At 40.5% G+C, this 267602-nt stretch overlaps 2 protein-coding genes and 1 pseudogene across 6 annotated transcripts; 2 read left to right on the top strand and 1 right to left on the bottom strand.

Annotated features, from left to right (window-relative positions):
- The first annotated feature begins 43218 nt into the window (after positions 1 to 43218).
- Positions 43219 to 78865, top strand: MRAP2 (melanocortin 2 receptor accessory protein 2). The gene is made up of 4 exons (XM_070418157.1): positions 43219 to 43309; positions 60885 to 61016; positions 64487 to 64586; positions 77349 to 78865. Exons 2-4 carry the CDS (start codon positions 60890 to 60892, stop codon positions 77713 to 77715), a joined length of 594 nt encoding a protein of 197 aa, XP_070274258.1. The 5' UTR covers positions 43219 to 43309; positions 60885 to 60889; the 3' UTR covers positions 77716 to 78865.
- A 12233-nt stretch (positions 78866 to 91098) lies between these two features.
- Positions 91099 to 172616, bottom strand: CEP162 (centrosomal protein 162). 5 transcript variants are annotated; one of them, XM_070418154.1, is made up of 28 exons: positions 172541 to 172616; positions 171407 to 171521; positions 166935 to 167049; positions 163477 to 163623; positions 162965 to 163148; positions 160757 to 160821; positions 158205 to 158323; positions 154237 to 154267; positions 152428 to 152544; positions 145389 to 145580; positions 144730 to 144811; positions 138524 to 138803; positions 137372 to 137627; positions 133221 to 133351; positions 132733 to 132960; positions 132029 to 132169; positions 130129 to 130241; positions 127550 to 127655; positions 122654 to 122780; positions 121068 to 121231; positions 120250 to 120354; positions 117056 to 117268; positions 115563 to 116010; positions 115361 to 115478; positions 112522 to 112663; positions 109944 to 110042; positions 106764 to 106898; positions 91099 to 92624 (listed from the first exon to the last, which is right to left on the bottom strand). In XM_070418154.1, the coding sequence occupies exons 2-28, from the start codon at positions 171461 to 171463 to the stop codon at positions 92418 to 92420; spliced, it is 4122 nt and encodes a 1373-aa protein (XP_070274255.1). In that variant the 5' UTR covers positions 171464 to 171521; positions 172541 to 172616; the 3' UTR covers positions 91099 to 92417. The 5 variants fall into 5 exon arrangements, with proteins under 5 accessions (XP_070274255.1, XP_070274252.1, XP_070274254.1 ...); XM_070418155.1 differs by adding an exon at positions 105150 to 105175 and having other exon boundaries at positions 92560 to 92624; positions 115361 to 116010; XM_070418151.1 differs by having other exon boundaries at positions 115361 to 116010.
- On the top strand, positions 157186 to 157726 carry LOC139012356 (transcription factor BTF3 pseudogene; annotated as a pseudogene).
- Positions 172617 to 267602: the final 94986 nt, after the last annotated feature.

Raw genomic sequence — 267602 nt, 5'->3', positions numbered from 1 at the left:
ATTTCATTCATTGTTGTTTTGTTATAACATAGATGAAATGTCATAGGACAGCGGTCGCCAGTCGGTGGTCTGCAGGCCACTGGTGGTTGTGAGGTCTGAAAGGTTGGCGACCACTGGCCTGGAGGGCCTGAAAGGGTGACATTGTCCTGTGAGGTGAGGGGGTTTGCCTGTTGCTTCCGCAGGAGAGGAAGGATGGGGAGCAGCAAGATGGCAGACATCTTTGCAACCTAGAATCCCCCAAACTTTAGTGAAGTGTGCAAAATCACACAACGTCTGGTGAAAGTAGATTCTGGTTTTGTTTATGTTGTGGGGTTTTGTGTATATGCGGCAACTAATCAAAGTGTTGTGTTGCCCAGCTGGCATGCCTCAGTGGTTGAGCATTCATCGACGTATGAACCAGGAGGTCACAGTTGGATTCCCAGGCAGGGCACATGCTCAATCCCAAGTGTGGGGCATGCAGGAGGCAGCCAATCAATGATTCTCTCTCATCATTTATGTTTCTATCTCTCTCTCCCTCTCTCTCTGAAATCTAATTTAAAAAATATTTTAAAAAAGGTTCTGTGTTATCCTGGTAGACATGGCAGGACTTGAGAGCCAATCGTCTCCTTTATAGACAGGCAGCTGGGAAAATATGGACAGGTGAGCAGTCAGAAATTCTCAAAACCATAGGAGGTCTCTGGATTCTCACTTGCTATGTGTCCTGTGCTGGATGTATGTTTACATAAATATCTGCAGAGTAGGAGCCCCTCGCTAAAGCCTAGCTTACACTTTACTACATGTATGTGGCTTGACAGCCTACCTTTAATCTTTGCTGGCCCAAGGGCGAACACAAAATGAAAAAAAAAATAAATGAATCTTAAAGAATGTGGAAAAGGACACTATATACATTGTGATTGTAACCTTGTAACAACTATTTATAGGGAAAAATTAAGAAAAAATATCAAAATATGAAATCAAGTGGAGTTATAAGTCACTTTCTCTTTTCCCTTTTCAAAGATTCTGTAATATGGTGATATCACTTTAGTTTTACATTTTGAATAAGTACTTATGAAGGCTGCGTAATAATGTGAGGAACTGTTCATGATAGAATGCTAAGTTGAAGAATTAGAATTAAAGCAGTACTTCACAATGTCTGCAGTAACGTAAAATAAAAATGTAATATGTGTAGACAAGTGATGGAAGGGCTATTAAAAACTGTCACAATTAGATTTTTCTGGGAAGCAGACTCTGAGTCTGAGTTGGATTCAAGGTGTTTATCAGGTGGCCCTTAGGATCAACACCTGGGGGAAAGGGCCAGCAGAAGCAGGGTGGGCAGAAAGTGAGGTCCAGCTTCCCCCATTGGCCAGAATACCTGTCCTGCACACTCCCACCCCACTCAGTCATTGGTAGTGGGCTGCTCCAGGCAGGGGAGACCTTAGGACAGGCAGGCTGCTGATAAAATGCCTGGTAGCCACCAATTCCTTCTTTGAAGGGGAACCTGAGCCACATATGTCCCTATCTGGAACAAAAAAAAATATATATATATATATATATATCTCCAGTGACCGGAACACCATAATGACCGGAACGACCGGTCACTATGACGCCCACTTTGGCCAGCTAACCGGCCTGATTGGGGGTGGGGCCGGCCAGCCAACCTCCCGCAACCCCTCCCCCAGCCAGCCCCACCCCAGATTGACCCCCCCCTGCCCAAATTGGGTGGGGCCTGCTGGCCAACCACCTGTGGCTCCTCCCTGCAGCCAGCCCCACACCCAATGGGCCCCCACCACCCCAATCGCCCGCAGCCCCTCCCCCCAGCCAACTCTGCCTCCGATTGCCCCCCTCCCCCACCCCATTCAGGGACAGGGCTGGCTGGCCCACCACCCACAGCCCCTCCCCATGGCCTGCTCCACCCCCGATCAGCCCCCACCACCCTGATCAGTCCCTGTGGCCCCTCCTCCCAGCCAGGGAAGGAAGGCCCCAACCAGCAGCTGGAAGACCCCGATTGGCCCTGATTGCCCGCCAGGCCTAGGACCCTACCTGTGCATGAATTTCATGCACCAGGCCTCTAGTTTTGTATAAAATGGTAGAGTGAAATGTCATTTCAAAACATTTTTTAGTTTTGTTACATCAAATATTTACTTCTATAAAATGGGATTTAAATAGTACCCATCTCATAGCATTGGTATGGAAACAAGGTAACAATTGTAAAGTGTAATGTCTAGCCCAGGTGCTCAATGTTACTGGCCTTTGTTTTCACCTTTTCCTAAGGTATACCATGCTAAGGAGCTAGTCTTCTTTTCACTGCTTGTGAAACTAGTCAATGCCAAACTGCCTGGTTTTGTACCTGCCTTTCTCTTCCTGCTTCCTGGCATTGAAAATGATGGGAAGTGTGTGATGCTGGGGTCGCACCCACCATCTAATGAGCATTTGATGAAAAACAAGAGGACAGTAGGGTCACACTAAGGATGATGAAGCAGCAGAATAAATAGTCTGGGTCTTAATGTGTTGTTGAGCAAGATGCCCAACCATCCTGAGGCCATTTACTTCTGGGCTCCTCGTTCAGTAAACAACTCATATGTCCATGATTTAAGCTACTCTTTTTGGGCTTTGTTACTTGGAGCTAAAAGCATGTCCAACTAATATTGAGGGAAGGGAGGATAGATAGATAGATAAAAGCCTGGGAGGAAAATGATACATGAAGTTTACAAGAAGCTGACTTGAGATGTGTAAGTTGGGAGAGTTCTGTGAATATGGGAATTTAGCAAATAGAACTTAATGATGAGATCACTTGTGACTGTTAAAAACTGATTCATGGTTTCATTTCTGAAAATCTCCATGCTCATGATACAAAACAATAATCCTTCCTTTGCCTCTAAGCTATGTGGAGCAGGTATGTGTGGACAAAAGGATACTAATGAGATTTTTGTTCATTGGTGTTATCCTGTGTGGCCATTAAAAGACAAAAGAAGGAACACCCCCCCCCCTTTTTTTTTTTTAGCAAAACAACCCTTTATTCAGCACACTGAGATTGCCAGAATTTTTGTAAGAAAACTTTCATCCTGACAATTTCCAATATTACCTATAATTCTAAGTGTGAGCTACTTATCCTTTCATCATTCAGCAGGCGTGATCCCTGTGGAGTTGTGGAAAGCGCTTTCGTCTTCACTCTTAGGAGAGTGGTGTGTGTGCACATGACCTGCCCAGTGTCTGGCTGTGGGCCAGGAGGGAAGAAACTCAGAAACTAGGAGTGCAGATCACTTGCCAGAATTCTCCCAGCAAATGAGACATTAAATGTCATTACAGGAAGATATGTCCTGGAGGAAGTCTATAGGAATAGACTTCAGTGCTCCCCAAATTTTTATTCTTCCTCCTAACTCTCTCTAACTGATGCTGCTTCTCAGAGGTAAATTTCAAGCTTTTATACTGTCACATATCAAAGGATGTGAAAGCTCCCTGATCATTATTGTAAATGAGCTTCAAGAACTGCAGAGTTCTGAATTGGAACATTATGGAAAATAACCCTGAGTGCCTGGGCTGGCTGTTAAGGACAGAGTGAATCCATTTTCAAAGGCGGTGGATGTGTGTGAAGCCCCCCGCTCACCTGCCCACATGCGCTCATGTACATTTGGGAGATGACAGTTAGTTAACAAGAGGCTCCCCCAGTTTTGCTTCTAGTTATACCCTCAATTCTGTTTTGTTCTGGCTGCTAGCTTTACGTGGATGACTGCACACTTGTCCCAATGAGATGATTTCTGGGTTCACAGCTGAGGTCCGCGGGGTTAGAGGAACGCCGCCTGCTGCTCTCTGCTGGAGTCTGCTTCTCCTCCCAGAGTCAACACTCTCCAGCTCAGACGTTGGCACATCTCCTCAGACCTGTCTTTCGGCTGCTTAGATGATTTTGTGTTTACCTTTGACCCATCAAGTGCCCTGCAATGAAGCTCACACATGTCACACCCACGTAGCCTGACTCTGCTCTAAGGATCTGTCTGCGGCTTTACCTCAGTGCATCAGGCGAATCCAGAACCATGAGGAGGGCACTGGGGCGGCCGGGAAGTCAGTGCTACTTAGTCTCACTGTGGCCTGAGCACTTCCATGCACGCGCAGGCCTGCTCCCACCTCTGTGTTCACGCCGCCTGCGAGTCCCTCGGCTCATCAGAGATGCCTCAGAAGCGCTCAGCATCACACACAAGGAAGCAAGCACCATCTCTACCTTCAGGGTGCCGACAGGCACTAAGTCAGACGAGGTGGTCAGAGCAGAGAAAAAGGCCTGCACCCCACAACCATGCACACCTTTAACGGATGGATCAAATGCATCCTGGATTGGGAGTTAGTTTTCAGAACTTGGCATAGGAGGGACATTTTTAATCTGGTTTGAGAAAGAAAAATAGTTGGCAGAGAGAAAAAGTGAGGCAAAGCTGTAAAACACCCCACTGCACCCCAGATTGCAGACTATTCTTAGAGTTCTCTTTTTATTCTAAATGGTAGTATGACAACATTGGTCTGTGTTTCCCAAAGTGTGGGCCAAGAGCCCTTTCCCTAGAATTGCAAGGGGGCTTATTTTAAGTTAGATTTTGTGGACTCCATCCCAAAGCTAAATCAGGATCTCTGGGTTGGGGGCGTGAGGGAATGGGGGCGAGAGTGGGAAGGTAGGGGAGATAGGGATGCTGGGAGCGTGTATTTGAACCAGATCCCAAATCTGAGACCCACAGCTGTTGGGAATATGGACTTTACTAACTTCATCTGTTTCCCAAATGTGCCTGGATCCTGAGGTTCTTGTTCCAGATTCCCAGCTCCTCCCTGGAGATGCAGGTTCAATAGATCTGAGGCAGGGCCCTGGAATCTGTTACACAGGTGGCCCAAGTGATTTTTGTGATGAGGCAAGTTTGGGGAACTCTGATAAATAGCTGCTTAAAGCACATGTCATAATCAAGCTGAGAGTTACTGAGTCCTCACTACTGAGCACTCTCCCGACTGGTCTCTGTTAGCTCACCTCAACACCATCATATAAGATGGGTGGCATTCTGATCCCTGTTTCCTGGAGGAGAAGATGAGACTTAGCAAAAGTAACTTGAGGTCATCCAGCTAGTGAGTGCTGGGGACAGAACTTGAACTCATGTCTCGGGTGCCAAAGATCCCTGCTCTTTCCCTGTCTTTCTTTTTATACCAGACTAACCACCAGAACGAGTGAGTTTTCTATTGCGTTGCACCTGAAAGATTCTCCTCTATGTTGTTGTGTGATTTTTTTTGAACCAGGACTTAATACTGAAGGTCATAAAAATCGATCTCTCTTTATTTTGCAGTGTTTTTCTGACCAACGCCTTATTTTTAGGTTTTTTACGTTTAAAGTAGTTTCTCTGATGTTTTTATTATAGGTCAAATTTCCTTCTTTATCAGAACACCTGAAGTTCGTTTCCACACCACTGGCTTCTCCTCCAGGGGCCCTGTTGACTTTGCTTCTGTGTTGTGGCCCAGAACTCAGCATTATTACTGCCAAGAGGCTAGAATGGATGTCACAAAACCTCCCTCTGAGCAGCTGCAACAAAGACGCTTGGGTCTTAGGAGGTCTTGATATTTTTTAACGATGTCTGTTGATCATGCATAGATATTGAGTCAGGCTAATCTCTTGAGCTCATTAACTAGTTTTGAAAATTGCTGAAGAAAGTTCATAAAAAAACACTTTCCAGAAAACTACCTCCATTACATACATATTGCCTGGACCTGGATACATCGCGGGAAGGTTTGTGTCAGGGTTAGAGAAGGACATGGAAAGGCCCCTCTCCCTAGAGGAGGGAGGGAGGAGGAGATGAAGTTGATCTTATCCAAATTAATAGATATTCTATGTTGAGTTCTTTTTTCCTCATTGAAATTCAAAAGTGGGAAGAGGAGCTTGATGGTGAGCATGTGAAGCCTGAATTGGAGGGAGGGTGCCTTCTTGCAGGGTTCTTTGGTTCTGGGAAGTCCAAACTGAGAATGGATCATGAGTAGTCCAAATGGACAGGAAAAACAAATTGGGAATTGTTCTTAAAAAGTAATTGCATTTCTGTGACCAGATGAAACAGTGGCCTGTTTAATTATCGGGAATGCTTTAGGCACCACTCAGGCCTGACTGCTTCGGAAGTCCTCTTTTTGTCTTTGTTTTTGTTTTGTTTTTCCTTTTAAAAGGTTTTAACTTCATTGAGGTACAATCGGCACAGAATACACTGTGCGTATTTAAAGTATATGACTTGGTAAGCTTGGGCACCTGTATACAGCTGTGAAACCATCACCACAAACAAGACAGTGAACAGTGCACCACCAGCCACAGTTTCCCTTCGTACCTGCACATACGCAGCCTTTTGGAATCACAGCCCCCCTGTCCATCCCACAGCAAACCACCAATCAGCTGTCACTATTGACTTGCATTTCCTAGAATTTTCTAAAAGTAGGATCATACACTATGTATACTTTTTGTCTGGCTTCTTTCATTCAACAAATTTATTTTGAAATTTGATCATGTTGTTGTGTGTATTGCCTTTCTTATTACTGAGTAGCATTCCGTTGCCTGAATATACTGAGGTTGTTTATCCATTCATCTACTGGTGGGCATTTGGGTCATTTCCAGTTTGTAGCCATTATGAATAAAGCTGCTATTTTTAATTTTTTGAGGAACCCCCACACTGTGTTTTGATAGTGGCTGCACCAATGTACATGCCCACCAACAGAGCATATGAGAGGAGCATTTAAAGAGCCTTGAAATAACGGAGGACTGCCTTTCTTGATCTAATACCAAAATTCAACAGTGGTAGTTTCTTCAAGATAGGCTGTATTGTGGAATCTGAAATGATATCAATGAACTTTGTATACTTCGTAACATTAAGAGCCACTAGTCTACCTTGCACTTTAAATGGATCTTTTACTCATGCATATTTTCACCAAATCACACATTGGTAATTAGTTCACCAAGTTGTGCAGATTTTCCAAAGGTTGATATCTAAAAACTATACAATATTAAAAAATCAAATTTATTCAAAGCTCCATCTCATAAAAATATCTTCAAGTATTAAGAAGCTGTCAAACTCACATTAGGATACAAGTTTTTCAAGATTCTAATCTCTTGAAAGTTGAAACTTACTAAAAAATGACTATTGATCATGCATAAATTTTGAGTCAGACTAATATTAATAATGCATAATATTTGAATTAAATATAAAATTAGCAAAAAAAGTGACAGATTACTTTGTTAATTTTCCCAAAAAAATGTCTGCAAAATAAACTTGTCTGAATAACCATAGTTTGTATGTCTCTTGTTATTTCAAGTATAAATGGTCTATAAATTAAGCAGCTACCTCAATTTGTAATTCAAAGTGCTTTTTCTTGAAACTATTGTCTTCCTTCAGTATACAGCAGAATGCATACTGTATATGGACCATTTTGTCACACACACACTATGTTTCTGCATTCTTAATTGGCCTTTTATTTTTCTGTCCGCATGTGAGGTTGAATACCCCCCTGGTGCAGAGCAATTACCATAATTTGTATTAAGGCACCAACAGTTTTACCCACGATTGCTTTGGTGTCTTCAGTAAAATGCCAACACATTTGTCCCAAGGATAAACCATGAGATTCAAAAAAGTTACTCAACACTTTGACTGTGGTTCGTTGCTGACAGTCGCATAAAAGAACCTCTTCTTTGTGCTACTGGTGCTGATACCTGACAAAAGCAGCAAAAAAACATGTCCAGCCATTAATCCACTTGGAAGGCAGGAGCGCAAATCCGCAGAAGAGAGGTTAACGCAGTCTTCGTGTGTAGCTACATATTTTGCTGTTGTTGTTAATCCTTACTGGAGGATATTTTTTTCCATTGATTTTTAGAGATTGGAAGAGAAGATGGGGGCAGGGGGTAGAGAAGAGAGAGAGAGAGAGGGAGAGAGAGAGAATCATCGATGTGAGAGAAACAGAAACATTGATGTGAGAGACACAGCGATCGGTTGCCTCCTGCACATGTGCTGACTCGGGCCGGGATCAAACCTGCAACCCAGACACGTGCCACTAACCAGGAAGCTGACTAGGAATCGGACTCTCAACCCTTTCATGTGCAGAGGACACTCTAATCACTGAGCAACACAGGCCAGGGCTGTAGCTAAATCTTTACTTCAGCGAGTTGCTATGCATTGGAAACTGGTACTGCTGTAGTTTCCTTTGCTTACTTTTCATCCCACAGGCATTCAGCATCGTCTGTCAAATTGTTAAAGACTATACTTGTCACTCAGTTACTGTGTGTGTTCCTCCAGTCACATGACTGGTCCTGGAAGATGATTTAAAAAGTTTTCATTTCCAGTTCCAAACGCTGTAACAAATAATCGTTGGTATGTAAAGAGCTCTTCACCACTTAAATATTCAATTCTTTCTTCTTTAAACTCTGACTTATTGGGTCTCAAAATTGGTGGTAGAGCATGACAACTGAATTGATACTCTATATTATCTGAAAAGTTCCATTTGCATAGAACACAACTAGGAAATTATTAACATCTATAAAATGAGGGAAACATAGCTTTGTCATTTGCTTCACTTAGAGTTTTGCACAATTTCTATGGAGAGTAGAGAATTCTCTGTTATATCAGCATTTTGATACAAGAATAGTACAATTGAGGGCTAAAAAAGAAAATTTTCTAATCTTTTTATTCCCATAACTTTTTTAATTTTTTACTATAGCTATAACTTTTACAATAAAATTATTGTATTCTTACATTTTAAATAAAAATTTTAAATGTTTTCAATAAAATATTTAAAAGTGTTGCAAAATTGCATATATAATATGATCTCAGTTGGTTAAAATTATATATGTGTATTTATCTAAACAGAAAATACATGCTAGAATGGTCACATGTTAATGGTGCTCACTTAATTTAATGGTGATATTTTAGCCATTTTTCATTATACTTTTCTGTATTGTCTAAAATTTTAGCATGTATTATTTATAGAATTTGAAAGCTATTTTCCTTATTTGTGAGGTGGGGGGAACCCTGTTCCCAGTGGTCACTGTGCAAATACCTTGGGTGCTACTTTATGAGGAGAAGAAAGGGTGAGAGAGCTAGTCAGTGATTTGATAAGTATGCCTGGGAGTAATTTGGGAGGGAAATTGTCTACAATAACCAGAGTCCACAAAGTGGATTTGAACACCAAAACATGACTATTTTAACTTACTAACTAAGTGTCCAAGTCCACTGGGATATCATCTCACTCTCTTCCCAATCACGGAGCTGATTTGAGAAAACAAAGGACAGAGTCAGAGAAGAGCAGAAACCTGGGCCCCAAGGGGAGGAAGCATGTCTTCCCGGTCATGGAAAATCTTGGGGTGTGTGTGTGTGTGTGTGTGTGTGTGTGTGTGTGAGAGAGAGAGAGAGAGAACCAGTGCCATTCAGAGGCCAGGCATTCATCCTCATTAGAGCCCTGATCTGTCAGCCCTGGAGAAAGTATCCCATCTCTTACTCTCCATCTCTCCCTTGTCGACATCACCAAAACCTTCTGTAAGCTTCCAAGATCTCTGCTGATCCCGGTTTAATCACATTTTACTCCACAAACTTTGTTTCTTCCAGAGCTGCCACCTCATTCTTACACCCGTGCATATCTAAGTCTCACAGTAGGATGAGCAGCAGCGTAGGTGGCAGCGTTAATGCTCACTAGTATGACTGCGGATCAAATAGTACTTCCAGATTCCAGAGGCCAGTCTCTGCTGAACCCATCATTTCTATTCTTTAGTGTGTTTGCTGTAAGAATAATGAGATGGGTGGGTTGGGGGGGGGGGATGACCTGGTACAGTAAGCAATAGATTGGGAGGAAATAAGGGAAATCATTAAAAAAAATCTATGGAAGGTATATTCATTGCCCTAAAAATAAATTGCTTGAACCTACAAAATGTAAAGTGAAATTGTACTGAATGTGGCTGCTTAGTCCTCTGAAAATACTTTTGGAACAGTTGGGATATGTATTAGGGTTTTTCAGAGAAATAGAGCCAGGAGACCTATAGATAGGTCGATAGGTAGATAGACATAGTTAAATATATATTTATAAGCATATGTAAATAACATATATTTATTTCTCTATAACTCTATCTATTGTTATATATGGAGGGAGAGAGGTGAAGAGAGAGAGAGAGAGAGAGAGAGAGAGAGAGAGAGAGAAGCAGAGTATTGTGTATCAATCACCAATCCCAGGGGAGCCAGATTCCTATCTTTACATAAACTGATGTAAATATAAGAAATTCTAATACAATGTGCTTACATTTCTTGTCGCAATAGCTTTGAAGTTTAGGTCCTCTCTGCTGACTCTAAGCACATGGTGGGTCAGCCCGCTGGTAAACCAGCGTGGATTTCATCTGTTCTCCTGTCCAAACACCTGGCTTTTACAGACCAAATCAGCCTAGGCCCCAGTCCCCTACAACCCTGGTCTCGCTTAGCTGATACTTTCTGCTAGAAGTGACAGCGTAGGTTAGCAAATGTTGTGGTCCAGATTGAGAGAGAGAGAGAGAGAGAGAGAGAGAGAGAGAGAGATCGATCTCCAAATAGGTCATTTGAAAGAACATGCAGATGGCAAACCAGTCAGGTGAGATGGGGGCAGATGGCTCACTCTAGGAGCGGCTCTGGCCCAGTGAGTGGCATGGCTCCCCCTTTGGGTGGGAGCTGAGAGTTGGTGAGCCTCTTTTGTGAGGGAAGGCACCCCAGCCATTCCGGTGAACAAAGGTGCACTTCACCGCTCACCCCTCCTCTCCTGCCTCCTTTCTTGCTACTAGAGTGTTTTCGTGGGAACACTGGCCCCTTTGTGGGCCTGGCCTCACTGCCTCTATACAGACCACCAGTTCCGTCACACATCTGGCGCCAACTCCTGTTACCCATCCATGCCCATTTTGAAAGAGATTCCATCAGCTTGATAATCTCAACTTCAATTCTTCCTCCAGGAATCCTGTTATGGCTCCTTAAGGTTGAGTGAGGGATTCTTTCTCTACCTCTCGTCCATAGCAACCTTTGCACATTTCCAGGGTGGAATTTATTGTCATGCATCATCATTGTTGGTCCATTTAATTGTGCACATTAAACTAGGAGCTTCCTGATTGAAAAATAAACTCTACTTTATTGAGGGATAAAAGAATCAACCCAGTGAGCTGAGAGGACATCAGAAATTCTGAGTTACCAAAGGGATCACATTGGTGAATGGCAATCAAGACAGATATGAACCAACGCTTCCCAATACTTCATAGCATTTGAGTGCTTGCAGATAGGGAAATCCTGCCAATTGTGTGGGTTGTGGCTACATGTGGGTAGGAGCTCATCAGCTAGACAAAATGCCAGATACCAAAAAAGCTCAGGCCGTGGATTGTGACTTATAAATTATATAGTCACTGCTCCCTTATTTTCTTCTTTCTTGACAGCCATGATGTAATGTAGCATTTGTGACAAGTTCTGCAATGAATCACAGCATAAAAAAAATTCTTTCCTTTGCCTCTAAGATTTCATAGAAATTCAAAATGCAACAAAAACATTAATATTCTCTGAAAACCTTCTCTTAGAACATAGCTTTTAGGGCTTTCCAAATAGCTCAGAAGAAGGGTTTCAAAACTTCTCCTGTAAAGAACAACTTGAGCCCTAATTGGTTTGGCTCAGTGGATAGAGCATCGGCCTGCAGACTCTAGGGTCCCAGGTTCGATTCTGGTCAAGGGCATGTACCTTGGTTGCAGGCACATCCCCAGTGGGGAGTGTGCAGGAGGCAGCTGATCGATGTGTCTCTCTCATCGATGTTTCTAACTCTCTCTGTAAAAAATCAATAAAATATATTTAAAAAAAAAAAAAGAACAACTTGAGTCTAGCCCTTCTGAGAGGAAATGCCAGTCTTGATTTTTCTTGACTTAAGTTCATTTCAAGAATAGTACATTTCCTTCTTCCTCCTCTCAACCTTTGCTCCCTAGGCCCAGGAAGAAAAGGAGGTGTAATAAAGCATCCACAGTGAGTAGATAATAAAGGTAAGAGCAGAAGTATTGAGACTGGGAACAAAAATACATTAGAGAAGATGGGCAAACTAGAAATTCATTCTTTTAAAATGCCAATAAAAGCTTTGAAATGACTGATGAGAGAGAAAACTAGTGAATAATAGAAATGAAAAAAATGGCCTTAACTACAGATATACAAGAAACAAGAAAATACTTTAAACAAAATTTTCTAGTAAATTAGAAGGGTTCGATGAAACAAATCCTTTTCTAGGTAAATATGTTGGTAAAACTGACTCAAAGAAAAAAAAATCACAGAATCCCTGCTATGGTCTAAATTTTGTGCCCCATCTCCGCGCCCCGCCCCCCCAATTCCATGCAGTATATTGAAATTCTAACCCTCAAAGGTGACGGTGTCAGGAGACGGGGCCTTTGGGAGATGTTTACCCCATAAGAGTGGAGGCCTCATGGGCAGGATTAGTGCTGCTGTAGAAAAGGCCCAGAGACACCTCTAGCCCCTTCGCACTGTGAGGATCAGCAGGAAGTTGCCCCCTATGAACCAGGAAGAGGCCCTGCACCTGAATGTGACCTTGCAGGTGCCTTGGTCTTTGACTTCTAGCTTCCAGAACTGTAGGAAATACATTTCTGTTGTTTATAAACCACCCAGTGTGGTATTTTGTTATAGCAGCCCAAACAGGCAGACTTAGAAATATTAAAGACAATCAATCAGGAATATGAAAATCTGCCCATGGAGTCAGGGGATGAAACAGTTTTACAAATGAAATCTACCAACTTTTGAAGGAACAGATTCCTGCCATATGGGAATTTTACCTTAAAACAGAAGAAGTGAAGAATCGCCCCTTTATTTTGTAAAAGGGGAAAGCATCCTGCTGGGGATGAAAAATGATTTTTTGCCACTTGCTGCTTTAACTCTGATTGGTATTACTTTGATATTAAAACCTGGTACTACTTTGATTTAAAAAGTAAAAATAATATGCTAATATCACTTATGAATACTGATAAAAGCATCCCAAATATAGCCAAAGAAAATTTAATGATCAAAAAACAATTTTAACCCAACTAGGTTTATTTAGTCTAAGAATATAGATTTGAGTTAAATTTAGAAAAATCTATTGTATTTATCTATGTCTATATTTTATCTATTACCACATTAGCTGATTAAAAGAGAAAAACAATAAAATCATCTCAGCAGATGCAGAAAAAACATTTTAAAAATCGATGATTTAGAAAACAAAGTACATTTCTTTGCAAACCTGAACAGATGAAAATTTACTTAACCTAATAAAAGTTTTAATGCAACAGTAAAATCATACTTAATGTAGAAAACATAATTTTAAAATTTGATAAAATTAACACATTAAAATTGTTTAAAATGCTTTTCACACTAAAATAAAAAGGGACTTCCCTAATCTAATAAAATTTGTTTAACTAAAGAAAATATACTATTTAATGGTGAAACTTTGGAAGCATTCCTTTAAAATGATAAGGACTTTCCACTATTACTCTTTTTTGGAGAGAGGGGAGAGGGAGGGAGGGGGTCAATTCCAGTATAGGAAGAAAGGGAAATTATAGATATAAGAATTTTAAAATAAGAAACAAAACCATCATTATTCACAGATAGTATTCATTATCTAAATAGAAAATTGAAGAGAAAACTAGAACAATTATTAGAATTAGTAACTGAGGTCAGAATGTATACTAGACATAAGATAAATATATACATATTAGTTACATTCCTGCAAACCAAAAATATACATAATATGTATAATTTTTAAAGCATATTACATACAATAGCAACAAAATACATGGTACTAAAATGGATGTAATGAAAATACATATTTTTATGAAGGAAATTATAAAACTTCATTGAAAGATATTAAAGAAATTCCATAGAAGTTGAGATATAGTAAGTCTTTCTTTTTTTTTAAATTCTTTATTAGTTAAGGTATTACAAATGTGTCCTCATCCCCCCCATTAAATCCTCATCCTCCCCCACCCCACTCATGCTCTCATCCCCCTGTTGTCCATGTCCATTGGTTTGGCTTATATGCATGCATACAAGTCCTTTGGTTGATCTCTTCCCCTTACCCCCTCCCTCCCCTACTTTCCCTCTGGGAATTAATAGTCTGATTGATGTTTCTCTGTCTTTGGATCTGTCCCTGTTCATCAGTCTATGTTGTTCTCTATATTCCACAAATGAGTGAAATCATGAGGTATTTATCTTTCTCTGACTAGCTTATTTCACTTAGCATAATGCTCTCCAGTTCTAGCCATGCTGTTGCAAAAGGCAAGAGTTCCTTCCTTTTTTACCGCAGCGTAGAATTCCATTGTGTAGATGTACCACAGTTTTTTAATCCACTCATCTGTTGATGGGCACTTAGGCTGTTTCCAAATCTTAGCTATGGTGAATTGTGCTGCTATGAACATAGAAGTGCATATATCCTTTCTGATTGGTGTTAGTCTTTGAGATACAGTAAGTCTTTACTTAATATCTTCTACAGGGTTCTGTGACTTTAAGCAAAACGATGTACAGAGTAACAAGACCAATTTTACTATAGGCTAATTGGCTTAAGTATGTTATGTGGCGGAGCTTCTACCCCAAAGCAGCTGATTCTAATACAGTTGATGTTCTCAACAAGGACAGGTCTTGCCCTGTTTTTGAAGGCAGAGACTAGAAAAACGTTGTTCGGCGTCTGCATTAAAGTCAGAGGGTGAAGAAATAGGTCCGAGGGGAAATGAGAATAGAAGGAAGATGACGCGGGGAGAGAGGGAAGCTGGTGAAGTGTCTGTCCTGAAATGTCTGTGTTTGCCACGTGGCTGGGGGTGAGGGGCGGGGGCAAAGGAAGGGCTGGCGTGGAGCCACAAGACAAAGACGTGTCTGTGTCCCTCAGCAGCTGGTGAAACTGCAGAAGAGACGGAGGAGTAAAGGTGACATCACAATTAGGAACCTGGGACTAAGGAAAGTGGCCCCATCTTGAGAAGAAACAAGAAACTCAGAAATGAAGGCCAGTTTGGAGGGGGAGGCGATGCATTTACCCCCACAGGTAAGGATCTAGCTGGGTTTGCTTATGAATGGACGTGGAGTGTGGATGAACTGGGCTCTGGGGTGTTTGTTACTGGGGCTGTCCCGGCTCCTGGCGGCACATTGGTGAAGAACCATAGAATGAGAATGTCACTGGCACTTCTGTCCAAAGAGACAGGAGATTCATAGGAGGAGGTGGGATGAACCAAAAAATATTTGTGGTAGGGGTCACGTGATGGCGTGGTGTGGGGAAATGGATTAGTGGAACAAGTAAGAGATTGCATCTGTGAATTCGAGAGTGTCCACATTAGGGCTTGTTTTGTTTTTTTTTTTTTTGTTATTTTGCCTGAGTGTTGGGATTATTTGTAAAAGGGGAAAGCATCCTGCTGGGGATGAAAAATGATTTTTTGCCACTTGCTGCTTTAACTCTGTTACCATGGCAACTGATGGCCTCAGCCAGGAGGGAGGAATTTACTACAGAGAGACCCTACATTAGACTGTTGTGATTGTGAAGGGAAATATTTACAGCTCTGTCAGTTGGCATTGTGAAGCATGGTCCATTCAACTTGGTTTCCAGGATTTTTAAAGAGTTTATTCATTATTGACTCTAAATGACGTCACCGTTTTTGACTAGTTACCAGGAGCAAACCCCTGCAGGATGGAAATATTTATGTATCTCTTCTGTTGGTTGGGGTATGTTTATCTTTTTCTCTCAGTTCTGTCAATAATGAAATTCATTGATCTCCTCAGGCATTGGTGAGAAGGGGACATTTCGGTGAAGGCTGGTGGGGAAGCTGGTTTATGCCACAGACTTTCACCTGCTCCTCACTGGAGACACATTTCCCTCTGATCTTTCGTTGTAGCCTGCCACACAGTCCCTCCTCTCCTCCCTCCCTCCAGCCCTTCCTTCCGCCACATCTCCACTCTGAGGCAGACCCACAGGATGGTGCACACTCCTCACACCCATCTCTTAAAACCATCTTTTAAGGAAGCCAGATGTCATCATAAATAAAATCCTTCACTTAGCAGAATCGTTCTTTCTTAGATCAAGGGGGTACTTGTAGCTTTAAAATATTTTTTCTCTGTTTACTTGTTTGTTTTAAAAAACTATGTGATGTTAGGTTCTGCATGTGTTTGGTTTGAAAACCACGTTTCTTGGTGTTGGAAGTAGAGTGCCTCTCCAGATTCCCGCGGTAACAAAATCTGGGTATGCTGTTCTGCCCCAAAAGTATAGAGTCAAAGTGGGAGTCTGAGCCTTTCAGAGCCAGATTTATCTCATTTTCTTCTGGTGCAAGATTGCCTCCCACCTTAGTTAGCAAGGTGTGATTCTAATTCAAACGGAGTGTGGCACTACAGCCTTCAAATGATTCCTCACTCCGCTTCCGACCCTGCAGTGGTGTATCCCATTTTGAAAGATGATCTTGTTAATTAAATTAATCTTAACTGATGAAACATTTGTGTGTGTAGAGGGATTTGAAGGGGGAAATATTGGGGATTCTTACGTATTCCAGTCCCTGTTTGGAACCAGCGTCATTCCACCACACGCACACACAGTTCATCAGAGAATTAAATACGTAGAATCAGCTTGCACATACTCATCATTGAACCTTCTTAACCTTTTCCCCAAACTTGTTTTAACTTCCCCTAAAAAAGAGTGTTTCTCCTTCACTCTTTATTCACCTATCGATTTGTTGAGACACTATTATGGACTTTGGACAAAATGGACATATATTCTGGACATTGTTCATATTATGCTTGAATCTGCCTATGACAGATTGCCATTTTATTTTATTTATATGGTAGACAAAGAAAACACTAGATCCAGAATCTGAAGGTTTTTAGATTAACAGAAAAGAACTACCCTTTTATTTTTTGAGGAGAGTAATGACTAACTCGGAAATTTGAAATTTTAAAATATTTGGCACAATAGGAAATTTCCCTCTGAATTCTTAATTAAAATGCCATTAATGTCTAGTTTATTTTAATTTTAGCTGTCTGAATGAAATCATTTTAAGAGCCCTTATTTTTATTTCCCTTCCCAATGCAGACATGGTGCTAGGAGTAAAGATACTAAGAGAATAAAGACCAAGACACAATCTCTCTTTTCAAGGAACTTACACTGAAGTAGGGGAGATAGACGAGTAAATACATATTATATTACGGTGTATACTAAGGACAATGACAAAAGTAAGCAGGATATTCAAGGGCAGGGGTGGGCAAACTTTTTGACTCGAGGGTCACAATGGGTTCTTAAACTGGACCTGAGGGCCGGAACAAAAGCATGGATGGAGTATGGATGGAGTGTTTGTGTGAACTAATATAAATTCAAAGTAAACATCATTACATAAAAGGGTACGGTTTTTTTTGTTTGTTTTTTTTTTTTTGTTTTTTTTTTTTAGTTTTATTCATTTCAAACGGGCAGGATCCGGCCCGAGGGCCATAGTTTGCCCAAGGCTGTTCAAGGGTGACTAACCTGGCCTGGAGAAGTGGGAGGGAGTCAGGAAGTTTTCTCCAGAGTTGACACCGGTATTTAAGCACCAAGATGAGCTTGCCTGATTGGGTGAGTTAAGGATGAGCAAGGGATGCTCTCCAGACTGAGGAAACAGCAACAAGGCAGAGAAAATATTAATTGGCAGCTGAAACCATAATGTAATTAAAAAACACTTATTGTGAACCTGCTTGACCTCACCAACACCAGGCACTACACGGTGCCAATTTTTTATTCATAATTGAAAGCTCTCTATGACATGTTGTTATTACTCCTCCTCTTTCAGAGGGGATGAAACAATGGTTTAGAGAGGAGGCGTATTCTCCCAAGCTCCAACAGCAGTGACTGAACTGCAGTCTGGCCCATCTTAGGCTGACTCCAGAGGGGCTTGCTTCCACTTCTTTTGGGTAGATTCAGTGTGAAATTGGACTGAAAGAAGGCATATGTTTCTCTGTTTGGTTCAATCTCCTGCTAAATGATGTGCTCCTTTATGATAATTATGGATAATGTATTCAATTAAAGACAACTGAGATTACATAGGGACTCAAGCGTTTTAACAAGCTTTTGGATATAAAATATGAACCCGAGATTGAATTTGATGATTGGATCCTTTTTATGAAATATAAATGAAAAGCTATTTTTTGACATGTAAGGAAACCATTTTCAAAACCAAGGCTTCATAAAGAAATCCTCTATCTGTTTATTTTATGATTGGAGATGAAGAGGTTGGTGTTGGTGAGGTCAAGGCAGAAACATTCGTAGGCTTTTTCTCTTCAAGGAAAAAACACAACAAAATGATAATATAAATAAATAGCACATTAAATTTGGAAGTTTTAGATATAAGAATTATCAGAAAATACACCAAATTATCGCCTTCCCAAAATACAATCAACATACAAGAGATGGAGCTTGTGCATGTTTATATGCCCCATAGGATAACAGCATTGATGCAAGCCCACTGTGCATCTTTTGAAATGTAATATATTTCACTGTATTCGAGATCTATTTAGTGCACCCAAAGGATTGCCTTGTATTCTGACCCTGGTGTTGTAAACATAGTAGAGCAGACTAGTAATTATTCCATTTCCTCAAAATGTTTGAAATTTGTAAGCACAGAATGAGTGCCTGGATTTTCTCATTCCCAACTATGTTTTCATACTTCATACTCCATGCAGTCAGCATAATTTGGCGCCACCATACTGATTTCTGTAGGCCATCATATTGGTTCCTAAGGATAAAAAGATTACATCCGACATCTGCCAATTGTAATGAGGTACCATACATCTATTCCACTAATCACCAGATAGCCCATCGAACAATAAAACAGAGATGTGGGCATTGGGTACGGGAAGACATGGAAGGGCACAGCCAATTATGCCATAATTAGGGAGGGCTCCAAACATCTGTCACAAAGGTGATACTTGCATTTAGAAGGATATTCCTCAGTGTGAAACCTGCAGCAGCAAAGGCATGGAGGCATGAAAATGTGCAGATTTTAAAAACAGGAAAGTTATAATCAGGCCAGAAAGAGAGGCTCCTGTGTGGAAGGAGAGAAGAAAGTGCCTCACAGTATTTGATTTTCTGGTCTTCTAGAGAGGTAATTGCTTCATTAATTTGTTAAGTTTATGAAGCTCCCTGTCCTTGTTATTACTCTCCATTCAATCAATACAATTCTGTGTTTTACCCGAACCTTTTTCTGTCAAAATCAGGCTATGTTATCCAGGCAATGCATAGCAGCCTATGAGAATAGATGGGGCAAGAGTACTTTCTTTTTTAATGAAAAGGTAGAGAGTTTGACAAATATTAATAAAATATAAAGTTACACTTTATGGAGTTTTTTTGATGAGACCCAGAGTTTAAACTTGTATTTGAAAGAGGATTGTAGTGTAGGTAAGCAGCATGAGAGATGCTCCTGTTGAGATGTAATTGTAGTCTTTGGAGAGAACTTGCCAGCACATTCAGTGTGTTTATAAGATAGCTACCTGTGAGGCCTGAATTCTGAAACAATAACAATCCAAGTTCTTATATATATGCCCAGGGAGGGATGAAGGGACAATATTTGTCAATAAGTTGGCTCAATTTTTTCATTTTTAAATAAAATATCTTAATATAAACTTCATAACAATGCCTGTCTTGTATTTTAGATATTTACTGAAATAGGAAAAGGAATATGCTACCTGAACACTTACCCTGAGATGAAATATCCTCATGGAGGTGCTATGCATTCCTCTATAAATAGCTTCTAGGTCAGTGATGGCGAACCTTTTGAGCTCAGCATGTCAGCATTTTGAAAAACCCTATCTTAACTCTGGTGCCATGTCACATATAGAAATTTTTTGATATTTGCAACCATAGTAAAACAAAGACTTATATTTTTGATATTTCTGTTATATATTTAAATGCCATTTAAAGAAAAGATCAACCAAAAAAGAAAGATCAACCAAAAAAATGAGTTCGCATGTCACCTCTGACACACGTGTCATAGGTTCGCCATCACGGTCCTAGGCGATGTGGGTTATCCTACAGTTTAAAAAGAAATCTCTAGTTAACAGTATGCATGCAGAAGTATTTAGTTAGATGGTACTGATGTCTGTAATTCGCTTGGAAATGCATAAAAACCAGATAGATTGATAGTTGGCTAGAGGGTTGGACTTGTGGATAGATATATGAGAAAGCAAGGATAGTGAATATTAATAAATAACTCTAGGTGATTTTTACTGTAAAATTCTTTCAACTTTGCTATATGCTTGAAATTTTTCACTGTAAAATGTTGGGGAAGATTGTGGAGTGAAAGCAATTACTATGTAGTTGTCAATTTCATGGCATTGACAATGCTCCCAAATCATGGGCTTCCCATATTTAATTCCAAACGGTAGAAATGGAGTCAGTCACAAAGCTTGATGATTTCTCTCTGCTCTGACTTTTTCTCTAAACTACCCAATTGACTTGTTAAGAGGCGGAATGTCAACCTGAATGGCCAAGGTAAGGAGCTCCTGGCCAGGACCCCTCCAAGGATGACGGGAACAACACCAAATGAAGCCAATTTCAGTGGAACGTCTGCTAAGGCAAGTCTCCTAGTACTATTTTGAAATCCGAAAAACTACTTTCCAAGCGCTCTTGTCTTGGCCTTCCGTTGGAAGCAGTCCACGTTTGGTGGGTCATGCAGGAAACTTCCAAAGTGGTAGCCACTTTGTGTCCTATCTCGGCATCCAATATGTAAGTGGTATAACCTCCAACACCTGAAATTTTGGTCTCATACAGAGAAGTATGGATGCCAGAAGTCAACTTCAAATAGGCTGTTTCTAGAGACTAAGTGTAGCAACTCAAATGAATGACTTTAATGAGACTAAAGGGCACTGACTAGATGAATCTCTTTTAAAAAGTCACTTGTCAGTTTTGACCTGTATGACACATAACTTGCTGACATCCGGATCTCATAGGTTAAGCTAAAGGTTTACATTTTTAGCAGTGAGATAATTGATACAAAATGGTTCCTTGCCCTTCAGTCATTTTTGTTAAAATTCTGACTGTTGTGTGTTGTATTATGTCCCACAAAAAAAACTATGTTGAAGTCCTAACCCCGAGTGCCTGTGAAGGTGACCTCGTTTGGAAATGGGGTCTTCGCAGGTGTAACAAGTTAAGATGAAGTCATGCTGGAGTTGGGTGGGCCCCTTACAACTAGCGTAGTTTTAAGAAAACACAGACAGGTACCCAGGGAGGAACTCCCTGCGATAATAAAGGCAGATGTTAGGATGATGGATCTACAAGCCAAGAAATGTCAAGATTACTGGCAACCACCAGAGGCTTCGAGAGAGGCATGGAGCAGGCTCTCCCTCAGAGCCTCCAGAGCAGGGGTCCTCAAACTTTTTAAACAGGGGGCCAGTTCACTGTCCCTCAGACCGTTGGAGGGCCGGACTATAGTTTAAAAAAAAAACTATGAACAAATTCCTATGCACACTGCACATATCTTATTTTGAAGTAAAAAAAAAACCAAACGGGAACAAATACAATATTTGTATTTGCATGTGGCCCGCGGGCCATAGTTTGAGGACCCCTGCTCCAGAGGGAACCAAACTTGCCAATATCTTGATTTTGAACATCTAGCTTCCAGAACTGTGAGAAATACATTTCTGTTGTTTTAAGCCATCAAGTTCATGGGATTTTTCTGACAATCCTAGGATACAATACACTGGCCAAAATGATGGAGTCCTGTAGACTCAACTTCAAGGATCAATATGATCATACATAATCTCTTCCTGTTTTCTATAATCTCACTGTTCATTTCTTTATTTCTTAGAGCCACACCATGTCATAAATGATGATTTCAACCTCAGTTAGAAAATACTAAAATGAAAATATAGGGGAAGGTTCACCGGTAGGAGCAGTGACTAATTGTGGGTCACATTTAGGTGGTAATTCCAGCAAGACATTCTGGTCAGATTGTGATTTTTGCTCAGAGAAGGATGATTATAACTCCTTTGGTAAAATTCATACTGTCCCTGCTAACAGACTTTCTTTCTCCAAATGAAAGAAGTGATGGGAAAATAATTTTGTAAAGAAAAACAAACAAAATTTAAGTCACTTCTGGCTTATTTTAACTAGATTTTTTTTTCCTGCCTTTGTCCTGAATTTCCTCACTAATTATATTTTCCTGGTCTTGTACTTAGAACACAAATACACATAAAGGTATGATATAATTTTTCTCGTTAAAAATAAGAAGTGAAAATTTTTTAACCATTTACAATTGTGAGTGTAATTTCCTTAATTTGTTAGGATTTTCATGGTAAAGTTCTTAAAATTTGGCAAAAGGGTGAAAGTAAAAGAGTAAAACTTCGATTGCCATTTTCCTTTATTAATTCAGAGCCACATTTCTGAGAACCTGCATTTCTGGGCATCAGGATATGAGGCAGCAGACCTTGAACTTTCCCAGAATTTAGGGTCACTTGCTGTTATTGGGCTATACTCCATAAGTGATTGGCTAGAAGGAAATAATCTGCATTATGTGGTCATTGCAACCTGTGTGGTTTAGGGCAAGGATGGTCATCCTGAGTAATGATAGGAGCCAGAACTCCTGGTGAAGAGATTTAAAATAATGCTTTCTCAGGCTCTTATAACTGCTGTAAAATGGCTTTCCCCTGCTGCCACACCACATAACCTTGTGAATCTCTACCTCCTAATGTCTTTGTAGCTCTCTCAAAGGAGGTACTACAAACCCTTGGAATCGAGACATCAAAAGTCGTGATTGAATTTTTCCCTTTCTTTCTGTTCTGTTGCTTTGGATTCCCTTCTAAAGAGATTAGTGGGGCCCCGGGTAATGTGCTGGCTGCTTAGGAATAGTCAGGCTAGTGAGAACAAGTGTGAGCTCATAAGTGTACTTTTCTGCTAGGAAATAAACGTGCCAGTGTTCCAGCTGAAAAGGAATGGGATGGAACCGTTATACTGGTTGGTTTGGGGAGAGCTGTGGACACTCTCAAGTGTGGGAGTCTGTAAACCAAGTGGTCTTCCTAATCCCAAACCATAAACTGGTCAAAGGCTATGTGACCTGTTGCATGATTTTAGGTTTTGCCTTCCAAATCCTTATCTGTGTGTCCACTGGTTCAAAAGGAAGTATTGATTGAGCATCTTTTTTTTTTAACCTATATTTCTTTCCTATACCCTATCAATCAAAGCCCTCATGTATCCATTATAATGGAATTTTTTTTTTAAAAAATCTTCAGATCTTGTGTCTCAAATGGAAATGACATAAAAACCATATCTGAGTCCATAATTGCTTTTTCCTGTGGTCTCTTACCACATCCCATTTTACAACATGTTGCCTCTATGTAACTCTGAATCCCCAGACTGGTCATACAACATCAAGAATTTAATCAGGTATCATTATGGACAACTGGTTTTTTGCTGGAGGTGAGGAGGTTGGCCTGTTTATGAAGTAAACCTACCTGCTCCATCAGCATGAGGGCTGGGCTTTGGCTTGTTGTTGCTTCATTGCCCTTCTCTGCTGGGTGTCACCAGCCTTCCTTTACCTGCCTGAGGGTGTGTCTCAGAACACGGTTCTTAGCACATAGCTCTGGCGATTGCTTTATGGTCACTGCAGGTCACCACTCGGATCTCTCTTCCCAGCTCCCTTTCCAAACTCCTGCTACTGTCCCAGAGAAGCCCATCCCATGGCTCACACTGCCCTTGCTTAACCAAGTTCTGAAAGCCTGCTGGGGTCACTGAGCACAGAGGCGCCTAAGGCTTTCCTTAGACAGACTTAGTCACCAATCTGTAGCTGTGCCAAGGGCTTCTGTCCACACTAGTTAGGGCATTGAGCTTCTCCAGATGAGAGATCCTTTAGTTAGATTTGCCCTGTCACACTGGTTGGCACTTTTACCACTCACTGTACATACTTAGATATGTTTCAATAAATAGCTATTAAATGAATGAAGTCTCCAAAGGGTATTGGGGGCTTTGCCTAGAGCAGCCGTGGGCAAACTACGTCCCGCGGGCCAGATCCGGCCCGTTTGAAATGAATAAAACTAAAAAAAAAAAAAGACCGTACCCTTTTATGTAATGATGTTTACTTTGAATTTATATTAGTTCACACAAACACTCCATCCATGCTTTTGTTCCGGCCCTCCGGTCCAGTTTAAGAATCCATTGTGGCCCTCGAGTCAAAAAGTTTGCCCACCCCTGGCCTAGAGAGTATGGAAATGAAACGCTAACCATGCACAACGCTTAAGGCTATTGCATTGACCATTTTGCTTGGAGCCAAGGTGCTCTTCCAAGAGGAAATGGAACTGTGAGTAAACCGAACGATGTTTGTTTGATGAGATGGTCTCTCTCCAAAACACTGGCCACTTGCAGCAGAATGAAGCTAAGAGCAGAGAACACAGCTCTGGGAAGAAGGTGGAAATAGCTCTTGGAGTCTCTGTGTACGTAGTTTGGCTAATTATGAAAATTATAGGAAGAAATGATAGCCATTTTGTCTAAGAAGAATATGCAGGCTCGTTATACTTAAGTAACAATCTGCAGAGACTGCAAAGTGGGTTCTGGTACCAATCGCCACTTCTCACTCTTAGGAGAATGATAGTAACAAAGGAAGTGGTCTGGACTCAGGTGTGTGCCCTGTGGCTCTTGTCCTCACCATCTGTACTGGGTTAATTTCTGCCTTTCAAGCCCCACGCCACCCCAGGTGCGCAGCCAGGGAGGGACCTCAGGAGGTTGGCTCCAGGGCGTGTCTGGCCCATCTCGCCCAGCCCCACCCTGCTGGCCACCTTCTAATTAATTTCCTTTCAAAGTGCACGGATCTGTGCACCAGGCCTCTAGTGTTTATTGTATTTCTGGTAGCATTCTCATATATTCACTCACCTAGAAAATGCTCTCAATTATTTTTTCATGCCAAGTACAGGTTTGGCACATGGAAGGAGTTTATGGAATGAATGAATGAATCAGTGATCTTAGGAGGGTCGTTTGGCATCCTCAATGGACAACAATAATGTGGGGGCCTGGGCATGGAACAGGAAACAGGTGGGACCCTCCACTCAGACCCAATTGATGGAGGCAGAACTGGGACAAGAGGGGACGTTGCAGGCTTAGGCAAGATGATGGAAACAAAGGCACAGCTGCCCACTTTGTCCATCGTCTTGTGAGTGATATCTGTACACTCTTCGCTGGAGAGTCCTCAGCCCACATGCTGAGGTTTCCATGCATTTATCTTTGTAGATAGGGGAGGAAGATTTTAAGATAGGGAATGGATTAAATGCTTTTAAATATTTTCCTGAAAATATTTAAAAAGACAACATAGCAGAGTATGTAAGAGCATAGATTCTGGAACAGACTCTAGATTTGAATCAGGGAAGCTGTGTGACCTTGGGCAACTTATTTAAACTCACAATGCCTCTGTTTCTTCAACTATAAAGTGGGAATGAAGACCACAACAATACCTACCTAATTCATATAGTTGTTATGGGAATGAAATGAGTTAATTTTAATAAAGTACTTATAACAATGCAAGAACTGTAGTAAATGATAGATGTGCCGAGCCAGCTCAGCCAAGGGTTCACAAGCCTGAGTGAGGGCGGTGAAGGATGGAGAAATGACAAAGAGAATAAGCTGGGTCTAGTAGGTGGATCTTCCTGTGCCTGGCTGAGGCCACAGAGAGAGATCCAGAGGCAAGCTGAGCCTTTATTTTATAGCCAGAGGTAAACAAGGTAGTGGTCACCATAGCTACAATGTTCTTGTGAGTTCCACTTGTTTTGGCAGCACTTGCTACATCTCCCTCAGCCCATTAGCTTCCCAGATAAGATCTAGGGAGTGTCATAAGGTCAAGCCTAATTATGCTAAGAGGACTGTGCCCTCTAAGCTGGGACTTGTTTGTGGCTTTGCCAACAAGTCAGTCTGAGGCTTAACTCTGTAGCTGCACCCTACAGATATATAAATGTATGTTAAATATAAACAAACAATTGTCTTTGGGGAGAGGTGTGTTGGTCTCTGGTCTCTAATTCTATTGCAAATACTTTATTATCTTCTTTAGAAGATGCAGAAACCCATGATGTCTGCATGAAATTTAAGGAGCATGTGGAGGAGAATCGAAGATGGCGGCATAGGTAAACACCGGAGATTGCCGCCGTAAACAACCACTTCAAAAATACAACTAAAAGTCGGAACGGACATCAACCAGAACCACAGGAAGGCTGGCTGAGGAGAGTCTCTTCAACTAGAAGCAAAAACAACAGCATTCCGACGCTCAGAGGAGGCGTAGTGTGGAAAATTTAAAGGTATGGTGGTGCGGTGGTGAGGTGGTGCGCGCGCAAAGCGGGCTGGTGGCTGAGGGCGCGGTTGTCGTTTTCAATCAGGAGTGAGTCTCAGACTCTGGGCTACAGATCCGGGCGAGTCTCTAGGGACCCAGACTCAAACGGGAGAAGCGGGACTGTCTGGCTACGGCCCCTCCGAGGTTTGCAGCGGTTGCTGGGACAGAGAGGCAGAGCCCCTGGGGACGGACTGAGAGCGGCCATAGCGGCTCCCTCCCCCCGCCCTGTTGATCCCGCCCGCCCAAGCCCTGCGCACAGCCATTTGCCAATTGCCTCAGGCAAAGGCTGGATTAGCGCCTCCCCAGAAGACAGACGTTTTCCGCTCAGCTGATTCCTACAGCCAGTCGGCCTGGTGGTCAAATCCCTCTAGTGTTAACTACAACAATTAAGGCTTGGCTAGAACAAGACTGCGCACAGAGACCACAAGGGGGTGCACCAAGAAAGCATAAAAGATGCGGAGACAAAAAAAACATGACAGAAATGGAGGATATGGAGCTAAGAATCGCAATTTTGAGGGCTTGCCATAAATTTGTGCAGAGCCTCACGAAAACTAATGAGACCCTCGATGCTACGATAAAGAAATTAGAAAGTAAGCATACACGGACTGAAATAAAGAATATTATACCCAATAGCAGACCAGAGGAGCTCAAGAATCAAACCAAAGATTCGACAAAAAACACCCAATTGGAAAAGCAAAATGAAAAAAGAATCCTAAAGTGTGAAGATAGTGTAAGGAGCCTCTGGGAGAGCTTTAAGCGGACTAATATCAGAATTATTGGAGTGCCAGAAGATGAGAGACAGCAAGATATTGAAAACCTATTTCAAGAAATAATGGCAGAAAACTTCCCCCACCTGGAAAAAGAAATGGACTTACAGGTTCAAGAAGCGCAGAGAACCCCAAACAAAAGGAATCCAAAGAGGACCACACCAAGACACATCATCATTAAAATGCCAAGAGCAAAAGACAAAGAGAAAATCTTAAAAGCAGCAAGAGAAAGAGGCTCAATTACCTACAAGGGAATACCCATACGACTGTCAGCTGATTTCTCAACAGAAACTTTGCAGGCCAGAAGGGAATGGCAAGAAATATTCAAAGTGCTGAATACCAAGAACCTACAACCAAGATTACTTTATCCAGCAAAGCTATCATTCAGAATTGAAGGTCAGATAAAGAGCTTCACAGATAAGGAAAAGCTAAAGGAGTTCACCACCGCCAAACCAGTATTATATGAAATGCTGAAAGGTATCCTTTAAGAAGAGGAAGAAGAAGAAAAAGGTAAAGATACAAATTATGAACAACAAATATGCATCTATCAACAAATGAATCTAAGAATCAAGTGAATAAATAACCTGATGTACAGAATGAACTGGTGATTATAATAGAATCAGGGACATAGAAAGGGAATGGACTGACTATTCTTGGGGGGAAAAGGGTTGTGGGAGATGCGGGAAGTGACTGGACAAAAATCATGCACCTATGGATGAACATAGTGGGTGGAGAGTGAGGGTGGAGGGTGGGGTGGGAGCTGGAAGGAGGGGAGTTATGGGGGGAAAAAAGAGGAACAAATGTAATAATCTGAACAATAAAGATTTAAAAAAAAAAAAAAAGGAGCATGTGTTGTCGATTTAAAACTTGCATTTGGTGTAGAGTTAAACCTCTCCTGCCCAATGAGATGTCTGAAATGGAGCCACAGTTGATTTTTCTTTGGTTTTCATTCTGCTTCCAAAATCTGAGGGAACATCCAGTAGAGTTTGGGAAGAACTGCTCTCCCATTAGCACTGCAAGCCCTGAGTTTTCATGAGAAGCTGGAGGGAAGAACTGGTTTTCAAACACTTTAATTACCCTCTAAAGCAGGGGTGGGCAAACTTTTTGACTCGAGGGCCACAATGGGTTCTTAAACTGGACCGGAGGGCCGGAACAAAAGCATGGATGGAGTGTTTGTGTGAACTAATATAAATTCAAAGTAAACATCATTACATAAAAGGGTACGGTCTTTTTTTTTTTTTTTTTTTTTTTTTTTTTAGTTTTATTCATTTCAAACGGGCCGGATCCGGCCCGCAGGCCATAGTTTGCCCACGGCTGCTCTAAAGACATACCTTGCTTAGTTTGTCTGATTTGTGAATTAAATGATTTCACCTGGTCCTGGAGGGACCCGACAGCTCAATCTCTTCATCCTCACCTCACTGGTGACATTCTGGTGACTAAAGCCACCACATGCACATTCATATTCGGAATCCAGTCAGGTGGCATGCTGCTTACTGACTCATTTGAGTTGTACAGAGGCTTATTTCAGGAGGACTAAAGGAAATGAATGCTCTCTCCATTATTAGAAAGTTCTTGGGAACATTGGTTTTTATCCTCTAAGGCAAGTATTGTACCAATGCTGAGCCCAGAGGAATGAAAATAAAAGTAAGAGGAAATGGGTAGAAAATTATAATGATTGGGAAGTCTCGGGACAAGTGAACTTTGTAGACCGAAGTGGTGGGGTTGGTAAGAGGCAGTTGGCAGGATGAAGAACACACTGATCCCCATGCTACCTGGAAAATATCTGCATTCCTGCTTGGCATGATTGTCTTGTTTGACCACTTTTATTCAAACGTTCATCCATCTGGCAAGATTTAGCTTTGCTGAATTCAGAGTCAAAGAACAGTTTATAATGAAAGCCCTTTATTTTGAATTTGAGAGCAATCTGTGTGAGGGGAATGACATCTATACTTGGGTTTCTAAATTCCATCCCTTTATCCTCTTAATAGTCATCTACTTAGACTATTTCTTCTCTGAGGACCAAGTCCCAGGTCCTTATATATGGCAGATCTCAAAGGCCATCAAAATGGATACCTGTCTTGCCCTAGTTCCGTGGTCGGCAAACCGTGGCTCGCAAGCCACATGCGGCTCTTTGGCCCCTTGAGTGTGGGTCTTCCACAAAATAGCGCCACACTCAAGGGGCCAAAGAGCCGCATGTGGCTCATGAGCTGTGGTTTGCACAAGTTTGCCAACCGCTGCCCTAGCTGGTTTGGCTCAGTGGATAGAGCATCATCCTGACAACTGAAGGGTCCCGAGTTCAATTCCGGTCAAGGGCATGTACCTCAGTTGCAGGCTCAATCCCTGGCCCTGGTTGGGTCTCCTGTGGGAGGCAACCAATCCATGTGTCTCTTTCACATCGATGTTTCTCTCTCTCTCTCTCTCTCTCTTCCTTCTACTCTCTCTTAAAAAAAAAAAATCAATGGAAAAATATCCTCAGGTGAAGATTAACAACAACAAAAATGGATACTTGTCTTCAGTTTCTGGACCTCCTAAGAAGGCATGTAGCTCCCCCCACAGCCTGATATTGGCTACTGAAAACCTGAACACACCCACCCTTCCCTCCTCCTTTACCAGACTCCTGACCCATCACAAGGATGGGACTGTCAAATCAGACTCACACTAAGCAGAGATCTTACCCAGGCTCAAGCTTTACTAAGCATTTCAAGGAGACAAAGAGTGAGCAGGAACCTGTCCAGGGCTGCCAGCTCCACGTCCTCAGGCCCTTTCTCAAAGTACTGCAGCGTTTCTGGCCCGGGTGCATCTGCGCAGTCACAAAGCAATGTGTGCTGTCAGTTCGCTCACTTAGAAGAGGACCGTTTTAGTCTCGAGACCTCTCCCCTTTCTATTCAGCAGGCTCCACAGCTTACATGACTTTTCAGAGAGCCCTGCCCCAGAAATTCACAAATCTGTTTTGTTTAGCAGAAGCGATCTTGGGCAAGCTGGTACACATGGCTGAGCCTGTCCCACTACCAATTCAATTACTTTGCTAGGCAGGAGACCTGCCATTAATATCTTTACAAGGATATTAAATCAAGTCACATTCTTTCCTTCCTGCAATCCATTCTTCCTGCCCACTTCACAGCAGGGAGAATGGGTTGCAGACCTGCCAATCTGGTCCTCCTGTGATCAAGTGGCTGCTCACTGGAAGGCCTGGGGGAGCGTGGCTCTGGGGAACCCATGTTGGAAGCATTCTTCCCAGAGTCCACTCTTCTTCTCATCAAAGGAAAGAGCCATGTTCTGAAACCTTCCAAATCAGCAGACTGTGAGCAACTCCTTTTCTACTTGAATTGGAAATACTTCTTCCTGGCAAATTTTGCCCCTTATTATGTTTTGCTTGTGTTCCCCAAGCTGCCGCCGTTTCCTGTGAGAAGGAAGTAACCCGGCCCTAGAAGATGCTCTTGGGCACAGGACAAAACCACAGCACGCACCACAGAGAGCAGCTGCTTCGGCGCCTGGGAGACCTCCGGTTTTGTGAAAGTCTCTCTGAGCAAAACCCATTCAGGTCTCGCGGTGATGCTTGTCTGAGGCGGCCCATCCTTGATCACACTTTTTATGTGACTCTGAGATCGAAACAGAATTAGCTGTTACTTACGAGGGTTGGCGACTGAGGTTTTGTCACCAAACGGAGCATCAGCAGGTTTGATCCGAGGTCTCTGTAATTCTGACCCTGCGTCCTCACCTCCTGCTACTTTGCTTCTCCTTCATTGCTTAGATCCCACCAAACAGCTTTGTTTCATTAATCGATTTAAATTTTATTTTTTTTGCAAATGAACAAGGGTGGCTGATTATTTTGCCAGGGCACAGACACCCATGAGTATGGAGCTCTCCTCAGGACTGAGCTTTGGTGGGTTTTCCCATCTACCTGCATAGATGTGGGCTTTAAGTTATGATCACCTGATCTTCTTCCCCTTCCAATCTTCTTTCAAGTATTACCTATAATATATAAATGTGTTATGTGCATTTATAAATATATGACACTTATGTGTATATATGTGTATACATATATGTGTGCCCATGATGCCACAAGATAACTCTGTTTCTGGGTAAATGCAATCCAGTGATAATACTGCAGAACTTAGGTCAAATACTGGCAAACTAAAGGTCAGAATTTAATTAGAAAGGACATGCTGAGAGGCACTAAAAAATAATCACACAACTCGCAAAATAATCCATGCTTTGAAATGAAGAGTAGGTTAGACCCCTGTCTTGCCAAGGCATCAGTCCTATACACAGATCACCACGCATTTCTGTAAGCGATACGCAGACCCTTATTTTACCCTTCTGGTTTCTTCAGAATCACATGAAATGTTATATAACCTTCAGTTTCCTAGGGACTGCGATTTCACAAGAACAGCATACTTTACAAACACATTATAGGAATAGCATTTGATTTTTATGAGTTGTGGTTCTCCATCAACAAACACTGATAAAGCACATGCTATGTGCCAGGCATGACATTTTAAAAAATGAACAAATACATTAGCCTTTGAGAACCTCAGAGCTTAGAAATTAAAATATATTAGGCTTGTAAGGAGCACTAAGGTTTCATCTCATTGCTACATTAAAAATGCAGTGACGCCCTAACCGGTTTGGCTCAGTGGATAGAGCATCGGCCTGCGGACCGAAAGGTCCCAGGTTCGATTCCAGTCAAGGGCATGTACCTGGGTTGCGGGCACATCCCCAGTGAGAGGTGTGCAGGAGGCAGCTGATCGATGTTTCTCTCATCAATGTTTCTAACTCTCTATCCTTCTCCCTTCCTCTCTGTAAAAAATCAATAAAATATATAATTTTTAAAAATGCAATGACTTTTAGGGAACACAGGGCATGCCCCCCACTCCTGAAGTTGGAGGGGGCGCTGTAGGAGTCCAGGCTCCTCCCTGCATGCAGGGGCCACAGGGCAGGTGACATGGCAGTGCCTGGAGCACTGGGCAGCAGCTAGTGCGACTGGGCTTTCACTCTTCCCTCACAACTCGGTGGGTGCTCCTGGGTAAGCACTGAACCTCTCTAAGTCTTAGCCTCCTCATGCATAACGGGGAGCATCCCTCCCTGCTCACCTGATGCCCTCATCATGAGGCCACATGAGAAAATACGCACACAAAACATTTTGAAAACTGTCAGGTATTTGTAAGCTCCCTGAAGGCACACATTTTTGTCTGTTCTGCTCACATTTGCATCCCTAGCATCAAAAGAGTGATGAATCATGATAAACGCACAATACATATTTATTAAATAAATGCCCAGAACAATAAAAAATCTTGCTTTTTTGCATTAAACAATTCAAAATTATTGTAATTGATTCTTTTTTTCTTTTCTTTTTTTTTTTTTTACATAGGAAAGACTCATTTGGTATAACTTCTAGGGTCGCCACACCTCAGGGCTGGAAGAGATCTTACAGAGCACCCGGTCAGCCTGCAGGGTGACCAGTTCCCAGACGCAGTCCTTGCTGGGGCTTGTCCAGCCACCAAGGACACTCTCGGGCCACCTGGCAAGTTCCCCTCACTCAGCTGAAACCTGCCTCCACCTGAGGCCACAGAACAGTTCTCCCTCAGCTCCTCCACCTTCAAATACTTAATGATGGTATCCTCTCCCTGCCCTCAGATTTCTTGTGTCCAGGCTAAACTGGATTCTCATTTATAAACTAAGTAAGATAAGTAGAAAATTAGAATTTTTGAACAGAAACATTTACTAGCGTCTGACTGCTGTTACCCACACAGGCTCTTGTAAAGGTGGGCATTGCTGGCACCACCTATTGGTGAACATCTGAAAAATATCTGCAAATGTAAGGTAAAAATTCAAGTACAGAGAGAATAACTGCTGGGAAATTTGTTCTACCTGCCATTATAGAAGATGAATGCAAATATCATTGCAGCAAAATGTATAGTAGAAAAAACCTAGAATCTACCTCTGTGTCAATAATGAGATAGTTAAATAAATGTGGCACCCACTCAGCTAAATACTCCAGCTATGAACAGTTGATGCTTATAAAGCTTATATAGTAAAATAGAAAATGCCTATAATATAATGGGATTAAGTGAAAAACTACAAATTTATAGGTACCATGTGATTACTATGTAAAAACAGTTGTAAACAGCCGGGTTTACCACAACCTAAAAGTAAATGCAAAATGCTCTCCTTGGTAGTTTTATGTTAGTGAAGTTATAGAACATTTCCTTTTCTTCTCTTCAGCTTCCTATAAAATGCAGATGCTACTTTGAAAATAATAAAATTTTATTTCAACATTCCTTTCTGAGCTTTTACACACACACACACACGCACACACGCACACACACACACACATATATCTCCTTTTCCTCCCCTCCCACCTTCTCTTCTTTCTCTTTAACCTTCTTCACATTGAGTCAGTTTCTACAAAATAAAGACACTTATTTTGGTGGAGTCAAAAATATTGAGACTAGTAGTGAGAATTTGAGGAGAGGCAGCAGTAAGCTGATTGCTTCTCAGGAGCGTGTTCCTGTTCTTGTTAAACCTGAGTTTCCTCTGTAAAATGGGGCTGATAATAATAGTGGCTGCTTTGAGCATTCCATGTGATGTCTACAAAGCACATGGCATGGAGTATGAGCTCTGAGGATTAGTGGCTTCTCCTCTTGAGATCGTAACATCACAATAGATTTAATATTGCGTGTGTGTGTGTGTGTGTGTGTGTGTGTGTGTGTGTTTCTGTCTATAGATGTGAGTTGTGCAGGAAGACAGGAGGGGAAGGGAGTTAAGGGTGACGGGGCTGTGGCTGAGAGGGAAAGGCAGCCTCTCCCAGGCAAGTTCACCAGGGCCCCTGGCTGCCTGATGCTCCTGGAGATGAGGGAGAAACATGGAGAGTGTGGAATGACTGAGCCGCGGTCTGGACCAGCGGTGCAGGGGTGTCTGGGAGGCAAGTGGTGATGGGTTTCCATTTCAGCGGTGTCATGTTGGGGCACTGCATCTGGGCGAGTTTGTGTTCTGTGATGGCAAGGACACACTGGCTTGGTCACAAACTGAAACCAGAGAATGAAATCCTTCATGTAAAGACAATGAGTGCAAAATTCCTCCTCGGCTAAGGGACCGGGAAGAGGCAGGTGGAGGGACGGTCGACTCCATGGGAAGAGGAAGCCACGCAGGGCTGCAGACATTAACTCGTCCTCCTTCCTGGAGAGTAGACGGGCAGACTGAGAGGTGTGAATCCCTACAGAACACCCCCATGGCTGGAACCTCCAATATCAGAACTGGAGTCAACCTGTTTTTCCATTTTGGATAATTCCTGCGTGCTTTGATATGATTTAAGGAACGGTAGGAAGCAAGGAGCCAGGTCAAGCCCGTCTCCCTTTTCCACTTGCTGTTGGAGAGTCAATGAGCCCAGTCCCAGTGCACCAACCTTCTTCATTACTGTGAGGGTAAACAAATAAGCCACCAGAACTTCACTCTCAAATGCACAATTTGATTTTGAGGAAAAGCAATATTTGTGTATCTGTGTATTAGAGTTTCAGGCTACAAGTTATGGCCACGAGGCTGTAGCTTCTCCCTGGTGCGCTGTGTCTCCTTGGTAGTGTAAAATGAAAAAAAAATAAAATAAAATGTATTCTAGTTGACATTTCAGAGTGGCTGGCAGCCCCGTCTTCCTGATTGAATGCCAAACATGAATTAAAATACATTCAATGTTTTGTCTGCCTGGTGCCACGCTTGGTGGGTGGAAGTCTGTGCAGTTCTGCTGGAGGGAAAATAGGATGAACAACAAGAGGGAAGGAAGCTCCAGGGAAATACCGGAGCATCAGAAGGGAGGGTGTGGGAGGAAGATCACAAGGAGGGGCCCTGTGTGTGCTCCTAAGTGCCTAGGCCATTCCCTGGTGGGCGCCTCCTTCCTGGAACAAAAGGGAACAGCTGGCAGAGGAAAGTAGCTTACATATGTTCCAGAATGATTGTGCTAGTTTGAAAAGAGCAACAGTATAAAGCCAAGACAAGGCAATGAAATCCAATATATGCAATGAGAAAGAAAAAGGTGACGACTCTCAGGTCACCTAGGAAAGTAGGGGGAGAGCTTCTACCATTCACAACTCAGGAGAGATTCACAATTAGAACATGGCCAACTACAGCCTGTGTGTCTCATATCTTAGAAGTTCAGCTTTCCAAACATTTACCTCCTATTTATTTTCTGAAACTGAATTGAGCAACTCTATTGTTGAACCGAGTTGTGCTGTTCCCTGTGTGTGTGATTTTGCCTTAGATTTGGATGCATGGTATTTTTTGAAGGAAATAACCAAATCAGAGAGGTAGCTGTGTTATATTGTATATTTTAACACCTGAAAACAATGTCATTTTTTTCTCTCGGCATTTTTTCCAGTTGGTCCTCGCCTCATTTTTGGACTCACTGAAACACTGCCAAGTCTTCCTCACAGACACATTAGCTACTGGGGACATGTTCTTCTCTGAGACAGGTCTGGAGTTTACTGCTTCCTGCTGGGCACCTTGGCATGGGTCCTAGTCAACTAGAAAATAAATGGAGCTGTCCCAGGTCTTGGGCCAACACAGCCCCTGCCTTCCAGATCCTGAAAGCAGCCAGCCGGCCAGTGCCAGAGTCCACAGTTCCTTATTTACTCTCTACTTCCTTTAACCTATCTCCTCTCCAACTTTACAGTGGGTTACCTAATGCCTCCAGGTATCTCCCCCCTCCCCCGTTCATTCTGTTTCCAAATCTTTATTACTCAGACACTTGGTAACACACTTGTTGAGTGTCATTGTTGTTTCTCTTTTTCCACAAGAAATTTCTTTGAGGAGCTAAGAGAGCAACCAAAGGACTTGTATGCATACATATGAGCATAACCAATGGACACAGACAGTAAGGGGGTAAGGGCATGTGCTAGGGGGAGGGGTCAACGGGGGAAAGGAGACATACGTAATACTTTAAACAATAAAGAATTTTAAAAAATTCTTAACTAGAAGGTGTCACCTTGTGCAGCTGGACGGGCATATTTCTTATGTTTCCTCATGTACCCCTCTTCCCCTCTCCCAAAGTTCCCCATTCCAGGTAGGGGTCCAGGATAAAGCAGGGTGCTCACCACTGAATGAACAAATCACAGAATTTTTCAAATGATGATTCCGATATATTTTTTACCTGCTGCAGTTCCTTGATTTATTTTCTTATTCTATCCACTGGTAATTTATTTACTCAGTTATTTCCTCTCAACTCTGTCTGCAACTTCTCTCTTCCTTCTGGGTCTTTGTTCTCAATCTATAAACATATTTAAGTCTCTGAAATGAGTAAGTGAATAAAAATTGAAAAAAAAACACCCCACAATAACTCCACAACCTTTCCCGTAACTCCTCAGCCTATTCACTTATTCAACACATGTCCCTGTGCCTACTAGGTGCCAGGTACCCTTGCTGGTGCTGGATGGAGACAGGACAGTTGCTGTTCTCATGGGGCTAGTGAGGGACTCAGATAATCAGTATGCAAACAACAAAGACTCCACTGCAGCTCTGTTGCTCAAGGCCAGGACAGTTAGTGCCTTTGTTAGAAGACCTTCCATCAGCCTTCCTGTAGGCCAGGGGTCCTCAAACTTTTTAAACAGGGGGCCAGTTCACTGTCCCTCAGACCGTTGGAGGGCTGGACTATAGTTTTAAAAAAAACTATGAACAAATTCCTATGCAAACTGCACATATCTTATTTTGAAGTAAAAAAACAAAACGGGAACAAATACAATATTTATATTTGCATGTGGCCTGTGGGCCGTAGTTTGAGGACCCCTGCTGTAGGCTGACATGGCCTTGGTGATAGAATGTGGGCTGGATCTAGTCCCTTGGGCTTTCACAGACTTGCACAAAAGTCCTCAGCAGTCCCACTACATTTCCCCTCCACAGCCTCCTCTTCGGAGTAGCCTCTAATTACAGCCGTACTCTTTAGCCAGCAGCAATCTGGCCTGGGTTCCTACCACATGACCTCCATGCAGAAGCCAATGGGTGTCAGTTCTTAATCATGACCTTGGCTCTTAGACACTACTGTCCATTTCTCATCAGGTTCTGCCTTCTCTTGTTCACATTCTATTTCTCTGTCTTCCTTGCAAGTTCATGTTCCAAGCGTCTGATATCAACCTCCTTCTCTTGTCTTTTCACTTCATGTTCTCATGGAGCCATTTTCCCCATTCCCACAGCTTCCACACATCTCCCCAGTAATAAATTCCAAGTTGTTTTCAAATTGCCATGCCCATATTCCCAAGACCTGGCTCACGCGCACACGACCCATGCAGTGGCACGGGACCCCTGCTTAGCAGGGCCCTCATTTGGGAGTTTATACTCTGTGGTTACCATATTCAAATTCTTTTTTTTTTTTTTTTAAAGGAAGTGACATTTTATAGTTGTTTTTTTTAAAATATATTTTATTGATTTTTTACAGAGAGGAAGGGAGAGAGATAGTTAGAAACATCGATGAGAGAGAAACATCGACCAGCTGCCTCCTGCACATCTCCCACTGGGGATATGCCCGCAACCCAGGTACATGCCCTTGACCGGAATCGAACCTGGGACCTTTCAGTCCGCAGGCCGACGCTCTATCCACTGAGCCAAACCGGTTTCGGCCATATTCAAATTCTTAAAAATGTTATTTTTTACTTTGAATTTGTGTTTTGTAAATCCATTAGTTTGCTAGTTCTGCCATAACAAAATACCATCGACTGAGTGGCTTGAGCAACATAAATTTATTTTCTCAGTTCTGGAGACTGGAAGTCCAAGATTAAGGTCCCAGCAGAGCTGTTTCCTCTGTGGGCTGTAAGAGAAGGACCTGTTCCAGGTCTCTCTCCTTGGCTTGCAGATGGCTGTCCTCTTGCTGCCCCTCCACATGGTTGTCCTCTGCCCATGAGTGCTCCTGTATCTGTGTCCTAATCTCCTCTTATAAGGATACCAGAGGCCTGGTGCACAAAAATTTGTGCACTCGGGGGCGTCCCTCAGCCTGGCCTGTGCCCTCTCACAGTCTGGGACCCCTCAGGGGATGACCACCTGCTGGCTTAGGCCCGCTCCCTGGGGGATTGGGCTTAAGATGGCAATCAGACATCCCTCTGGCAGCCCGGCAGCCCTCGGGGGATGTCCACTTGCCAGCGGGGAGCAGGCCTAAACGGCAGTTGGACATCCTTAGAGCTGCTGAGGAGGCAGGAGAGGCTCCCACCACCACCGCTGTACTGGCAGCCATCAGCCTGGCCTGTGGCTGAGCAGAGCTCCTCCTATGTGAGAGCACCCTGACCACCAGAGGGCAGCTCCTGCATTGAGCGTCTGCCCCCTGGTGGTCAGTGTGTCATATTGACCAGTCATTCCCAGTCCTCCTGCTGTTAGGGTCAGTTTGCATATTACCCTTTTACTATATAGGATAGAGGCCTGGTGCACCAGTGCGGGCCAGCTGGTTTGCCCTGAAGGGTGTCCTGGATCAGGGTGCGGGTCCCACTTGGGTGCCTGGCCAGCCTGGATGAGGGGATGATGGCTGTTTGCAGCTGGTCACACCCCCTTCAGGGTGGGGCCCCCACTGGGGTGCCTGGCCAGTCTGGGTGAGGGGCTGAGGGCTGTTTTCAGGCTGGCGGGAGACTGAAGCTCCCAACCTCTCCTTTTTTTCTTTCTTTTTTTTTTTATTCTGGGATTTATTTACCTTCTATGGCTGTCACTGGAGCTGAGAGCCAGCTTTAGCTCTGAGGCTCCGCTCCAGCTCTGAGACCTCGGCTGCTAAAAGCAGGTATCTGGGTTTGTTTGGCTTCTATAATTGAAACACTGTTGCAACTCTGACTCTGAGGCCCGGCTGGCTGAAAGCAGGTTTCTGGGGTTTGTTTAGCTTCTATAATTGCAACATTGTTTCTTAGAGTGCAGCTCAGAGGCCAGCAGCAGCAGGCAGGGAACCTTGGCTTCCTCCATCACTGGAGCAAGCAAGCCTCCTGTTTGCGTCAGCTGCCTGGCTGCCGGCTGCCATCTTGGTTGGTAGTTAATTTGCATATCGCCCTGATTAGCCAATGGGAAGCGTATTGGAGGTATGGTTAATTACCATGTTTGTCTATTATTAGATAGGATTGCTCAGATTGGATTAGGGCCCACCCATATGTCCTGATCTAATTTTAATAACCTCTTTAAAGGCTCTGTCTCCAAATACAGTCAGACTTCCAGGTACTAAGGATTAGGAGTTCAACACAGGAATTTTGGGAACAAAATTCAACCCATAATAGTAAGTGAAGTCTGGTGGGGCAATGGAGCGGCACTGAGGGCTTACAGTCTTGGCTCACTATGGTCCTGTTTTCTGCTGCTTCCTTGGGACATGGTCTCATTTGCCAGTACTCTGCCTCCTGGCCTGCTAGCTGCCCAACTATCCTCTCCTTCTGCCCTTAGAGAGAATCCTGGTGCAGATGCTGCAAAGGTTGGGATCCAGCCATCCTTGCTGGATGTGACACTTCACATTTGGAGGTGATTTGGCAGGGCCATGTATTGCACCTACTCCCAAGGATCCAGTGCATCCTGGCAGGTGTTGCAATCCATTGGGGGTTACCTATGGTTCATGGATTGCGCTGTGGCTGTGGCAAGGGAAAATCTCTTTCCCACCTCCTGGCCCTGGGTTAGTCAGCACCTTTGAGAATCTGACTATAATGATCAAACCTCTCCTGTGAAAAGTTGCCATTCATAACAACATCCATAATTGTATAAATTTTCAGAGGGTAATAGACTCCACAAAGCTCATTTATGGACCCTTTGTGGTTTGGTTCCACTTACCTTTCCAGCCTTATCTCAATACCACTCTCACCGTGCTGCGGCCTCCTGAATTATTATAGTTTTCTCTGAATGCATTGTTTTCTTTCATGCTTCCATGTCTTTTCTTTTGATTTTTACTCTGCCTACCATTTGCTTTTCTTCATTATCATTATAACAAACTACTTATCTCCTTCCAAATTAAAATTACATTCCATCTCCTCAGTGAATCCTTAGTGTTGTTTCCTACTTCCCCATCATCCAAGGTAAAACCAAGTGCTCTTTCAGGCCTCTATGCATCTCTTTTATAAGATGCATAACATTGGAGTGTGATTATTTCCTAACTTTTTAGTCCCTTCTACTAGATTGCAAGGAACTTTGCATGCAAGAACTATGTTTTTTTCCAAGTTTTATTGCGACACAGTGGACATATGTCACTGTAAAAGTTTGAGTTAGCATAATGGACTGACTTACACATGTTGTGAAATGATTACCACCATAAGTTTAGTTAGCATCCATCATCTCACATATCTACAATAAAAAGAAAAAAACAAAGCAAGAAAAAAATGTGTTTTTTTTTCTTGTAAAGAGAACTCAGGATTTACTCTCTCGATAACTTTCCTATATATCACACAGCAGTGTTAGCTATAGTCATCACATTGTACATTACATCCCTAGTACTTACTTATAACTGGCAGTTTGCACCTTTTCACCACCTTCCTCAAATTCCCCAAGAACTGTGTTTTAATCATTGGTATTTTCACAATGGCTGGTGCAGGGCTGCACTCGGTAAATTTAAATATTTGTTGAAAGCTCAAATGAATGCATGAATGACTGAATGATTGAAGGAGGTGCCACATGAGACTGTGGTGAAGAGCACCCCCTTTGGAGTCAAATGGTCCTGGGGTTAAGTCCTGGCTCTATCACTGATCTTGGGGGAATGACTCTTGGGGGAATGGTGATCTTGGGGGAATGACTCTTGGGGGAATGGTGATCTTGGAAGAATGACTCTTAAACCTCAGTTTTCCAATTTCAGAATGGGACAAATACAATTTATCTCAAAGTAAACCCGTTGTCAATTTCTATTGACAAAAATCTAGCTACATATACCAGGTAGCTCAGTCCTATCACTAAATATCTCTGAGCTTGGAAGCTATTTTGGAATGAAAAGATAAAATTAAGGGACAGTGAAGCTGTGTTCTTCTAGATTAACTTATTCACAAAAATACTTACTAAATGTCCACTGGGTGCATAGCATTAAGCTAAGACCTGTGGAGAAATTAAAGATGAAGCTGGCTCTGGAGAAATAGGAGGAGCCTATTTTAGAGTTACACTCTAAAATGACGAGTGCCATGGAGAGGTATCAGATTTTAGAGTAAGAGTTCATTTGTAGCTGGGGCAGTGAGGAAGGCTTCTTGGAAAAAGAGGCCTTTGAGATGGGCCTTGAAGGGAAGATGGGAAGATGTTGCTGGCACCGGGAAAGGAAGAAGGAAATGGATGCAGCGTGGGGAGGCAGATGCCCAGGGGAGAAATGGCGTGCTGCCATCCTACTGATGAGGTTGCTCCCACTGGGTGCTGCTGTGTCAGCCTCTGAAGCTGCTGGTTAGTGGCTTTTTCCATGTAGTACAATGTGCCCTGTCCTCTGCCTCAGGAGCCATTGGCACTCTGCCCAAGACAGGCCCTGATTCTGACAGCTCAGGCAGAGACTGGCCTTGCAGCAGCAGCAGTTCTGTAGCTCTGCTCTCTCTCTCCTGTTTAAAAATAAAATTCTCATCTCCTACCCCTCTTCCCATTTGGCAAACATCAGCTTATTCTCTATATCTGTGGGTCTGTTTTGTTTATTTTTTTGGTGTGTGTTTTTTTAAGATTCCACATATAAGTGAAATCAAATGCTATTTGTCCTTCTCTGATTTATTTCACTTAGCATAATACCCTCCAGGTCTATCCATGTTGTCACAATGGCAAGACATCATTCTGTTTACTCATGCTTTCATTCATTCTGTCACTCTGCTCTCTCTGACCAGCTTCACCATGCCCTGCTGACCTACCATCCAGGCTCTACTCCATGGTGATGGATCCCATTCAGATGAAGGGAATATGCAACTGGAGAATTAGGGAAGGACTAACGAGTCTCATCACAGATGGTCAAATGATTTCATCTAGAATCAAACTGCCTGTGAATGAGGCTGAGGTGTTTGCACACAGTTGTACAGATGGTTTGCAAACTTTCATTTTACATGTAATGATGACACAGATCTTTAAAAAAAAAATGTCAATGAATACAATGTCATCTCTAGGAATCCTTTTCTGGCCCCGGGAGACTGAGTGAATCTTACCATTGACCGCCGCCTGGGTGCTGCTTTTGCTGTATTTTCCCCACTGCAACCTGGTCTGGTTAAGCCAGGGTCTAGGGCCCAGTCTTGCTGAGCTTGAAGGCAAACTCCTCCATTTACTAACATGTGACCTCGCACAATTCTTTTAACCTCTCCAAACCATCGTTTCCTCGTCTGTGAAATGAAAATGGTGATAATACTGCCTGACACAGTGCCCATGAGTAGTGAAAGACATGTCCTATACAATAAAGAACAACTCAGGGGCGGAACACTTTCTCCCCAGGACCAGAGTGACTTGCACACTCCTCTTCAGTTGTTTAGTCAAAAGCCCTCCTCCCTGGGGAGCCACCTCAGGCAACCTGATTCAAAGCTGCTCACAGGCCATCCACATTCTCTACCCGCTGCCTGCATTATTTTTCCCTACAGCACTTGGGGCTGTTTCACACACTACATATTTTACTTATTCGTTATGTTTATTCCTGTCTCTCCCCTAGAATATATGCTCCAGGAGGCTGTATCCCGAGGGCCCAGATCCGTGTCTGGCATGGAATATGGACTCAGTAACTATTGACTGGAAGTGAGGAGTGAGCCATGTCTGCTAACTTGAATGTACTTCTGGCCCCCTCCTATCCGGGGCCCTGTTTGGGGGACATCTGACACCTGCATGTACCAGGAAGAGGAGGAGAAGGAAAACTGAGGTAGTAATTTAAGTACCACATGATGGAGGGCCCTGCCCTTAACTGAACTTGCACCCAATGCTAAGGATTTTTCATTGATCTTATTCATGCTGGCCCCGCCCTCTCGCTCACCTCAGTTACTCAAAGTTGGCCCAAGAGACCCACTGAGGAGCCAGGGTGGGTGGTAAAGAATATTCTCAGACTTCTGTTCCTTTCTAACCAGCAGGGTCCGGTTAGACTGAGAGTGGGGGCGGCTTTAGCAGGAGAGGGCTCTGCATAGCTCACCTCTCCTTGGCCTCGGCATCCTGGGCTGGGGAGGCGGCTCCTGCACCCTGCGCAGCCTCGGGTGGGTGGGGAGCGCGCGTCCCCGCCCGCCCGGTGCAGTGCACAGCGGAGCCGGCGGGATTCCCAGCCCCAGGCCGCCGACAGTCCGGGCTTCCGGAGGAGGAGGAGAAGGAGGAGGAGGAGTAAGCGTCCAGGCAGCGCTCACGCACCTCCGAGCAGTTGCGCCGGCGGCCCCGGCACACCCTGCACCATTCGGTAAGCCAGGAAGGGAGGGGGTGCCCTGGGACGCGCAACCTGGGGCTCAGAGTGGAGAGCTGGAGGTTCTGGCGAAGGCAGTCGGCTGGATGTGGTTTGGGGGTGGTTTTTAGTTTGGGATTTTGGGGGGAGGATGGGAGTGGGGAGCGGAGAACCGGGGTTTGAGGGTGGCCCAGGGGAAAGTGGGGCCTAAGTTTAAAACCTTCCCCACAGCCCCCTGCTGAGAATTTCCCGCCGGAGGGCTTAGGACACGAGGGGCTTGGGTGGGTTTTCTCCTCTGCTAAGAGCCGGGCCACACCTTCTCCGGAGGGTGAGCAAACTTTCTGCTCCCCGCCTGCCTGACACCGTCATGTCCTGCAACTGCGAGACCTTCTGGGCGCAGGGTTCTCGCGGGTTCCAGCGAAAGGCGCTGGGTGCTGGCCGGCGCGCGCCCCTGCAGTGGGCAGGGTTCTCAGAATGAACCCTGCTTGACAGTGAATTCATTTTGCTCGCACCGGAGAGCCTGCCCGCAGGCCATGTTACTGATTAGAGAGAAACATCAGGTTCATTTTCCTCCCTCTGCCACCCTTTCTGCGTAATTAATTACGGAACACAGAGTCGCCCAGTGAGAAACTTGTTTTGAGGCTTTGAGGTTTCCACAGCAAAGATAATACGAAAAATCCAACATTACCTGGGATTTAATCCGAAGGCAACAACACTCCACAGGGTTCTGAAAGCAAAGGGAGCTGTGGGCGAGTGTCTGTGCTACTCCGGGGGAGAGAAGGGAACTCCTATATGTACATGAGTTCTTACAAATCAAAGAAGTTTCCCAGCTGAATCCCCCAGTTCATAGTAGGGTCTGGAAACGAGGGCTGCGAGGCTATTGCTCCTTAGGTCCATCACATGGGGTGCATTACGGAGGATGAGTTCCAGAAAGCAAGAGGCCACCATGAGCCCCTGGGGTACCTGCGCACAACAGAGAGTTTTGTTCTGAGCAGCAAGGTCCTTCAGTGTTGATGGAAGATGAGGTGCTATTAACAGGTAACAGGAGAAAGAGTAGCTTCCGTCGATTTCTTTTCAAATTGGGAGGGCCAGCCCAAATCCCGCAGGTGGGCTGGATTGTTCGAGGCCCAAGTAGCAGACATTCTAGCGCATGAAAGCGTCGGCAGTAACCTTGGAGCAGCATGTGAGGTAAGAGCAGAGCTGGGAGACTTTTCAAAAGAGGGAAACATGAATCTTGGCAGCATTCCAAAGTCAGTCCTTAAAGAAGATAGCATGAGACCACCTAGGAAAGAATTTATGAAGACAGTTTATGCCAAACTAACTTCTTCCTCTTTTCCAGCAACCAGCTGGTCTGTAGCTAGGGACAGTCATGGCCATTGCTTTTCGCGTGTGGGTCCTGACTCATTGGGGTAATGACATCCGTGTAGTGAGTCACACCAGCATTTTTAAAAACATGAAATCATTAGAAGTGGAGAGAAAACATCAGAGAGCATTGCATGTGCCCAAAGCTACTAGTAAGTATTGTTTTATGAACCACGTCCTTGTGTGTTAATTCTTTTGTTATTACTATTTTTAACCAAAGGCCCCAGGGAAGGGAGGAAGTGAGGCCTCAGCCCCACAACCCCTCCCTATGTGTGTTTGTCCTGCTGCCCCTGCTTGGGTATGCATACTTATCCAGGCTGCCCCATTCATCTTCCCAGGCTAACCCCACTCTGCCCACAGTGGGGGTCACCATCTTTTATCTTGCAAATGGTATCATCAGCACATTCTGGAAAATGTAATCTTCTTCCTCCCCATTTCTCTAGGCCCCCAGATGTGGAGGTATTTTGCCAGTCAGAATTCATCTCATTCCTTTATTTTTAACCTGCTATTGTAAGGTAAGGGTGTGGTAGCAGCTTAGTTAGGTTCTTTCTAATACACAGTAGGTAGGTAGGTAGGTTGGTTCCCTGGTCCTCTTTGGTCCTCACAGCTGGGTGGCTGTTGTTATTTACATTTCACAGAGGTTCCCTAAGTAAGGGACCTATAAAGTCACTGACCCCCTCCCCCTCATGGGCAATCTCAAGTGTGTCCTGCTTTTGCAGAGGCATGTGACAGTCTTATACTGCCCCTAAGGATGAGGTGGGAGAAGAGTGGACATAAAGGAAGTCTGTGCTTCTCCCTGCACCTCTTAGCCACTACAAATCTAGGAGGGTACTCTAACGAGACTCAAAGAGACACTAATACTAGAATGTTGAGCTCACATTAGGGTTGAAGGTCTAGTTCCGCATTTAGGTTCCAAGAGTCAATGGGGGTTGAGGGGCTGGGTGAAAAGGGTGACGGGATTAAGAAGGAAAACAACAACAACACATTGACAACAATATAGTGATTGCTGAGGGAAAGGAGGGTAGGGGGAGGTGGAAGAGGGCAAAGGGGGGCTAACTGGCGGCGGAAAGAGACTTGACTTTGGGTGGTGAGTGCACCATGCAGTATGCAGGTGATGTGGTATAGAGTTGTATACTTGAAATCTGTATGGTTTTTTAAAAGATTTTATTGCTTTCAGAGAGGAAGGGAGAGGGAGAGAGAGATAGAAACGTTGATAATGAGAGAGAATCATTGATGGGCAGCCTCCTGCACACTCCCTACTGGGGATCGAGCCTGCAAACTGGGCATGTGCCCTGACCTGGAATCAAACTGTGACCTCCTGGTTCATAGGTCGATGCTCTACCCCTGAGCCACACTGACTAGGCGAAACCTATATGGTTTTATTGACCAGTGTCACCCCAATAGATGTAATTAAAAAATATTTTTAAGTAAAGGAAGAAGTGGCCCTGGTGAGTAGCACTTCATGTGAGAGAGAAACCCTGGGTGTTTCAATGGCCCACCAAGTTCTGAGTGAACTACACATAGTGTGAAGTAGCTGCTCCGGAGCAGACAGGGGTTACAGAGATAAGAACAGGCCTTTTAATAGACATTTATATGGAGCTTATTATGTGCCAGGCACAGTTATGAGTGTTTCACAGTTTTATCTCAATCCCGGTAACAATATCACAAGTACGGAATGATTGGCACCACTCCTATTTTTCAGATGAGAAGGCTAGGCACAGAGATTGAGTAATTTGCATAAGATTACATAACTAGTAAGTAGTAGAACTAGGATCAGAACATTACAACCTGAGCCCTTCACTGTGGGGAGCTGAGTGTAAAACATTCTTCGCCGACTCCGTCCACACCTTTGGGAACCCATGGACCACTGGGGCTAGCCCCCAGCACTTCACCACTGTCATCTACTCCCAACCTGTGGCATTTGGATCAAAGAAGCTCGGGCCCACTTTTCTCAGTGACCATTCTGGGTAGCCCCTTTGTAGAGAACAGGGACCAACCTCAGGGCATCCAGAGGAAGGTGTCCTGGATGACGAGGGTCTGGCTACCAGGCCACATGAGGAACAGGGAGCATTTAACTTTGCAGAAAGGAGCCTGGTCCGGTTACGAGGCCCAGTCCTCAGACACCCGAGGAAGAGGAAGTAGAAGCAGATCAAAGCCCACGCTGGGTGATCTTCTGTCAGGACTGGGGGAGGATTCCAAACCGCATTGGTTTTGTTGAATTTGATGTTTCTGAATGCCCCTTTCAATTCTCAAGTTCCTCAGTTTTAAGAGATATATGAGAAAAGTGAACTTCAAAAATAATTGGAAAATAACAGGCTATTCTAAACATTGGTGTTTATAAAAAATAGGGTACTAAATCAAAGTTCTGACTGAGAGACTTACTCAAGTTCAGTGAAATTTGAACAGAAAGTACCAGGCCACCAAGTAGAAATTTCAGTGTAAATATTTGAGAACTTTTTCATAACTCACAAACCATTGGTCATTTCAAGAATATGAGGATTGAGAGAGGACTTCTTCAAAGGGATCTTTTGTTCCTTCCTTTATCCCAAACCTAATGTGTGTGTGTGTGTGTGTGTGTTTGGACCGGGGGGGGGGGGGGGGGGGGACTATTATGGGACCACTAGTTGAGCTGTACATGTGTTTCCTGCATTGGAGCTCATGAGGTGGCCTGGGCTGAAGGATCACCTCCTTCCCCAGAGTTTGTGGGGATAAAGGATGCTGAGGATGTCCTGAGGACCATGTGGGGCCATGTGGGAGAGGGGGCTAGCCTCTGGCCACTCTAAATTCAGTCCAAGAGCGAGGGCACCTCAGCAGCTAGAGTTTCCAGAAATCTAGAAGCTATGGTAGGAGTGAGCAGTCAGTTGAAGGACAATGAATATCACTAAATCACCCATAAAGAGTGTGAAAACAGTTAATACGGTCTTGTCCGCTTGCTCTGATCTCAGAGGGGTGAGCAGCTTCAGCATTTGGGCATAAGGTGGAGATAGAGAACAGAGGTTAACTGTCCCCCAAGCCCTGCAGCGGACCAGTTGCAGCAGGACCTAGCTGGTGTTGGGCAGGATTTAGTGTTATAACGAGGTTGAAGTTTCTTTTATTTTCAGACTGCACATTTTAGTTCTTTGGGGACTTTGAAGTGGTTGCTTGAGCAGAAAAGTCATGGTACTTGCGCAAGTGTTCATCTGAGGGCAGGGCAGATGAATCCAAGTATGCATTTTAAGGGGCAGTGGAGGAGAAAAATGAAATTGTTGATTCAGTCCCACACATGTGCCAGCTCAGAGCATGGATTATACATGCTTCAACTGAAAGAGTAAAGAGTAGCCCGGCTGGTGTTTCTCAGTGGTTGAGCCTGGATTTAGGAACCAGGAGGTCAAGGTTCAATTCCCAGTCAGCGCACATGCCTGGGTTGCAGGCTTGGTCCCAGTGGGGGGCATGCAGGAGGCAGCTGATCAATGATTCTCTCTCATCATTGATGTTTTTATCTTTTGTCCCCTCTCCCTTCCTCTCTGAAATCAATAAAAAATATATTTAAAAAAAGAAATAGTAAAGAGTAGCAGTGTGTTTGCTTGATGTTACATGTACTTCAGACAGTGGAAGATTTAGAAGTAGGGGCATTTAGAGCGCAAGGGGTCAGGCTTCAGAAGACCGGCTCATCAGATAAAGGCATAATAAATGCTTGAAAGAAAATACCCCATAAAATTACCAGGGTTCTCAAGTGGACATCAGTCTGTTGTTAAAGATTGAAAACTTTCATATTCACGATTATCACATTCCCCAAAGTCATAGCTTATCTTCAGACATTCCGATAGCAAGCAATTGGGAGAGAAGCTGTGTTTTTTTTTTTGTAGTGAGTCCAGGCTTATGGGACATGTTCAAGGTTTTCTTATTTTGGAGACCAGCTTTTAGACATTGGTCATGTTATTTTTGGCTTATTTCAGGGTGCAAAGTGATTTTTTTCCCCTTGACTGAAGTATGAGAATTGCTTAGTCTTGTTGGACAGAGGGGAAAATGTGCACTTTTGCTTTTTCTCCCTTGCAAATGTAATTCTTCAGTCCATTATGTGGAAGTAAAAAAAAAAGCAGAAATTGAGAATGTATGAGATGCTAATGTTAGGGATGTTAGAATCTGGCTTTAATTGTTGCTTGTATTTGTTTCCCCAAGATCTATGCAATCTTCACCTAACTAGAGAACACAAGTAAATTTAATGACCCTTCAAGGGAAAATATAAGCTTCAAAAAATGATTCTCCTCCAAGCCGCCTTTGTATTCTTCGCGCATGGCCTTACGAACAGCAAAACGCCCGCTGAAGGCAAAGGCAGGGCAGGCTGAGGGGGCAGCTTCCTGTGGGTTGGCTCTGAAGTTGCCTGGTTGAAAAAGAAGAAAAATTAGGAGATGATGGATGTGGATTAGTGGTTGTCAACATAACCTCTTTCTACTAACCTTTGTGTAGATTTCCCCAGAAAATGTAATTCTATCTGGGGGCGGGGGGGGGGGGGGGGATAATTATAAGATGAAGATCTGGAAACAGTATCATGTAAACCTACATATTTTCCTCTCAGAGCCTCTTTAAATTTCCCACTAAATTACCCCAGCAGGGGAGGAGAGTGCACCTGTGCTTCTGGGAGTCCGAAGCAGAGGCCAAGGATCCCAGAAGCAAGTGGATGTTTATCTGGAATATTCATTTGATTTTTGCAGTTTGCTCTGTATCATAGCTGAACTGATTTAATAAAAAAAGAATCCTCCAAGTCTTCTGTTAAAATTGATGCTCCAGGAGAACATGCCAGATATACTCGAGGCTGTGGGGTTTATTTGGCATCCTGAGTCCTAAGCAAGCAGATGGGGGGACCTACTTTCTGCCCCTCACTTGGTAAGGCCCCCTCTGGCTCCCTCCTGGCTGGACCCCTTCACGCAAGCCAGGAGTCCCAGGGTGCCTGGAGCCCGACTGCTTTCACTGTGCCAAGTTCTGGTTTTCTTGTAATCGGGGCTTGTGGGTGGAGTAGGTGGAGAAGCTGTGAATCCCAGACCCAGGAGGATAAGATGATCATCAGAAAGTGTAGCTTTCTTGCTGCTCTGTCTCCAGCTCTTAAATAAATCACTACTTTGATTTAAACTTCCTTTTCTGGGTAATAGAGATAGAAATACCCAATTTCTCTCCTTTGAGCTCGGTTGTCAAAAGAATGATTCTGCTCTGGACTATAAAGAACAGTGTGTGCTGCTTGGAGACAGACACCTGAGCAATAACTAGGAATTAGGCTTATTTACCAACTCATCCTCTAAGCATTCAAGATCTCACTCACCTGAGTCTTATTGTTCCAGGTATTTCAAAAAACTACACTAACTAAAATGGAAAGGGTGGTTGTTTCCCCAGTATCATTAAAATGGTAATGCACCTGGCTGTGTAATATGTACATCCCTCTGAAGGTTCAGTGAGAGGCAAAGTCAGATCCTTAGGCAGTCTGATTTATATTCTCTCCTTATTAAAACGATCCCAGTAACCCGTGTGATGGGCTTTCAGAGAGGGGAGAGAGTCCCCGTGGGCTGAGATATTTGAACAGGACCCATGGGGCAAGTGGTGACTGAGCCCTACCCTCAAAGGTAGATAGGAATCTGGAGAGGAGGGGGATGCCAGTCCAGGCTGGCAGGTGGAATAGAGTGGACAAGGGCTCAGAGGACCATCTTTGAGGTCCCCTCCCAGGTTCCTATGCCATAATGAGCCCTCCCTTTCTTAACAAGCCCTTTGTACCTGTTGTCTGTTTGTGTCATCAGAATTTTGTGTTGCACCTTAACCTGTGTATGTGTGCTTCTGTGTGTGTGTGTGTGTGTGTGTGTGTGTGTGTGTGTGTGAAGCCTGAATTCTTTGGGGTTACAGGCCTTTACTTTTCAACTTCCATTAAATGTTTTATAGTTGAGCTCACAATGTTTAGAATATTTTTGTTGGGCTGAATTAACTTATACTAACCTCAGCATGCTTAAAACTAGTACTCTTTTTCCTTGAAGTACATGTATATGAAAATGTACCTGGTAATAAACACATTTATTGAAGATGGGATATACTGGGATATATTAATGGCATTTTGAAAATGGTTTTCTTCCAAAAAATATATTTGTTGTTTACTTATAGTAAGAGTGATGAGTAAAAGGGAAGTCATTTTTAATGGACTCTCTAGGATAGTTTATAGAATCATCTTATCAAAAAGAACACTGTTGCCCTAACCGGTTTGGCTCAGTGGATAGAGCATCGGCCTGCGGACTAAAAGGTCTCAGGTTTCATTCCGGTCAAGGGCATGTACTTTGGTTGTGGGCACATCCCCAGTGAGGGGTGTGCAGGAGGCAGCTGATCGATGTTTCTCTCTCATTGATGTTTCTGACTCTCTATCTCTCTCCCTTCCTCTCTGTAAAAAAATCAATAAAATATATATATTTTTAAAAAGAACATTGTTCTTTTAAAAATTAATTCTAGCAGTTATATTACTTTCCCAGGGCTGCCATAACAAAATACCAAAGACCGAGTGGCTTAAACAACAGAAATTTATTTTCTCGGAGGACCGTGGCTGCCTTCAGCACAAATACTCTCCCTGGTTTGGAGAAGGGTGGTTCCTTGCAGCCCCATCAGAGCACTGCTTTTCCATGGAGAGGAAGCACCACACGAGCTCTTGGGAAGAGCAAAGCTGGATCCTTAAAGGCTGGCCACGGAGGGAGCCTCCACCGGGAAGGGTGTCTGGATGTCCCAGCACCACTTTTTCTCACCTGTGGTGGTCCTTTGCTTTGAGGAGGTCTCAGTTACATTCCTTCTAAGTATATTGGTCAAAAAGTACTGGGTTTTTAAAAATTATTTCCTTATTTAAAACAATTTTTAGAACTTTTAGAATATGGACAATATAGCCCTAACCAGTTTGGCTCAGTGGATAGAGCATCGGCCTGCAGACACAAGGGTCCCAGTTCGATTCCGGCCAAGGGCATGTACCTTGGTTGCAGGCACATCCCCAGTGGGGAATGTGCAGGAGGCAGCTGATCGATGTTTCTCTCTCATCGATGTTTCTAACTCTCTATCCCTCTCCCTTCCTCTCTGTAAAAAATCAATAAAATATATTTTTAAAAAATATGGACAATATAAAGTTTACCATTTTTAAGTGTAACAGTCAGTGGCATTAAGTACATTCACTTTGTTGTCCAACCATCACTACTATCCATCTCCAGAACTTGTTCCTCACCCCAGACTGAAACTCTGAACCATCAAACACTAATGCCCCATTGTCTTCTCCCCCTCGCCCTTCACAACCACCACTCTACTCTCTGTCTTTATGTAATCTGAAGAGTCTAGGTACATCATTTCAGTGGAACTATGTAATATTTGCCCTTGTGGGTCTGGCTTATTGCATTAACATTATGTTTTGAAGTTTCATCCATGTTGTAGCATATGCCAGAGTTTCCTCTTTCTAAGGCTGAATAATATTCTGTTGCACGTACATACTACGTTTTGTTTATTCATTCATTTGCCAGTGTGCCTTTGGATTGCTTCCACCTTTTGGCTATTGTGAGTAATGCTGTTGTGGAGATTGTACAATAACTATTGGAGTCCCTCCTTTAATTTTTTCTCTTTAGGTGTATACCCAGAGTTGGAATTGAGGGATCATAAGATATTCCATGTTTAAATGTTTGAGTAACTGCTCTACGGTCTCTCATAGCAGCTGCGCCATTTTATATTCCCACCAGCAAAACATAAAGGTTTCGATTTCTTACATCCTTGCTGACACGTTTGTTTTCTGTTTTTTAGAATTTTATTTTAAATAACAACCATCCTAATGGGTGTGTTATCTCACTGTGAAGCACTGCTTTTTGATAGTTGGTCATTGACTTGACACTAGTGCTTTTAAACATCCTTTCACTGAAGATTCAGGAATAGAGCAAACATAAGTAAACAATATTTGGAGTCCAGAAAACCTAGCTATGTCAGTGTGGTCGACTTGAGATTCCATGCCTCAATATGCCAAGAATTTTTTTGAAGTCCAGACCAAGAAAAGCAAGATCCAGAAAAAGGCAGGAGTTAATTAACCTTGTGACATTTCTGTGGTGGGGACCCCAGCCCCACCGTGGGAATGGCCTCATTTTGTGGCTGCAACAGGACACCTGTGTTGGGATATGAGACAGCACAGCATCCTCGCACGCATGCAATGGGGTAGCTGAATAGAGCCCTGTTCTATTACATAACTCCTTTGCCCGAATTCCACATTCACCAGCTACTCTTCTGATCTTAAATTTTATTTCCTAGACTGTGTAAAATATGCTCTGATCCACTTGGGCATTTTATTCCTTATTGTAATTCAACAAATTGATGCTCTGGTTATAAATCGTTCTGCTGTGCTTTGTCAGTGTGACTCAGTTCGTGAGAGCTTCCTCACATAGGGCGCTGTGAAAACCCAGCTTCCTAAATCTGCAGGGCTGGGCTGAGGTGTGGCCACTGGGGGCAGTGTGCCTGCCACCCCCACACCTATCTCAGAGTCAGGGCTCATCAAGTCTCAGGAAACCCTTTCCCCACAGAGGTTTTACAGTGTGTTTTCTTCCCTGTGTGGGCAACTGAAGCCTCTGATGGAATGGGAGAACTCTGCCTCAGGTTCAGGGTTGGGAAAGAGAGTGAAAGAAGATAGCATTGTGGCTTCTCCACATTATAAGAAATTGATTCAATAAGTATTTATTGCTCGTGTGCTGTGAGCCAGGCCTTGTGTGGATTGCTGGAAGTACTGCAGTGAAGAACAGGGAGGCCCTGCCCTGATGGTGCTTATGGTAAAGAGTCAGGAGGACAGAGAAGGCCACTAGAGGATTGGTCTGTGCAGTCCTAGCAAAGCCTGTACTATGGGTGTATTGCAAAGATCTGTTACTGTCTGCAAACATCTCCAAAGGCTCAAGGGACAGTCATTGTGTTCCAGTCTCTCGTTGTTCATGCAATAATCATTGGCTGGACTGAGCCATAGTGGGACAGAGTGGGAAACACTAATTTTAAAAATTACTTTCTGGCCTATTGACTACTATATAGGTACGCAGGGCATTATTGGAGGAGGCGAGTTTAGGATTCTCAACCCCTTACTCGTTTTGTTGCACAGCTGGTGGAGGAAGGAGTCCCATTCATTAATTGTCTCTCCATTTCAGGTGTTGGATGAATATCTAGCTCCATGAAATATTAAGTCCTTTGTCTGGTTTTGGAAATTGTCCTTCTGTTAGCATTGATTCTGATTTTAAGACAGAGAAATTCTTCAGGCTTGAGAACACTTCGTGTTCTACATTTAGCTCCTAGAAACAAGTAAGTAGCTGCTGTGCAGTGAAGTGGGAATAGATAGGAACATGCACTCACAATTTCTTGGCCAGCTGTCAACCACCATGTTTTTGAGGTCTGCTGGGTAACCGAGTGCCTTCTCAGAAATACCAGGGAATGGCATGAAAAAGTTGATAGTGTAGAGCAAGCATGTCAAACTCGCGGCTTGCAGGCCGTAGGCCTCGTTTAAATGACATGCTTGGTGTGGAGAAATTTGGGAAGTATGTCCATTTGCAAGGGGAGAAGGAACCCAGTGTGTTAGCCAGAGTGTCAGACCTCAAAAGTAAGATGCATGCTCAAGTCAAAGATGGTTGTCAGGAGGAGGAGAAGACTCTAGGGTCCAGATGCCTGACCTCTTTAACTGGAGGAAGTAAAAATGCACACCCGTGAAAGGAGTTTCTGACTTAAAATGGATTCACAGAAAAGGGATCTACAAACTTGAGAATTGAAGTGACAAGAGCAAGTAGAAGGTGGTGGCTCACAGGGAATCTGTAAAAATAAGTGAGCTGGGGAAGAGGATCGCGTCAGCATTTTTAAAGCACGGCCCTGAGGAGATCGCAAAGGCTCTGACATTAGAGGCTCGGGCACGGTTCTTTGCTGGGATGCATTGCCTTATAGAAATGCTTTAGGGGTATCCAGCTGGCTCTGAGCTAACCATTTGCCCAACTCAGAACCTTCAAGCCTCTCATTTGATCTTTGTGTGACTCTACCCACTTAGGTAGAGGTAAGCTGGGTGTACCGTCAGTTCTGATTTGGGTGCCTGGTCACATCTCCATGCGATGAGGGAATTAAGCTCCCAAAGCTGTGACTCCTAAGTTCCAACCTTGGCCTTCTCAGCCACTAGAGTGTGGCCTGGCGGGATGTTACCTTTGGTTTCTCAGATGCCTTTGTGGGAGAGAGATTGGGTGATGGGTCAGGAGGGTGACATCTCTGTGTTGTGCTAGGGACTGTTGTTCTTAAGAATATGAGGAAGAAAGACATAAGAACAGGTAACTCATGAGACTTTTATGGCTCAGGCCAGAACAGAGGTTGGTGTCCTAGGTGGCATGCCTACTTTTGGAGTTTGTGAATGGAAGGCAAAGAAGATAGAATCGCACTGCAAATGAGAATTTTGTTCTGAAATTTGAATAGGTCATTAGGTCTTCTTCCTCTGCAGGCTGGTCACCATGGGTATTTGGATCTGTGGCATTGGCTGGGAGCTCCTGGGGTGCCTCTCTGGGTGCTCTTTCTGTCTGTGCTGGGGTGTGTGTGTCTGTGCTGGGGTGTGTGTGTGTGTGTGTGTGCACGCACACACTCATTTTTCAGGGGTTATAGGCATATTTTGGACTTTTCTTTAATGTGCTAGTCCTGTTCCTGAGTTGGCAATCACTGGGAAAACTCAGCTGCTGATGTTAAATCCTTAACATGGAAATAAAGGTTGTCTGATTCCAAGGCAACAGCCTGATTGGTGTGTGTACCATCATAACCCACCAAGATATTGATGAAGAGCCTTTATTCTCCCCATAGAAGGTTGCATGTCCCAGGACATCTCACTAAATTGCGGAGATGGAGAGCATTGCTTGACCTGTGTCTTTAAGAAGCTGAGTGCCCAGGAGTGCTGTGGGAACCTAGGTTGGAGGAGGAAAGACTGGATAGTCAGAAGAGGGATGAAAGTGTTGGGGCCAAGCATGGGAAAAGGGGTGATGTTAACATAGCCACGAAAGGTGTCTGGGGCCTGCTAATCATGTTCTTTCTTCCTGGATTTGAGATATATTTGTATCCCTCTCATCCCCAGAAATTGGCCTAAACTACCCCATGCACAGGTAGACTTCCTTTTCAGGTGTGGCTTTGAGGTGAGGTGGTAACTTTTCATTATTGTTGGCAAGGCTGCTTTTAGCGGCTCAGAAGAACAATTAATCTCTTATTGCTGCTCCGGGAAGCTTGGTTAGGATGTTTCCTCTTGAAGAAATTATTTTTAATGATGCTGATATCATGGATCCAACATTATGGAAATAAGGGAGAAGCAGAGGAGCAGAGGGCTCCTTCAAGTGCTGCGTTTCCTGTTTGCTGTGTTCAGGAGAGAGCAGCTGCCTGCCTCTCAGCACCCGCCCCGCACACACGAGTGAGCTGGTGCCAGGCGACCTTTCCCTCACCGCCTGCTGTGAGCCAGATGTTCCTGGTGAGAATATCAGTCTCTGGGGCTGCTACCCAGACATACTGGCAGCTTCTGAATGGTGACACAGTGAGTTTATGTTTCTGCAAAGCTCAGAATGGCAGCCTTGTTTTTGATAATGGATGCTATACAAAATCCGGCCTTGCTAAGCTTCCTGCTTGCTGTGGGTCACTGTGCCGTTGACCGCCCATGCTGATTACTCTGAGACGTGGATGAAAACAATACTGCCTCATGGACTTTTGCAAGGGTGCGAGGTGACTGCTTTAAAGGAGAGGCCAGAGGTCTGTCCTCCAAACCTTTGTCTCTGGGATTCAAGAACTGAGAGGGAAAAACAGTGGGAACATAATGCTCTTTGTAATACCTTAAGCAATAAAACAAAATTAAAAACAAACAAACAAAAAAACAGTGGAAACAAAACCCCCGCTTTTATGCGAAGGCTGCCGAACCGGTGGCTGGGGTTGTCTAGCATTTCATTCCCTGAAGAACCTCTGATACTGTTATTCGCCCAGAACCTTTGGCTCCGTTATTCACTCACTCTTGTCTCCAGGTATGTTTGTCAGCGCACAGATCAGCCTTTCCACTTTCAGGGTCTTTGCAGATGTGACTTTCATTATGTTTGGTCTCTCTGCATCCCTAAATGGTTCATTAGATAAGCAGGGGTGGTGTTAGGAGGAGAAAAAGGAGGATTTAAGAAACATTTTCTCTATGGTAGGTAAGTGGTTGATATTTCTTGGGTCTGTCTCTTTCACAGCTGTATTTTATGCTGGTCCTTGGTCAGTCCTGTGAGGGGAGTTGTCTATGTTTTTTTCTGACCCAAGAGAGTGACCACAGCTGGGGCCAGCAATGTGTGCAGATGTGGAGAACAGTATAGCCAGGGGGCCAGCAGCTGAGCTAGAACACGGAAAACACTATCCCGGCTTTATTTTCATTGTTTTATGCACTTTGCTGTTTTTCTATTAACAGTCTTGACAATAGATGAAGCCTGGTGCTTCCCTCTGCTCAACTTATTACATTGTCTGTCATACTGATTTCCAATAAAAATGATATGTTCAAGCCAGAATTCATCTTATTTCCCTTCTGTAAATAGAGAGATTATTACTATCTTTTTGATGGATGGAGCAGCATGAATTCCAGGATGTACATGTTTCTCATGATAACTTTCAAGCAACCTAAACAATGTCTTCTGAGTTATTTTTATTGTAATTTTATTCATTTGTCTAGAACACATAGATCAATTAACTACGTGGTGAATTTGGTAGAATTGGCTGACAGGGGAGTGGCTGATGTCTGAACAAGCCTAAGCTTTTCTGTCCCAAATAGGATTGTTTAGCTAATAATAATAATAATAGTAGTCCCGGCTACTATTTATTGATCTTACCTGGATCCAGGCGATATTTTATGCAATATCACATTTAAACTTTAACAGCAATCCCATGAAGTAGGTACTGATGCCATATATGTTTTCCTGATGGAAATACTGAAGTTCAGATCTTTCTTTTTTTCTTTTTCATTGCTCTAGAGGAGAGGTTGGCAAACTCTCTATAGAAGACCAGAAAGTAAATATTTTAGCCTTTGGGACACACTATCTCTGTGACAACTCCTCAGCTCTGTTATTGTAATACTACAGAAGCCTTAAAAAATGCAAAACCAAATGAAGGTGGCTGTGTTCCAAATAAAACTTTATTTCTGACACTGATATTTGGATTTCATGTACTTTTCTCATGTCACATAATATTACCATTCTTTTGACTTTTTTAACCATTAAAAATTTAAAAATCATTCTTTACTTGCAGTCAGTACAGGAGCCAGTGGTTGGCAAGATTTGCTGATCCCTGATGTAGATGATGAGCAGAGAAGGAAGAATGGGTTGGGCTGTGGTGGTAGGAAGGACACTCCTGCCAGAGGGAACAGCATATGTGCAGGTAGCAGACAGCATGAAGTATTTGAGGAAATGCAATCAATGCAAGTACAGTTTGATAGGGTATGTGGCATGATCAGAGGAGACATCAAGGCCTAAGTTATAACCTTATAGGATATTTTAATGATTTTGGACTTTATCCTTAGATCAATGAGAAGGCATTAAAAGAATTACGCAAAGGAATGACAAGGGCAGTTTTTCTGGGTGTGTTTTTTTTTAAAAAAAAAAAGATCATTGGTTGATGTGTGGAGAAAGGATTACAGTGGGTTACTAACAGTAGAAGCAAAAAAACCCAGCTGGGTGATCATGGTAGCTATTAGGGAATGTAGCCAGACCATATCCTGACAACAGCATCTTCGGGCAGCGAGGATGAGCAGGTTTGCAGAGGAAGAAAATGTGGTTGGGAGAGACAAGTGTCTTGCCTGACCCCATAGCAAATGGAAGTAGAGCAAAGATGAAGACCCTGGTCTTTCGGTGACTTTTCCTCTGTATGGTGTGAAATTCTAACATTCTACAATTGAAATTACGTTTATCTTCATCTGTCATTTATCTCTGACCCTCCAACTGAAGAGCTAGCTACTCCTCTCTGCCTCTCATAAAATTCTCATGAATGAGGATAGTGCCTCTTAGGTTTGAGTCATTAATTCTCATTTTCTGAGGAAATTAATTTTGTTGTTGAGGGAAATAACCCCTTGTTCAAATAAGAGAAAGGCCGAAGATGATACTGTGGGGATGGTTTTATGTTATTTTTGTGCTGGCATTTGACAGGGAGCTGAATACTACTTTAAAAGCCAGCTTTTCTTACAATTTGCATAGCTCTCTTTCCCAAGTGAGAATTGGCACGCTCTCTTCTACCTTTGGAGGAATAATTCATCTGGCTGGGCCTCAGAGTCACACCAGTTCTGACACAGGCATATACATAACTCTGGCTCAGAGCACTCGATCTTTTGAACAATATGATGCCAGGAGCAGTTGGAGTTTGTTTCTATGGGGGGTGGGGAAGAAAGGAAGAGGGAAAGGTGAGACGCATGCCTTGAAGCAAAAAGGGAGATTTTGCTTCAGTTTCTCTGGGGTTGTGCCTGAGAGGTGGCAGTGGGTGACACTGACCTCCAGTGGGGGTGGGAGCATGGGAGCTTCAGAAAGCTTTAGGTGGGTGGACCCCAGTGGTGGTAACTGTTCAGTGAATCTTGGTTTTGGCTGGTATTTCATTCAAATCACTGTTATTTATCACTTTGTATTCCTTCCCCATTATAAGGGAAGGTCTGTGGGTCCTGGTCTGTGTCTCAAGTATCTCCTCCTATCCCATGTCGACTAGGTGTTTCATCAGCAGAAAGGATTTATTCAGGAAAAAGAAAGGCTTGCAAACCAGGGCATGCAGACAGAGCAAGTCATGTGCAAGTTCTGGCCTGTGCCAATATGGAAGGTATTTAACCGTTTGAGTCCCAAGCATGCGATTGCGCTGCTTGGTATTTCTCGACATAAAATAAAACAAGCGCTATCACGCTGTTTGGATCTTTTCGTACTCATTTAGAGAAAGCGCGGTTGCGCTGTTTGGGATTCTTCGACAGTGTTTTTTCAATACCCCCTGGGACTCAAACGAATCGTATGTTTTCTCGACATAAAATCTCAGCAGCGCAATCGCGCTGCTTGGGACTCAAACGGTTAAAGGAGGGAAAGGAAGTAAGGGGAATGGAAATTAGAACCATAGAGCTTTACTACGAACACAGAGTTCTCCCTTGTAGGGCTCTCACAATGCTTCCATAAGCCCAGCTCCTCGCATAGACCCTCCCGACTTAGTTTGCTTAAAGTGCCACTTAGTCTTTATCACCCACAGTGGACAGTGTCTTGCACACAGCAGGAGTTCAGTATTTAATACCGGCTCTGTTGACCTGTTTACCTTTGGCGTCCATGCTGCACAGTACAACTTCTCTCAAAAATGTCAGAATTTTCTAATCTGAAGTCTTCAGAAAGAAGACACTTGGGATATCCCGTAAACAGGACAGATTTTAGGAGGATCATCCATTGAGGATCTTCTCCCTTTATGCAACTTATGTTGTCCACTTCTCTTTTCTTCATCCCTTTTGACTAGAATTAGGTTGCATGTCTTTGTTGTTGTATAGTAGATGCTCAATAGCAATATGCTGAATTAGTTCACTCCTGATACTGATTTTATTTATTCTCTGTAGGCTCTTTTTGTTGTTGTTGTTAATCCTCATCCAAGGATATTTTTCCATTGATCTTTTAGAGAAAGTAGAAAAGAGAGGGAAAGACAGAGAGAAACATCAATGTGAGAGAAACACATAGATTGGTTGCCTCCTACATGCGCCCTGACCAGGGCCCAGTCAGGGAGGAAACTACAACCAAGGTATGTGCCCTAGACTGGAATCAAACTCGGAACCCTTTGGTCCACAGGCCTACTCTCTATCCACTGAGCCAAACTGGCTGGGACTCTGTAGGTTCTTTACGTATTCACTCAGGTATAGGTGATGAGGCTGATCAGGTATAGGTGATAGTTGCAAGCTCAGAGGTATTGATGTACTCTCTCTCTTTTTCTCTTCATTCTTTCATCAGTTATTGAAAGTTGATTATGTGCCAGGTGTTGGGGTAAGTTATGCGGAGTGGGGGGGCAACAACAAAAGAAGACATGGTGTCTGAAATATATTCCAGTCTAGTGGAGAGAGAACAAGAAGTAATGGTCACTTTGTATGAGGTGTGGGCAGCCCTGTGGGCCTCTCCCTGACCGAGTGGGTAGGACCTCCCCGCTGAAATCTCAAAGGTGGTCAAGAGCAATTGGAGTCCCTGAGCAGCTGTGGGTGAATTAACAGGTTCTGCACTTGCCTTTCTCCATGTGTGCACAGTGGAGATGTCTGCCCAGAGGTCAATTTCTAACAGAACATCTCAGCAGTCTGCATCTAACTCTGACCACTCCTTGGAATATGAGTATTATGAGATTGGACCAGTTTCCTTTGAAGGACTGAAGGCTCATAAATGTAAGTCTTTTACAATTCTCCACTGTAAGCATAATATGTATTTGTCTCAACCGGTGAAATCCCCAGTGATTACTTTTCCTGAACATTCTATCTTTTTGCAGAACTCTGTCCTCTACCCCCACAAAGTCCCAGAAAACACCCCCTTTTAAACACACTGATTGCTCATGGATGGTATTACATGAGGTCCTTGATGATTCTGAGTGACAAGGAATTGAAAGATGGGGAAACATGAATCAATGTCCGTCTTAAGTTGAGATACTGCATTAAAGCTCTAACAATTCCAGCTCTCCCAATCTGTGTAAACATTTGGACCTTCAAATGTTGTATAAATGCGACAAAAGTAGAATCTGGAACTATTAATTCTGAAGAACCTTGTTATGTAACACATGGTCATCGACATCTTTCAGTCCATTAGTTTTCTGGAACTGGAGCTAGGAGAGCATTCTCTGTGTATGTTCATGATGATGGGCAAGAATAGCCTGTGATCATTCCTAACTCTGTGTTATTTGACTCATGTCTCAGGTTATTGGACTGATTGATGATCCAGCACAGAGCAAGGAAATATAATTATGTGAGAGGTTACTGTCCAATTCCAGTCATAATGAAAGCTGACTGTCCTGTGTGAAGCATCTGTGTTTTCTTAAGCAGAGTTGACATGACAAGCGGGAACTGCTGCCCACTCCCAGGTCCTCTCCTGATTACCCCATAAATAGTCCAGAGATGTGTGCTTGTTTCAGAATGAATATCTGCAACACCACCAACATTTTAGGTTTGTAACTGGCTCAGATTAATGGGACACATTAGGAAATATAAGACAGATTAGAACTGGGGATATAGATGTGGCAAAGGAAAAACATTTGCTCGTTTAGTATTTCCTCGCCACTTCCATGCTGACCTTGGCATTCATCATCCCTCACACTGATTTGCTGTTCCTTGCAAGGAGGTCAACTTGAGGGGAAGTTATTTTATTATGATGCACACCATTTAGAACTCAACTGGCCATGTGCTCTACCCTTTACTGTAATGCTCTCTTAGAAGCTCTGTCTCTGGACAGGACAGGAGCTGCTGCTCAAAGCTTCTGGAAGGCTTCCCTTGGCTTCCTGAACCATGGCACTCGTCAGAACCTCACTCTGTTTGAACCTCTATGTGACTTCCTCCCAAGAAAGGGTGTTTCCATGAAGACCAGGAGCTGTATGTCCCCCAGTTTACCACAGTGCCATGCCCATGAAACTTCGCATATAAATATAATTTCAGGAGAGCTTGTATATTCCTAGGGTGCAATGGGATTCTCCATTCATCCCTGAAAGGGGCTTAGGGTGAGAATATATCTTGGGGTTGGACCACACGGCAGAGGATGCAGTAGAGAAGAAATAAAGGAAATAATTTAAGGAAGTAGAATTTTGTTTGAAGGGGAATGTAAATAAGCAAAACTGCATAAATGAGCAAGGAAACAGGAAACATATTGTGATGAGAAACATAGGTGCCGCATTACCAAGAAAACATTTGGGAATGCTGTTGAATCACAGAGATTTTGAAATTCTAACCACAGAACCTCCCGGCTCTGCCCCCCTAAGACTCCTCCTATGCTGGGACTCTCCCATGCCCACATTATTGCTGCTTTTTGATCAGGGCTCTGAGGCCCTAGAAGGGCAGAGGGAAGAGTCTGGGCTGGGTGAACGCACCCTCTCCCCCCTCTTGCCCACCTTGGGTTTGGGAAGCAGAGGACCGATGGGGATGCAGCTCCCATTGCAGGAAAGCCGCCCTCCTGAGAACCCCTTCCTCATACACAGAATTTAAAAGTGAAGCCATGAGACTAGATTCACCTCTCAGCTGAATGTGATGCTGGTGTGTGTCGTCGTAGAATTTGCTCTGGTTCTGCAGGCAGCTGATGAAGTACGGTGTGCTGTCATTTATTTGTACAATGGTGTTGCACAGTCTGTGCCCCCATCATTGAGTTGTTATTGTTACCTGTCAGTTGCACTTGCTTACATGTGTTTTTTTGGGACTTGTCCTTGTGTCTTTTTTAGGCCTTATTTCCATTATAAGGCAAAGTGTACAATTTCTATTTCCTTGGCCCACTTAATCCCAGGAAAGATACATGGGTTTTGCATCCAGAATGCTGACGATTCAGCACATTGTTGAATAATAGCTGTTAACCTTTAGGCAGTAGTATATGTAGAATGAAAGTATAATTATACAAGGTAACCTGCTTTCTTTACTTTAGAAAAAATGAATTAGAATTTAATTAGAACAATGCTTTGCATTTATACATTTAGTGTCTAAGCCATTCGTGTTGTTTTTTTTAAATTGCTAAGCATTCTCACTGCATGCCCACATAGGTTGACTTCTTAGAATAAATCAGAAAATGTAAAATAATTCAGCTCAGTTGTCTCTTCCAGATTTGAGACCCTAGTGTATTTGTGCCAGGGTCTGTAGACAGTCCAGTCTCATCCCTGTCCTAGGGACATACACATGACTATCTCCCAAGACAGGTCAAGGAAGGGCCCATGTAGCAAAGCACAGACAAAAATGCCGTGGGGTTCAAGGACGGGAGAGAGCTCGTCAGCTGGGGAAATTCGCCCAGGCTTGGTGAAGGAGATGGTGTAAGGCATGGCTTTAAGGATGGATGGACTTGCATCAGCTCTAGGTTGGGGACAGTTGTTCTAGCCAGGTAAAGGTAAGAGCCTCTGAAAAGTCATGGGGATTAGGAAGTTGTGGCTAAGATTAAGGTAAAAACAGGGACGCAATGTTCCTGGTCTGGTGTGAAACATGGGTTTTAAGGTAGGGGTAAGCTGGGAGAAAATAATTTAACAATAATAGCTGGCAAATGTAGATTACCTTTTTCTCAGATGCCAGGCATTGTTAAAAGTGCTTTATGTATGGAAACTTTTTTAACTCGGAGAAGGTTGGGTCTATCTTTTTGTCATAAGGGAGCAATATTATCAGAGCTGGGATAAAGCCAGTTCACACTGAGCTGCACAAGGAAAGATAGAAGAGAACACAGGAGGCCATTTGATTATTCTCAGCAAGAGACAATGAGGACCTCAACTATTCCAGCATGAACAGCAGTGAAAAAATAAATGGGTTGGTTTGAATCAGAATTCATTTAAAACAGTATATTGTAGTTTATTCTAAAAATGTCATTTTCTAACTCAAGATACTTCAATGGAATCTTGGGGTCCTGGGTGGCCTATGCATGTCCTCAGTTCCGTTACTGGGAAATGGAACCCAGCGGTCAATACGGCAGAAGTCTCTCAGTGTCACCTGAGATGAGAACAGGGAGGTGACCCAGACTCCTCTCTCTCTCATCCCTGCATCTTACCTGTCCCCAGTTGATGGATGGGTCAGGGTTGTCCCATAGATTGTTTATGTACCAACAATCATTTCATGTACCAAAAAGTTCAGATTTCTTGAATGCTCCAGTTTTCAGCTCCTGCGAAATGCTAATCCCAGTATTCACTGTCTTACAGATTCTATTGTGATTGGATTTTGGGTTGGTCTCACAGTCTTCGTGATTTTCATGTTTTTTGTGCTGACTTTGCTGGCCAAGACAGGAGCCCCACACCAAGAGTAAGTTTGGGCTGTTCCTAAATATCTATAAAGCTCCATAGGGAACTGAAGAAGCAGAAATAGTATCCAGGGCTGGGGTTGCTTCCAGGGGTGTGGAGAGAAGGGCTTGGTGATGGATAACTGCCTGCATCTAGGCACCGGTAGGTGGGATCTGCCTTTCTCCCGGCCTCTGGCCTCTGGGGCTTGTTTTCAACTGGATCTTTGTAAACCTGGGTTTCTTGGTTCTTTCGTATAGTTTAATGCTGATGCAGGCCTGATTTTTATGTTGAAGTGCTTATTAATTAGGATGTGTTCTCTGCTTAGTCCCAAGAGAATTTAGATGACTCGCCAGATTAAAAACATGGAACAAGGACAACGACTACTAAGTAGGATGAAAACTAGTTTTTAAAAACATGTCAAGAAGTAGAGAAACAATTTTTACTGAATATTCTATTGAATTTAGCATTGCCAATAAACACTGAGTTTAATGCTGAGTTTCCTTGGATCTAGGATTAAAAAGGAAACACTAAAGATTATGTGTTATTCATAGCAGGAAAAAGAATATTTGTGTTGGGCTTTGGATTTACAGAGAAAATTATTACGTGGTTGCTTAAAGAATACTGAGCAACATTAGAAGGTATTTGTTCAATTATGGTTTTCAAAAACTCAGAAATGTTTTGGAGAATTTTTTCCCCAACTTTTTTAAAAAAAGGGAAATAAAACCTATGTTGAATACTGTTTTAGTTGGCTCCAGCAGACACAGTAGCATACTAAAATTAGGTAATTAGAAGAGCTTTTAATGAAGGGGCTATTCATAAGTTGTGGCCAGGGAGAAGGACAACCCCGCAGGACAGTGCAGCATTGTAAGTTGATGGTCTAGTTTTATTTTTTTGCATGTATCTGTTCAATTTTCCCAGCACCATTTATTAAAGAGACTGTCTTTATTCTATTGTATGCTCTTGCCTCTTTTGTCAAATAGTATTTGACCATAATGGTATGGGTTGATTTCTGGTCTATATACCTATTCTTATGCCAGTACCAGGCTTTTTTTATTATAATGACTTTGTAGTATAGTTTGATATCCAGTGTTATGATCCCTCCAACTTTTTTCTTGTTTCTCAAGATTGCTGAGGCTATTTGTGGTCTTTTTTGGTTCCATATAAATTTTTGGAATATTTGTTCTAGATCTGTGAAATATGCCATTGGTATTTTAATAGGGATTGCATTGGATCTATATATTGCTTTGGGTAGTATGGACATTTTAATGATATTAATTCTTCCAACTCATGAACATGGTGTATTCTTCCACTTGCTTGTATCTTCCTCTACCTCTTTTTTCAATGTCCTGTCGTTTTCCAAGTATAGGTCTTTTACCTCCTTGGTTAAGTTTATTCCTAGGTATCTTATCTTTTTGTTGCAATGGTAAATGGGATTGTGTGTGTGTGTGTTTTTAAGTTTCTCTTTCTTAGAGTTCATTATTGGTGTATAATTACCATATTCTTATTACTATTTCACTATACAGTCTCCAGTATCTGTTGTTCAGTCTTCAGCCTACACTTGAACTATAACAAATGTCCGGGTAGAGGGAACAGCTCTGTCCATACCCAGCTATGTCCAGACATCTGGATCTGGAAAAAAAATTAAACGCATTTTACATGAAAGGATAATACCATTTTATGGAAGCATAGGGAGCTATATGGTTGAGAATCTCATTAATAGACACTTAAAAAGAAAAAAACTTCCCCCTTTCTCTGTCCATGTCCTTATGGACATCTGCACATACCTTTTCTTCTATTATACTGGTCCATGAATTTGGAAACATGATGTGGATTGCAACAATAGTAAGAGAAGTCGAGTACAAACTCAGATTAGGGCACATCTCATAGAGTAGTCAGGGAATAATAACACCTCAGTGGGACAGATGGATTCTTATGATGTAGTTACTGAGATGGATTTGTCTGATGTGGGGTGCAGGTGATTGTACAGATGGGAACCCTACCTCAAAGTATAGCATCACTTCCTGTGATGGTTAATTTTATGGGTCAACTTGGCCAGGCCATGGTACTCAGATATTTGGTCATACATTATCCCAGATGTTTCTGTGAAGATCTTGTGTGTATGTGTGTGTGTGTGTTTAAATGAGATGAACATTTAAGTCAGTATTCTTTGAGTAAAGCAGAACATCCCTGTTATATGGGCGGTTTTCATCTAATCAGTAGAAGGCCTTCCTAGAAACAGACTAACCTGCCTCAAGCTAAAAGGAATGCTGCAGACTGCCTCACACTCAAACTGCAACTCTGCCCTGGGTCTGCAGCCTGCCAGTCCACCTGCAGATTTTGGACTTGCCAGTCTCCACAATCACATGGACCAATTCCTTAAAATAAATCTGTATCCCTCTCTCTCTATAGGATAGAAAGATGATTGATAGATAGGTAGATAGGAAGGAAGGAAAAAATGAAAGAAAGAAAGAAATAAGAAAGAAAGAGAAGGAAGGAAGGAAGGAAGGAAGGATGGAAGGAAGGAAGGATGGAAGGAAAGAAGGAAGAGGAGAGAAAGAAAAACAGGTGATACACAACACACACACACACACACACACACACACACACGGATCCTGTGGACTGTTTCTCTGGAGAATCTGACTAGTACATTTCCTTAACGTGTCATGTTGACCCTGGGTAGCTGAGGCTTGCATTTCCAGTCTTCTAATTGGCAGTTCAGTTCAACTGCAAATGGTTTCTCATTTGATGGCGTTTCTGAATAATCTCAATCAAAGAACAGGGGTCACTGTAACTCCACATGCTTTCAATGAGGTTAAGGAGAAAGTCTTACCTTTTTGTTTTACTTTTAATAAAATAATAGATTAGCCCTCTGAGACACACTTTAAGTATTTTTTTTGAGTCTAGGCTAGGGCAATGTAAGACATGGCATTTTGTTGCAGTATATCAATAGAAAACTGAAAGAAACAGACATGCAAAAAAATCCCTAAATGGATCAGTTAAAAAGGCTTTTTGATCTTAATAAACTTGACATTTATTTGGCAGAAATTTTCTCTAAAATGGCCATTATTTTTTCCATTCAGCCAACTTTAATATAAAATAAGCCATTTTAATTTTTCCTGTGATAATCAGGCATGGAGGAAAGAATAATGAAATCATTGAGAATACTAATAAAAACCTTTTAAAAACATGTTTATTATATGCCAGGGTCTCGCATATAATAAACCTGATCACTCTATGAGATGTGCCCTAATCTCGTGATTTTCATGTTCTCACTAAATCCCCACAGGAAGATGAAATAAACCCTGTAAGTGTTCCCACTTTACAGATAAGAAAAATGAGGCAGAATCGTTTGTCTGAGTTCTCACAGGTAAAACAAACAGAAAAATGCTGTGAACCAGGCAAAGCCTCTTAGACTCTGAAGCTCCTGTTATTAACCACTACATTGAATCAAAGATATTAGTAAGCAGTCAGATTTGTTTTCTGTTATCACATAGCTAATCAAGTGTGTGCTCTAGGATCAAATATTTCCAGATTGACTTGCTAAGATTTTGGCTGGATTCTTAAGCCTCTCTATGCTTGACATTCCTCATTTGTAAAAATACAGTCATCCCTGCCTCCTAGGATTATAGTAAAGATTAAGCAAGCTAATGCCTATGGCGCTGCGGGCATATGCTGTGCTCACAATGATCAGTGAAGATTAGGCCACCCCTTCAGTGCTGGTGGAAGTCCTGGTGGCAGCTCAAGGGTCCAGGTGAGGAGTAGGAGGGAGAAGAATAACCCACCTCACATGGGACAACCAGACCAGAAACATTCACATAGCATCTACACTTGTCAGAATGGTGCTTCATTCTCCCCCAGCGTCAGCTTGGGTGTGTCTCTCAGTGAAACAGTAACATGAATAGAGAGAATCTACGTAGAGAGTCTTGGTGATGATAGAAAGGACAGATATGTCTGAGTTCTGGTTGCTTACACCAGACTCTCTGGTTGGTTTGTCCTAAGGACAGTTACTTCCTCAAGTAGGATATCACGAATATGATTCCAATGTTCTGGTTAAGATACCTGACCAAGTCTGCAAGCTCCAAGCAGGTCAGTGGTGAACCTACTACTTAATTCTTTTTTCCCATGGAGGCATCTCAGGGGTGGGTGGGTGGGTTTGAATGGCTCACGAGGGTCTTATCATTGCTGAGAATGGGAAGGGTATGTGTATCCCTTCGACAGTGGTGAGACACAAGGATGGCAGAGACCACCACCTCTGCCCCCACTCCCTGTGCCCATGCCCACAACAAACATTACTAATCAATTGTGTTATCCTCCATGCGTGGCCAAGACTTTGCCTCAGAATCATTTTCAAAACACCACTCCAGATAGCCATCGGGAATCAACCACAGTTCACCTGAGAGAGAACAGATATTTGTCATCTCTTTGGATGGCAAGAGTTGAAATCTCAACTGCACAGAACTAAGGACATAATAAAACAGGCAAGTTTTCCCCCTAAAGTTTTCAACTTGGGATCATATTAGGATAAGAACTTCAATTGGAATCACTGACTACTCGGTGGCTTCTGTTAAGGGAGGGAGTGTGCAAGAGTTAGACTGTAAGACAGTAACAATAATTCTCCACAGCTCAGGACAACACAGCACAGGTGTACTTCTTGCACAATCTACACGTCTACTGAGGGCTGGCAAGAGGTGGACAGAAGCTTCTCCACTTGTAGCTGCACTATCTCCCACACTCGGCCCGCTAGTCACAGTGACAGGGAAGAGGAAGCCTGGAGAGCTCACCTGTGCCCTTCCATTCTTCATCCTGGAGGAACACATCTCCTCCTCTCATAGCTCAGTGGACAGAGCTAGCCACACACCCCTGGCTGCCCAGCCTGGGAAGGGTAATCTGCCCAGGAGAAGAGAACCAGGTATCGGTACACCCTAGTGGAGTACACTGAAGAGGGAGAAAGACTGTTAGAAAGCTGGCATCACCTTTCTTAAAAGCTTTTAGGGCCAAGAAGCAGCTTTAATGGGGCTTATTTCCCCCATGGAATATTCGCGGTTGTCTCGGGGGGGGGGGGGACCCTCTTACCTGGATCCTTTATGGAGAAGGAAGGTAAAAGAACCATTTCCCCCTGCTTTCTCAACTAAGGAGCCATTTGCTGTCTATGGTGTCTTGTTAAAGCATTATGGCTCTATTATCATAATCCGCCAGAGAGAAAGAGCAGCAGGAAAGGCTTGGATCACAGCTTTATGTTGGCTATTTTAGACTTCTTTAAAAACTATCAAACCACAGACATTGTACACCTCACATACCACCCTTTGGAGCCTTTGCTAAGTGGACTTTGTCCAGGTGGCCTCCTTCAAAAGCAAGAGTTGCTTTAGTTTGAAGATCTTTTCATGATGGATGCATTATTCGTTTAAAAAATTTATTGAGCATCTACTATGACCTAAGCAGAAACACAGAATTCATAATTCTTTATTTAGGGGTGAGAGCAGGGTTTCTCAGGACCTTGTAAAAATGGAAATTACATTTTACCTTGGGTTGCAATGACCTGAATATGGCACTGACTAAAGGATGCACATAATGCAACTAAAAGCTAACAGCAGGAAAATGTCCCTGCTCAAGGTCTTTGAGAATGGCCAAGGCCCCAGGAGCTGGCTGGCAAAGTGCGGGTGTAGTGAGTGGGGCCCACGGAAGTCCTACCGCTCCAAGAGGTCTACCCATAGCAACGGGTAGAAAATCTGACTATTAAAAAGAAGGAGAAAATCTGACTATTTTATGTATTTGATTCAATTTATAAATTTATACACCTTCGTTCAGGAGTTTCTTTTAGTTCCCCATCAATTAAGAGGCAAGTGCACAGCGATGGACTCGTTCAGGACTGTACTGAGGGTTGTACTAAGGTGGTGGAACTTTCTAGAGAAACTGACATCTTCCTGAAAGGCAGTACTACCCACTAATGCAACCAGAGGTGCTTCCACACACACGGAGGGTTTGGTTGGCACCTCTGGGCTTGCTACCTGAGATAAAGCTCTCAGTTCAGGCTATGGTTTCAGAAATGTTAGTGGTTATTATGATTTTCTCAGGTTGTGGAAGGGAGAGGGAGAGACAGAGAGAGAGAAACATTGATGTGAGAGAGACACATCAGTTGGTTGCCTCCCACACATGCCCAGTGCCAGGGATCCAGGCTACAGCTGAGGTGCGTGCCCTTGATAGGAATTGATCCCGAGACACCCCAGTCCGCAGGCCTATGCTCTATCCACAGGGCCAAACTGGCTAGGGCAGAAACTTTAACTCTTCATGCATCTTTGTAACTTACTCATCTTTCAAAGTCCACTGGAAGTGACTGCTGGAAACACCAGATGCTGCAGCTGTTCTGCCTGCCAGTTTCCACAAATGAGACCAACCTGAGCACAGCAGTGGGCATGCGAATACTCGTAGCACAGCAGTAGCTGCTTCATTTGTAAAATCTTGCCATAAATCTGGAAAATTCCTAGGGGAATAATCCAGAGCATTATGGGTATTTTTCTTCAGCAAACGGAGGAGTCTTTCCTCCTGGTCTGACTTGTCTTTTGGTGACAGAGGAAGGAGCAAGTCTCTCAATGCTGGAGGTGGCTGTGCCTCTCAGATATCAGGGCGTTGGAACACCCTGCAGATACAGCCACTCAGTACACTGACTCAGGGTCTAGTGGCTGCAAGGCCCTTTGAGAGATGCGAAGATCCACAAAATACAGCATAGCAATATATAGGAGAGAGTAGACTACACAAGTAGCTCTGACAGGAGGTGGGAAAGGATACATCCGGGAAGAGATGGTCAGTGAAATTCAGCAAGAGCACAGAGGAGGGAGATTAGAGATTCTCCATGAGGCAGTGACTTTTGAATTGCACAGTGAAGATGGGATTTGATTTGACAGACAAAGCAGGGTAGAAGGAACAGCACAAGCAAAGACACAGAGAGGGACAGTGTGAGCGCATCGAGGATCTCCTGTAACTATGGCTCTGAAGCCCACACTCAGGGTATCTTCTTTTAAAGATCACATATTCTTGCCCTCGCTGGTTTGGCTCAGTGGATAGAGTGTCGGCCTGTGGACCAAAGGGTCCCGGGTTCGATTCCGGTCGGGGGCACATGCCTGGGTTGCAGGCTTGGTCCAACGTGCAGAAGGCAGCCAATCGATGATTCCCTCTCATCATTGATGTTTCTGTCTCTCTCTTCCTCTTCCTTCCTCTCTGAAATCAATGAATATATATATATATATATATATATATATATATATATATATATATAAATAAAAGATCACGTGTTTTTTATTTTAGGCCTTAGTGGAATTCTGACTCTGTAGGAACTATACAAGAGGCTTCCTTGAAAAGCAAGAGTTGCTGTAGTTTGAAGATCTTTTCATGATGGATGCATTATTTGTTTAAAAAATTATTGAGCATCTACTATGACCTAGGCAGAAACACAGAATTCATAATCTTAATGAGGGTGACAGACAAGTGAAAAAAAGGGGGGGTTTAATATAGAATGAGAAGACAAATGGAGAGAAGCACCCAGACCTCCAGGTGAACAACCTAATTCAGATTGGAGGAGTCAGGAAAGGTTTCTTGCAGGAGATGGCACCATACATGATTCATGTTTACCAAGAGGAGTAAGGCAGATCCTAGTAAGGCAGATTTGCTTGTTTCAGAATTGCCTTGCAAATAACAATGATAAAATCTGGACAAAATATAAAGAATGACTGTTGGAAGGCACTGAAGAATAAATATTAGTAGACAAAAACAGTAGGGCTTCGGGCCCTTGGGAGAAGGAAGCTCCAGCAGTTTATGTCTATGGGTATATGGTTAGAAAACTTTCCACCTGAAGTCTGCCAATCTCCTTTAATTCCCTTTGCAGTGCTTTGAAATGTCCAGTTTACAGGACTTATACATTCTTTGTTAAATTTATTCCTAAGTATTGTATTTTTGATGCTATTATGAATGGAATTATTCTTCCATTGTATTATTGTTTGTTACTAGTATATAGACATACTACAATGAATTTTCTATGAGATTAATTGAAAGGAAAATCTTTTTGATGACAGTGTTGGAACAATGAAATAAACATAAGGAAAACAATGAACCTTGACCCCTTTCTCAACATAGATCATATACCCAAAGTAAAAGCTCCTAGAACAGCTCTGTTCAGGGGAACTTTCTGTGAGGATGGAAATGTTCTCTGTGCTGTCCAGTTAGGTAGCCACTCACCACATGTGGCTATTGAGCAGTTGATATGTGAGTAAGCTGACTGAGAAATCAAGTTTTAAATTTTTCTTAATTCAAATTTAAATAGTCATCTATGGCTAGTGGCTTCTAGAACTAGCATGGTTCTAGAAGAAGGCATAAGAGAATATCTTTGTGATTTGAGGTTTGGCAATTATTTTATAGAGAGGATATAAAAAAGCAATAAACATAAAGAAAAAAGTTAATAAATTGAACTTAACTGAAATCTAAAGCTTCTGCTCATTAAAAGACATCTTTAAGAAAATGAAAATACAAGTCATAGATCAAGAGAAAATGTTTGCAACACATATATCTACCAAAAAACCTGTATTCAGAATATATTACAAAACTCAAGAAAGAGTGTTTATGATACATATATCTGACAAAGGCCCTGTATTCAGAATAAGTTACCAGCCTTCTACAAATAAAAGCAAAAACAAAAAACGATACAACTTTTAAAATGGGCAAAGGACTCACACAGACACTTCACAAAAGAAGTTAAACTAATAGTCAATAAGGACAGGAAGAGATGCTCCATATTACTAGATATCAGAGAAATGCACATTAAACCCACAGGGAGATGCCATTTCACTCCCATGAGAATGGCTAACATTAAAAAGACTGACAACATCAAATGCTGACAAGGATGTGGAACAGCTCTATCTCTCATACCTGTGGTGAGGGTGGAGAATGGCATGACCACTTGGGAAAACTTGGTGGTTTCTCATGAAGTTAAACACAGACCTACAGTATGACCTAGTAATTCTACTCTGAGGCATGTACTCAAGAGCAATAAAAACATAGGTGTACAAAGAGACTTTTCAAGAATGTTCATTGCAGTTTTACTCAAAAACTAGAAACAACCCAAATAACCTTCAAAAAGATAATGAATAAATGAACTGTAGTGTATTTATACAGTGGAATTATACTGAGCAAAAGAAGAAGACATAGTTGTTACATTGATCAACGTGGATGAATCTCAAAGAACATGTTGAGCAAAGGAATGCAGACACAAAAGGCTGAATATTGTGTGATTCCATTTGAAGAAAAGGCTAAACTAATCAGTGGTAAGAAAATTTCAAGACAGATTGCCTATAGGAAGTGGAATGAACTGGAAGTTCAAGAACAGGCAAAGCTAACCAATGGAAATGGAGATCAGAGCAGTGCTACCCAAAGGGGGTGGAAAATGAATGAAAGAATACTTCCTAGGGAAAAGGACATATTCTATATCTTGATTGAAGATGGTGATTACATGGATGTATAAATTAATAAAAATACATTGAATTTTATACTTAAGATCTATGGATTTCTGTATGTAAATTTTACCCAGTGGTAGGATGAATAGAAACTACATTGAAGCAAGATGTGTCCATGGTCATAGGTTTTCACATATAATTCCTTTAGTTTATCAGTCAATGAAAGAAAAGAATAGAAAGACAACCTACTGAATATTTAATGTTTGTACCAGAGTCTGAGAGTACAAAGATGAACTTTTTCCTTGTTCTCAGAGGAGAATAAGATAAGTCGCACTGTTCTCACACCAAGAGAACTTCAGGGAAAAGCTTAGTGGGAGAGATGGGGGAGGGAAAGCATCTCAGAGGCCTGGGCTCTGCTGTGGGGAGGGACGAAACTCTTGCACTCCCGTGCCTTTGTTCTTCAATACGGGTGCGTAATGGACCCCGTGTAGCCTGTGTAATGCTGCACACAGCTGGGTTTCTGGGTCTGCTTTCCCACTCAGCTGATGCCCAGGGCAGGTGGAATCTATTCTTCATAGCTTCTTAGTCCGCCAATGAGAGAGGAGTGTGGCCCAGCAATCTTAATCATGCCTTTTCAAACATGTTAAGCCCTTCTTTTTGCCAGGTAGTATTTTAGCGTATTAGGTCACATATTGCTGGCATACTCATCGTTGTTCTCAAGCATCTTTTAAAACTGAGTGAAGACAATCAGAGGAGGAAAATCACCTACGGAAAGGTGTGGTGTGCCAGCACAGCCAAGGGTGGGGCGAGCCTGAGGAGGGGGGCGCGCAGCGAAGGATGTAGAAAAGACAGACAGAATAAGCTGGGTCTAGGTCTGTGATGGTGAACCTATGACACGTGTGTCAGAGGTGGCACTCGAACTCATTTTTTTGGTTGATTTTTCTTTGTTAAATGGCATTTAAATATATAAAATAAATATCAAAAATATAAATCTTTGTCTTACTATGGTTGCAAATATTAAAAAATTTCTATATGTGACATGGCACCAGAGTTAAGTTAGGGTTTTTCAAAATGTTGACACGCCGGGCTCAAAAGGTTTGCCATCACTGGTCTAGGTGGATCTTCCTGAGCCTGGCTGAGGCCACAGAGAGAGATCCTGAGGCAAGCTGAGCCTTTATTTTATAGCCAGAGGTAAACAAGGTAGTGGTCACCATAGTTACAGTGTTCTTGTAAGTTTCACTTGTTTTGGCAGCACTTGCTGCACCTCCCACAGCCCATTAGCTACCCAGATAAGATCCAGGGAGCATCATAAGGTCAAGCCTAATTATGCTAAGAGAGCTGTGGCCTCTAAGCTGGTACTTGTTTGTGGCTTTGCCAACAGGTCAGTCCGAGGCTTAACCCTATAGCCGCTCCCTACAAAAGACAAGACCACTTAAATTTGCATTAGAGCAGCTGTCATTCAGCATCTCTCCAAAGACATTTTTTTTTTAAATTCTGAATACAGGACCTACTGAATGTTTAATGATTTACTCTTGTGTAAATCAATGATCTTCAGATCACATTTGCTTGGCAGACAATGAAATTTGTTAACCAGGCTTTTTTTTCTACAAGGAAAAGCTCGGGCATCTGAGAGAAATTCCGTGTTGGATGTAACCCATACAATCTGATAGAAAAGTCCCTCAACTGGTTGGATTACAAAGCTTCTAGGATTACCTATCTCTGAAATCCAGGTGATTCTTGCTAATTTGGAGGTTTGTGTATATGATCATATTTTCCAGACCTGTCCATTGAATCTCTGTCCCCCAACCCCAACCCGGGGAATTTGGCCGTCAGCACTTTACCCTGAGTGATGGGATGGGAAGGAAGAGAGTTAACTGAAATGGAGAAAGTTACACACTCTTTGAACACAGCCTACTTTTCGTTAGTTTCTGGATTTGAAAACACCATCAGACATGATTCTTGCCCTTAAGGAGCTGATTGTGTGTAAGCAACCTTTGTATACATCTGGGAAGAAGGGGTTAAAGATCATGGAATATTAGGGTATTCAACTTACCCATAAAAGTCTTTTAGTTTATCAGTCAAGGAAAGAAAGGAGGAATAAAAGGACAACCTATTGAATATTTGATGTCCTTGTAGGACTAATTGAGAGCTATTTTATTCATTCATTCATTGACTTATTGCCATTAAATCGCTCATTTGTTTCACACTAAATGAAATAAGAGATTAGAAACCTGGGTTTTATTCCTGTTTCTATCACTAACTGGCTTTGTGACTCCAGTGGGTAGACTGTTCCCTGCCTTAACTTCTGTGTTTGTTATAGTAATTCTTGCTCCAAGTGACTTGCTGGTCAGTATATATATTTCAGAGAGGAAGGGAGAGGGAGAGAGAGATAGAAACATCAATGATGAGAGAGAATCATCCATCAGTGCCTCCTGCACACTCCCTACTGGGGATCGAGCCCACAACCCAGGCATGTGACCTGATGGGGAGTCAAACTGTGACCTCCTGCCTGGTTCATAGGTCATGGGTCAATGCTCAACCACTGAGCCATGCTGGCCAGGCTGTGCTGGTCAGTTTTGAGAGTCAAATGAGATAAATGGATACAAACAGTGTTGACAAATAAGAAACTCACCTCTGGCCCTAACTGGTTTGACTCAGTGGATAGAGTGTCAGCCTGTAGACTGGAGGGTCCCAGGTTCAATTCTGGTCAAGGGCATGTACCTTGGTTGCCGGCACATCCCCAGTAGGGGGGTGTGTAGGAGGCAGCTGATCGATGTTTCTCTCTCATTGGTGTTTCTAACTCTCTATCCCTCTCCCTTCCTCTCTGTAAAAAATCAATAAAATATATATTTTTTTAAAAGAAACTCACCTCTGTGAGATAATATTGTCTTTGTTCATGCAGCCTGATATAGGCCAGTGGTTCTAGACCTGACCATAAGCAGTGATCCTGGAGGATTCTATGAAAATACAGATTAGCGGGCCCTGCCTCTGGTGATTCTGGGGGGCTGCAACTCAGGACTCTGCATTTAAGAAGCACTTGAAGTAATCCTGATGCAGGAGATCCGAGAATCCCACTGCAAATCCGATGATTCTGCCACAAGATGTCTCTTTCCAGGAAGGTCCGGGGGCCCTCATGTTGGAGCCTTTGCCTTGGGTTTACTTATGCATGTTCAGAAGTGACGTCTCTCAGTTCTGATGTTTGTCTGCACGCTCTATACAGGGACTTGCACTCCGTGTGTGCTCAGTGGAAATCCGCCGGCCTGCCCTGCCCTACATGCCCCAAACCACGATTCAGCAGGAGAATGAGGCAGAGTGTAAGCAGTCCTTTCTTTCCCTTTTCTCTATAGCAATGCAGAGCCTTCGGAGAAGAGATTCAGAATGAATGGCTTTGTGTCAGACTTGGGAGGACCGCTGGAGCCAGATAAGGGCAATGAGGAGTCCCGGTCTCTCTTTCGCTGCTACATCAATGAGGTGGAGCACCTGGAGAAGGCCAAAGCTGGCCAGCAGACCACAGCCCTCGATAGTTACGTGCAGCTGCAGGAAGTCACCAGAAGCAGCGGGCGGCCAGAGGAGGAGCTGAATAGGCTCATGAAATTTGACATCCCCAACTTTGTGAACACGGACCAGAACTCCTCCTTTGGGGATGATGGTCTTCTGATTTCAGAACCACCTGCTGTTCTGGAAAATAAGCCAGTTTTCCAGACCTCACACTGACCTGGATTGAGAAACATGCTCTGTAATTTTCTTCCTGAAGATGTTGGGGTGTGTTTGTATAGCCAGAAATCTTCATTTACCAAAGTGGTGTGTGTCTGAGAGAGAGAGAGAGAGAGAGAGAGAGAGAGAGAGAGAGAGAGAGAGAGAAGAGAGCCCCCTCAGAAGGGAGCTGATTAAGCTGAGTTTTTATGCCTTTAAACCCATCTGGGGCTTTGGGGAGAATAAAGTAACCGTCTCACCTTCCTTATTGTTGAGAAATTTGGCCACATCCTGGGCATCAGCGTTCTTGAATGGGGGTTATCTTCTGTGTTCCTGCCACGGCCATTCTCTACCTTTAGCAAATTGCTTTCCCTCTGGGCTGCCGCATCCTTTTCCTGTAAAGTGAGGAGTCTGGAGTAGATGTTCCCCACTGGCTCTAATATTTTGTGAATTTCTGACCGTGCATGCAGATGAGGCTGGGGTATATATCAAGCCACATAAACTAGGGCACTGGATCCTATTTCTTACTGTAGGACCCCCACCCCTGCAAATGTCTGTACCTGCACTCAACCCTTAACTGAGCTCAGCTTTTGTCGGGGCCCAAACGCCTACCAGGATGTCAGGACACTCATCTCACACATCACGGTGGACAACATTTCTGTCGGCTGTGCCAAAACAGCTTTTCTGAGGACCTCTGGCCACCCATGCTCAAACCAGGGTACAGTCCTAGAATGAATTTCAGTCCATGTTATATCTCATAGAACGCCAGTCCCCAAGAAATGTAAGCAAGGTTGTCAACTGAGTGAGGGAGGTGACCGGTGGGTGTCTCTGTGTTGATCTGTCTGTGTCTGGTCACACTGTTGTCCCCTTGGCCACTGAACAAGTAAAGTGCTATTTGCCATGCAGTCTGCTTGCTTGGCAGATGTGGAGGGGATGGTCATCTGGCTAGTATGTGGCTGTGAGTTAAGATGGCGAATGGGTTGTAAATACCCCACTAATAGATATTCAGGTTGGCCTGGTACAACACACTTAAACATGCCCCTGGTATCAGAAATAATTCGGCTTTACACTTCCAGGTTGCATGCATGGCCAACTGCTAATCTCGGTGATGTATTCATTATGGATTTGTTCACCACCTGACTTGATTAAGTTAAAAAATAAATACGTTTGATTGCACAGAAATTTTCTCTGGTTCTTTGTTTTCACACATCCAGTGTTTTTTATTTCCTTCGTATAACTATTCCTTGTTTATAATGCCTCCTAACGTCTACTATCTCTAGGAGCCTAGTAGTCCAAGTCACGTCAGCTTTCATTTAGGAATTATTCCATCAAAATAAATCCCTTTCCCATAATGTCTTTTGAGGAAAATATTATTCTTTGAGAATCTAACGCTAAACAGAACAAGGAGTGAAATGTTTTTTGTAACTAAAGCTGCTATAACACATTCTTGCAAACAGAGACCTGCTGTTTTTGATGAATATTTTCAGGAAAGAGAGCAAGAGTAGCAAAGAATGCTGATTTTATTAACTTCTAATATGGACATTCTTCATAATTAACCAAATTAAACTATTTTTATTAAGAGTGAAAGCTCTTCAAATGGTATTTGATTTAGAAGTGGATTTATTAAAAGACTGAAGGATATTTAAAAGTTGGAAAAATACCCATGACTCCTGTCGTCTTTGTGAACTAAATGTCAAGGACTGGGATGGTCTAAGGTCTTACCCCCCTTGGCTACCCAGCCAGCCTGGTTGGGCTGCGTGGGTGCATGGAAGACACAAGACTCCTGAGTCGGAAACAACGAATTTCATTACAGCCCAGCAGGCAGCAGTGCTTCAAGTTCCTGTTAGTTCCTGAATTCATTTGCCATTGCTGTTTGAACAAAAGATAACACTGTGGGGCTTAAAGAAACACAGATTTCTTCTCTTAGAGTTCTGGGGTGCAGACTCCAAAAGCAGTCTTCGTGGGTGCAAGTCAAGGTGTGGCCAGGGCTGTTGTCCCACTGAGGATCCAGTGAAGAATCCATCTCCTTGCCGTTTCCAGCTCCAGGAGGCTGCCCAACTCCTCGGCTCCTGGTCCCTCTCACTGTGACCTCTGCTTCTCCTTTATGTCTCTGTCTCTGACCATCAGGCATCCCCCTTCTAAAGGCCCTGGGATTGGTTACAGTGGATTACCTGGGTAATCTCCCATCTCAGGATCCTTAGTCAGTGTAAGTCAGTGGGTTCAGATTCTGGGAGTAGGACATGGATGTGTTTGGGGGACATTAGCCACCAACAGTCTTCCATTTGGTCCCAAAGATTCATATCCATCCCATATGTAGAATACACTGATCTCATCCCAACATCTTCCAAAGTCTCAATTATTATAGCATCAACTCAGTGTCCTATATATACACTAAATCTTATCAACTCACAAGTCCCAAATCTCATCATTTTAATCATCTAAGTCAGGTTCGGGTGAGACCCTGGGTTAGCTCCATCATGGGGAAAACTCCATCTGTGGACCTGTAAAACCAAGGAACAAAGGATTGGTCCCCAAATATCTGTACTACGTGGAGAAAACCCCACACAGACATGGGAAAAACATGCAGATCCCACACACACAGTGGTCCCAGCCAGGGATCCGTATTTTCTCTGATCAACATTAGAACAAAACGCTGCTGAACAAAACATTACTTGGAGACCTGTTTCTGTGTGGTACAGGAGGAGAAGTAAGGCTCTGGGACACTTAGTATATTGCAAAGCACAGAGCAGGCCAAGCTGGGATTCGAGTAAATAACAAATCTGTGGAAGGCTTGAATGATTCCTTCTGTTGGTTGGTATTTATCTGATACATCTTTTTTCTGTCTGTAACTTTGGACCTTTGTCATTCTTTTTAACTTTTAATCTATGTTTTAATTTTTACTTTGTTTCAGGTAAATAAATGAAATATGTGACCCTGTCTTTTGTTATGACCAGATTTCAAGATTCCCAAGAGTCCATCAGGGAGCCAGCCAGTCCGATGCAAAAGCAAAGAGTCTTTTATTTCAAGCCCGGGCTTGGCTCCCCTACCCTCCTTACTGACGCAGCAGCAAGTGGCAGAGAGGGACTGGCCTGATAGAACCAGGAGTTTTATAGAGGGTTGGAGTAGGGGCGGGAGAGGGGACTGTGCCCCCCCCCATTGGCCAGGTGCGAGTTGGTGTCCCATTACACAGGATGTGGTCATAGTGATGGCGTGCACTTCCCTTGATTACCATTGGTTAGTCCAGAGAAATCCTGGGTGTGGCTAGCAGAGGCTCCTTCCCGGAAGGAGCCTTTGATGAGCACATGGTCCTGCCCAAAATGGAGGTCCCTTAATGGATGGGGAGCCGGCCACTCGGCTCCAATGCAAGGCCTGCCGTGGGCATCGCCCGGAAGCGGGCCGCCCACCACCTGGCCTGGCCTTTGGGTCGCCCGGTCGCTCAGCCCGAAAGTGACGCGGAGGCCGACAAGGGTGGCCTGGTCCGTCTGGACGTCCAAGGGCCCGCGCCTATCCGGTTGGGCGCCGCCTCGGCCATGGCTGCCCGTCCCTCGCAGCTCCTCTCGGCGGCCTGTCCAGCCGGCGCGGAGCACTGGAGGCGGTGGAGGCGGAGCGGAGCCGAGCCGCCCAGCCTCGGAGCCCCAGCCTGCTTCCGAGCCACGCGCCCCGCCGGCGGGCGTCCTCACCGGCCTCCATGCTGCCCCGGGAGGCTGAGCATCGCCCGCATCGTGGCGTCCAGAGCCGCCTTCCGCCCCGTGCTCCTGCTCTGCCCAGCGCTGCGGGGCGGGAAGAGGCGCGCCTGACCCCGAGTGACCCGAGGTCTCCGCGGTGACCCGCGGCTCCGGGGTGCCCTTCGCGCCGGGAGGCGCAGCCATGCGGCCCCCAGCGCCAGGGCATCGGACGGCCGGAGAGGGGGACCTTCGGCCAGTCGGACGCCTGCGGGGCCACGTGCCCCGCTGGCCCTTTCATCTTTTACTTGCAAGTTTATTCCATCTAAACATTGTGATTACTGATGATGTTTCATTTCTCACATCTGTTTTGTGATTTTTATTTAATGGACTCTATTTTTCCTGCTTTGTATCATGTAGTCATGGTCAAGAGCATGGGGTCTAGAGATAGTCTGTCGGGGCTCGGATCCATCCCTTGCTCACTGTGCAGTCTTAACCTGGATACCGCATCTCTTTGAGATTCAGTTTCCTCTATACAAAAAGGAGTACTACCCAACTCAAAGTTTGTGAGCATTAAGTAATAAAATATATAAAACACTTAGAATAGTGACTGGCCTAGTCTACACATTCCATTTTAGTGCCTTTGTATTTATTCTCTTTTTAATCAAGTATTTTAGAGATTGCTCCTGAATTTTAATGGACATACTAGATGTTAAAAAGTTAAAGTCTGTTGTTTAATCCACCCATTGAATTGTACATCAATTGTTATATATATTTTATTTTCATAAGGTCTGGGTTTTTAAAATTGATTTTAGAGAGAGGAAGGGAGAAAGAGAGAGAAAGAAACATCGATGTGAGAGAGAAACATTGATCAGTTTCCTCCCATACGCCATACGAGCCCCACCTGGGTATTGAACTTGCAACGTGGGTAGTGCCCTGAATGGGAATCGAACCTGTGACCCTGGGGTGCGTGGGAAAGCACTCCAACCAACTGAGCTACACCAGCCAGAGCCTGTTTGTTCTTTTAAAAAAATATGATCTGTTCTTTTTACCTGATATCCTGATTTTATTACACTTTCTATGATTTATTTTTAAAATAATTCATCCATACTTCTTCCAGGCTCTCTTTTAGGTTGCTTCATATGGTAATTTTAGGCTCTGGAATACTAAGATCCTAGGGTTTTAGGGTTTGCGTCTTCTACTCACAGTTAATTATTTTTGGCTGTTCTTAGTCCGTGTGTGTGTGTGTGTGTGTGTGTGTGTGTGTGTGTGCGTGTGGAATTGTGTGAGTTTCTCTTTAGTGAGGATTATTTTATTTCCTGTGATTGTCCCATGAACCCTGGTTTATAAAAGTTTCCCCAGAGAACAAATCTGTGTTGCTTATCCTTAGACTCCAAGTGATTTGCTCAGTCTGGAATTCTGTTCTATGTTGCTTGCAGATTCCTGTATCCTGAGTAGAGTAGAACTAAGGATCTCACATCCACATGAAGGATGAGCTGAGGGATTAGCTTTTTGAAGGGAGACTGTTTTTTTCCTAGAGCCCTCAGTAGCACCAACTTCCTCATCCCTCTCCGGTGTCAGTGCGTAGGTCCTTTGCGTCTCCTTTTCTTTGACTTTCATGCAGGGGGTCTCAGTAAAGCCAGAGAGTATATCAGGCATGAATCCTTTACCCCGAAGGAACATTATAACCCTAATCACTGTGTGGATTAAAACCCCTTTCCCCCGGGCACCATGGCACCAGCCCACAACTTCCCGTTCTGGCTTTAAGTTTCCTGTTTTTGTCACCTGGGAATTTCTTTTTCCTTCACGGTTAGCTCACGGTTATTTTTGTTGTTGTATTTTATCCAATATTACTAAGAGTTTTACTTTTTAAAGGGACTCACATTTGCTCAGTTCACCACATTTCCAGAACTGAAAGCTCCAGTTCTAGAGTATCTGTCAGATTCTTCTCAAACATACCACTCAGTATATTTCTCTGGTGAACATCTTTATCCTTTCATCTAATTTTTCCATTATTTTCTCCACTTTATTGGACATACTAATTATTTTATAGTCTTTATTTGCTGACCCTGTTACCTGGGCTTGCGTTTGTTGTCTAATGTTTTTTATTCTCACATTATCAATCATATAGTCTTGACACTTCACATGTCTAGTAATTTTTTATTATTTAGCAGACACGGTGAGCAAAAATCCAGTGACACTACTATGCTGTCACCTTCCATGAGAGCAATTTCTTCCCTTCCTGTTAGGCAGGTAGGGTGAAGGGGCTGATCTTCTCACTCTAGTCAGTCTTGGAGATGGGTCAGGACTAAATTGCAATTTTTAAAATAAATATATATTTATTGATTTTAGAGAGGAAGGGAGAGGGAGAGAGAAATAGAAACATCAATGATGAGAGAGAATCATTGATCAATTGCCTCCTGCACGTCCCCACTGGGGATTGAGCCCTCAACCCAGGCATATGCTCTGACCAGGAATCGAACCTTGACCTCCTGGTTCATAGGTCAACGCTCAACTACTGAGCCACACTGGCCAGGCCTAAATTGCAATTTTAAAAACAACTTTGCAGTATACTTGACAAAATAACTTCATATACTTAAAGTATATAATTTAATATGTTTTGACATATGTAAATTCTAATAATATCATCGCCACAATCAAGATATGAACATACGCATTAACCACAAAAGTTTTCTTGTGCCCTTTTGTAATCCTTCCTTCCCCATCCCTTCCCCTGAAACCAACACATATATGGACAATTTATTTTCAATATGGGCACAAAGGGAATTTAATGGGGAGAACATCTTTTCATCAGATAGTTCTGGAATTATTACATGTCCATATGCAAAGAAATGAACTTTGATCTGCTTTTTATTGATGTGCTCTCTGTCACTCTATACTGGTTTGCATGTACAAGATATTTGTATGAATGCAATCATGCAGTATGTACTCTGGTATGTCTCACTTCTTTCATTCAACATAATTATTTTGAAATTCATCCAGGTTATTGTATCAATAGTTCATTCCATTTTATTGCTCACTATGTTTCATTTTATGGATAATCATAATTTGTTTATTTACTTGTTGATGGACGGTTGGGTTATTCACAATTTTGGCTATTAAAAATAAAACTGCTGGGAATATTTGTTTACAAGTCTTTGTATGAATATATACTTTTATTTTCTTTTGTGCCTAGAAGAGGAATGTCTGAGTTATATGGTAGATAAGTATATATCTTTATTTTTCACTTTTCTTTTGCATTTTTATTTTTATTTATTTATTTTTAAATATATTTTTATTGATATCAGAGAGGAAAGGAGAGGGAGAGAGAGATAGAAACATCAATGATGAGAGAGGATCCTTGATCGGCTGCCTCCTGCAGGATCCAGCCTGCAACCCAGGCATGTACCCTTGACCGGAATCAAACTTGGGGCCCTTCAGTCCACAGGCAAATGCTCTATCCACTGAGCCAAACAGCTAGGGCTTTTTGCATTTTTATTTTATTTTTTAATTTAAATTCTTTATTGTTTAGATAAGTGTACATCTTTTTAAAAAACTAAGTGGTTTTCCAAAATGGTTGTATCATTTCAAATTCTCACAGTGTGTAAGAATTCTGGTTGCTCTGGCTCATTGCTAACATCTTGTAAGGTCAACCTTTTTAATGGTATCCATTCTAATATGTGTGTGTAACAGTATCTCATTGTGGCTTTTAGTTGCATTTCATTAATGACTGATGGTATCCAGTATCATCTTATATGCTTATTTTTCATCTGGATATATTTGGTGAAGTGGCTTTTCAAGTCTTTGGCTCATTGTTTTTTTTGTTTTGTATTATTATTGAGTTTTGAGAGTTCTTTATTCTGGATATGAATACTTCATCAGATGTATAATCTGCAAATAGTTTATTTTAGTCTATGGCTTGTTTTTCCATGTACTTAATAGTGTCTTTGAAGAGCGGTAAAGTCCAATTTATCAATTTTTTAAAAAACATTCACTTTGACAAAATAAATTAAGCTTCACTGTACTACTAAAATGGCTTACACTTTTAGTGTTATATCAAAGAAATCTGTGCCAAACTGGAGGTCATAAAGGTTTAGTCTTATGTTTTCCTTCTAGAAGTTTTATAGTTTAGGTTTTCTATGAAGCTCTATTATCCTTTTGGAGTTAATTTTTGAGTATATTGTTCACTTCTTTGCAAATGGGTATGTAATCATTCCAGCACCATTTCTTGAAAAGATCCTTTCTCCATTCAATTGCCTTTGTGCCTTTATTGAAAATCAGTTGTCAATATATGTATTGGTTTATTTCTGAATATTCTATTCTGTTGCATTGGTCTATTTGTGTATTTTATGCCAATATCAGACTTCTTGATTACTGTAGCTTTATAGTAAGATTTGAAATTAGATAGTATACGTTCTTCAATTTTGTTTTTTGTCTTTTGAAGTTGTTTTGGGCTATTTGGGTGTCCTTTGCCTTTATGTAGGAATTTTAGAATCAGTTTTTAAATTCTCTTTCTTAGATACTGTTCTGCCAAAATTCCACCCATTTCTTAAGATTAATCTCCAAAGCCACATTTTCCAAAACATGTTTTTCTTTCTTCTGTGCTCCGTTCACACTTCATAACACTCCTATTGCATTTATTCACAGTTGGCTCTCTGTGCTTGTCTGATCTTTCCTGCCACACTGTAAACCTCCCAAGATCAGACAACCTGACTTGTCCCCGCTGTGTGCTGAAAAGCCTCGCTTCATGTTTTGCAGGAGTGAGCCTTGCGTTCAGAGAGGGCTGCAGAAGACATCTGTTCATTTCCTGCGTATTGTTAAGGAACCCAGCAGATTGAGAATGATTTATTTTATTTTTTGTTATCTCCAAGATCTCTCAACCTTTATTATTTCTGTTGCTATTACTGTACCTTCAAAGGACAATTATTTTCCACATGTCAAAACACTCTCATTGACTTGTGATAATTATATGCAGCTGTGTCAATCTAGCTATTGTTCAGATACTCCCTCAACATTGAGCTCCTGGGAGAATGTCATATCTTTAAAGCTATCAATGATCTCTTTGGCTACCAGGGCAGGAGTGGTACCTCAACTCAGACCTGCTGTATTTCCATTGGTTCCTTCCAGCTTTGTACTAGCCCTCAACGACAGTTATAGCTTTGCCTTTAAAAAGCCTATTATTCTCAGGAAAAATTTTTGCATGGAGTATCATCATGTCCTTCTTCTTTTATATATATACATATATATATATATATATAAACATATATATGTTTTTATTGACTTCAAAGAGAGGAAGGGAGAAGGAGAGAGGGAGAGAAACATCAATGATTAGAGAGAATAATTGAATTGATTTGCTGCCTCCTGCTCACCCCTCACTGGAGATTGAGTTTGCAACCAGGGCATATGCTCTGACCAGGAATCGAGCCTCCTGGTTCATAGGTCGATGCTCAACCACTGAGCCACACTGGCCGGGCTAATCAAGTCCTTCTTATGGGAGAAATTCAGCCCACTGATCTGGTAGCAAGGAGTTTGTTTACTTATTAGAAACAGATAAAATGGGAAAGCTGTTTTATCATCCAACAAATTAGCAGCATAACTCTATGAGTAGGAAAATCAGCTTTCTCATCACCAAGGCGCCATGTCAATGTGACACTCACTGCGGGTAACGATTTCTCCTGTGAGCAGTTTGAAGTTTGAGGCACTTATGAATGGATTTTGTTTTTCTTCCTTAGTAATTACATCTTCTAAGATTGTACGAATCCTGTGTCTTTGTGTAACACAGCTCTAATCTTTATTAAAGCATCCTGTGTTTAAGGGCTAGTAGACAATTTGTTAGAAGGTAGAAATCTTAGATTTTTGTCCTAAACTAGAATCTTGATTAGTGATTAAAGAAAATTCACATTAAAATCTTAAAAAAACTATGTATAATGGCAGATAGGTACTAGACTTATCAAGGTGAATTGATGCCTCTATAGGCTTTAGGAAAATAAAGAGATGGACAGGAGATGCGTATTGTGCCTGTGTGCCTGTGTGTGTGTGTGTGCCCGCATGTGTGTGCATGTATAAAGGAAGAACAATAATTAGACATAAAATGCAGAAAATATGTTCCATTCAGAGAAGATTGTGATCATGAAAACCTGGTGTGGTGGACAGAGGAAGTGGTGGGAGTGATTTGGTCCAATGGGAGCATGAGGACACAGCAGAGGTGATAGAATAGTCGGCATGGTTAGAAGATTAGTAGTTTGGTTTGAATGAGGGAGTGTGAAAGGCAGAATCCCCACCCACCCACCCACACATGGTAGCCACCTGTGAAAATATTACTGTTCATGGCGAAAGGGACTTTGCCTGTGTGGTTACGTTAAGGCGCCTGAGATGGGAAGAGGCCTGCATTATCCAGGTGGACCCAATCTAGTCACGTGGGTCCTTAAAAGCAGAGAACCTTTGCAAGCTGAGTTGAGAGTCAGAGGGAGATGGGACCGTGGAGGAATGCTCAGCGAAGTGAAAGGTTGCTGGCTGTGAAGGTGGAGGAAGGGGGCAACCGCCAAGGAATGTGGGTGCCCTCTGGAAGCTGGAAAAGGCAAGGAAACATTCTGTCCTAGAGCCTCCTGCTGCTTCCCTGATTTCAGCCCAACGAGAACTGCATTGGATCTCCGGCCTACAGAACAGTAAGATGACATACTCATGCTGTTTTAAGCTATGAAATGTGTGGTGATTTGTTACAGCAGTAATAGAAAACTGACGGAGGATTTGTTTAGATTAGAGGTCTTGGAGTGTGGAGAGGAAGGCTGGGATCAGATGGAGTATCACCTTGAGGCTTAAGGTAAAAATTCTGATATTTACACCTAGAAAACAGCAGGGTGAAATGGGGTGGTGGTGTAGAGTTTTAGGAAGAACTACCAGGCAATGCTGTTTCGCTGACTGTTTGGAAGGAGAAGAGCATTGGGTAGAGAAAGCAAGTGAACCTCAATCAAAAAAGCAAGCAGTAAAATGGTGACTGGGCTTCAGTGGAGGTGGGTATGGACAGAGAGATGCAAGCGTTATTTTGAAGGAATTGGCTACAGGTTTGATGATTCCATGCGGGGGAGAGTTAGCTAATGTGTGGCCTGAAGGTTTGCGCCTCGGAATTCACAGTGAAACCTCGTACTTGGGGCTTTTGGGAGAAGATTAGGATTATGAGGTCGGGAGGGCAGAGCTCATATGAATGGGATTAGTGCCTTTGGGAGAGTCTCAAAAGGGCTTGCTGTTTTCCACCACGTGAGGATTCAGGAGAGAGAGTCACCTTCAAACCAGGAAGCGAACCCTCACCCAGACTCTCCATCTTGGACTTCCAGCCTCCAGAACTGTGAGAGAAGTTTGTTGTTTCATCTATGGCAATTTGTCAGAGCACACCGAATTCACTAAGGAGGTCAAGGATGCCTCAAAGTTTAGGACCTACTAAATAATGTTGAAATCCAGAGGAGCGGGCAGCTGGTTTCAGGGAGAGAAATTAGCTGGTTTCAAACATGTTGACTTTTATGAGAACAGTGAGTAACTCGGGCAGGAATTGGGAAGAGGGGCTGGCCCTGAGGAGAGGACAGGCAGAGAGGCAGACCCAGCGTGATCCCGCTGTCCTGCTGGGAGCAGAGTTGTGCTATGAATATGAGAGTAGCTATGGTCTCTGGGGTGTATTTGTAGATGGAGGTCAAGGACAGAAGAAGGCGATTTGTTTACTACGCTCCTATGTGTGAGCGACTGGGCTGCTGTGAGGGCTCTGGCCTCAGGTCAGGGGAGTGAGCACCTGGCACCTGGCTGTTCTCATTAGGCTCCTTGCCTGTGGCCATAATGAGCCAAACAGATAAGAAGACAAGGGCATGCAGGTGTGTGGTTATTTACACTGCCTGCCTGGAGCTGGTGGGAGGTAAAATAAAAGCTGCTTCGTTTCACTGTCTTCTCTAATAAGCAGGCTCAATTTCACCCTTTTATACGAATTCTTTCCCTCATGATTTCACTTTTACCTTCCTCACAAATCCTTCCCCAGGTCCCTTCCAGACTTTTCCCTAAAGAGTTACACAGGCCATGTGCCTTGTCCTCATCTGTCCTCTGCAGCAGAACTTCTTCACTGTGATATAAATACCCTGAGGTAGGAGGACCCATCAGCAGGCGACCTGGAGGGGTTCAAGTGCAGAGCAGGATGAGACTAGCTCTACTGGGCCAAGCTCCTGGTGTGCTCTGGCCTCTTCACTTTTGTGCTCCAACAATGCATTCTTGGTACAATTGTCCTATTGTTTTTGTCTTCTCCTCATAAGGTCTAGTCCATTTCTCGTTCTATAATTTACTAACAACTCATTTTATTCTAATGAAACTTGGTGCTTCTCTTCCTCCTCTGGAGATTTCCTTTTATTGATGCTGCCCTATTACTTACAACAATCTTATAAAGTAGGTGTAGGTGGGAAAGAATATCTTTCTTCCTGTTTGTACTCTTTAGGTGGTTGTGATTGAAGCTTTCAGCAAACCTGGAGAGAAAAATGGATCTATGGTTTAAAAATGGATCTATGGAGGGAGGAAATGGTTCACTAGCACTAGGTCTACTCTTACCAAGCTGGACAGGTATTGAGAAGAAACACGTGGCCCTAGCTGGTTTGGCTCAGTGGATAGAGCGTCAGCCTGCGGACTGAAGGGTCCTGGGTTCAATTCTAGTCAAGGGCATATACCCGGGTTGCAGGTTTGATCCCCAGTAGGGGTGTGCAGGAGGCAGCCGATCAATGACTCTCATCATTGATGTTTCTCTTCCTCTCTGAAATCAATAAAAATATATTTAAAAAAATACATGTGCTTTTTTAAAAAAACATCTTCTACATGTGCTTTTTATTAAAGACTTCTATAGAAACTGAAGAAAGGCCATAAATGGTTCAAATACTACAATAGGATTACTCATAACTTGGAAGGATATTCACACTACACTCTTTTCACCACTGAGAAGCTCTTTGAAACAGGATGGCTGTTGTAACTACAAATAGGAAAAAAACCTTATTCTGAGTAAGGTTACCTCCTACTTCATGTGCGTGCAGATCTTGGACTTAGAGTCCTCACTGGTATGGGTGGGAAAGGGAATGCTTTCACCTTCTAGACATTTAGTCATAAATTTAGGATTCTTGCAATATGGAATGAGATCTTAGTACTGAAGCCCGGATTTCCCAGGGTAGCTAGTAGTTGTAGGATGCCATGGGCTCACTCAGAAATCTCTCTGCACAAGTGTGTTTCAGCGGTAAGCCATGCATTCTGATGAGGTTCCTGAAGGGAAGGCCTGTGGATGCCTTATGACATTGTGAGGAGGTGGGACTGGTAGGAGAGGACTGATATTTTCTGGAGCTTAAATCTTCATGAAAGTGTCTAAAGTTGTCTATCTTCCATGTTCTCATCCTGGACCTTTAGTATATTGACTAAGGGATGGAATATGGTTCTTGCTGGTTTTAGTTGTAACTAAAAGTTCTGAAAGTACTTATGGATCTTTAATCTGTAAATAGAATTGAAGATCTGACATGTGCACAGCTTACTCCAAAACAGAATATAAAATCCTCATCAAAATAGGATGCACTTTTGCTGTAAGTAATCATCTATTCGATGCTTGCGCTTCTGTGTTTCAGAATCAGTCATGTTTGTGCCCGGAATGAAGAGCCCATGAATAGTCAGTCAAAAAGACAAAGTGAGGAATGGGTGTAACTATAAATTAATATGTTTGCAGATAAAAAACACACAGAGCAAATAATAACCAAAACAGTTTATATTATAACTTAAATTAAGATGCTTTCACATAAAAAAATAGCAAGTTATAATACTTTTTCTACCCTCTTAGGAAAAGGACATTAAAAAATGCTGAACATTGACATTAATTTCCACATTTCACATTTGCTATCCATAATTCCACCAAGACCTATTTCACGTGTCCTTTATACAGTGCTTCACATTGTGATTTTTATTCTAGAATTGCATTTATTAGCCTGTGGTTATTGAGCACTTGGAATGTGGCTAGTCCAAGGTGAGATGTGTTTATAAATGTAAAATATACCAGAATTTGGAGAGTTAGTATGAAAAAATAATGTAAAAACTCAACTTTTATATTCACATTTTGAATATATTATATAAATTTCCAAAATTTATTTCATTTAAAAATATTTTTAAATGTGGCTACAATAAAATAAAAATTATACGTGGCTCACATTAATTATACTCCAGTTGGACGGTGCTGGGCTAGAACATCTGAAAACAAGGCGGCTATAGCTTTAACTGACCAATATCATATACTCACTATCTGCTTCTGGAAATGGGAATTGCAAAGTAAAATAACAATCTGGCTGCTTTTGTGCAAGCTTTTAGTTTCTTTCTAATGAACATATATTACCTTTTAAATAGAAAAAGTAAAAATGTTATGTTCTATCTACAATCTTAGAGTTACAAAAAATGGACTGGCACTTAAGACATGTGGCATAAAACAAACCAAGTCTCCCTATTACTTGTATATATATTTTGCACTTATAGCAAGTGACAAAAATGAGGCACATAGAGGTGCGAGTGGAAATCTGGGTGACACAAGATAGTTCACTATCTACTACACGGAAATTATGATTCTTGTTCAAGTTATTGCGGAAACTCTCCTGCTCGGTGACTGGTGATGTGGCTGTGCAAGCCACTGTGCTCACCTCCTCCCTGCGTTTCCATGAGAAAGAGGAGCTGCTTTTCTGGCACTTAACAGTGGCAGAGTGGGTGCAATTTTCTTTTCTTTTCAGCTCTAGCGTATAAGTGAGAACTTTTACTATGAAATTCACTAATTCTAATCACCTGACATAAAGAGACTTGTCCGTAAATTATGTAAAACGTGACTGGTTAAAGATTTTCAGTAAAATATGCTACAATGCTTTTTTTTTCTTATTGGTTAAGAGCAATTTATTTTGAAATGTTGCTTTTGTGTTGTTTTCTGGGAACATCCTGGAACACTTGTTTTCAACAGCCTTCTCTGACGAGGCCCGATCCCAGCCACCACGCATCAGGCCCTTCCGGGAGGTCCTGTGACGTCTGAAGTTCTAGCTAATACTGTGGTGCAGTCACTTCCTCCGCAAAGGCAACGGGCACCACCACCCCCTGCCGCTGCAGCTCTCGGAGAACATCTAATATCGAGTCTAATTCTGTGCGGAACTTGTCCAGCTCACGATTCTTCAACTGTGCGAGTCTTTTCCATTTCTCAATTTCTTTGTTTTGCTCAGTTTCTACTACTTGGTGTGTCTGCTGTATTATCTGTAAAAAAAAAAAAAATCCATCTCAACGTTAGCGTTCACAGTGGGGGTGAAGGACATTTAATAATTCCGAAGAGCTAACGTGGGACAATGCGGACGGACAACAGTGAAGCTGTGGCCTGCACAGGTTTCATTGTGTAACAAATAGGCTTGCAGGGAAGGTGGTAAGAAGAGGGAAATTTAGTATCTAATTCTGCTAGGGAGTTTTACAGTATTGTTTTTTAAGCTGTGAATAAGAGTACCATTTAAAGCATCAGAAATTATTTCTAATACCTTGGTATGAATCCAAACAAATACAATTTAATCAAGGTGCACACCCAGCCCGTGGGAGGCAGGCTGGCCCCAGAGTCCCTGCTATTAACTATCACACTAGATTGCCTTGCTTTTGGGGGTCAATTTTTTCAATGATGAAGTGAGGGTACCCTGTCAAGTACCTTAAGGGAATCATTAGGCACAAGCATTACAAACCATAGAAAGCTAGACATACAAAGACTAGTTAGGGCAACAAAACCAATAATGGTTCTAAATGTTAAACATGCTAAACATCTTCAATATAATTTTTTTTATCTATAATCCTGCCTTGCTATAGAATAACTTCATGATTCTAAAATAAAAGCACTTCAGAAACATTGTGTAAACAGGTGCTTGAGTTAAGGGGAACACAAAATGCTGCATACATGTTCAATTCTAAGCTAACACCATCACCTCACGTAGTTTCAAAATTGTTTCCTTGTGATAAAAATTTGATTTACCTTCCTAGCAATTTTCAAAAACACAATACAGTATTGTTAACTATAGTCACCATGCTGTACATTACAGCCCCAGAACTTATACTGGATGTTTGTGCCTTCTGTCTTTATCAAGTCTCACCCCCCAACCCCCAATTTTATCTATGAGGGTTATTTTTTTAAGATTACACATGAGGTCATATAGTATTTGTCTTTCTCTGACTTGTTTCACTTAGCATAATGCCCTCAAGGTCCATCCACATTGTTGCAAATGGCAGAATTTCATTTTCTATGGCTGAGTATTGCTGCATTGTGTGTATACACCCATATTTTCTTTATCCATCCATCAGTGGACATTTACATTGTTTCCATGTATTGGCTGTCCTAAATAATGCTGCACTGAACATGGGGGTTCACCTATCTCTTTGGTGTAGTGATTTTGTCTCCCTCAGATATATAAAGTGGAACTGCTGGATCACCTAGTAGAACTGTTTTCAGTATTTTAAGGAACCTCCATACTGTTTTCAATATTGGCTGCACCAATTTACATGCTAACCAACAGTGCAGAAGGGCTCCTTTTTCTCCACATCCTTACCAGTACTGGTTATTTATCTTTCTGATGACAACCATTCTAAACGGCTGAGGTGGTATCTCATTGTGGGTTTGACTTGCATTTCCCTAATAATTAGTGAACTTGAGCACTTTTTCATGTATCTTGTTGACCATTTAAATATTTTCTTTGGAAAAATGTCTATCCAGGCCCTTTACTCATTTTTAATCACATTATTATTATTTTTTTTTTTTTGCTATTTAGTTATGTGAGTTCCCTGTATATTTTGGATATTAACTCCTTATAAGATGTGTGGTTTCCAAATACTTTCTCCTACTTCATGTTGCCTTTTTTTATTTTTGTTTGTTGCCTTTTCGTTTTGTTGATTATTTCTTTAGCTGTGCACTTTTTAGCTTAGTGTAGTCCCACTAGTTTACTTATTTTGATGCTTGTATTCTAAGTCTCATATCCAAAAATTATTAAGGTACTTGTCAAGGAGCTCTTTCCCTGTTTTCTTCTAGGAGTTTTATGGTTTCAAGTCTTACTTGAAGTCTTTAATTCATTATGAGTATATAAGACAGGGATCTAGTTTCATTCTTTTGCATGTGGATATTCAATTTACCTAGAATCATGTATCAAAGGGACTATCATTTCTCCACTGAGTATTCTTTACTCCCTTATCAAATACTAGTTAACTGTATATGCATAGATTTATTTCTGGGTTCCTGATTCTATTTCACTGGTCTATGTGCCTCTTTTTATTGCAAGTACCATACTATTTTGAGTACTATAGTACTATAGCTGTGTAATATAGTTTGAAATTAGTAAGTGTGATGCCTCCAGCTTTGTTCTTTGTTAGGATTGTTTGGGCTATTTAGGTTCCTTTGTGATTCCATATGAATTTTAGAACTCTTTTTTCTTTTCTAATTATAGTCATAAGCTACTTAACAAGTGGGGATACATTCTGAGAAGTGTGTTGTGAGGGAATTTTGTCATTGTGCACACATAATAGAGTATACTTATACAAACGTAGGTGGTATAGCCAAGAGCTTGGACTAATCATAATTTCCTCAAGCACAAGTGAGAACACAGAATTCATTTTCCCTGAGCACACAGGGGTTGTGACTGATGCAGGTGAGCCAGGTTGTAAAGGTAAAGTCGCTTCAGCCACAAATACTCGCAGTGACAATCATTGGGTAGTAGGCCTGGGCAGGTTAGCAAGTGCAATGCAGCTCCTTAAAGCCTCACTGGTACCTAATACTTATGAGGAATTTAGCAGTGTATGTTGCAATAAAAGGAATTTATACTCAGTTAAATGTATGTCAGAGTCTCTTTCAGTGTTGATATTCTCAGTGAGAAAAAGAAAGCATTCCCTGCACATTTAAGGCTTTTCTCCTTTGTTAACAGTCAGGTATCTAAGGAAGCTAGGTTTTTGGCTAAAAAATTTCCCATTTTCACTACAGTCATAAAACCTAACACCAGTGTGAATTCGCTGATGCTGAGTGAGGTTATAGCTTTGACTGAAGGAATTCCCACAATCAGGACACTCATATGACTTTTCTCTAGTGCAGTGATGGCGAACCTTTTGAGCTCGGCATGTCAGCATTTTGAAAAACCCTAACTTAACTCTGGTGCCGTGTCACATATAGAAATTTTTTGATCTTTGCAACCATAGTAAAACAAAGACTTATATTTTTGATATTTATTTTATATATTTAAATGCCATTTAACAAAGAAAAATCAACCAAAACAATGAGTTCACGTGTCACCTGACACGCGTGTCATGGTTCACCATCACTGCTCTAGTGTGAACTTTGTGGTGTTTACTGAAATTAGACTTTTCATTGAAGGACTTCCCAAAATCAGTACATTCATATGGCTTTTCACCAGTATGAACTCTGTGGTGTTGGATGAGAGTAGATCTAGGACTGAAGGACTTCCACAATCACTACACTCAGTATATCTTTTCTCCAGTGTGAACTCTGTGGTGGTGAGTAAGGGTAGAGCTTCGACTGAAGGACTTCCCACAATCAGGACACTCATACGGCTTTTCTCCAGTATGAACTCTGTATGTAGAATGAGGGTAAACTTTGGTCTAAAGGACTTTCCGCAATCACTTTACTCAGATGGCTTTTCTCCAGTGTGAACTCTCTGGTGTTTTATGAGAGCAGTGCTTTCACTGAAGAACTTCCCACAATCAGTACACTCATGGGGCTTTTCTCCAGTGTGAATTCTCCTGTGTCGATAGAAGTTAACAACTCATCTTAAAAACTTGCCTATATTTGTTACCCTCATAATTTACTTCTCCAGAGCATATACCCTGACATTGAACAACTTTCTGCAGCTTTTTCATATTCATCCCACTAGTGATAAGTTTTTCCACTGAGAAATTCCTGTGAAATCTCACTGCCACTGTGTGGCTCTCCAGTGTTAAGAGTGGTCTAGTGCTAGAGAAGCCATATGATGCCTGGGAAGACTTTCCCAACCTCCCTACTGATTGAAGGCACCCAAGATAAGTAGAAGTTGCATCTGCTCACAAACGAGGCCCCGTCTGTAGCTTCTTTCCAAGGCTTCTCTCCACTGGCATCCCTCTTTGCTAGTGAGGGTTTGCAATGAAATAGAAATCTCTCGCCCTAGCTGGTTTGGCTCAGTGGATAGAGCATTGGCCCATGGACTAGAAATCTCTCAAACATGCATCACTAAAGAAGCTTTCCTGCTCAAATAATGCTGCTTGTGACTCCGTCAGGTGTAAAATATCTTTTAACATCGAGACACACCACTTACACACAAGGCTTCTGGGTTGCTGGAGCTATCTTAGAAGACCTGACCTATGACTCTCCTTATACATATGCACTCTCTCAGAAAAGGCCTCTGCATGATCTGTTTTATGCCAACAACCTACAGCTGCTACAAGTGCAAAGAGATCCAGCATCACATTGCAGTATAGAAATTTCTGAGCCTCATCAGGGAGCCCCCACTCTTCCTCAGAGAAGGCAATGGCCACATCCTCAAAGTTCCTATCTGTTCTGGACCCTGAGACCTGGGCTGCAGGTCCTGAGAGGTGCCCACACCTGAAGCTGGAGGGTTAAATTGGGTGAAGCTGAGTTGAACTCTGTAAGCAGAAAGGAGTCTGGGAGGCACGGAAGCCCCAATCCCGCAGGTTGCAGCTCAACAAGCCTCAGACACACAGTGGGGACTCTGCCTCCTACTCATGATCCTCTGCCCATTTTTAATCTGATTTTTTTGGGGGGCGGTGTTAAGTTGTATGAGTTCCTTATATAGTTTGGAGATTAACCCTTTCTTGGATTATCATTGGTGAATGACTTCTTCCATTCAGTAAATTGTGTTTCCATTTTGTTGGTTTTCTTTGCTGTGCAAAAGCTTTTTAGTTTGATGTATTCCCATTGCTTATTTTTTTCTTTTGTCTAAGGCAGTGGTTCTCAACCTTCTGGCCCTTTAAATACAGTTCCTCATGTTGTGACTCAACCATAAAATTATTTTCGTTGCTACTTCATAACTGTAATGTTGCTACTGTTATGAATCGTAATGTAAATACCTGATATGCAGGATGGTCTTAGGCGACCCTGTGAAAGGGTCGTTCGACCGCCAAAGGGGTTGTGACCCACAGGTTGAGAACTGCTGGTCTAAGGGAATATTCAAAAATATTACTAAGGGTGATGTCAGAGAATTTACTATCTGCTTTCTTCTATGATTTGGGATCTTGCTTAAGTCTTTAATTCATTTGGGATTTCTTTTTGTATACAATGTAAGAAAGTGACACAATTTAATTCTTTTGCATTTACCTGTCCAGTTTTCACAATACCACTGGTTGAAGAGACTGTCTTTACCCCATTGTATATTATGCCCCCTTTGTCAGAGAATAATTGATCATATAGGCATGGGTTTATTTATGGGCTCTCTATTCTATTCCATTGACCTATGTGTCTATTTTTATGCCAGTACCATGCTCTTTTTATTACTATAGCCTAGTAGCATGTTTGATAGCAGGTAGGGTGACATTTCCAACTTTGTTCTACTTTCTCAGAAGTGATTTGGCTATTCGAGGCCTTTTGTGGTTCCATGTAATTTTTAGGATTATTTGTTCTAGCTCTGTGAAAAATGCCATTTATATTTTGATGGGGATTGCATTGAATCTGTAGATTGCTTTGAGTAGCATGGACATTTTAATGGTCAGTTCTCCCTATCCATGAGCATGGTATATGCTTCCATTTATTTGTATCTTCTTTAGTTTCCTTTTCAATGCCTTTAGTTTTCCAAGTACAGGTCTTTGACCTCCTTGGTTAAATTTACTCCTATGTATTTTATTGTTTCTGATGCAAAAGTAAATGGGATTGTTTTCCTTAATTTCTCTTGCTGAAAGTTCATTATTGGCATCTAAAAATTAATTTCTAAATATTAATTCTGTATCCTGCTACTTTAACAAATTCAATTATTAGTCTTAATAACTTGTTGGTGAAATCTTAAGAGTTCTATATAGTATCATATCATCTGCAAATAGTGACAGTTTTACTTCTTCCTTTCCAACTCGAATGCCTTTTATTTTTGGTCTGATTGCTGTGGCTAGGACTTCCAATACTATCTATCTATATCTATATCTAATCTATAGCTATATTTAAAAGCCTAAACGACCGTTACAACCGGTTGACCAAACAACCAGTCAACCAGTCACTATGATGTGCACTGACCACTAGGGGGCAGATGCTCAACACAGGTGCTGCCCCCTGGTGGTCAGTGCGCTCCCACAGTCAGCCAACCTCCCGCGGTCCCTCCACCCCAGCTGGCCAGTGCACTCCCACAGCCAAACTCCCTCGGCCGGCCAACCTCAGGTGGTCAGCCAACCTCCCGTGGTCCCTCCACCCAGCCCCGACGGCTGGACAAGCCAAGGGACCCCACCCATGCACTGGGCCTCCAGTGTTGAATAAAAGTGGTGAAAGTGGACAACCCTGCTTTGTTCCTGATCTTCAAAAAAAAAAATAATTTTTTTTTAGCTTTTCACCATTGAGAATGTTAGCTGTGGGCTTCTCATGCAAGGCCTTTATTAGGTTGAGGTATGTTCAGGCTGGGCGCATGAGTTGGGAAGGGTGTCGTCTCTAGGAGTCACCAGGATGGGGTGAATGGTGTCAGCTACAATTTGGCCCCAGCCTGCATCTCCCAGCTGGGTGGGAAAAGGGCTCAACATAAGAACACTGTTGCCTGCCAGTGCTTCGGTCCCTGGAGAGAGCTTCCCTTCAGCCCTTGCTCTGAAGCTAGTCAACTCAGTTCCTCCCTCATAATTCCCTGGTGCTTTTTTGAGCTGTTCCGCCTGTACTCAGGTCCAAAGGAACTGAGTCTGTGAGCAAGTGAGTTTGTGCACAGCTCCTCAAGAGGATCACCTGGTTCTCCAGCAGCACTCCATCTCACTCAGTGCAATTCCTGTTGGTTTTTACAGCAAGATTTTATGGAGCCTCCTCTTACAGTGGCGTCCTAGGATGGGGAGTCTGATCTAGGGCTGGCACCTCTTGTACCACAGCTGAGATCTCTCTCCTGATTCTTAAAGAATCACCACACTGTAGGTGTGGGACCGGCCCATTCTGTGTCTCCACCCCTATAGTCTTGTGTGGCTTCTTTATTATATCATTAGTTATATGACTTTTGTTCAGCTAGTCTTTATGTGATTCTCAGTTGTGAAAGGAGGCAAGCATAGTGGTTACCTACTCTGCTTCTTGACATCAGATTTTAAAATATACTATTTAACAAAGTTCAGATATACAATACTAGAGGCCCAATGCACAAAATTCCCGTGAGGGTAGGCCTTCACAGCTTTGGCAGCTGCCTTGATCCCTCGAAGCCGAGGCGGTTGCAGCCCCGGCTTCATCCAGACCTTCGTTCCACTGCCTAGTCTAATTAGCATGTTAGCTTTTTATTATATAGAACTAGAGGCCCGGTGCACAAAAATTTGTGCACTCGGGTGGGTCCTTCAGCCCGGCCCGTGCCCTCTCGCAGTCTGGGGCCCATTGGGGACCCCTTCCCCTGGATGCTGGCACCAGTTTTCCTCCAGCGCCTGGAACCCAGGCTTTTGCTCTTCGCCGGGAGGGGCCGGCACAGCGGGCGAGGGGCTTAGCTCGCCACATGTGGACCCCGGGGCTCACCATGCCGGCCTTCGCTCCGTCGCTTGGTGCCTATGAATGCAAATTAACCGCCATCTTTGTTGGCGGTTAACCGACATCTTTCTTGGCAGTTAATTTGCATATCACCCTGATTAGCCAATGGGAAGCGTAGCGAAGGTACGGTCAATAACCCTTTTTATCTTTTATTAGATAGGATAGTATTATAAATTATAGTCAACATGCTGTACATTACATATCCATGACTTGTTTATTTTAACTGGAAGTTGGCACATCTGACCCCCTAATCATTTTACCCATCCTCACCTCCCACCTGTGGGGACCGTATTGTATTGGGGTACATTCCCCCTATACCCCATTTTTTGAGAGTTTTACCATGAAAATAACTAGAATTTTGTCAAATTTTCTGCATCTATTAAAATAATCATGCAATTTTTCCACTGAGCCAAACCGGTTTCAGCAATAATCATGCAATTTTTATCTTTCATTTTACTATTGTGACACATCACATCAATGATTTGTGGGTGGTGAACCATTATTGCATCTCTTGAATAATCATATGTGATCCTTTCAATGTAGTGTTGAATTTGGTTTCCTAATATTTGGTTGAGGCTTTTTACATCTATGTTCAATGGGAGATATTGTTCTGCATTTTCTTTTCTCCACAGTATCCTTGCCTGGTTTTGGTATTGGGTATGCTGCTCTTGTAAAGTGAGTTTGAGAGAGTTCCCTCCTCTTATACTATTTGCGAAAGTTTGGGACTAGTATTCATTCTTCTTTAAATGATTTGTAGAATTGGCTAGTGAAGCCATTGGAATTTTAAGAGATTTTTGTTCATTGATTTAATCTCTGTTCTAGTGATTGGTCTGTTCAAATTTTGAATTTCTTTATGATTCTGTCTTGGTAGTTTGAATGTTTCTAGGAATTTGTCCATTTCTTCTAGGTTGTTCAATTTATTGGCCTATAATTGATTGTTCATAGTAGTGTCTTATGATCCTTTCTACTTGGTATCAGTTGTAACATCTCCTCTTTCATCTCTGATTTCACGTATTTTAGTCCTCCTCTTTTCTTGGTAAGTCTAGCTAAAGGTTTGCCTTTATCTTTTTAAAAACCCAACATTGTTTTATTGACCTTTTCTACTGTCTTTTAGTCTCTATCTCATTTATTTCCACTCTGATCTTTATTTCCTTCCTCCAGTTAACTTTGTGCTTCATTTGTTCTTCTCTTTCTACTTCTTTTGGGGTGTAAAGTTAGGTTGTTTGTTTGAGATCTTGTTTCTTGATGTAGGCATTTATTGCTACAGTTGTCTCTTAAACCTGATTTTGCTGCATCTCATAAGGTTTGGTATATTGTTTTCATTTCCAGTTGTCTCAATATATATTTTAATTTTTTTATTTTTTCTTTGATGCATAATATGTTTAGGAGCACATGGTCTAATTCACACATTTGTGCATTTTCCCATTTTCTTCTTGTAAATGATTTCTAGTTTCATATAATTGTGGTCAGGGAAGATGGTTAACATCATTTCAGTCTTTTTAAGTTTATTAAGACTTGTTTTGTGGCTGACTACAAGATCTGTCCTGGAGAGAGTTCCATGTGTGCTTTAAAATAATGGGTATTCAATTGCTTTTGTGTGGAATGTCCTGTATATGTGAAGTCCATGTAGTCTAATGTATTTTTTAAGGCCAACGTTTCCTTCATGATTTTCTGTCTGGATAATCCATTCCTGAAAGTGAGATATTAAAGTTCTCTACCATGATTGTATTTCTAAGTATTTCTCCCTTTAGGTTTGTTCATACTTGCTTTATATATTTAGGTGTTCCTGTGTAGATTTTATATCGTCTTATTGTTAAATGTTACATCTTCTTATTGTATTGACCACTTTTAATTATGTAATGACCTTCTTTGTCTTTTTTAGTCTTTACCATGTAGTCTTATTTGGTTTGATGTAAGTGGAGTTACCAAAGCTTTCTTTTGGTATCCATTCGCAGGGAATTATCTTTTTCCATCCCTTCACTTTCAGACTGTCTGTATCCTTACAACTTAAGTGAGTCTCCAGTAGGCATATAGATGAGTCTGTAAAAATAAAAATCCGGGGGGGGGGGAAGGTTCAGGAACGGGCTGGAAGAGGTTTATGGGAGGAAAAGGAGGCCCTATCTAATACTTTTAACAATAAAGATGTTTTAAAAAATCTATTCAGCTACTCTGTCATCTTGGTGGGAGAATTTAGTCCTTTTACATATAATTATAAGTATATACCTATTGCCATTAAAAATACTTAGTAGGTGTTTTACAGGTCTTCTGTTCCTTTTTTCTTCTCTTGTGCTCCTCCTGTGTGGTTTTATAATTTCTTAGCGGTATGCTTAGGGTATGCTTAGAGTCCTTTGTATCTTTTGTGTATCTACTATAAGCTTATCTTTGTGATGCCATGAGGATTATTTACATAAGACACCTTAAGTTTTAACACATTCTAAAGCCCTACATTTTTCTTCCCTACTGTTTTGTTTTTGATGTCACAATTTCTATCTTTTTATCCTGAAGAAATTATATTTTGACTACTTTTGCCTTTTAACCTTCATATTATCTTTGTGATTAATCCACCACCTTTACAATGTTAGATTATTCTGTATATTAATATATATTTGCCTTTACCAGTGAGATTTCATCTTTTATATGTGGTCCTATTACCAATTAGCACCCCCTTGTTTCAACTTAAAGATGTCCCTTTATCATTTCTTGTAAGGCTGGTGTAGAGACGATTAACTCCTTTAGTTTTTGTTTGTCTGGAAAACTCATTTCTCCTTTAACTGTGAATGACAGCTTTGTTGGGTATTCTGGTAGTAAGTTTTTCTTTCTTCAGTATCTTTTTTAAATTAAAATGTGAAATTATGGTTGACATATAATGTATTTCAGGGGTACAACATAGTGCTTCAACATTTATATACCTTATGGAGTGATCATCACAATATATATAGTAACCATCTGTCACCATATATTATTACAATATTAGCTATATTTAAGTTGTACATTACATTCCTGTGACTTAATTTATGACTGAGTTTGTCATAATTCCTTTATGTTATATTTTAAGCCAATCCCTTTTGGACTGCGAAGTTTTTGCTGATGTCTTATGAGGTTTCCTCGTTGTCTTTAGCTTTTGATAACTTAATTACAATATATCTTGGTGTGGGTTTCTTTGGGTGTTTCTTATTTGGAACTCCCAGCACCCTGGATCTGGATGTTATTTCCTTCCCCAGGTTATTAAAGTTTTCAGTCATTATTCTTCAAATAAGTTTTCTGCCCCTTTTCCTCCTCTCTTGGGACCCCTGTACCAATGCAAATGTTGGTCTGTTTGATGGTGTTCCATAAGTGCCTTAAGCTACCTTCACTTCTTTCTTCTGTCTTCTTCATTCTTCATTTTTGCTGCTCTGATTGATTTTCACTGTCCCATCTTTATTTTTTTTTTAAGCTTTTGAATACATTTCTGTTGATTTCAGAGAGGAAGGGAGAGGGATAGAGAGATAGAAACATCAATGATAAAAGAGAATCACTGATTGGCTGCCTCCTGCATTGGGGATTGTGCCCATAACCTGGGCATGTACCTGGACCATGAATCAAACCATTACCTCCTGGTTCATAGGTTGATACTCAACTATTGACCCACACCAGCTGGGCTACTGTCCTATCTTTGAGTTCACTCATCTTTTCTTCTCCTCCATGAACACCTCGATTGTATTTTTCAGTGTAGTAATTGTAGTCTTCAGTTCTGTGACTTTTATTTGGTACTTCCTTATAATTTTACTTTGTTCATTCGCTTCTCCAAAGCTTGGTGAGTACCTTTATGACTATTATTTGAACTCTTTAACAGATAAATCACTTCTCTCTGTTTCCTGAAGATCTTTTCCAAAGGCTTTATTTTGTTCTTTCTTTTGGAATATATTTCACTATTTTTTTCATTTTTTCCTGACTCTCTGTGTTAGTTTCTATACATTGGATAAAAGAGCCACCTGCCACAGTCTTGAAGGAGGGTGTCATCATGTAGATGAAGCTGTCATTCAACTCTGTCCTAGTTCTTGGTTTTCTTTTAAATTGTTGTAATTGTCTGAACAACCTATTTTATTTTTAGTGGTTTCCATTAGTTGGGAGAGTGTCGAGACCTGTCAGTGTCTCAAAGGGGAGTATCTCAGTTCCTAGATTCAGGTAGACTGGAAGCCAGACCCTTAGGCAGCAGTTATTAAAGTATGAAAATATATACTGTCCAGTGGGCCACCAAGGCAATATATATTTGAGTGCAGTCACAAAAATTGAGGTGCCAAATGAGGGTACAAGCTCCTTTCTGGAAGATATTGGCAAGTTGTAGCAAGGTGAGAGGAAGAGTGTAAAGATAGCTCTCACCACCCTTGACCCTGGAGAGTATTTCAGTAGGCTCCTAGATGTGTGTTGTATTAGATGCCTGCCCCTCAGGCCAATGCTTAAAGATAAGCCAAGCTCTTTCACAGAAAGCCTGGGTGCTGCCTCTGCATTGAGCCCTGGGGTGGGTGTATGCACTCGGCCTTTAGGGCTGTTTCCTGGTTTGCTAGAGCCTCCTGGGTCTCGGGGACACAAGCCCTATTACCTTACAAAGCTAAGGTCTGGAGGTTCATCTCTGAGGGTTTCAAGCTCTTTACTCCTCAGGGAAAAGATCCAGTTTTTGAGCTCCATCTGGATTGTAGGTCGCTTGCTGGAGGTGGAGGTTTTTAGTGAGATTTGGTCTCAGATTGCTTTGATGTGTAGGAGTTGTTCAGCTAGTTGCTTTTTTGTTTTGTTTCTCTGCCACCCCTCCTACCCCCAGAGGAAATTGTTCTATTCGTAGCTAAAGATTTAGTGTGTCCATGGCAGGAGGTGAACTTTGCAGTCACAATCTGATTGCCAGTGGTTGAACCCCATAGATTCTGCCCTGAAATCTCCAACAAGTGAGACTAAGTGGGCCTCCTGGGAAGCAACCCACAGTGGTGGGCAAGCTGGATGTTCACCTTGGGCCCTTTTTCCCACTGGAGAAAATGTAGGCCGCAGGGTACCCTTTGGTGCAGCGCTATGCCGGCCTGTGGGAGGCGATGCTGTCAGAGTGTGGCTGCTCCTCTTACCCTTTTAATGCAGTGCTTCTTGGTCTCTGTGGGACAAAAGAGTACTTCAGACTCACCTGTGTTTTGATATTTTTCACAATTGCCTTGTTTATGAATTGTTGGTTGCTAATTGGTCTTTTTGTGAGGGAAACTCAAGTCAGAACAACCAATGTTGCCATTTAGATAACATCTTAATTTAGCATTTTACTATGAAACTGAAATCCATCACCTTCTCTATGAATCAAAGATATTTTAAAAATCCTACTGCATTTTATTGCTTTAGCAAATAAAACAGTCAAAATTAGAAAACATATTGCAATAATTGTCCCAAAAGGTGTCTACACACCTTAACAGCTAATAGCTCAATTTTGAAAGTGAAATGTATTTTAATAAACACTACCTTTATAATTATTCAAACTGTGTGTACACAATTTTGTGACACCATACTAGTATATGTAATTTTTCAATAAATACATATGTAACATTAATTAATCACATTTATAGCACTACAAAATAATTGTCATTAGGCTATATGTAATATAGTATATATAACAAGAAAGCAAATTTTCTACATATTTATCAACAACTTACAACCATTTTCTAAATAGGCATTAAAAAGTGACACACAAGGGTGGGTTCCGGATAAATAGTGATGCACTATGATACTTTAACTCTATTGTGGATGATTATTTCTCGGTATGCAATGTGTTTTTAAGAGAAGTCCACAAATAAAAGAGTAAGAATGAGAAATGAATTTCATTCATCTTGACATGATTAAATAGACCTAGGGTTTCTCTGTGGAACTCAGGTCAATCATAAAGCTTGCATGGATGTGGTAATTTTTATTTGCAAAGAATATTTAACTTACACTGATTTAGACTGAATATGTGCCACCCTCCTACTCCTTCAAATGTTGAAGCCCTAACTCAAAGTGAGGCTGTATTTAGGGTAAGGAACTAGTTAAGCCTATATGAGGTCCCAAGGGCGAGACCCCAAACATAATTAGATGATGATTGGATTAGTGTTCTTAAAAGAGGCACCAGAGAGCTTTCTCTCTCTCTATTTTCCCTTTTCCCTGCAGTGCACACACTGAGGAAAGGCCCTCTACAAGCCGGGATGAGAACTCTCACTAGAAAATGAATCAGCTGGAACTTCAATCTTGGAATCCCAGCCTCCAAAATATGAGAAAATTAGTCTGTTTGTTTTTTAAGCCTCCCAGTTTGATATTTTGCTGTGTCAGACCAAACCGAATAATACACTGTTCAAGCAAAGTTAAATATCAGCACCAAGGCTAGTCCCCAAACTACATCATCATGCCCTTCTGCCATTTTTAATTTCCATTAATTCATCTGTTTGTGATTAAGAACAGTAATGATATTACTAGTGCTAGGCACATAAGAACATGATACAAGTTGTTTCTCTATTTCTTCACATATAAGGCAAACCAATCTTCAGGTATTTGAGATTTAAAGTCATTTTTCTCTGAAAAGCTATATATTTATTATTAATAAGATCAATATATAATGGAAACACTTTACAAAATAAGTTTTGCTAGGGATGACAAAACTACAGCAAACTGGAGGTACTTCAAAGTGAAGAACTATACAAATATGTACATGTGATTTACTACTTTACCTGTTGAAGTTCTTGCTCTCGTTGTTTATGTCTCATTTCCATCTGTTTAATTTTCTTTTCTAAGCCCATGAAATGTTTCATCTCTGGTGTATGGTTTTCTTTGGCCTCTCTCAATTCTTCTAAGAGTTTTGTAATCTAAAATTGAGGTATGAAGTAAATGAAAAACTATGATAAGGGAGTAATTAATTTTTAACAGGTAGTCTTAAGAAGGAAGAATATTAACCACATGTTTTTTGTGTAAAATTTCACTAGATAAGAGGTTTCTTGTCGAGAGAACCTAGAGAGAGAACCAAGAGACAGGACTTGGCTGGAGATCCTAGACAGAACCTAGAGACACAACCTAGCGAGAGAACATGGCAAAAGATCCTGGACAGAACCTGGCTACAGATCTTGGCTGGAGAACCTAGACAGAACATGGCGACCAAACCTGGCTAGAACCTGGCTGGAGAAGCTGGATGGAGAACCTAGCAAGAGAACATGGCTACAGAACCTGGCTGGAGATCCTGACCAGAACTTGGCTGGATCCTAACCAGAACTTCACTGGAGATCCTGACCAGAACTCGGCTGGAGTTCCTGGCTTGAGATCCTGGAGGGAGAACCTCGCCATGCTGATCAACTGAACGCTGACCCCATGCCATTCCTTCTTCGCCGACTCCGTCCACACCTTTGGGGACCCCTGGACCTGCTGGGGTTGGACCCCAGCAAGAGGGAGATGCTCAGGAAAGTGACTCTATAATATTGTTCATGAATTCCAGGGATCATCACCAAGCTAAAAATGTGTGGGTCAGACTGTAATTAGCATACCAAAGAGGTTGAGAACAGAACTAGCAGATGGGCCACTGGACAAATCAGGGACTGGCCACTGGATAAATCAGGGACTGACCACTGTGTGTGATGCACACCCAGAACCGAACCAGACTGCCACAATGACTTTGAAAAGTAAATTGATATTGAAACAATTGATACTGAAGGTAGGCTGGAACTTGCTGCCTTAACCTAACCAGTTCAATTGCCTACTGAAAAAAAATTTTTTTTTCATAGGATTTAAACACAACCCAAGTCTCATAATGTAATCCTCAAAATATCCAGAATAGATTCCAAAATTACTCAACATACCAAGAACCATGAGAAATTCAATTCGCACATGAAAAGATAGTCAACAGATACCATGCCAACATAATAGAGATGTTGAAATTATGTGACAAAGACTTTAAGACAGCAAGTATATAAATGCTGTAATGGCCAATCATGAACATTATTGAAGCAAATATTATAATAAAAGTCCCAGCAAAGAAATAGAAAATAAAGTAGAAACAAGTGGAAATACTAGAACTGGAAATTACAATAATCAAAATTAAAAGTTCATTGGATAAACTCAAGAGCAACTTGGAGATGGCAGATGAAAAATATCAGTGGACTTACAGATAAATCATTAGAAATTATCTAATCTGAACAATACAGAAAAAACAAAAACAGTTTGACAAACGAATGAAGATTCAGAGACATGTGATTCAATAACAGGAGGTCAAGTATTCATGTCATCGAAGTCCCTGGAGGATATAGGGGGTAAAAAAAAATGTAAAAAAAAAAAAAAAAAAAAAAAAAGAGGTTTCTTGTCAACAAAGGTTTTTTAGTTGTTAGGATAATTAATAGCTTTCCTTCCCTAGTCCAGGAAGTAAAAGGGTCATCGTAGATCTGAACTAACCTCACAATCCAAAAAGTTTCAGATAATTGGCCCAGCTTTCCCTCCCAAGTATGCCAGGCTGGTTTATGTCATTCAAAATTAAGCTGGGCACTTAACTTTGTTATAAAGTATTTGTTAATAGAGTGATTACTTTTAAGATTAAGTAATACAGAAACAGTTCAGTAAATATGGATCCTTCTTTTGTCAACTCCCTATAATCCTATTTGTACTTCTCTTCTGGCTCTTATCATTTTATAATTCATTCCACAAATAAATGTATGCATATGAAATAGAGATAATGAAGTAATAAACTTTCTGTGCTTGCTACTGTCTTAGGCTGCAAAGATGAAAGACACATGGAGAATTGCAGTTTAGTGCAGTACCTCTTTTTTCTGATTATAGCACACAGAGAAAGTGGTAATATTTCATGTCACCAGGGAGTTAAATGGAGGGGATCTGAAGGATCTTTATATTGGGTTTGATGGAACAATTACATCTATTTTCTTTATATCACATAATTATAATTTGCTAATATCAAAAGACAAAATAATTAACAAACAAATGAAAATAGGTAAAATTAACAAATTCAATTGTTTTACATGGAAACACCCATTACCTAATAACATTGACAATACTAAACATACACACTTCCTAAATTAGTTTTAAAAATGTGAAAATACAAGCAAATTGAGTCAAAGGCGAATCAAAATATTTTTAAATAGATATGTAGACTTTAATTGGATGATCTGCAGAAAGATCAGCAGAAATTTAGTTCAAAATAAAAAATACAAAAAATTTCTCTTCATTTGTATCTACTTAAATGCACCTTTAAGGGTATAATTAAAGTTGAATACTTATTTTTATAAAATTCTTGCATTTTGTTGAATAATCCTATGTTGGTAACTGGATACATAAGCAAAGATTGATCAAAAATGCTTCCTGTTACTTAGAAAAAACTGGTAACGACCTCAATGTCCAACGATAGGGCTTGGTTACCTCAGGCAAGTTATTTAATTTTTCTTAGCATCAATGTCTTTATAAAATGGGAATAATAGTGCCTAAGCTTTGGGGTTATTGTGAAGAACCACATAGAGCTCATATCACAGTGCCTAGTATATACTTAAAGTAAATACTTAAAAATTGATAACTCTTATTGTTATGAGTTTTTGAAAAAAATCTATTTCCTGTAGTTATATTATTGGTGATCTGGCACCATTGTGATGATTACTTTACCTATTTACTAACTAAATTAGTCTTAGTACTTAATGCAGAATGGCTTTAACCATCTAATTTTACCTACTAAAAATCTACCCAAAAAATAGCAATATCTGGGGAAAGCAGGTTTCCATAAACAAGATATTAATATTCTCTTGACTGCGGTATTTTTAGGTTATGTCTATTTGTACATTTAAGTTAAAAATTAATGCAGAAATATGAATATGATTGAAATGGCTAAGATAAACTTATGTTAGCCCAATATTTTTGTGATTTCTTACCTCTTTCTGTAGGATTTCTTCTCGAACTTGAGAAAGTATAAGAGATTCTTGTTTATCTTGTAGCTCATTAACTTGATTTTGGAAATGTTTTATAAGTACCTAGAAAATTATGATAGAAGTTCTGAGTTAAGAAAGTTCTTCCTTGAACATTATTTGAAAAATATAAGAAAGCCAATTAATGACTTTTGTTTATGCTAAAAACATAAAGATCCTAATATTTTAAAATTACAAAGTTCTAACATAGAAATAGGTTGCCATAGGAATTAAGTTCATTGAATTAATTAAACTCATTGAATAAATTCATTATTTTGTTTCTTTCAACATTTAATATAAAGCATCACATATTACAAATTAATGACTATGTAACTACATGGCTTTTTTATCTCTAGTATTTTTCTCCTGAAGGCTTTAAGATAAACCTCTAAAAAGTGTAAGCATTCTTCTCTGGCTGGTATAGCTCAGTTGGTTGGAGCGTCATCCCATACACCACAAGGTGGTGGGTTTGATTCCTGGTCAGGGCCACATACCTAGGTTGCAGGTTAGATCCCTGGTTAGGGCAAGTGCACTTGTGGGAGGCAACCGATCAGTGTTCCTCTCATTCTAAAAACCAATAATGATTTTTAAAAAGGCTAAGCATTTTGAAGAAAGTGGCCAATATTATCTTTATACTTTGTGATTAAGTAGAATAATAGCTTTTATTAAAGAGCTATTGACTAAATAAAGATAACACAAGCTTAGTATCTGTGAAATAAATGTTAGTCTCATACTTTTAGACAAATAAATGGAAATAACACAATACTTCTATCAAGAAACTGAAAAAACAGGAAAAATTCATCTCTTATCTCTAATGTTTTACTTTTACTGTTTTTATGATCAGACTATGATTATTTCCATTTAACTCAAAATTTGCAATATTATATTTAGAATTCTGGGAAAACAATGTATTTATGGCACGGCATAATGATACTACTTTTCCCACCTCTTAGACTGCTTCTTACTATATAATCACTTGTATAATGTTTAAACTGCACACTAACACCCCACTCTTATGAGGAAAAAGACTACAGAGCTTATCTACAAGTCTATATAATGGTTACTTTTGAAAAGCACTTTAAATCTCTTTCATTTAAGTATTAAAAACAGTCACAGTTCTTTATTTCTGAGCTGAGACTAAATTATAGACCTCATTATATTTCACCTTTAAGTACCCCAAATACTTCAACATGCATTTCCTTAAAGGGTATTTTCTCTAAAAAACACAGTAACATTTTTACACCAAAAAAAATACAATAATTTCATAACATCTAACATACAGCCAATATTCAAACTTCCCCAACTGGAGGATTTGTTTTTAATTAAGATGCTACTAAATAATTATAGGTAGGAAAAGTGGTGGTGAAATAATTATTTCTTTTATTTTTAATCCTAACCCGAGGGTGTTTTTTATTGATATTAGGGAGAGAGAGAACCATGAATAGCTGCCTCCTGTACCTACCCCGACTAGGGATTGAAACCACAACCTAGTTATCTGCTCTGACCAGAAATTGAACCTGCAACCTTTTTGGTGTATGGGACGATGCAACAACCAACTGACCTAACCCAGAGCAAGGTATAATTATTTCTTGAAGCTTTCCCCCTCTGCTTGTTTGTTAAAATTAAAACCTACAGACTAGATGATGAGCAAAATGAACATTCCTGTATTTTCAACTTGAATTACCAACTGTTAACATTTTGCCACATTTTTTTTTTTTCGGATACACCATTTGAAAGTAAGCTGCACATTCTATTTTAATGCTGTTTTTTTTTCTTTATTGATTAAGTTATTACATATGTGTCCTTATTGCCCCAATGGGCTCCAACCCCCCTGGTGTCTGTGTCCATTGGTTAGGCTTATATGCATGCATACAAGTCCTTTGGGTGATCTCTCTCCCTTACCCCCACCATCCCCTTCCTTCCTAATGCTATGTGTTTTGTTTTGTTTTTTTCAACTTACTAACACCAAAGAAGAAGGGCACAGGGTAGATATTCATAGGTATCTGAGTAGATATACACAGTAAGACACTTTTGAGGAAATGTATAACCTGTTAGCATACCCTGTCATAATTTTAAAAAGACTACTTTAGATCTCTTTGTTCATTATTTTATCCCAGGTGCCTATCTATAGACCCAGAATCATTATTTGTTTAATGAATAAAAGGTAATGGGGCAAGAATGACCAGGACAATTACTTGTCAGTTGGGACTTGGGGTAAAGGGAGGTGTTTAACATTCAAGTTCAGGTACTAAAGTTCCAATCAAATTAGACACAGCCCTCACCCATCCATTAACACCTACTTAGAAGATCTACTTGAGAAATGTAGGGATGAAACTGTACCAGTAAAACACTTATTTAGAGTATAACTTTAAATAGTTAAACATATGGCAATGGCATCCTCATAAACATAAAATCAAGCCAACAACACCATTTCTATCACCAACATACCAAAGTGAAGTTAAAATATTTCCAAATTAATGTTCTGTTAACAGCACTGAAAAAAAAATCACACTGAAGTCTAAGAAATTTTGTTAAAGTCACCTACCTCTTGAGTTGCTATTTTACGATTTAATTCAGCTACTTTGGAAGAGGAATTTTCTACTGCGTTTTGGCAAAGGAGTTTCTCTATTTCCCTCTGATGAGATGCTTTGAGAGATGTGATGTGTGCTGCAGTGTCTTCCTTGACCCTTTAGAGCAAATGAAAGAAAACCACACATAAAAGCAGCTCTCCAACCGTTAATTCAGAAGCTAGCACAATAGCAGTGTAAGAAGCAAAGGGAGAGAGGGCACCAGTATCTACTGCATTGTGCTAGGGGACTCACACAGTACTTACTGCCTAGAACGACTCCACGAGCTCACAATTATTGACTGAGTTTAGGAGAGAGGAATGTATCTAGGATCCAGATCAGTAAGCTGCAGACCTGTGGTTCGAGCCAGCACATCTGAACCTTAGAATCCAGGGCAGGCCTTCCACTCTACCCCCAGTGTGGGGCTGCACTTTCTGAGGGAATTGAATGTTCTAAATGTTCTGTTTGGATTTAAAGCAGAGGGTCTGTCTTGTCTTTTAATTAAGACTAAGATTTCTTGACCAGATTGTTATTTGGATAATCACAACTGTTTCCTTGAAAAACTCCAATGCTTTGTCTTGGCAACATTCTCCAGTTTCTGGCCTATGAGTATGACTCTGGGCTAGTTGCATGTTGCGAGAATAAAATTATTTTTACAGTAATTCTCCGGACACAGGATAATTGAACTTAATTAGTTTGCACTGCTAAGTATGAGAGACTATTCATTTGTCTCTATGACAAAATTTATGCATTCAGAGGCAGTTTAGTAAATGGTGAAGTTACAACTAAAGAGCTGATACATTACTTATAGCTAAGTATTTCCTCTCTTATTGGAAATATTTGAAAATGACAGGATTTTAATCAAAGTAGATATTTAGTAAATCACTGTTGATACCTATTAACATAATTCCAAAACTACAAACAAATATATATCAGTTGCTCATTTGATTATATGAAAATCTCTTAAATGGAAACTATGTGATTAGGATCCTAAGGAAAGCATAAAAATCTGAAGCACCCATGGTATAGTGCTCATAATAAAAACTGCCTGAATCTGGGACCAGGGAAGGTTATATCTCGATTCTCAGACCCAGAGCTGTCTGAGAAACAGATTAACAATACTGAAAAATTATAAATGTGTATAGAAAAATTTAAAGAAAACAAACCCTGAATTTTAAATTATTTCTAGGAAAGAATGTGATTATTTACAAATAGCTTCATTGATACTATCACATTCGGGACTATAGAAAAAAAGTTTCAACTTGGAAGCAATATGGTTACCATGATGACTCAATGATAGGTCACCACCAATCAATAAACGTCAACATATTAGGTATTATCTGTGCTCATTCTGCTTCCTATGCTCATTCTGCCTGTATTCTACCAGGACCTACCTCTTCCTTAATTCAAGTACTCATTACACACTGTGATGCCTCCAACTCTGTGTTCCTTGAGTAGTCAAATGTATTGACATCCTAATCTACGAAGGGCGTAACTGTATATTCAATATATAATTTATATATTGCTTCATAAACATTAAATTAGCCCTAACCAGTTTGGCTCAGTGGATAGCGAGTTGGCCTGAAGGGTCCCAGGTTCGATTCCGGTCAAGGGCATGTACCTTGGTTGCGGGCACATCCCCAGTTGGGGGTGTGCAGGAGGCAGCTGATCGATGTTTCTCTCCCATCGATGTTTCTGATTCTCTATCCCTCCCCCTTCCTCTCTGTAAAAATCAATAAAAATATATGTTAAAAAAAATAAATTACATTTTTGTACACCTGAAGACTTATTTTAACTCTCACACTCAAAGCTATTGTGTTTACAGGTTGTAAAAGAAGTATAATCCTAAATCAGTTCTCAAGGAGCTACAAGATAGAGTTATAATTAGTATTTCGTGGTATATAAATTATATAAGAGCTCAAAGGCAGAGGCAGGCAATTTCCTGGGAAGGTCTAGGAAATATTTTGTGGAAGAGGCAGGACTTGAAACATGAACAAGCAAAAGGCAGTGAAGAAATTCAGCAAGTCAGGCTTAGAAAGTCTGATTTTTGAGAAGGGAGAATAAAGAGAAGTCATGAGTCAATTAAAATGAACAGAAAATAAGTTTTAGACAGAGTGGCCAAATCATGGAGGTTAAGGGAGGGAACCACTCAAGAAAGCAGTACAGTGGATAATGTCAAGGACAACGAGGATGGAGATAACCCCACTGGTCTGGGAAAAGTCATTACTGAGAGACGAGGTTTGAAAGAATGATGAGAGCCACATGGGGAAAAAAGAAGAGGCTACTTGTGGGAAACCGGTACAGAAAGACAGAAAGGGGACCAGAACTTGGTGTGATCAGGCGAAAAAATCTGAGCATGTTGGAAACCTCAGAGGAAAGACAGTGATAGTACTTGGAGATTCTGAGGAGGAAAGAGATGAATGGATGTGACCACAAGATTAATTTGGAAGAGTTATTTTGGAAAAAAGGACCCTGTCCTCTTAGAATGTCACTCCTTTTTCCTAATAGCTGTTTTTGACAGTAATCTGCCTACGGCAATCACAAATAATGATATTCATTTGCAAGAAGGCCCACTAGTACCATTTGAATTCTTGCAGAAAGAAGACAAGATTGGTCAGCCCAGGACATGGTGTGGGTTCACATGGAGATTCAGGTTCATCAGAATCTGGTTCCAAAATGAAACAGATCTATGCTAAGCAATGTAATACAATTTCTTAAAATTCAGTTCAGGGTATAACTAATTATCTAGAGGAAATACATCTTATAATTTAATAACTTATCTTTTTGTCTCCACATATTAACAAATTCACATTTTACCTTTTCATGGAATTCTCAAACTGGTTCATAGCTATGTCAGATTTCATCTTCAACTCATTCCTCTCCACGATTACTTTCTCCAGTTCATTTTTCAATCTGCAGTTTTCTTGCAAAACCTCTGAAATGTGGGAATCAGTGAAAGTATGTGGTTGGTAAAGCTTGCCATCCAGGGTTCCCGGGAAGGAGTTGGCACTTCCTTTACCTGCGTGCGAAACTTCCTTCTTTACCCTTTTTGCAGTCATTTCCTCCCTCCCCTTGGAGTGCTGACTGGATAGCATCATTCTTCTCTCCTTCTGAAGCTTCTCCACAGTTTTCGAAAGGTCCTGTATTTCTCTCCCCTTTGCCGCCAGCTCCTCATTGAGTCTTGCCAGTTTAGCTTTAGCATGAGCCTGTTCCACCTGGAATTCGATAGACTGGAAATCTTTATCATCTCTATTTTTCTTGAGTTCTAACTCAGCATTCTGTTGTTTAAACGTGTCTATTTCAGCTTCAAGGTTTCTTACAGTGATTTCATGGGCTTCCTTAATGTCGTGAAGTTCTTTCTCTAGTGCTTTAACCCTAGAGGAGTTGTCATGTTGGTTCTGGGATGCTGCCTTCAATTTGTGCGCAAGCAGCTGCTCCTGTTCCTCTAGTCTCTGTTCATACTGAATCTGAAGAAAAGAATCCATGTAATGTCAAACCACTGCTAAATATTTCATTAGTTACTGAAGCCCTGTATCCTACCAATTCTTTTATACAGGCACTCATTACACACTGAGATGGCTCCAACTCGGTGTTCCTTGAGTCAAATGCATCGAAGTCCTAATCTTTGAAGGACATAACATTATATAGTCTCAAAATATGTTACACAATTTCAGAATTAATGTTGCTTTATAAACATTAACTTACACATGTTTTTGTATCCCCGGTGCTTATATTAAACCTTACAATCAAAGCTATTATTGTATACCCTTCTCTATGCAAATTGACAAACTATATACTCTTTGAGGATAAACAGGAAAAGCGATTGGGGATACTGAAGTCTTTAAGGTATAGAACATTTTCAGCTTCCTAATAGCAATTTAGAAATCTCATATGGAGTTAAGTAAGTTAGGTTAAAATTTGTATCCTGGAGATTTTTATTATAAATGAAATAACCTCAATAGTTTACCCTGTGGAAAGAGGCACTGATAGTGTTTGCTCATTCATTCAATGAATATTTATTTTGCTATCACTGCTTGCCAAGCACTGGGCCAGATGCTAGGAATAGAGAAACTCAGTTCTTGATTTCAAAAAGTTCACAGCCTGGTGAGGAGAGTGACATGGCAACAGTTCCGATGTCCTATGACCCCTGTAGTAATGGGCCTTTGAACATGCTAATTTCAGTGGAAATATTTTCAAGCATAGCAATTAAAATATTTTATACTGAATATATGTCAGAGATGCTTTATTCTGCCTTTTCATGACTTAATTTACACTAACTCTAGTATCACTGAGAGGGGCTCATGTAAAGATTATCCTGTGCTTATTTCACGTTTGAAATAAGTTACTGAAGGGGGACAAAAAGGTAGGATCAATCTAGGTTGCTTTTGCAGCTGACACTCAAGGTAAAGGTTTTGTGAGAAAGGATGTTTAGAGCTATTTATTTGTTAAGATGAGACCTAAGAAGTGTCTGTCCCCTGGTCCATCTCTGAGTCCCATCTTTATGGCACTTACCTTCATTTTCTGAAACTCTTGTTCCATAGTACGAAGGCTTCTCTTTGCTTCTTCATCTTTGCCCTCCAGATCGGCTTCTAGTTTTTTAATTCTTTTTTCCATAAATTCCACTGTGTTTCTATCTACTGTATCACCGGCTGCTGATGCAGCCAATATTAAAGCAGGTAAAGAATTAGGATATCTTCTCTTTAGAATTCCTTCCATTTCCTTAACCTAGTAAAATATTTTTGAATATATGTAAGTTTGCAAATATATAACTAAGCAGTTCAATATAGATTACGCTATATCAGTTATGTCTAGATTTCAGAGATACTTATATCGTACCTCACGACTGAACTGAATGCACAGAAGCACAAATTAATTTCAAATTTTACATCCTTAGATTGATTAAAAAATCTTACAGTATAATATCTAATTAATTACTGGTGAATTTACAGAAATCCTCTCATATTCATTTGAAACAGATTTTGGGACTATTTTACTATTAATAATCAGTCTTTTTGAGGACAAAGCTCTTTTCCCGCCTTTTTTCTACAGATCTCCTCTAATGGTAGTTATGCTGTCTACTGACTGAAATATTACTTATATGCTCATGAATGTGCAAACTTATTGCAATAAGCATACCCCTTCCTGCAAGAATCTCCATCCTACCCTAACCCCCTCCAGATGAAGTATAACCTATTTTAAAATGACTTCAAAGGAAGAATTAGATGACAAAAATGTTCATTTAAAAATGTTCATATAAAAACAACAACATATTATATGGTCTTCCTGGAGAAAAGAATGGCACCAGGGTGCACAGAAATTAGAGTTTGATTTTATATATTCATATATGTGTATGCCTTCTTTTGTTAACGGTATTATGGTTAAGATATCTTTGGAAAACATATACTAAAACAATATTCTTTTAACAGTTTCTAGTCTCTGAGTATGCAATCAAATAAATAGCACCTAAGAGGCAGTCTGTGCAGCTACAGCACATTTGCTGTTAAGACTGTGCCTCTAGCTTTATAACCTGTGTCAACTCAAAATCTCTGCTGCTTCACTGGCAAAATGGGGATGATAATACCAATTTCATGGCGTTGATACAACTAAGTGAGGAACAAATGATGTTTATTTTGGTAACGGGCTCAGAAGAGTGCCCACCATCTAGGGAGGCTTGATATTACTGTCTTTTATTTTGATCTGGTCTCAAAAATTATCCCCTTAAGGTAAGATGGGTTGCTGGTGTTCAACATCCCGTTTATAAATTGAACATTGTTCATATTAGGTATTGAAGTGTCACATCATTTGCAAAGTTAACAACAGATATTTCCATTCATAAAAACTGCTTGCACAGTCACAGATGTACCATAAAATGGGATGCATCCAGATATAAATATTGGTAACTTATTTGTCTACAAAATTGTCAAAGCTTTCCTTCCTCTGGTATTTAAAACCTAGTCATTTCCATTAGATGTAAGCATATAAGGGTATATACATATACACCAAATGTATTAAAAAGAAAAGATCTAACTTTTGTTTTAACATATTTAATAATGCATTCCTTTAAAATTTTAAGAAATATTTTCAATCTGATTTTGATATCTTGAAATGTATATTTTTACCTTCTTTAATTTTGCTTTTTAATATTCTTTAATCACTGATACTAGTGTGGCTGCCATACAAAGTAAAAATTTTTTTAAAATTTCTCACTGGAATATCTATTAAATAAAAGTATGAACAAATGCACATAATTTGATTTTCACTATAATATACATTTAATTAGCTCCATTTTTACTTACGTGCTATTTAGGAGATATATTATTCTGTAATTAAGCTATTTCAGAATATATGGCTCCAAAATGAGCTTGAATATAATATACCTTGATTATAAAATAAGTATTAAGGTTTAATATCATTAAGATAGAAATGTTCATGGGAATAGAATTAATAAGATCTAAAATGTACATGCAGCCAACTATACAAAATACTACTGACAATATTTTAGAAAGATATAATCGAAGATGATACTAAAAGTGTTAATAAAAGAGGAAGGTTATGGGGGGGAAAAGGGACATATGTAATACTTTCAACAACAAAGATTTTTTTAAAAAGAGGGAGGTTACTTTTGTAAAGTATATTTCTGGTCATTATCACCATTTCACATCTTAATTTTGCTATTAAGCATGCTTAATATTTTTCTCACACATTCAGTTCTATATTATTTCTTTTAAAATAAATGTATCTATTAGAGAGGTATTTTCTTTGGTTTTGTTTCTCTCACAAATCTGGATGGCTAATCTAAATCTAAGCACTGAAAAAGAGCCCAGCAATCCTGGTTACTTCAGAATATTTCTAGCTCTTCAGATCACCTTTGTGGTTCCTTTCCGGGAACTGAATCACACTCCAAGTCATACCTTTTAATATAAGAACAGGGCCTATGAAAGTAACAGAGGTAACTTTTTGCTTAGTTTTCCTTCTTCTCATAAAACTGAAATAATATTCAGCTTAGTGATGACCTCACAGTTTGGGGTTTGTGATGGAATAATAGCCATACATTTAAGTGTCATTACTTGACTGAAGACTCATGCTCTCCATCAACAGGGCTAGAATACCTTATTTTAATATTTAGGTATGAACAGAAAAAAATAATTATGGAAAGTTTAAAAACAGAAGGAAAACGTTAACTAATAAATATTCCACCCCACAAAACCACTTCAATGAAAAAATCTTTATCATAATAAAAGTCACTATATGATTTTTGAAAAAGGTCCCCCAGTTACACTAACTATGAAATGAGTATTTTTAAGCCTACATAATGAGTAAGAGCTCAAAATTATCACCAGCTCTTTGGGTGCTGAATGTTCCATTTCCAAGGAGTCTGGTAATGCTTCTCAGCATTACCAACATGTTCCCAGCTCTACACCGAGTTTCTAAATTCTGCTTCCTCTTCCTTCATGTCTAATAGAGCTGATGTAAAATAACCTGTCCTCAATAGGTCTACTATCCAATGAGGGACACAAGTGTAACTCTTTATGTATAAACTATAGATTATATAAAATGAGGTTGTTTACTACTTTTATTAATATTATTTTAAATACGTATATCAAGTAGGGACAGTTTTATATTACTACATCTTATAGAAACTGAAACAAGAAAAAACACAATAGACTCTACGTATACCTTAATGAAAATTTACCCTGAACACATACTTGTCGCTCTAGGTCCTGAATTTTTTTGGCATCAGCTGCTTTATCTTTTAAATGTGTCTTCTTCTGAAGAGATGGATTTCCAAATTCAGCTTTCAGTTTCTCAGCCTATCAATAAGTAAAAACATGTAAAGAAGCATATTTAAAACACACCTGGGACACATGAGGAGGAAAGCACAATGGAGTTTATTCATTTCCAGGCATGGCTCAGGTGGGGGTGCACAAGCCAAACCAGGTCCCTGCTTTCTTGGTGCTTATGCTCTAGTGGAAGGAGAGAGTTGATAAGCTAATAAAGTAAATTAATAACAAAATAACCTCAGAAAGTGCCTTGAAGGAAAAACAAAAAAGAGTGAAGGAATGGGAAGAAAGGGTCAGAGAGGGCAAGGTTGGCAGCTACATTAGATAAGGTGGTCAGGAAAGGTCTTTCTGGGGAGTAGAAATTTGAGCTGTGACCTGAACAAGGAGAGACAAAGGAAAACCAAGGACAGAGTAATCTAGGTGAAGGCAACAAGTGGTGTGAGCTTGGCATGTTCAAGAATCAGTGAGTGCTGTGGTGTGGCTGAGGGAGAGTGGTTTGTGGAAGTGTGGTTCAGATGAGGCTGGAGAGCAGGCAGAGTGCAGACCACATGGGAACTTGACAGGTCGTGATAAGGAGCTTGGATCTATTTGCAGAATAATCTAAACTAGACTACACATCTAAAAGCAAACCCAAACCAGCTATTTTAATTCAAGGATTTAGAGTATTAATGACATAAGGCTAAGAAAAACTGTTGAATGCAATAGGGTGGACGCACAGAAATACACTCTAAATGATCTATTACCTCAAGTTTGAGCCTCTCAATTTCTTCATTTGCTTCTTTAAGTCGAACTGCATCTTTATCCAGAAGTTCCTGATTTTCCGCATACCACTGTATTCTTTTTTGCAAACGACTAATTTCTTGTTTATGTGTTTCTTCTAAAATTTTTATTTCATATAATTTTTCACCTATAGGATAAAATAACTCAATAACTACTTTTTCAAAATATGAAAATTAAAGATTTTAAATGAAAAACAATGCCTAACTAATGAAAGCATTATAAAAAATAAGAGGCAAAAACAACTGATGAGATGCAAGGTAGTGTCTAATTTAACTTATTAATAAAGGGAGATGAAAACTGTATTCTTAATCTTAAATCCTCAAACTGAGCAAAGTTATCTATGTAGACATTTTTGATATATCAATTATCTTCCCACTGACTTTCATTATAAAAGTAAACTTGTGCCCTGACCGGTTTGGCTCAAGTGGATAGAGCATCAGCCTGGGGACTGAAGGGTCCCAGGTTCGATTCCGGTCAAGGGCATGTACCTTGGTTGTGGGCACATCCCCAGTAGGGAGTGTGCAGGAAGCAGCTGAATCGATGTTTCTCTCTCATCGATGTTTCTAACTTTCTATCCCTCTCCTTCTCCCTTCCTCTCTGTAAAAAATCAATAAAATATATTTTTAAAAAAGTAAACCTGTTTCCATGGAAAAATAAATATTGGATTCAAGATATAATAAAAATAGAGTATTCCTATAATTATTTATAAAAATTAACAATAGCAAAAATTAGTAGATGCTTACCATACATGATTTTAACACAACTTATATGATGGCTTTCATTCTTATTCTCTTCTTACAGATGAGGAAAATAAGTATAATTTCCTTACAAACAGGTAAGTGACTTTTATTGTACATATCTTATACTGAGATCATAATATTGCAGAGGAAATATCTTTACTTTGGCAAACAAGAACTTCTGATGTACCTTTCTGACCCTATGTTCTGCCATCCAACCCACAAGTGCACTCAGCATCATGCTCATGAAACACTAGAACAGCAGCCTGTTCTTCACTTCTGAATCTTACCCTCTGCCAGGACCCAGCTCAAATGCCACACCTCCCCGAAACTCTTACTTAGCACCCTGACTCATACTTATTTGTAATTGTTTCATATTAAACTTTTTTTTGCATTCTTCTCTTACTTTCTCTTCTTTTCCCTGGTAGAGAATGCCATATTTATCCTTGTGTTTTCTACAAACACAGTGCAGTGTTATTTGTTCTTTGGTAAATACCTGAGAGCCTACATTTTAGACCCGGGGATAAAAAGGCAGACCAGACCCTCAGAAAGGTTACAATCTAGCTGGGATGATAAATGTAAACAACTAATGCTGCAAATTAAAAATAGACCTTGATTTTCTTTGATCTTATCATTATCCCTGATAAAGCCAATCAAATACTCATACCTATTACTAACTAATTAAAAAAAAGTTTCTAACATTACAATTTCAAGGAATAGCATTTTGATTATACTGTCCAAATGCTATTACTTAAATTCTCGATTAAACAGCTATGAGTATAAAGGTGAACTGTTTTAGCTCAGTGTGTTACCTGTGACATAAGCAACCTGATCTCTGGCATGGTCTCGGTCTTTCTTCATTTTTTCCAAGTCTACTTCAAGAGCTTGTCTGTCTTGTTTCAGTCTTTTGATGTCTTCCAATAAACTGTTTTTTTCTTTCTTGATATTCATAGAAATACCAAAGCAAATTATTTTTAAACCAACATAAATTGTAGCATAGTTTCTTTCACACAATCTATTACAAATACTGCTAATTATTTTTTCCAAAATTTTAGCTCTGATTTTATCACACACTCACCCCCCAAATTATTAATAGCTCCCCACAGCCTACTAAAATCAGCTCTAATCATCTCAGTACAGCCTGGAAGACCTTCTCATCTACTGTTCTAACTTCTGGATACTGCAATAACCTGCCTCTTCCACTCTCAGCATCCATAGTCTAGTCTCCTCACAGCAGCCAGAGGATTGCTTTAGAGAGTCAGTTAATATCACTTCTTTGTTTGAAACTCTCTGGCTGCCATCCTCCAAGGACTCAAAGTCCTTACCATGACCTTCAATGTCACATACCGCAGCCTTGCTCACATTTCTGACTGCACCTACTACAATCTGTCCCCTCCCACTCCATTCCCCCCGAGACCTCCTAGTTCTTTGAACACGCCCAGCACACTCCTACTCCAAAGTGTTTGCACTTACTATTTCCTGTGCCCCCAGATATTAGGTGGCTTGCTCCTTCACTTTTCAGGAATTCTGTTCAAATGAAGCCCCAGGAAGACCTTCCCTGATCACTCTCTAAAATAGCAACCCCCATCCTGGCTCCGAGGTATAATGCTTTATTTTCTTCTAACAACACTCATCACCACCTGATATATGCTTGGCACATCAAACAAACGTGGAATGAATTCCAAATATGCCCTACATTCCACACTCAATGGCCCCCATCCTGCTGCTTGACAAAATCATACTTCTCCTTCAAAGCTTAGTTCAGATGGGACTATTCCTGATTATTCCCTCCTTTGCGCCCCCACAACTTTCACTCTACCTCTAGTATAGCATTTGTTACTTTCTGTTTGTGTACATGCCCTTTCTCTTTATTAGGCTGAAAGCTCTCTGGGGACCCAGACTGATTTATTACTACCTGTTTACTTTATGGGGCTAAGCACATGGCAGATAATATGTGTACACTGAATTGAATTCTTGGGCTCATGGTAGTACACTTGATATAGTTAAGTCTCAAAATAAAAATTCTTACAAATTATACTTCCTTACAATTTAAAATCTAGTCTTATATATGATCTTGGTTTCTATCTGCATCACAGACTTAACTGAATCATTTCACTGTTTCATCTTCTGTAGATGTCTTTTCAGGAGAGCAACGAGTTTTTGAATGCTCAAGTATCTTTCTACAAATACCCTTTGTTTTGTTTAATTAATTCAGCCAATTTAGAAATGTTCTCTTGTAGTGTCTACTTCATAGCATTATAGAATTTTAGAATTCAAAGGAACTTTAAACATCTTAAGTTCAAACATGCAATTACTGCTTAAATGGATGTCCATTTTATACTTGCATCTGTCCAGGGACTGAGACTTCCCACCAGTAAGAAGGCCAGTATGCCCATGTCAATCCAAGTACTTCCCCTCCCTTGTACTGGGAGACATCCAGATAGGGCCTCTGCCTGCCTCTCCGGCCTTACCTTCCACCACTTTCGTCCTGACTCACCCACTTCTGCCTCAGAGGCCTCTGCTTCTGGAAGGTAAGCCATTTTTTATTTAGGGCTTGTGCTTTCCCCGTGGCTAGGAGGATTGATCTTTGCAGTTAGCTGCTGCTTCTCTTTAGCTCTCAACTCAGACATCCCTTTCTCAGAGAGTGCCTCCTCAACCACCCAATTGTATACTGCCTTCCCCCACCCCACCCACCATTATTCTCTACACTAGAGGCCTGACGCACGGATTCCTGCACATTGAAAGGAAATTAATTAGAAGGTGGCTGGCAGGGTGGGACTGGGCAAGATGGGCCGGACATGCCCTCAAGCCAACCTCCCTTGGTCCCTCCCCAGCCAGCCGCACCTGGGGCAGCACCAGGGCTTGAAAGGCGTCTGTGGAGTGAGCAGGGTCCCTTTGGCAGGGGAGGTCCCTCGGCTCAAAACCGGCAGTCCAACATCCCCGAGGGGTCCTGGAGTACGAGAGGGCACTCTGCAAAGTTGCTGTTGCTCGGCAGCTTCTGCATTAAACGTCTGCCCCCTGGTGGTCGGTATGCGGCATATCTACCAGTCAGATGGTTGGATGGTCACTTAGGCTTTTACATATATAGATTTACTTTCTTCAAAGAATTGACCACGACCACTATGTGCAGTTATTTCATTGGTTTACTTACTATCTGTCTTTCCCACTAGAATATATGTTCCTAATGAGCAAGGTCCATGCCTACCCTGTTTTATCTACTGTTTTTCCAAGGCCAGTGTGAGTGCTTGGCATCTGGCAGGTGCTTGATAAAGACTGATGGAATGAATGACCTGTGGTCAGCCTCATTCTCCTCCCCACCCTGGGTACTAAAAGGAAAGGGCTCAGAACCTTTGTTATTACTATGTATCCATCCATAGTTTATAAAGAACCAACTCACATGTTAAGACTAAACCAATTAGTATTTTTAAGATACAAATTAGACGTACACAAGTATAATTGATATGAATATCATTATATTACAGATTTATCCCAGTAGGAATAATGTTTGCTCTAAAACTATTTAAACACAGAATACCAAAGGGAATAAAAATAAAGGTATATTTACATCCCACCTTTTGGTATTTGTACAAATAAATCCCCAAAGAATTTTTACCTTAAACTAACACTTTTCTTTTTTTTCTCTTAAAATTTCTTTTAAAGTTTTCTCTGCCTTTGGTAGTTTCACCATAATGGGCCTAGATATAGATTTTTACTTATTTATCCTAAGTAGGACTCACTGTGCTTCCTGAATTTGAGAATTCATCTCTTTGATAATTTCTAGAAAATGTTCAGCCATTACCTTTTAAAAATATTACTCTATCTCATATTTCTGATAATCTCCATTTCTCTATTTTTTCTGTGTCTCATTCTAAGTTCTTTAGATATAACATCTAGTTTACTATTTTTTCCACAGTTGTATATGATTATTTAACTTCTCACTTATTTTTTAGTTTTCAGGAAGACATTTTATTTCAAAAGTTGTTTATTTTACTCTGAATTTGCCTAGTCTGTTTCCTTCTTTTGCTCATAGTTTATTTATTTAGTATATTTAATAATTTTAAGGCTATTTATTTTATGGTCTATTCAGTAATTCTGTTGGGGTGCTAATCCTGCTGTTTATTAAATCGTCCCATGCCTGCTCATTGTGGATTGCTTCTTTGGGTTTTGTATTTTTGCACGGTGAGCACACTGTCAGCGGGATTTTATCTGTAGTAATACTGTGTGAGCTCGGTAAGGCTGTATACCTCTAAGAGTTGTTTTGCTTTGTTTCTTCTAACACATTAGGGATCATCACTGACTCAGGACCACAGTTTATTTTTCTGCTGTTTGAGCATGACTGTCTCCTGCAGATAATGTCAATTCATAAACTAAAACACAAATGAAGGCAGAAGAAAGGATATTTACACTGAAGAACCAGGAAAGCACAGGCATCAAGCAGATGAGACTTTTCCGCCTTCTCTATCTGGAGATCAAGTGAAGACAGAAAAGCTTACTCAACATCTCAGCCACCTTATGAAGGTGGGTGGATTTTCTCCTAGTGCACTGTTTCACTGAAGGATGTAGCCGCCTCATGTCCTGGTATCTTGTCTCTGTCTAATAGTTATTCTGTACATACATGCATCTGAAGAAAGTTCTCTAATGGATTCATATTTGCAGTTGCATTTTATATACTACAAAAACCTGTTAAACATCAATTACTAAACTACTAGAGGCCTGATGCATGAAACTTGTGCAAGATTAGGCCTTCTTTCCCCTGGCTGCCAGCACTGGCTTCCCTCGCAGCCCCGGCTTTGTCTGGAAGGTCATCTGGTCTAGTTAGCATGTGATGCTTTTATTATGGTATATGTTTAAATTTCTATGTAACCATAACCTCAATTTATGTAATAAATTTCTGATTAAAATGTGATATGTAATCGGAATTTTTCTAGTTTTCATAATCCTTCAAATAGAGTGGAAGGGCTTTTTAGTTTAGTACTATGGTTCTTATGGGGAGAATTAACTGCCCTCCCACAGGGAATGTTTGAAAACATGGCAGTGGTTTTGATTCTTACAATGATTGGTGGGTGCACTGCAGACAGAGCTTATAAAAATTATGTAATACATGACATTGTTCTGCTTAAAATAGAATTAACCTGCCCCAAGGGTCTCCCATTGATAAATACTGCTCCATAAAATTCTAGGCCATTTTCTTTATAATATTACAATACAATTAATAAAAAAAAAAAATAGGGAGTAATTATTCCATTTTACGTTTGTGGTAGGTATGTCAGACACAAATCTTTATAGATATAGTCTCTGCCCCCTATAAGTCCACTTAAAAAGCCAACTATGTTTTTAAGGTGAACAATCATCTTCAAATTATTTTCCTATTTAAGCTGTACATTTTCCATGAGGAATCTGTTTGAAATAATGTATGCATACACTAACTAAGGTTAAGCCTCTAACATGGATCCATATAATAAATGCCTAAAGAAAGGCTATTATAAAGAGGATGCCATCTATAAAGCCAGAATTACATTGTTTCCTCTACATTAAGGTTACATGTATGTGCTAAATGCTAATCTTTGGTATTTTTTAATTTTTAAGTGGTATGAAATTTATAAAAGGATCTTATTCATTCATAAATTACAAAGATTTTTATACATATGCTAATTTTTAAAATAATAATCTTTACTATTGTTAACAGTCAAAATCCTTATTCTACTTACCTGTGCCACGCGTAGTTCTGTTAACAGATCTGTAAAATTCTGGTTTCTGGTGGGCTCTGAATCTTCAACTACCTGAGACAGGAAACGATTTCTTTGCATCTGTTCTCTGATTTATTTTGAAAGTAAAAATATTTTTTTACAAGGTATTCTTTTCAATGCAAAATTTTCAATTTTTAAAAATTAAAAACTTTAATGGATGCTGGAACTATGTGAGTCACTGAAGATAACTAAAAATAGAACTATAAAATTCTTTCCTCTCAATTCTCAAAGAAGAAATCAATGTCACAGAAAGATGTGCTGCATATTTCCTGTGGTGCTGTGTGCTCCGTCACATCATTCTAGACTCCTTTCTGAGAAACACAAATTGCCAATCATACACATGGCAACTAACAAACCCAAACAGTCTACTATTTTTACCTTAGGCTCAATTTTTCTGTCTGCTTTTTTTTTCTCCAGAGACATTATATAAGAAGTTTAAGAATCCATATATGATGATCTAACCCTAATGTACAAAATAAACCGTTTATTTCATTATGAAAGTTCATTTAGAGTTTCAGTTTTGGATCCTGGAATAGCTCTCTTTTAATAGCCAGGTAGTATATGATCTAATATTTTTAAATACTTTATTGAAATATCTGTGAAGAAAGCAGATGTAAAGCTTTCACGCATCAGAACTGTGCAGATTATTACCCTTGGGGTGGAGTCACACTTACCTGTGAAAAGGAGAGTTGTTGTTTTTCTAATTTACAAAAAAGTGGCCTTGCTTGACAACCTCTATACCTTCTAGCTTTGTCTGTCTATTAGAAGGTGCACTTTTTCTACTTCCCATGAAAGATCAGTATAAGCCAGTGGTCGGCAAACTGTGGCCCCTTGAGTGTAGCTCTTCCACAAAATACCACGTGCGGGCGCGCATGTTCAGTGTGATTGAAACTTCATGGCCACACTCAAGGGGCCAAAGAGCCACATGTGGCTCATGAGCCGCAGTTTGCCGACCACTGGTATAAGCTAACAGCAGCCCTGCCTCTTATACCCTAGATCAGCGGTTCTCAACCTGTGGGTTGCGACCCCTTTGGGGGTCGAATGACCCTTTCAAAGGGGTCGCCTAAATACATCCTGCATATCAGATATTTACAATTCATAACAGTAGCAAAATTACAGTTATGAAGTAGCAACGAAAATAATTTTATGGTTGGGGGTCACCACAACATGAGGAATTGTATTAAAGGGTTGCAGCATTAGGAAGGTTGAGAACCACTGTCCTAGATCAAGCATGTCAAACTCGGGGGCTGCATGCCTCGTTTATTTGGCCTGTGTTAGCCTTTAAGTTTGACGTGCTTGCCCTAGGTCAGTGGTTGGCAAACTGGCCCCTTGAGTGTGGTTCTTCCACAAAATACCACGTGCGGGCGTGCACGGACAGTGCGATTGAAACTTCGTGGCCCATGCTATGGGGCCAAAGAGCCACAGGTGGCTCGTGAGCCGATGTTTGCCGACCACTGCCCTAGGTTATCTCACAGCAACAAAAAAGGAGCCGGAAGTATGAATAAACACAGCATTCACGACATGCACAGCCACAGAAGCTTCTTCTGAGAGCAGTCCTGAGAGTTAGGTGTTTATGTGAAATGATGCACAACTGGTAGTCATCTCCTAAAGGCAGATAGTGTCCTAGCATGCCCATGTGTATGGATTCAGCTTTTTCAGTCAGTATGTGAAAGCTGGATGTAGTAACATCCCAAAGACCTGATATATCTTCCTAAGTAGGTGCTCGTGCTCCATCAGCTCACCATGGTTAGTATTGGTCAATAACTCAAGGTTCTCCTTCTCCGGAGAAATGCCTCAGGTAAACAGCAACTCCTCTCCTTGGTCCAGAGCGGCGGTCGCCAACCGGTGGTCCATGAGGTCTGAAAGGTTGGCGACCGCTGGTCCAGAGGATATCTCTCAACCGCTTCCTGGGCACTTCTTGGCCAGTGACAGACTGGCTTGGGGTACAAAAGGCTGCCCTCTCTTGCTTCAAATGGGGACCAACTATGTGGTGCAACCTGTTCTCCCAAGCTTCCTGGTGAGAGCAGAATGAAGGCACTCTCAGCTGAGAACACACTCTTACTTACCTTCCCTCCCCTACCCACCCCTCATCTTGCTTCTCTTGATCCTTTTCTCCTGAATTATCCCTAGGAATCACCTCCACAAAGACCTCCATCTGAGACTCTACTTATATGGAACCTGATCTAGGACAGTAAGGGATATTGTATGATTTCTGTTTTGCATTATTATGAAAGGCATTATTACTATCATTACATAAGCATTTCAGGCTTCATGATCGATCAAGAGGAATATTATATGTTCAGTTTTCTGAAGGTGATCCCAAACTCAAATATAAATATGCTGAATACTTATAGTATGTATTTCTCATCTAATACCAAAAGAAAAATCTGTTAAATATTCAAAATATGAAAGTTATGAAACTGTAAATCAGTGTATAAAAGTTTTTCATTTCTAAGTATAACTAAATGTATTTTTAATATAACAATAAAGTGCTTAGAAATAGTCTAAGTATTTTATTTTAAGAACTAAAAGGGACTTACTTTAAGGAAGCTAACTCACTGAATAAACTCTGGTTTTCCTTAAACATTCGTTCCTCATTTTTCTTGTTTTGTTCTTGGAGATCTTTCACTTGATTATACAATCTTTCGTTTTCCTTTTTATAAATAGAAAATTACATTTTAGTTGAAAGTAGTACTTACATAAGTACATATGCTCATAACAGATACACTTTAACCATTTTTAAGGTTTTTAAAAATTTCTTCAGTTTCTGAGTAAGCAAAATCTTTTTTTTTTTTTTAATATATTTTATTGATTTTTTACAGAGAGGAAGAGAGAGAGATAGAGAGTCAGAAACATCGATGAGAGAGAAACATCGATCAGCTGCCTCCTGCACATCTCCCACTGGGGATGTGCCCGCAACCCAGGTACATGCCCTTGACCGGAATCGAACCTGGGACCTTTTAGTCCGCAGGCCGACGCTCTATCCACTGAGCCAAACCGGTTTCGGCAAAGTAAGCAAAATCTTTTAAAAATTCTTTATTATCATAGAAGGATAATCTATCTGAAAACATTCTTTTCAAAATGCTTATTTTTTTAAAAAAAAGTTGCAGTGATTTCCAAAGCCAAAGCGCCTAAGGTCAGAATGAGATACTACATTTCACAAGAGTAAATGGGTGAGTGACTGCAGGAATAATCGCATTCCAACTCTGTGCTCCAGAGGAAAGTACATAAATATATAGGAACATAAATTTTGTGTAATCATTTTGGGAGGGGATGGTTGGCAAACTTTTAGGTCTGTGAAATCCTCCTAAAAACCCATGCTCTGTACAGTAAGATCAGAATGGCAGGCCAAGGGTTCAGAAACATCTTATTCAAGGGCAATATGTCCTACAAAATCAGTCCTATTTTGCCCAGCTGGTGTGGCTCCATGGTTGAACATTAACCTATGAACCAGGAGGTCATGGTCCGATTCCTGTCAGGGTACATGCCCGGGTTGCAGGCTCAATCCCCAGTGGGGGGCATGCAGGAAGCAGCCAATCAATGATTCTCTCTCATCAATGATGTTTCTATCCCTCTCTCCCTCTCCTTTCCTCTCTTTGAAATCAATAAAAATATATTAAAAATCAAACCTATTTCATTTATAGTAACTGTTGTAATCTCCGATGTGGTAATGCTTTTTTTGGGATGTCCCTGGATGATAATGCTTGTTACTGGTAGGCTCAATGTTTAAGTTATGGTTGTCAAAAGAGAAAAAGGTAGTAAGATAGAAGGAGAAGGGGAGGGAAGAGACTAAGATGAAATCTCATGCTGGAGATTACTAAACCTATCCTGGTTGACTGTCAGGTCAACATCACCAAGATTCCATCACATATCACGGATATTTGCCTTGTGTAGGACACATTTTCTCTCATTTAATTCAAAATTTTTTCACTCTCAACTGATTCACATTTTTCAATTGAATAAACTATTCAATATTATCTACCGAAAAGCTTTATAGAAAATAGGAAAGTTTTTAAGGAACATGACTATTAAGAATAATGATAGGCAACATTCATTGACTAGTTAGTCTGTCCCAGGCACTAAGAGGTTAGTTTGTGCTGTTTTAATTTTATAGCTGCCTTATGAGACAGGTACTATTATCATCATTCCCATTTCATGGATGAGAAAATTGGGTTAGAGAAGTGAAGTCATTTGTCCAAGACTGCACAGCAGATGGTAGAGCTAAGTCTAAAACCAGATTCTTTGAATTTAGAACCTGTGCTCTTAACCACTCTAATTCTGTCCATGAGAAATGGGCAGACTAGTCAAATTATCACTTCCTCATATTTGCCAGAATTCCCATTACCTGTTAAATGAGCACACACATATTTTAATATTCCTTGTTTTTATAATCAGAGGATCACAAGAACAACCTCACTATGTGCTGAAGAACCACCATACCTGTTGGTATCCTTGAAGAAGTGTCTCTTGTTCTTGTATTTCTTTTTGGATTTGCTTCAATTTTTCTTCAGTGACAGGATCAGTTGTTTCTCCAACATGTAACCACCTTTGTTTTTTGTTTGTTTCTCCAAAGCTGTTTAACTTGAGAAAATGCAGAAATTGTTTTATTTGGGGAAAGAAATGATGAAGTGAGAAGTGAGGAATAACAGTTTTATAACCATGGTGGAATAAACAGAACACCAACTACAGTTAAACCATTAGTATAGTTTTGTGCTGATGGTTCTGAAATGGAAGTAACTTAGAAATGCTACAGAGTGCCATTCTCTTCATTCTGACCTTCTAGAGCAGTTCCTTCTGAACTGTCTTCTTTGAAGGTCACAGTGAACTAAGGCAGCGGTTGCCAACCAGAGGTCCGTGAGGTCCGAAAGGTTGGCAACCGCTGACCTAAGGGATTTAGTTTAAAAAGGACTGCTAAAAGAAGAAAAATATCAGAATGAGCTGATATATGTATTTTGATTCCCCTCCCAATGGAGTTGGAATTAGACTCTTGTGTAAGTTGGCACTCTCAGGAACTATGCTCATGTTTTATACAGCAAATACATCAAAGCAAACAGCCCGAGGGAACAAAAGGTGCCAATGCATTTAGCAGAGAGTACAAGTTCTTTTTTAATCAATAAAAAAGAATAGAACAATGTGTCTAGTACCTTGGTCTGAAGAATATAATTGTCCTGACTCAATTTGAAGAGTTCCTTTTCCTGTTGCCTTTTTAGTTCTTCCATCTTATTTTCTAACTCTCTCTCTTTTTCTGAGAATGTGACTTTAATTTGCTCAATTACGGCTTGTGCACCCTTCCATTTTTCCTCTGCTTCCTGAACTCTTTTAAACAAAATTAATTCTGTATCCATGTTCCCATCACGGTATCCTGAAGAATCCTTTTAAATAAAGCATTACTTTGTTATAGATTTACATATAAGATTCAAAGACAGGTGATTTGAAAAAAAAAAAAACCCCACAAAGAATAAAATGACAAGGTTAATAATGTTCTGCTAAATAAGAAAAGCAATACCTGTTCAGTAAGAGTGAACACTTGAAGCAAAAGAAGTTTCATATATTTAATTACTTATAATTTGGTTTTAATATGATTTTAGAACATAAAAACATATAGAATATTGTTTTGAAATTTAATACTTACATTTTGAAAATGAATACAGGAACCAGTTTCTGTAGCGTCTTCAGACTTCTTAGGAGTAGCCAGGCAACTTTCAGTTTTGGGAGCTGGTTTACCCAATGCAGCAGGCTTGAGTTTTATTTCAGATAAGATTTCTAAATATTGAAGACAGTTGATAAAAACACCACAAATGCAAACAATGTTGATTGTGTAATCCAAAAACAATGGATTATGAAAATTCAGTCAAATTGAGCAATTACATAACAATAAGATAAATGAGGATCTTAAAAAGGCTGATGTATAAAACACTAAACTCAGAACTGTTGTCCATAATCAACATTCTACTCAATTTGACACAGAAGGTTAATGGACCTAAGATTCATGTCACATGACAAATGGAGCTAAATAAATGTGAGAATGTGGATTGGGATAATACAGGTTTTGCTACTTTTGAATAAAAAAATTTTTTTTAAAGTTCACAGCACTAAGTAAGAATATCTAAACAATTAAGCAAAGAGCGGCTAATAACTTTATGAAAAACTTTAGTTGAAATTAAGTGTGCTTTCAAAACATACTTTTTATAAGTAGTGTGTATCAACATATTATAGTATCAATGAAATAATATAAATTGCATGGAAACTTTATAACAGCTAGTCAAAACTGATTTTAAAAGGTACAATTCTGCTCTAATACCCTGATAATATATATTCAATTAGAAAAAATGTGATTACTGTATAATCTGGTCAAATTTTCAGCTTGTAAGGTACCTTGTAAACCCCAAACAGTAGAAATAATTCTAAGGCCAATACATTCAGTTAATAATAAAAAAATTAAGGGAAATACCTACAAGAGATCTTGAGGTCCATATTCAAATACTACAAGTTGTGAGCTGACACTCAGTAAACATTATCTGATTGCAAAGCAGTGATTTTCAACCTTTATCACCTCATGGCATACAAACTAAATTTCTGTGCATACACACAAATATGTTTTTTGCCTATCTGACACAAATAAGTATATTTTGACTGACACGGGTAGCTATTATTGTGTTGGCTGTTGTCATTTTTTAATTTGAACATCTAAGGGAAAAGAGGCCAGTGGCCCCTGATAAATAGTCAGGTATTACAAATTTTAAAATTCTTACGGCATAGTGGTTGAAAATTGCTGCCTTCTCTAAGAATGAAGAATTTGAAATTTATAATATATCTTCAAGATGCTAAATTTTTAAGTCTAAAGTTTACTTTTCCATTAAAAGTGAAGTACATGGTTATTAAAGATGTGAAAAATAAAGAAAAGTCTAAAGAAGAAACAAGCTACCAATAGTACCTCACCCAAAGATTTCAATCTTTTTTCCAGGCATACAGAGATTTTCCTTACAGAATAGTAATCATGTTTAACTGGACTGTTTGATTTAGGTTTTCTGGAGAAATTTCTTAAAGCATTTAGTAAAAAATGGTTTGAGTCATTAGAAAAGCAGACATTAATCCTTCCAAATCACTGAAGGCCCATTAATGTGGCAAATGAATAGGTTGTGGTTTGCTGGCATGGTGATTCTCCCTAGGACAGGGCCGCCAAGAGTGACAGGTGGATCTTGTTCAAGCTGTAGTCAGTCATTGCTTTTACACCAGAATTCTCCCTAAGTTCTTAATTTTGATTTCACTAAGTAATTACTTCCCAATGATATGTGGACAGTATTTTCTCTCTTTATACATAAAATAAATGTATCTCGATATAAAATTCAAGCATGAAAACAGAATTTGGAACCCATGAGCCCTTCTTGAAAAAAAAAAACAATGATTACAAAAATTCAGTCAAATAAGAAACCAATCAAAATAATTCCAAAATGGAGAAGCTATGGCTAAAGGACTGGTGAAAAGCATTCAATCCCTTTAAGAATCAAAACCAAGATCTAAATTTAAAAGCTGAGGGAAATTATAGATGTAGGAGAGAATAAATATATCTTCAACAAGAAAAATTAAACCAACAAAAACATGGGTACGAGGGTGTGAATGAGGGATGTAAGAGTTATACTTTATAGAAGGGAAAACTAGTAATGTATAAAATTTAAAAATGCAGTTAAAAAGAACAACATGGTTTCGACAACCTTTGAGGGGTTTTCATAACCTATTTTCTTAAAGCAGTGGTTCTCAACCTTCTGGCCCTTTAAATACAGTTCCTCATGTTGTGACCCAACCATAAAATTATTTTCGTTGCTACTTCATAACTCTAATGTTGCTACTGTTATGAATTGTAATGTAAATATCTGATATGCAGGATGGTCTTAGGCGACCCCTGTGAAAGGGTCGTTCGACCGCCAAAGGGGTCGTGACCCACAGGTTGAGAACCGCTGTCTTAAAGGGATCTTCCGGGATATAATATTTCTTAGAATGAAGTTTTTTTTTCTTTTTATAGATTTAAGTAAAACCAAATCTAGTATTTTATTTAAAAAGAACTTGTAAAGTGTGATCTTATTTTTATAAAATGTTTTGTCCATTTATCCATAAGTCTGCCTCTCTCCTGCCTTCCAACTATTCAAGCTTGCTTCTATCTCTATAAGTACATACACAGTGAGAAGCATGGGCCAGTTGTTTCTGGCTAAATTACTGCTTTCTTCTTTTTACTTTTCTGTATTTTTTACTTAAGTAATGAACAACTATTCCTTTCATAAAGACAGAAGAGTCTTTGATGCATAAAAACATTTAAATATGGGAATTCCTTGGAGATATTGTGGGTTTGGCTCCAGACCACTGTAATAAAGTGAGTATTACAACAAAGTGAGTTGTAACCTGTGTGTTGGTGGAGGGTCTTGCCCTCCATCTGTAAAAAACATACCTCCTGTGAAGCTCAATAAAGCAAAGCGCAATAAAATGAGATAGGCCTGTACGAAGTGGTCCTGAAACGGATGGTTGTAAGGAAAGGCAGGGGAAGATACTTTAAGCTAGAAATGATTTTTCCAATGAGGACAGTTCTCTGACAGCTATCACCATATTACAATGATGAAATCAGTCACCTACTTAATTTAACAACAAAGAAAATGTCAAAATGTTTCCGGCTCTATTATTGTTCTACCTTTCCCACTGGAGTCTAAAGGCAGCAGAAATATTGGTATGACCTGAACATTTCTCTTTATTTTAATAGTTACATGGGCTCCAAGTTGAAAATTACCCTTTCCAACTGTCAATACAAATGACTACATTAGGAAATTAAAAAGAAGCATTGTGATGTATAAAATATGCAATATGTGATAAATAAAACATCCTGCCTCTCCAAGTCTATACTGAACTAATGTCGAGACAATCTATCAGCCTTTATTTGTAGGTAGCCATTCGCATTTTGAATTTATAGCTCTGGTAAACACTGGCTATTACAGAGCCAACCAGATCAGGAGGTTTGACTTTCCTATCTTATATTCACATCCCATATTTCTGGGTATCATTCAGGAAAACCCAGAAGTAATGATGAAAAACCTTCTATAAATTCAATCTTTCAGAAATGGAATGTGTATCTTAAAGTTAATTCTTTTTTATGAATAAGGAAAGTTCATAGAAGGGGAGAAGGAAACAGGAAAAGTAAAGAACAAGGAAGGTAAAATAACATACAGGTGACCCTTGAACAATTCAGGGGTTAGAGGTGCCAACCTTCTATGCAGTCGAAAATTCACATGACTTTACTCCCCAAAAGCTTAAGTACAAGTAGACTATTATTGACTGGAAGCCTTACTGATAACATAAACACTCAACACATATTTTGTATGTTATATATAATACATACTGTATTCTTACAATAAACTATAGAGAAAACAATGTTATTAAGAAAAGCATAATGGCCCTAGCCGGTTTGGCTAGTGGATAGAGTGTCGGCCTGTGAACTAAAAGGTCCCAGGTTCAATCCCGGTCAAGGGCACATGCCCGGGTTGTGGGCTCGATCCCCAGTTGGGTCCTTGCAGGAGGCAGCCAATCAATGATTCTCTCTCATCGAGGTTTCTATCTCCTCTCTCTCTTCCTTCCTCTCTGAAATCAATAAAAAAAAATATATATTCTTAAAAAATCATAAGGAAAATACATTTACAGTGAAAAAATTTCACATGTAAGTGGACCTGCGAAGTTCACACTCACGTTCAAGGGTCAACTGTATAAACACAGAACTTTATTATGAAAAGAGTATATGATGATTACCTTTTTTCCTGGCTTGATTTGAGGTGAGAACGGATCTCAAGTTTTTGCTTTTCATCATGTCCTTTGAAGTTTTCTTTTCAAGAGTAGAAGTCTTGCATGGTGAACTGGGTTTTCCATAGCCCGAGCTCCTAACTGATGCATATACACCACTATGGGGTTTTCTTTTAGCTAAAGGAGGTGCACTTCTGGCCTTCTTGTACGGTACCTCTTTACCAATTACAGCCCCTTCTCCAGAACTGAGTTGAGGTCTAAAAGTCTGCATATAACAAGTACAAACTCTTTAGTACTTAAATGAATTTCAACTATAGTTGAAAATGAAGAGTTAACAGATGGCAAAATCATAGTGATTACTAAATAACATAGTTTGCTGAAGGCAAACCACTACATTAAAATTCCCTAAGTCCAAGTCATCAGAATTTTAGTATTTTGCAGCACATCTTTAAAGTTGGGAGTAAAACAAAGCAACATAATACGGAATAAGCCTGCCAGAAAGCAATATGTGTAATTATGAGAATTAACACAGAGGGGGATGAGAAGAACATATTTTGAAATGACAAATTTTATTTACTTTTTCCTCCATATTTCTCAAGATAAAAAAAAATTTAATACACTGCCTAATTCTACACAAAAAATGGGAGATAGTTTATGATAAACACATAATTCCAAATTATAAAATAAAATATTGGGATCATAAAACTGTAAATCAGAGTAGATCAAGGACACAGGAAAAAGAAACAATGATATACAAGTTTCTCAAAGATTTCTGATAGCATTGATATGAAATGCCAACTTAACCTACTTTTGCAGAACAGACTACTGGAAAGATTGAATGAAAAGCACTAAAATGATGAATAAACTTTATTTTATTATGCTACTCAAATGCTGAACTATGCTTACTAAAAAAAAAAGAAAAATTAAAATTAAATAAAAGATGGCCTTTAAAATAAAGCTAATGCCTTAGAGGTACTTTGAATTTGGGGACTGCAGGCTGTTGTAATAAATATTGCTCACAAATATTCAGGATCTATGTGGAGGTTGGTAAGTAATCAATCCCACAAACTTAAGAAGTACTTATGTATCAAGAGCACTTATATAATTTTATATAACTTCATTTATCAATATGTCAAATTAATTTAAATTATAAACACTTACTTTCTTTATTTTGTCTTCCTGAGGTAACACTGAAGGAGCAACAGATAGTTTTTTCCGCAAAATGTCAAGGTACATTTTATCTATACATTCTTCTGTAGTATTTACTCTTGGGCAGCAATTTTCTATACTTTCATTTGTTGTCTTTTGTAAAACCACATTCTCTTCATTTTTGTCAAATAATTGGTTCACATTTTGTGGCTCTTGAGACACATTTGGCTTCATCTTAAGGGGTAAGGGACTTATGACTTCAGTTTCTTTACTATCGGCCTGTTTTTTATAGCTGTAAAACAAAACAGGACACAGAGCACACATACTCTATGACTCCTCAAATATCAGCTGTATTAATACACACACACTATTTATATATATATACACATATTTAATATGCATAATTATTCAAATTAGGTAATTAATATTAAATACATTATTTACAATTCTGGTCAATAGGGCATACTCACATAGTATCGTATAATAGTTTTGAATTTCAAATAATAATGTTAATGCAGTATAAGGGAATACATGAATGACTCTGAGGCCCATTTCAAAGGAAAGCCAAGCCAAACAAGACTAAGATTGCTTTTGTATAAGAAAAAATAAAATATGAACTTTTTATAATATATCGTTTACCTATACCTTATAATTTCAACATGCATTTGTGGCAGAAAAAGCATTTTATATATGTCTAGAAGAAACTAAAGAAGTAATCATAATTTATGCCAATGAGGTATAGAATATAAATATTAAAAGGCATACATTTCATCACAGTATAGGAAAATTTTTAAAGTAAAACAAAGTCACGAGGATTTTGAAATAAAGTCATATCTGTGGTTTAAAACAGTTAAATGCAATCTAACATTTCAGACCATTTGATTTAAATAATACGAAAAATATCCCTTGAAATTTCTAAATGTTGTTAATGATCAGCATATTATGTGGACTCCAAGAATATGGATATTGTGAGCTCAGCTTCTGGCTGAGCAACGCTCCCCCTGTGGGAGCACACTAACCACGAGGGGGCAGCTCCTGCGTTGAGCATCTGCCCTCTGGTGGTCAGTGCACGTCATAGCAACCAGTCATTCCACCATTTGGCCGATTTGCATATTACGCTTTTAAAATATAGGACTAGAGGCCAGATGCACAAAATTTGTGCAAGGGGCTTGGCCCTTGCAGTCGCGGCAGCTTACCTCTCAGCCCTCACAGCCACGACGGCTTGCCTTGGCCTTCACAGCTGCTGTGGCTGCCTCAGCCCTCCCAGCCCCAGCTTCACCTGAAAGGTCGTCCAGGAGGTCGTTTGGCTGTCTGGTCTAATTAGCATATTATGCTTTTATTATTATAAACTAGAGGCCCGGTGCACAAAAATTTGTGCACTCGGGGGGGTCCCTCAGCCCAGCCTATGCCCTCTTGCAGTGTGGGACCCCTTGGAGGATATCCACCTGCTGGCTTAGGCCCGCTCCCAGGGGGAACGGGACCAAGCTGGCAGTCAGACATCCCTCTGGCAGCCCGGCAGCCCTCGGGGGATGTCCACTTACCAACAGAAAGCAGACCTAAGCTGCAATCGGACATCCTTAGTGCTGCTGAGGAGGCGGGAGAGGCTCCCATCACCACCGCTGTACTGGCAGTCATCAGCCTGGCTTGTGGTTGAGCAGAGCTCCCCCTGTGGGAGTGCACTGACCGCCAGGGGACAGCTCCTGCATTGAGCATCTGCCCCCTGGTGGTCAGTGTGTGTCATAGTGACCAATCATTCCCAATCATTCTGCTGTTAGGGTCAATTTGCATATTACCCTTTTATTATATAGGACAGAGGCCTGGTGCATGGGTGGGGGCCGGCTGGTTTGTCCTGAAGGGTGTCCCAGATCAGGGTGCGGGTCCCGCTGGGGTGCCTGGCCAGCCTGGGGGAGGGGCTGATGGGTGTTTGCAGGCTGGTCACACCCCCTTCAGGGTGGGGGTTCCCACTTGGGTGCCTGGCCAGCCTGGGTGAGGGGCTGATGGCTGTTTGCAGGCTGGTCACACCCCCTTCAGGGTGGAGGTCCCCACTGGGATGCCTGGCCAGCCTAGGTGAGGGGCTGATGGCTATTTGCAGGCTGGTCAAGCCCCACCCAGTGGGGACCCTCACTCCATGGAGGTTTGGCCAGCCTGGGTGAGGGGCGTTTGGTTGTTTTCAGGCTGGCCACACCCCCTTTAGGGTGGGGGGGTCCCCACTGGGGTGCCTGACCAGTCTGGATGAGGGGCTGAGTGCCATTTTCAGGCTGGCCAAGCCCCCTGGCGATGTAAGCTCCCAGCCTCTCCTTTTTTTCTTTTTATTCTGGGACTTATTTACCTTCTATAATTGAAACTTTGTAGCCTTGAGTGGAGCTCAGAGCCGGCCAGGCGGGCAGAAAGCTTGGCTTCCTCCATCTCCAGGGGCAACACAAGCCTCCTGCTCACTCCAGCTTCATGGCCACGGCCGGCTGAAAGCAGGTATCAGGGGTTTATTTATTTTCTATAATTGAAAGTTTGTTGCCTTGAGTGGAGCTCAGAGCCAGCCGCGGCAGGCGGGAAGCTCGGCTTCCTCCATCACTGGAGCAACCAAGCCTCCTGCTTGCTCCAGACCCATGGCTGCCAGCCGCATTCTTGGTTGGGTTAATTTGCATATGGCCGCTCTGATTGGCTGGTGGACGTGGCTTAAGGCGTAGCAAAGATATGGTCAATTTCCATCTTTGTCTTTTATTAGTGTAGACTAGAGGCCCGGTGCATGAAATTCGTGCATGGGGGGGGGGGTGGTGGTTCCTCAGCCTGGCCTGCACCATCTCCAATCTGGGACCCCTGTCGGACATCCCTCTCACAATCCAGGACCGCTAGCTCCTAACCCCTCTGCCTGCCTGCCTGATCACCCCTAACTGCCTCTGCCTGAGGGCCTGATCACCCCTACCTTGCCCCCCTGCTGGCCTGATCAACCCTAACTTGCTCCCCGGCCTGATCGCCCCAACCACCTCTGTCTTGGCTCCTGGCCTAAGCCACAGTCTGGCCTCCCTCTGCAGGAGGCGACCTGGTGGATCAGGGAAAGGCACTGCCCCCATTACTCCACTGCTGCTTCCACTGCCGGCCTGAGCCCGGGCCCTTTGCAGTCACCTGAGGCTGCCTGAGCCTCAGCCCTCACAGCCACTGCGGCTTTGTCCAGAAGGTCATCCGGAAGACGTCCGCCCTAATTAGCATATTACCCTTTTATTAGTATAGATGGTAGTTCCTCATTAAGAGCAGAATGATGGCAAATGGCCTAATTAAGGAAAATCCCCATTTGCAAGGTGTGTGCGCGCGCATATGTGCGGGGTCAGGGGGTGGTGTCTTCAAAAGGTCTCTCCAGTGGATTTCAATTTGCTAATGATTACTGTATTTTCCTTTCTGAATGGGAGTACTTGTTGCAGTTCACCATTATATATATCAATGGTAGGAGTGAGGCAGTTATAACTTGCCTTTTTAAATCACTGATTATTAGACAATCAGGAGCCACATTCAAACTTGATGGAAAGGACTGCACTTTACCTGGAAATCCTGGCCTTTTTGAGGGATACAGTCCTGAATGGGACTCTGAGCTGACTGCTATGGGAGAGAGCAAAGTGGGTCTGTGTATGAAGAAGAGTGAAATAGAAATTTGGCTACTGGAAGGGTATATTCTGGTTGAGACTGGCTAGATGCCTATCAAGCTCATTTATTTTTCTCTCTGGGTATACAAGCAAATCACATTTCCCAGCCCTCTTGGATCTTGTTAGCTAAATATGCTAGGTCTTATCAATAGAATGTGAGCTAAAGCAGTGTAATACTTTTGTGTTGAGGCATAAATGTATGCGACACCATTCTTTTTCGTTATCAACTGGTTGGATGAGGCCATGATAACTGTAAAACCATGTGTTTATGACAGAAAAGGCCTGAGTCCCTAAATGACTGTGTGTAGCAGAGTCCCACTCTGACCCCACTGACACCCATGAGATTATGATGTAAGCGAGAAATAAATTCTGATGATGCTAAGCTAAAAAATTTCCAGGATTATCTGTTAAAGCAACTAGGATTATGTACCCTATAGTTTAGTAAAGAATTTTTGGATATGTGTACTAAAGTTTATACTACTAACATTTCTACAATTATTATTATGCCTTTAAGGTGAATGTACTTGTCTTTGACTTTTAAACACAAATGTAATAATCTATATTTTAGAATTCACATTACTAAAATGCCAACAAAGACACAAGATACAGAAAATCTCTTCAGTAACACTAACATATCCCCAAACGGTATTGGTGAGTAAGCACAGTATGTCCTTTAAAAATAACTAGCACTGAAGATCAGTGGAAGAATACTAGACTTAGCATGCAAGTAGATGGGTTTTAGTGTAAATTTCACTGTATCATTTTTGCTCAACTAGTATAAATGTAAAAACAAGGCCAAGAAATCACTGCAAGTGGATTTCCATGACGAGGATGTATTACAAGGGACTCAAAATGTGTCTATTAAAACATAAATGAATGAATGGATGACAGACTTTTCAGACATATTTCGTGGACATCACAGATCTGATCATGTAAGTGGTTAAACACGTGGACTTCCTGTGTATCCTTTAAGGTTTAGTGTTCTTACTTATGAAATGAAGATAATAATGGAATAAACTTCATGGCGTTGCTGTAAGATTAATAAAATAGTGTATGTAAAGAATTTTGCATAGTACTTGGACCACAGTGAATATATGATAAAAATGCTGGATGTTATCATCATCATCATCATCATCATCATCATCATCATCATCATCCAGTTGTTGTGAGAGCTCCAGGACTGAAGTGACTTTATTCTAGTTTCATCACTTGAATGATGGGGATTAAGAATGCCTGTCCTACTTCTTATAAAACCCCATGAGGCCCTAACCAGTTTGGCTTGGTGGATAGAGCGTTGGCCTGCGGACTGAAGGGTCCCAGGTTCGATTCTGGTCAAGGGCACATGCTCAGGTTGCGGCTCAATCCCCAGGGGAGGGGGGGCTGCAGGAGGCAGCCAATCAATGATTCTCTCTCATCATTGATGTTTCTATCTCTCCCTCTTCCTTCCTCTCTAAAATCAATAAAAATATATTTTAAAAAAAATTAAAACCACATGAGATAATGGATCTGACACTCTTAAGTCAGTGGTTCTCAACCTTCTGGCCCTTTAAATACAGTTCCTCAGGTTGTGACCCAACCATAAAATTATTTTCATTGCTACTTCATAACTGTAATGTGGCTACTGTTATGAATCATAATGTAAATATCTGATATGCAGGATGGTCTTAGGCGACCCCTGTGAAAGGGTGTTCAACTGCCAAAGGGGTCGCGACCCACAGGTTGAGAACCGCTTCAAGTGATACACAAATGCAAAGCTGTTTCATGATGAGGTTATTGTGATGTGCTATTCTGTACCAGAGCTGGAGCATTTCCTCCAAGTCCACTTCTCTTGTGCCCAAACTCATCCTGTGGAAGGATGGCCAGTCTATGACTAATTACAAAACTAACTGGCTTATAAACAAGAAAAATCTATGACTCATCCTATATAATAAAGAGGTAATATGCAAATTGACCTTCATGCCCTCACAAGCAGGCTGCATGGGGTGACCAGGCCAGCAGAGGAGGGCAGTAAGAGGCGACCAGGCCAGTGGGAGGGGGGTGCAGCTGGGGATGACCAGGTCAGCAGGGGGGGCAGTTGGGGGCAATCAGGCCGGCACACAGAGGCAGTGAGGGGTGATCAAGCTGGCAGGGAGGGCAGTTAGGGGCGACCAGGTAGGCAGCTGAGCAGTTAGGAGCCAGCAGTCCCGGATTGGAGAGGGTGCAAACTGGGCTGAGGGGAACCCTCACCCTGCACGAATTTTGTGCACCGGACCTCTAGTATACAGAATAAAATTCATTTTCCATCTCTTCATTCAAAATCAACTGTCCCTGAGCTATTTAAAGCTGAAGAAATTATATTTTTCAGTAAAAAGCTTTAAGACTACATAATGGCATTTATCTATTATTTTCTTATTTTAGCACTAGGAGAATTTTGATGAACTAATTGAGTAAAAAGAAGAGAGTAGTGGCTCATAGGTAGATACATACAAGTTACACTTTAATCATTCACTAGAAATGATAATGTAGAACAAATGATTCCACAATTTTCCAGAGACAAAACAATAAACAATCAAATAACTTGCACAATCCAATGAAAAAAACACATACCTTATAGGTTGTAAATCCAAACGACTGATCCCAAAGGAATCTATTTTGATAGTTTTCATCAGCTCCTCTACTGTGGGCAGATCTAAGAGGGGAAAAAAGTTAAAATAGCAACCAAAAATGTTAGGTCATTTGCTTAATTTTATGTCTCATACCAACAAAATTACTTTTTCTCTGATTGATACAGTTGACAAAATGACTCATACAAGAAACCCATTGTAAACTTCCTTGTACCAAGACAACTTCCGTTGATAGTTATTATTTGAAATATATATAACTATATATTTAATGCATAGGCATACAAGTCTCAAATATATGTATCTGGGTAGAGCCACACACACTTTTATTTGCTAAATATGTATTTAGTTGATCCCTACTGTTCTCTATTTAAAAAATAACTTTAGTATATGTTCACGGAAAAGATTAAAAAATGTGAAAACAATTCAGTAATTTTGTAATTTGGTCAAAGCAGATTAGAAAGGAAATTGAAATTTTATCCCATGTTCAGCTCTAACTTTACAGTTAAATCACTGATTTCCAGATTTCATTTGAACAAACCCTTTAAATAAATCCAGAGATTGAGAAATAATCACTACAGCAAACTGTGTCTAAATTACACTAAATTGGAAACTGTTCAGAGAGGATCTTAAATAAGTTTTTACCAGATTCCGTAGTAGAAATGTTTTTGGAGGACTCTTCATTTTCTTGAGGATGACCTTTCTCTGAGCTCTTGACATTTTCCATGGCAGCAATATCAATTCTTTGTTCATCAGAATTTCCCAAGGAATGGGCTATATGACAATAAGCCTGATGAAGAGCTTCAATATCACTATTGCTTTGTCCATAAGAAACACCTGTTAAAATTAATATAATCTCCAGTATAATCCCACAAAACATGAGAAATATATAACACTAATGTCATCCCTTAATCTGTGAAGAATGGTGAACAAGGCATAGGACAACAATGACATTACAGAGTTACTAGTAAGTATAAAATTAGATAATATATAGGTAATGGCCTACCAGTATAAATCACAGCAGGCTCAATAACTCTTCAGAAAGTTGAGATGTGTCCTGACATGGTAACTATAAAATCTGACTCCACTAGTTAACTGCCCTCTCTTCCCACTACCCTTAATTCAAAATAGTTGAATAAAACTATTCCTAAATTTCCCAAAGTGGCCCAATCATCTCAGGATTTTGTCTCTCCCTCATCAATACCACTCTTTCAGCTTTCCTGTGTCACCAAGCAGTAGTCTGCATTTCTTCAACTGAAATTCACTCTTCTAACTTTGCAATTACATGGGTGTTTGCAATTCAGTGTGTGCCAACTTCCTGCAAAAGCTGCTATAATGAACAACAATTTCCTAATGGCCAAATCCGGTCATCTTTAGTTCTCAACTCCATGAGACATCTGACACTGTCCTTTTCCTGGGATCTGTCCTGCATCCCTTCTCCTTGTTCTTCCCATCACTTTAATGGCTACTTTTCCATCTTTTATGGTAAAACTAGAGGCCCGATGCACAAAAATTCATGCAAGAGTAAGCCTTCCTTCTCCCCCAACTGCAGGCACCAGCTTCCCTCCAGCACCCAGGACCCGGGCTTCCCTCCTTCGGCCGCCGGCAGGCACCACGACCCGTGCAGCTTTGCTCCGGCCCCGCCAGCAGGCACCCGGAACCTGGGCGGCTTCCCTCTGGCCCTGGCTTCGTCCAGAAGGATGTCCGGAATGAAATCCGGTCTAATTAGCATATAACCCCTTTTATTATTATAGATTGCTAGAGGCCTGGTGCACAAAAATTTGTGCACTCAGGGGTGGGGGTGTCCCCCAGCCCGGCCTGTGCCCTCTCCCAGTCTGGGACCCCTTGGCGGATGACCACCTGCTGGCTTAGGCCCGCTCCCTGGGGGACTGGGCCTAAGCTGGCAATCAGACATCCTTCTGGCAGCCCGGGAGCCCTTGGGGGATGTCCACTTGCCAGCAGGGAGCAGGCCTAAGCTGCAGTCTGACATCCTTAGTGCTGCTGAGGAGGAGGGAGAGGTTCCCACCACCACCGCTGTACTGGCAGCCATCAGCCTGGCTTGTGGCTGAGCAGAGCTCCCCCTGTGGGAGCGCACTGACCACCAGGGGGCAGCTCCTGCATTGAGCGTCCGCCCCCTGGTGGTCAGTGTGTGTCATAGTGATCAGTCATTCCCAGTCTTTCTGCTGTTAGGGTCAGTTTGCATATTACCCTTTTATTATATAGGATAGAGGCCTGGTGCACGGGTGGGGGCCAGCTGGTTTGCCCTGAAGGGTATCCCGGATCAGGGTGGTGGTCCTGCTGGGGTGCCTGGCCAGCCTGGTGAGGGCTGATGGCTGTTTGCAGCTGGTCACATCAATGTGAGAGTGAAAAACTGATCGGCTGCCTCCTGCATTCCCTGACTGGGGATTGAGCCTGCAACACAGGCATGTAACCTGACTGGGAATCCAACTGGCAACCTTTTGGTGCACAGGATGACACCCAACCAACTGAGCCACACCAGCCAGTGCTGTCCCTATTTTTTTTACTGAATAAAGACATTTAGATTGTTCTGTAAGTAAGTCACATCTAACATATCCCCAACTGAATTTAATATATTCCCAAGTAAAATTTGTTTTGCTACCAGTATTTCCTATTTTAGCTAAGGGGATCACTAATCACCTAGTCATCTGAAATAGAACACGATGTCATTGTTCACTCTTCCTTCCCTGTTACCATTCTCCTCCTTCTCCCAACTGATAAATAAATTCTGAAAAAAAGAATTCCAGGAACCTAATGAGAACAATGGTCTAATATTTCTATGAGTATTTTCTTACTCATTTTGTAACTTTCATTATTAACAGTGGAATTTTAAAAATTAGAGAAAAGAATAAGAGTCATAGAAAAGTAGAAAAAGAGGAGAGACATGGGATGACCCATCTCCTTTTCTTTTGATACCCATGATTAATTAGTGCTTAAAAATACAACGGTATATGCAACCTCATCTTCCTCTTTATAAACTGTAATTTGCATAGTATACAACTCTAAGGGGCTATTTTTAACTTTAAATGTAAGAGGCATCCAAATGCCACACAAAAGACTGTAAGAATGCCTTACAGTGGGGTATCTTTCTAATGCTTCAGGTCACAACTGCTATTCGGATGAAGCATGCCCCCAATAAATAATAGATTTGCTTTAAGAAATTAAAAACAGCCCTAGCTGGCTTGGCTCAGTGGATAGAGCATTCACCTGCAAACTAAAGAGTCCTGGGTTCGATTCCAGTCTAGGGCACATGCCTGGGTTGCAGGCTTGATCCCCAGTAGGGGACGTGCAGGAGGCAGCTGATCAATGATTCTCTCTCGTCATTGATTTTTCTCTCTCTCTCTCCCTCACCCTTCCTCTCTGAAATCAATAAAAATATATTTTAAAAAATTAAAAACAAAAAGGAGAGATACTTAGAGTAGAATTGTGAACAGTTAAGTGGCAAGTGGCAGAGATTTTTAAATAGGACTTGAGGAAAAAGATCTTGCCTGTTAAGTAAGCCTAACTCTTCCCCTAACCATCTGTCACACTGAGTAGCATGACTGAAGGAGAAAATTAATCTTTATGAAGAAAGGAAAAAAGGCACAGGTGTTTCTTTTCTCCTCTACAAAAATATCCTGAGTACTTAAGTATCTGCTGATATATGTAAAAGAAATGACCCCAATGGTAAGTAGCACGGCAATACTGAATGCTCATACCTAATTTATCAGGTGTGAGGTGTCAGAAAGAAGAAGTTCAAGGCTTTAAAGCAACAGTAGAGCAAACGTGCAGAAAAACGAATGACCTAAAAGTTACAAATTAAAAGTAGAGGATAGAGAGGTATTAGGTGCTGCTCAGGAAACAGAGCAGGGAGGGATACTTTTCTCCTAACTTTACCCAAGTGATATTAAAATATCTGAGTCATACAAGTTAACTTTTTTCATGCCCTTTATGAGAAAAGGCCTGACCAGTCTGCCTTTTACATTAAAAAGAGAGTATTCTATGTCGCTTATTTTAAATATTATTACTATTATATATTTTTATATAAAAAGCTTGTATTTTTCCACTTAAGAAAGTTGAGACAGGTTAAACGCTGAGTTACAGAGGCAAGTGTTAGGTTGTGGAGCAATACTGTCACCTTGTGACTGCTCCGGTCATGCAGCCATAGCACAAAACGGTACTGTCTGAGGGACAAATGAAAACAAATGGAAGGCTAGATCTGGCCTGGTGTTAGGAAAAACTCATTTTTATAGATATCAACATTTTTTTCAATAAAGCACAAGAATTACATCAATGTTATTTTAAAAAGATAATCTTTGACAATGCTACACCTAATCTGAGCCTGCTTAATCCTAGAAGAATCATGGTAAAAACAAACAAAAACAGAAACTCCACTGATCTTTTCAGTTTTTAACCCAAGTTCAGATACTGATTTGAAGATTTCAAGTGTATTTCTGAAGTACCAGGTAAATTAAATATCTCACAGCTAATCCGATTTATACTATAATGCTTTCAGGTTCTTTATTATATAAATTATAACAATGATAACAACCACAGAGTTGCTATTGCTTGTTGAATCTTAACAATGTACTATGCAACATATGTTATTACAGCTGACCATCACAAGGCCTAATTTTAAAGAAAAACAAGCTTAGAAGCATTAATTGTCCAGTGTCAACCAGGAGATAATTGGCAAGGATGAGAATAAGAATCAAAGGGTACATGACAATAAAGTCATACTCTACTATATTCCAGAAACTGACTCATCAAAATATTTCAGAAACTAGAATACTTAAGAAATAATACCAAAGCCCTAACCGGTTTGGCTCAGTGGATAGAGTGTCGGCCTGCGGACTGAAGGGTCCCAGGTTCAATTCCAGTCAAGGGCATGTACCTTGGTTGCAGGCACATCCCCCGTAGGGAGTGTGCAGGAGGCAGCTGATTAATGTTTCTCTCTCATTGATGTTTCTAACTCTCTATCCCTTTCCCTTCCTTACTGTAAAATATCAATAAAATATATTTTTAAAAAAGAGAAATAATACCAAAAAACTACAGCTTTATATAACTGCTTGGATCATCTCAAAAGAATTTTTACTTTTAGCAATATATTTTTTTATTTTTGAGATTTTTTTTAATAACCTACAGCAGTGGTTTTCATATTATATTTTATAAAATCATGGTATTTCAGGGAAAATCATGTGTTCCACAGATGTTTGGTTGAAATTTCATTTTTAAATGTGCTTTAAAACTTAAAAATTGTACAGGAAGCTAGTCTAAACACTCAAATGTGCCACTTATGTAATTGTAGTACTTTGAAGACCATCAGAGTCAGAACTTTGTCTCTTGTTTTGTTTTCATGCATATCTTAGAGCAAAGTTTTTCTGGCCATACTGTACATACATGACCCTATAACAGTGATCTGAACGTATGACACGCGAACTCATTTTTTTGGTTGATTTTTCTTTGTTAAATGGCATTTAAATATATAAAATAAATATTAAAAATATAAATCTTTGTTTTACTATGGTTGCAAATATCAAAAAATTTCTACATGTGACAAGGCACCAGAGTTAAGTTAGGGTTTTTCAAAATGCTGACACTCCGAGCTCAAAAGTCTCGCCATCACTGCCCTATAATGTATCACTGATTAGAAAAACTATAGCTCTACACTGGTCTTTTAAAAGAATTCATGTCTGCTTACTGAAAACTCTGCAAGTGGATCTACTATCACAGCACATAAGTGAAATGAACTTAAATAAACAGCAGTAAGACTGAGGAACATGCTTTCGTCATAGCAGAATACTCAGGTAATAACAAGTAAATGAGTAACTTGTCTTGATGGGAAAATTCTGTTGTAGTTTTTGACTTCTATATATTTTAAAATGGAAATGGGTGAAACAAGTCAAAATAGTGGTGACTCTTAGATGGCAGTGACTAGAAAAAAGAAGTCTGAGTAGACTTTGTAGTTTGGTCATGATCTGGTTGCTGATTACATGGGTGTTTCAGTATTTGAAAATTCATTAAGTTGCACTATTATGACACACTAGAGGCCCAGTGCACGAATTCGTACACCAGTGGGGTCCCTCAGCCTGCCCTGCGGGATCAGGCCAAAACTGGCTCTCCAACATTCCCCTGAGGGGTGCCGGACTGCGAGGGAATGCAGGCCAGGCCGCGGGACCCCACTGATGCATGACTAGGGCCGGGTAGGGACGCGGGTGGTTGGCCTGCCGGGGAGGGACCGTGGGAGGGCTCCACGGCATGTCTGGCCCATCTTGCTCAGTCCCAATTGGCCAGACCCCAGCAGCAAGCTAACCTACTGGTCGGAGTGTCTGCCCCCTGGTGGTCAGTGTATGTCATAGCGAGTGATTGAGCAGCCTTAGCATATCATTAGCATATTACGCTTTGATTGGTTGAATGGCCAACCGGTCAACAGGACACTTAGCATATTAGGCTTTTATTATATAGGATGTTATACTAGTAGGTATATTATACTTTCTTATAGATATACTACATTTCTATTAAGGAAGAAAAGAATTAAAAATAAAATTCAAGTAGATATTTGGAGTTGGGTTAGTGATTTACCAATTCTATTGCTCTTGTTTCCCAAGTGTTTAGATTGGTTTACTTGACCATACTGGTCAACTGAGTCTTGAAAAGCAAGCTGATTAAAAAGTTCCCATTTGTAACTATTTATACAGTAAGTCAAGAATATTTTTGCAAAATATACTAACATATTAAGTCTGATGGTGATATGAAAATATCACAAATATCTATAAACTTGATTTCAAAAGTTTCAAAGGAGCATTTTGTTTTATCTTTGCTTGTAAATGTTATAAATGTAAACATTTATGTTTATACTGACAAAATACCATTTTTATCTACATAGAGTATACATAAGATTTCATTTGCACTGCTTTAAACAAGTTTACAAAGACAATGTCCTAAAGATCTTTCCAAACTTAAGTAAAGTCTAGATGGTCCTAGGCATCTCAAAATTTTGGGATGTGATCCAGCTTTTTCCTACACAAAGGGAACTATAGAAAAACACAATAACACTGAAGTTTTATTTCTCCTATACATGGCAAATTTAACTGAATACTCTGGACAGGGACAAAAAAGTTAGTATTTACCCACTGTGCTACACATTGTATCAACAGCACTCACTTATTAATAAGCATTTACTTAAAAACATATTTTATTTGGCTGACTAGCATTAGGTGTCACCATTAGCAAGTTCAGATTACTGAAGTTGTTAAATATGGTAGAAAATATGAGATTTAAAATTTTATTGTTAATACTAGAGGCCTGGTGCACGAATTCATGCACGGATAGGGGTCCCTCGGCCTGGCTGGTGATAGAGGCCTATCAGCGGGCCAGCCAGCAGGGGGAGAGGGAGACAGACCCTGGGAAGTTGTCCAGCTGGGGGGTGAGGGGCCACGGAAGGTTGGCTGTGGGAGTGCACCGACCACCAGGGGGCAGCTCCTGCGTTGAGCGTCTGTCCCCTGGTGGTCGTGCACGTTATAGTGACTGGTCAACTGGTCGTTCTGGTCATTCGGTCGCAATGGTCACTTAGGCTTTTATATATATCGACAGTTATTATACAGTTATTACGTATTATGTATAAATGAAGTCAATTAGTCATAAAATATTACACATTAGAAAATACTGAGTTTTCAAACATTTTTACCTGTTCCTGTCATTTCATTGTCAGTTATTTCGGGCAGAACCTTTGGCATAGTAGTTGCTTTACCTTGTTCATCAAGGTTGACCTCTGCAACAGAATCGAATGAATCAAGCAGCACCACTGGAACAATATACAAAAAAAGTTATTAGGAATATAGAGAAATTTGCATGGTCCCTTTAAGAAAGTATTTTAATCATAGGCAATCCATATAAAAACAAAGATATTTACACATAAAGAATATATAATCATGTATCTATTATAAGCAAGCATGGTTTTCTCCTTATGTATAAAAGAGTAAGTTTACATTAACATACATACCTATGCTTACATACAGGCCTAATGTACATTTATTTGTGGAAGGCAGAGGGCCTGAGAAAAATAAAATACCCCAACTTCGGTGAGGTATACCTGACACTTGACAATGTGATATATTTATACTTTATGAAATATTTACCACAAGGAAGCAAATTAACATCCACCACCTTGCATAGTTATTTAGCTGTTATATGTGGTGAGAACACTTGAGATCTCCCCTCTTAGCAAATTTCAAGTACATAATACACTACTGTTAACTACAGTTACACACAATCTCCTGAACTTTTTATCTTGCATTAACTAAAACTTTGCACCCCTTATCCAACATCTTCCTATATCCTGCTCTTCCAGCGCCTGGTAACCATTATTCTATCCTCCCCATGATTTTGGCATTTTTAGATTCCATATATGAGATCATGTAGTATTTGTGTTTCTGTGTCTGCCTTACTTCACTTAACTAAATGTCCTCCATGTTCATCCATGTTATTCAAATGGCAGAATTTACTTTTTTTTCAAGGCTAAATATATATTATTATTTAAGTATTTAATCCATTTCAAATTGATTTTTGTACATGTTGTGGATCGGGGTCCAGTTTTATCTTCTGTATGTGGCTGTTTTCCAAATGCTATTTATTGGGGCGACTATTCTTTCCTGTGTATTCTTGGTCAAAAATTGACCATTTATACATAGGTCTATTTCTGGACACTCTATCCTGTTCAATTGACTTATGTTTGTTTTTAATACTAATAGCATACTGTTCTGATTACTACAGCTCTTTAACAGTTTGAAATGTTAAATAGAAGGACATGTGATTCCTCCACTTTTATTCTTTCACAAGACTGAGTTGGCTATTTGGATCTTTTGTTGTCCCAAATGAATTTTAAGATTGTTTTTGAAAAATGTCATTGGAATTTTGATAGGGACTGTACTCTATTTGTAATTCACTTTGGGTAGTGTGGACATTAAAACAATACTAATTCTTCTAATCATGTACATGTAATAAATTTCCATTTACTGTGTCTGCTTCAATTTCTTCGATATTTTGTAGTTTTCAGTGTACATATTTATTACTTCCTTGGTTAAATTTATTCTTAAGTGTTTTATTCTTTTGAATGTTATTTTAAATGGAAATATTTTCTTTTCATGATGTTTCTCTGATTTTGGTATCAAGGTGATCTCGGTGTCATAAAATGAATTTTGAAGTATTCCTTTCTATTCTTTGAAAGATTTTTTAAAAATCAGTATTGATTCTTTGAACATTTGGTAGAATATAGCAATGAAGCTATCCAGTCCTGGGCTTTTATAAAAAATAAATTTTCTTAAATATAACAAGGATTCAAGATAGGCAGAAGAGACATATTATTGAGACAACCTGTGAACGTTAATTCATTGGAGATATTAAAAAACAAGTACAAATAGTGGTTTATTCAGAATTATTTAGATGAAATGCTGAACAATTTTTTGCCGACTAAAACATAAGTATACACAATATTTACCATTGGCCAGCATGCCAGTTTTCTCTTCTTCCTAAATTAAAGGTAGAAAGGAATTGTATCATTTAAAACCAGCGTTATGTAAAATGATAATGGAAATAATAACAAAATTTGAAAGCCAGTGCTCTACTCCATTATGAAAAGATCAGGAAATGTTCTTTCTAGGTTTATCACCCTCAATCAAACAATAATTCTAGGGAGTGTAGCTATGAGAGAACTTACAGAAGTTTCTTCAGAATCTTGGCAATTACCAGTAATCCTATCTAATAATAGACAAACATGGTAATTGACTGTACCTTTGCTACACCTCCCATTGGCTCATCAGCACAATATGCAAATTAACCGCCAACAAAGATGGCGGCTAATTTGCATACTGCAGGCAGGGCAGGACAGCGCCATCCCACCTGCCCTGCCGCCATCTGGGCCTGCTATTTGCGACCTGGGGCAGTGGGGTGGGACAGTGCCATCCCGCCTGTCCTGCCGCCATCTGGGCCTGCTATCTGCGACCCGGGGCAGCTGGGCGGGGCAGCAGCGATCAGCTGGCCCACCCAGCCACCATCCAGGCGTCCCGTGTGTGACCCGACCCGGGGTGGGCCCCAACCCCCGGATCGGCCCTGCCGTGTGCACGACCCAGGGAGGCGGGGCAGGCACCGAGGGATCGGGCCTGCCATCTGCCACCCAGGGAGTGGGTCTAAGCCAGCAGGTGGTTATGTCCCGAGGGGTCCCAGACTGTGAGAGGGCACAAGTGGGGCTGAGGGTCACCCTCCCACGCCCCCCCCCCCCCCGGCCAGTGCACAAATTTTTGTGCACCGGGCCTCTAGTTAATTTATAAAAGCCTTGTTTAAAGTATCCAGATGCCCTCTGCTCATCCACTTTGCTCAGAAATTCTTTTTTTAACTCCAGGATAACATGAATACCTCATATAAGATTCTTTCTAATATAACATCAGCATTTCCCCCTTATTGTTAAGAATTTATGATTAAATATAACTTGTACTCATGGTTGCATCTACATTTTGAGAGAAAATTTTCAAAAAGGTAGGCCACCAAATGGTAACGTAATTGAAATTCATCAATATTATAGGTTCCCTTAGAATAAGTTTTCTAATTAGTGTCACCTATATTCTCTACTCAGATAGGCAGTATGTAGGATTATCTATATATACGAGAGGCCTGATGCACAAAATTCATGCAAGAGTAGGCCTTCCTTCCCCCAGGCTGCTGGCACTGGCTTCTTTCTGGCACCCAGACCCGGGCTTCCTTCTAGCCGCCGACACCCGGGCTTCCTTCCAGCCACCAGCAGACACTGGGACCCAGGCTTTCCTCTGGCAGCCGACAGGCACCCAGGACCGGGGCTTCCCTCGCAGCTCCGGCTTCATCCAGAAGGTTGTCCAGAAGGACGTCTGGTCTTATTAGCATATTATGCTTTTATTAGTATAGATAAAAGCCAAGCAACCGGAATGATGGAACGACCAGAACAACCAGTCACTATGATGGGCACTGCAGCAACCAACCAGCCCCATTGGGGCCCTATGGGCCCCCCTAACCTCCCAAGGCCCCTCCCCCTGGCCTGCTCTGCCTCCGATCAGCCGCCCCCCCCCCCCCCATTGTGGATGGGGCCAGCCAGCCAACCGCTCACAGCCTCTCCCCCGCACCAGCCCATCCCAATCGGCCCCCATCAGGGCGGGCTGGCCAGACCCCACCAGTGTATGAATTCGTGCACCAGGCCTCTAGTCTTGTTATAACAGAGCTTTATTACCTTCCTATTTTTTAAAAATATATTTTATTGATTTTTTACAGAGAGGAAGGGAGAGGGACAGAGAGTTTGAAACATCGATAAGAGAGAAACATCGATCAACTGCCTCCTGCACACACCCCACTGGGTATGTGCCTGCAACCAAGGTACATGCCCCTGACCGGAATCGAACCTGGGATCCTTGAGTCCGCAGGCCGACGCTCTATCCACTGAGCCAAACCGGTTAGGGCACCTTCCTATTTTGATCCTTACCCAGACAACTCTCTCCTAGGTTTCCACATTTAGGTTAACACATTTTAATGCAGGCTATCCTTCCTTAATATAGCACACCACTGTGCCGTCTACTGATCTATTTATTTTTCACAAAATACTATAATTGCCATATTCCAAGTATAAACCCCATTACATTTCTAAGGATACTCATCAGAACTCTTTAATTTGGGGGTATTTCCACCCAAGCTACATGATACAGACACCCAAAGGCAAATTACTAGGTTAGAGTAAGATAATTTTCTTAAGAAAATAAGATTTATTAATACCCAAAAGTGTTCCTTACTTCTTTTTAGATAGTTTATGGCTTCACACATGTTCAAAACATCTAGTCCTAACACGTAGTCCCAAAAGAGACTGTTCAGGTCAAGACCAACATAATAATAATTGTCCTACTGGTTACTATTAGATAGTTCAAGGATAAGTTGTATCAGATAGGCAATATGCTGTAGTACCCTTAACTAGGTTAAGAACTGAGAAATGAGACAGAGTACAGCAATATTGTATGTGAAGAGAATAATTTATGATCTCAGACACTGTTACTACTAGCATAAATCCTAAGGAGGGGTATTTATTGTATTCACAAGGACAAGACCTACCAAAGAAAAGTGTAATTTATTATGTCTGCTTAAAATTAGACTTGAGATTTTAATTAAGTTTTCAACTTCTAAAGCTTAAGGTAAGGAAATTACTTGCCAAAAGATATCCTTAAGAATATTACCAACTGCCATGATATTTCATTAAGATTTAACACCACACTGACATCCTGAGTTAAGGAAATGTCTGTATGTTAAGAGACCTATAACTTTACAACAATAAGCAAGACTGTAAAGAACTGATCTTGCATCCCTGCGTGTGTGTGCTTCTTCTCAGCTGGTCTGCCCTAAAGCCCCTAAGCATCAGCCTTAGTCCCCCACTCGGCCTGTTTCCTCTCCAACAAGATGAAAGAAACTATCATGAACCAAGAGAAACTCGCCAAACTGCAGGCACAAGTGCGCATTGGTGGGAAAGGAACTGCTCGTAGAAAGAAGGTGGTTCACAGAACAGATACAGCAGGTGACAAAAAACTTCAGTTCTCCTTAAAGAAGTTAGGGGTAAGCAATATCTCTGGTATTGAAGAGGTAAATATGTTTACAAACTAAGGAACAGTGATCCACTTTAACAACCCTAAAGTTCAGGCATCTCTGGCAGCGAACACTTTCTCCATTACAGGCCATGCTGAGACAAAGCAGCTGACAAGAATGCTATTAGCATCTCAAACCAGCTTGGTGTAGGCAGTCTGACTAGTTTAAGGAGACTGGCTGAAGCTCTGCCCAAACAATCTGTGGATGGAAACGTGCCATTGATACTGGAGAGGATGAGGATGATGAAGTTCCAGATCTTGTGGAGAATTTCGATGAGGCTTCCAACAATGAAGCAAACTGAGCTGAGTCAACTTCTGAAGAAGATAAACTTGAAGAAGTTTCTGGGAGCTGGTATTTTATATTATGACTGCTTTTTCAAATTTTGTTTATGGATCTGATAAAATCTAGATCTCTAATATTTTTTAGCCCAACGCCCCTGGACATAGCAGCTCTTTTCAGTTTTTGCTTATACATAAATCATTCTTTGCAGCTAATTAAGCTGAAGAAGCTTGGGAATAAAGTTTGAAACAGGTTAATAAAGTTCTCTGCCTAGTATAGTTTTATTTTTTATTTCATTGACACTGATTTGTACACAGAAAGCAAAGTTGTTTGTAGAAAGCTAATCATGGCATATAATATGACATAATCTTTGATGGAATTTTATTAAATATTTAACTGGTAGAATCATGTAACAACAAAAAAACAAACAACAAACAAACAAAAAAAGACTATAAAGAACTCCATATTTCGAACTCTCCAAATAATAACAGCTAAAGTGATAAAAGAAGTTTCAAAATTGTCAAATAGATAATTGATATGTACCTGTTTGGGTGCATTTATTTTTTCTAATTTGGAATTTTCTTTGGAATTTGTCTCTTCATCTTTAGTAGTCAAAGGTCCATCAATATCCTCCTCATCTTCAAAATCATCACTGTAATTTTCTGAAGAAAATAATTTTTAAAAATATAAGGATCACATAAAAAAATCAATTTCCAGGAAATGACTGATTTCAAAAGGAAGAATTCCAAATAAGAATAATTTATTGAAATATTAACATAAATATAAATTAACAGATTTTTTTGCAAAGATTTAATTTAATTCTTAAGACTGTCTTAATTTTATTCCATTTTTTGTCCTTTCAAGTACTTTTATTTTTAATCTTTGATAGTGTTAACTGACTAAAAATATCTAGAGCTACCCAAAAGATTTTATATCATCTTTAAAACAAATTTTAATATTTGTTTTTTAAAGACAAAAATCTCAAATTGCTTACTTATAAAAGCCAGCACTTTTGTAAATGTTGACTCATAAAAGGATGGCTTTTGCTTTTTTTAAAAAAAAAATGTCTTTTAAATTGATTTTCAAGAGAGGAAGGGGGAGAGAGAGAAACATCGATGTGAGAAACATCGATCAGCTGGCAACTATGTGCCCCCTACCAGGGATTGAACCCACAACCCAGGCATGTGCCCTGCTTGGGTTGGTGCATGGGACTATGTGCAACCAACCAAGCCACACGGGCTAGGGCTACTCATTTTTTAAGTTGATTTTTTTGGTATCTGTAGGTATCTCTAGTATAAGCTTTAAATGCTACTCATGAGAGGTCTATCTCTGATACTTCCCTGAGGAAATATTGTCCTATATGACCTTCACTGTTTCCCAAGACTGGGCACTTCTCAGCTAAAGGCCCAAATTATATCTCAATGACTTTGCAGCAGATGGGAAGGGTGTGTCCATGTTAACATGATTCCATCAGACTATTTATTGCGAAGACAAGGCAGGGATGATTTGGCCAGGATCTATTCAACAATTTGTAACTTGTTTATAGCTCTTATGAAGAATTGACTGAGACCTACAGGCTGTAAAGCGTAATAACCTTTACAGGGTGGAATCAACCATTCTAGAAGAAAATGCAATCTTGTAGTTCAAAAGATAGATCACATTCAGAAACAGGATGGCCTGATGGGAGAAAGACTGCATGAGGTACTAGAATCTGCTTTTGGAAAGACTGTCCTTCAGTCTTCTTTTAGAAAGAAGGAGACAACTTAAATGTAGCTATAAATAGAAGTGTGGGAATAAACTTGGGAGGGCTTGGAAATTAAACAGAGATGCTTCCACTGAGATCTGCCTACAGAAACATTTCCACTTTAGTTCATAAGGAATAGGAGGTTGGAACAGCATGGTATTATAACCTAGACAGATAAGCTAGGTTACCTGGTTAGCATCTATATTTGGAAGTTGAGAAGCTCACCTTTGTTTCTCCACCATTTGAGAAAAAAACAGTGGGATTTTTAAATATCAGTAGACACAATTAAATTCACAGTTATTGAGAAATTACTTTGTATTAGACATTGTTCTAGGTTCTAGGACCAATATGAAAATGATGAAGATTCTAATATTCTAGGTAGGAAGCACTAAATTTTAAGTAATCTAAGAGATTAAATTTGTTTAAAAAGAGATGATGTACAATGAGGGGGGAGACATGGGAGGTTATGACAATGAACTTAGACAACTACTTGGGATTTGGGAACTACTTCCAATCAATGGAAGGGAATGTAGTGTTTATGGGATTACAAACAGGTAGTATAAGAAACAGTGCAAGTAATATAACACTTAAGAGCGCAACCAGGAGCCAGTAGTCTTGGACTCACTACCTAGTTCTACTACTATCAGCTACAGAACTGTCAGCAATTGTAAAATATTGTTTGAAAGTAGACTCTAATAAGATAAAGCTGCATATTGTGAATCTCAGGGCAATTAACACAAAAAATATAGCAAAGAGGTATAACCAGCCAAAAGAAGGGATAATGGAATACTATAAATACTCAATCCAACAAAATGCAAGACAAAAAAAACCCCAAATAAACAAAAAGATGGAAAGATACAAAAACAAACAGCAATACCGTAAATAATCAATCCAAGAAATATATTTTTATAAAGTGTAAAGACACTTGAATTAAAAGTCAGAGATTGTCAGATTGGATAAAAAAAGCAAAACCCAGCTATATGGTATCTATAAGAAAATCATTTTAAAACACAGATACATTAAAAGTCAATAGATGGAAAAAGATGTACTGCCACAATCAAGTTTTAAAGGTATTTGTCTTGGCTCCACAGGTTTCCTTGCTCCTAGCACAAAACTCCTTTTTTCTGTCTTCCCAACTGGTCCACAGCCAACTCCCAACAAATAAGGCAGCGGTGGACTTTTAACAATTTCCTGGTGGCTCAGGTTACAACACAAGCAATTCGCTCAAACTGTTTGAAGCTCTTTCCAAGACAATATGATTTCCCTTTAATTATTTTTTTCTTAGCAATATCTTTATTAAAAGCTATATTATCTTTTCAAATACTGTAAATTTTAAAACCAATGAAATTACCTGCCAGTTCAAATTTTGACTCATTCTCATGTTTATCTTCGGTTAGTTCTATATTAGCTTGATTACTAGAAAAAAATATTTATTTAATTTAGTATTACATGTTAATAATACATTTCCATGAAATCCTTCGTGTATATTTTTAAAAACATCTAATATTATGTATTTCTTCTCAAGTTCTATCAAAAGCAAAAAACTTGGGAGCTATAAGCAAAACATTTTGAAAATAACATTTCCTTACAGCTTAATTGTAGCTGACAAAATAATACAAAGGAAAACATGCCATAATTTTTAACTCTATACATAAATTTGTGCATTTACATGTCTCAGGATCCAGATGTCCTTTTTACACTAAAGATTAGGACTTGACAAGTTATGAGAACCACTGAAGTCTACAAGGAGGCCAGGAAAAAAATATCATAGTCATTTACATGCTAACAAGCAACTTACTCCTGAAATAGGAGCTGGAACCAGGAGTCTTACCAAGCTCATGGCCAGTCAAACCCATGGCCAGTGGGCCTCATGCCTCATTTAAACCCGCCAGCCACGAGTTTGACATGTTTGCAAGAAAAACTCAGCAAGGTAACAGAGAAGCCGAGCAAGTCTGAATTGCACTGGATATATTAGTTCAGATATGCTTTCTTTCAAACCCAGGAATCAGTTCCACCTTTTTCAGTCCATCAATCCTATTGCCAGTGAGATTAAAAGGTCCAAAAAACTGTAAAACTACTAGAGGCCCAATGCACAAAATTCTGCAAGGGCCTCTACCACGGTGGCCCCGCCCACTGTGGCTTTGTCTGGAAGGACATCTGGTCTAATTAGCATTTAACTCTTTTATTATTAGAGATATTAGTAATAGCGGAAAATAATTTTGCATTTCAATACTGGGCTGCACTCTGACTAGTCTGTTTTAGAGCAAAAATATCAGTAGTTAAGAAATCAGAAAAAAGTTAAATATTGCAAAGGGGCAAAATCCTGTGACTAATAAACCTATACAGGCTTAATCTATGTTGTCACTTGGGAAAGGCAATCACCATGGGTCTGCATGTTCCTGATGGGTATGCCAAGAATGCAAGGCATGGACCCTCCTTTCCTAGTCATTTCTCAGGGTCGTGTTGGCCGTGAGCAACCTTGAGAGATGAAGCAATGTTTCTGCCCAAAGAGAAGGCTTGTTTCCACTTTACTATAAAGCAGTAGATTCTCTATGCTCAGTGACAGGTCCTCTCCTGTGAAGCAACCCACCACGTGTGCCGACAGCCATCATGGACCCTTTGTGTTGTCCTGTGGGCCGTGTGGGGCATAGGGAACTGAGGCAAATGAATTTGGCACTCAGGTACTGAACTGATTTTGTTGAAATAAAGCCTTTATTTTTGAGAAACAAAGCCCTTTGTTTCTGACCCAGGAATCTTGTCAGCATTCATAAAACTGGCAGGCTAACTTGTTAACGTCCAAGTAGGGTAACAATCTCAGAGACCACACAGTCCATGGTAATCACTGCTTTGTCCGCCGTCTGTAAGAAACTAAGCTTCGTGAGGAAAGCAGGCACTAATAATTATAGTTCGGTGTTCTTCAAAATCTTAGAATTATAATCTGACTTTCACTTAAAATTAAAATATTAAGTGATATATAAAACTGAGGAAATGAAAGATTCAGGTTTCACAAAGATCTTGAAAATGTCAAAAGTCTACCTTACTTACAGAGGACCAGCTCAGTCAACTAGCAGGATTTCCAGAATAAATGAGGTGTTCAAATAATCATTAGGGTCAAATATACACAAAGGTAGGACACAAACCCTGGTTTGTGTCTTTGCTCCCTGGTTCCCCAACCTGTTTCTGTTCCTTTCCCATCTGAGTATCTAACAGCTACCTGAACTCAGTTATTTACCTTATCTGTGGAAAATCACTTGGTAAGTTACCTTCCTAGTAAGGTCTTTCTGGCAATGGCTGTTAGTCTCAGTAATATCTCAGACATGACATTCAGGTATCTGGAGGGAGAGTGGGCTCTCAAATACAAATCAATGTATTCTGTTCACATAAAAGAAAAACTCTGACCAACATAATAAACAGAGAATAGAGTTAAAAATAAGATTCTACTTTTGCCTGTTATAATACTTACCCATTTTAGTCCAAGTATATACCAGTCTTCCAAAAATTTAGAAAAACACACATACAAAAATCATTTAACGATTAGTTTATAATATAGTTACATTACCTATGTAAAGCTTTAAATTGTGTGGACTCATTAGAATCCAATTCCTTATTTAATCTTGAATAATCAATGGAAGATGTTAACCCTTTCTCAAGTCTGGCAAAAAATTGCTCTTTTTCTTCTTTTTCTTCAAATGTGTCCAATCCCAATCCGAGAACACTATGATTGAGCTCAGAAACTACTCTTTCTAAATGAAGGCACAAATACATTTTATTAACATACAGAATTTTGATAAAATTAATTTTAGTGATGCATTTAACATTATATAGTAAAATTTTAAAAAATATAAAACATACTTTACTTAATCTTTCACCCAATGTAGTATATTCATAATCAATAAACACAGATGTATATTCATAATCAATAAGCAAGATTATAAGGCTTCTCTATAAGTGTAATTGTAAACTTTTTAGAAAGATATTAAATCTAAGTGCTTCAAGATTGTAATTTTTGTAAAAATTCTGATTATAAGCATAGTAACTAACCTATCAACTCATATGTCTCACGTTTCTTACCATTTGTTTCTAAGCTGTCAATACTTAGGATAGAGGTCCCACTGCTCTTGAGAAACTGAATCCTCTCAGCAGACTCCTCTTCTATTTCCATAATAGGCTCAGAAGTCACCTTTGTTTTCAGATAGCTTACATTTGTTCCAAGCCGTCCTAGGGATGGGATTTAATATAACTGTATATTTATATTTAGGACATTGTTTTGACAACTATGCCAACACCATAATATTATACTAATTTTGTGGACAGTAGCTATAAAATAAATCTAATCTATTAAATAAAAATCCATCAAACCTAAAATTCACAAAAGAAAAATTATATTTGTTTGCAGTGTATCTTAAGAATATTTTAAAATTTTGCATTATGAGGGTGAAAAGAGCACAGCACTTTTATACAGTGTACCATGCTATTTTAAAGAACAGTGTCTGCCCTATATGAAGGAAGAGTAGTAAATAACCAGCTGAAATGGAAAAGGGAGACAATTCCAGGTAGAGGGAAGAGGTACAAAGGGTCAACAATGTGAGGGAACAGCCATATCTGAGGATGCAAAAAAGCCAGTGAAGGTGGGTCTAGAGAGTAAAGGTCAGTCAGGGTAGAAATAAGCCCAGAGCAGGAGCTGATGGTTAGACCATTCTCATCCTCACAGGCCAGGAGTGAGATTTTCTCTTTATTCCAAAAGCAATAAAAAACAATGAAAAAGTTATGTAACATCAAAATTTCTTTATCCCAATACTACACATTTGTTGTAAAAAACTGATAGAGAAAGTAGATATTACATGATAGAAATACGTATTAAGATTAGGAAAATATAACTTTTGCTATGCAGGAAGAAGTCACAAATTTTGTATGCAATGTCCTAATTAGTGTCCTCTTGGAAAGGGTTCAGAATCTATTTATTTTATGGCTTTAGGTGTGCATAATGGTTCCATAGCTCAAATAACTTCCACAGCTGCAGAAAATCAAGAGACACTCAAGAGACACGTCAAAGGAGAAAGTGCATGCTAAGGCTGGGGTGCTGGGGTGCTGTCTGTCTGGATTTCAATGCTGACGCAGGGATGTGACCCATGCTAACCGAGCTCACAAGAGACTACTATAACCGAAACCAAGGTGCAATTGAGTTATTGGTAATGAAGAGGACACCCAGCAGGAGGATTAGACGGTTTTACCCTCTAGGCCAGTGGTTCTCAGCCTTCTGGCCCTTTAAATACAGTTCCTCATGTTGTGACCCAACCATAAAATTATTTTCGTTGCTACTTCATAACTGTAATGTTGCTACTGTTATGAATCGTAATGTAAATATCTGATGCAGGATGGTCTTAGGCGACCCCTGTGAAAGGGCCGTTCGACCGCCAAAGGGGTCTCGACCCACAGGTTGAGAACTGCTGCTCTAGGCAGAACATTTTGTCCTTATGGTAACTCAAAGAGAAAGCAAAATTATAAGGCTGGAGTTCTCAATGTTGACGTTCAATGGCATCTATCTAGGGTGGGTAATGGGTTCTTCTCCTCAAGAGGGTGTTGCCATCTCCCTCAGAAGCTTCTACACCTGGATGAGAGGAATCACCTAGTACCGAGAGTCACCTGGAACTCAGAACATACCATAAACTCTATTACAGTTTGTGACTGAACAGGGATCAGGTTATGCCCTTGGGTGGAGAAACTCTCTCCCCTGTGTGTAAAAAGACAATGTCAAAGTTTGTTTCTATTTGTGTGTTTATTTATTAAATATGATTTTATTTATTTCAGAAAGAGGAAGGAAGAGGGAGAGTGTTAGAAACATCAACGATGAGAAACATTGACTGGCTGCCTCATGCATGCCCCCTACTGGGGATTGAGCCCAAAACCTGGGCATGTGCCCTGACCAGAATTGAACCTTAACCTCATGGTTCATGAGTCAATGCTCAACCACTGAGCCACACCAGCTGAGCAAAGTTTATTTCTTAAGTATCCTTCCTTGCATCCTTTACTAGTCAAATCCACCACTGATTGATAAATCCTTTTAAAAATTAGTAATACCTTTAGTCAGACTACCTTCGAGTGTTGGTCCAGGACCTATTTTTTCTCTTTGAAGTGAATTTATACATCATTCCATCTGATTATTTTCTAGAAAAGAGACTTTAATGCTAATTAACTCTCAAATCTTTGTCAACAATTCCAATAGCACTTCATCATATTATATCCTTTACAATGAAGGGAAAGATTCTAAAAAAGAATTCTTCACATGCAAACTTTAACACTGTTATATAGTTTGGGGATTTATGAAAAAAAATGAATTTTTCAATTAATCAATTCTTTATTTACATTATTAAGAACAGATAAATGACTATCAAATTCACTCTTACATTCATTTGCTAAACACATTCATTATTTACTACTGAGGGTCAGGGGATACAAGAAAAAGAAGTGTTTCCTGCCCTCACAAAGCTGCCAACCTCAGCAGTAGGTTACAAGTATTACCACAATGCATAAATGCTATTATGGTGTTTTGACACTGAAACAAAGGAGAAAATAATTGTGTTGGTAAGGGAGTTAGAAGAGTTAGGGAAGGATTGCAAAAGAGGTGATACCAAACTTTACTGGACAAGAAGGATGAGAGGAAAGGCATTCTAGAGCAAGAAGGCATGAGCTAACGCACACAGGCATGGAGCCAATGATGCTTCCAGCAGAGAAGGAATAACCGAATATGGCTGGAGCACATGAGGCTAGAAAGGAGGGTTCCAGTCAGATTAGGCAGAGCCGTAACTATCACATTAGGACATCTGGGCTGTTTTATGGGGAAAAAACAAAAGCCATGGGTAAATTTTCCCCCTAGAAAAGAGATACTAAATCTTACCAGTTTATAAGATGGTGCTTAATGACCAGCAAGCACTGTGAACATAGGTATTTCATGGTAGTCTCAGTTCCTTAGAGATACAACGATCACCATACATAGTACACTGAAGAAAACACTCCAGAGCAGCGGTCGCCAATCGGTGGTCCACGGACCACTGGTGGTCTGTGAGGTCCGAAAGGTTGGTGACTGCTGCTCCAGAGAGTAATTTTCTATTTGTAACAATGCAATGAGGAATAATTCTGTGATAAATTATTTTACTAATGTTATAAGAAACTGTGATACCAAAATCTATAGATTTGTTAAATTCTGCCCATGCAATGACATTAATATGTTGTCAGGATATTTTATTAAATCACCCTAAATCAATTTGCCATTAAATATAATTATATATAAACATACTGATATTATACATCATCTTAATTTGAGTAAATAAAAATGATCTCAATGTAAAATAACCTAATAATGCAGAAACATAGACTCTCAATTATATAATACTGTATATAATAAAGTGAAGAAAATAAATTCAAATTATTGTCTTTATATATTTATAGTACAGTAACAAAATCCAGAATTAAAAGTCTTGACTGACCCCTTGTGGTCAAATAATGTGAAATGAAAAATCAGCAATATTTACCACCATCTTCGAAATCACCTTCTGTTATCCACCATGGCAGTGTGTCTTTCTTTTTCACTTCTCTTTTAGGTTGTCTAGGTGTTTTGTTTGAATTTTCAAAAGAATCATCTGAAAGCTGAATCAGATATAAGCTACTAAATTTTAAATTTGAGAATTCCAGATTCATCACTAAAATGTTTCTTCCTTCTCTCACAGTTCAACTATTCCATACATAAGCAATATTCTCAGCATTAATGTATGAATTCATATTTCTAAACATATATGACCAAAATAAGCTAAAAATCAGGCACAGCCCTAACTGGTTTGGCTCAGCGGATAAAGCGTCGGCCTGCGGACTCAAGGGTCCCAGGTTCGATTCCGGTCAAGGGCATGTACCTTGGTTGCGGGCACATCCCCAGTGGGGAGTGTGCAGGAGGCAGCTGATTAATGTTTCTCTCTCATCGATGTTTCTAACTCTCTATCCCTCTCCCTTCCTCTCTGTAAAAAATCAATAAAATATACAGTGGGGCCTTGACTTACGAGTTTAATTCGTTCTGAGACCGAGCTCGTTAAGGGGCTCGTTAACTCAAATTACTCTGTCAACTCAATGCAAAAAATCGGCTGAGAGACAGCTGGTATCTCAAAAAACTCGTTAGTCAGGACACTCGTAAGTCAAGGCCCCACTGTATTTAAAAAAAAAAATCAAGCACATATCTCTGAACACCAATTTCATACACAGAATTAAACAAGTAAACTAACTAAGGAGAACAATAACAACAAGGAAATAAAGAAAATCAGGAAAGGAAAAAAAGAAAAATACAATCCTCTTTTAGACATTTTTGAGGATCTAAGAATAAATAATGATTGAGCAAAATTACCTAGCATCACTCTAGAACACAGAATTCTAAGACCAGGGAGGGCTGAGTTTTAGGTGTTTACCAGAGAAATTAGCATTTTGTCACAGTAATTGATAGGATTTAACAAATATTTGTCCTTTTCAACTCTTCAGATCCAAATTTTACTACAATCCTAAACTCCGTACTCTTAGCCAATAACTTGGCCTCTCTCCTCACTGAGAAAATAAAAGACCTTCAATCAAAACCCACCCCCTTCCCGCTCACTCCATCACTAAACTCACCTGTTAAAACACTGCTTTTCTCTCTCAGAAGAGAAATTGTTTCTTCCACTTTATGGAGAACCTGCAGAGGGATCACTTCCCACCTCTCCAAGTTGTTACTTCCTTGGTTATCCCATTTTATCTCTGTATCTTAATCCCTCCTCCCCCTCTTCTCACCCTTCCTTCAGATGAAAAACCTGCTCATCACTGCATCCCCAGGCACAATTGTGGACTGGAAGAATGAACACTCTGGTCTACTCTATTTAAAAAACAACAACACTAAACCAAGCCAAACAATCCTTAAAACCTGGTTCTCATCCAAAACAGCTCTCCTCCAGGTACCAAAGACCTCCTAAATACCACCAACAAAGGACCACTGTCAGCCCCCTTTCCTGATCACGTCATGGAACTTGATACTGGTGACCAACTCTGAAACTTCTTGAAACTCTCTACCTCTGACTTCACAGCATTCATGTCCGCCAAGCTCTGTGGAAAACTTGGTGGTTTGGTGGGAAAAGCTCAGTAACCTTCCTCACCCACCTACTTTAATAGCTCTTGGCAATGTGTGTTTCTTTAACACTAGGACTTCCCCAGGACTCTGCTCTTGGTTCCTTTTATTCTCATTCTGTGCACTCTTCCCAAAGAAGCAACCAACATTGATCCTATACCTGTTCTATGGCAGGATCTATTCTCAAATTATCTCAATCTTGAAGTAATCTAGAAGAGATTTACAGACAGGAAAACAGTTTAAAGAGGTTAAACGAGGCTTAAAGAGGCTACTGCTGGTTTTACAGAGCTGGGTTTCAAACTGAGATCTCTGTGACTAAAACCTTTCCACTTTCTACTACACTGTTTAGTCTCCCAACAAGGACATTGCTACCAGAGTGACCTTTTGAACTTCCAAGATGACAACACACATTTCCACCTGCCAACCAAGCAACTCTACCTCAATGATTTGTAAGACTATCAATTTTTAAACGTTCAAAAACTAATTGTCTTCCCTGACAACCAGGCAGGAAGAAGAGAGGAGGGAAGAAAAGATATTATTTATCCCACCTGAATTTAATTGCATCACCTTCCACTCAGTCTCTAAACTTCACTATCACCTCCAAATGTCCCATTTCTCTCTCCTCCCTACATCTTCCTGTTTATAAAATTCTGAGAATCTGTCTCAGACTCAGTCTACTCCTTCTAAACTCCATGGCCACATAAGAGTGTGGAAGGAGTACAAAGGTTTGGGGGCCTGACAGATCTGAGTTGAAACTTCAACTTCAAAATATGCTAGCTCTATTGCTTATGGAATATTACACCTCTTTTTACTTTATTCATCTGTTAAAAATAGTTATAGTAGCACTGACCTTGCATGCTTGTGGCAAAAATCAGAAAACATAAATAAAAATGCAGAATGCCCACCCTATTGTCTAATACATAGTAGGCATTTCTACTTTTGACAATATTGCACTGCTTTCCAGATTACAATAATTAAAAACAAAACAGCCCTGACTGGTATGGCTCAGCTGGTTGGAGTCTTAGCCCATGCACCAAAAGGTTGCCGGTTCGATTCCCGGTCAGGGCACATGCCTGGGTTGCAGGCTTGATCCCCAATTGATGTCTCTCTCTCTCAAATCAATAAAAACATATTTAAAACAAAACAAAAGCTCTAGTTGGTTTGACTCAGTGGTTAAAGCATCGGCCCATGGACTGAAGGGTCCCAGGCTCGATTCCGGTCAAGGGCATGTACTTTGGTTGTAGGTTCGATTCCCAAGTGCCCGTTGGGGTGCATGTGGAAGGCAACCAATCAATGTGTCTCTCTCCCACATCAATGTTTCTTTCTCTATGTCTCTCCCCCTCCTTTCCACTCTTTCCAAAAATCAATGGGAAAAATATCCTCAGGTTAGGATTAACAAAAACGACGACAACAACAACAAAAACAAAAGAAAAAAAGCTGGTCCCCAAGTAATTAACAGTGCTGCAAGGATATGAAGAAATTGGAACCCTAATACACTAATACACTGCTGCTGGGAATGGAAAATGGCACAGCCTCTTAGAAAACAGTCTGGCAGTTCCCCAAAAGGTTAAACAGAGTTACCATATGACCCAGCATTCCTACTACTAGGTATATACACAAGAGAAATGAAAACGTACATCCACTCAAAAACATGTGCATGACTATTCATACATAATTATTCATAATTGCCAAAAAGTGGGAAGAACTCAAATGTCTATAAACTAGTAAGTGGGTAAACATGTGGTAAACCCATACAATAAAATATTATTAAGCTATAAAAAAGAATGAGACATTGACATATGCTACAACTTGTCATAGATTAAACATTCTTATGATGGGAAACAGAAAATAGACCTATATAAGTAAAATAATACTTGCATAGTATTATTATACTTTTGTATAGTATAAATACATGGTATACTAAGTGACTTGGTGGTTTCTTTTTTACTGGATGAACAGAAAAAACCTTTTCTGAGGTAGTAATATTTAAGATGAGATTTTCGCCAGCCCAGTGAAGAATAGGGGAACAACATTATTGGCAGAGGGAACAGCCAGTGCAAAGCTCCTACTATGAGTTGAGCTTGACATGTCTAGAGGGGAAAAGGCCACCATAACATAAGTGGGTAATAAGTAAGAGTGATATAAAGTCAGTGAAATAGGCATGAGTAAAATCATCCAGGGCTTTGTAAACCCTGGGAATGAGTTTGGACTTTTATTCTATACTAGAGGCCCAGTGCAAGAAATTTGTGCACGGGGGGTGGGGGGAGGGAGTGTCCCTCAGCCCAGCTTGCACCCTCTCCAATCCCGGACCCCTCTGGGGATGTCCGGCAGTCGGACATCCTTCTCACAATTCAGGACTGCTGGCTCCTAACTGCTCACTTGTCTGCCTGCCTGATCGCCCCTAACCGCTCACCTCTGCCTGCCTGCCTGCCTGATCGCCCCTAACTGCTCTCCCCTACCAGCCTGATCGCCCCTAACCACCTCTGCCTCGCCCCCGCCACCATGGCTTTGTCCAGGAGGACGTCTGGAAGGACGCCTGGAAGATGTCTGGTCTAGCATATTACCCTTATATTAGTATAGAATGACAGCAGGCCAACAGAGTCTGATTTATATAACACATCATGCAGGCTGCAGAATGGTGAAGGAATGCTGGGACAGTACTTGGGAACTGCTGTAGTAGCCCAGCTGAGCTGTTGGTATCCTGGACTAGGATAGTGGTAGTGAAAAGGAAGGGAATAGAAGGATAATAGGTATAATCTGGAGACAAAGCTTGATGATGGACTGGATCTTAGAGGTGAAAGAGAAAACTGAAGGGTGAATTTCTTACGAGACAAATTTTCAATACACCTTTTAAAAATATACGCTTACCTCTTTCATGAACTGTTCAAACTCTTTGTCCAGTTCTTCTCTGGAATAGTGAGCCATAATCAATAATTTTCACTTGCCAAGATAAACATTCCAAAGTATTTACAACACTGGAACACTAAATAACAATAATAAACATCTTTTGAGGAAATTTACATCACATCATGAAAACAACCAGACTTAAACCTCAGACATTTTTTTATGATTTTAGTATATATGCACACTTATGGACCAGTAAGCGGGGCAAGAGAGTCCTAATTCATTCATAAAACTGATTTGGAAAGCTGCTGTCACAGTCTGCCTTTTACTTAGAGTCCAGAAACACATTTTTATTGTCAACATCCTATTGTTCAAGGCCTCCACAATATTTCCTAACTCTATCATGTGTGTATGTGCGCGCGTGTGTTAAAATTTAACATCCCTTAAACAAACCTGGTCCTCTCAAGGAATCTTTTAAAAATTAAAAATTAGGAAATCCAAAAACACCATTTCTTTTTGGCAAAGCACAGGACAATTTGGGCTGACTTATCACTCAGCTAGTTATCAATCCATTATTAACAGCTTTGCAAAACAGACTTTCCAGTCACGGGGATGTTTCCAAATACAGACAAATGGAATCAAATGGAGCCGATTAAGTCTCAAAATCTACCTAAAATAAAATTAATGGAATATACACACCAACCAGAATCAAGTTATTCCTTTTGTCGCGAGGGAAAGTCAACAAAAACGATGCAGCAGCGCCTTGCAGCATAAAGCTCTCCCCGCACCCTAGGAACTCACCGCCCCGCGCCCCGCACGGCAGCCTCCTCTCCCGGAGGCGGGAGAGGGGAGGCGCGCAGAGCCGCCACCTCGCAGCCGCCCCTGCGGAAGAACACCTCCTCCCCTCATTAGCGTCTCGCCACCGAGCAAGGTGCGTGCGGTGACCGTCTCGGCCTCAAATTCCTGGTCACAGCGGATCCCACCCACAGGGACCCCACTCGGCAGGGGTCCCGGCTCCAGGAAGCGCGGGTTCCGGTGGCGGCGGGAAGACAAAGGCGCACTTGCAGCTGGAGTCCGGGCGGAGGTGGGGAGGGACCCAAAACGAAAGCTCTGAGGACACTCTCGGCCCCGGGGGAGCCCTGTCCGCGCCTCACCCACCTTCGCCTCCGAATTCCGCGCTTTGCCGGGAAGTCGGCTGGGGGCCCAGCAGTTGTCAGGGTAACAGACGTCAGCCGCCTGTCTCGGAGTCACATGACCCGGGCTCGTCACGTGGCTCGTGGGTCCGACCGGACGGCGGTTAGCGTCTTTTTGCGTCAGAGTGAAGGCGGGAATAGCCCCAGCTTAGGATCCTGCGGCGGTAAGAGCCGTCGCTGCCGCACCGTAGGGACACCGCGTCTCTCTCCGCGCTCCTCGGAAACGTAGAAGCACCGACCGGTTACGAGAGCGGGAACACGTGCATGATGGGTGTTGTAGGTCCAACCCGTGGGCTTCTGGGAAATGTAGTTTAGTCCCCTAGTCCTTGTATTGCTTAGCTTCTCATCTCTTTCTAACCTTCCCCACCTTTGTCGTTTCAGCTCGCTGCTTAACAAGCGAAAGTTTTTTAAAACATTTAATGGATTGGGTTTCTTCTACGTGCAAAGTCCTGTGTGGCGTTGTGAGAGAGACTCAAACCTGTGAGAAAGCTTCCTGTTGTCAGGATAGGGACTCTGTTCCACCATCTAGTGGGCAAGAAATTTGAAGTACACCCTAACACACCCACCTGCTACACCTCCTTTTCCCCATTCTAGCGGCATCTATAATTATTTATTTGTGTGTGTGTGTATGTGTTGTTTGTTTTGCTATTTCTCTAAAAATAAACCCCCAAACCAACAATTTGGAGTTTCAGAGGACAGCATTTATGGTAGTGAAAGTAAAATCGACAAGGGGTGCTGCTGGCAGACACAGGTTATGGACCTCAACATCTTCAGCCTGATTCAGCATGTGTTTATTGTGATACAAATGTATCCTGCCAAGAGCTGTGTCCTATGATCAAAATTTGAATAATACAGATTTTTTTTAAAGCTGCTATTTATTGCACACTGAAGTTGATAGGAGCTTCACCTGCATTATTTCACTCAATCTTCGCAATCTACAAATCATTTCAATTTCCTTTATATTTTGTTCGGTGTAGATACATGATGATGGTAGGTACCAATTTTATGGCCCACCCATCCCTACTAGTAAGCCTGTTGCAAATCAGGCCTCTTTCACGTTAATTTATATTATGCAGATCTTCTCAGCCTAGTCTTTGACTCCAGCCGCTGCTGCTTAGGACCGTCGCACTCAGGCTTCCACTAGCTTCACTCAGGTGTAACTCAACTGTGTGCTGGCCCTGAGCCTGAAATGGAGACCTCTTACTTTCTGATCCCTGAGGGAATCCATTCAGCACCCAACACTTAAACTTGGAAGTGTGAGGTCTTAACCTTTGTGGGCCCATCATTGATCAAATGAACTGGTGAATAAATGACTCTCCCCTTCAACTCCAGGAGGGACAGTATTGATACACATTTCATAAGATTTCCCAGAATGTCCTATGTGATCAGAACCAGTTCACAGCAATGGCCCATTTGATAATACATTCTTGTATTGCCTTTTCAGCCTTCTCGGTCATTCTCCTGTTAATCACTTCTGCTACTTGCGACACATTCTCAAATAAATTACACTCATGCAGCTTGATGTCTCACATTCCGCTTTCAGGGATACTGTGGGAAAGATGGCCAGTATCAGGATTAGCCCTGGAAAGCAGATAATTAGAATGGGATTTGGGAACTGGGTAACCCACCAGTCAAATGGCAATGAAGACCCCACTGGTAATGGGATATGAGGTGGTAATAGCCAGTGACATGCAGCTACTCAGATTCTTATCTGAGGTTGGCTGGGCAGAGATACAGGTGGAAGGTGAAGGGTTGACCCACACTCACTATTATAGGAGATCTTCATTTCCTGCACCTGCAGGAAAGGCTGTGTCGAGAATCAGGCCCAGGATCAAATAATCAGGACAACATAGCTGCAAAGGAGACTGCAGGCACAGCCTCTTTGGGTGTACTGAGTTCAGGCCCTGGTAGAAAACAATGTAATCCTGAAACCTGGAATACAGGCATTTGGATAGATGAGTGGGAATCACTCTCAGATTTCCCTGAACTCCCCACATTGGTAGAAGCAGTCTAATTCTCCTTGCTAAAAGAGAGCATCCTCCTATTGCCTTGAGACCCTGCGAAGATTTGGAGCCCCCATATGAAGAACATAACTCACAAAATGATACAGGATGCCACAAATAATCTGTATGCCAGTACAGTGGGGCCTTGACTTATGAGTGTCCTAACGAGTTTTTTGAGATACCAGCTGTCTCTCGGCCGATTTTTTGCATTGAGTTGATAGAGTAATTTGAGTTAACAAGCTCCTTAACAAGCTCGGTCTCAGAACGAATTAAACTCGTAAGTCAAGGCCCCACTGTACCTGGGATCAGATCTCAGACACCTGAGCAGGGAAATACCCTTACTTCAGGAGGAAATGATTTACAGTAATTGCAGGTCCCACATTAGATACTAAAAGGAACCAGGTAAAATCATGTAGGTGTTGAACTAGTGGGAGGACTAAAACAAGGCTGGCTGCATAGGGAATTTATGACATGGAAATACTCACTCATGACGTGGTGTTCAATATCCTAATACGAACACGTGGATGTGGTCCTAATATGTTGCTGGGATGTTTCCTTGAAGACTGGATGTGATGATGGCCAATAGGAAAATGAGGCAGAGATGCTGAAATTGCTTTGGCTTAATATAAAGGACATCCAAAGGCTCATGTCAGACTAAATTTGTTACGTGATATCTAGAACCTAGCACATTCCATTCAGCAAGGAAAGGAGGAATTCACTGATGAGAGGGACATCAACATTTTTTAACAAATTTGGTGATGCTTGTCCTCCGCAGGTCAGAGTTATTAAGAGGAGATGCTGCTATGGAACCAGTCTCCCTGATATCAGTGGGATTATAGGATTTCTGGATGGGAAGAACCCATGTAACAATACTTGCTCAGAGGCAAGATGGTGTAATTACTGACACAGGAGGAAGTCTGTAGTAGCAAGCAGGTTGCCTTGATCTGCAGGATTCCGTGGCAAGGGCTAATTATAGTGTTTTTAGAGATGAGATTAATGAACAGCTGACCGGGTGATTACTTGTTTGTGTGTGTAACAGACAAAGAGATCTGGAGAGCAGAATCCTGTCAGTTATCCCAATGGAAAATCTGGGTCCTTTACCCCATTTGTAGATTTATATAACTTCACAGACCCAGATCTCATTGGTTAAAAGGGAGGCTGAGTGCCCTTGAGGAAAGACCCTATCTATCACAAGAATGATTATAAACATTCTCCCTGTCCTTTCACAAAGAGCCCTATGGCCATTTACCAGAGTAACATTGCATTAAAAAAGAAGAATAGTTAGCGTTTTGGGGGACTTTGGATAAGGGGTATGAACTAACAATACTGCCAGAGGACCAGAAGAGCCACCATGGTCCTCTAGTTACAATGGGGGCATACGGAGGCCAGGTGAAAATGGGGAAGAATGGTACTTAGACTTGTCAAGGACTGTTGGATGAAGGGGATGAGCCAGGGGACCTGAAATGACATCGTGGTTTTCCGGTTAGAGTAGGGGCAAATGGAGGCCAGGTGAAATTTAAAGTTCTAGCTCGAGAGTTTCACAGAAGGTACAATGGGTCTGTGGCCCTTCCGCCCTGGAGATGGTAACAATTCATCTGTACTGAAATAAAACCTACTATGGCAATGAATTTGCATTCTCTGGCAACAGAGTCTCCACCAAACCAACACCACTAATTGAGGGCTTACCGAATGCCTTATCCATTGGCATGACATCCCCCACACATTGCTTTTGCTCAAGGGATTAATTTACCACAAAGGTGGTGTAAGAATGAGTACATGACCATTCCACTGGGATTAGAGTATATCTCGTCACCCAGAAGCAGATGACCTGTTGAAAGCTCAGCTAAAGTTCTGGATTAGAGAAAAGATGAGCTATATGTGCTGTATTGATTGCTGAAATATGGTGCTATGTCCCTACAGGAACCAAAGGGTGTAAATGCAACCAGTTGCTTTCACCATTACTCCTAGTAACCCATTTTCAAAGTTTATGCTTCCTGTTCCTGAAACCTTAAGCTCTGATGGATTAGAGGTCCTGGGTCCCAGGAAGGAGAACACCGCCACCAGAAGACAAAGTAAAAGAGTTCCACGGAGCATGACTGTCACCTGATCACTTCGGACTCCTCATTCCTAGGACATAAAGCAAAGGGGAATAATGTATTTGCAAGATTAATCTACCCTTATTAACATAAAGGGCCTGAGTAGCTGCTATATGATAGAGGCAGGGAGAATGTTCAGGAACTTGATTGGTGCATCTCCTGGTATTTTGTGCCAGGTGATAATGGTGAAACCTAAGGAAAGAAGGTCTGGATAACTCTTAGGCAAGCAGTCTTAGACCAGCTGAGATGCTGGCAAGGCTGAGAGAAATTCGGAATGGATAGTGGAGGAGAAAGATGATGACTATCAATAAAGCTTTGGGACCAGCTGCAGTAGCAGGGGCTGCAGCTATTCCATAAGCCCACTTGCAGAGGTTGTGGCTGGCTAGCACTTTGAAGGAGACTTGGTGACAGACAGGAGTTAATGAAGAGAAAGGATGAACCTGAGTAGTGCAAAGGTTCTGCAGTACCAGATACTACTTGTGCATCACTTTAAATCCCCTCATCCACATCTTACTGAAGTTACTGTTTCTACAGCCAGTTTTTTAAAAAATATATTTCATTGATTTTTTACAGAGAGGAAGGGAGAGGGATAGAGAGTTAGAAACATCGATGAGAGAGAAACATCGATCAGCTGCCTCCTGCACACTCCCCACTGGGTATGTGCCCGCAACCAAGGTACATGCCCTTGGTCGGAATCACACCTGGGACCCTTGAGTCCGCAGGCCGACGCTCTATCCACTGAGCCAAACCGGTTAGGGCTACAGCCAGTTTTGATAGTCTTTGACCAGCTTCTTGCAAGTGCAGGTGGAGAGTGCCTCACCTCTGGCCAAGGTGTGAGCTTCTTGCTTCCTTCCCTGCAGTTTTTCTGACATAGAAATGTGAACTGCCCATCGAATTGCCACACATGTGCAACCTACAAGTGGTTATGCAGTAGTCATAGTCCAAGGGGCCACCTTCAACCACAGGGGATGGAAGGCCATGGAAATTTCTTCTTTCTATTTCATGGATTTCATTAAGGCTTCTCAGAAGACCTATGGCATCCAGCACAAGTTGGCCATAGCCATGGTCATTTTGATAATGCATCCTTATTTTCAGCTTTTCTTCCCCGTTTTTACTCCTCTGTTCATTATTCCTGCTCTCTGGGGTCATATTCCCAGTTAAATTACCTGTGAAGAAGCCTTTATTGGAGGAACCCAGGCTGAGACAGAATCTCATCAGCTAAGTTGAAATAATAAATACAGATAATCAGGTCTTAATGTATAATTATGCTCCATTATTCATATGTACAGAAATTTAGGAAGTGATGATTTTTAAAATTAAAATAATTATTTCAACTTTGTCAAACTTTATTTTTATTCAATTAACATTTGAGAGCTAGTAGTCGCAGTAGTAAGTTGCTATCTAATTAAAATGTTCATTCTGCTATATAAAATGCACATATTTAAAGAGTTGCAGATTGTGAGTAAAAGGGCTTTTTTGTGCTGTAAAGTGGAATGAAATTGTCCAATTTTTCTATATTGTTGACAAATTGGTACTATTACGTTCTCATGGTAAATAAATATAAAAATAAGGGAAAGGTTCTTCAATAAGAGGTCAATGTAATTTGAGGCTTTAGTTCTGTTGGTATTTGTAATGTCAGTTTACACTTTCACCATCAGAGGTCATGAAAGGACAATGTAGAACGAAAATTTGAGCGTTGTTAAAAATGAAGTTTGAAATTCGAACTGTCACTTTCTGAGAAGGTGTTTTGAAAAAGAAAAATCATCGTCTACTTAATGTCACTTGTAATGAAATAAAAATAATTTTTAAGAATAAAATTATCTGGTGGGTTATAAAAACATCAGGCTAGTATTTGACTTTGGTGCTGTCAATTCTTAGTTTAAGAATAACATTTAAAATGCAAAGTACCAATGACTGCTTGTCTTGGAAATATATAATGTTTAATTTCAGCTGGGTTTGTGAGGTCTATAATTGGCAAAAATAAAGAAAGGGAATAAATAAAATTAAACTTAAAAGTGTTTAGGAATATATTTCTTGGTGAACATAGCATATACTTCATAAAGCATAGTAAAGTGTGTCTCATCAACTTTGTATCTGAAAAAACTGACAATGAAAAATGTGTCAAATATCATAATGATAGGAATACATTTCAATAGAAATATCTACTAATGATACATATTTTGATTGTTAGCATATGTTGTTTTAAAACTTTTTTTGCTTTAGGTAAATTATTATAAATGCAAAAAAACTAAGAAGTTAAAATAATTTGCATTTGGGTTTTAAAACATACAAGTTATTAGTTGTCATTGCCCTTTTTTAATAATAATATAAAATCTCCTTATAAAACTGATTGTTAATATTTTTGCATTAGCATAGTTTGTTTGTTTTCAGAAATTCTGTACTACATGAAATAAGTGAGTCACAAAAAGATAAATACTATGTGATTCCCAATGTATAAGGTATCTACACTAATAAAAGAGAAACATGGTAATTGGCGTACAACCGCTACCCTTCCCATTGGCTAATCAGCGTATCCTTATGCAAATTAACTGTCAGCCAAGATGGCGGCCGGCAGCCATGCACTGAAGCGAGCAGGGAGGCTTGCTTCCTCCAGGAACTGCAGACTCCAACGTTCCCCGCCTCACTTGCCGGACTCTCAACCGCAACTCTAAGCAACTATTACTATGTTGCAAATAAGAAGCTAAACAAAACTGGCTTTCAGTCAGCCCCGGACCGCAACATTGTATCCATGTTTTCAGCAGTGAGGTCTCAGAGCTAAAGCTGGCCCAGAATAAAAAAAAAAAAAAAAAAAGAAAACAAGGAGCAGTTGGGAGCTTTTAGTCAACTGCCAGCGGGAAAACAGCCCTCAGCCCCTCAGCCAGACTGGCCAGGCACCCCAGTGGGGACCCCCACCCTGATCCAGGACACCCTTCAGGGCAAACCAGCCGGCCCCCACCCGTGCACCAGGCCTCTATTCTATATAGTGAAAGGGTAATATGCCTCCCAGCACCGGGATCAGCGGAGCAGCAAGGCTCCTGGCACCGGGATCAGTGTGACAGGGGGCAGCGCCCAAACCTCCTGATCAGCCCTGCTCTGTGCCTGATGGGGGGGAGCTCCCCAATCCCCCAATTGCCCTGAGGCTCTGTGTGTGACAGGGTAGAACCATAACCTCTCCATCGGCACTGCCCTGAGTGTGACAGGGGGCGGTGCCCCAGCTCCCCTATCGGCCCTGCTCTGTGAGTGACAGGGTGCAGCACACCAACCCCCTGATTGGCCCTGCTCTGTGTGTGACAGGGTGAGGCGCCCCAACACCCCGCCCCCACGGGTCCTGCTCTGTGTGTGACAGGGTAGAGCCATAACCTCCCCATTGGCCCTGCCCTGAGTGTGACAGGGTGCAGCTTCCCAACCCCTTGATCCGCCCTGCTCTGTGTGTGACAGGGGGCGGTGTCCCAGCTCCCCTATCGGCCCTACTCTGTGAGTGACAGGGGGCAGTGCCCCAACCCCCTGATCGGCCCTGCTCTGTGCGTGACAGGGGGTGGCGCAGCAACCTCCCCATTGACCCTGCCTTGAGTGTAACAGGGGGCGGTGCCCCAACCCCCCAATCAGTCTATCCTGAGTGTGACTGAGGGTGGCATTGCAACCTCCCGATCCGCCCTGCTCTGTGCATGACAGGGCGGCGCCCCAACTCCCCAATCGGCCCTGCTCTGATCCTGACCAGGGGCTGCACCCAGGGATTGGGCCTGCCCTCTGCCACCCGGGAGCAGGCCTAAGCCAGCAGGTCGTTATCTCCTGAGGGGTCCCAGACTGTGAGAGGGCACAGGCCAGGCTGGGGGACCTCCCCCCCCCCCCCCGAGCGCACAAATTTTTGTGCACTGGGCCTCTAGTCTAGAATAGTCAAATTCATAGATATAGAAAAAAATGTGAATCTGTGGGTTCTTAAAGAGATATAGAGTTTCAGTTTTACAAGACTTGAAAGGAGTTTGCAGATTGGCTGCACAACAATGTGAATGAACTTAACAGTATTCAACTGTATGGTTAAGATGGTACATTTTATATTATATATGTTTTACCACAATTTAAAAATTCAATGGGGATTTAGAAAATACTGTGGTACATAGTTGATGTTGGACAATCAAAATCCTTTCCACTGAAGCAGGAGTCCAATCACCTGTGGGGCCTGGCTAGCCAAGGAGCCACCAGTGGGAAAAGGAACCCCTGCGGGGTGAGGGCTGCCTGAGAGAAACCATAGCTGACTTATACAATAAGTTTAGATTAGAATGTGACACCGTGCACTCCAAATTCCTCATTGATTCAATAGGTACAACAATAGCATCTACACCACAGTGTTTCAAGAAATGAATGAGTTAAAATATGTAAACATTTTGAATGGGGACTTGTACACCATAGTGCTCAATAGGTGTTAACTATTGCGTAGTTATTTGTGAAGCTTGTCATATAGTGTATGTGGTTAAACAATTTGATACCAATTATTATCATTACTTTTTGTCCACTTTTCCAATCTTGTATATAAAAAGACATTTTTTTTTTGTTTCTCTCTTTTGAGCCCCAGAGGCATCCAGCTACCAAAAAGCTTTAAAAACAATAAAAGCACACCCTGTGGCTGAGTAGAGGTATCCATTCTTGTGGGCTATTTAAACAGCCAAACTTTAATCTTCACTAATATCCATACAATTGTTTTTCCCCTCACTTCTATCCTCTTTTTGGAGTCAGTTCTATCTTTTTTAAAAAATATATTTTATTGATTTTTTTACAGAGAGGAAGGGAGAGGGATAGAGAGTTAGAAACATCGATCAGCTGCCTCCTGCACACTCCCTACTGGGTATATGCCCACAACCAAGGTACATGCCCTTGACCAGAATCAAACCTGGGACTCTTGAGTCCGCAGGCCAACCCTCTATCCACTGAGCCAAACAGGTTAGGGTGAAGTCAGTTCTATCTTAATGGGTTTACTCTCTAATCTTCCAGTGGCTCTCGAGTTCTGGAAGCCTCCACACTGGTCATGTGTGCTGCCTGCTCCTATCTGAAATCCCTCTCTTTACATGCAATGCCCATATGTGGTTGTTGGCAGGGGACTGATGAGAACGGGTCCAATTCTGGAGTTTCACTACAGGCTTTATTATCTTAATCATACCCCTTTCTTGGTAATAATAGCTCTTCTAAAGTCATTCTTTGGGTTTTTCAGAAATTACTTTTAAACTTTTAGTTGCTCACACCTGCTTAGTAAATTGGTAAATTTAGGGTTCATCAATTTTAATAGGAAAACATGGCATTTAGACATGAAAACAGACCTACTACCTGTGCAAATACTGATGTGTTCTTTGTTAGTTAAATATTTTACTCATTTTTTGTTTGTTTTGGTTAATCAATTTCAAAAGGAAAAATATAAATTAATATTTGATATGAAATGGGAAAATATTTTATTTTTCTTGAAGTCCTTCTTTGAAGAACTTTTAAAATTTTATTTAGAAAGTCAAAGCATTTTCTAGTCACCATATAAATCTCATTGATGGAAAACAAGCTTTCTTTGAAAGAAAAAGAAAATATAAAGAGGCTCTTTCTACAATTCCACCAAACCTTTCACCAATGCTTCTAACAAGTTCCAAAATGAATTTCATCTCCATCCCCTCACTTGTTTGACCTCTGCAGGAGGTTTTAATGAGCAATGAACTGGTTCTCATGGTGAAAGACAAAGGAAGAAAAATCCTGAGTAATCCACCATCTGCATTATTCCACATTCAACAATCAAGGATATTGAGAGTAGCATTAGTTCTCTAGCACCACTGAATTATTAATGGAATCCATTTATCTTAGAGAAAAGTGCATGTCGAATTCAGATTTATTTCATGCTCACACCCAAGCCTTCAGTGTCTTCCTGATACTTCAATTGGACAAGACAGTTCTTTGCTTATATCTCTAGTAGAAAAGTTATTTTTGTTTTTAAAATATTAATCGATTGGATGCTTGTTCTTTCCCTCTTTTCTCCTACCATATCATAAACTTTTTGAGGATTTGTTGTGTTATTAATATTTATATTATATCAATGTTTTGCACAAAGTAGGTGTTCAATAAATAGTTGTTGAAATTATTGGCTTCATTTTCCCTTGGTCCCATTTTATTACCTAACTAGAGGCCCGGTGCACAAAATTCGTGCACAGAGACACCTCCCCCTGCAACCTGGGACCCCTCAGGGGATGTACGACTGCTGGTTTAAGCCAGATCCTGCAGGGATAGGGCCTAAACTGGCAGTCGGACATCCCTCTTATAATCCAGGACCACTGGCTCATAACTGCCCGCCTGCCTGCCTGCCTGATTGCCCCTAACTGCTTCTACCTGCTACCCTGATTGCTCCTTAACTGCTCCCCTGCCGGCCTGATTGACACCTAACTGTCCCCTGCTGGCCTGATCGCCCCCAACTGCCCTCCCCTGCTGGCCTGTTCACACCCAACTGCCCTCCCCTGCCAGCCATCTTGTGGTGGCAATCTTGTGATGATGTGAGGGCATTGCGCAATGTTGCGAGGACCCCCTAGGCTATGATTAGTATACACTGAGTGGCCAGATTATTATGACCACCTGATGTTTGTAGGCAAATTAGCTATAATTTCGCACTGAAGTTGCTAGAGGGCTAGACCATTATAAATAGGGAAGCAAGTTGTTTACCACGACAGTAGAAGTGATTTTTTTCTGAAGATATGGGTAAACAACGCAATTTAACAGCCTTTGAACGTGGGATATATATAGTAGATGGTTTAAGTTATAATAGCACTTTTCTTAGTGTTAATACTTCCTAAATGGTTGTCATATGTATGGGAGTAAAGCTCACCACCCTCCAACCTCCCACCTAACCTCTGGCCCTCCTCTGTACATTGACACATTACCCTTTGGTCTGAGCACAGATCAGCACATTATTTCTAGCAGAGCTAATTACAATTACAATAGGAATGTGGTGAGCCATGATTTGTTTCTCTAATTTTAATGATAGCAATGACAAGCAATGACTAGGATAGTACAATGAGAGGTGTGGGAGTTGTAGAATCTCCTCTTATCATCTCAGCCATTGCTCAGACTAACCCTCTACCCTTCCAGGGCCTAGTCAATGGATGAATAGTTGCTTTCTTTAATCTGGATAAATACTGCATCATTGAGAAAATTCTTTCACTTTGTGTTTTCATTCCAAAGGGCTCACAACAAATAAAAAATCTTCACTAATTGCTTACTGTTCCAGAATAGGGTTCCTCAGAGTCATCAGAATTAGGATGACCACTGCTGATGACCGTTGGGAAAAGGCACCTGTCCTAATGTCTTTGAGAAGCATGAAGAAGACTTGCTATTTTTACCACATTTCTCTCCTAAGTTAATGTAACTTAAAGTAACTTTCTTCGGCAGTTTCATTTCCTTCTTCTCATAACAAGAAATACATTTAGGCTGTTCATCTACTCCGAAATAAATTAGAGGTAAAATTAAAGTTCTGTTTCATTTCAATTTACAAATACATTTATAATCAGAAAAAAGCAATAACGCCTTCCATTGTCTGAGAAGTTATTGTTAAAATGATTGCATTTCACATGTTTAGGCCTATTCAATGGGCAGTTCCTAATGTGAGAGCTGTGCATTTAAGAAGTCCAGAGGAGATTGGGTGCGTTCATTCAGGGTGGTATGGCTGTAGACACTGTAGGAGGCCTCCAGGAGCCCCAAGAGCCCGCTAAGTGAAATAAATCCGTCAGAAAAAGCTAAGAACCATATGATTTCACTCACATGCAGGAGATAAAACTGAAACTCATGAACACAAACAGAGGGAAGGGGGTGGAGGGAGAAAGGGGTCCTAATATGAGGTGGCAGGAGAAGATTTGACTCTGGGTGCAATATACAGATCTTGTAACATAGAAACCCACACCTGAAACCTATGTGTTCATGCTGACCAATGTCACCCCAATCTATTTAATAAATAAAATAATAATAGTAAAAAGAAATCCATTGATTACAGAACCATCAGAAAATGTTTAAGGATACTTATAGCTTAAATGGAAATAAAGGAAGTTATTGTATATTTGTAGTAAAAATTTTATATTGTGGAAGGGGCCCAAAGTAATAATGCTCCAATAATAAAATAAATAAAAGTCTAATAATGCTCTAATAATAGAAGTCAGAGTAGGATTAGTAGATATGCAAGTTGAAACTTGCAACAAAACCCTCTTTTTCCATTGTTGTTTCTTTATCGAGGTCATGGTGAGTCAAAATATTGTGTCCCGAGGCTGGAAACTCGTCTTATTTTATTTCTTGGCAGACTGCACCAAATGCAGGGGCCCAGGGTGAAGATGATAATGCAATTTAGAAACAGAAGTAGGGAAAGAACAGATAATACACTTTAATAGTTTCACACCTACACTGGCCAAACATGTAATGACAAACCCAAGCAGGGCTATATGGAATTGAAAATTTCCCCAAAACCCAGAATAAAAATTTTATCAACATAAATTTCTGAGGACTGCTGGAGTGCCAAAGCCTCCCAGAGCTCTGATGAAAGCTGTAACTTGTGCAATAAAATAGTAAGTCTCCATACGTGTAAAAACAATCTATCCCTGCCTCTTACAACAATAATTACACTCCCCCCGAATAGATGCATATTTATCCCTCACACAATTCTCCATTTCAACTATTGTATCATTTCTCTTTCTAAAGTTAGCTATTTCAGTTTGCTTTGGTTCATGTTGGTGGAATGATTACCATGTTTGTTTGTTTTTTATCACTTTCTCTCAAATGCCTGGAGAATGATAGTTTTCAGTGCTTCCAATAGGCACCCAGCTGACAACTGACAATGGTGTTTGTTGAAGAATCATATTGTGTGTGTCTTTCTTTTTTGCCAGAATTTAAGTGAATACCAAGGAAAAGAAGTCTCACCCCTAAAACAAATAAACATTATTCACCAATGCTTTCTGTTACTTTTCAGTTAATAGTATAAAGAATATGTTATCTTCTATTGTGTTATTGATCAAAATTTTAATATTTAGCATGGAATTGTCTTTATAAATTGAATAACTATAATAAATGCTAAAAATTGTCAAACGTGTTATTGTTATACTGACATTCTGTGCAATATTCAAAAGTGTCAAGAATTTTATCTCATTTGTTATTTGAAATCTAGTTAGAGACAGTGGGCTCTCAACTGTCTTCCCAGCACAGGGAGGCCCATATAAATCTTAGTGTGTATGAGTATTACCCATGAGAATTTGAATAATTTTGAAATTTCTTTTAGCTTTTACTAAAAAATGATGAAAAAGTTTTCAAAAGATTGCTATACTACGCAGCTTATCACTAGTTTAGGCAATAAAACAACCACATGTAAGCTTTGCTATAGGTGTAACTTTAGCGGTATGCCAAAGACCACAACATGTTAGAATCTAGAATGGCATTGAGAGGTGCCAGCTACAAGGCTGATGGTCAGTGTTCAGGCCAGGAGTGCCTTGCAGCTTCCATTTTTCATGTGAAGTTTGGGGAACAGACAGCTCCTGCCACTGGGCAAGAGGCAGATGGTGCCTCTACTGCTGACAGTAGGGGCCAGTGTCTTCTAGGGGTCACCCACAGACTCCAAAACATTCCCCCTAGGGGAACCACAAATTTATTCAACAAACTTTACTGAGGACATATTTTGTCCCAGGCACAACGCCTGGCTCTGACGACACAGAGATAAAAGACAGTCCCCGCCTAGAGGAACTCACTGTTGAAATGGGAAATGAACTGTGAAATGACCTCATAATTACAACACCCTGTGAGAAGCGCTACAATAAAGTGTGGTGACCACAAACAAAAGAAGCACCAGCCAATGCTTCCCAGAGGAGGTGACTTTAGACCAGGGGTAGATAGATGCTCCTTTATTAGAAAATAAGAAGTCTTGCCTGGGGCGGGAAGGGTCACAGGTTCGATTCCAGTCAAGAGCACATACCTCGGATGCAGGCTCAATCCCCACCCCTGGTCAGGATGCATGTGGGAGGCAACCAATCTATGTGTCTCTCTCACATCAATGTTTCTCTCTCTCTGTCTCTTCCCCTCCCTTCCACTCTCTCTAAAAATCAATGGAAAGGATTAACAAAAGGAAGGAAGGAAGGAAGGAAGGAAGGAAGGAAGGAAGGAAGGAAGGAAGGAAAGAAGGAGTCAGTCAGTCTTGAGAAAGGCATTTTTAAAGAGGCAAATGGAGCAGGTCTCCTTTGGAGAATGTTGTATAGCCTGAGTAGCTGAAGCATAGATTGCACCTCTGTTGATTTTTTGTTGTCCAGCATCTGATTCCATTTTTTTTTTATGGCCAGACTCTCCCTATGAAGCTAAAAGGTCTGCCCGGTATTTTTGTAACCCATACCACCTCCCTCTTTCTTGGCAAGGAATGGATGTCTAAGGCTCTGCCAGTCGGCTGGAGCAAGGGAAGCAGAAAAACACATTGAGTAGCGAGTCTTTCTAGTCTTAACAGCATCAGTGGGGTTGCCGTTTCTAGGGGCCTGGCCGCGGGGCCCGAGCCACACTCGGCATCCAGAAGCGGTGTCCGGAGAGGGTGGCATTGGTGGTACAAAGCACAGGACCAGTGTTGTGGTGGCGGTAGTGGTGGTCTCAACTGTCTCGGTTCTACAATCTGCTTGTGGCTGCGGTCTTTCTGCTTGGCCTCTCTTTCTTCCTGCCTTTTCTGCTTCTGGTTCTTCAACCTTCCTAAGATGTCTGTGAGCTACTCAATAAATGCTGACATAAATTCCTTTCCTGTTTTATCAGCCATAATTCTCGCAACTAATGATCCTTTTAGGTTAAAAGTGTTCACATCTGAGTTAGGAAGGCGAGGGTGGAGTGTTAACGGTCTCCTATGCCATGGTAAGTGTTTTTTTTTTGTTTTGTGTTTGTTTTTTTTCACAGTGAAGTCTTAAAATAGGGAAATGATATGTTCATATTTGTGTTTTAAAAAGATATTTCTGTAGTCTATTTTGAGATTGGTAAGGAGAAGAATGAAGACAAAGAGTCCAGATTGGAGACTATTGTGATGGACAGGCAAGAGTAACAATGGCTTTAACAGAAAGGGGCAGTGAAGAAGAGAGAAAGAGGATTTGAAATCTTTTTCCAGAAACTAAATATAATGGTTTGAGTGACTTATGGAGTGGGTTAGAGGAAGAAGTGTTGATGATAATTTTGAGGCTTTTAGCTTAGATTAACTGATGGACACATGGGTAATGGGGCCATTGCGTTGACTAAGTAAGCTAAAGAAGTTTTGAATATGTTGAATTGTTGAATTTAAGATGCAGTTGGAAATATCCAGTAGGCAGGTACGTATGCAGAACTGAATTTGAGCAGGGAAATGAGGGATGAAAAATATGAACGACCTTGTAGGGAGTCCAGAGTACACGAAGCACCTTTGAGAGTTATAGACAGTTGGCTAAAGAAAATCCCTCAGGAATATCAAAAGCAACCACTCGCAATGCTACTTTTTTAAAAAAAATATATATTTTATTGATTTTTTTACAGAGAGGAAGGGAGAGAGATAGATAGTTAGAAACATCGATGGGAGAGAAACATCAATCAGCTGCCTCCTGCACATCTCCCACTGGGGATGTGCCCGCAACCCAGGTACATGCCCTTGACCGGAATCGAACCTGGGACCCTTGAGTCCGCAGGCCGACGCTCTATCCACTGAGCCAAACCGGTTTCGGCTTGCAATGCTACTTTAAAGAGCTTTCATCCATTATCAGTTACTGTGTTGCATAATTTGTAAAAGGGTATTTAAATTCAATTTTAATTGGAAAATGGTATTATTGTTTAGTTTTGTACTTTGTTTTTAAAGCAGTAGAATTTTTAAAAAGCTATTTATGGCATGGAACCCCAATGTATGAGATATTTGAAAATAGAGAAGCTGTGGTTGACACAGGCACAGAGGCCAGGAGTCCCATCTGCTGGGCCTCCTCCTCAACTTCTAACATGACCTTTGAGGCACCTCCTCAGAATCCTCAGGCTCCAGGGGTAATATGTGTTGGTACATACATATACACGTGTGGATCTCTAGCAGTAGATCAGCCTCTCCTTCTGCAGTGTCCCTTAATTCCTTACCTGTGCTGCCCTGGCTCTTGTCTTTCTCTGGTAGGTGTTTGCAGTGCCATGTGGAGAAGCTCCCCACTGCCACTGCTACCATGGAAATACCAGTGCCCACAACGAGGGTACGGTCTCAGGCTACTCTCAAAGCTACCTAACCAGATGCCAGAACAATGCTGGGTACCCAACACAGGTGGGCATAAGGGCCTTTTCTCCCATGCTCTAACATACGAGTACCTTTCTTGGCAGCCCAAAGTAATTATCAACATTTTCATCTGCCATTAGCCATTGCCTTTTAAATAAATCCAGTCAATCCCGTCCAATGGTCCAGATGGGAACAAATCCCAACCCATCTTTCCATCCATATCTGTTTCACTGTCCCTCGCCTTGACTCAAAAAACAAAAGCTAGTAAATGAAGTAAAATAGAAAGGTTTGTAAAGGAGTGCTTGTGGATATATGCATATGTGTGAGTGTATGTGTGCAGGGAAAGTGTGGGCTGTGTCTAAACCATCAACATCCAGTCAAAAATGCCCTGCTACACATGGAATACAGCTTAAAACTCACTGGACTGTTTTGGAAAGAATAATGGCTTTTTCACCAGAACACGGCCAAAATCTTATTTACGCTATTTAGTGCTGTGTGGCTTGGGTTTTAAGTTATTTCACCTCTTTGGGTATTAATTTCTTTATAAGTAAGATGAGAATAATAATAATATTTCTCTCTCAAGATTGTTAAGATACAAGATGGTGTTGGTAATGTACTTGGCACTGGTGGGTGCTCGGCAAATAATGAAGAAAATGGGTCTAATCTATTTTCCTAGACACTTACAATGGATATACTTAGCACATGTCCTTTGACGTGGGCTTCCACTTTGTTTCGTGTTTTTCATTCAAAATTGATTTCTCCTGTATGTGTGCACATATGTATTACAGAAGAGATATGTACTTATACACAGATGAGAGAGATATTGAATATATGAAATCATTTAATATGTATGGAATAGTATTTTTAAAAACTGTGTGTGAGCAAGATCCCATTTCAAAATGACTTGAACTGTATAAATATTTTAAAGATATTCCTAACTAAAAATCTGTGAGCGAGTGTGACCTATGGAAATATTGTGCAAAAGCATTTGCGCCTTTTGCTTCCAAACACCTAGCATGGTTGGAACAAACCTGTATGCTTTAAAAGCATTTTTCAGCAAAACTAGCTTTTGGAATGAAAATAAACACAAGGGATATTGGACAAGGCAAAATAAAGCAGATGTTGACCATTTTCATTTTGGTAAAATAGTATTTTGTCAATTGCTTATGGTCTTTTTTGTACCATATACTCTTCCTTTGTCCCCCTATATATCAGACACAGAATGTTCCTCATAGAGATTTCCTACTCCTTGTTAATCTAGTCATCCTTTTCCCCCTCTTACATCACATGGAATAACTATTTAGTAACCGAGGCCTCAGTTTTATAGATAATGGCTTAAATTTTCTATTGCATTGTTTGCAAAGTTTTAGGTTGGAAAAATATGTTAGAGTGAGAAGGAAAGTAAAATGTTACCATCAAAGTTAACAAAAAGTTTTGTGTGTTTCTCATATTTTTCCATTTAAAATATTATTACTGGAATTGAGACTGTCTATATTCAAGCTGTTCATACATTCTTCCTTCATTCATCTATTCAACAAATATTTTGTGAGCACCCGTGACTGATAGGCTGTGGATAGAGATGGTCCTTGCTTTGAACAGGGCTTAAAAATAGTCAGAATTGGAAAGATTTTGGCAAAAATCACAGAGAACCTAGAATCTCCATCAATCATTTTCATGATCCAGGATGGAAAACTCAAGACAGTGGGAACAATATACTTCCTGTTCTCATAAGCTGACAGTCTTACTCATCACTCGCCTCTCTGCCACTTAAGTCAGTTTTATTATTCTGACGTAGCAATTGGGACTTAGCTCTGATAATGTGAAATAATTTGTCTGCAAACCTGTTGATTGAACTCAGTTATTCATAATTGTTATATGTAATCATATATTATACTTATGATGAATTACTTATTAAAATTTCCATGTTGCATGTAAATGCTTTCTGATAACAGTGCTATTTCTTAGTGTTATCTTGAAGAGTCTTTATCTTTATTGCTTAGTTTTGTAAGGAGAGATTATCACTGTGAACACAACAAAGAAAGCAGTTTGAACAAAGTTCTTAACTCACCACTGTTTGTTTGCTTTTAATTCAGTATGAAACTATTAACCTTTACAAAAAGACGAGGAATATGGCTAAATATTTATTTTCATAATCTCTAGTTTCACATATTTGTAAGTTCAGAACTGAAATCCTATATCTCCTCTGACGCCCTAGCAGAGTTAATGGCACAAATTCCTTTTTTGAACTTTTTCCCCTGACTTAGTCCTCTTAATTTTTTATGGCTCTAAAAAATAAAACATGAAAAGGCAAGGCCAGATATATTTTATCTTTCATGTATGACAGATGTTCCCTCACCCATGTTTCATGGGCATAATCCGTCTTTAGAAAACATAGAGATGGATGTTTCTGCCTGCAAAGCCTCATGAAAAGAAGCCTGCTTGTCTTGATTAACAAACCCTTCAGAAGGAGTCTTAGGGCCACACGCTCTTCAGGTTTCTGGATGAGAGTCTACATTGAATGGGAAAAGAATTAGCATGAGACTAAAACCTAGAAAGTGGCCATAAGTACACAAATGGTGACGTAGTAGCCATTCAGAGAGAACACATTCTATTGGTGCCATTTTAAAGTTACTTTCCTGTTTTGTTTTGTTTCAAATAGTAGATGCACAGAGTGGAAGGCCAAGCATGACTTAAGGGCAGTTTCATTTTTAAGATGATCATGGAAGCATAGGTGCTCAAAAGGATGTTTTGAATGAACAAATAAGGAAAAACAAGCTTATTAAGTTCAGACATAAAACAAACCAGCGGCTCTAGCCACACAACTGCCATCAGATACAAATTTGCTTTAATCGTCACAGAAGGACAAAGATACGCTGTCTTTTGGTTAAGCCTGATCCTATCTCCTTATAAAATGCTGGCAGATAGAGCAGCTTTGCCTTTCAGATTTGCACCCAGTTATTTTTAGTCCTTCTGAAGCCTGGGAAATAAGAAATATAACCTCCTTGAAAAATCCAAGCGAGCCAACCATAGCAGGGCCTCTGAATCTGATTAGATAAAGCAACAAAGAGGTTCTGTCGGGGCAGAGGCAGGAAGAGCCAAGGTGGGTGGCAATCTCTGCTTAACTCAGGGGAAATGTAGCCTCAAAGAATTCAAAAGTGGGTGAAAAAAATAACATAAGCGACAGACAACTTTCCCACATCTCAGGTCACTCTCTAAATACAGCTAGAAAAATTTTCCCCACACCAAACGTGTTTTTTTTTAATTTTTGAAGTATAATAAACAGAATGTGAATGTATGTTTATCCTAAGCACCCCACTGAGAGAGAGATTCGCTCTGTAGTAATGTGTATGCTCTCTATTAACTGTTTTTCAACCCTCTCATTAGCTTAGGAGCTAAATCAGGGCCCACTTTACGTTATAAAAGTGGAACTTTATTTTAAACTCCCCGATATAATATTGAAGTAATTTGATGAGGCTCTTTCCCTCGGTTATTCAGATGGGAGAGAATCACGGGAATCAGGGTAGCTGGAAGTCCCCCCAGTGCCCCCTCCCGTTCTGACACTGGATTCCTGGCTTTGCCGGATTTCAGCCTGGCGAGTAGGAGGCAGAGTCCAACCAGGGAGGAGGGGGTGGCTGATGTGCTGACAGTTGTCATCAGTAGCTTTGACAGGCCTACTGAATAAGCAACGTTGTGTGCGCCCGTCCCCAGCATCCCCACTTGGTAAAAGAAAGCAAACACCAGGGGGCCGGGTACTGAAATACAAGCGAGGGGACATCTGGCATGTGCTGGGCTCGGGAAGGCACTGAAGTGCCCTGTGTTTCAGCCTCACTGTTTAAGAAGGTATGACTGTCTTACATGTCACATTCATCTCATAGCCTGAAAATCTCTGCAAATTTGTACCTATTTCTTCATACATTGCTGATGTCCACGGTTAAAGCTGTGGAGAAGCTAAAAGCAGTCCAATTACAATAAGGCATTTAATTTGTTTCTTAGGTATGCATGAAGTCAACCCTGCAACACTTCCTTCCTTTTTTTCTCTCAATTTCTGTCCTCACGTGTCAATGCTGTGGTTCTTTAACTCACAGGAGCGGCCGGAGAGGCACCCTGGCAGATGTGGGAGAGGGGTTTAGTGGAGGAACCGGAGCATGCTCGGGCCAGGGAATCCCACAGTCTGTGCAGAGGCTGGGAGGCATTCAGGGCCTTTAGGAGAACGAGCTAACAGGGTGGTGGGTCAGCAAGATTCCAGATTAGCCTCTGACCTCTTCCCTGCACACACACAGGGTTTTCCTGTACAGTCCCAGTTCTGTGACAGCTGTAGGTGCTACGGGGTATCCACAAGTAAACGAACAATTATTCACCTCCAGTCCTTCAAACCTGACAGCACCACTGAGAAGCCCGAAGTGTAGGGGTCCTGGCGCTCCGGGCCCCCTGCCATTGTGGTGCCGTGCGCTTGGTCTGAGATCACCCGTTTGGTCCCTGGCTTGGTTGGTCTGAGCCCATTTGGCAGTTCTGTCTCTTTCCTGTGCCTCCTTGTACAATGCCACTGGGAAGGGGACCTGGAACTCGCTTCTCAGTTCCACTTGCTTCTCTGTTAGCTCAGGGCTCCTTGGAGTCAGACTTGGAAATCTGATGACCCCACTCTGGGCAGCCACCTACACCTTTCTGCCTTTTTGATTGCAAATACTCCTAGACAAAGGCATTGGGAGACTTCTGGTGTTAAACTATCACACAACATTTTCTATCAGACTCTCATTTTTAGCCAAAGAAGAGACCATGTGTCGATTTATCCTCTGAAATAGAAGATGTTGGCTCCTCACTTGCACTTGCATGAGGCCAGCCTGAGGTCACCTCTACGGCTGTAGTTGGCATCTTCTTTGTTTGACGTTGTATGTATTGCTTGCCAGGTAGACGATTTGTACTAAAAAGTCCTGAATTCCTCATTCAAAATATACATTCCACATAGAAGTCATGGAACTCGTGATCTAATTTTAAACTTCATAAGGAAGAATTTGTATGAAAATGTTAAAATTGATTCTGCAGTTACCTATCATTCTCAGGCATATGTAGTAGATAGGTCATAATTTTCTAGCCATTGGTTTCCCAATCTTCAAAATAAAGTACCTTACTCTGAGGGAGAATTTTTCAGTTTACAAGGTGTTTTTGCTCATGTTGCCTTTTTGATCCTCTAAGGGTCTGGGCTAGATGGTGCATAAGTCTCCTCTGGCTCTAAATTTCTATTAGTCTGTGGCTATACTCCTATGAAAGGATACAGCCTGGTTTCTAACAACAAAAACAGTAGAATGAACAGATCCCACGCAGTAGAGGGGTTCTGCATGCTCTTCATAAAGTTCTTGTATCTTTGGAGGGCACTTTAAAAAAATCACCATATGGTGCTCAGGCTTTTTGTTTAACGGGCCAGAGACTCATCATCTGGGGGTTCTGAAGTGGGGGAGACAGTCTGTCAGTGCCCTGGGAGCCACAGCAGCTGAGCATTTGACGCTGGGCAGCCACCCACAGAGTGCCAACTTTGCCACCCTGGCATCGCTGCGCAGGCTCTGAATGAGGGCACAAAGAATACGACACCTGTCCTCCCATTTCAGCATTTTTCTCACTAAACACCTCTGAACTGCATCAGAACGAGAAATAAACACTGGCAGAGACAAGCCTCCAGCAGGGCACCCAGTCTCTCTCCAAAGTGTGTCTTGAAAATAATACCCGGATTAAGCCTCTTTGTTGTTGCAAGCTTTTTGAAAGTGGTCATTTCCTTAATGTGATAAGAAAGTGAAACATTTTCAAAGAAATAAGAATTTGGTTACGTGTTTGCCAGGATCAATGGAGCCTTAACCAGCACTTTAGGGAATATTGCCATGGCAAGAAATCCTCTCAAGCTCCTGGTTCTAATTCGGAAAATAATTGCATCAGTGCTGTGGACTGCTCCCATTTTTGAGGTGGTATAGAGCAAGCGTAGGGGGCTTACTCACTAAGGAAAGACTTCAGCAATCTCAAAACATCGGCTGTATTTCTAATAGGATGCACACAGAATTTAAAAACAATTTTTTTTCCCTTGGAAACTCACAGAGGAAGGTGGAGGTCTTTTGAAGTATTGGACCATTCCTTAACAGTGGTGTGTGTTACTAATTCTGAATTCTGTTGAGCCGTGTGGGGCGTTCTCTTAAGCACCGGAGTGAAAGCACAATGGCTGACTCATCTTCGGGTTTGGGTTACATGTGTGGGGCTGTGTTTTGGATGGAGCTTTCTGGAATAGCAACACTCCATCAAAAACACAGTGGCACACCTGTACTCCAAATGCTGGAATAAGGCAAAACATATGACATCAAAATGCTGGGAATCATATTAAAAAGAAAAAAGGAAAGAATGCAGGCTGCAGCAAAGATAAAGACGGCACCGAAGCACTAATATACATGGGGAGTAGAAAGTTTTACGTATGTTGCTCATGAAATGATTTATCTATCATTTAACCTCTGCTCATAAGCCGTGTTTGTTCTGCCTGATGTTGACACGGACACCGCATACACAGCGTGTGAAAAGTTGCTCAGATGGCTGCTTCATCCTCAAAAATAAATTATCATCATAAGTTGCACAATGAGAAATGATTGTGGCTTATATTTCCAAAGACTCTAAAATATCACAAAGGGAAAAAGGTGGCCTCCTCTGGAATTTTTAATGGTAATTGATGGCACAGAATAGATTTCACTATTTGAAGAGAGGATGTTATAAATTAATGTTTAAGTTTAAAAGGGGGAGGACTTTATGTCGTTTTTCACCTAAAACCTTCACAATCTTTTGTTTCCAATCAAAAGAGTTCTTACTCAGACCTCTTAGAGGAAAGCATTCATAGTGTTAATCTGATTGAAATTTTAATTTTTCATAGTTTATCTTTCAGGGATACAATTAAAAACAAATGTAATAGACATTTTTCTATCAGTTTGAATAATTATCTTAATCATCTTACTTAATTGGCTGCAAGAAATTGTTCATGCATGCAAAGAAGTACAAGCAGGTAGGTGTAAAAATAGACCTTCTGATAGATAAAAGCTTATTTCCATCTGCCAAAACATTGATTTTTAATAACTGAGTTTGAACTTTTGTTCACTACAACTCTTTTATATTATAGACCTTCTCTTTGAGGTTATCTATACAGACTTATGCTGTTTTTCCTCATTACACAGATAATAAGAACATATTGCTCATTGGGGAACAGTTCTATAATTTTTTCAAAGAATGCTTCTATGTTGAGATAGCAATGGATTTTGATTTCAAGTAGTTACCTTCTCTCCATGCTCCCTGCATTACACCCAGGAAATGGCTGCTCATCGACTCAGTGCTGCTCCTTGCTGGGGTCTGAAACACAGGGAGTGACCCTAACATCAGAGTTTGAAAATCCATCTTTCTAGTAACTATGCACATACTGACTGGTTCAGCATTAAATTCAAACTTTTTCCTCTGAAAATAACATGAGAAATGATTATTAAAAAATATTAACTGCTTTTAATATTGGGCATTCAGGAAAACACACAGCATCTAACCTAAACGTTTGGTGCCACCTTGGTCTTTATTGAGAAACATGTGGCTGACAATTGAGAAGCCGGGAAATACCGTGTGGATTAAAGGAAATAAATTAAAAGCTGAGTTATATAAATCTTAAGGGCTCGTTGCACCTGGAATCATTTTCGTGGCAGTACACACAATTGGGCTTTCTCCTCTTTAAAGTATCCTGGCTGCAGAATGAAAATTGCTGTTTTGAGTAAAATGCTATACAAATCTTTCATTTGGCCACTAGAAAAATATTTTTTTAAACATTTTTTTTTCTTGTTGAGATTTTCAAGAAGTACCAGAGCATTCTTGGTAGAGATTAACAAATTCTTCCGTCACACATATTTGATCCCAGACCAACATTATTTTCTTTGTGCATTTTCCTTTAGTTTTCATTGACTCTATCTGATTCAGCTTATGCTTTATATTCTCAGAAAATGTTGGGAATTGACACAGAATGAGTTCAGTAGAGACATTCTGGATATGGCATACAAAGTTTTAGGGTGTTTTAAAAGAGCTGGTTTTGAGGACACTGAACATACTATATTTGTCTGTAGGACAACAGAAATACACATTACAGTTTCCCTTCAGACTATGGTTAGGGAGAAAATAAGAGGATAATACTTATGCCATTTGAGCTCCTACTTTACCATAGCATTCTGCTAAATATTTTATGTGCTGTATCCAATAATATGAACATTTACTGAGCATTTAATATGTGTCAAACTCTAGCTGAAGCCCTCGAGGTATATTAACTCACGAATCCTTACTAGGAATCCTGCTGGGTATTTGCTATTTGCACTTTGCAGATGAGGAAACGGAAGCTGACAGAGCTCTTGACCATTTTTCTAGCTTGCTTCTCCATACTCCTCTATTCTCTTAGCCAGTATGTGAAATAGCCTGGAAAAGGCATAATTATCAGGTTATTACACATATGTATGTATAATTATCATATATATACTAGAAGCGCAAAGATTGAATCACTTGTCTAAATCATATAGCTAGAAAGTAGTAGAGCCAGAATTCAACCCGGGACTGAGTGAGGCCCAAGTATGTGTTTCACTGTCACAAGAAGTATGCTTTTTCAAGAAGACCAAGTCAATGTTTTCAGAGAACTTGTTTTACCAGGTTGTATCTGGGAGAGCTCTGGGATCGCGACTATGGGCAGTGTGGCAAGGGCACTGCCGTTTGCCCAGAGCTGCAGCCCATACACATGGTTCCAATTGGCCTCCTTACCCATGCTGCAGGGTCAGTGCTCAGAGTGAGTTGGGAATTTCAGGGTGGTGTGCTTCCCAGAGTGGACATGCGCCTTCAGAGGGGCTCTTTGAGGAAATCCCGCTGGGACTTTCACATAGCACACATACTTGTAATGCCTTCCCCTGCCTCAGGCTACAAGGGTGCTTTGTAGTTAGAACCTAGTTCATTTTAGTATCCCATCTGGTCTTTGGTGGAGCACATTGCAGAAAGTGAACTATAGATTAACCTCCAAACCAGAAAATATTTTCATGGTTCCCATTTCCATAGGGTCACAAGGGTGTATGAGAATAGAATGCTTGGCAGGAAGTAAAAATCCATACTCTCAGGAATATTCTTTTCTTTAGTTCTAACTATATCTGTTCAGATCCAGCTACTTATAAGAAGTTGTAAGCAGCTACCAATGCAGAAAGCATCCCACTGTTCCCATGGCACTGCGTTAAAGGGGAAAGGCAGCATGTTCTGGGCTCTGCATGTTCAAGTCCAGTAGAAATAAAATTTCAACAACTGCCTGTATAATGTATTATTTTTATATTATGGTGCTTCCTATCAATTTTCAGGATTACAGTAATAAAATATAATAAAATACACATTAGAACAACTCTTCGTATTTTTTTGTGACTACAAATGTCAATGTGCTTCCTTCTCATTTATAGTATCTTCCAAATTCATGAGCACCAGAAAGTTTGTGCTTCCAACTGTCTTTCTCAGCTCATGTATGAAGTGTGTAGCCTAAACTCTTCTACAAAGGAGAGATTAATGTAATTTCATCTACAAATTGAATCCAGCAAATAAGTTAAGTCATACGAATCTGGCTCCTCTATGGTAGAGACCATGAGCCCACCATGGCCAGATTGTGAAATCTTTTAGAGCAGAAGTGATTGCCCTTGGGTCTGTAGGACATAGATAAACTGTAGGGGGTCCATAAACCCCTGAAACTGAATGCAGAATTTTGTGTCTCTTAATTGTTGGACAAAGAAGCCGTAGCATTCATTGGAATCTGTAAAGGGCCTGTGGCCCACAAAAGGGATGACTGAGTGATACATGGGAATTCCATTAGCAGTACCTTCTTTCTCTCAGCCAGAATCAAACATGATCAAAACAACAGTAAAAAAATACACATATAGGCAACTTCCTCTTTAAAACAATGTTTCTTCATGGATAATGTTATTATTCTTTTTGCATGCAGGGGGTGTTATGGATCAACATGGAGATGTGCACTTCCTTTTGATGTCTGAAGGTTAACATAAAATTCTGTGAGTAAACATAAAATTAGTATGTCATATGTGTAGAATGCTTCAGCTGTTTCTTAACTGAAATGAATCATATGCAATTACATTTTTAGAAAAAATATTTTGAATGATCAATACATTATTCATAAATAGCCATTGAAGGTCACAAAATGAAATGAAATTTTGTGAGTGATCTTCCATATTGGAATAAGAACATGCTGTTTGTTATCTTCAGTGATAAAAAAACACACACACACATACCAAGACGGAATAAAATATTAATTTGTAAGACATTCCCCTCTCCACTCAGGAGCAGCAAACCTGCAGCTCGTTGGCCAAGAATCCCTTTTTTCTCTGAGACAGTCAGCTGGCATTTCCTTCCTTTTGTGCTCCCCCTTTTGCTTGAGATCACTCCGATTTTACCTCTCAGGACTAGCATCCATGGTCTCCGAGACAGGGAGGCACTGATGTAAAGGGGAAGAGGCATTAGGAAAACCTTGTTCCTTTGCCCCATGTACATCTCTCTCCCAACTACGGCTGCTTCCCCGGAAGCAGTGCGTGGTGTAGTCAGTCAAAGCCTCAGCCCCTGAGTGCCCTTACCAGCATCTCAGTCCTTTTCCTGCTCTCAAGATGACATTTTTTCTCTGGAATATAGGTGAAGCTTGCTTAAGTCTTGTTGTAGAAAGATCCTTAGTTAACAGGAATGCTGACACCCCCACACAACCCTGCCGCCCCAGGGCATTTGCACTTGTCTTTCCCTTGCCCCTTTATCTGTCCGTTATCTGCTTGGCTCCCTCTCTTACTCCTTCCAGGTCTGATCAGATGATCTCATGAGTGGGCCTTCTGGATCCATCACTCTATATCCCCCTTAACTTGCTTCATTTTTCTTCACAGCACTTTTATCATCACACTGCAATGAGCTATTTATATCTTTATTATTTTTCTCTTCCCACCAGAGTGAGGGCAAGGGCTCTGCTTCATTTACTGCTCGATGCCTAGAGCAGTGCCTGACATACAAAACACCCAATAAACATTTCAAATTCATTGAATAAACAACACCTAACACTGCTTTGCAGTTTAGAAAGTATTTTCTATTTATGGCTTTATTTAATCCACCCCAAACCCTTCTTTGTTATCCTTATTTTACTAGTGAGAAACTTGAGGATCTATCTGCACTTTGCAACTTCTGATTTCTGTTTTGGATTTTAATTCCTAAAAGATGTTTGTCCCTTATTCTTAGGTTCTTAAGCTGTACTGCTGCTTTTGATTCTTGGTTCTGAGGGTATTTCAGAAATTCTTCACCCTGGCTGTCCAGTAGAAGCATTATAGAAGCTTAAAAAAGTTCCTTTTGTGAGGCTTAATGACCAATTAAATGAGAATGCAAGAGTAAGATGATATATTCTATTCAACACCTACCTATGTGATTTTAAAAAATCAGTTTCCTACATTCTCTGGATATTTCAGTTAATTTGGTGGAATGGTATGCTCAGAATATACACTTAAGTTACCTTTCCTTGTGAGGTCAAACCTTCTCCTTAATATGTTTAATATAGATTATTCCTGTGCCTTTGTACAGCCAAGAATGAGAATTACTGGGTCACTGAATGCACAGGCCCATTTTTCAGGAGTATCAATTTTACTCAAATATTTAGGAGAAATTTTTTATTTTTAGTAAAAATAAATTTAGTTATGTCATGGATTCTCATTCAAAATACCCATGAATCTAAAAGAACAATTCCTAGGATTTCGTAGAAATGTCTTGCTTGTGGTAGCTTCAGTTATAGTACTGATTCTTCTTGGCCAAAGAGAAAATTCCCCAGAAATGTAACAGTAGGGGAAGGTTTAGGAGACAGAACAAAAATTAACATTATTCTGTGTAATAAGGCAAGGACAAGAGTTTTAGGCTTTAATGCAAAAAAAGAAAAATGAGAACTGATTTAATGAGAAATGGGAGGCCCTATGTAAGTATTCACTTAGCAAGTAAATCATTCAACAGACATGTCCCAAGACTGTCCTAGATACTGGAGTTGGAAAGGTGAATTGAAGGAGCTTGCAGGCTAGTGGGAGGAACCATCACAGATACAATTACAACTCTGCCCCATGGTCAATGCCAGGAGAGAAGGAACAATGTGGGAGTTCAGAGTGCCAACCTGATAATTTTGTAAGTTAAGAGTGGGGCCTAAAAATGGGCAGAGATGATGCTATATATTTGTAGAGAGTACTTTATAGTTTCAAAGCTCTTTTGTATGAATTATTTGTCTGATCTTCCTCAAACACTCTGAGATCGAACAGATCATCTCCAATAAATGAGAAAAAGTATGAGACTTGGTCAGGATCATGTTACTGGATCCATGCCCTGTAATAAATTCAGTTATATCAGGGATTTCCATTCAAAATATCCATGATATAACTGGGCAGGGATGATATTATATATGGGCAGAGATGATACTATGTATTTGTAGAGTATTTATAGTTTCAAAGCACTGTTGTATGAACTATTTGTTTGATCTTTCTCAAACACTTTGAGATCAAACAGATCATCTCCAATAAATGAGAAAGAGTTAGAGACTTGGTCAGAATCATGTCACTGAGTCCATGCCCTGGTCTTCTGTTTCCCATGACACCACTTTCCATTTATGCCCTCTAAGTATGACGCCACTGATGCTAATTAGAAAATGGTAGAGCCATAATGTTGTCTATTTTCCTTTTTTAAAAAAAGATAAAATATTAAATTACTTTGGGCATGAACACAATCTTCCATAATACTTGTCTGGTGCTTATGAAAAAAATTGCTGCTTGACCAATAAATGGAGTGATTTTGCTAGTATTGAATGTTAATTAATAAAACCTCTGCCTGCCAACATCTAATCTATCTAAAGAATAAAATGTGCCTTTCCTTTGAAATTTTTAAGTACTCCTTTTCATGGTTAATGACTAAAGCTGTGTTATTGGTTTCCCTTAAAAGTACGTTTCCTAACGTGCACTGTGTGTGTTATTATAACAAATAAAAACAGAAAAAGTGCTGGGTATGCTTTTTCCTGTAGATAAGTGCTAGGTTACTAGAACATATGACATCATATTTGGCTCTAACATTTGGAAATGAAACAGTATAAAAGATGACAAGTTCTAGTAGCCACGTCATAACAGGGGATGAAATTTAAAACAAGACCGACAAAATAAAATTTGAGGAAACTGACTATTTTTTAAATTGTACATTTATCATGACAGTTTGGGGGTTAATCTCTGGAACCAGCACAAGGCTGAATGAGGTAATAGCTGCACATGTTGTGGATAAGATAACCAAAGGGGGGTGGGGGGTGGGTAGGAAGCCCATTTCCAGGCTAATGTGCAACTAAGATTATGTGCCTGATGGCTGGAAACTGTTGTGTGGTTAGGATTATATAGGGTTGGAAAAAAAAAATGATGCTGATGGAGTGGTGAGCAGCCCGCCGGGATCTGGAGCATTCTGAATGGGGGCATGAAAGGGAGTGGGCTGGAGCCCGCCAAGAGAAAGATCTGGGGAGCAAGGAAACGGGAGGTGAGCTACAGAACTCCCTCACAGAAATGACGATAAGGGCGGGTAATTAAAACTTCACTGAAAAGTGAAACCTGATGATAACACTGGCCTAATGCTGTGCCTGTGTACATTAGGGTCTGAGAGGAGACTGTGACACTGATTTCCACTCCTGACGACCCAGATGTTCCTACCCTCAGAGAGATGTTCCGAAGTCTTGTTTGGACCCACTTTGTTTTATTCTGTGGCTTTGAGGAAGGGGAAAGAAAGCGCTGTGAGGGATGTGTTGACTGAAATGCACCATTAATTTCATGTCTCTTCTGTAAAAAAGCACTTTTAAAGTGTGCCAAGATGTTTTTAGTGTTTTAACAACATGCTTTTGTGACAATAGAGAAATGAGGGTACATTTTCATGGCATCAATAAAAATATCGTAGTAATTTACAGGGTTGGAGTTGGACTGAACTCTAAGCTGGGCCACAATGAAGGTCTTTCAGTGTGAACCGAGATAGAAAACCTCGATTTTGTTCCTGAGCCACTGGGATCAGAACAAACATGATCTCTGACTGCCTCTACGATCTGAAGTTTCGGCTGCCAGGGGGCTTGAGTGTTATTTAGGGTCCCCATTTTTGAAACTCTCTTTTCTAGCCTACATATCCCAGATTTATAAGCTTTGAGGCCTTAGAAGGAAAATAAAAAGGCATATTTGTTTTTTTCTTAACTGGTGTAGGTTTCCAGATGGTATTAGAAGCTATTATTGGCTGAGAAGAAACACTTGTTTGTGTCCCAGTCTTGTACTTGGGACTGCAAATTTGGCAAATGGCTCACTTTGAATATCTAAGCAAATAAACAAAGCATTTTCAGTATTTGCTGACACTCATTATCCTTTCCTTCTCAAACTCTGCCAGATGCAAACACGAAGGGCCAGTTTCTCTAGTTTATGTTCTGTTCAGAATCTCTTAGGGAAGTGCACTGGTGAGAGCTCCATATCTGATTCTTTGTATTAATGTGGCTGTGGTCACGTGATTCCATGGCTGCTTACTGATGAGTTAAGTTGCGCATGGCAACAAGGTAGGGGCTTGTTGATCTAACCCCCTCGGTGTCATGCCAGTGGCGCACTTTCGTGTCACTGTCACATTATTTAAGTTCCCACTGCTCCATGCACAGAAGGAGGCACTCTGGTATGCAAAGATGTGTAAGACCAAGTATCTGACCTGAATAGTATAGTATCCAAATACTACAGAGCAGCGGTTCTCAACCTGTGGGTCGCAAACCATGAAAATACATCCTGCATATCAGATATTTACATTACAATTCAGAACAGTAGCAAAATTACAGTTATGAAGTAACAACGAAAATAATTTTATGGTTGGGGGTCAGCACAACATGAGGAACTGTATTAAAGGGTCAAGGCATTAGGAAGGTTGAGAACCACTGCCTAGAGAGACATTGATGAGTACACTTACCACTTTGTGAGTCTGTTGCTCTAAGACAAATAATGAAGGGGACAATGAGGCTTGATGGAAAGAGACAAAATGGACTTTGAAGTCCACATGGGCTTTAAAGTTCACATTTTGGCTCAGCTACTTCCTTAGCCAGAGCATAATCCTTTACCTCCCAGAACCTTAGCTTCCTTATCTGAGAAGTGGAGAAACTGACATTACTTCACAGGGCTGTTGTGAATGCTAAATAAGCTAGTCCAGCCGTGGGCAAACTATGGCCCGTGGGCCGGATCCGGCCGTTTGAAATGAATAAAACTAAAAAAAAAAAGACCGTACCCTTTTATGTAATGATGTTTACTTTGAATTTATATTAGTTCACACAAACACTCCATCCATGCTTTTGTTCCGGCCCTCCGGTCCAGTTTAAGAACCCATTGTGGCCCTCGAGTCAAAAAGTTTGCCCACCCCTGGGCCCTGAAAACTGCCCAGCGCTATGCTTGATATACAGTGGGGCCTTGACTTACGAGTGTCCCGAATAACGAGTTTTTTGAGATACCAGCTGTCTCTCGGCCGATTTTTTGCATTGAGTTGACAGAGTAATTTGAGTTAAGGAGCTCCTTAACGAGCTCGGTCTCCGAACGAATTAAACTCATAAGTCAAGGCCCCACTGTATAAGAAATGCTCAGCAAGCCCTGGGTTCCTTCCTCCAAACAAGCAATCAAGGACCCGAAGCTGAGGGGATTAGGAAACGCTCTACCTTTGAACAGAGTATTGAAGCACACGTAGAATTTCATACTAGCGATTTATAGAGAGCACTGTACGGGAAGACAACATTCTTGCATAAGAAAGGCAACATTTTGGGGGAATAACATGCAATCAGTTTGACTAGTAAGGGAGCTCCGTGTAGATTTGGGCTACAGATAATAACCACAAAGGGCCTCCAAATGCAACGTGAGGAATTATAAAATTCTGAGAGCAAAAAGTATTAGTGACATGGGTAGAGGGGGCACTACATAATTGGAGTCCCAAAGGAACATTACTCTGGCAGCATATGTCCATTGGATTACAGTGGGAAGAGGCAGAGGCCAGGAGATGGGTTAGGACCATTGTAGAGTAGTTCAGAAGAGAAGTAATGAAGGTTTCAATGGTGGTGGCTGGGCAAAGGCATGCAGGTGTGAGATGAACAAGTGGGACCTGGGATGGTTCCTTTAACTTCTGCCTACATAACACTCTCTTTATTTTCTAGTTGTCTCTTTGTATTTATCACACTGGACAGAATGTTGTTTACAGGCGTGCCTCCCCTACTGAGTTTTCTGAGAACTGTATTTTGTGTATTACTCATCTTGGTATTTCTAGACTCTATCACAGAGTCGGAGAATACAGTCAGCCCTTGAAAAGAATTTGTTCAGCACAAGAATGAATGTTGAATACATGTGGAAGATAGACAAAAAATGGGATAGCAAGAGGAAAATAAAAGAAAGTGGAAGATAAGTATGAAAACAAGGGGAAGTCAAAAGAAAGATAAGGTTGTTTTGGAACAGCTTGAGTTCATTCACAACCAGGGATGTGAAACTGTAGCCATTAAAAATTAGATTAACACCTCCCTTCTTTTTTTCCTTTACCCTGAAGCCTTAACCCCATGCACTGCTCTTAATAAATAATACTTGATGAAGATGGTGATGATGTGTCCTCTTCATGTTAATCCAGGCAGCTCTCAGTCTGTGAATGGGTTAGATTCCAAATGTCTGTTGTAAGTCAGTTGTTTGGCTATTGGAATGTATTTTTCCTTTGAGACAATCTAACAGTCAGTGGTTAAATTCTCCAACTACTTCACAAAAGGCTATTTAATCCACAAAGGGTCGGAATTATAGTGCTAATGTACTGTAGAGCAGTAATTCCTTATAGGCATATTATATGCATCTTGATGGTTTGCAAAGTGCTTTTGCATTACATTTACAAAATGGACTGTCTCTGCATAATATTTTTTCCATGGGAAAATGTGTTCCAAGTTTTAAACGAGGAGGCCAGTAACACATCCTCCACCCACTCTGACCTCTATGAAATGACTTGGCTTCCACATAGAGGCTCCCACACTGCCCTTCCCAGAGGCGCTGGCTCCGAGGGAGACCCAGAGACAGGGAAGTGGCGCCGGGGGTGGGGGGTGGGGTGGGGGTGTCAGTGCAGGAGAGCTCCGTGGTGAGGGGCACCATCCTGGTTTTGGAGTTCAAAGAGTTAGTCCCCATCTTGATTCTGCCACGACCAGCTGGTAACCTTGTGTGTGCTCCCCTTATGTGGAGTGGAGATCATGATGCCTACCTCATGGGGTTTTGTGATGTTTAAGATGAGATAATGTATGAAGGAACACACAGCATGGTGCCTGGTACACAGTATATGCTCAAAAAATGTTCTCCTTATACTCTTCCCAACCGCCCACCTCCACCGAACTCTGAAATGGAATGGGTAATGAGAAGGTCCTGCAGCAATCAGCTCTGTTCATTGGGCAGGGCAAGGGGTCAGGAGCTCGGGGGAGGCCCTAGTGGGGGTGTGCCTGGTGGGTAGGTTCCCAGATCAGGAGTAGTGAGGGCCCCAGGGTGCGGATTCTCCCAGACACCAGTGGCAGCTGTGGCAAAAGTTTCTGCATCAATGCTGTGCACAGCTCTATCCGAAGGGGAAGCAGGGTCAGGTTGTGTATTATTGCTGTAGCTGATATACCCCAAATCTCAGTCACTTAATGCTGTAGACCTTTAGTACTTACGCTCACAGGACGCCCTGCGGGTGGCTTTCCTCTGGGTGGTGTTTCTCTGATGCACGTTCTTTCCATCTTGTGGTTCTGCCGTCTTCACGTATCAACCTGGCAGCAGAGGGAAGAAAAAGTGCCATCGTGGGCCAGGCCCGTAAAAAAATTCAATGCGCATCCTACAACACACCATTCACATGTAACACTGGCTAGCATCACATGAGCCCAGCGGCTGCAAAGGATTGGAAAGTGGAGTCTTGCTGCTTGCCAAGAAGCAAAGAAAACCAACTTTGGTGGTCAGCTAGCGTCTCTGCCATAGATAGGGGCAAGAAGGGTAAATAGCTACTCAACGGTACAAATTGCTTTCAGGTAACTCTCAGTAAAAGCACACCTGACTGCAATTCAAGATAAGTAAGTCAAGCTGAAAGAATACCAGAGAATTCACAGTAAGAGGATGCCCTGAGTACTGAGGGAGTAAACCTTGACATGTATGCTACCTTTCTTTCTCTGGAAGAAATGAAAGAGATAAAATAGATCAATATTAAATAGCTCTAAAGTAGATTAAAACATAAAGATAATGACTCTTAAAAATGCCTCCAGCAAGAAATTGTTTAAAACAATGCCAAATTTAATAATGTTAATTAACTTCAGCTATTTTACTATAAGGGTGCTGTCTGCAGACACAAATAATCACTGTTCATGTTCTTTTCTTTCTTTGAATTATGTAACAAGCTGACTCAATGTCTGGATATTCAAGTCACACCCATCGCTGTGGTTGATTAGAAGCATTATCTACATTCAAACCTCCTCTGACTGGCCTTGTTAAAGGTCTTAGAAAGAGCACGGATTTTGGAGTCATTAAAAGGTTTCCAGGTGTTAGACATGAAACAACCCCTAGGATGTGGGATCACCCCACTAGAAGCTTACAGTCCAGTGACAGAGAGAAGAGTGTGAACAAGCAACAGCAGCACAAAGGGACCAGGGCAGTCCTGGGTAATGGCGGAGGAAGGAGTGCTGAGAGGGAGGGTGGGGAAGAAAGGAACAGTGAGGGGGTTGGTTAGGAACAGAAATGAGAGTAGGCAGGAGCAGCCAGAACACAAAGGATCTTGTAAGACAAGCTCAAGGGCTGGACTCTTATCCTATAGCAGAGTAGGGGCTAATTTCACTCTGGTGCACAAGCCCTGGTGAGTTCAGAGAAATGTAATCTATTGATTCAAGAATCATTTATAAAAATGGCTTCACAAAACATCTCGGTGTGGTCTTCCTCTACTAAATTATATTAGCACAGGTGCATGTGTATGTTTTCTAGGGCATACAAACATTCTTCAGATGATAGGCATGAAGGTCTCCTATCAAAGGCAGTAAGTGAGAGTTGCAAATTATGTCCCCTGTGTCCCCTGGGCCTAGACTTACAATTTTTTCTAAAATAAAGGTTGCTCCAAACCAACTTAAAATGCAATATAAATGCATCCCATTGAAAATTTGGGTGCATTGCACATTGCATTGATTTAACTACTGGTTTAGAAACCAATAACTAAAGAACAGTCATTTTGCTTTTATTCCAAAAGAGTAGGGAATGGACCATAGAAGGAAAATAAATATCTGTACATTATAACCCAAGACATTGCAGTCACCCTGCGGCATGGGATTATTTGGAGCGTTTCTCAATTTGTGTAGCTTCTGGCTATTAGAGAGATTCTTTCCCTTGTCTCCTCATTAGAATCACCTGGGAGCTTTACAACATTCTGATGATCAGGTCACATTCCAGACCAATTAAAGCGGAATCTAAGGATATGGTACCCAGGCACCAGCATTTCTCAAAGCTCCCCAAGTGATTCCAAACAGCCCAGTTTCAGAAACACTGGTCTATTAGCTAGGATTACCTGTTCTATGGAAACAGCAAGTTTCAGTTAATCAACTCATTTAAGTCATGTGCTAGCCTAGACACTCTTCTTGGTACTGAGGGCTAAGAACAAGCCCTGCCTTCAAATGTGTCCTGATCTAGGACAGAGACTGAGCCTAGGGGCTGGAGGATGGGGAGACAGAGAGGAGTGATAACCTGGGTGTGGAACATTGGCTCTGATGTGCATCATTGAACATCGTGGTAAATATTTGCTGATAGTTGTGTTTTGTAGCTGGAGAAACTGGAATATAAATCTAGATGGACTCACTGCAGCAAAAATTTTATATTAGATGGGGATTAGAAGCCAAAGAAACTGGCTTCCATTCTTGTATATAGTTGACCATTATCTTGGCCTGTCTACTCCAGATTCAGCTAAGGCTTCAAAAACAAAACAATCAAGGAGCCTTTTTAATAAAAATGCTTAAAAACAACAATACATTTCTGGGTAAAATTTACACAATATAATTTCTTTAAAATATACTGAAAAGAAGAATGCTAACTTGGAAAGACAATCATTTTCTCTTAAATGTTTAGAACTAAAGAGCTCTTGCCAGGCAGTAGGACAAGATTTTTTACTTTATAAGCCCCTGGCAACATTCTCATAGGCTTATGATCTGTAGTATGACAAAGATACGAAGATACATTTGCCCAATATCTGATGAATGAGTGATAAACCATACTGATTCTGATTTCTTTATTGTACATTTCCTTCATGGGTTGGACTACTTTAGACCTTTCCCAAGCTAGGATCTGTAATTGTGCTTTCTGTTCTCTTTCTTAGATGAGTTGATGTCCTGAGAAAAGCATGGGCATTGAGCCCCAGTTCTGCTCAGAATCTCTGGGACTGTGTTTCCCTGAGTGTAAATGTTTGCTTGAAAAGCTAGAGTATTAACTCTAACAAATGTCAAAGAACCATATGCAGATTCTTATACTTATTAAGTAAATACTAATAACTTTGTGAGTGGGGATGTGTCACTCTTCGTTCTGTACAGTGCACTTAGAATATTTATTTGATATTATGTGTTGGTTCTCCCTAATTAGTTTTGCTCAGGTCCCTTTCTCCATTACCAGAAGCCATGACATTGTCCAATGAGAGTGAAAGGACAGATTCGTAGAGTTCCCATAGGGCTCATGGGGGCGGGAGCAAGGGGAAGATAGACATTTTTAGGATTAATGACCAAAAACTGAATTATAAAAGAATGTGACAATTTAACAAAAATTTAACATGTTACACAACTTAAAACATAAGACAATTTATATTATAACTTATAGAACATGCTGAACATTTGAGCTCTCAATTATTGTCATGACTAACATAAACTCAAAAGGTCATTTGTATAATTCACCTAGTAGCCCGGCACATGAATCTGTGTACAAGTAGTTCGCTGCCGCTGCCTCAGCTGGCCACCCTGCCCACCGCCGCTGGTAGCTCTCTGCTGCTCGTAGCTCATTGCCCCGCCCTCCTATAGCTCGTAGATCGGTCGTGATGTTACAGCGTCCTGGCTAATTTGCATATTCCTCTATTATTATATTTGATGCTTGACTAATGAAACCTACTTATCTTGATGGTGTATACATTAGTTAATAATTTTAAGGCAATTGTTTCTAGCTGCCGGGAATAACAGGTAAGCATCATTTATGTGGGAATTCTCTGTGACTTGGCTCATATAATACAAGACCTTTCAACTTGATGCTGATGTTTTAAATTAAAATATCAAGTCAGTTCATACATCTGGCCTTACTTGGTGGTTTTCTGACTTTCCAATGCTATATCTTAAGTGTACTCATATTAATTATAGTTCAAAATAGTCACATCACTAAATAACAATTTTTTAAAGGTATATGTTCTTAAGAATGATACCTGTCCCACTTCAGTTTTTGTTGTAGGACCATGGGCAGAGGAGAGGGTGGGGAGGAAAAGGACGCCAAATCTGCATTGTGGGCCATCAGCTAACTCCCAGAGCTGTTTCATGAAAGTCTCCATTCTGTTGCCAAAGCGAAGATGGAGACGCATGTGGCCACACTGTCATACGCTGCTGCCAGCTGCAAACCTCATCACAGTTCCTGTGAAGTACATTTCCACAGATCAGGTTTCTGCCAGGGAAGACTTTAACAATCTCCTACTCTGCTTTCAACCAACAACAATTAGTATTAGCAAATGGTTCGGGCCACTGCCTGGGATTACATATGATTTCTCTTCAAAAAAGACAAACTTTTACTCAAACCAGACCCACATGCTGAACATTTGAGCTCCCTCCTCTTAGATATAACGAGACAGTTTCTATCTTTCATTTAAATAAAAAATCACTCTCACATTTGAAATCAACTTGGCTGTCTTCCCTTTCTGGGTTAGCCATCTGGTAAGGGGGACTTTGGGAGGACTTATGTTCAGGCCAGGAGTTTAGGAACAAAATCATTATGCTTTTGTCCTTTGGTGCCTTACTCTTTTAATGTGGTCAGACTTTGTTTTAATGTTTTCACAGCAGGGTTTTTTCCCCCCTTCTCTCTTTCAGATAACACATATGGCAAATAAGTTAAATTCTTAATATATTTTACAGCCAAAATTTGCTTTTTCAAGTTGTGAATCAAAAAAGCATATACCTGATTGAGGTCACTGTGGCTCATTGTAAAACAATGGAAATTCAGAGGGTTTACTCTCTTGATCTACGACATATCTATAGTTCTTTTAATACTGCTAGGTTAGTTTTAATACTGCTAGGTTAGTTTTAATACTGCTAGGTTATTTTTAATACTGCTAGGTTCGTTTTTAGGGTAAGTTATTTCTCAGGGTAAGATAAAGTCGGTTTCCTTTCCATGTGTTTCAAAGGTTTATGACTGCAGCAAATAGAGCGACTACACCTTAGCATGTCTAGGGATTTTATTGTGTTTTTTTCCCCCCAGTTAAGTTCTCCAAAAATACAAAAACAAAAAGCAAACAAATATCAGGGTCTGATGGCTACTATCTATCTAGTCACTCTTGTGGCTTTTGTCGTGTATAAAAAGATTGATTATATATCAAGCAGTTAAGAGGCCTGTTCAGAAGAACTTCCTCATAGTAATAATCCATTACATTCCCTTGGGCTTCAGAAAATCAGAGGCAATTCAAACTTAGAAGGTAGCTAAAAAAATCATTCCTGTATTACAGATGAGGAAAATAATTTGTGTGTGAATTTTCTGTGACTTGGCTCAAAGGATTAAGGTAATTTTAAAAAGCCCATCAAATTCAGATAGAGTGAAAAGGGGGCTAGAACCTAAATATACTTTTTACCCTTTATAACTTTACTCATCGTCACATGTAACACAGATGTATTGCATCTTTGAATAAAATACTGATTTCAGAGAAGAAGGGAGAGGGAATGATGAGAGAGAATTATTGATTGGCTTCCTCCTGCACACCCCTTTACTGGGGATCAAGCCCACGACGTAGGCATGGGCTCTGACTGGAATTGAACTGTGATCTCCTGGTTTGTAGGTGGACATTCAACCACTGAGTCACATTGTCCAGGCCTGGATAATTTGCAAGGGAGCATGAATTTTCATAAAATGCTCATTATGGAACTGCATTTCAATTAGGAGATCCATGTTTGCCTAAACTAACCTGATGTTAATTTAGGCAAAGATGACCTTTTGTAAGTCATTAAACAAGTAAATCTGTATATAAAAACACATATTTATATTTATGCATAACACCCTAAAGTCACAGGGAATATTTTTCCTTTGCTACTTTACCATTTCTAAAGAAAATACCCTAATGCATTTAACATTTTTAGATTAGATTTCTGAATCAATCAGTTTGATATTAATTTCCTCAAAAGAAAGGAAGGAAAATCAGAGGTCAGAGGTGACGTGGATGGCAAGGAAAGCCTATGTAATGCTTTGTATGTGTCGATTGGCTGGGCTCAAATAAGTTTCCCAGAATCCTCTTTCTTGTATAGCATGGACCACAAAGGAGATTCTGGGAAGATGTGGAATAGGAAGGGAAGCAGCAGTTATTTTGCAGTGCACACAGGCTCACTGATCTGCTAACTCACCTTGATATAACTCAGCAGCCAGCCTGGCCTACCAACTGCTCTATCTCCCTCTGGGTCCCTCTTCACCTTCTCTGACTCCTGGGGGTGGGGATGGTGGGGGTGGTGTTCAGCCTTGTGACTAAGGAGTCTTGTTTCTGGAGGATACTTATATTCATTTTCACTGCTGTTGTAACATATTACCACAAACGTAGTAGCTTAAAATAAATTCTTACCTTAAGTTCTGCAGTTTAGATGTCTGACATGCATCTCACTAGAATAAAGATCTTTTATTTAATCCCATGTTTTTTTCTAACTTTGCATTAGTGAATCCTATGATAGCAGCATTATTTGTCAAAGCTGGAAAACCGTAAATTGTGGGAGAATTATGTAAATATTTTCCAATGATTTTCTTCTTTAAGAATCCAGGCTGTGATATAAAAAATATAAGGGATAGCAGAAGAGTAAACACTTTGTATATAAATCATTTATATTAATCATAGGCAAGTTACATATTCTTTTAAATATCAAGTAAAGAGATAATCATGGGAAATAAATTTTAACAAATTGGGGTCTTGGGAGAAATTAACCAACTCTTTTTCATTAAGCATTACATTCTTCATAAGGAAGGTGGAATTTAAGGTTCTTTTGTAATGATTTATGAAAAAAATTGTTTTGAGCAGGAGGCTATTTTTCTCTAGTATATTGCAAATCCACTAGAAACATCTAGATTTAATCCTGCCCCATTTTCTATCCTCCCATCTGAATGCAAGTAGAATGTAGTCATGGTACTACATGTGCAATCAAATCATATAGTGGGGTGTTTTTTTTATCGTCTTTCTGCCTGCTTTTTTTTTTTTTTTTTTAATCTTTATTGTTCAGATTATTACAGATGTTCTTCTTTTTTCCCCTCATAGCTCCCCTCCACCCGGTTCCCACCCCAACTCCAGGCCTTCCCCCCCCTACTGACCTCGTCCATAGGTATAAGCTCTTTGTCCAATCTCTTCTCCACCCCCTTCCTCCTGAGAATTGTCAGTCTGCTCCCTTTCCATGCCCCTGATTCTATTACATTCACCAGTCTGTTCGGTTCATCAGGTTTTTTATTCATTTGATTTTTAGGTTCACTTGTTGATAGATATGTATTTGTTGTCACTTTGTTGTTCATAATTTTTTATCTTTACCTTTTTCTTCTTCTTCCTCTTCTTAGAGAATACCCGTCAGCATTTCATATAATACTGGTTTGGTGGTGGTGAACTCCTTTAGTTTTTCTTGTCTGTAAAGCTCGTTATCTGACCTTCAATTCTAAATGATAGCTTTGCTGGGTAGAGTAATCTTGGTTGTAGGTTCTTGCTATTCATAACTTTGAATATTTCTTGCCACTCCCTTCTGGCCTGCATAGTTTTTGTTGAGAAATCAGCTGACAGTCATATGGGTACTCCCTTGTAGGTAACAAACTACTTTTCCCTTGCTGCTTTTAAGATTCTCTCTTTGTCTTTTGCCCTTGGCATTTTAATTATGATGTGTCTTGGTATGGCCCTCTTTGGATTCCTCTTGTTTGGGGTTCTCTGTGCTTACTGGACTTGTAAGTCTATTCCTTTCACCAGGTAGGGGAAGTTTTCTGTCATTATTTCTTCAAATACATTTTCAATATCTTGCTCTCTCTCTTCTTCTGGCACCCCCATAATTCGGATGTTGGTATGCTTGAAGTTGTCCCAGAGGCTCCTTATATTATCTTCATATTTTTGGATTCTTTTTTCTTTTTGCTTTTCCAGATGGATGTTTTTTGCTTCTTCATATTTCAAATCTTTGATTTGATTCTTGGGATCCTCTAGTCTGCTGTTGGATCTCTGTATATTATTCTTTATTTCAGTCAGTGTATGCTTACTTTCTGATTGGTCCTTTTTCATATCCTTGAGGGTCTCACTAAATTTCTTGGAGGTTTCTAGAAGATTCTTGAGTAACCTTATAATCGTGGTTTTGAACTCTATATCCAGTATTTTGCTTTCATCCATTTCTTTCATTTGTGACTTGTTTCTTTGTCTCTGCATTTTGGCTGCTTCCCTGTGTTTGTTTCTATGTACTGGGTAGCTGCTAAGTCTCCTTGAGTTGATAGAGCGGCTTTGTGTGGTAGGTGTCCTATAAGGCCCAGTGGCTCAGCCTCCCTAATTACCTGAGGTGAACACTCTTGGTACACCCCTTTGTGGGCTGTTTGCACAGTCTTGTTGTAGTTAACCCTTGATTGCTGTTGGTATCACTGGGAGGAATTGACCTCCAGGCGAATTGGCTGTGATGATCAGCTGTGTCTACACTGGAAGATCTGTTGCACAGGAGACACCCTTATGGGGCAGGACTTGCTTCAGTGGGGCTTTAGTGCTCATTGAGTCTGCCCCTTGAGTGTGTCACTTATGGATGTGAAGAGTTGTGATCTGGTATGGTCTCACTCTGACCACTGGGTACAATGGCTCTTGGATCTTCAAGGAGATGCAAAGTCAGCCACTGTCTGGGGCTACCCAGCAGGAGCTACAGAGACATCTGCAGATTCCTCCTCTTTGTATGGGATTTGGAAGTGCCGGGACAAGGCCCAGCTGTGAAGCAAGGCAGGCTGCTACTGCTGGGCCTTGGGCCTTCTTTTGGAAGCTCTGGGGCACTCTGACCCAGCTGTAGTTTGACAGGTTTTAGACAGAGAAAGGACAGGCTATTCGTATGCAAAAGCCGATGCACAAAGCTTGGGTGGGGATGTAAATTGGGTGGGGTGGGGTCTCTGGGAATCACCAGGGCAGAGCAAACAGCAATAGCTGCTAGTCAGCTTTGCACTGGAGAGGTCCCCGGGTCTCAGTGTCCTGCGCCCCCATGCAGGAACAATGATCACTGCGAGCACCTCTGAGAGAAAGCCACCCTTGCATTCCTGTCCTGATGCCAGACAGTCCAGTTTCTCCCCCTATGTGTCTGGGTCCCCCAGAGTCTCACCCGGAACTGGAGTTCAGAGCAAGCGGGAGCTTGTTTCTCCCTCCAGATTAAAAGAGCAGCACATCCAGGTGCCAGCACTTTCTGCACCTCTGCACCTCTTACCAGTCTCAATGAGCTTTCTTCACCTCTCTAGTTGTGGAACTTCCACTCAGCCTGCTTTCCCACAGTTCTGGGTGGTAGTTGTTCTACCTTTTAGTTGTAATTTTGATGTGGTTGTGAGAGGCAGCAAGTATAGGTGTTTACCTATGCTGCCATCGTGGTTCTCTCTCCAAATCATATAGTTTTAAAATAGAGTAGGATAGCCCTGGCCGGTGGCTCAGTAGGTTGGAGCATCATCCTATACACCAAACCCTGTGGGTTTGATTCCTGAGACAACCGATTGATGTTTCCCTCTCATATTGATATTTTTCTCTCTCTCCCTTCCATCCTCTCTAAAAAAGAAAGGAAAAGAAAACATAATAGGATAGGGATAGTCACAGAATTCCCACATATAATTGGCATAGACAACTCTTCCTCATGTGAATCGCACAGAGAAACATTCATATTTACTCAGACTGCCTGGAAATTGGAAAGTCCAGAAAAAAATTTTGAAATTTGGTGGATGCCCACCCATTCACACATTGGAAAGAACATGTCCAACTTACTTTCTTGTCTAACTTCATTAAAGCCTTCTGCATTTGTTAACCAGCTGGCGTGCTGATGCGGTTCCCAGGAGAACATTGCTCTCTCCAAGAGCACTTATTGAATCACCCACATCTTGGCCTGTGGCCCATTGGCACACTTGTTCCCCTTTGTGAATCAGGACTAGAGTGTAAACTCAATCTGCTACACACACACACAATGGCACATTCTTGGAGCATGGCTGTCTAGACTATTTCCTTCACACAGTGGCTCAAGGTCTTTTTTGGAACAATTACTGGAATGTTAAATCGTGGGCAGTGGCTTCTTCAACAGATTCCTTACCCAATTTCGAGAGTGAAGTTTTAAGTGGTCTTCTTCCACAGATTAGTATTGCCATTAATGTGTCTATTCACATTAGCTTTAAAATGAATTTTCTACTGGATAAAGCTCTTTACCTCTCACCTATTCTCTCTTTAGAAATGAAGAGGATTTATGTAGGCTTTACTTTAATTTTTTGGTTGGTTTTCCGGAATGGAATATATAGGTTTTTTTGTTTTGTTTCTTTTTTGGGGGGGAGGGGATAGAGTATTCAAAACAAGCCCCATATTCCTAGGTACTCTAACTAACATCTTGAGTTTTGAACTAGTTTGAGAAAGTCTAAGTATTTGAAAAAACAATTAATGCCTTTGAATTCTTGAAACCATGTTTAAGCTCCATACTTATTAGCCAAGCAAATTCATTTCTATGTGCTTCATTTTTCCTACCTCAAAAAAAAAAGAAGGTGCCCAAACAGCAACTATAACAAAATATGTGTTAAACATAAGGATAGGGATAGGGAAATCAGAACTGAGCCGAGGAAAAATAAACTATGCATATGTTCAATACTGTGTAAGTTGTAAGCTAATACATATTTCTTTGAGCTCAAAATGACAGCTCACTTTATGTTTGGTTTAGAAAAGCCTACTCCTTGTATTACATTTTCTTTTTTCGCTTTTATAATTTATTTTGCTTTGTTTGCTAACCCAGCTGCAATATATCCTTGTATGTGTTTTAAGATAGGCATTATGTCTGATTGTCTCAACATCAATCATTGAATCCTCTTCCAATTAGTTTATAAGATACCTTTATCAAATTCTAAATTCTCCCAAACACGTGGATCTCTTTTTGGTGCATTGGCTATGCTAGTGCCATAATGTTTTAGTTACTGTAGCTTTCTATTGTGTTCTGATATTTGACATATCAAATAAAAATATTTTGTTTACTCTTTTAGAGATAAAATTTAGAATCAACTTGTCATATTTGTTAAGAAATCTCATTTAGATTCTGGTTAAGATTATGTTGAATTTGTAGGTGTATCTGGGACAGCTGGTGATTTCATACTATTGAGTCTCCCCATGCAAGAACATAGTCTACTTAGGTGTTCCTTTGTGTCTTGTTCTTGCCCAGTTGGCACTTAACCTGATTTGATTACATTTAAAGAAGAAACAAAACAAAAACCAAAACACCTCCATGATGCTTGAATTCAGCCAAACTACAAGTTCCTCTTGTGATTGTTGTACTAGAAGAGGTCAAGTTATTAAATGTACTAGAGGCCCGGTGCATGAATTTGTGCACGGGTGGGGTCCCTCGGCCTGTGTCCTCTTGCAGTCTGGGGCCCCTCGGGGGCCCCTTCCCCTGGCTGCTTGCACCAGTTTTCCTCCGGCGCCCAGAACCCAGGCCTTTGCTCTTCGCCGGGAGGGGCCCGGGCCCCAGGGGCATGGCGGAGGCTGGCGCGGCGGGTGAGGGGCTTAACTCCTTGCTCGCCGCATGCAGGCCCCGGGGGCATGGCGGAGTGTCCACATCAGGGGGGCTCTCCAACCCCACCAGCCACCCTGGTCTCTGACCAGCATTTGGTCTGAGAGGGTCCCTGCCACTGGCACCACTCGTGTGCTCCACCAGGGGGCAGTGTGCTCCCCATGACTCTGAACTCTCAGAGCAGGGATTCCCGTTTTGCCCACCCCTGGCCCCAGGAGAGCCAGGACACCAAACCACAGAATTAACTTCTCACCCAGATTCACTCGCCATGCGCGGGCCCCGTGGGCATGGCCGAGGCCAGCACGGCAGGCTTCCCTCTTTGCTCTTCGCTCGCCACGCCGGCCTTCGCTTGCTGCTCCTGCCCAGGGCCAGCCAGTTTCGCTTCGTCACTTGGCACCTACGTATGCAAATTAACTGCCATCTTTATTGGAGGTTAACCGCCATCTTTCTTGGCAGTTAATTTGCATATCGCTCTGATTAGCCAATGGGAAGTGTAGCGAAGGTACGGTCAATTACCCTTTTTGTCTTTTATTAGATAGTGTGTGTATCTATCTATATCTATCTATCTATCTATCTATATATATATATATATATATTTGTTGTAAAAAAATAAAGTAAAAAATACTTGCTTTGGCCACTTGAACATACTAGTACAATGTCAGTCCTCTTGTATCACAGAATATCACTTAATAAATATTTGTTATTAGATAGGAAGTGTTGAATATTATTATTTTCAGGCCTGTCTGCTTCCAGCTCCAGCTTTACAACACCTCTCCTCATGGCCAGTAGGGGGTGCTCCTGCAGCAACCTACTCTCTTTCAACACCATTGAATCCTACCAAATTTCAAACCTTAGAAAATATTGGTTTATAAGTTATCAACTGCAGTTTTCACACATTCTAACAGACTCACATCTGTGGGCATTTTATGTAGAAGACAAGTAATGGGAGAAGGTGAGATCTTCAAAGTGTCTTGTAATCGAAGAAGGCCCGTAATATATAAGCACAGAAGGCAGAAAGGGATTATAACAACTTGTGTTTGGGTGAAAGAGGGGAGCCTCAGCTTTTAGAGGCTGTTCTTTTGAGCTTTGGTGCCAGCAGACTGCTTTGTGAGCTGTGAGTTTCCTGATCTTAGTCCTTTAAGAGCAACATTTTTTAAGTGGTGCTTTAAATAGGGGAGATGAGCTCAGGAGAGCAATGAGTTGGGGGCTGTGGAAGGAACTGGGTCTGTTTGCAGACAAGCCTGTGGGAAAAATTTTTATTCTATCTACTGGTTTGTAACCGTTCCCATTATTGTTGATGGTGGTGATGTTCAAAGGGGTGTGTCACTCTCCCTCTCCCCTATAGTCTGAACTCAGTCCTTCTTCCTTGTGCTTCCACACCAGCCAGGGTTTATTTCTACTTTGCAAATGTCACATTTTGTGGTATTCACCTGTGTATTTGCTTATATCCTCTTTTAGGTTAAGCAACATGAAGGCAGGATCATGCTGTATTTGTCTAGCATAGGGTTTGGGGTACTGCAGGCAGCCAGTAATTATTTGCTCAATGAATGACAGAAGAGAAGGAAGGCAGGTAGAAAAAAAAGGAGGAACAAAGAAAAAGGTGTGTCACAGAGTGGTAGGTTGATATTATAGAGTAAGTGAATTTTAAACTGATCTAGAATCTGGAGATAACAGTAACAAAATTCACACAGAATATTACTGGGTATAACCTAACACAATTGATAATAGAAAGCAATTTGTTTCTAATGAGGTTAGTAATAATTTTTGTGATAGCAAATACATAATGTAACCATAACCACTTCATTGTGAAACAATCATTTGATGTTTATGTAAAGCTCAAAGCTTAATTGCATAATGTACAAGTGTCCTTAAAAGTAGTGAGGTTCACCCTGGCTGGTGTGGCTCAGTTGGTTGGGCATCATTCCATGCACCTAAAAGTTGCCCGTTAAATTCCCAGTCAGAGCACATGCCCCTGTTTTGGGCTTGATCCCTGGTAGGGGACATGCAGGAGGCAGACAGTCAGTGTTTTGCTCTCACATAAATGTTTCTCTCTCTCTCTCCCCCTTCCTCTCTCTCTAAAAGTCAATTTAAAAAAAAAGTAGTGTGACTCTCCTCATTCACTGCTGGTGGGAATGTAAACTGGTATAGCTACTAATAGAAAACAGTATGGAAGCTCCTCAAAAAATTAAAAATAGAGTTACCATGTAACTCAGCAACCTCTCCCCTCTGGCTATCTACCTGAAAATTTGAAAATATTTATTTTCAAAGATATATGCACTCCTATGTTCATTGTAGCATAATTCATGTGGTCAAGACATGGAAACAACTGGGGTTCCTTCACTAGATGATTGGATACAGAAGAAGTGATACATATATAGAATGGAATACTATAAGAAAAAATAAAATACTGCCATTTGTGACATCATGAATGGATCTTGAGAATATCATGCTAAGCAAAATAAGTCAGACCAAAAAATTTAAGAATCATATGATTTCACTCATATGTGGGATATAAAACTGAAAGCAACAAATGAAAAAATAAGAAAAACAAACAAAAACTTATAGACACAGACAACAGTATGGTAGTTATTAGAGGGGGGCGCTGTTAGGAGAGTAATAAAGGGTAAATGGAGTTAAATATATGATGGTGGAAGAAGACTTGACTTTGGGTGGTGGGCACATAATGCAATATATAGATGATATATAATAGAATTGTACACTGGAAACCTATATAATTTTATTAATGAATGTCACCCCAATAAATTTAATTTTATAAAGTAGTGAGGTTCTGGAATGTAATGTTCCATGTAGAATTTTATTAAAATCATATATACTACTGAAATTCAGATATTGTAGCATCAACTCATAATTCCAATTGTGGCTCCCATGTGGTTGTATTTTCTTACCGCAGCCTTCTCCCTCTCCCTCTCTCTCAAGAAAGCATCAGACATTTATTATTTGAGGAGATTAGTTCAGATGTTTGCATTCATAATTCCTTGGGCTACCTTTCCTGGCAGTACAGCTAACTTTCCTTATCTTCAAACAATTACAAAATGAGGGTATTTTGAGAGTCATCATTCTTTTGGATAGCTCATTATCCAATAATCCAGTCTATATGAATTGCTTTTAGAAAACCTAGGGTTAAACTGGATGATACAAATGCTGATTTGAATAGAACAGCATTTTACGGTGTTCACACAGCCCCATTGTGCTTAGAAAACAGTCCTCCTCAGAGCTCTTGGTTCTGGGTGTATGTGCGGATCATTAGTACTGGCTCCTCGTGCCCATAATGTGGCAGTGGATAACTGATGCCCACTGGCATCCAGTTCGTAGGATGTGGTGCCTGTAGGAAGCTTAAAGACAGGCCCTAGCCCCGTCATTTTACTGATAAAGACAAAGCCCAGAGTGAAAAAGTGCCCAGAATAAAACTCCTCTGCTGCTTGGCTATGTAGATTTAAAATGGGATACCTTTACTCCTTTCTTCTTTTTCAGTCCTTGAATAAGAAGTAGGATTTGAAGAAGTATCTTCATACAATAAAATTTCTCGTTCATGCAAGTCCAATGCATATATTTCTAGACAATTCTCCTCAAACTGTAGAGATATATGATGTTGCCACCTTCACACATGACCTCCAAGGTTGCAGCTGAATGGGGAAGAGGCAGGGAGGTCACATTGCATATTTGACTATCTTGGCCTTCTGATCACATTCTATCAGCTAGAACCTACCTTATGATCCTATATATGAAAATGAGGATTGGGAAATATAGTACTTGCTTGGGCAGCAGAAACACATTATGAAAGGGAAAAATTAAACTTTAGGAGTCAGTTAAATACCTAGCTACAGAATCCTTTCCTGGATATATGCCTATAGACTTCTTCCTACTCAGCCATTGCCAGGGTCTTCATTGGCATTGGCAAGAGGAAAGGGAAAACCATGATTGGCTTAAACTAATGCAGATTTATCTTTTTGGTGCTTATAGGATCATCTTCCTTGAGTATCTGGATAAAGTTGGGGTTCTGTGGAAGAAGGGGGAGGCCAACTAATAGGGTCTTCTAGTTACCATGACTAATGTCCTTTTCAAAATACTTACACTCAGCTGAACATGAGCAGATAATGCATGTCACTTTAACTGCTCCTACAAGGCAAGTTGATATGGAGAAAATGAGAGAGAGAGAAAAAAATCCAGTGATCCTTAGATGACCATTAGATAATTTTGTCTAGTTATCACAAGGTCCATGCTCTGCCTATAGATACAGTTTCAACAGGGTATTTAGGCTGAGTAGTTTTTCTAACAAACTAATGGACTTTGTTTGATTTAGTTGTGATGTTTTGCCTAGATTACCTCAAATGTATTTATAAGATGCCTGGTCAGACTTAAGACATGGCACATAACCAAATTAACTGGTCTAAACAAGAATCTAAACAGCCTTGATTTAATTAGCACTATTCCAAACTTTTTCCCCCCAAATTTATGGTTTATATCCAACTTCAAAAAAAAAAATAAGGCAAGAGTAACACATGAAACAAGCTGTTTAAATCATATATTAAGAACAGAAAAGATCATATACTCTCAAAGGAGAGGGAGAACAGTATACCAAGACATTTGATCACTGAAGCTATGTATATTAGGGATTAGAACTCATTCATGTGAAACATGGGATAAATGGGACATTTACTATAGGCCCTCAATTCTGAGTATTTCATTCCTATCTTTATTTTCTCTTTACCTTTATCTTGTAGATGTACAAATATTTCTTGTTAGTTATCAAAAGGAAAAGAAATGCAATTCAAAGTACCCCACTAGTAGGACAATGCAGGATTGGTATTTTCTTCTTAGGTGTCCTCCTTCCCAACTATTCATTTCTTGGTTCAATAATGAAAATCCACCCAATGATTGAATCACATGATGGAATGGGTATATGTAATGGAAACTCAGTGACATCTAATTTGTGATAATAACAAATAGTTCAGCTAATGTGTTTATGGTCGTCAGTATTCAGAAAAGAGTGTATTCCAAAAGTCTGCCTCACAAGGAATGCTAATGTTCACCAGTCAGCTGTTGTTCTGTGAGAGAGCCTTCCGAGTCTCTGTACATGGGATTTGTACTGAAGATTTCTGTTTTCTTTTTAAAATGAAGAAAAAGAAAATCCTGTGGTTTTTGTTTGTTTGTTTGTTTGTTTTACCCTTAACCTATCTAATGTAATCTGTTAATTCATTGTGCCTGTCTCTGGCTCTCAATTATTATTTTTCTGACTTCACCTTGTCTCGCCTTGTTCCCACCCGTTTCTTAATACTTGGCTTTAAAAAAAACCTAGGGACTTAAGAATAATAACCACAAAGCCAGTAATAACCAAAGAATCATATCCCTTCTTTTAGACAACACATAAATTATCTCAGTCAGGTCTCTATCCTAAGGATTTCCTCACAGGTAGAGTCTACAGTTCCCTCAGCATTTTTTTATTTAAGTGTTATAAACTCAAAGATTGTCTTTTCTTTGTCATGCAAAAAGAAACCTTCATCCAAAGTGTAAAATGAATGACCAGTTTTTGTTATTGTTATCTCTGGAAACAGGATTATGATCTCAAGAAACACTAGATACCTCTCTGTTTTACTCATCTGAGCTATGTGCAAACCAAAGAATTCTGGTTTTTAAACAAGTTTCATATATTAACTAACTTAAGTATATTTTGCCATAGAGTCATTCCTTGTCATATTAGTGGGTTTTCATTGAAAATGTGGTGGGTGTGGGCAAGATAGACTACTCATTGTTTAAAACAATTAATTTTTAAAAAATACATTAATTTATATATAGAACCTATTAAACATTCACTTTTGGGTGCCTATATATGAACATAAATCCCAAAACTAAATCACAAATCATAAATCTAGATATTTTGTCAGGTAGGCAAAACCTATATAGTTCATGGTCCCCAAACACAGAGAAGTTTGAATGTTAAATATTAAATAGGCAAGTATAACACACAGGCCACTTATTTCTAAACTGAAGCACTATTCTAAACTTAATGGCAACAGCAAACAAAAGGATTTTGAGCCAATAAATGGCATAGACAATTAAGAAGCAATAAGATTATAAATGTGGCTGCATAAACTAATGCACTAGACTTTACATACATGTCAAAAGAACATACATTATGCATCAGTCTATTCCAACTTTTAAACACACAAAATGGCACTTAATGTGGACAATTTTTTCTTTTTGCAGGGGGCACCTGGATTTGAACTGGGGACCTCTTTTTTTAATTTAATATATTTTATTAATTTTTTACAGAGAGGAAGGGAGAGGGATAGAGAGTTAGAAACATCGATGAGAGAGAAACATCGATCAGCTGCCTCCTGCACACCTCCAACTGGGGATGTGCCCGCAACCAAGGTACATGCCCTTGACCGGAATTGAACCTGGGACCCTTCAGGCCGATGCTCTATCCACTGAGCCAAACCGGTTAGGGCTGAACCGGGGACCTCTTGATGGAGGTCTTTGACTGCTTGTTGGATTAGATGATCTCCAAGGTCTCCTTTGACTCTCATTTTTTCAGGTTTTTAGTCTTAATTTTAAATAAATTATAACTTGTTTTTAAACTGTGATCCTACTTCCCTTGGATTCCCGGGTGGCTACTGGATCTTTGGTGAATGTTTAATGAATAAGTTAACCTAGAGTCTTTTTTATCAGCTTCCACAAGAGAAAGGAGGTTAGTTAGAGCCTTTGTCAACAGACATACTAAATTTACAGATTTTATTTTGATGTATGCTCCTATGCTTTTTAAATATCTCTATGTGATCAAACAGCCATTATATTTGTTTATATGAGTGACAATAAGTAGTCAGAAATACAGATACAAATTCTTATAGATGTTGATTTTTAAAGTGATCCAGTTCTTGAGATATGATGTATTTTACTATAGCAAAAATTGTAGACATCAAAGATAGGTTATCTTTTTGGACATAAGAAATCAAAATGTAAGTGTAGTGCAATGAGTCATCATAAAATTTTACTTTTAGAGTGGTTACTTTTATTTTATAACTGAAATACTTTCCATGAGTGATCCAGGGCTTCCCAGTCTCTTGTAAGCCAAGATAACCTGTCTGCAGAAAATCTGATTCTGACTGAATTCATAAAGAAGAAGATTCTGAGGCAAACCTGAGCAGAGGGTAGGATAGGGGATTGGGCGGGGGCGGGGTGGGGGGATTATAATAGGACCTGTACTGAACTCTTTGGTGACATTTCTACAAAACTAATGAAATGCAAACTAGTGTCTATATTCATAAAATTTATAATTAGTTCTACAAACCAGGTAATATATTCATATATTATCAACATTTTGTTCTAAAGATTGTTCTTTTACTGGTAAACTTCCTACTCAAAGAAAATCTGAGAGTCCCTAAAGGAAGGGGCCACCCACATTGCTCTTAAATAAGAAAAAATACTTTTGAGGCCAGTATCTTTTTATTTAACTAATTTTAAAAAATAGAAAAAATATAAAAATAATACATTTCAAAATAGAGAAACATGTTTTTAGTTTTGCTACCCTGCAATCTCAACTGAAGATATATTCAATAAACATTAAGTTCTTTTCTATTTTACCCTAATATTTTATTTGCAGAGAGACTTATTAACTGACGTATTCTGTCCTACGATATTAGATTCAAGTTACTACAGGAAATACTCAAATGTAGCCAGGCTTAACTGGCAAACATAAGAGGTCATTATACCTGCCTGTGTTATTAAACGTTACTTGTTTAGATATGACCAGGTCTGTAATATTAACATTGGTTTTTGATGCCTGTCTGCTTTTCTGGAGTATCAGTTTTTCAGGCTGCTTTTCTTTGCTCTTCTATGAAAGCCTGTAAAGGGGTTTAATGTAGAAAATTATTTATTTCAGAAGAAATTTAAAACCTGAAACATTTGTTTTCTTAAATCAGAGCTACAGAACATCTCGTAGACTTAATACCCGAGGGAAAGAATGTCCAGGTCAGGCAATTACATGTTTTCCTGTCCTGGTAACATGCAGACAGTATGGTATCGAGACTCTCAAAGTGAAAATCATCTTAGAAAAACATTTTTATGCAGAAAACAATGTTTAGAATATTATTTTATTTTGAATAATACTTTCAAATGTCCAAGTTGCCTCTTACTCATCATTATAATGTACACAGAAAAATATAATACCAACTTATTATGAGACATTTGTCTACATCTTTACTTCTATATGAAACACATATTATTCATTCACATGCATAAAGATCTTCAATAAAATAATAAAATGAAAACCATATGCAGATGATAACCTATTTGAGCCTTCTAATTTATAAGCTGCTCATATACCACTTCCGAGTTGTGGCATACTGCCTCATGAACGGGGGGAAGGTAATCCTTTGAGAAGATGGATCAAAAAATGACAAACTGTGGCCCTGGCCGGTGTGGTTCAGTTGGTTGGAACATTGTTCTGTACACTGAAAGGTTGCAGGTTCGATTCCTGTTCAGGGCACATACCTAGGTTGTGGGCTCAATCCCCAGTTGGAGTTATATGGGAGGTAACCAATTGATGTGTCTCTTCTCTCTTTCTCCCTCCCTTCCTCTTTCTCTAAAATCAATGAACGTGTCCTCGGGTGAGGATTAACATTTTTAAAAAAATGACGAGCTGTGGACTAGTTTGGAGCGCAGTGGTCCAGATGAGTGGGAATGTTCTGTTGTGGGCCTGCAGAATGTCTTGAACTGTTTTTCAATGTTTTGGGTTTGGCAAACCCAAAGTGTGTTTTGCTAAGCACTTTTCTCTTCATTTTAAGCCCATGTGTATTATAAAGGAAATTTAATCCTTATGTTTTTGATTCCTTTACACTTAACTCATCAAAATATTGTTTTGTAAGAGCTATTTGATGTCCAAGAAGTCTTTGAGTATTTTTATAACTTTTTAAAAGTTTTGTCTCTCCTTAGAAACAGGAAGTTGTGTTTTTCTGAAGGAAAATGAACTAAAAAAACCTAGAGGCTAAAGTCAGTTAGAAGACTTCAAACCTAGGCTAAATGTTAATAATAATAATAATATAAAGATATTATATCATACTTACTATATATTTGGTTTGTTCTAAGCATTTTTGGTGTTTCAACTTATTCACTTCTTGCAATTATCATGTAAAGTGGGTGCTGTTATTATCTCCATTTAAAAATATGTTTATGTTTATTTTTATTGATTTCAGAGAGGAAGGGAGAGGAAGAGAGTGGTGGAAACATCAATGATGAGAGAGAACCATCAATCAACAGCCTCTTACATACCTCTTACTGGGGTTTGAGCCTGAAACCTGGGCATGTGCCCTGACCAGGAAACGAACCATGACCTCCTGGTTCATGGGTCAATGCTTAACCACTGAGCAACACTGGCTGGGTGTTACTATCTCCATTTTAAAAGAGAAGTCAAGTCACCTGCCCAAAGGTCACATAGCATCTAAGAGTGGAGCTGGAACTTGAAACCAGGGAGTCTGGGTCCCTGTGTCTAAACTTTTAACCACTATATTATACTGCCTATTTCCATAGCGTTATCCCATAACTTAAGAACTTTGGACCTTCCTTAAAGTTAATTATATACCAATACTATACTAGATACTGAGAAGATTATATTCTTGCTCCTAAGAGAGTTTACTTTGTAATGGGAACAAATAGGATATAAAACAAGCGAGTACACAAAATAAAAACCAATGAACTCTGGATTAAATACGCATGTTTCTTTAGTATCATTTATTGATTCAACAGGCTATTTATAGCATCACTAATGTCAGGCTATCTCTGTCATTACAGAGACAGCAGTCACGGAGGTTGTATCCTCATGGAGAGCGGGTATTGTATTCCTCCCCGTAAAGCAGACCACCGGGGGAAACAAGAAAAATGCCTGGGCTGCTTCAGGTATTTTTTCCAATAATATTGAAGGTTAGGAGGCAGCTAGAGTGACTGCTAGCAACCTCCAACCAGACTGTGTTCTTGGGAGAATGTATTTCCTATGGAAGCTGGGGAGCATTTCTAGTAGCCAGCCCTGCTCTTCAGGTGCCACCAGATATTGTCTTCCTAGCACAGCTCTTCCTTTCCTCAATGGTATCAAGAGGCTAGTATTCCTGCTTATGTAAAATAGTTTTAATTTTTAATTCTTAGTTAAGAATAAAGAATAAAATACCTGGAAGACCTTTAGAGAATGTCACATTTGTTCATTTAAATTGGTATGTTTTATTGCATCTGAATGATAAACAAAAGATTATTGCAAAAACTTAAGGAAGTTTAACAGTTAATTCATTATGTTTATTTGAAAACTTTACAGGTTTTTTTTTTATTATAAAAGTAATATAAGCATATTAAAAACTATTCAAAAATTTGAATCTACCCACAAACACAGGTATAGCTGATATTTCTAGTGGCTATTAATATTCAGCTTCTTATTTTTTTATAATATATTTAATTGATTTTTTACAGACAGGAAGGGAGAGGGCTAGAGAGTTAGAAACATTGAGAGAGAAACACTGATCAGCTGCCTCCTGCACACCCCCTACTGGGGATGTGCCCAAAACCAAGGTACATGCCCTTGACTGGAATGGAACCTGGATCCCTTCAGTCTGCAGGCCGATACTCTATCCATGGAGCCAAACCAGTTAGGGCTGCAGTTTCTTATTTTTAAGTGGCTATAATTGCTTTTAATTACGTGTTTACTTTTTCAATAATTTTTTTCTCATTGAAAGAAAAATACCATTTCATTTTTAAAAATGAAATATCAGTAGAATTTGGAAGCTTAAATTTGGGTTTACTTTAAGTTTGAATAAGTTTACAGTTGCTTAAAGAGAAAGCCATTTAAGACACTGAGCAATCAGAATTTTCACGACATTGCTCCCAAAGAGAGAACTCACCCAGGAAAGTGTAGTATGGAAGCCATGGGAAGAGATGAGTTGTATGGTGAGCAAAACTCACTCAAAGTGGTAGCCTTTTTTCATGAAATGTGTCTTGGATTCCAAATAAAAATGTCTTTTAAATGAATTTGAATAGTGTAGAAAGAATGGGTGCCGCCAGCTATATAAACCCATAAAATGGTTAGAAAGAATAAAATTTAGTCAGGTCTATTAGAAATTTAAATCTTCCTTCCCAGCCCTCAAAAGAAGTCTGAGATTAACTGTACTTTGGGAAAATTACTTTTCTCATCAATTTTGTTTGTAAGAACAAACACCTTTAAAAGTCTTAAACTTTTAAACACTTCTAAAATTCTATAAATCAAGCTTTAAAATAAAATATGCTTAAATGCAAGCTGAAAGTGTTAAAAACTGTGAATTACCTCAAAGAAAAAAGAAAGCATAATAGTACTTTAATGTGTGTTGAAAAGTAATATAGAAACATACTAAGTAAAAAAATCAATACATTGAAAAAAGACATGTTTTTAATCTTTTCATTAAATACCTCCAAGCAACCAGAAAGCTCTTGTTTCAAATGATTTTCTAGGATCTGCCAATAAGCCCTTCTTAGCTTTGAGAATTGTATTCAAGTGTCAAGGGAATTAAGGACAATGAACTTTCTTTGAAGAAAAAAAGGAAATCAGCCATTCATGTTTACATTTCAACCTTTGAATGATATTAAAATAATTACTTTGTACAGGTTTATTGCAGTTTACATTTGTCTTATATCAGTTTGCCTTTAAGATACTTCATTGTCTTTTATCATGTTTGCCAGAGCTATACTCATCTCTCGCAACTTGTCCTCCAATTGTTGGAAGCGAAGAAAGTTGCTCTGGGGGTATCAAATGGAAACACGGAGTCTACACAGAGATTAAGGCAGAATCTCAATCTTAGTTTAGCTTTCCAGTTGTAAGAGGTTCTCTCACTCTTGGCATTTTTTCCTTCTATTAACACAAACTAGAACAATAAATTCTTGTGATTTTCAAGCATATCTTTATTGACCTTTATTCTTTTCCTGTGCTTTCCCTGGGAAAAAGAAACAAAAAATCAACCAAATCAGTTGGCTTCCAGCATGGCTGTCAAACATAAAGGATGCGCTCACAACACGAATTTCTCACTTGTAATCCTACCCTCCCAACAATGCTGTTTCTTCACCTTAAAAAATCACTTGAAAACTTCAGTATCTGCCTATTAATATATATAAATACCAGCTCTAATGGGCTAAAATTGATAACAAGGTCACTATTGCTATGTTGGCCTGGAGTTGGCTCTCTGAACTCTATAGTGGGACCTCAAGTCATTTAATTTGTCAAAACAAGGATCTGATTCTATAGCTAATTTATGTTGCGTGGCTTTCAAACTCCGGGTCCTAGGTCCCTGCTAGAGTGAGTACGGACAACTGTGGAAGGCCCTCTGCGCTGTGTCATCTTTCCTTCATATTGTAATCCTGCTTCCTCTCTGCTTAGGAAAAGAAAGGACAGAGAGAGCTGGGTAGGTATATAAGGCGTTATTCCTATAACTTCCTTTCTATTTAGGCCCAGGAGCGTTGTCACACATCATAAGTCTGCTTGCCTCAGAAAGGATGACTATCCCGTAAAACACAAACAGCAAGTGTGCGAGTACAATGACAGACGTGAAGGACTTCTGCATAAAAATCAATGCAAATGAGCTCTCTCCCTCGCCAAAGTGAGAGACCAATTTTAAAAATGGGAGTCAGTCATGTGGAGGAGCAAGAGTGGGACTAGATACATGAGAAGAAAAAGGACATACTAGAGGTGACAAGCCCAGTTAGGGAACTGGGGAAGCCTTTTTGTACTTGAGTTTTGGTTCACTGTATCACAAGGTGGCTCTTACCTTCTCTAAGCCATTTCTCCTCTCTGGATAGGATTGCAATCACATTTCCTATAAGTCTTTCACTTCTGTAGAAACAGGACAGAAAGTGTCTGTCTTGGCATGGAAATTGGATGGGAGTGACCAAGACCCCTGCAGTTTTAGAGTCTATGAGAAAATCATCTCACAGTGATGGTGAAATAAACTGATGACAGGGTCCTTAACTATCACTTCTTTACTCACAGTTGTTCCTCTGGCCTGGGCCTGCAACAGACCTTTGATTGCTGCCTCATGTAAGTTGTAACTGCCTCGGTAGTAGAGGAAGAAAAGGATGAGAACGAAGCCAGAGAGCAGAGAGTGTGGGCCGTGGCATTTGCTCAGTGCTTTTAGTAAACAAGTGTGTGCACCACAGAAATGGCTTCTTGCCTGGGCAGAGGGTGTAGCCCACCCATGGCAGCATTCCAGGCTGGAGGAGGGAGCTAACTGAAGACAGAAGATGACACAGATAGCATGCAGGCCGGGCTCCTGCTCCCCACTTCTGGAGCTGAAATGAAAGGGAAGATATATCTGTTCAGCAGAAATGTTGCAACGGTGGGGGAAGGGAAAGAAGAAAAGTAGAGTGAACATTGTTAGATATTATTATGTGTTAAGTTCGATACCAGGCCTTTTAAAAAAAATCTTCTATTTCTATTTTTATCGTATTAATGTTTTCCGCTATCATCTCTATATATAAAAGGCTAATATGCAAAGTGTCCCTTCAGGAGTTCAACCGGGAGTCAGGGAGTTCGATCGCTCGCTATGACATGTGCTGACCACCAGGGGGAGGTGGGGAACCAAGGAAGGCCCCAGCCGGTAGCTGGAATGTCCCAATTGGCCCTCTAGTTTTAAATAAAAGAATATATTTATGATAACAATTTTAATGTTTTTGCCTGCTAATACTATCACCTACGTAATTTTTAGTCTATTTCTATTGACTGGTTTCTTTGAGTTATATTCTCTTGCTTCTTTGGTAATCGTTTATTGCATGCCAAATATTATGAATCTTACCTTGTTGAATGCTGGATATTTTTCTATTTCTTTAAATATTCTTGAGCTTTGTTCTAGAATGCAGTTAAATTACTTTGAAATAGTTTGATCCTTTCAAGGCATGCTTTTATGCTTTGTTATGTGGGAAAAGAATAGCATTTAGTCTAGAGCTAATTTTTTACCAATACCAGAGCAATACCTTTCTGAGTACTCTCCCTGAGTCCTTGTGTATTATCAGTTTTTTTCTGTGGTTGATGGGAGCACAAACTCTTCCTTCCTGTTTCATTCCTGCAGTTATCTCCTTAGTATCACGCAGTTTTCTCACACATATGCTAATCAGAATTCTGCTAAAATCCCAGGGGAATCTGTACAGTTCTCTGGTTCTCTCTCTCTCTTTCTCTCTCTCTCTCTCTCTCTCTCTCCACAGATCTCTCCTTTTCATGACACTCACTCCTCTCTAAGAAGCTCTCTCCTCTGTAGTACTCTACCCTCCAAATTCTAACTGCCTTGGATTCCCTGAATTCTCAGGTCTCTATCTTCCACTCGCAGAAACTGATGAGCTCTGTCTGAGTTTCCCTGCCCCTTCTGGGGCCTGGAGCCTCTCTCTGTAATCTTCTTCTAGTCTCCTGTTATTCTCATCCAGTGTTGGTCACACCATATTTGTTCTCATTTTCCCAAGGATTGCTGTCCTGTGCTACCTGTGGTCCAGTGTCTGAAAACCATTAATTTACATGTTTTGTTTAGTTTCTTAATTATTTAAAGAGGGTGGTCTCTGTTATTTCATCTTGACCAGAAGTGGTAGTTGCCTCATTAACCTTGGGTGGTTATTTGCTCCTTCCATCCTTTCCTATCTATGTCCAGCACACATATGCTGTACTCACTTTCTGTGTGACCAAGATGTCTCGAGAGCTATTTGCTTACTTGTTAGATGTGCACACTCATATTACAGAAGAGAATAATCTTAAAACTGTTGTCCTTATTACACAAGTGCTACATGTTTATTTTGGAAAAGGTAGAAAATAAAATAAGCTAAAAGAAGAAAGCAAAAATCACCATTAAGTCTTCTACATTGAGCTTACTATTTTGACATTGACCCTTCCTGATATACTAAGATATGATACAGAGGAAAGTTCTCTTTAGAGCAAAATCACTCACTAATCACTCCACAGTTTGGGGAGGGGAAGTGTCATTCCAAAGCTCGGGGATTCTTTGTTGGGAAACACCGTCCTGTTTCTTGATGGGCTCTTGGGGCTGACGAAGATGAGGTGTCCTGGGCATATTGTAGTTGAGTCGGCAAGAAAAGAGAGGATTAAATCATTCTCCCTATCAAAGAGAGAAACCTATACTTTTCCAGCAGTTGTGGAGAAGAGAGAAAAAAGAAAGCTTAAAAAAAAAAAGAAGTCCATGATGAGGGCAATAAACTGGGGTCTAAGGAGAGAAATTGGCCAGGATTTGCTTAGTGAAATTTCAGAACATATATCTACTATTAAATTAGACACTATTATTTGTATTGAGCGAAACTCTCCAAAATTTTAGTAACAGCCTGTTTTGCTTTCAGTGGTTTGGGGGAATCCATTCATTTACCGGATATTTGCTGAGCATTTACTTTGTGCCAGGTACTATTCTGGGTGCTTGGAATAGAGATCCTTATCCTTTGGAGCTTGCATTTGAGTGGAGATCAAATAATTTAAAAGAAAAATAATAAATAGGCAATGTTTATAATGTTTATACAGTTATTAGTGCTGCAGGGGAAAAAAAGGAAAGTAGAAGTGTCTGGATAGGTGGGCAGTGAAGGGGCTAGCTTACAATTTCAAACTGGACAGTAAGGATGAACAAAGGCTTAAAGGAGATGGGGGAGTTAACCATGGGAATATTGTGGGAAGAGTAATCCCAGCAGAGACAGTAACCAATGCAAAGGCCCCGAGGCAAAAGCGGCTTTTCAAGTGAAGGACCAGCAAGGAGGCCAGTTTACTGTTTCATTACTCATAATCAGAAAAAGAAAACAGGTGTGTGTATTCAGTCCAGGCATGCTTTGGTAAATTCGTACTTTTTTTTTTTTTTGCTGGGGGGAGTTATTTGGATTTAAGGACAACAGCAAGAATTCTAAGCAGATGTTGCTTGTGGGACTGAACTAGGATGATTATTAGCAATGAAATATTAAAAATGGCTCAAAGATGGCAATAATATACATCTTAAATATACTCAAACTTGTTACTGATGTTATCTTAGTACTTAATCTTATAATTGTGTAGCTCCACACACGTCTGCTTACACAGTATGTGGGTCATTTATACCATTTGTTTTCCTCTTTTTTTGGCCACTTCCTTTTGAGGATGGGTCAGTCCCTCCTATCGCAGGCAGTGTCAACCAACAGGCATCAGGGACCTCCAACCATGAGCAGGCACCATGAATTAGGTGGAGAATCAGAGTGCTTCAGACCCTTGACCACAATAATTGGCTCTAGGATGAGAAAATGACTCAATCCAGACATGTTGGAGTCCTGAACACTGATGTGGACACTGGCAGGTTGCACTCTTTTTTAGGAAAACTGGCTGCAAAGATGATCTGAGCTCCATGGATATTTTGCTGACATGGAAAAACTTCGTGATGAAAAGCAGAATTGAGAGGGGAGGAAGAGAGAAAAACACAGAAAGACAGAAACAAAGAGACAGACAGAGATGAGAAACACAGAGACTAATGGCCTGGTTTGAAATCCTGAATCCAGCCATGCTGGAAGTCAGCACCATCCCCTTTGATTACTCATCATGTGAGCTAATAAAGCCTTTTCTTAAACCACTTTGAGTTGGGTTTTTATCACTTGCAATCCAAACATTTTTATTATATGAGAACTCTTGCCCTCTCAAAACTTTCGCCAGGATATTTCTGGGAGTCTCAAGAGGGGCCGTAAGTGCCTCTAGAATTGGTCTGGGCAGTGCCTCTCGGTTGCCATTGTTGGCAGTGGCTCAGAGGAAGCTCTGCTGCTGGCCATATGAGCTGAGCCTGCACCCTGCTGGTGGGGGAGCCATCCTCTCTGCAGAGTGCAGTCCCTCTCATAGGGTGAGAGTCCTGCTGACTGCTCTGGGAAGTTGCTGAATGTGAAGAGAGGAAGGGCTGCCACTTATGTTTTCATTCAGAAGTCTCAAAGCGAAGCTCCTTGAGCCCCAAGGTGTGACTAAACAGAGTGCAGACCAGCCTGTTAGTGGCCACACCCACACACCTTCAGAGCGCCTAAGCCAGGCTCTACATTAGGTACCTCTTGGCCCTTGCCCTTCAGGCTCCACTGCAGGGTAGCTGTGTGCAAGTTTCCTTCTACTGCAAGGGGTCAGCCCTCAGAAACCCTGACTCCCCCACTTCCACTGCTTTCACTTGTTCTTCCCAGATATAGTTGACATGTCTACATACACACAATCATTGACACTGTTCTAATTGCATTTATTTTGTGCTTTACCCCAAGAGGTGTCCCATTTCTGAGCAATTCTGATACAAATGGTTAGGGGTAAGGGCCACCAGTGTGGGTGGGCATGGTGTGGTCACATATCACTGCCCTGGCATTTTAAAACACTGACTGTTGGTCAGTGGATGCAGCCAACTACATACAATGTGGCATAGATTTAGATTGCTGACGTTAAATAGCATTGAATGGGTCAGTCTGCCATGTAGGCTGATGTTTGTTTTTGATTCAAGTCTATGAGAATGACAAACTCTGTTTAAAAACAAAACAAAACAAAACAAGAAAACTTCCAGTCTCAAATTAAGAAACTGATGTACTGATGATTTGTGAAGCTACACCAGCATTTTCACAAAATAATCAGCATTATGGCAATTAATACTGTAACACACATATTTAGCATCTCTTATGGGCAGACACTATGATAGATACCTTCTTACCCTCTCTGCTTTGATTAGGAATGGGCTATGCAATGAACTCTCTAAATATGCAAGCAAAATCTGAAAGTAACAGCTGAATAAAATCTTTATAAATACTTGAAGCTGCCAATAATTTTTACGCTCTATGATGTTAAGTTCAGGATTATGTACAGTGTCTGGTTTTGAGGTCTGAGGAGTAGTTGGTGAATCATCCACCACAGGGTTTGGCGGTAGAGAGGGTGACAGATGTTAGGATGGGTTCCCCATGCTTTTTGATGGAGAAGCAGTATTGGACACTATCAGACATTCAATTTAGAAGCCTAAAGAAACCTAGAGTTCAGAAAGATATAAAACATTTAGGCACTTTCCCCCCCATGCAAACCTGGGAGAGTACGCTTTCGAATTGCCCGATAAAGGCAAAATCTTAGAAGTAATTAGCAAAATCCAAACACCTGGAATCACTCAACACACTGGGAACATCCCAGTAAAACACATGCTCCAGGATTTGTGACTGTATCTCTCGTTTATCCTTTCTTTTACCTTGTAATGTTTCCCCCCATCTCCCTCAAACCTTCTCCGTGGGTCTCAGAAGAGCCCTCCTACCCTGCTGTGAGTCCTGTTACCACTCTCCACGTCTTTGAGCTCAGTTCTGGCTCCAATGTACCATCATGTGGCTGACTCAGCACTAATCGATTCCAGCATCTGGGGAAGTCTCTGCCTCTTCCTCCTCCTCCCCTCTCCCGCTGCACACTCCCAAACATGTTGAATTGCTAAGAGAATGCAAAAGAACAAATGAGAACCAAAAATGAAAAAAGACATGATATACTCTGTTGTTCTGTCATCACCCAGTGTACTGAAGCAGACGTTAGTTCTGAGTAGCCGAGTGTACTGTTTGGCACAACTGTGTGGAAAAAAGATTCGATGATTTGTCAGTCATCCCGACTGGCCAAGAGAACTGCTTCTTGCCACTGATGCCATGTAGGAACATTTGGGCCAAATGTCTGGTACCCGATGTTGTTGTTGGAGTATAATCCACACCAACTGGACCTGTGTAGCAACTGTGTTTTGAAGCAGTGGTGCGGTACTTAAATAGAATCATTCATAAACTGGAGGCCCAGTTCCTAATTTCAAAGTTTGCTGTCCTCACAGGAGAAGTGCCAGTCTTTGTTAGAGTTTGCCAGTTTTGTAAAATTTCAGTATTTTTATTTATTCATTTATTAAGTAATATGAGTTACATTAAAAAGGAATGGCTGCAAGAGGAAATGGAAACACCACGGAGGTGAAAAACCAATGACCAAACATTTGCACAGCTCCCCAAATGGTGGCAAAGGAGAGAGGGAGGCATCATTTGAAATTGGGGAATTCCTTTCTTTCTTCTTTGTGGAATTTTCCTTATGATTTTCATAAACTTCTAAGGAATTTAAATATCTTGGCTTGCCGCAAGCTTCCTTAATTTCAGCAACTAAAAACATCACCCTTCCTTTAGCTTTTGTTTCTTCTTTTCACCAAGAATCTATAAACAAGGACTGCCTCCCTCCCCTCTTTTAATCAAACATTCCTCTCTAGGTACGTGCCAGGCTCTTTTCTAAGGTGGGCAGGTACCTTCTCAATAAGATAGAACTTCTTACTGTTTTCTGTTTCTCTGTGAATATTGGATTCTCTCTTTTCCTACACCAGCAGAGTCTTAGAGGCTCCTTAAGAATTTTTCAGAAGGTAAATTGCGGGGCAAGCGTGACTTGAAGTGGAATATCACTGGCCCACATGCTGCCACTTCCCCTGCACGTCCCTGGCAGAGGTTACCTGTCCGCAGTGGCACACCTCCCCACAGATGCTGCCTGCACTTCTGAAGCTTTCTCAGGGGCCGGTTCCTGGCAGCTGCTGCCCATCAGAGCCGGCACACACAGGACTCCTCTTTGCCAGCCTTCGGCTCCAGTGTTTCTGGTCCACCTCAGCAGAATCGCCTACTACAGCTCTCCTGGATGGAAGGAGGTGAACAGGGATTCCCCTGCTGGAAGGTACTTCAGAATATGTCTTTCCTGAGGCCCCCAAACCAAAGCAGCACCTGGCTTTAGGGATCCTGGAAGAATAACATCTGGGGAACTCATTTCCAATCAGAGAATTTCAATTCCAAGTAGCCAGGAGGAGACACAACCAGCGTGAGAGTCTAATAAATACGGATGCCACAGGCTGCTATGGCTTTTTATGTAGCTGAGCACCAGGACTCTGGGTATAACTCTGTCCTAGGTAAAGCAGGAGGGCAAATAAGATTAGGCTGTGTAAGATAACATTGTTTTACACATTTACAGAACCCACGTTACTGCATATACTTGAGAACATAAAGATTGCATGTAATTTAAAATGTTCTCTGATTCAGACTTTTCCAAAATTGAGGCCAGCCTTCACCACATGGTCTGAATTTGTTTCCCCAGCACAGCTCTAAAGCACCCGCTCTGGGCTTAGCAGAAAATACTGCCCACTTGTCAAAGGTACCCCATTGCCCACAGACTCTCTGTGTTGACCGGCCGAATGCCTGATCCTCCTTTTAAACCAGCTGGTGTCTAGTTTCCTTCTGTTCGCCTCTGCATCCTCTACCCTTATCAGTATCTTACTCTTCATGTTGTCTCTTTTACAAATGCAACATTGACTTCCTTCAAGCTCCTGATCCTCGCCTCCATTTTCCAGGATACCGGTTGCAATGCTTCCTTTTATGCATCAAGGAGCAACTGTGCCCTTAGTAGAAATAAATTGAAACATCTTACCCTTTATCCTGTCCTTAATGTTGATCCCCAACAAGTGTGGCCCAATCTTGTTAATGAGCCTGGACACAATTAGTGAGGTTTCAATATAGAAGAACCCATTTTAAGCAAATTTATCAATTTGGTGTATTTTCATTTGATTCTTTTGAAATTTCTTCTCACTTTTCCTTATGATATATTTCACCCTAATCTTGGTAATTTCACACACACACACACACACACACACACACAAACAAACAAAAAACCCTCAAAGTAAAATCTTAAGGATCTCCTTTTTAAGTTGTTAGCTATTATTGAATTTTAAATAAATGTGTAACAGCACAGGAGAATGACTGACAGGCACTACTTATTTTTGTGTACGTGTGTATTTCATTTGGCAACTCTAGTAGGGGTTGAGGTGCTCTGCCTTGAAACTATCATTTCTGGAACTTGGAAAATTGAAAATACTGACAATGCAACCATGATTGTTCTTCTCTGAATATCTCAATATTTCAAGGACTCAAACTCAAATATATAAAGACGTAGTAAATTGTGTTTATGGTGAGCACAAATGGATCCCACAAAGTTATTCAAAATTTACTAATAATACAGGTTGGATTGCCTCCCTTTGGCTTTAAAGTAACATGTCTTCAGTGAAATCATATCTGACCTTCTAGCCTAGATTATGTTCCCATTTGTACTCTCCCACAATACTTTCCCATTGTGGGCTTTATCACTATGGTTACGGGTGTGATCATTTATTCACCACTATTATGATAGGCTTTATGAGGGCAGGGAGCTTGTTTGTTTTGTTCTGTGCTGTACTCTAGTGCTTATCACTTTCCTGATGTATAATAGGTAATCGACAAATTTAGAAGCTACAATAAACAAATCCCATTTTGTATAGTAACACAGAAAAAACCCCGTAAGAATAACACTAAATATAGAAAACACATATGAAAAAACTTTAAAATACTTCTGAAGGGTACTAAAGAAAATATAAATAAATGCAGACATACAATCTTCTTACATAGGAAACCTTAAAAAAATAACCACAAAGGTCAACACACACTGAATTAATTTGTATATTTAATATGTTCCTATAGTTATGCTGATAGATTTTTTAAAAAACTTGAAAATGTAATTCTAATGTTAAAACAAAAACAAAACAAACAGAAGAGCCAGAAATATGTTATAAGGGGAAACAGTAATAAAGGGAAGTATACCTCCTAGATTATATATTAATAAAACTTTAATAATTAAGCTGTAGTATTGGCACATAAACAGACAGATAGATCAATGGAATAGATGAAAAAGTCCAAGTCTCAAGTTAATGACACAGATGAGTTTTTTTTTTTTTTTTTTTTTTTTATTAAATGATGTTGGGATGTCTGAGTAACCATCTGGAAAAAAATAAAGTTGAACCCATACCTCATGTCATGCATCCACATAATGGGCAGGAATTTTAAATGTAAAACTGAAACCATAAATGTAATTGGAGAACATGTAGCAGAATTTATTTGATATCTTGGAGTAGGAAAAGTCTTTATAACTATGTTAAGATCTAGAAGCCATAAAAGAAAGATTGATAAATTAATTAGATAAAACAACAAAAACAACCCCTCAAGCAAAGTAAAAAAAAACACACAAAAAAACACATAAAACATAATAAACTAAAACAACAAAAAAAACACAGAAAAATACACTATTTGTCACAGTAAAAAGAAAAGATCTACCTAGTGTATCAAGAGTACCTAGAAATCATCAAAGGGAAACAGGCATGGTCACACCTGTTGGTGGGAGTGTAATTGATAAACATTTATAAAAAGCAACTCAGCAATAGCTAGCTATCAAAATTACACATGCATAAATCATATAAATACATGAAAATATAAAGTTACGGACATGGACTTAGTGACCTACTGTTCATTTAAAAGAGACTGTCAATAAATGGACTGCATCAAACCAAAAAGCTTCTGCACAGCAAAAGAAGCCAACAAAATGAAAAGGGAAACCACTGAATGAGAGAACATATTTGCCAATATACATTTGATAAGGGGTTAATTTCAAAAATATTTAAGGAATTTATACAGCTCAACACCAAGAAGATAAACAACTCAATTTAAAAAATGGGCAAAGGACCTGAATAGACACTTCACCAAAAAGGACATAGAGATGGCCAATAGACATATGAAAAAATGCTCAATGTCACCAATCATCAGAGAGATGCAAATTAAAACAATGAGATATCACCTCAAACCTGTCAGAATGCTATCATCAGTAAATCAATAAACAACAAATATTGGCAAGGATGAGAAGAAAAGGGAACCTTTGTGCATTGTAGGTAGGAATGCAGACTGGTGCAGACTCTATGGAAAAGCAGTATGGAGTTTCCTCAAAAAATTAAAAATGAAACTACCTTTTGCCCCAGCGATCCCACTTCTGGGAATATATCCTAAGAATCAAGAAACACATATTCGAAAGACTATATGCATCCCCATATTCACTGCAGCATTATTTACAATAGCCAAGATCTGGAAACAGCTCAAGTGCCCATCAACAGATGAGTGGATAAAAAAGCTGTGGTGCATTTACAAAATGGAATACCATTCAGCCATAAAAAGAAGGAAATCTTACATTTTTTGACAGTATAGATGGACCTGGAGATTATTATGCTAAATTAAATAAGCCAGTCAGAGAAAGACAAATATCATATGGTCGCAGTTATATTTGGAATCCAATGAACAAAATAAACTGATGATCAAAATAGAAATAGAGGCATGGATACATGGAACAGTCTGACAGCTGTCAGAGGGGAGGGTTGTTGGGGGACTGGATGAAAGAAGGTAAGGACTTAAGTTATATGTCACATAGACACAGATAACAGTGTGGTGATAGCCAGAGGAAAAGAGGGGTGAGGGTAGGTGGGCAAAGGGGGTAGTAATGGGAACGGAAAGAGACTTTGCTTTGGGTGATGGGTGCATGATGCAGTGTGCAGATGATGTTTTGTTGAGCTTTACTTTGAAATCTGTATGGTTTTGTGAACCAATGTCACCCCAATAAATTCAATAAAAAATAACTAAATCAATGAATCTAAGTCAATAAATTAGAGGATACCCATATAATGGGATACTACTCAACTTAAAAAAGAATGACCTCACACTCTTATGTACTGAGAAAAGACGTCCAAGATACTTATTTGAAAAAAAAGGTAAGGCATGAGATTGGGTGTGCAGTGTAAAAAAGATTTTATATATGTATATATATGTATGTATACATACACATGTGTATATGTATATTGAATATGCATAAGGAAACTCACAAAGGATACATAATAAAATTCCTAAGAATGGTTCCTGTCAGGTTGAGTTGAGAGTAGGAAAAGATACTAAGTGAATATGGGGCAGGGGTGGGGGACAAACATCATTATATGACTTCTTATTGTTTATTTCATTTCTGAAGGATGTTAAAATAATACACATTTAATAAATTAAGTAAATGACCCAATTTAAGAAGAAGAAAAAATGACATCACTCAGAAAAAAGTGAAACTGCCCATTCTGGGAAATCCAATCCCAGGAACTGAGTAAAATTGCCCCGGGAGGATCCCAAGGCCAGTGGCACAGAGATTTCTTTTTCTTTTAAGGCTGCCTTCAATCAGTTTTGGAAATAGACAGGGCACAAACCAATAAATAAATGTGTGTGTATGCTAACATTTGTTTGTCAGTCTATTTATCTAAACAGACTAACAATTCCTTAAATTAGGAAGTGGGTATCACCTCAGAATTATGCAAAGAGCCACAGAAATCCTAATTAGTGTCTTCTCTCAGGAGCTGTTCACTGGGTTTTGGGGCTGCTGAAAGGAGTGATGGAAGGTATTCTGGCATTCCATATATCAATAAAAGAGTCTCAAAACCAAATATGGTAAAACTCAATCACTTTTCACTAGAAGCTAAGGTATGAGGGGACAACAAACATACTCTTCTTGCAAGAGTGCCAATGGTGGCCTCTGTCTTCCTGGTGTGAAAGGAGCATCCCAATTAGAAATCATTTTCACATTAAGTGTCAAGTTTATTACTGCATTTGTACCATTTCACTTTAACAATGGAAGAGCTAGAGATCTCAAAACAAATTTCCCTTCTTATACAGGCCTCTATCATAGGCATACTTTTTACAAGAGCATACAGTGTACATATGTTCTAAACCCAAACAGAGGAGTCTCCTTGATACTCTGTTTAAAATAGAGGTCCTGATGAAATCCACATGGCTTACATTCAAGCAAAGTGATGTTGATTGACAGGGGAAAGAACTTCAATAACTGGAAAGAAATAGGACTTCATTGTGGATTGAGGAAGTTTACCTCCAAATTATGAGGTTGAGATGGAAATCTTAAATTCCTTAAGTTCTAACCAGAGTCATTCCAAACTCCTGACTTCCTTTGACATCAATGGCTAAATTATTTTTCCAACCTCACCTTGCCAGAAAACTCTGCCAGAACCATCTTTGTGCTCATCATCTCTTGGATGAACTATTGTGAAATGATGAATGGGGTGTAGGGACAGGGAGCAGGGAGGGGGAGGGGAAAAGTGGCCCCAAATGAGCAGAACAGACTACAGTGGTTTTGCTAAGCTACTTAAGGTCTTGGGTCTATAGAATTTCAGGATGCCACTTCAGTATCTTTTTCTTTTTTCTTTCAGAGTGATGTGAACTGTTTCTCAGGAGATAATTTAAACTAATATTGCTACCTTAAAATATTTTCATTCTCTATTTTAAACAATAAAACCTCTGTTCTCAGTAGCTTTGCCTCTTTGAACTCTTCAAAAGGGTTAGTTTAATCAGGATTTGCATTTCTGTTCATCTCCTACTTTTGAAATGAATATGTCTGGATAGTCATAGCTCTCTGATTTTCTGAAATAATTATATGTGTCTGTGTGTAACTATATATCAATATTTACCAGTTAATTACTATCTGTTTCCCTCTGCTAGAACAAAAACTACATAAAAATAAGAACCTGTCACCCTAGCTGGTTTGGCTCAGTGGATAGAGCGTTGGCCTTTAGACTGAAGGGTCCCGGGTTCGATTCCGGTTAAGGGCACATGCCTGCGTTGTGAGCTCAATCCCCAGTAGGGGGGTGTGCAGAAGGAGCCAATCAATGATTATCTCTCATCATTGATGTTTCTATCTCTCTCTTCCTTCCTCTCTGAAACCAATAAAAATATTTTAAAAAATAGCAGGCACAGAATTTTTTCAACTGTTATGTGCTATTTTTTTAAACTATTGAAGAAATAATTTAATATGCTATAATGAATATAAAAAGATAGACCTATATTTTTTAAATTTTGTGATGCTAACAAAATCCTGATAACAAAATTTGACAAATATAGCTTCAAAAGAAAATTATGGGCTAATTTATCTTTAAAAAGTTACCTAAAAAGACTGGCAAATGTTAACATTTATAAATTAAAGAATCAGTCATGCAAATCCATCACATTTTTCCCTAGGAATGCACAAATGGTTTAACATCAGAAAAATTATGAATTCATTACATTAATAGGTCTAATATGAATATACATGAAATAATTTCAATATAATTTTAAGGAGACTTTTGATATTATTTAATAACAATTTCTGATTCAAATGTTTAAAAAAATGTTGGAGAAGTAGGATATTTCCTTGGTGCAGAATATCTACCTTAATCCAGTGGGTAATATCACCATACCTAATGGTGAAATAGTAGAGGCATTTTTGTTAGCATGAGGAATTTGATATTTATGATCATTACTGTTTAGTTTTTTCCTAAATACTTAACCAATGAAATGATATATGAAATATTAATTGAAATATTATAACTGGAAAGGTAATTACATCTTTATTTCAAACCATATGATTACATATACTTGGCAAAAAGAAAAAAAAAGAAAAAAGTCTGAGAAATAAAAACAATAATAAAATTATCAGACACAAAATAAATGTAAACAAATAATATTTATTATATTACAAAACAACCAGTTGGAAGATAGTAAAAGTATGACATTCTAAATAGCTAAAAAATAACAACAGAAAAAGAGAAAAAACATTGAAATAACTTCCAAAAGAATTATGGAGACTATAAAAAGAAAGTTAGCAAACTTTGCAGAATGATATAACAGGAAATCTTAATACATGGAGAGTTATTTCTTTTTTTAAAAAAATATATATATCTTTATTGATTTCAGAGAGGAAGGGAGAGAGGGAGAGAGAGACAGAAACATCAGTGATGAGAGAGAATCGTTAATTGGCTGCCTCCTGCACGTCCCTCACTGGGGATCAGGTCCACAACCCAGGCATGTGCCCTTGACCAGAATCAAACCTGGGACCCTTCAGTCCACAGGCTGACGCTCTATCCACTGAGCCAAACCAGCTAGGGCAAGAGTTATTTCTTTATTCTTATTGGAAATATTTTAAATATGTTATTTATAAATTATTTATTGTAATCTTAATAAAATAATAATGATTATACTTTTATGATTTTGAAGATTATCTGAATGTATTAATAGACAAGAAATGCTAAGAATAATGAGAATACCCTTACTCTACCAGATATTAAAATGTACTTTGGTAATGGGAGAACAAGGAATACAATCTACATTACTGAAATAGGCTTTTGTATAAGACTGCTACTTAAAAAAGAACACCATTTCCAAAGTAATAAAATATGATTTTGACAAAATGATATTGTAAGTAACACCAAACATAACAGAAACAGTGGATTATAAAGGCTTCTGTAATAACTTTTACCAGTTTCCCAAGTCCTCATAGTAATCTAGACTTTGGTAACAAACTCTTGTAGAGCTACTCCTCAAGACCTGCATATATGAAAGAGGGGTGACCTATCTTTAGCAGGATTGGTGTGTGTGTGTGCACTAGTGGGGTCCCTCAGCCTGGCCTGCACCCTCTCACAATCTGGGACCCCTCAGGGGATGTCATAGTGTGCGAAGCTGCAGGCAGCCGGGGAGGAGGCCAAGCCCAGGCTGGGTGCCGTGCCACTCCCACTCATCCCGGCCTCGCTGTGCCTGCCGCCACCACCACTCAGTAGTGCTGCTGTGGAGCCTGGCATCTGGCGCCCGTCATTCAGGTGAGCCACGCTCCCACTGTGTGAGCACACTGACCACCAGGGGGCAACTCCTGTATTGAGTGTCTGCCCCCTGGTGCTCAGTGCGTGTCATAGCGACCAGTCGACAGGTCACTTAGGCTTTTATATCCTATATAATGAAAGCATAATATACTAACTGTCCGGTTGTCCATTCAACTAATCAAAGCGTAATATGCTAATGATATGCTAAAGCTGCTCAACCACTCGCTATGATGTGCACTGACCACAAGGGGCAGATGCTCTGACTGGTAGGTTAGCTTGTTGCTGGGGTCTGGCCAATCAGGACTGAGTGAGACAGGTCGGTCATGCCCTGGAGCCCTCCCATGGTCCCTCCTCGGCTGGCCAAGCTCCCATGTCCCTCCCTGGCCCTGATCGTGCACAAGTGGGGTCCCTTCACCTGTTCTGTGCCCTCTCGCAATCTGGGACCCCTCAGGAGATGTCAGAGAGCCAGTTTTGGCCCAATCCCACAGGCCAGGCCAGGGGACCCCACTGGTGCATGAATTCGTGCACTGGGTCTATAGTATATAGATAAGACAACTGAGAAGCAACAAGAATCTTAATAAAATATGCATGTGGTATGAATAGGATACATTGAACATTTGTATGCTCTTACCCAGATTAAGATATAGAATGTTACCAACTTGGACTTCTCCCATGGACCCTTCCCATTTATCTTCACACCCACTCAGAGGGTCATTACCAGCCTGAAGTTTTGGGGATTTTTTCTTACTTTTCTTTATATGTAAAAATATTTTCTTATTCCTGATCAATATATTATATATCTGTAAATTGTGTATTTCATTCAACCTGTGAATTAGCTAGATCAATTAGTCTTTTTTTATTTACTGTTATTACTGATAAATTCAGACTGGTATTATCATACAAAATATGACAATTGTACTAGTCCAAATTTATTTGTAATAGTAAATGTTATTTCCCCCCCACCTTTTCTATCTTTCATTTGTACTTTTTTTTCTTAACTTCTTTAGGGTTGACGGAATGTTTTCTCTTATTTCATGTCTTCTATTTGTTGGGAAATTAAATGTGATATTGTTGTTCTGATTGATTACTTTAGTCAGTTTAGCATGCATTCCTAACTTACTGAAGTCTACATTTAATCAATAACTATATCTACATCTGAACACTACCAGGCCCCTTGGAACAATTGAACTCCAATCACCAGACTACGGACTTACATGGTGGCATGTATTATAGGTCTATTTTTCATCTCATTGCAAGAGATTATTACTCGGCACCTGATGATTTATCCATCTAGTTACCATTTTCTTTGTACATCATTTCTTTTTCTTGCATCTCAGATACTCCGTTTATAATCATTTTCTCTCTGCCTGAGCTATACCATTTAGAAATTCCCTGTTGAGTGCCTATTGGTGGCAAACTCTCAATTTTTATTTGTCTGAAAATGTCTTTATATGTTATTCTTGAAATATATTCAATTGAGTGTATAACTTGAGGTGCATACTTCTTTTTTTCAACATATTGAAGCTACATATCTATATCTTTCTTCTTCTGTTGTTTTGGGCAGTCATTTCATAGACTAACTGTCATTTCATTTTAGGTGAACTGACTTTTCTCTCTGGCTACTTTTACACTTATTGGTATTGTATACTTTCATTGTGATGCCTTTAAATGTGGGTCTCTTTATATTTATACTGTTTTGGACTTTTAGGCCAGCTGGATAAGACGATTGAATAAGAAGATCCAGTTATGGAAAATTCTCAGCTAGTATCTATATTCAATTGTAGCTTATTCCCTGTGTTTACAATTCCTTTGGGAATTGTCTGCAAGTCTGTCTCCTCTGACTTTCTCCTCTTTGACTCTGTCACTTGGTGCTGCATTATAGACATTGCTTTAGATCTGTCTTTCTGTTCATTCATTCTTCAGTCTATTTAAGCTCTATTGAACTTTTCCATTATGTTTTCATTTTAGTAATTATACTTTTCTTTCTTGAAGTTCTACTGCTTTTTACATCGTTTTAAGGGCTCTTTATCCTCATTCATAGTTTTAAAGCCTCCCACTTTATTTTTTAAACATATAGAACATATTTAATTTATAATTTGCTTGATGACACCAATATCTGGTGGGTTTTTGGGTTGTTCATGATACCTTATTTCCTTGTTCCTGTTAGGAATTTTATTAAATCCTGAGTTCCAATTCCTTGGAATTTCATCTGAGTAAATTCTTTGAGGATTAGTTTGAAGGTGGATTTCTCCAGGGATGCTTTGTACTTGTTCTGATAGCCAAATGGGGACACAACCAACTTGGAATCACTTTGAACCAAACTCTGGATTTGAGGTACTTCATATTTTCAAGGTCATTTAAACAACATCATCATTTAAAAGTGAGATCTTGCTGTAGATGGATATGTCCCAGTATTAGATGAGAAGGGGAATAAAACTACATCCATTTAAAATCTGACAGAGAACCAGGGAGAATAAAACCCTCTTAGTCTAATGACAGGACTAAATTGGGTTCTGTTTCAAGTTGCCATTGAGTTTCTGAGTTCTTTAGAAGGAAGATAAAACAACCTCAAAAAGAATGATGTATAAAATGGATTAATTTCCAGAGCATTCACAGATGCCATTTATGTTGCAAGTCTTCCTTCCTGAATTGTTTTCAAATTTCAATTGAGGGGTTATTTTAAAGCAAATAGATCAGTGGTTCTCAACCTTGGCTGCACATTAGAATCACCTGGGAATCTTTTTAAAATCCTGATTTCTGGGCCTCATTCTGGAGGCAGCCAAGGTTGAGAACCACTGAAATAGATGAACCTGGTGTTCGATGAATAGAGAGGAAAGCAAGAGACATGGCTGACAACCCAAGATTCCACATGGGAATGGAAGGAGTGAAATAAGACAAGCCCAACATCTTATCTGTCCCCACATGTTAGTAGTGCTGAGTCATCACCCTATATGGTTTGGCTAAGTGGATAGAGCATTGGCTTGCAGAATAAAGGGTCCTGGGTTCAATTCCAGTCAAGGGCACATGCCTGGGTTGCAGGCTCGATCCCCAGTAGAGGGCATGCAGGAGGCGGCCAATCAATGATTCTCATCACTGATGTTTCTATCTCTCTCTCCCTCTCCCTTCCTCTCTGAAATCGAATAAAAAATATATTTTAAAAAAATGAGTAAGAGACCTTCCTGTCCTTGAGGAGTCCACAATCTAATTAGAAAAGAGGATCAGAGTGATTATTCCCATCCAATATGACTAGAACCATGACAGAGATAAGCGCAGGATAGCACTGGGCCCCAGGGGAGGGTACCTCACACAGACAGGAAAAGGTAATTAGATGAGGCTCTCCTAGAGTACATGCCCTTAATGAAATCGAACCTGGGACCTTTTAGTCTGCAGGCCAATGCTCTATCCACTGAGCCAAACCAGTCAGGGCTCTTCTCCTCTCTTCTTTTTCCCAACCTTCCTAATGCTGCGACCCTTTAATACAGTTCCTCATGTTGTGGTGACTCCCAATTTCATTGTTACAAATTGAACATAATTAAAGCATAGTGATTAATCACAAAACAATATGTAATTATATATGTGTTTTCCGATGGTCTTAGGTGACCCCTGTGAAAGGGTTGCAACCCACAGGTTGAGAACCGCTGCAAGAAGGAAAGGAGAAAGGCAGAGGGTTTTGAATCCATATCAAAAGGAGGGGAAAAGAACTCTACTTGGACAGAGAGCAATCCAAGTAAGACCCCAGAGGCTTGAAATAGTGTACAAGTTGGGGAATTATGATGTGTTCCAACCATAAAGTGAAAGAAAGGGTGGAAGGAGATGAGGTTGGAGAAAGGGGTCCCAGGCTGTTCTCACATGGAAGTCATTACAAAGCCTCTCTTTCCCACACTCCCTCCTCACTCTCTTTCTCCCTTTCACCAGGTTCATCTATTTGCTTTAAAATAACCCCTCAATTGACAATTGAAAACAATTCTTTTTGAGGTTGTTTTATCTTCCCTCTAAAGAGCACAGGCAGATTTGGCTCAGTGGATAGAGCATTGGCCTGCGGACTGAAGGGTCCCAGGTTCAATTCCGGGCAGGGCAAGGCAAGGCAAGGCAGCCCTGGAGCCCTTGGGGGATGTCCACTTGACAGCAGGGAGCAGGCCTAGCTGCAGTCGGACATCCTTAGTGCTGCTGAGGAGGAGGGAGAGGCTTCCACCACCACCGCTGTACTGGCAGCCATCAGCCTGGCTTGTGGCTGAGCAGAGCTCCCCCTGTGGGAGCACACTGACCACCAGGGGGCAGCTCCTGCATTGAGCATCTGCCCCCTGGTGGACAGTGTGTGTCATAGTGACCTGGGTAGGGGACCCCCAACCCCATGCGATCATGGACTCCGCCCCTGCCCAGGCTTCAGGCCTCTGGCTGAGGCGTTAGGCCTGGGCAGGGGACCCCCCCAGTCCACTCCGATCGCAGGCTCCGCCCCTGCCCAGGCCAGAGGAGCATTAGGCCTGGGCAGGGGACCCCCAGCCTGCTCCGATCACCGGCTCCACCCCTGCCCAGGCCTCAAGCCTCTGGTGGAGCCTTAGGCCTGGGAAGTGGCCCCCCTCAGCTCTGATTGCAGGCTCAGGCCCTGCCCAGGAGCCCCCTGGCTCAGGCCCTTCCTAGGCTGCCCAGGGCCCACACGGGGCCTACCTTGGAGTGACCTGGGTGCCCTATGATGTTTCCCAGACCCAGGCTACTGGTGCCTAGTATGCAAATTAACTGCCATCTTAGTTGGGTTAATTTGCATATTCACTCCTGATTGGTGGGCGTGGCTGGTGGGTGTAGCAGAGGTATGGTTAATTTGCATGTTTCTCTTTTATTAGATTAGATAGAGGCCTGGTTCTCTCGGCAGCGTCCGGCTGGTTTGCCCTGAAAAGTGTCCTGGATCAGGGTGGGGGTCCCCCTGGAGTGCCTGGCCAGCCTGGGTGAGGTGCTAAGGGCCGTTTTCAGGCTGGCCACACCCCCTTCAGGGTTGGGGGTCCTGCTGGGGTGCCTGGCCAGTCTGGGTGAGGGGCCAAGCCAGTCTGGCTGTTTGCAGACCCTCACCCCATGAGGGAGGGTGTGACCAGCTTGGGTGAGGGGCTGATGGCTATTTGCAGGCTGGCCACAGCCCCTTCAGTGTGGGGGTCCCCTCTGGGGTGCCTGGCCAGCCTAGGTGAGTGGCTGATGGCTGTTTGCAGTCTGGCCATGGCCCCCAGCCACCCAAGCTCCCAGTGGAGGCTGACTGGAAGCAGGTATCTGGGATTTATTTATCTTCTATAGCTGAAACTTTTTTGACTTGAGTGGAGGCCACAGCCATCCAGGGCTGGCAGGAAGCTTGGTTTCCTCCATCGCTGGGGCAACCAAGCCTCCTGCTTGCTCCAGGTCTGTGGCTGCTGGCCATCATTTTGGTTGGGTTAATTTGCATATGGTCACTCTGATTTGCTGGTGGGCATGGCTTGGGGCATAGCGGAGGTCAATTTGCATGTTTCTCTTTTATTAGGTTAGATTGATTTCAGAGAGAGGAAGGGAGAGATAGATGGAAACATCAATGATGAGAGATAATCACTGATCAGCTGGCTGCCTCCTGCATGCCTGCTACTGGGGATCCAGCCTGCAACCCAGGCATGTGTCCTGACCGGAAATTGAACCCTGACCTCCTGGTTCATGGGTCCATGCTCAACCACTGAGCCATGCCAGCCAGACTGGAATACACATTTTAAATTTCCTTCTTAATTCTTGAGTTTGTAATAATTATACAGATCCTTTTCCTCTATCTTACCCCAAAATATAATGCATATCTATATATGTAAAACCCTAATATGCAAACAGACCAAACGGCAGAACCAAACAACCGGTCACTATGACATACGCTGACCACCAGGGGGCACGTGCAGGACATGGCGGGTGTTGACTGTGGCGAAATGATGGAGCAGGTGAGTGAGGGCACCAGACCAAGGCAGGGCACTGGTCGCTGTCATTGGGGCGAGCCTCTGGTGGTTACTGAAAATTCTTTGCTCCTGCACACCATGGTCCTGCCCATTGCTTGCACCTGCTGCCTGCACTGGCCCCGCTTGCACCTGCTGCTGGTGCCAGAGCCACTTCTAGCACTTGCTGCCAGCGCCTGGCACTAGCCACAATTGCTTGGCACTGTCAGCAGGTGCAAGCAGCGGCTGCCAACCCTGATCACTCCTGAGGGCTTCTCCACCTCTCTCTGCTCCTGAGGGGCGATTGGGGCAGCAGCAGCCACTTGCACCTGCTGACGGTGCTGGCCCCACTTACACCCACTGCTAGTGCCAGCCCCAATTTTTCCGCGCTGTCAATGGGTGCAAGCAGGACTGGTGCCATCAGTGTGTGGGAGTGGCAGCAGCAGGAGTGGGGCTGCCGGCAGACAGGGGACCTGGGGACGGGGCAGAAGGAGCCGGGCAGGGGAGCGGAGGATGGCCCAAGACCCTTCCCTGTGCCCAGCGCAGCCTTGCAGCCCACAGTTCCTTTCAAGGTGCATGAATTCATGCGCTGGGCCCCTAGTTTTTAATAATAATAAGGATACCTATTTCTTTAAAACAGTTCTCTGATGAAGTCCATCTTCTTACTTGGTTAAACCCACAATCTAGACCAGCCTTTCTATAGTGAATAATCTTATATAGCTTGAGAACACATATTTTGAAGGGGCATTGAGTACACCAGGAGCCTGTGGACAATAGAATGTATTCAAGAGCCACCAAATATATGAAATGCTCAATAGCTACCATTTAAAGGTCCCAAATATCAAACACTGGTATCATAAAATTATTATAGAATTTAGGTGTCTTCCTGCCTCTTCAGGCATTTAAGATCTGCTAAATCTAATGGCAGCCTGCAACCTAAGTTGTGGCCATAGTATGAACTGCCTCTGTCCCCAGGAGCCAAAGCAAGATGCTGTGGCCACAGTCTAAAGCCAAGTAGGCTATGGTGCTACCACTGTCTACATTAAGAGAAAGAGCTTTGATCTCTCCATTGGATACTTTGGCCCGAAAATGCTAGTGCCTGACCTTATACCCATTTGGTAAGACAATGAGTTGAGATAGAAGGTGCCAATAACTGTCTTTTCCCCTCTAGGTTTCTACAGACTGGAAGAATGTGCATTAGCTGAGACACCAATTGGATAGATTAACTGCTCCTTCTTAGAAGTGTGGAAATAAACAAAGACCAACCAAACTAGAATAAGGAAGGCTATTTATTCAGAGTTTGCTATACCAAGGGAGTCAGCACTATCATTTGCATTTTGCAGAGACTCAAAGATAGGCAGAAAAGTGGGAAAGCTCTGGAGTGGGAAAAAGGGAAGGCTTCGGATATGCCCTGATTGGAGGCTGTTGCTGTAGGGGAGCTGTAGGCAGGCTAACTAGAGCAGGACATTTTATGTGATTGGTTAGGGGCACATATTTAGCGTTCTCTGTTTGGTCCTAAGATGAGAGTGAGGACAAAAATGAGGGGACTTATGAATCATGTCCTGGCCATTGGGACCAATTATTACATGGGTTACTGTTTGGCTTCCTGGATTGTTATTAGAGGTAACAATTTGACTTCCTACAAATCTGACTAATAGCAGGCTGGCTTCCTGGCTGGTTTTTGTAGATAAAGGAATTGGTTTCCAGGGAAGGTTGCTGTAAGCTGTGGCTGCATATATGGTATGAGCATTGTCTGTCTGTACATCCAGTCTCTCAGAAGTAGGAGAATACCAGAAAGAGAGGAGAAAATGTCCTCTATTGCTGTCTCACACTCCCACAGAGAGGGCAGTTTTAAAGGGCAGGAGCTTAAATTCAAGGAAAGAGGTGTATAGATAGGTAGATTCTCCTTGACCTCCAATCTGGAATATTCTTGAAAATTCCCACTGAGGATTTGTCCCCAAAGTAATCAAGAAAAATAACGTACAAAAACAAACAACTACAAACTGAATTCTAATTAAAATGTATATCTAGCACAGGGAGGATTTCTATGTGAAATAGCTTTCCTTTTGCAAATATGAGTAACTTGATTTTGTAGTAGCTGGTGACTGGGTGGAGCAGGTGTGCTATGCACATGAATCTGCTTGACAAGGAGAAGGAGGGAGGGAGGGAGCAAAAGCAGAGAGAGCCCAAGAGATGCGATTTGAAGCCTGGTTCTGACGCAAATACAATAGCTATTCCAGTGATGCACAAGTGAAACCTCAGCCTTGCTGCTTGATTTGTGTTTCTGATCATTCTGTTGATGGGCTGGCTTTACAGAGTGTGCCCTGGTTAATATTCCTCATGATTGATTTTACAATCTGACCTCAGTCTCAGCACACTGATGGCAGTGGAAATGAAAAGTATTTCGGAGACCAGCCAAAGTATCTGCACTGCACCTATGAAAAATGGAACCCCAAATGCCCTGATATCCATTATAATTTGCCTGGTTTACCTGGTGTTAATTGTTTCCTGGCCTTATCCCTCCAAGTGGACCTTGATATTTTATATCCTGCTCACTTGGAAGTTCAGTGTTTTAACCCTTTCCACAGTACGGAAGCAGATGCGTGCTCATTATCTTTCTTTTGGGCTTTCCTAAAGACAGTTCAATTAACCTTTGGCATCTAACCATTTTGTTGCATTTCCTCCTTTACTGGTCTTTTGGTGGTAAGATCAGGAAATTATCGCAAATGATTCATTTATTTCCTAAACCAGATGAAGCAATGGAAGTTTGTGCTGATTTTTAAAGGACAGATTAATTTTTTCCCTTGGTTAATGTACCTATCATCTTTTATTGCTATAGATCAACCTTGCATACATTTCCCATGTATCTTCTTTCCCTATAGAAAACTCCTCTGTAGATGGAAAAAATAGAAAAGTAAGCAAGCAAATTAGGCTAAGGGCCTTTGGACCACCCTTTTAAGGAGATGGTCTGTTCCCCCAGAGCATTTTGAAACAGCACTACTGGCCTTCCTTGTATTTAATGAGACCTGTGGGTAAACACATGATTCAGTGGAAACTAAGAGGCAGAGTTTAAATATGCTCTGATGACAGCTGGCTTACTTGTGCAAGCTGTTGCAAAAGAACTTTACTAATGGTTCAAGCAGATGGACAGAAGGAAGAAAGCTAAATGTTAGAATGTGTGAGAGGCCAAAGGTCAAGGTGAATGAGCCTGGTGATTTCCTGAGGTCTGTGGGTGTTTTGTGTTGCAGCCTAAATTGAGGGTTGTTTTTAATTTGATGCACTTTTCTAAACTTTAAGTAGGTTCATTAAACCAAAAAAGAAAAAAAAGTCTCAGCTCTTCATTTAGTTCCCAATTAAATTTGGGGTTTTAACTTCCAAGATAATATAGCATTTACTTGAAAAATGTAGGCATTTATAATACATTTTAAGGGTAAGCTCAAAATGGTTTATTGAACAGGTATTTTTTTTACAAATATGATCCCTTGAGTTTTTTAATATCAGCAATGCACATATATTCTATATTCTTTAGCCCCCTTTTCTAACTCAAAAATAATTTTTCTCCTGGGGTAGGGGAATTACAAAACAGTTTAAATATATTGCATAGAGAATAACTAACATTTGTGTATTTTTTTTCTAGAAAATCCTACTTTCCAGATATTTGCTGAGATTTAGGTAAAAATCTGATGTCATTTTTCTATTTCTTGTGATTTTGTAACTATTGTATCTTTCAGTTTTAATCAAGTTTTATTGAAGCCAAGACATTAACTAACCTTTAGTTTGACAATCAAGCCCTTTAAAGGAGGTCATAAATTTAAAAGGAAGATTGTTTTTGTTCCAAAAAGGAGATTATTTTGAAAGCTAAAATATATGTGCCACTTATGGAAAGAAACAAAGTAAAGCTTTGTTGCCCGAGGTACGTCCTATATTTCTCTGCTTCGAGGAATGAAGCAGGCTCCGCACGTGGAGAAAGGTCGGCGGGCACCACTCCAGCTGCCCAGGTTCCGGGCCTTTCCTCCAAGAGGGGTATCACTGGCACTGGCAGTTCCTTGGGGTCAATTATATGTTTACTGAAAAGGAAAATGTTAATTATAGAAAACAAAAAATTTCAGGGTGTGTAAAGTATTAATGCAGCAATTAGACATACTGTTTATCATCTTGATTTCCAAACCCTTTAAGACAGAAATTCATTTGAAAGTCATAAAAAGTTGCCAGGACTGGCCATTAAAAAATTACTTCAAATCACAATTTAGCAGCTCCTTATTTTTAGTTTTAACACATACATAAAGGTGCTGTTTGTATTGCTATTTTAGAAACAATTCACTATGATCAGCTACATTTTCAAAATAAGTGCACAAGTGGAGGTTAAGGTAATTTAAAAGCAAACATTCAAAAATCAAAGTAACATCCTCCTCTTAGGCGGTGTGATATATATATACATATATATATATGTATATATATACACACACACACATATATATATATATATATATATATATGTATTTTCTGGATGAAGTCTTTGAAGGTTATAATTCATTATTAACTGGGTTCATGAGATGATGGGAAAGGGCCTTCCCTACCTCTGCAAAATCCATGAAAAACAAAATATAACACGGACAGAAGAAAGGAATACGAATAAAGGAGTTACTTCTTTGTATGTAATTGCTTCAGGTTTCCAGCAAAATACTTTGACTAGAAAAATTTTAAAAGATTATATTTAATAAGTGATTAGGTAAAGAGAAAAATGTCGGTTCTGCTCATTTAATTAATTTCCCAAAATGCCTTTCACCTAACCAACCACTTTTAGAAAGAAAAAGTTACAATTTTTGCTGTTAGGAGACTTGATTGTGGAGTTAAGAAGTAAAAGGAAGAAGATACGTCGGTAAACTTCATTTAATTAAGCGAGCTTGCTTTATTTTTTAATATAATTAAAATATATTTTAATACATGATATGTTTTAAATCACTGTCTAGTTATTATGAATAGATTTTTATAATTTTCAGTTGTTGCCTTTTAATGATTTTTAAAAATATGTGTCCAGAAAGTTCTTCTTTCCAACTGATAATGTATGTAACTGTGAGGAAAGGCAGTGGTGTAGCAGAGAACAGTGGGCTTGGCTCCTGACAGATGTGCCTCCATTCTCAGTTCTACCAACTGACTGGTTTTGTGAGGTTGGGCAAATTCCTTAACCTCTCGGACTTGGAGCCTTTGTTTCCTTATTTATAAAGTGGGGTATTGTGAGTTTTAAATAAGATAATTCATGTGAAACACCAAGATTTATTTAGCACACATTAATTTCCCTCCTCTTTAAGTCACTTGGAGAAACATTTATACAGGCACTGTGCTAAGTGCTTTGCATGTATTTGTTTTGTTTATCTTAACACAAAAACAAAATCTCATGAGGAAGTTTCTCCAATCATCATAGTTCCACACCGAGGAAATTGAAGAATGGAAACAGCTAATTAACCAGCTTTAATCTGGATCTGCTTGATTCTACAGCCTGTACTCTTGGCCACTGAGTATGCTATGGAAAGACTGCTCCATGAACAGTGAGAAAAATAGAGGAGTAGCAATGTGGGGGGTCAAGGAGTAAGGAACCAGGAAATTTGACATTTTTGTAACTCTAATACATGTATATTGAACCCTGTTTGGAGATGACAATGAAAAAAAGTATAATGTAAATGTTTGGCCATAATACATGGATATAAACAGAAAAAATTATCCAAAAAAAAGGTGGGGGCGGGGAGTGGGTAGGGCCAAAGTGGACAGAACGATTGTTGGTGAATTCTCTATATGATCTTAGCATGCTGGCAAATTAAGCATATTTCTCTAGTCCATATTGTATTAGTCAGAGTAGGTTAGGTTACAGTGCAATACAAATAGCACCTAAAAATCAATTGCTTAATACAACAGAGGTTTTATTTTTCACTTGTACAAAGTCTACTCTAAGCCTGATTGCCCTGTCAGAGCAATTGTCTTCCATGTAATCACCCAAGAATCCAGTTACTTCAATCTCAGGGCTTAGTCACCTCAATGTGCACTCTGATTGCTGCAGCAGGGGAAGAGAATGCTGAAGGATTTTCCTTGACAACTAAATTCTTTCACTCCCATCCACCAGCCAGGAGTAGGCACATAGCCAGCCCTACCAGCAGGAAAAGGAGGACCGTGCATAGTAAGCACCACAGTCTGTACCGTACGTACTTCAGACTGTTAGGAGGTTGCTGTTTAATTCCAGGCTGTGACTTTTATGACTATTTTACTGAAATAATTTCTATATTAAAATTCCTTCAATCAGTAGAAAAGTATCACTTTAATTCAACCACTTCTAATCGAGACATATTAAGATGCTTAAAATAATTTTAAGTCAAAGATGTTATCTGGAAGTGATTTCGAAAAATGAATATTTATTGATCTTCTATCATTGGGGACTATCTATTGTTTTCTCTGGTTTGCTTCAAGCAGTAGAATGTGATCTAACAATAACAAATCGATAAAACAAACAACCCCTCCCCTACAAAAAAAAACAGAACAATTGCTCTTTATTCTGCCATAACAAATTGGTAGAACTTGGTCTATTTTAGAGGTTGTTCAAATTACTGGGCCACTGAGCAGTAAAATGGGTGGTGGGAGGGACATGAGGGTTGTGACAGTGCCACGGCACACACATCCTCTTCCACAATGGGAACCATCAGAGCTCTGGCCCTCAATGCGTATTTAAACAATGATGCGTATTTGAGCTTACCTATGGCTCATGTGGCAGCATAAACAAATAATTCCCCATGAAGCAAACAACATTGCAGTGATCTGGAAAGCAAAAGCCATCTTATGATCACTATAAACAATAAAACATTTTAGGTAAAAAATATCCAACATAGAGCTTGGCCAGTGTGGCTAAGTGGTTGAGCATTGACCTATGAACCAGGAGGTCAGGGTTGGATTTCTGGTCAGGGCACATGCCCAGGTTGCAGGCTCAATCTCCAGTAGGGGGCGTGCAGGAGGCAGCCAATGGATGGATGATTCTCTCTCATTATTGATGTTTGCCTTTCCCTCTCCCTTCCTCTCTGAAATCAATTAAATATACAAGCAAAGAAAACAACATAGAAATGTCTGTTGGTCTGGATTTTTAAAACAATTGCTGATCATGGTGATCCTTGGGAGGTTATTCTTTTAATTCTTCAAAAAGCAGAATTTACCTTTAAGTTATAAATATGGTGAAATTCCAGGCATGGAGGAAGGTAGTGAACGCTTTCGAGTGCTTAAAACCAATTGTTTCCCTTGGCTCAGATTTTTGTTTTTAACAGGCAAAGTGTTGCCTTTATTAAAAGTGGTAAGTGGACCACAAAAATGGTTATTTCAAATAACCAAGCACATTTACTGAGTACTTAATAGCTATGACCAAAATTGTGTAAAGAAATAAATAAAGAAATAATCAGTTAAGTGAACAACCAACCAAGCAACACTTATCTAAGTCCACACAGCACAAGAGGATTTTTACTTGTGGTTTCATTTCCAAAATGCCTTCTTCCTAATACTTAGATCTATGAGGTGTTCCAGGAGAAAATAGTTCTATCATCAGAAAGATTTGGGATCTGTAATTTCCTGGTTCAGTTGCTTGTTGTGGGGTTCTGGAATTTGTATTTCCAAAAAGTTACTTAAGTGAGTCATACACATTCACTGGCTTCACATTGGCCTCACTGTGTCCCTCAAACCCTCCTGGTACCCTCCCTGCACCTGTACCTCCTCTGACTGGAGAGTGCTCCCTGCAGGCTTCCTCCCTCATCTTTAAGTGGAAACTGTTTCTTTCCCTCTCTGTTCCCCTTTCCTGCACTTACCGCCATCCGCATGCTATATATTTTACTGCTTTAGCTTGTTTATTGTTTCTCTTACCATGAGACTATAAGCCCAGGAGGGTAGAGGTTTCTGTTTGTTACTTCCTAATTTCTAACCATGCTAATAGTGCCTGGCAGACGGTAGGTGTTCAGCAAATGTTTATTGAAAGAATTATTGTGAACAGTGGTAGGTCCACTCTTGGGCTATACCATTAGGACAGTGAAACCCTGAGCCAGGCCTCAGTCTAGTTTTGCTTTCAAATGGTCCTGGGTTTCTGACTTGAGTATTCATGGGGTGGACAAAATCACCAGTGTCCCTGGGAACACCCCAGCCTTCTAAGGGATATTTAGAGGTGGATGACTCAGGGCTGTTCGAGACACCACTTTCTTCCATGTGTCTCCACCTGGAATCACCCCTCAGGGCTAAGGTAGTACTTGGTTTAGATGAGGGAAGAACTGGGCAACGTTCATCAATGTAAATTCAGGGACGTCTGAGTACCTTTGTTTGATGATCAATGATATCTGATTGATAATCTTGCTATACACCTCTCACTGGTAAATTTCAGATATTTTCCCTGAAATTCATCCTGGTGGATTTTCCCAGAGCCCAAGTCTACACACACACACACACACACACACACACACACACACACACACACACACGACTGCTTGCCCTTTATTATGCCTGGAGAAGGAGTTCTCCTTTCTTCCTCCCCAGAAAAGGATAGTTAAACAGACAGAGAACAACCCCTATCTTCTCAGCCCCCCAAACCCTGCTTTTAAAAAATGTTTTCCAAATGTAGTTAAAAGAAAGCTGTGAATTATTGTTTATGACAGAAATGTCCATTTTGTGAAAGAGGTGTCGGTTTAACCAGATGCTTCTGGTCTTGGCTGCCTAATCCATTTGCTCTCTCAACAGCTGCAAGCCCTTTGTCAGACCCCACACCTCCTCCCACGTGCTGTCTCTATCAGTTGGAACCCAATTGGTGCCTGCTGCAGGCACTAAACTTTAGGCAAATAAAATAGCAGGGGTGAGTCGTGAACAAGACCAGTAAAAATACCCTTCCTCTATGCCTCTAAATTATAGCATCACAATTTCTCTCCTAAACACTCAGAAAGCTGAACCAATGATTGGAAGGTAATTTGTTTTCAGATAGAGTGCAAGGATATTTTTGAAAAAGGCAGAAAACTCATACTTATGGGAAGTATTGTACCATGCAAAATTGGATTTTTAACTGTGAGTACTGGAATCCCTGTGTTACAGATGAGGAAACAGGCTCAGAGAAGTCAACCAAGTTGCCTACGTCTTATTTAATAAGTGGAAGATTCTAGACCTGTACCTAGGTCTCACTGACTGTGAAGTATGCACTCTCACTGGCATAGCATACTACTGGTATCTGCTCCTCGCCTGGCATAAGACCTGAGGCGCATACAAAGCACACTTGCCCTGGCCCAGATCCCTCATTCTCTTGAATATTTTCAAACCCTGAACTTAAAATATCCAAATAAATTACGTCATTGAAATAGCCATTGCAGGAGTTTGCGTGCTTATTGGAGAGTCTGACATTTGCAAATACTGTATTCCTTGAGAATTTTTACATTTCCAAATTCATAGGGCCTTGTGCTATACACTTTCCCCCACAGCTGCTGCAAAGCTGTACTGAAATGGTTTTGAAGAAGTCAGTAAGGCTCAATCACAGGCGATGTGATTGGCTCCTGCAAGGTAGCCAACAATTCAAATCCAAGCCTGAGAATAATTACACATTCTTACATTATGAATGTTTAGGATTGATAATAAGCAACTGTTAAATCCAACAGCCTGGAACACTGGACCAGAACTGGATCAGATCTTCTCCTTAGAACCAGTCTTGGACTTAACACAGCGCAGTGTTTAAAAGCAAGGGCTTTGGCGACCAACTTCCCAGGCTTTGAATCCTGGCTCTGCCACATACTAGCTGCATGGTCTTGGGCTTTATTTTCCTCTCTGTGCCTCAGTTTCCTTTCCTTTAAAATGGTGACGATTTCACCTGTACCATGGGATTGGTGCGGGCAATACATGAAATCATGGGTGTCAAATGCTTCGTAAGATCTCAAGAGTTAGCAATTTTTATTACATATCACAATGAAAATTTTCTTAACAAGGTCCATTTGTTTATGGCCCCACTGAATCCTATTCCTCAGTCTCAGTTTTACTACTCACTCTATTCAACAGAACTGGGACTGCACAACTGTATCTATTTACAAATTTCAGATTTACTCTCCAAAGAGGAGGCATTTCCACTGGGGAGGAAAGACCATGCCTCAGCTCTGGCCGCGATAATTGGATGACTTTAGAGCCTCCAACATGATGGTTTTTAAGAGGACAAGACTCAACTTGCATGTGTAAATTCTGTAACGTTGGTTTCAAAAGCAGTTCTGTTACTTTATAGTCATACCTCATAAAGGATGATTTCTTTGACTTATTTCATGAGATTTCCAACTCTATTTGTAATTTCATGAGCATATCGGGATCTGTCCAAGATGTCATGTGCTGCTCTGAATTAAACACAAGCTCCAAAGCGTTTGAAGTTTGCTCCATCTGCAATTGCTATCAGAGACTCCAGGAGTTGAATCTAGCTCTTACATTTGATACCAGCTGAAAGAGAACAATAATCTTTGACCAATCATCCTTCGCTAAGTGGCTTACACTCAACAGGATTTAAAGTTCTGAAAGACTGTTTTAAACTTCCTCTACCCTTAGTTTACTTTAGCACACAAGTGAAAGAATCAGGCAAAGACAAGGTGGTTAAATATTTATTTTCATAGAGGTATGTCTCGGTTTCATGTTTCCATAGCAATTATATTAATAACTAACATTTCATAAAACCTATGCAAAAGCTTGCAATTCTCTACAATACTTAATAGTATTCCTTTACTCATAATTGCAGGTATTTCTGCAGTTAAAAAATATTCACTGGTATGACTGATTTTTCTTAATCCTCAAGGTTCTCTGGTCTCTAAAAAGGGAGCTAGAGGGAGGCAGACATGACAATTGCTGCTGCATTTTGGTTGGTTACACGATGTAAAACTGTGTAAAAGAAGAAATTTGCTTTTGACATTTTCTGGTTTCCTGTTTTAATTCCCTTCTCTACCTTTTGGCCTCTCCTCCTCTGGGGCTTTCACTGTAACCTCCCTTTCTCCCACCTTGTCCTCGACATGATCTATCTGTCTCTTTTGTTTCTCATAAGGTAGGGTTCATGGACTCCACAAAGTTTTAGTGTAAGAATATTGTTTAAAAAAGAATATTTTCATTTGAACTGATAATTATTAAAAACAAAATATTTGCCAAACAAGGATAGATAGAATTTTATCATTAAAACATCAGGTCTAGTGGTGGGCCAGGAGGAGAAAACATTAAGGTCTGGATGAAGGAGTCCTTTTTTGAAATATCTCAGTTTATTCCATGAGTATATAGTAATATGTGTGTATGTGCATGTCGGAGAGAGAGAGAGAGAGAGAGAGAGAGAGAGAGAGAGAGAGAGAGGCACAAATGGATCTTTTACTGACAAAAAAAGTATTTCTATTTGGGGGTCTATTTTAGTTGCTGGAACAAAATCATTGAATCCAAATTTCAGCTTTCTACATAGTTTAAATAAGAAAAAATGTTGAAATAATCTGAATGTATGGAAGTTGAAACTCAATGAAGAATGCTGTTATGTAGCCTTTTAAAAAATGTCTTATTTTGTTTGCCGACAGAATTATAACCATTAAAATATGAATTTCATTGGATTTTCCTTGATATTATTTTACATGAGGCATAAGACTTTGTCTTTCATGTATTATAGAAAAGAAACGCAAATGTTTTCTAACATGTTGATAAAATATGGTTGTTAAATTTCAGTGTACATCTTTTAACATGAATAAGAAAGATCAGCTCCAGAAAGAATAAGACCTTATTTTAAAATAGTATTTTAGCACATTATTTATACAGAAAGTTTTCCAAAGTAACTCTATTAAGAGAATGATTTCATTCTGTCTCACTTTCAATAACGAAACTACAAAAAAGTGTCCACATTATGGTAGATAATGTGCTTCCATTAGAGCCTTATTTTCTTGTCAATATTTTTACTTAAAGCCTAATCTTTTGATGCAACAGAGGCTTCAAATTAAATCAGAGACAGTGGCTTTCATTTTCTTACTTTAACATGACACATATTTCTAGCTCTAAAGTGATTGCCAAGAAAATGCTTAACTCCTGTAAATTGGCTGTTTAAAGTGCCAGAGCAGATTTGACTCCTAAATCCCATCCATGGTTAAAGTTCACCTTGCAGTGCATTTGAAGTAGGTGCTCTGTGCTTAAAAGTGAAAAATGTAAAAACGGTTAGTGTTTCTTGCTTTTTGAATCCAAGTTAGTTATTTTCCTTTAATAGTAGAAGAATTAAAGATATTAAAAATCTGCTGTTAGAGCATGTAGTTGTGGCCTCCCATCTCTCCTTTTTCTGGAAATGAAAGGAATGTTGAAAGTGTTTCTATTTTATAATGTAAGAGGTGGCCAAGCATTTACAACTCTATATACTCCTCCAGTCAAATTCTTCTAAACCTCAGACCTGGCCGGCAGGTTTCTCCCAGACGATTTTCATTTTCATAACATTCACATCCAATAAACTGCACAAAACATACTGTGAGAGAAAAAAGGGGGACAGGAAATGGCTCTGTTGCATGGTTATTGCATCCTATTGCCTGTGGGTTGCTTGTTATGAGTTTTAACTATGTAAATATGACGTATATGACATCAGAATTTAATCTTAAAGCTTCTATGTGGGAGATAGAGTGTGACTTTATTGTGAGGGCTAAAATCAACTGGGTGTTGACAGGTCTCAAAAGTCATGGAGTAAAAGCTTAAAAAGAAAAGGCTCAGACTGATAAGCTGTTCTTTGATTGACAACTTCAGGCTTGACTGCCACTATTGAAAACAGTTGGGTAAAAGTTTTTTGGGGGGGCATGTTATTTCATAAGAAGCTATACTGGGAAATATAGGGAGATTTATAAGCTGATGTAGCACAAAACCCGAAGTAAAACAGGTGTGAGGTTTAGAAAATCTGGAACCTGGGAGAAAGGACACTATCTATGAATGATTTAATTAATATTATAAAACAACTTTACACAAAAGAATGCTGACAAAAGGAGAAAAATAAAACATTGCTGTCCACCAGCTTTGGCTTTTAACAAATCATTTGTCAACAGCTTGTGGTGATGCAATTTGGGGTGGGGGGGATGGTGGTACATAAAATGCACAAGTAAAAGATTTCCATGGGAGGAAAATAATAGAGACCTCTTTTCATCTTTCTAGGAGAGTAGAACCAATTCTGGCACTATAAAATCCATTATGGAAACAATAAAATAAAGTAGCCATCAATGATCAATTGAATTGTTATGATTGTTACACATGGCATATCTTATCAAATATTATCCATAGGAAGTATTCAATTCCTGTTGTGCCAATTATCCTACTATGTGCATCATAAACTTTTATGGCTTGTTATAGAATGTTACTTGGCTAACGATTTTCCCTTCAAATATTGCATCATCACAGTCAGATGGAAAACATATTCTAATGTGGCAAAGTGTTAAGGAAATTTAATACTCTAGGGCTAAATGAAACTGCTATGGTTCATCTCCTGGATAAGAACAACAATTTATGAATGCAATATTCATTTCCTGAGGTGAGCACCAGCAAAAACTTCATCTGAAACCTAAAACCTAGATGTTTGGCCTCTCATAGTTTCCTCATTTAACTCATTGATATCATATATTAAGGCCACTGTTAAGATCACATCTGGGGAGTGCTCACTTGTTCAACTTTCCTAATTACTTTCACAGGGAACTGCTGGCATAATTGCATCTGCCAAGACCAGACCACAGAGTCTATAAGATCATCTTTCACTTTTAATATATTGTTAAAAATGTCAAAATATTCCATTTGTTTTTTCTTGATCATTAAAACTGATTAATAGTTTGGTATTTTGACTCACAGAGGTGTTCATTCAGAGCTAAGGTTCTTGAACAATGTATATTTTATATGGAGAAATCATGAAATTATAAACTTAGCATGTTATGTCTCTAAGACTAGAAAATCCAGAAACTGTCATTTTTGCAGAAAAAGAACAATTGCCAAGAGCCATATTTTTTTTCTTCCAAAGCTAAAGGCTGCACTATATATTTTAGTATACTAAGGATAATAAATCTAACTTACAGGGAAACCTATTTGAGACTTATCTGTGAACTAGAGGCCCAGTGCACAACATTCATGCACTAGGGGGGTGGGGGTGGGGAGGAGGGGTCCCTCAGCTCAGCCTGCGCCCTCTCACAGTCCAGGAGCCCTCGGGGGGGGGGGGGGGGGGAGAGGAGGAGTGGTGTCCAACTGCTGCAGAGATGGGAGAGGCTCCCGCCACCGCAGCTGCGCTTGCCAGCTGTGAGCCCAGCTTCTGGCTGAGCTGCGCTCCCCCTGTGGGAGCGCACTAACCACCAGGGGGCAGCTCCTGCATTGAGCATCTGGCCCCTGGTGGTCAGTATGTGTCATAGCGACCAGTCGTTCCACTGTTTGGTCAATTTGCATATTACCCTTTTATTATATAGGATAATAAAGGACACAACTACAGGACAATATTTTAAGCTTTTAATCAAATCCTCTTTCATTAAAAAAATACACTCCTATTTAAATACAGAATTCTAGGCCAAAGGGTAAAATGTTCAGATAAATGTATAAAATGTATAAAACTTCCACAGAATTGGGAGCAAATTTTGCTCAAAGAAAGAATTTAAAGATCTGTCAGTCACCATGGACATCATAACTGGGGGAAATGAGAAAGCAGAGAGAAACACATTGCAAATTTTCATGGAAAAAGCTACCTTTCCTTCCATAAACTCATGCCCTCTGACAGGTAAGCCAAACCAAGTACAGATGTGAAAAATGCTTTGACTCTGCTAATATCCAGCATTTTGAGCATTCAGCTTTGGTGTGAAAGGTGCTACTTACTAAGAATAAAATGAGTCTTTGGGGGCGTGAAAAGAACGGATAATAATAATAAGCCACTTTTAGATGAAGACTGAAAAAAAAAACAAGATACGAGGAAGGCTCTATTAAGTAACATTAGAACCCAAGCAGTCATATGCATTCATGAAATGAGGGCCATGTGGAGGCAGCACAGGAGAAAGATGAAAGTAAAAAAGAAAGAAACCCAGCCTGCGATGGACTGAATGTTTGTGTCCCCCTAAAATGTGTATGTTGATGCCCTAATCCCAACCCAGTGGTATTTGAAGGTGGGGACTTTGGGAGGTAATTAGGTCATGAGAGTGTGTGCCTTGTGAATGGGATTAGTGCCCTTATAAGAGGTTGGGCAGCTAGCTCACTCTCTTTCCATCATGTGAAGACACAAGAAGTCATCAGTCTGACACCTTGATCTTAGACTTCCAGCCTCCAGACTGTAAGAAATAACTTTCTGTTGTTTATAAGCCAATCCAGTCTACAGTACTTTGTTATAGCTGCCCTTTTTGAGATAGAGTCCCTTTCAGAAGAAGCCATGTCTATGATTCTTGGGTTGAAGTGTATCCCTCACTTATTTTCCCATCTTCTGACACTAATGCTATGCTTCAAATTCCTTGAAAGTCCTCAGAAGTCTTTTCAACTCACTGGAAAATGCTCAGAATTAACTCACTTATCAGACTTATAAAAAATAGAGGAACACCTTTCTCCATAAGAAAGTCATGGAAAAATATTTCAGCTTTTCTGGAGAATGAAGCCCTTATTATCTTTATTCTCTTGATGCTGACAGCATCCTCATTGCTGCATACTACAAGTAAACCTGATTTCTGGACCAAGAATGTGTATTCCAGGAAGATGCTCAGCATATATAACTGCCTTCTTATTTGCTGGACTCTCAGTAGAGAAATGCAGAGCAGGCAGGGTAGAGGTGTGGAAAATGATTTGGGTCCTTACTAATGACTCCCATGCTGCACCAGGTATTTTACATACTTGCACTATCTCACTCCATGCACATAGCCACCTTGCACTATAGGCATGCAGTGAGGAAACAGATGCAGCTCTCAAGAGATTATAAGAAGAAGCATAAGCAAGTTTATGCTTCTTCCATTATTCCATTCTGCCAACAAGCTCCCGTGAAATTTTTCTTCTCAACTATTCTGAAGAATCTTTCTTTGAAATGTTGAATGCTCATCTAATGAAGGTTATAAAAGTCAAAAGAGAGCCCCTTTTCTAGCAGGTGATCAAGTGGACAACTCTTCAGTTGGAATGCTACATTAAAAGTGACCCTCAACTTCTGGTCAAGATGGTGGAATAGCTAGAAGCTGCACTTATCTCCTCCCACGAGCACATCAAAATTACAACTAAATTTTAGAACAATTGACTTGGCTAACCACCTGAAGACTAGGTGGACAGA

The sequence above is a fragment of the Myotis yumanensis genome, unplaced genomic scaffold (assembly GCF_028538775.1).
Source record: "Myotis yumanensis isolate MYYU_CA2020_CCGP unplaced genomic scaffold, mMyoYum1.0.hap1 SCAF_6, whole genome shotgun sequence".
Taxonomy (NCBI): domain Eukaryota; kingdom Metazoa; phylum Chordata; class Mammalia; order Chiroptera; family Vespertilionidae; genus Myotis; species Myotis yumanensis.
Note: the sequence above shows the minus strand (reverse complement) of the source record. Positions and strands in the feature narration are given on the sequence as shown.

Excerpts from the sequence above, each read along its gene's own strand:
- CEP162 (XM_070418151.1), bottom strand. The coding sequence starts at position 171,463 with ATGGCTCACTATTCCAGAGAAGAACTGGACAAAGAGTTTGAACAGTTC. Across the intron at positions 121,232-122,653 it reads TCAGGTTGCTTATGTCACAG|GTGAAAAATTATATGAAATA; the intron begins GTAACACACTGA and ends TTTATCCTATAG. Across the intron at positions 110,043-112,521 it reads GTAAAATAGCAACTCAAGAG|GTACTTATAAAACATTTCCA; the intron begins GTAGGTGACTTT and ends ATAATTTTCTAG.
- MRAP2 (XM_070418157.1), top strand. The coding sequence starts at position 60,890 with ATGTCTGCCCAGAGGTCAATTTCTAACAGAACATCTCAGCAGTCTGCA. Across the intron at positions 61,017-64,486 it reads AGGACTGAAGGCTCATAAAT|ATTCTATTGTGATTGGATTT; the intron begins GTAAGTCTTTTA and ends ACTGTCTTACAG. Across the intron at positions 64,587-77,348 it reads ACAGGAGCCCCACACCAAGA|CAATGCAGAGCCTTCGGAGA; the intron begins GTAAGTTTGGGC and ends TTTTCTCTATAG.